Below are 288358 nucleotides of genomic sequence, written 5' to 3'. Positions count from 1 at the left end.
TATGAGTGAGAGTCCCTAAGAACATCTCATGGAGAGACATGTCACTCTGTGTGAGGGAATTTATCCTTGTAATGACAAAGAATATATCATGTACATCATAATCATTTTGCAACATTAATGACGCGACCTCCCCACTCTTGACACCGGGCTCGAAGATGTAACCCACACTGGGTGAACTCCATTATCAATGTGTTGTGTGTTTTTGATTTGATGGCTATCATTATGTTTCATCTTCTTTAAGGCATGCATATCTGGTTGTTTTATACTCTTTCACATGCAATTATGCTAACAACGCAAAAGTGATATTGGTTAATTCTGGTAGTTGAAAAGATCCAGATCATTAATGGATTCCAAGTTTCTTGGAACACCTTTGGGAAAGTGGGTAGGAATGTCCCATTGCTGATAATTATGCTATATTTATTCTCTTGATGATGGTGGTGGGAATGAATGAAAAATGGAAAAGGATGAACATTGATGGCATAAGAACACAATGGATGAGGACATGTTGAGTTAAATAAGCCGCTGAATGTTGCAATAACAAAAATATGAATGAAAAGTGCTGGTAATGGCAGCATGTAAAAAGGAAAATGAAAGAAATTGGATGAGAATTCCTTTGGATGAGTTTGAAAATTGTTGTTTTCAGTACAATGCATGCTCTACATGAATACTAGAAGGTTTTCTAACTTTAACATCATCTGTCATGTGAATGTGCTATATTTTATGAATATGTGAATGATGAAATGAATGTATATGTTATGCCATTGCATTTTCCAATTTATTGTTGGGAATCATTCTTGTAAAAGAATGATTGGTTAAAGCTCAGAAAATATGATGAATGTATGAATGGCATGTTTGGGATAACATAATGAGGTTATCTGATGAGATCCCCTATCATGTAAGGGATCCATTGAGCAAGTGTGAAGCCTTGATGATAATTATTGTTATGATAATATGATTATGACATTTATGTGCCCATGTTAATATTATGTTTATGACTAGGAAATGTTAATTGTTATATCATCTAGTATACTAACTACTTATTGGATACCTTGATCAATTAATGAGGCACATACACCACTTAGCACTTGCTTTTTCCGATAGACCAATCAGTGCATATGGTTTCATTATTACCACCAACAAAGTGCTAGCTAGCCACTTATATACTTGTCGAACAAGGACATCTACCTTGTTGGAGGTGTGATGATATTGGGATAGGTAAATTGCCTAGAATTGGGGGTTGCCTAAGCCTATGAATTGTGATGAAGGGGGAGTTGTGATGATGTGTAAAGTGTGTATTGTTATAATATATGAATAATATTGTGTATATGATATATATAAATATATGATAATGATTATATTTATGATATTTATGATGTTGGAGTTGTGATGATAACATAGTTGTGATGGGAGTTGTGGTGATAATATTATTCTTGTTGAGAAAAGGCTGCCTAGATTCTAGTACCCACACTTTTTAAGAGGTGAGTTGGGGGGGGGGGGGGAGGGGTTATTTGGATCTATACAAAAAGACTGCATGGGACATTATAACTGCCACTGAGTTCTTTCTTTAGCTATGAACCACTCAGTGAGATGGATTTGAAGACAAATTTGGTTGAAGATGGTATGCAACATACACAACACTCAATACTTACTTTAACTAATAAACTACTGAGTGCAAGAGCAAAGAGAAATCCACAAAGATAAGTGTCAATTATCAATTTAAAGAAAATTATGTTAAGGTTGTGATTTAATATTATTTAAAATTATCATGATTAATATCATAATAATAATGCGTTCTTGATGTAGGTGACCGACTAAACTATCCAACTTCAATATATGTGGTTAACTACAAGAAAACAAGTATCAACATAGTAATATCAGGATGCGTAGGAATAAATTAATTGAGTGGAAGAACTTAAGAAATAATCCATTTAAATGGTGTTGGAAACCTATTATATGTGTTTGATTTCCATAATGAGATGGCATGGCTAATATGGCTATGTTATTGAAGCAAGGCCGAGAAATGTCTTAGCCATGAAGACCCTTCCCGTGCGAGGAAGCCTTTCCAAGGGATGGATCGCTTGAGGGAATGGGAAGAAGAGAAGAGGATGTTTGAAATTATAAGGTGTGTGATTGCTAGGAGGAGAAAAATTAAAAAAGTCAATTTTAAAAGGTCATGATCATGCTCAGTGGAATCAACCATTTATTCAGGACCATAAGAAGTGTTCCTGAGATAAATAGATGCAAATTCAGAGCTTTATTTTTTTAAATGTCCCTTGTTTTTTAGAACACTGAGGATGGTGTTCCTTTAATGTAGTGGGTTTGTAACATCCCTGTCCCACCCCTGCTTTTTATGATGATGATTGTGATTGTAATGGAAACATAGAGGGACCATGGCTGGCTAGACTTCTGATTTAAAATATAATAATTATTAAAAATTAATTAATAATTGAAGATTGGAAAACCTTACAGATCCTTGGTTTGAGGGGGGAACTTACTTACTGACCTATATTTACCTATGACTAATTTAATTCCTAAATATTTTCTATGGGCTTGTCTTGTGTGAATAACCACGACCCACACTAGCCAACAGAACACTGAGGTCATTTGAATACTCAGGGATCAGAGACCAAACATGTAATTAGTTAATATGACTGGACTTGGACTGAAGTGGGAAAATATATTCATCAACCCTTACAAAAGTAAAGGAGTGGGTGAACTAACATGACAACATGCCTCACCACCGAATAGTTGAAATGAAATTATGAGGCATACGATGGGGGTTGTCATTTTGCGGTTGATTCCACAATGTGGAGAGAGGTAAGGGCTAGAAAAAGGAAAAATAATAAAGTGAGATATGCGGAGAGGAGATGAAATAAAAGAGGAAGAAAACTCAATGAGTAGAGGAGTGCAAGGAGCACATGAACAAGAGGAGTTGCATCAAGAGGAAAGAACACTGGAATTTTGGAGTTGGGAAGTGTTCGGCTTGGGCTGAGTTGTATTTTCCCTATTCTCTAGTGTACTACCATTGATATAATAGAAAGTTCCCTATGATTTGGGGAACCATGCATGTGACTATACCTTATAACTAGTAGGATCACTTCCTAAACCCATGGAATCTATGAAAATGTTAGTGAGAAAATGGGCCATTAGGTGTTGACTATTGAGCTAGTGGAGCATTGGAACAATGGACTCCATCTCCCGAAATCACGATAAACCCATTGGTGTGAAATTGTTCCCTTATTCAAGTATTTACCTTAAGAACCTGGATATAGCTTGGGGTGGTAAAATGCAAGAAAGGTTGCAATGTAGTTGCCCTATGGTTGGGTGTGTTAGGTTCCTATACCCATAGGTTTCATTTTTCATGATTGATAGTGGAAGTGCCAAATATGTTCATCTTTGATGCTGCAAAGGTTCCATATTTTCTATGCAGATAGATATATTTAAAAAAATGTGAATATGGTATGCCCTAAAAGAATTATCAAAGGGAAAAAAGAGTAAATTGGTCATAAAGAAAAATAAAAATGAACCCCAAAGAATGACTAGGAAAGTGGCTAGCCAAAATGCCACTACTAGCTTGATGGATGGCCCAACAGTTCAATCTGGACCATGCCATGTTTTAAATTGCTTGTTCTAGACTAGAGAATGAATACCTGTCCAAATAGTTCAAGCTTGGCAGAAGAGTAGATAGGCAGAGAAATGAAGGAGCCCAATTGCTTAATCTGGGCCCTTGGAAGAGATAAGGGTAGATTTAGATAGGAGGGCGGTCAAAAGAAAAGAGGATAATCAGGGTTTGCAAGTTTAAGTGCACCCATTCAAAAGGAAGAAAAAATGTTAGGTGTATTAGGTTGGGTAGGTAGTTTGAGGTTGCAGAAGCAAGGTTTTGATCACCTCATGTATTATCAATCAGAGCTCATCTCATCAATCACAGAAATGTCAAAGCAGTTGTCTAATGGCAGAACTATGGAAGCATGTCTAACTCCCTTTCACCTCCCCCTCAAAGTTTCTTACTAACACCCCCTTGAGGACTTTGGGATCTTCCCAACAAGTCCTGCTTTCAGTTCATTTTTGTAAAATATCAAGTCAAGTTTTGACTTCCTTCAATGAAAAGAAGCCACATTTCTTGTGTAAAATCACTCCTCCACATTCCATTCTATTCTTATGTCTAAGTTTCAGTCCATAAACTTAGCCTCTGCCCTACTCCTTCACCTCACAAACTCATATTAACTTCTAATTCTATTGTATAGCTCCCTAACTACTTCCCATCCCTATTACTACAAAAAATATATAAAATTCCAAAAAATATTACATATCCTACCCTATAGCATTATAGCTATGTAAATATAGTTTGGGAAATAATAGCCCATCTGGGACTATTATGAACCCTTCTGCGTCCTAAACCCGGAGTTACTTTAGCCTCTGGTTAAAGTAATAACCATAGTCCCCCCTCCCTTGTCTATAAACCTAACTCCTCTCCAATTTTCCCTCATTATCAAGGTTTGGTGTTTAAATGTTTTAATTAAACATTAAATTATTGTTTCCCCCCCGCATAAACCCAACCCATAAAACCCACATTTCCAAAGTTTTTGACCCCCTTGGCGCATAATTATTTTAATATAGTGGGCGGGTCCCGTCCCTAACCCCCTATCACCTCGCCTACCCCGTCCGCCGTCCGATTCCTCACACCACAGATCAACGGTGGGCGGTCATTATCGTATGCCGATATGCCGGAGGATAACGTCCGGGGGATGGGCGGTTTCCCTGCCGTACCCCCGCCACGTGTCGTCCTCCCGGCATGATCGGAGGCCCCTCCCCCAATACTGCCTATGCTGAAAAGTGGTGCAGGAGGAAACCGGATACCGCTCCCCCGCCTCTGATGTCAGCGCCACGTCCTCGTGACGTCACCTCCGCGTCCCCGCCGCTGCTCCATGTCATTGCCACTTCATCCACCTGCGTCCCCACCTTGCCACCGTGTCCTATGCCACGTCACCATCCTCATCAAATGCCACATCACCTCGCCGTACCTGGGACCTGTCGATGATGTCATGCTGACATCATCGCGGAAAAGCGCCAAAAGCGCAAATATGCCAAATTTTTAAAAAATATGCGTTTTCGACTGTTTTGTTAGTCATTTTCATTGGTCATAGTGGAGAGCTGTTGGTGCCGTTTTCGCCCGTTTTCCTCCAAATTTCAAAATTCGACCAATTGAGCTGCGGCCACCTTCAAATTTGTCTCCACCGTTCACCATTGGACCAGTCCAATTGCCCTCGGTGCTATTTTAACTAGGTATTTGCCACATTTCACCCATTAGCCTTGTTAGTCACCATTTTCTCCATTTTAGCTGCTTGAATACTTGCAAGTACCCAAACTAAAGACACCTCTTGCACCTAAATTCTGCCTAAATTCACTGATACACCACCTGCTTAAAATAAAACCTTGCAAACCCCCGTCCATTCACAATTTCACTGTGGAAAACCGTTTTCAAGCTCGGGCTCCTGACAAAATTCCACAGCGGCCCTGCATTTTCCTTTTTTGCCACATTCCACTCAAAAACCACAGTAGATTGAGCTGGGATAATCCTCATTTCTTTTCCAAGTTGCCCTTACAGTCTATTAATCCAGAGAGTTTATAAAAAAGAAAAGGGCCCTTCCAAACTCTGCAAATTGTCCTCGTTGTCATAATCATAAATAGTGGAGCTTATTGCCTCAGCTGAACTCATTTTGAAACCCCTTTACAAATCCACATAAACAGTTATCTTCAATCTGTTACTACTGTAAAATTCACTCCACATACAACATCAGAGAAAGTTTTATAATGGCTACTCCAACAGCTCTAAATATCACTCCTATGAATCCACTAAACAGAGAGCTTGAAGCCATGCCCCTAGCTGATAAAGATTACCTCATTCAAGATCTGGTTGGGGATAGGAATCACTAGCAAACCTTCTGCCAGTTGAGAAACAGTTTTTTGAGCAATTGTGACATGTATGTCATATGGGAGTCGAATCTGCCTCTTTACTTCCTCCCCTCTGTTAATATCTTTCCTGAGATTATCCGTTTGTGTGCTGAGAACTATGAGCCAACTCAGAGAGCTGTCAAGTCTCCATCTCGGAGCATACTTTTTCATATTACTCCTGACTCCGTCAACCAGATGTTAAACTTCAAACAGACTCAGCTATTGTTTCCTTTCTCTATGAGCTACTTGCTGGATGAAGGCTCCAAACTCTACAGCTCTGAGATTGCAAGGATTGCCAAGACATTCATGAGGGCAGACCGCCAACCTACTGAGCAACCTCCATTCCTATGTGTCAACTTCAATGAGGTGGGTAAGCTGCTTGTAGATATGATCTCTTATGCGCTGGGTTTTAAAACAAGTGAGCACATTGATGAAACAGTGCTGGTTCTGCTGTCTGCATACAGCCCAGGACAACCCCCTGCTGTCAAGTACAACTATGCCAAGTTCATAGCCAATAAAATGCATGACCAATTAGTGAAGCTAGATAGTGAGGGAATCTTTAAATACTCATCATATATCTATCATTTGTTCATGTATTACCAATCTGCAAGCTTCAAATTCCCCATCAAGAAGTTGGATTCTAAGGGTGAAAGAAGGTCTGTTATCTTTTGGTCATCAGTTTTTCATGAGGTTCAAAATTCTCCTTTTTCCTACTGTGAGTTCATTGACCAATTTGTATACCCAGTCTCTTGTCTCCTAATGAGAACCCCTCCTCCTAGATTATCATATGACATGCAGAAGATCTTGTAGCTGTCCAAGAGTTACAAAATAGGTGATTGGTATCTCTACCAAAATCACATTGTCATCAGAATCTATGGCTGTGAGCTCTGTCCTTACAGGCTCCCAAGATATGTACCAATGAGACTTTTTGCCTTAGAATATTACAGGCAACTCATCAATTCAGACCTCACTCATTTCCATAGTGCCAAGAAGAAAGCTCGCCTGAAATTTAGAGACCATCTAGGCCCCTTCATTATGAACAAGAAAGAGGGTTGGCAAGAAGCTGACCAAATATTGGGGCAGAAACTCAAGCTGAAGAGAAGTTTCTGGTGGGTTCCTTATGACCCGGATGGCTTTATCAGTGCCAGAAGAGTCAAATATAGGCTGACAGCATATGAGCACTGTAGATTCCCACAAATTGAACAATATGCCAACCAAGATGAGTGGCTGGCAGGGACACTAGCTGAGGAGTTTACTCAAGAAGAAATTATGGAGAAAAATGTCAAAGATCTAGAAAAAACTCTTGACTTGGATTCTTTTGACCAGGTAACGTTCAAATTGCCACAGCAAGTCAGAGAAGGTCCATCCATAGCTATAACTTCACAAGCTGCCCAACAACGGTCTACCCCAGCAACAGGTACAACAAAAGGAAAAGAGCCAATGGATGCAGAGCAAGAAATGGTTGCAGAACAACCTACCACCTCAAAGGAGCAAACTCAAGAACAAGCTCCTCCACAGCAAACAGAGGTCCTACAAGTTCCAATATTGCAAACTCCTGCTAATGAAGAAAGAGGTAAGAAGCAAGACCGAGAGGACTCCACACCTGCTAGTGGGTCTGCACAGCAACCTGAAGCCAAGAGGCAAAGATTTGATTCTCCAGTTGAGGAGGAAATTAGTGAGGACATCCTAGAAAGTCCAAGAAGAGAAAGGGAAGCAAGCCAACACACACCTACTAGCTCTTTCCAGCAAGAGCAAGAGAGGCAGCATGGCATGGAGGTATCCTCCTCAACACAACAGAGCAAGCGGCCACCTAGTATCAAAACTGCTTTCATGGAAATCAAGGCTCAAAATGAGCTGTTAAGAGTACAGTTGTATGATCAGTTTCTTAAGGCAACACCTGCCAAACAACAAAGGTTGATGGCAGCATATGAGCTCAAGGAGGAAAAGATGATTCTAAGTCATTTTAAGCCCAAGATACCACAGCCACAGTCTGCTGTAGATTATGTGAAGACTAAACTAGAGGTCCTTGCCAAGGACATTCACCCAATGGATCAAATAGAGCTGCATAAAAAAACGGGTGAGATGGTCTATGCTACTTTAGCATATAAAGCCATGCTGGCCCATGAATTGAAGGAGTCTTTGAAGAATACAAATACTCAGCTAGATTTGGAAAGACTGTCCTCCTCAGCCAAAGACAACAGAATTAAAACATTGGAGGACATTATTGTGGATCTAGGACATGATCCCAAGGACCCTAAGGGCGTCAGGGCCCTTATGAAGAAAAAAGAAGATGATATTGCTGCCCTTAGAAAACAATTGGGGTTGACTCCTACTATGCACCCACAAACTGCAGAGCTGACGCAAGAAAAAGAGGTTGAGGATACAATGGATCTACTGATGAGAATGAACGAAAGAATAATTCAGATGGAGAAAGAATTGGAAAGAGCAGTGCAAGGAAAGCAGGGAGAGTCGACCTCCCAGCCGCCTCAAATAGTTCCAACTGATGTCCCTGTTTCTCTTACACAAGCAGCAGTGACCCCTCCTATCATCCTAGCATCTACAACAGCTTCATCCACCACAGATTCTACAGCAGCAGCAACGACAACAGCCCCTGAATCTAGCATGAGCATGGATGAAATGATGAAAGCTGTCAAGGAGCTAGAACTTCAGGCAACAGAGATAAAAGAGGCCAAGGAAAAGCTGGCCAAACTAGAAGTGAGCTACGATAAGTCCAAGGTGACAGTAGCTGAAAAAACAAGGGAGATTAAGGCCCTCAATGACAAAATAAAGGCCTTGGAGAAGGAGCTGAATATGGAGAAGACCCTAGCTGAAATTAAAAAGATTTTGTGGGCCAAAATTGGCCAATCAATCACTAGACAATGGAAGTCAATCCAAACCATGCATGAGCAGATAGAATTAATAGGCCTAGCTCAATTTGAGAATCAAAGGGCTAGGGCAGCATTAGGGAATATGCCTGAGCAGGCCAGCAAAATGATTCATTTCCTGAACACTCACACCAAGGAAGAGTTGGCAGTGTTAGATATCAGCAACAGGATAGATACTGTCCTGACAGCAAAAAAGGTGTTGACTTTAAGAAATTTTGTCCAAAGTCTAGAAAGAAAATGTCAGGAAATGCAGGCAGAGGTAGATGAATTTAAGCTAAAGCTTAAAGCATTGCAGAGCAGAGGATTGCCCAACCTATTGACCAGTGCTAGAAGACTGCTGACCCGGGAACAATATGCCACCAGGATGAATAATTTTATTACAAATCAGATTACAACATCTTCAAGTTCCTCAGAGGAAACAAGACCTCCATCAGGACAGAGCCTTTATGACAAGCTGGAGAACTTATTTTACATGGAGCATGAAATCAATCATCTTTTTGAGGTCCCGCCCATTTTTTACAGATATACTGAGGCAGATGAGACATTGATAAAGATACATCAACATCAGCTGCCTAGAGAAGATTGGTGGCAAGCAATGCTGGAAATTTTGCCCAAGTAATATCGATCTTTTCCCTCTTCGTTCAGCTTCAGATTTTGGTCAGCTACAGGTCATCTACAGATCAGCAGAATGGAGTATGTTGGCACCAGACAGAGAAGTTGGACAACAAGTGGAGCAGGTCAAACCAATGACTCATAAAAGTGTTGGGACAGCAGGCCCGAAAAATGCAAATTTGAAAGCGCAGCTCTAGTCGACTTAGTTGGTCCCAAAAGTCAAAATTCTCTGACAGAATGGACAACTAATACACTAATATTTACTTCAGCATTTAATTCTGCACTTACTTCCTTGGAAGAGTTGGTGTTGTAATTTATTTCATGAAGACTCATCATCTAGATATTTTGTATCTTATTTTTGTATACATACCCCCCCATAGAATGTATTTGGGGTTGGTGAATGATTCTCGCTCTAAGAGCTGCGCTGTAAATTTCAGATTTTTCTAATACAAAGAGCTGGTGGAGTTTATGATTTTTACACTGTCTGGATGTGAAATTAATGAACTGCGTTTTGCTACAGAATTACTGTGTTGTCTAATGGAACAATAAGTTTTTCTCAACCATATTTTGTCTTTTCTATGTTTGTCAAATTCACATATATGTTTCATGATCTTAGCAATAGAGAAAAAGAATAGCTCAAGACTTGTTTGAATGCACCCTCTACTCAATCTCTGTTTCTAACTGTGTTTTCTTCGGAATTGGTCATAAATATGAATTCTTAATTGCTCATGTTTTCACTAATTCTTCTCATTATGGATGCTGTTTAGGAATTCTTAAATGCTCCTAGATAATATTCTCACATTTTCCCTCTATTAGCATAGTGAAAGATCCTTGACTGCCTTTCACTCCTTGATTCCATGCCATCGATTCCTATATTTGAAGATTTGTTTCATGGATACTTGTCTGGCTCTGTAGTATTACCTCTTCCCCAACAAGCACTTTCAGCTGTACACAAGCATTGACTCCATTGCCCAATGGTCTAAGCTATTCTGAAAACTGCATATCAGTTCTATTTGAAATCATCATCCAACCAAATTCAAAACAAAATCCTGTGCATCATAACTAGCCTAAAATTACACCAAAACAAAGTTAAATCATAAAGAGAGAGCCCTCTCTGGTTGCAGGTAGGCTAGGACCTGTAGCTAAAAGATTGGTTAGTGGTTACCTCGGCCGTATTCCCTTAGGAGCCAAGGAACAACCTGAGTGATAACGTCATTGGCGACTCCACTAAGGACAAACGAATTTTTCAATTGCTGTCTATTCCTTAAAACTACAGATGAAGCCTGAATGTCAGCCAGAAAGCCTTTGAAATTGTTCTTGCTTTGCATTTACAGGATTAAATAAAAGCTGCTTCAGTCAATCTTCATTCTAGTTTTAAGCTTTAAACAACTGTCCCAAAAATTTGATTAGTTCCTTCCTAAAACTAGAAATATTCCTAGAAAAATACCAAAAACAAATTTGGAAGCTGGCTCCAAAGAAGAAAACTCGTTATACCAGGTCAAATCCTGACCCAGATCCTCCAGCTGTTTTTGACAATCCTAATTTAATCCCTAAGATCCTTAGAAAACAAGAAGAACAAGAAGATCTAGCTGATTCTAGCCCGGAAGCAGTTCAGCAAAGTTATATCCCAACCCCTGCTAAACCTTCAGTCCGTCCTCACATTGCTCCTTCCTCTCCTTCTTCCTCATCCACCTCTCAAAATACTTTCTCTGCACCTCCATCCACTACACATATTTATGCTACTATCCTTGCTGTCCCAACTGTTCCATTCCTTCCTGTTGTTCCATTTATCCTTGTCAATATGGTAAATAGATATGCCCCTTTACAGCTACCTGGAAATCCTGGGGCTATGCCTCAGGATTATAAAAGTAAGATCACTTATTTTGATGGTACAGGTACATATACTGCCCTACAACATACAAAGAAAATGCAAGACTACTTTGAGAACTATGAGATAGATGATGATGATGTGAGAATGAAAATTTTTGTGCAAAGTTTAACAGGTGAAGTAAGAACTTGGTTCAGAGCACTTGCTGCAAATTCAATAGCCAATCTGAATGCTCTTTACCAAACATTTCTCAACAGATGGGAAAGGAAAAAAGATCGACTGCACATATTATTTGAGTATGACACTATAAAAAGAGGCCCACAAGAAACTATCCTAGATTATTGTGCAAGATTCAACAATGTTTACAATGCCATTCCTAAAAGCCTTAGACCTCCACTTGATTTAGCTTTGATCAAATTCCCTGATGGATTTGACTCTGAAATGGCATATCAACTGAGGGAAAGAGCCCCTCCGACCTTAGTAGACATGCAGAATATAGCTGTTAGTGTAGAGGAAAACCTAATTGCTAAAAGAAATAGGGCAAGAGCTGAAAGAAGAACTACTTTTAAAGAATAACCTTCAGCATTTGAACAAAAATTGGATGTAATCATCAAAGGCATGGACAGACTTGGGGATAGGGTGGAAACCATCGAAAGAAAGTCATCATGGGAAGGTCAACCAAGTACTGCTAGAAACCCAAACTTTAGAAAGAATCAAAATCCAAATGTTGGAAGGGTTGGTCCCGACCAGAACATCAGACCTCCTTTTCAAGAAAATTATGCCGAGGCCTCAACATCTAGTGAACCAACCGAGGACCCTCACATCAACTTGATGGGTTTGGACAGTGAACATCAAGTCTTTTTAACACAAGAGGATCAAGAGGCCCATAATTGCAATCAATTTCAAACCAAATCAGGAGAGTCATTTGATTTTAGAGAAGGCTATGATGCAGCAGTCTATGAAGTCCATAAACAGTACAAGTTGAGGAGCAGAACTATAGATGTGCCTGAAACTATCAAACCAAAGGATGCTAAACAGCCAAAGAAAGTAAAAGATAAAGCTGCTCTCACAGAATTCTCTGATAAAACAGACCCAAACCCAAGAGAAGTTACTGTGGAAGACATATCAGATGTACAACCCTCTAAAAATCAGCCATTCTCATCTGTCCCCTCAAAAGCAAATTCAAACAGTGTTCCTGAAAATATTTCTAAAAAAGAGGTACTTCAAAACAACAGTCAAAATCAAGAGAGGGTCATTGAAGATCCAGCTGAAAAAGAAAAGCTTGCTGTCCCTAACACAAAGCTGCAGACAGAAAAACCCTTTAACTTGGAAACATAAATTGGTAAGCTGAAAATAGCCATTCCCCTCTCTGAGTTGGCCAAACATGAAGTGTATAGACAACAAATCAATAGGTCACTCCAAATACCAGACAATAGGGATGCTGTAAATGTTTTAGATGATCAACCTGAATTACTTTTTGGTCCTGAAGTTAATGGAAAAACAACAAATGGAGGAGTTCCACCTTTTTATGTCAGTTTAAACATTCATGACAAGGTGTTACATAATGCAATGTTTGATTCAGGAGCTTCCCATAACCTAATGCCTAAATCTGTGATGGAAAAACTAGACCTAGATATCACAAGACCATACAAAGATTTGTTTTCATTTGATTCGAGCCAAGTCAGGTGTCTAGGCCTGATTAAAGATTTGTGTGTTTCCCTGGTCCAATACCCAACCAAAACAATTCTGATGGATGTGGTGGTAGCTGATATTCCACCCAAGTATGGCATGCTTTTGTCAAGATCTTGGGGGGCCAAACTCCAAGGATCTTTGCAATTAGACATGTCTTATGCCACTATTTCGGTCTTTGGACAGCCAAAGAGATTGTACCGTGAAACACTAATGAAATATGTGGTGAGTAGTCAAGAAAAGCCCCAAAACTTCCCCATCTATTCAATACATTCCGACATGGACTCATTTATTTTATATAATGCTGATATGTGTCCCAAAACCGATGTCAAACTCTTAGAAGTAGCACAAACACAAGGCATAGTTGAACAATCTAGTGGCCAAGAGCAAAAAATCCTTGATATGGTTAATGCAACAAATGGAAAGGACATAACAAATGACTTACAAGAACCCAATCTGCCCATGGTGCAACTTTCTAAAAATCTCAATACTAACCTTGACCATGAAATCTTATGGTACTTAGAGTTTGATGGCTCAGTAAACAAATTAGGAGCAGGGGCAGGGGTCTGGGTGCACAACATGCAAAATGACCATGCTGAAGGTCATGCATACAGATTAAACTTCAGATGCACAAACAATATGGCCGAGTATGAAGCCCTTTTGCTAGGACTCAAGCTCATCAAAAACCTGGGTGCAACCAAAGTCTCAATTTTAGGGGATTCAGATCTGATCATACAGCAGATGAAGGGAAATTTTGTCACAAATGATCTTAGGTTGAGGGCTTATAGAGGTGCAGCCATTGAAATACTTAACACTTTCTTAGAATTTCAGCTCACCAAAATCTCAAGAAAGCATAATTTACATGCACATAGCTTGGCAAATTTTGCCAGCACATGCAAACTACCTTTTGAACCTAACCACCATTTCACAGCTGAAATCAAACATAGACCTGCAGTCCCGGATAATGTCAAAAATTGGCAAGTCTTTGAAAGTGACACACAGATAAACAACTTCCTGACTTTAAAGGAGGAATTCTCTAGCATGAGAATTGATACTAGCACTATGGATGATCGACAATAGATAGGCAGAATTGAGCATAATATATCAGCTGAAACAACAATTCTGATTTTGCATCCAACTACTTTTAATGACAAGAATGTACAACAGCTGAAGCAAGCAGATTTTGATGAAATAGCTGAGGCAGAAGCTGAAGTAATTGAACTAAAAGACAATTTTCTGCCTATAGGTTTAACCCCTTTGGAGGATCTATTCGATTCAAATGACATCTCAAGGAAGCCAAAAATGAAACCACTGAATGCTGAAATTGAGGACTGCAACATTGAACCACACAAAATCCCAGAATGGCAAAACTATCCAAATCATTTCCTGCTGATCAAAAACTGAAATACATTGACTTGTTTAAGGAGTTCCAAGATGTATTTGCTTGGGGTTATGAAGACCTCAAATCTTATGATACCTTAGTAATCCAACATACTATACCCTTGAAAGAGAATCAAAAGCCTTTTAAACAAAAGCTTAGAAGAGTGAATCCTGTCCTCCTTCCCCTGATTGAAAAAGAAGTTAAACGAATGTATGAGGCAGGAATAATTGCTCTAATTAGGTTCTTAGAGTGGATTTCAAATCTAGTGCCTACCAGAAAGAAAACGGGAGAGATAAGACTGTGTGTTGACTTAAGGAATTTGAACAAAGTCTCTCTCAAAGACCATTACCCCTTACCAAAGATGGACCACATCCTACAAAGGGTAGTGGGAGCTTCTAGGATCTCATTGTTAGATGGATTGTTAGGATTCAATCAGATTTTAGTGCACCTGGATGACCAAGACAAAACTGCCTTTACAACACCTTGGGGAACCTTTAAATATGTTAAAATGCCTTTTGGACTTAAAAATGCAGGGGCCACTTTTCAAAGAGCTATGGATATAGCCTTTGCCAAAGAGATCCATGATTTCCTAGTAGTCTACCTTGATGATCTTGCTGCCTTTTCAAAATCAGACCAAGAAAACTTAGAACACTTGAGGCAAGTGTTCCTAATTTGCAGAAAATATGGCATATCTTTAAACCCAAAGAAATCACTGTTTGGCCTAGAAGAGGGCAAGCTCCTAGGTCACATCATTTCAAAAGATGGTATTAGGATCGACCGGGACAGAATTCAAGCTATCCTTCAAGTGCCTCATCCAAGAAACATCAAATAACTACAAGCTTTTCTAGGGAAGATTAACATTTTGAGAAGATTCATTCCTAATTTGGCTGAGATCATAAGACTGTTAAACAATATGTTGAAGAAAGATTCTAAAGTCAAGTGGACCATGGAAGCCAAACAAGCCTTTGAGGACATTAAAACAGCCCTGACAAAAATACCAGTCCTCACAAATCACAACTTTGATAGAGATTTCATCATTTTTTCCTTTGCATCTGAGCATACAATTGCTGCTGTCCTACTACAAAAAGATGACCAAGGATGTGAGAAACCCATTGCCTTTTTCAGCAGAGCTCTTAGAGATGCTCCCTTAAAATATCAGATCATGGAAAAGAAAGCTTATGCCCTAGTAAAGGCCATCAAGTATTTTAGAATTTACATTCTATATTCTCATGTGATTGCCTATGTCCCAAATGTTGTGGTTAAAGACATTTTAACTCAAGAAGGAATTGAAGACAAAAGGGGCAAATGGATTGCCAATCACATTGAAATCAAGCCTACAAAACTGATAAAAGGGCAGGGATTAGCCAAACTGATGACTGAAACCAACTTCCAAGCCCTTGATATCAATGAACTGGACAACGAACAAGAGATGGTGACTCCACAGATCAATCAAGCCTTTTTACAATCCCCTTGGTATGCTGATATATGTTTTGTATTGTTAAACTTGAAAGCTCCTTCAGGGTTGTCCAGAACCAAGAAGAGATTCTTGAAAATGAAAGCATCAAAGTTTTGTATTATAGGCAATGCCTTGTTTTGGAAAAATCATGAAGGAATTTTACTTAATTGCCTAACATTGGATGAAACTGACAATGCCCTTAAGGAATTTCATGCAGGTGACTATGGAGGACACTTATAATAGAAATCAATAGCTAATAAAATCCTAAGGGCTGGATTTTATTGGCCCTCCTTGTTCACTGATGTGAAAAAGTTTGTAATGTGTTGCCACAAGTGCCAAATCTTTGAAGGCAAAAGAAAGTTGTTACCTTTACCCCTCAAACCTATCTCAACTGAAAGACCATTTCAGCAATGGGGCTTAGACTTCATTGGTGAAATCCACCCTTCATCCTCTGGCCAACATAGGTGGATTTTGACTGCCACATACTACTTTACCAAATGGATAGAAGCCATCCCTTGTAGGCAAGCCAATGACTCCATTATTATGCAATTTTTAGAAACCAACATCTTGTCTAGATTTGGCTGTCCAGATAAAATTATTACAGACAATGCTGCTGCTTTCAAATCCAAAAAAATGATCAACTTTTGCCACAAATACCACATGACCTTGGGCCATTCCACAACCTATTACCCTCAAGGCAATGGCCTAGCTGAGTCCTCCAACAAAAGCCTCATCAACATCATCAAAAAGATCTTGGAGGAGAACAAAAAGAATTGGCATAAGAAGCTGGTAAATGCACTGTGGGCAGATAGATTGACCACTAAAAGATCCATTAGTACAAGTCCATATGAATTGGTTTATGGAATGGAGGCAAGGTTCCCTTCATCTTTGGGAATCCCTGTGATCAAGTTACTACAAGAAATACAAGCTGAGCCTAATGATATTCAAAGAAGGATCAATCAGACTATACACTTGCAGCAAACAAGAGAAGAAGTATATCAGAGAACCTAGGTCCTACAAGATAAACTCAAGAAGATATTTGACAAAAGAACCAAGGCTGAAGATTTCTTCATAGGAAACAAAGTGTTGAGATGGGATTCTAGGAGAGAGGACAAAGGGAAACATGGGAAATTTGATTTTCTGTGGAAAGGACCTTATGTCATTCATGCTGTACAAGGTAATAACACATATTTTCTGAAGAGTTTGGATGGCACAAATACTGAAGAAGGCCCAGTCAATGGGCGAATTCTCAAGCACTATTTTGATTCCCTGTAATCAGCATAACACCATGGTGTATTGTACATAAATATTTGTATTTCCAACAGTTTTTATTTTCACAACAATTAGATAAGGAACCAAATGTAGTAAATTTTGAAGAAAATCAGGGAACTGCATCATTTTTTATATATATTTCGAGTCTATCATAACAAATCAAGAAGAACACTTGGGAAGTATGAAGATGATGACAAACACTCAGAGGAACCAGCAAGAAGCAGGGTTGTAATTTCACAACATATTAGCTCAAAGGATACTTCATACAAGTTACAAAGATTCAGATCAATGGTCTCCAAGACAAGGAAGTTTCAAACTATAGCAATAATTGAAAAACAAGGCAATCTGACCTGCTGTTCTTGGCCTTTCACAAGGAAAGGCCATCCCCAAGTGGAGCCACTATTAGGTTCCTATACCCATAGGTTTCATTTTTCATGATTGAAAGTGGAAGTGCCAAATATGTTCATTTTTGATGCTGCAAAGGTTCCATATTTCTATGCAGATAGACAGATTTAAAAAAATGTGAAGAGGGTATGCCCTAAAATAATTATCAAAGGGAAAAAAGTGTAAATTGGTCATAAAGAAAAATAAAAATGAACCCCAAAGAATGACCAGGAAAGTGGCTAGCCAAAATGCCACTACTAGCTTGATGGATGGCCCAACAGTTCAATCTGGACCATGCCATGTTTTAAATTGCTTGTTCTAGACTAGAGAATGAATACTTGTCCAAACAGTTCAAGCTTGGCAGAAGAGTAGATAGGCAGAGAAATGAAGGAGCCCAACTGCTTAATCTGGGCCCTTGGAAGAGATAAGGGTAGATTTAGATAGGAGGGCAGTCAAAAGAAAAGAGGATAATCAGGGTTTGCAAGTCTAAGTGCACCCATTCAAAAGGAAGAAAAAATGTTAGGTGTATTAGGCTGGGTAGGTAGTTTGAGGTTGCAGAAGCAAGGTTTTGATCACCTCATGTATTATCAATCAGAGCTCATCTCATCAATCACAAAAATGTCAAAGCAGTTGTCTAATGGCAGAACTATGGAAGCATGTCTAACTCCCTTTCACCTCCCCCTCAAAGTTTCTTACTAACACCCCCTTGAGGACTTTGGGATCTTCCCAACAAGTCCTGCTTTCAGTTCATTTTTGTAAAATATCAAGTCAAGTTTTGACTTCCTTCAATGAAAAGAGGCCACATTTCTTGTGTAAAATCACTCCACATTCCATTCTATTCTCATGTCTAAGTTTCAGTTCATAAACTTAGCCTCTGCCCTACTCCTTCACCTCACAAACTCATATTAACTTCTAATTCTATTGTATAGCTCCCTAACTACTTCCCATCCCTATTACTACAAAAACTATATAAAATTCCAAAAAATATTACATATCCTACCCTATAGCATTATAGCTATGTAAATATAGTTTGGGAAATAATAGCCCATCTGGGACTATTATGAACCCTTCTGTGTCCTAAACCTGGAGTTACTTTAGCCTCTAGTTAAAGTAATAACCATAGTCCCCCCTCCCTTGTCTATAAACCTAACTCCTCTCCCATTTTCCCTCATTATCAAGGTTTGGTGTTTAAATGTTTTAATTAAACATTAAATTATCGTTTCCCCCCCGCATAAACCCAACCCATAAAACCCACATTTCCAAAGTTTTTGACCCCCTTGGTGCGTAATTATTTTAATATAGTGGGCGGGTCCCGTCCCTAACCCCCTATCACCTCGCCTACCTCGTCCGCTGTCTGATTCCTCACACCACAAATCAACGGTGGGCGGTCATTATCATATGCCGATTGATGAGCCCCAATTTTTGGTAACAATTTGGGCTCATTTGGCCTACTTACCTTGCTCAACCCTTCATCTTTTATCACTCATGCATTCATTTCTTAGTATATTCGTGTTATTTGTAGGAAGAAGGGCAGGCATTATATCTATGTGGCTAATACATGATGATTTCAGGTTTTTTGGCATTAAAGGGAGCAAAGACCATGCAGAAGGAGACAAGGAGACAACAAAGGTGGCATTGCAGGTTTATAGGGAGGTTGTCTACAGCCTTAAATGACCTCCCTCGTGATCTCCACCCTAACTCCGAGCTCCAACAACTTTCCCCATCGAGCTCAAAGGCAGCCAACGGATTCTACAGGAACAACAGTTTACAGCAGTTTACTTTTAGTTGGACAACCGAGCTCCACTAATTGAGGAAGCAGTTTGATCCTCATCATGTATAAATATTAAGGCCGTGGCCTTTGATAAGGGCTTTTTGAACTTTTGAACTACTGTTGCAATTTCTAAGCACGAGCTACAGCTCGGTTTTTGCTTTTTGTAAGCCAGTTTTGGCATGATGTTAGACTCATGATTATTCAATAAAGGCAGGCAGCTTTGGATTCAATTATGAGTTTTTAAGGGAGCTATAGCTCTCAGGTTAGGGCCCAACCTGAGAGCAATAGACCTCCTTTTCCTTGTATTGTTACTTGTCTTTCCTTTCAGTACTTTATTCCTCTGTTTTGACATGCATTTAGAAATTACAGTCTGCTGATTTGATTTCTTTCATGTGATTGAGTAGGATTAGTTTACGGTTCAAGTGCTTTTAGTTGCTTAGATTAGAGTAGGAGGATCAGCATTCATTAGAGCTCCAAGAAAAGGTTGACAGTGCACTCACTGCCATCTCTGTTTAGAGATTGGGGGTGAAGACCGTACCAACCACCAAAAAAAACGCAGTCTTATACTTTCATTCAAGCTGCAACACAGTCATTTCAATTGTAGATCCATCCATGCATTCTGATCTTGAGCAGTACTTCTTCATTCCAACTTCATGCACGATTTTTCTCTGAAGTTTACATTGTTGTTCGTTGATTTAATAACACAGTTAGGATAGGTTGATGAATTCTCGGTTTTGTGCAGATTTGTTTCCTTTACACTGCGTTGCATCTCTCTGTTATCTTCTTCTTCTTCTCAACCACGCCTAAAGTCACCTACCCAACCTCTGTTCAGCTCGTTGGCCTTCCAACATTTCTACTGTTCACGTAGCTCCATCTCTTTGGACTTTCCATTGCTTCCACCCTTCCATTCACCAACCAACTGCAAGCACTCTTTCTCCATCTCATATCTCTGTCCCTGAGCCATCACAAGTTCCTTTCCATCCTACCTATCCACCCATACAACTCCTCCACTCCTCCATCACCAAAAACTCCAACCACAGAACATCCTGTAGAAGTTAGCAGACTTCCTGTAGAAATCCCGAGCTTCCTGTAGGATCCCCTGCAGACATCCTGTAGAAACCTGTAACCTCGGTTGCCAAGCACCTGAATGTTGTGGACTTCTGTGGAATGATGTTAGGGATCCCCTGGAACCTCTCCTAGCCCTCCTAACCTTTCCCAAGCTTTCTTTCCCTCCGAACTACCCCTGCACAGTCCAACCCTAATAAGAAACAAAATCATAATAACTCCAACCACTTAAGCAAAAATACAAAAACAATGTTCTTTTCAGTAGAAGTAGCTTAAATTCATGCATCTCATATCACTAGAAGTAATGGCATCATTTCTAGAAGTTTGCACTCCCACCATTGCATCATAGAGATTAGACTAGTCAGATTAGGGTTTACTAGGGTTTCCCTATTTTGTTGGCTTTCAGTTCATTATTGAAAAGTAGGTTAATTTCCTTTGAGATAGCCTTTGTCCATCATTTAGAAAGCTTCTTCTGAGAACATATAGAAGTTGGCTTGAGCCCTAGCGGACTTGTGCCAGCTGACCAAGTGACAGCTGCGACAAGAGCTAGTACTTGTGCATATAGCACCGTCGCTTCGAAGTTTGTTACGAACTACCGGGTTGATAAAATTAGAGATAGGAAGCTCCAGGAGTTGTAGCATTATTGCTACAATACTGGAGCCCACCATCTTTTTGGCGCCGTTGCCGGGGAAGCGTCAGAGTATTAGTAATTGTTGCTTTTCTTCTATTTTCTTACTCTTGCCTTCTGCTAAGTAGTTTATTTCATTTCCATTCTGCAAAAGTAGCATAGACATTTCCTGCTTTCATAGATTAGCATTTCCTGCTTTCATAGATTAGCATTTCCTGCTTTCATAGATTAGCATTTCCTGCTTTCATAGATTAGCATTTCCTGCTTTCATAGATTAGTATTTCCTGCTTTCATAGATTAGCATTTCAATTCTGCAATTTCATTCCTGCAAGCGTAGATTAGCCTTTCAATTCTGCAAGCGTAGACTAGCATTTCCATTCCTGCAATTTCATTTGAGCAAAGTAGATTAGTTCTTTCCTGCTTTCAATTTAATTCTGCATCTTTATTTCAGTAAGATAGTTAGTTGTAGATCAATCTGTTTCAGTTTTGCAGGTACCAAAGAAAAAAAACAAAAGCAATCAAAAAAGTCTTTCCATTTCATGCCTCGTAGGAATCGAGATAGAACAGGCAAATTCTTACCCAACACCCCCACCACATCACTGAGTCACCCTTCTCTCTTCTTCGGTGACAGTGATCCAGAAGAACCTATAGGTGAACCTCCTGAGATATACGAAGATCCTATAGCAGAAGAAGAATTAGAGACCATCCCATCTGAAGCTATGGCTGACAATAGAGGGGAAGACGAGAGAATAGAAGGTGCCTTCCCCATCCGAGAGACCAATGGAGAGATGAAAATGAAGAACATTAGCCCCTCTGCTTTACCTCACTTCCATGGACTGACTACTGAAGATCCTGATACCTTCCTGTTTGAGTTTGCTGTCCTTTGTAGAACCTATGACTATACTGAAGATGAGCAGAAGCTGAAACTCTTCCCTTCAACTCTTAAGGATGCAGCATTACGCTGGTTCATGGGCTTACCTGGGAATAGTATCACTACTTGGGCTCAGATGCAGCAAGCTTTCAATACCAAGTACCGGGATTACTGTAGGTCCAAGGAAACCAAGGGAGAAATCTTTCGGATGACCATGGGAAGTGATGAGTCCTTAGAGGATTATGAGGAGAGGTTCCAACTTAGCTATAAGCGGGCCAGGTGCACACTTGACCTTGAATCCCTCAAGTTGGTCCTGCTCCGAGGAGTCCCTGAAGACCTCTTAGATACCCTTCACATGTTAGCTGGGGGGGATATTTACCAACTGCCTTATGAGGATATCAAGACTGTGTTTAGAAACCACTCCAGGGCAGCTCGGAAACGAGGTAGAGGAAACCTCCTCTCAACTGGTGTCCCTTTCTCCAAACATGAGTTTGCAAATCAATTGGAAGATCTTAAGAGTGAGGTGAGACAGACCATTGCCATGCAGCTGGACACATTCAGGATCCAGCAAAAGAAGGAAGAAGCTGAGAGAGCCTTGGCTATCTTCTGCCCTAGATGTACCAGGAGACACCCTAAGAACGAATGTCCAATGCATTCGGTTGAAGTGTGTTTCGTTTGTGAGGAGGACCATCCCACAAACCAATGTCCAACCTTACCTGGATTTAAAGCCATGTACCAAGGGACAGAAGCTCCCACTGAACCTCTCTATTACCTCAACCAAAGGAGGCCACAAGGACATAGACCTTACCAGCAGGGGATGCAAGGGGCACCTCAAGCTTATTACAACCCCAACCAATCGACTCCTATGCCTTCCTGGGGTCCCCCTGCTCATCCTTCTTGGTCTATGCCTCCTCCATGGTCTTACCCTCCTCAGTACCCTACTCAACCCACTACTCATTCCTATCACTCACATGCCCAGCCACAGCCTCAGTGGAATGCACCTCAGTCGGGGTGGAGGCCCCAGTACAATACTCCTCCTACCATTTTTCCTCCACCACCAGTTCAACCTCAACCCTTACCTCCTGCTCCTCTAAGGCAACCTTAAATACCTGCTCAACCGAACCCGAACCCCAACAATAGACAGGCCCAACAGGTATACACTGGGGAAACATCATGCCCTACTTATGCTGTGGAGATCCAGGAGATCAATCTTCGATCTGGAAAGACTCTTCCGGATCGCCAACCTCCTCCCCCAGAGGATGAGGAAGATAAACAGGAAAGTGAACCAAAGGCTATTCCACCCTTTCCTGAGAGACTAACAACCACCACACAACCCAACCCAGAGGAGGATGAGCTCTTGGGTGAGCTCAAGCAGTTGTGTGTGAAAATACCACTTCTCCAAGCCATCAAGGATGTGCCAATATACAACAAACTGGTTAAGGAAAAGTGTTTTAAACACCCAGGCAGGCGAAAGAGAGATGCTTCAACCATCAATGTCTTAGGACAACTGTCTGACCTTATGTTAGGACAAGTCATCTGCCCAAAGTATCTAGATCCTGGGAGTCCTGTAGTAGATGTCCACATCAATGGCATCATCATACCTCACACCTTGATTGATCTGGGGGCTTCCATTAATGTGATGACCAGGGATACCATGCTCAAACTCAATCTTCAGGGTTCCTTGAGGAAGACCTCGACAGTTCTGCAACTAGCAGATCGCTCCACTGTGACTCCCGAAGGGATTGTGGAGGATGTCTTGGTCTCTGTCGACTCTTGGGAATACCCTGCAGATTTCTTGGTTCTGCAACCCAAGGCAAAGCTTACTGGATATCCTCTTATTTTGGGAAGGCCTTGGTTAGCAACTGCAGATGCTTACATAAGTTGTCGTGCAGGAAATATGACCATAAAAAATGGTCCTATGTCCAAGCAGCTAGTCCTATACCCTCCTGCCCAACCTTCCTTAGAGCATGACTTACCACTTTGGTTGGAGGAAGGAGAAGAGGATGAAGTGTACTCAGCACCTTTGTGCACCCTAGATACCACTAGAAGAGACCCCCCAACCGAGGACGACTTGATTGAGACCTTGATCCAGAATCCACCTTCCAGTGCACTATCCTTAGAAAAATTGGTGGAGGATGCCCAAGCCAGCACCTTAGTGGATCTTTGTACGACCAACCCGGTCACTCCCAGAGTCAAGAATGTGGAGTTCGGCCCTGAGAGAACATTAAAGATCAGCTCCTCCCTATCTCCTTCCCAGGAAAAGGAGCTGTGTAGCCTGTTGGCCAGTCACCTAGATGCTTTTGCTTGGAGCTATAAGGAGATGAAAGGAGTCCATCCCTCGGTCTGTACCCATCACATATACATCAAAGAGGGTTGTAAACCGGTTAGGCAACCTCAGAGGAGAATGAATCCAGCCCTTAAGGACATTGTCAAGGAAGAATTGCAAAAACTGTTGGATGCCGGATTCATTTACCCCATCTCAGATAGTGAATGGGTGTCCCCTCTGGTGTTGGTTCCCAAGAAGAATGGGAAGTGGAGAATCTGTGTGGACTATCGAGAACTGAACAAAGCTACCAAGAAAGACCGTTTCCCTCTACCTTTCATAGATCAAGTGTTGGATGGACTGGCAGGAAAGAAGTTTTTCTCTTTCCTGGATGGGTTTAGCGGGTACAACCAGATTCAAATCAGCCCGGAAGACCAAGATAAGACCACCTTCACTTGTCCTTGGGGTACCTTTGCCTACCGAGTTCTCCCCTTTGGGCTATGCAATGCTCCTGCTACCTTCCAGAGAGCTGTCTTGAGCATCTTCTCGGAGCTGGTCCATGATGCAGTAGAAATCTATATGGATGACTTCACCCCTTATGGGGCCAATTTCCAGGAAGCATTGTCCAATCTAGGAAAAGTCCTAACCAAATGCATTGAGATGAACCTGTCCCTTAGTCCTGAAAAATGTGAATTCCTGATGACTGAAGGGACCGTGCTAGGCCATACCATTTCTTGCCAAGGGTTACAGGTGGATCCTAACAAAATTGCTCTCATCAAGAAGGTTCCACCTCCTCAAAAGGTAAGGGATGTTCGGAGTTTCTTAGGATTAGCAGGGTATTACCGAAGATTCATTAAGGACTTCAGCAAGCTAGCCTCGCCATTGTTTGGCCTGTTGGCAAAAGATGTGGAGTTTAAGTGGACTGATGATTGTCAGAGGGCTTTGAATGAATTAAAGGACAAGTTGGTGTCAGCCCCAATCTTGAGAGGTCCAAACTGGGCCCTACCTTTCCACATCCACACTGATGCCTCGAACAAAGCCATAGGTGCAGCTTTAGGACAAGTCGAACAAAAACTTCCATATGCCATTTACTTTGTTAGTAAAAACTTGTCCAAAGCTGAGCTGAATTACACTGTAACTGAGAAAGAGTTTTTGGCTGTGGTCCATGCACTGAACAAGTTCCGACACTATATCACTGGCTATCAAACATTTGTACATACAGACCATGCTGCAATTAGATATTTAATGAATAAACTAGATGTGAATGCTCGTATTATTAGACGGTTACTTTTGTTGCAGCAGTTTGATTTGACCATTGTTGACAAACCAGGTAAAGAAAATGTTGTTGCTGAATTTTTATCTAGATTGGATTTGTCTGCAGATGAGGATGGAACAGTGGATGACCAGATGCCCGATGAACATCTGTTTGCTATCTCAACACTCTCTCCATGGTTTGCTGATATAGCAAACTACCTTGTTTCAGCACAGTTCCCTCCGCACCTATCTTCAAGAGAGAAGAGAAGAATCATCAGAAAAAGTGCCTCATTTACTTGGATCGGGGGCAATCTGTTCAAGCTTGGCCCTGATCAGATCTTAAGGCGTTGTGTAAGGGAGGAGGAAGTCTTTGATATCCTCCTCACCTGTCATGATGGGCCTTGTGGAGGACATTTTGCAGCAAAGAGGACTGCCTTCAAAATCCTGCAGGCAGGCTACTATTGGCCCACACTTCATCAAGATGTCAGAAGATATATCAGCCAATGTGACCAATGCCAAAGAATGGGGAAACCGACTCAAAGGGATGAGATGCCTCTCCAACCTCAAGTGACTCTTGAGCCATTTGAGAAGTGGGGTATGGACTTTGTGGGTCCAATCAACCCTCCTTCGAGGCAAAGGTCCTACATCATTGTGTGTACTGACTACCTGACAAAGTGGGCAGAGACTAAAGCAATCAAAGCAGCAACAGAAGAAAAGGTGGCCGAGTTCTTAAGAGAAAACATCTTCTACAAGTTTGGCTACCCAAGAGAGCTGGTCACCGATCAAGGGAGCCAGTTCACATCCAACCTGGTTGAAGACTTACTAGCTCACCACAAGATCAAGCATAGGACTTTCACCCCCTATCACCCTCAAGCAAATGGGCAGGTGGAAGTCACCAATAGAGCATTAGAAGGGATCTTGACTAAGGTGGTGAGCAACAGCAGAAAGGACTGGGCAGATCGCCTGGTTGAGGCCACATGGGCTTACAACACAACCTGGAAGACCACCACCGGCTTCACACCTTATGAGCTGGTCTATGGGAAGAAAGCTTTGCTGTCCATTGAGTTCGAGTACAACACTTTGAGGATGGCAGCTCAGCTAGATCTAGATCTCAGCCATGCACAACAAGAAAGGTTATTGCAGCTGAATGGACTGGACGAGCACCGGATGCAGGCCCTCCTTCACTCGAAAGTGGTTCAGCTTCAGAGAAAGGTGTGGCATGACCAACATCTCCATGACAAGCAATTTCAGCCAGGAGATTGGGCCTTGTTGTATGACTCCAGATACAAAGATTTCAAGGGGAAGCTGAGAACCAGATGGCTAGGACCATATGCAGTGGAAAAATTTCATGACAATGGATCTGTTCTTATTCGGACCATTGATGAGGAAGCCATCCCCATGCTTGTCAATGGGCATCGATTGAAGATCTACAGGAAGCCTCTCTTAAGACAAGAGTTCGTCAAAACTATGGAGAAATCAGTGTTGGTCATAGAGAAGGGTTCTGCCTCTCCTTTGGGCATACCCTGAAAGATCTAGAAAAAAAAAATTAAAAAAATAAATAATAATAATAAAGATCCTTGGGTGAAAACCTTTCTGAGGCGCCCAAGGCAGGTGGTAGGGGTGAAAACCTCATTAAGGCGCCCCTATTGTCTTTCAAAAAAAAAAAAAAAAAAAGAAGAAGAGAGATTTGAAAAAAGATCCTTGAGTGAAAACCTCTCTGAGGCGCTTAAGGCAGATGGAAAGGGTGAAAACCTCATTGAGGCACCCCTGTTATCTTTCAAAAAAGAAAAAAAAGAAAAAAAAAGAAAAAAAGAGAAAAAAACCAATAAAAGAAATCAGCAAATTCATAATGTAAAGTTGCATGCAGGTTGCAGGTGTGCTATGGAGGAGAGGAAGCCTCTCAACTCAAAGCTAAGGATCCTTATCATGCTGTCAGGAGACCTCACCAGCACCTCCTCCAAGAATACTCATTTTCTCCAAGGTATGTGCAATTTTATCACGGCTTGAGTCTTCTACAGGAAGACGCAGATTTTCTACAGGAAGATGCAGATTTTCTACAGGAAGGTGCAGACTCTCTACAGGAAACGCAACCTTTCTACAGGAAGCTCTGTATTTCTACATGAAACTTCCTGTAGAAGTTCAGGACGGCCCAGAATCCATTTTATGAGGAGATCTAACGACTAAGGATCTGTTTGGACGCATGCAAGCTATTGTTATCTCCCTTTCACATTGTGGTCACCTCGTCCTGCCATCCTTGTCGACATGCAACGAAGTTACCTGCACCAGCAAAGCAGATCGATGAGTTATCAAGAAAAAGCAATTTTTAAATAAAAAAAAAAAAACGCTGAGATCTCATACCATATCCATCCCAGTCATCCAGAAGCCCTGGGAGCATGATCGGGAGGCCAGATCCTTCGTCGTGCAGCATGCACCCAAGGAGGAAGAACTGTTACAAGACATCCCGCGGGAGTCCTGTAACAGTTAAGCCTGCTAGAGTGTATACTATTCACAGCTGGCCATATGCAATGGAAACGCGGACGCATGCAGCCAAGCATCAACTCCATCGTCGGCAGCCTGTAAACGTGAACCTCCGGGCCTGTGCAAATTCACCAGCAGCAGATAGATCCATTCATCATCGTCCAAAACCCGAAAAATCGTGTTGCAGCCGCGCAGTTGACTGGCCATGTCGACCGGTTAATGGTCCAGTCGGATGTTTGGGTGGCGGCCGTGACAAAAGGAATGGGTAGCACACACGTGAGAGCAATCCCCGTCGGGAAAAACGGATTTAGCAGAAGAAACGGCGGCGGATCTGCTGGAGGGATGATGCGGTAGTAAGTGAACTCGCAGACAAATGATGGAACGACGTCATCCAATGGTCCGGCGGGGACAGCTCACCCCCGCGCCACGGATTCCGCCGATTCAAATCTAATCGGCTAGATTGCTCGCATGCATTTATCATTCACCGTTTGAATCTCGAGTGAACATTCGGATCCCTCTGCAGTTCGAAACTCCGAGCCTTTGGCTATCAGAACGGCTGTGAAGCAACACCGAGAGCGCAGACCAACTGCAGTCTTCCCCAGGAATCACGCGCTGCTCTTACATGAAAGCTATTTCTACAGGAAGGCGGGTTCCTCACATAAAAAGGTGGCAGATAAAAAGGTAACCCTGAACTCTCCATGCAATTGGTTTTTAAAGGTGGAAGAATCGTCGTCTACAGTCTGGTCGTAGAAAGTTGTTGCAAGTGTTGTCTGTTGTGCATAGACTGTCGTTCTACAGGATGTCAGTGTAATTAAACTGTGTTAAGGTCCTCAGGGATAAGTTTTGTGGATTATTTGCACGACGGAAGCGTAATTCTACGCTCTGTCCCAATAAGCTAAAACTCTTCCGCATTCGCCACCTCTAGCAACAGTTTTTATCATGCCTGGTGGGTTTATTAGACGGGAACCCACTGATTCATCAAAGTTAAGAGAAAACCAGGAGGTGGTGGAGCTCTTCACACGGGTGCAATGGATATCCTTTTGTGACAAGTTGCAGGGTTATGACGACGAAGTGGCAGAAGAATTTTTACAAGCTTTGAGGCCGAAATCCAAAACATTGGCCACCGTGAACTTCAGGGGCCTAAGCCTCAAGCTCACCCCGCAATATATCAGTTGAATTACTGAACTTCCAATGGGTTTGCCATGGGATAAGGAAGAAAGGAAGTTGAGCCAGCAGGCAAAGAAAGAATTCTTTCCACCTGAGGAGGAATTCTCGGAGGACAAAAATGGGGTGCGTAGAACCAGTTTGCTGCCACCATGGAATGAAGTTAGCCTACAGATCATGAAGTATATAACCTGTGAAGGCCGTTTTAGCATTGTGTACGGGTATCACTTTCGGTTGCTCACTGAATTGAGGCACCAGATTGATCTTCCTGTAGAAAATAAACTGAGCATTCCTTATTTCCTGCTACAATCTCTAATTGAGTGTGCCACAAAGTTAAAAGAAGGCATACCAAATCAGGTAACCCACCATGGATTGATCAAACTTCTCGTGGAGGATGCGCTTCATTCATATAAGGTTCCCCTCTCATGGGAAGCATTCAGAAATTTGACAAGAGATGGAGACATAAGGATGTTGACCGAGGAAAGTGGTTCCTCCAGCAGTGAGGAGAAAGAAACAGTGGCCGCGGGAAAGAAAGAAACAAGCCAGAAGACCCCGACCACAGTGCAGAAGAAAAAGCAAGAGAAGAAACAAAAGAAAAAGGATGCTGAGGAAAAAGGTGACACACCCATCTTGTCAGCAAGAGAGAAAAGGTTGCAGAGCAGAACGGACAAAGCTGAGAAGGTCCACATCAACACAAGTACCTCATCAGCACCTGCAACCAAACCAAAAAGCAAAACCCATGCAGCAAAGCAAGCCAAGGTGGTGACACCTGTGTCTACAGGAAAGCAGAAACAGGCTTTTACAGGAAGCCCGAAGATTATTGAAAAAGGGTCTTCTACAGGAAGCCCGAAAATTACCAAAACAAGGTCTTCTACAGGAAGCCCGAAATTGACTAAAACAGGGTCTTCTACAGGAAGCCCTGAAAAAGTGAAACCCAAGGAGAAGAAGGCGGACATTCTAGCAAGGGAGGCAGCAGCTGTGCTGGCCGCCCTCAGCACACCACCTAAGCCAAAAGAGAAGAGAAAGAGGGAGACCCCTCTATACTTTGAAGCTTGAAGAAGTGCGAGAATAAAGACGGGCAAGCCACAGCCCCCATCCAGCAGCCAAATCACTGCAGGGGATGCCCCTACTTCACCCAGTGAGAGGTCCCCCTCGAAGATATCGGTCACCTACGAGAGGGGGAGCCCAAAAACAACTACTTGGAAAAGAAGGGTAGACCAATCGGCTTCAAAGGCCCGGCTCAAGGTCAAGGAAACAGAGAAGAGGGAAGGAGCGGCACCCTCACCGCCACCAAGGGCAGAACAGGCAGAGCCACCAAGAGTAGGAAAGAAAGAGTGTATTCCGGAGCCTAGTTCTCGGCCAAGGACAAGGAGCTGGGGGAAAATTGCTCAAGGATGAGCAAATATTTTAGCTGGGGGGTGATGATGAGCCCCAATTTTTGGTAACAATTTGGGCTCATTTGGCCTACTTACCTTGCTCAACCCTTCATCTTTTATCACTTATGCATTCATTTCTTAGTATATTCGTGTTATTTGTAGGAAGAACGGCAGGCATTATATCTATGTGGCTAATACATGATGATTTCAGGTTTTTTGGCATTAAAGGGAGCAAAGACCACACAGAAGGAGACAAGGAGACATCAAAGGTGGCATTGCAGGTTTATAGGGAGGTTGTCTACAGCCTTAAATGACCTCCCTCGTGATCTCCACCCTAACTCCGAGCTCCAACAGCTTTCCCCACCGAGCTCAAAGGCAGCCAACGGATTCTACAGGAACAACAGTTTACAGCAGTTTACTTTTAGTTGGACAGCCGAGCTCCACTAATTGAGGAAGCCAGCTTGATCCTCATCATGTATAAATATTAAGGCCGTGGCCTTTGATAAGGGCTTTTTGAACTTTTGAACTACTGTTGCAATTTCTAAGCACGAGCTACAGCTCGGTTTTTGCTTTTTGTAAGCCAGTTTTGGCATGATGTTAGACTCATGATTATTCAATAAAGGCAGGCAGCTTTGGATTCAATTATGAGTTTTTAAGGGAGCTATAGCTCTCAGGTTAGGGCCCAACCTAAGAGCAATAGACCTCCTTTTCCTTGTATTGTTACTTGTCTTTCCTTTCAGTACTTTATTCCTCTGTTTTGACATGCATTTAGAAATTACAGTCTGCTGATTTGATTTCTTTCATGTGATTGAGTAGGATTAGTTTACGGTTCAAGTGCTTTTAGTTGCTTAGATTAGAGTAGGAGGATCAGCATTCATTAGAGCTTCAAGAAAAGGTTGACAGTGCACTCACTGCCATCTCTGTTTAGAGATTGGGGGTGAAGACCGTACCAACCACCAAAAAAAACGCAGTCTTATACTTTCATTCAAGCTGCAACACAGTCATTTCAATTGTAGATCCATCCATGCATTCTGATCTTGAGCAGTACTTCTTCATTCCAACTTCATGCACGATTTTTCTCTGAAGTTTACATTGCTGTTCGTTGATTTAATAACACAGTTAGGATAGGTTGATGAATTCTCGGTTTTGTGCAGATTTGTTTCCTTTACACTACGTTGCATCGCTCTGTTATCTTCTTCTTCTTCTCAACCGCGCCTAAAGTCACCTACCCAACCTCTGTTCATCTCGTTGGCCTTCCAACACTTCTACTGTTCACGTAGCTCCATCTCTTTGGACTTTCCATTGCTTCCACCCTTCCATTCACCAACCAACTGCAAGCAATCTTTCTCCATCTCATATCTCTGTCCTGAGCCATCACAAGTTCCTTTCCATCCTACCTATCCACCCATACAACTCCTCCACTCCTCCATCACCCAAAACTCCAACCACAGAACATCCTGTAGAAGTTAGCAGACTTCCTGTAGAAATCCCGAGCTTCCTGTAGGATCCCCTGCAGACATCCTGTAGAAACCTGTAACCTCGGTTGCCAAGCACCTGAATGTTGTGGACTTCTGTGGAATGATGTTAGGGATCCCCTGGAACCTCTCCTAGCCCTCCTGACCTTTCCCAAGCTTTCTTTCCCTTCGAACTACCCCTGCACAGTCAAACCCTAATAAGAAACAAAATCATAATAACTCCAACCACTTAAGCAAAAATACAAAAACAATGTTCTTTTCAGTAGAAGTAGCTTAAATTCATGCATCTCATATCACTAGAAGTAATGGCATCATTTCTAGAAGTTTGCACTCCCACCATTGCATCATAGAGATTAGACTAGTCAGATTAGGGTTTACTAAGGTTTCCCTGTTTTGTTGGCTTTCAGTTCATTATTGCAAAGTAGGTTAATTTCCTTTGAGATAGCCTTCGTCCATCATTTAGAAAGCTTCTTCTGAGAACATATAGAAGTTGGCTTGAGCCCTAGCGGACTTGTGCCAGCTGACCAAGTGACAGCTGCGACAAGAGCTAGTACTTGTGCATACAGCACCGTCGCTTCCAAGTTTGTTACGAACTACTGGGTTGATAAAATTAGAGATAAGAAGCTCCAGGAGTTGTAGCATTATTGCTACAATACTGGAGCCCACCACCGATATGCCGGAGGATAACGTCCGGGGCATAGGCGATTTCCCTGCCGTACCCCCGCCACGTGTCGTCCTCCCGGCCTGATCGGAGGCCCCTCCACCAATACCGCCTATGCTGAAAAGCGGTGTGGGAGGAAACCGGATACCGCTCCCCTGCCTCTAATGTCAGTGCCACGTCCTCGTGACATCACCTCCGCATCCCCGCCGCTACTCCACGTCATTGCCACTTCATCCACCTACGTCCCCAGCCTACCACTGTGTCCTATGCCACGTCGTCATCCTCGTCAGATGCCACGTCACCCCGCCGTACCCGAGACCCACATGCTGACATCATCGCGAAAAGCGCTAAAAGCGCAAATATGCCAAATTTTTATAAAAATATGCATTTTCGACTGCTTTGTTAGTCATTTTCATTGGTCATAATGGAGAGCTACTGGAGCCGTTTTTGCCCGTTTGCTTCCAAAGTTAAAAATTCGACCAATTGAGTTGTTGCCATCTTCGAATTCGTCTCCACCGTTCGCCATTGGACTAGTCCAGTTGCCCTCGACGCTATTTTAACCAGGTATTTGCCACATTTCACCCATTAGCCCTGTTTTTCACCATTTTCTCCATTTTAGTTGCTTGAATACCTGCAAGTACCCAAGCTAAAGACACCTCTTGCACCTAAATTCTGCCTAAATTCACTGATACACCACCTGCTTAAAAGAAAACCTTGCAAACCCCGTCCATTCACAATTTCACCGTGGAAAATCGTTTTCAAGCTCGGGCTCTAGAAAAAATTCCACAGCGGCCCGACATTTTCCTTTTTTGCCACATTCCACTCAAAAACCACAGTAGATTGAGCTGGGATAAACCTCATTTCTTTTCCAAGTTGCCCTTACAGTCTGTTAATCCAGAGAGTTTATCAAAAAGAAAAGGGCCCTTCCAAACTCTGCAAATTGTCCTCGTTGTCATAATCATAAATATTGGAGCTTATTGCCTCAGCTGAACTCATTTTGAAACCCCTTTACAAATCCACAGAAACAATTATCTTCAATCTGTTACTACTGTAAACTTCACTCCACATACAACATCAGAGAAAGTTTTATAATGGCTACTCCAACAGCTCTAAATATCACTCCTATGAATCCACCAAACAGAGAGCTTGAAGCCATGCCCCTAGCTGATAAAGATTACCTCATTCAAGATTTGGTTGGGGACAGGAATCACTTGCAAACCTTCTGCCAGTTGAGAAATAGTTTTTTGAGCAACTATGACATGTATGGCATATGGGAGTCTAATATGCCTCTTTACTTCCTCCCCTATGTTAATATCTTTCCTGAGATTATCCGTCTGTGTGCTGAGAACTATGAGCCAACTCAGAGAGCTGTCAAGTCTCCATCTCGGAGCATAATTTTTCATATTACTCCTAACTCCATCAACCAGATGTTAAACTTCAAACAGACTCAGCTATTGTTTCCTTTCTCTATGAACTACTTGCTGGATGAAGGCTCCAAACTCTCCAGCTCTGAGATTGCAAGGATTTCCAAGACATTCATGAGGGCAGACCGCCAACCTACTGAGCCACCTCCATTCCTATATGTCAACTTCAATGAGGTGGGCGAGTTGCTTGTAGATATGATCTCTTATGTGCTGGGTTTCAAAACAAGTGAGCACATTGATGAAACAATGTTGGTTCTGCTGTCTGCATACAGCCCAGGACAACCCCCTGCTATCAAGTACAACTATGCCAAGTTCATAGCCAATAAAATGCATGACCAATTAGTGAAGCTGGATAGGGAGGAAATATTTAAATATTCATCATATATCTATCATTTGTTCATGTATTACCAATCTGAAAGCTTCCAATTCCCCATCAAGAAGTTGGATTCTAAGGGTGAAAGAAGGTATGTTATCTTTTGGTCATCAGTTTTTCATGAGGTTCAAAACTCTCCTTTTTCCTACTGTGAGTTCATTGACCAATTTGTATACCCAGTCTCTTGTCTCTTAATGAGAACCCCTCCTCCTAGATTATCATATGACACGCAGAAGATCTTGCAGCTGTCCAAGAGTTACAAAATAGGTGATTGGTATCTCTACCAAAATCACACTGTCATCAGAATCTATGGCTGTGAGCTCTGTCCTTACAGGCTCCCAAGATATGTAACAATGAGACTTTTTGCCTTAGAATATTACAGGCAACTCATCAATTAACCTCCCTCACTTCCATAGTGCCAAGAAGAAAGCTCGCCTGGAATTTAGAGACCATCTAGGCCCCTTCATTATAAACAAGAAAGAGGGTTGGCAAGAAGCTGACCAAATATTGGGGCAGAAACTCAAGCTGAAGAGAAGTTTCTGGTGGGTTCCTTATGACCCGGATGGCTTTATCAGCGCTAGAAGAGTTAAATATAGGCTGACAGCATCTGAGCACTGTAGATTCCCACAAATTGAACAATATGCCAACCAAGATGAGTGGCTGGCAGGGACACTAGCTGAGGAGTTTACTCAAGAAGAAATTATGGAGCAAAATGTCAAAGATCTAGAAAAAACTCTTGACTTGGATTCTTTTGACCAGGTAACATTCAAATTGCCACAACAAGTCGGAGAAGGTCCATCCACAGCTGCAGCTTCACAAGCTGCCCAACAACGGTCTACCCCAGCAACAGGTACAACAAAAGGAAAAGAGCCAATGGATGCAGAGCAAGAAATGGTTGCAGAACAACCTACCACCTCAAAGGAGCAAACTCAAGAACAAGATCCTCCACAACAAACAGAGGCCCTACAAGTGCCAATATTGCAAACTCCTGCTAATGAAGAAAGAGGTAAGAAGCGAGACTGAGAGGACTCCACACCTGCTAGTGGGTCTGCACAGCAACCTGAAGCCAAGAGGCAAAGAGTTGATTCTCCAGTTGAGGAGGAAATTAGTGAGGACATCCTAGAAAGTCCAAGAAGAGAAAGGGAAGCAAGCCAACACACACCTACTAGCTCTTTCCAGCAAGAGCAAGAGAGGCAGCATGGCATGGAGGTATCCTCCTCAACACAACAGAGCAAGCGGCCACCTAGTATCAAAACTGCTTTCATGGAAATCAAGGCTCAAAATGAGCTATTAAGAGTACAGTTATATGATCAGTTTCTTAAGGCAACACCTGCCAAACAACAGAGGTTGATGGCAACATATGACCTCAAGGAGGAAAAGATGATTCTAAGTCATTTTAAGCCCAAGATACCGCAGCCACAGTCAGCTGCAGATTATGTGAAGACTAATCTAGAGGTCCTTGCCAAGGACATTCACCCGATGGATCAAATAGAGCTGCATAAACAAACGGGTGAGATGGTCTATGCTACTTTAGCAGATAAGGCCATGCTGGCCCATGAATTGAAGGAGTCTTTAAAGAACACAAATACTCAGCTAGATTTGGAAAGACTGTCCTCCTCAGCCAAAGACAACAGAATTAAAACATTGGAGGACATTATTGTGGATCTAGGACATGATCCCAAGGACCCTAAGGGCGTTAGGACCCTTATGAAGAAAAAAGAAGATGATATTGCTGCCCTTAGAAAACAATTGGGGTTGACTCCTACTATGCACCCGCAAACTGCAGAGCTGGCGCAAGAAAAAGAGGTTGAGGATACAATGGATCTACTGATGAGAATGAACGAAAGAATAATTCAGATGGAGAAAGAATTGGAAAGAGCAGTGCAAGGCAAGCAGGGAGAGTCGACCTCCCAGCCGCCTCAAACAGTTCCAACTGATGTCCCTATTTCTCTTACACAAGCAACAGTGACCCCTCCTATCATCCCAACATCTACAACAACTTCATCCACCACAGATGCTACAGCAGCAGCAACGACAACAGCCCCTGAATCTAGCATGAGCATGGATGAAATGATGAAAGCTGTCAAGGAGCTAGAACTTCCGGCAACAGAGATAAAAGATGCCAAGGAAAAGCTGGCCAAACTAGAAGTGAGCTACGATAAGTCCAAGGTGACAGTAGCTGAAAAAGGAAGGGACATTAAGGCCCTCAATGACAAAATAAAGGCCTTGGAGAAGGAGCTGAATATGGAGAAGACTTTAGCTGAAATTAAAAAGATTTTGTGGGCCAAAATTGGCCAATCAATCACTAGACAATGGAAGTCAATCCAAGCCATGCATGAGCAGATAGAATTAATAGGCCTAGCTCAATTTCAGAATCAAAGGGTTAGGGCAGCATTAGGGAATATGCCTGAGCAGGCCAGCAAAATGATTCATTTCCTGAACACTCACACCAAGGAAGAGTTCGCAACATTAGATATCAGCAACAGGACAGATACTGTCCTGACAGCAAAAAGGGTGCTGAATTTAAGAAATTTTGTCCAAAGTCTAGAAAGAAAATGTTAGGAAATGCAGGCAAAGGTAGATAAATTTAAGCTAAACCTTGAAGCATTGCAGAGCAGAGGATTGCCCAGCCTATTGACCAGAGGGTGCATTCAAACAAGTGTTGAGCTATTCTTTTTCTCTATTGCTAAGATCATAAAACATATATGTGAATTTGACAAACATAGAAAAGACAAAACATGGTTGAGAAAAACTTATTGTTCCATTAGACAACACAGGATTTCTGTAACAGAACGTAGTTCATTAATTTCACATCCAGACAGTGCAGAAATCATAAACTCCACCAGCTCTTTGTATTAGAAAAATCTGAAATTTACATCTCAGCTCTTAGAGCGAGAATCATTCACCAACCCCAAATACATTCTATAGGGGGGTATGTATACAAAAATAAGATACAAAATATCTAGATGATGAGTCTTCATGAAATAAATTACAACACCAACTCTTCCAAGCAAGTAAGTGCAGAATTAAATGCTGAAGTAAATATTAGTGTATTAGCTGTCCATTTTGTCAGAGAATTTTGACTTTTGGGACCAACTGAGTCGGCTGGGGCTGCGCTTTCAAATTTGCATTTTTCGGGCCTGCTGTCCCAGCACTTTGATGAGTCATTGGTTTGACCTGCTCCACCTGTTGTCCAATTGCTTTGTCTAGTGCCAACGTACTCCATTTTGCCGATCTGTAGATGACCTGTAGCTGACCAAAATCTAAAGCTGAACGAAGAGGGAAAAGACCGAGATTACTTGGGCAAAATTTCCAGCATTGCTTGCCACCAATCTTCTCTAGGCAGTTGATGTCTCTGTATCTTTATCAATGTCTCATCTGCCTCAGTATATCTGTAAAAATTGGGCGGGACCTCAAAAATATGATTGATTTCATGCTCCATGTAAAATAAGTTCTCCAGCTTGTCATAAAGGCTCTGTCCTGATGGAGGTCCTGTTTCCTCTGAGGAACTTGAAGATGCTGTAATCTGATTTGTAATAAAATTATTCATCCTGGTGGCATATTGTTCCCGGGTCAGCAGTCTTCCAGCACTGGTCAATAGGCTGGGCAATCCTCTGCTCTGCAATGCTTCAAGTTTTAGCTTAAATTCATCTACCTTTGCCTACATTTCCGTACATTTTCTTTCTAGACTTTGGACAAAATTTCTTAAAGTCAACACCCTTTTTGCTGTCAGGACAATATCTGTCCTGTTGCTGATATCTAATGCTGCCAACTCTTCCTTGGTGTGAGTGTTCAGGAAATGAATCATTTTGTTGGCCTGCTCAGGCATATTCCCTAATGCTGCCCTAGCCCTTTGATACTCAAATTGAGCTAGGCCTATTAATTCTATCTGCTCATGCATGGTTTGGATTGACTTCCATTGTCTAGTGATTGATTGGCCAATTTTGGCCCACAAAATCTTTTTAATTTAAGCTAAAGTCTTCTCCATATTCAAATCCTTCTCCAAGGCCTTTATTTTGTCATTGAGGGCCTTAATCTCCCTTGTTTTTTCAGCTACTGTCACCTTGGACTTATCGTAGCTCACTTCTAGTTTGGCCAACTTTTCCTTGGCATCTTTTATCTCTGTTGCCGGAAGTTCTAGCTCCTTGAAAACTTTCATCATTTCATCCCTAATTCCATGCCATCGATTCCTAGATTTGAAGATTTGTTTCATGGATACTTGTCTGCCTCTGTAGTATTACCTCTTCCCCAACAAGCACTTTCAGCTGTACACAAGCATTGACTCCATTGCCCAATGGTCTAAGCTATTGTGAAAATTGCATATTAGTTCTATTTGAAATCATCATCCAACCCAAAACAAAATCATGTGCATCATAACTAGCCTAAAATTACACCAAAACAAAGTTAAATCATAAAGAGAGAGCCCTCTCTGGTTGCAGGTAGGCTAGGACCTGTAGCTAAAAGATTGGTTGGTGGTTACCTCGGCCATATTCCCTTAGGAGCCAGGGAACAACCTGTGTGATAACAAGGTGGAGAGTGGAAGTCACTCCTTTAATTTCTAACCACAAAAGCTAATCAAATAAGCGTTTGTTCTTGTATATATACAAATGTATTGTTCCATGAATGGATAATTCCCTTTTAATGATTATGAAAGAATGTCCAAATGATTATTAGCTAACTTGTATGCCTATGGTAAATATGAGTTACTTAAGTTATGAGGTTAGAACATCCTTAGTTAATTGCATGAATGTGCATGGTTGATTGATATGATCTACTCATCATCAAATTAGGTTATTTGTAATGTCTAATAGGTTGTAAAGTTCATGGATTATTTGTATTTTAAAGGTCTCGGAAGGTTACTGCTATGACCATGGCTGCATGTGCTTCCAATAATAGTGCATCTATATGTATGGTTGTGCATGGTTGCATGTGGTGTATCGATGTTGTTGATAAATAATGTGTGTGTGTTATTTCCTACTCATTCTCATGATATGAGGGATTTGGAAATCCTTGTGCTGTTAGTATATTATTAAGTAAATGATTGAATCAGTTGGTTTCTATAAGATTTCATATATGCGACCATAGTGTGTGAGCTTTGTTGTAGCAAAATATTTCAGGGCTAAAGTGTCAAATTTTTCCTCAAGCAAAATCTTGCTCTCTAGGTGAAATGGTGGGTACTGAAAGTTTCTATACTGAAAAAAAAAATTGCTAAGAATATCCTCCATTTTTACAAATGTTTCATGAGTTCCATAAAAAATGAATGATTGGTTCAAAGTCTAGAGATGTTAAGTGCAACTATTCTATACTTCTCTGCTATTGCTATGGTTCAACTCTCAAAGGGTATATTCAACTTGGACTCAGTTGAATACAATATAGAAAAATGAGGACATAATTTCAAATTGGGGTTGAATGGATTTCTCTATCCAATGCTTTTTGTGATACCAAACCTAACTAGTTTATCTACTATATCATATCTCGAATCTATTTGCTTCTGTGTTTACTCTATTGCTTCTTGTGAAGTCTTGACATTGATCAAAACAAATTGGGGTTGAAGGGATTTCTCCATCACAACGTGGAATATGTTGTATCCAATGCTTCTTATGACACTAAACCTAACTATTTTCTCTATATCGTATCTCCAATCTCTTTGTTTATGCCTCTAGTTTATTTCTTTGAAAGCTATTATGAAAGTATTGCTCTTAATCAAGCAACCACACTAGGACACATACATAATATTGAAATTCTCAAGGCTGTTGGAATTCCTCTCTACATATTATTGTATATTCTTTAGTGGAAATATTTATTTTTGAACCCTCTACGTGCTATCCAACATTCCAAACTCATTATTCCTCTGGATGACAAATCCATTTGTGGGGAATTTTCCCTTAAACTTAGATACGTAGTTTGATCAAGTCTTTAAAGGTGATGAAGAATTCTTGGATGTCAATATCATTATAGAAAACAAAACTACAAAGTCATGTGACCTTAGTTTCATGACTATTGCCATTGTTTAAGAGGTAGATAAACATGTTGCACTAAACTGAGTTGGGGCAATGAAAATTAAAAAAAAAATTCTTAGTGCTAGTTCAATTGGAGGGAAATGAAAATGCACATTTAATTTAATTGGAATAGAAGTAAATGTGAAGTATTTAGGAAGTTATCAACCTATTGTAATACTTCTAGGAATTGGGATAACAATTCCACTGACTATAAAAAAATTGGTATCTTCTTTAGAAGTAAGACGTGTTTGTTATTTTGTTACCAAAGTTTCTTGACCTGATGGGTCAAGCAATGCATCTTGTCAATAGAAATTAATGGAAAATAACTATTTAAAAGATATCAAAAGGAAAATGTTCAAATTCAGAAAAATTAGTTTATCGATAAGGCCTCTAATTGACATTCAGGTTTCTCATTTAGTCTTTGGACCATGTTGGTTGCAACATTATTATTCATTGAGACTAGAGATACATTTGCAACACATTAATTTGGAGAAGTGAAAAAGTTTAAGGAGATCCCCGAATTGTTTAGAAAGTTATAAAATTTCCAACATATCGATTTTGTAGAGGACCTAGATAGAAAAATTCAAGTGCATTTTCTAGACAATTGGAGGTGAATTTTGAGAATCCCCCACATAGGTTTTTAGAAGATTGACCCAATTAAATTTCACATAGGTAGATCCATAAAATTGTTAGCAATTTGAAATATTTCACTAGTCCTTTTGAAAGGTATACACTTAATATTTGCAAACGAATACCACAAGATCATTCCAAATTGATTATTAAAAATCCCAACTTCTTCTCCACCTCAATGAAGGATCCTTATAATACACTGGACTCAAAATTTAATTCGCTTTGGTACTCATATTCAAATTAGTCAAAAGAATTCCAAATTTTTCACTTTTGGGATAAAAGTTTATGGTATTATCATTGCTAAAAAAGGCATGGTGAAGGCACTGATAGTATGATATTAATACATGCTCCTTCCTTGCTGCCTATATTACCAACCAAAGTATTGGAACAAGGGAAACTTGTATTTACTGAACTTAGGAACGAGGAAACAACTTTTCTCAAGGAAATTGACCTTGAATATGGCTAAATAACAATATTAAAAACTCTCATTGATTATGAATATGAAAATTTGGCAGAGAACTATGTTGATTATTTCCCATAGTCCAGGAAACTGACTAACACATTTAATAAAATGACTCAAGCTTGTATTTTCTAATGCATATGACCACAGGAGAAGCAAGAGATTCAAAACCGATGACTTCCCCTCTCTATATTTGAAACCCCCAGAGGAAGCCCCACACAACAATTTTGGGTTTAGATAGTGGTTTGTGGTTTGTTTCCAACAAGGCCCACCTACCTCCACTACATTTTATAACTTTATGTTATAAGTGTGTTAGGTCAAATAATGCTCTGAACATGTATTGAATTTTTTTTATACAGTGGAGAGGCATTTTAATATTATATCACATATATAATATTAAAATCATTTAAAAATCATGATAAGAATGAAGAGATCTAAAAGAAATTATTGTCATTTCGTATAAAGTTATTAAAAGCGAAAGAGAATAGCTTGATAACTGTTAAAAGATATAGTTTTGTAAATGTAACTGAATTAGTTTTGTAACCGATTTAGCCTAGCTAGTTTAGAGACAAATATAAAAGTAAAAAATGAGAATCAAGATGGGGTAGAGTCCCTGAGTTGAAATTGCGATGTAATAGAGAAATCTCTCAGTAATCAATCAATGAAACCAATTTAATTCTAAAGTTGAGATAAATTGCAATATGTTTAATTTTCCCTTTGGGTACTTATTATTTCACACTGTGTTTTTCTTTTGCTAAAGAAGGTGTATGTAGCAACAATATTGTTCTATTCAAGTTTATAGACTTTTTTATGTAACCATATGTTTCAGATGAAACCTATAAGTTGAGTAAGAGAACCTTAATGGGTGTTTTGTCTTTTTCAGAAATGCATTCATATCTTTTGCTTCTTTCATCAAGTTCTCTCTCAGGTTTTAAAACTTGAATTCCATCTTGCTCAAGTTTTACCCTTGCCTTTTCTAAATTGCTTCTTTTCTGTCTTATGCATTTTAAATCTTGCAACCCATAATGACTTGACAACATTGGTCGTAAAAGATGAGTTTTATGAACTAGAATATTCTTTTCATTTTATGTAAAATCAACTCCAGCCAATCCTTTAAATAGGTTTTATTAAATCTCTGATAAATGTCTTGGGCACTGATCCCCTGCAATTGGGGTTGTATCTAGGGTACAACATAAACTGGCACCGTTACCAGGGACGAAGCTGAATATTTTCCATGGACCTTGAAATTTTTTGAGTTGATTCTTGAGGGTGAAAAGAATCAGGCTTAGGCTATAAATATTCACCTGATATTTCATCTTTGGGAATTTTGTTTTCCTGGGTTTATAAAATGGCAGTCCTTGCATTTTTCCCTAACAAATTTTCTCCATACAATGAAGAATTTATTAAGTTACTAAATAATCCTCAAAGGTCCTACTTTGTACATTTTGTCGATGCTCCTATTTATGATTTCTATGTTTTAGATGAAGAGTTGAGCATTTTAGAACAACAACAATTCAAGTAATGGACAACCACACAAAAAGAAGAAGTTGATAATAGAGTTAATGAATGTAATCCTGCCTTCGAAAATTAAGAACCCCCTAGAGAAGATTATGGAAGAAATTGTCATGTTGAAAACGTGGAGGGTTACCAAGAAAATGATAAAAGGGTTTTTCAAGAATAGGTCTTGAAACAACTCTGCAAAATTCTCATAATATCAAAGTACAACTCAACCATTCCTTTTCAAAAGGAAATTTTAAACATAAAAATCAAGAGTTTCTTAAAAACAATGATGAATCTTTTGTAGAAAAGTTCCTCCAAGATTGTTTGGAAGTTGTTAATGAAATGTTGATGAAAACCATGCATAAGGAGTACTTGTTGAGCTCTCCTGGAAATGAAAAGGGTGTTATAAAAAAATGATAATATTGCAGACATACCACTAGAGAAAACCCTATGTGATCAAGAAAGTAAAAAAGTTGTTAATAAAAAATACATCAGTAAGTGTGAGGGTGGATACCTTTTAAGGGAGAATTTTCTTAACTTTTCTCAAGTCAAAGAGACAGCTAAAAAATGAATTTTGGAAGAAAATGATGTTATTTATTTAAGTACAAATATCGATGTTCTTCAAAGTCCTGGTTATATGTTTTTTCCACCAAATGAATGCACAAAGCAACACTCAAAGTTCTTGAAAACAAGCGTTGGAAACAATGTTAATACTATGAGGGGGGTGAATCAGTATTAAGGCCAATTTTAACTTTTTATGCCAATTTATTTTTCATTCAATCATCCATATAACAACAACCATTAACAAACCACAACAACAACTATATCAACAATACAATCATGTACATTAGACACAAAGGTTTTACGTGGAAACCCTTTCAGGAAAAACCACCAAAGTTTGTTGTTGTTATTGATGTAGAATAAAAGAATCTACTCCATTACATTATTCTGTTTGTGAGTCACCACTCAAAGGAAGCACCAACTCCCTCCTTTTGTAGACACATGTCCAACTTACCAGAAGCACCATGTGAAGCACCAACTTCATGGATTTGTTGCAAGCACCAACTTGTAGCTCCTTGGATTTATGCAAGCACCAACTTGTAGGAGGCACCAACCCCCAAGCCTTCTCAAGCACCCACTAGAGATGGAAGCACTAACTTCTTGTATGTAGGCTCCAACCACCCACTCAGATAGGAACTCAATGTTATCTGTAGATGGATACCGCTGTGCTTGATATAAACTCTATTCTCTGCTCACTCTGATCACTCTGCAACAACTCACTAATCTGCTCAACAATATGCACTTCATCTCTCAGCCCCTTCTATTCCACAGGCTCTCTTGGCCTCTTACACCACAACACAAGCTCTCTTGGCCTTCTCCCTTTGCACATGCAGCTTCAGACTTTCTCACATTAGCATTGACTCTCTGAGGGTATTTACTATGCATAGGCACTCTTTTCAGCTCTCTACAGAACAAGCTCACTTGGCCTCACACAAAAACGTGCACACTCACACAAAGCTCTCTACACATCTCTCTCACAAAAATGTTTATTTCCTCCATATTTCTCAACTATGCTCCTCTATTTTATTCCTTTGTTACACACTAGTCGATGTTGCCTCTGCTACCCATCACTCTGCCATTCATGCTGCCTAAGTGTGTACTCCTGACATGGCTATCCATTCTACTATTGTGTCTAACTTGGCCACTGCTACATCATTAACCACTAAGAATGGGCATATGAGTGATCTCCATATTGAGAATTAATTCTCATTCCACCTATACACTTCAACCATGCATTGTCCTCTTTGTGAAAAAATATCTTGTCCCCAAGTCTCTCCATGCTTATTTATGGATTCACAGAGCTTGACAGTACTTTAGGATGGATTCTCTACACATCATGGTCCTTGCTGCCTTAACTTGATGATATTTGTCTCTGTCTCCTACCTTTGACAGTCGTTATTGACTCCATCGACCAACTCGTCTGTGCGATCATGGTCCTTGTTTCTGACTCATCCATCTTCCATATACCTCTGTGTTGTCATTTCAAAGCTTTTACATGATAGTGCAATTTCAGAGCCACAACTTATCGTAACTTTTTATTAAAAATATATTATGATATTATGAGATTTTGATGCCTTTAGCTCCTCTTATGCTAACGCTTAGCCTCTTTTCCACCATATGACCACTACCTGTGAACACTAGTATAGTAATTAAGTGCTACAATATTAGAGCCTTCGTCTATCGTAACTTTTATTAAAATGATGTTACGAAATTGCAAAACTTCGATCTGCCTTTGGCCCCTTTTTCTTATCCCCTTCTCGTTTTTCCTCCATGGGTCCGGGTGCCATGACCGAGGGCATAGCACTTAGGTGCTAAGGTCTTTAGGATTTCGTTGGTGGTCTATTTCCTTTCATATTCTCTCTCTCCCTTGTCTCTTTTGTCTTTCACAACCAAGTGCCAACACATCGGAAGCCCCCTGTATCATAACTTTTTCAAATTGCAATTAGAACAAAGTTACGATGTCATCAACCTATGATAGACTCCATAACACTTAGGTTCTATCTCTACTTTGCACCCTTGGTCCTTTGGGTCTCCCATGACCATGCGGCAGTCTCATCGGAGTTCCACACCTCGCATTGGAACTTTCCCATAAAATGATTAGACAGGAGTTATGAAAACTCCAACCTCCGAAATTCTAACCTCTGAAATGACATTAACTCCATGTGGTGCTTCCTTAGTGGTCACACATTTCACACAAATTTTCCTTATTAGGCCACCCAAAATGCCGAAATTGGCTACCACATGTCCTCCATACTTCCACATCATGCTGATGTCATCTAGCTCGTCAGCTTCTTAGGGCCAATCTTCTACTGCCATGTGTCCTATTGGGGGAGAGAGAAAAGGGTTCCTCGGTCCTTGGTTTTTCAACGAATTCCCTTTGTAATTATTGAAAAATCACAACCTCAACACTTCTAAAGAAATTCAATTTATAAGGACTTACAAAAATCTGAGGTTCCAATGATCTCATCCTTCTGAGATTCAATCCTTCTCCGACCCTCCAAAATTATGATCTTCGATATTTTAGGTTTTGATATTCTAAGGTTCTAGCCTATTCTGGTATTCAACCTTCCGATATTATGACCTCCGATATTGTGGCCTCCGCTATTATGAGTTTCTACTTGCTCCCTGATATTTTGCTACTCCGAGGTTCCGATATGACCTTCTCAATCCTTCTGATATCGGGTTCTGATATTCTACCTGCTCCGATATTTCGATTTAAATAAACCTACGAGGTCCTAGACCTACTTCTGATATTCGACCTTCCAAAATTCGGCATTCTGAAGCTCCCAAGACTCCGACCTCCCCTGAGTTTGGCATTGCTTCCAACTTTGGCAATGTACCAAGACTCCTCCAACCACCTTTTAACTCTACTTTCATGGCTTAAGTCAACAAAATTTGACTGGGAATAACTCTTGATCTATGAGTGCATTTTCAAACTTCCACATATGTTGGAAAGCTCTATTCGAGCATTATCTGGTGGAGAAGGTTTGATTAGTCTTTGTGCCCATTTTATACCTAAAAATGGTTGCAAAGTCTTTGTTGGTATTTTCGCTTTGACCCTTGTTCTTGTGCCTAAAACCTATTCTTCAAAGACATTATGGGACTCCCAACCACCATAATCATCATTTTATGGCTTCTCCAGTAAGCCTTCTACTATGGTGATTCTCTACCAGAGATTGAAACAACCATAGGAGTCCCCCTAAGCTTGACACATCAAACACATAAAACTAGCTCAATTACCATCATATCTAGGCTAGGGGATGCTGCCACAAACATCCATGCTAGTCTGGTTGACATCAATGCCAACACTCTTGCCAACAGTCAGACAACACAAACTACTCAACACATCTCCTAGCATGATTTTTGACATCAATGTCAACACACTTGCAAACACTATCCATCCAGACAATGCCAATTGTCCAACAATCTCCCTCTTTGGCATTGATGTCACCACCTCAACCTCATGACTTCACTTTGATGGATAATCCTCATGTTTCTTCAACACTTATCTTGCATGAGCCACCAATGGATTTCTCTGCTTTTCATGCGAAATCACAACTTCTCCATGAATTCTCCAATAATTCTCTCCCCCTTTGACATCAATGGAAAAGGGATACAAGTTGCCTTTTTCTTCCCCATGCAATCATCGACTGTCAATGACAAGGGCCTAGTTGATGCTCTATAAACTAGACATATGTGATATGATCCCCTTGAACATATACTACCTATGATTTAAATTCCTCTAGTTCTGAATCCCTTAGGCTACTGGCTACATACTCTCTCCACTTATGAATCATTTGCATCAATTAAATGGAATTGATACCAATTAAAATTTCTCATGGTATTTATGTTGCTGCAAATACCAATCATTAGTGATGCATTGCGCTTGTTGTTCACTGCTACTATTGTTTCATCCTCTATGCTCACTCTTCCTGAGCTTCTCAATCACTTCTTCTCCCCCTAAGATCATACTGCTCCAAATATGGATTGGTGCTTAAATAATACCAATTGAACCAAACATTTGATACAAATTGGACAATGTGTTAGGCAAACTCTTATATCTCTTTCTCAAAAGAAATGCTCATTTTTACAAAAAGGATTCTCCACCTGAACGCATTCCAAGTGACATAGTCATATGAATTGAAGGTTAATGGACATGCAAATCTTGTACTAATTGTGTTTCATGAACACAAGACTGCTAGGCATAATAAAACTCACAACTTAAATGAAATAAGGGTATTTCACCCAAGGTGCAAACCTTTCATTTCCTGAGCAATATTTCTTCTTTAGGTTGATGATCATTGCCTACCACTGTTTACTAAAGCAGCTCCCCCTGAGCCAATTCTCTATGATCTCCTGCATCCTCTTCCTTGGTTCTGCATGGGGACTAATCTTGTGGACCTGACTTGGCTGTGGGATTCTTGTCATTCCACACTTCTGCTACTTCCCATCTTCTTCTTCCCACAACATAAGATATTGTTGATGCTAGCTGCACTCCTCCTTTCTCTTCAATGCTAATATATTTGAAATAAGAAAATAAATTATTGTAATCAACAAGGGGCTCAGACATACCTTCATTTTTTAGATGCATCTCGCTTGTATGAGATTTTATGCCCACATCTAACTTATCTGGCCTCCTTTAAGGCCATCCTCTTATTTTAATGAAGATAAATAGAGGGTCTACTCCACCTTAGTAGATCATCTTCCTTCTTCATCCAAACCTTATTTGGCTAAGCCCTAAAAAAAGCATTCTTATCTAGCTTCTTCTTTACCCATATTTTGGCCTTTTCTTTGCTGCACATGTCTAGGGGACACTTCTCCTTCAAATCCTCTTCCTTCATGTAGATCCTCTTGTTGCTCCCTTTCCTTACCTGAAGCTTGTGCTCATTATAGCTTGCAATTAAAGAGGGCTTTCTTCCTTCTTTATTTTGCAAGTCCTTTTCATATTGAGTGCTGAAGTCAAACTCATAATCCTTTGCTCTTTTGTTCATTTTTGTCTTCAAATCCCAAGCTACATTATTTGAATGCATATGCTGAGAAGCATGTTTTTTCTTCTCATATTTACAGCTTGCTCTCTTGTGCCCAAGATTTCCACAATTGTAGCATTCGATATGTCTTAGTGAGGTAGAGGAATTACCATATCTACCATCATTCTTTTCACTACCTCTACTACTGCAAACACACATTTTCCAGGCTTCTTTGGGCATTCTTGGGTTTTTTCCACCCAACACAACTTGTTTCCTTGCATGTCATCTACAATCCATGTATTTATGTCAAATTTATTGCAAGAAAAACATTATCCATAAAAGGGATTTTGAGGATTGAAGATACCTTTTCTTTGAGGGCTTTGTCCTTGACGAGGAAAGGACCTATGCTGGTTCTTCATGTGCCTTCTATGAAAGTTTGCATGGCTTCCTTGTACTTTTTATTTCAACCTCTTAGCTCTCTTCAGATGCTTAGCATTTTGCTGCTGCCTTTTATTCTCTTGTTTTTGATGCTTTCCTTGCTGCTGTTGTTGTCCAACAGCCTATTTTCCCTTGTTGTTGTTGGAACCTTCAACTACCCTTACTTGGATATTTGAACCTTCAGCCTTTGCCTTCATGAAGCTTGTTACTTCTTGGAAACTTAAACCAACCTTGATGAGAGGGTATCTTTGCTTAGAAAGCATCTCATCCAAGTCCTTTGTGATCCCCTCAAGCATATGATATTGAGATAAATCTATATTTGACTTTTCTAAGTCATGTCTCAATGAGACTACTTCAACTTGTAGTCTCTCACAATAAGCTTCCTTCTCACTCAACTGATTGGTCAACATGCCACTCACCTGCTAGCCTCTTTTTGTTGAACATTTAGATAAACTATTGTTTTACTCAAATTTTCATTCTCAAGCTCATAAATTTTCAATTGCTTTTCTTACTTGAGATTTTCCTTTGATAGGTCCTTGATCTCTTTTAGAGCAGAGATCAAATTTTTTCTAAAGTAGATCCTTTCATTCAAATCCTTCTCTTCACTATCATAGGTGCTAGCTAATTCACCACAAAGATTTAAAACCATCTCTGTGTCCATTGAGTATTCCATAGGTCTAAGAGGTATCCCTTCTTCATCACTTCTAATGATACCACTATTCTCTTCATGGGATATACTATCTTCTTCTTTAGAGGACTCCTCATTTTATATTTCTACTAAAGTGGGTATATCTTCATTGCTACTACTAGATGCACAGATATCTCCATATTCAAGTGATTCACATGAACATATAGATAACGAATGACCTATTTATTTACATTCATCAGAAAGCAATAACATACCTTCAGAGCAACCTGACCTCTCTTTTGATTTTTCATCATCATCTTGAGAGTGATGGGAAGAAACTTGAGCATTAAGAGGAACTTCTTTAATCTTTTCAAAATCTCTTTTATCAGATGATTTCTTTGAATTATTCCTTCCCTTCTTTTCATCATTAGAAACCACATGTTTTCGTTCACTAGTTGAGCAACAAGGTTCTTCAACCTAAGTCTTGAGTCACCTAGTTATCTCCTCCACACAGACATTGTAGTCTGTCCAACATTTCCCTTGTTGTCTCACAATTCCTTACTTTATCAACATATAGATTAGACAACCCTTTCATGATAACCTCCTTGGCTTTCTCATTCTTCTCACTTTTTTCTCGATTCAATACATAGCCCCATACATCAACATCTAAGGCCATTAAATAGGCTTCCATTCTAACCTTCCAAAGTGCATACTTTGATACATTTGAAAATGGAACTCCTTCTGAAGTAAGCCAAGTTTGATTAGCCATTACTTCCCTTTGACCAACCTTCTAGCAGTTAAGCTATTCCTAAAGGAACTAGACTCTGATACCAATTGTTGGAAACAATGTTAAGACCAAGAGGGGGGGTGAATCAATATTAAGGATAATTTTAACTTTTTTTATGCGAATTTATTTTTCCTTCAAACTTGGTGATCATCCATATAACATCAACCATTAACAAAACACAAAAATAACCTTATCACCAAAATAAGCATGAACATTGGACACAAAGGTTTTACGTGGAAACCATTTTGGGAAAAAATCACCAAATATTTTTGTTGTTATTGATGTAAACTAAGAGCACCAACTCTATTACATCAATCTGTTTGTGATTCACCACTCCCAAGAAGCAACAACTCCCTTTGATTTTTTACTTGCACCCACTAGTAGGAAGCATCGACTCCCTCCTTTTGTAGACACATATCCAACTTACCAGAAGCACCAACTTCATGGATTTGTTGCAAGCACCAACTTACAAATCCTTGGATTTATGCAAGCACCATCTTTCAAGAGGCACCAACCCCCCTATCAGTATTAACATTGTTTCCAACAACAAACACATCTCCTTTCAGTTTTGTAGCTTTGTAACTGAAGAAGAAGTTGCTGAAATGATCATATTCTAGACTCGCAGCAAGAACAACCACTCTATGATCAAGAAGATGAAAAAATTAGGGATAAGATATTATAAGGAAAATTTCCTTTGACTCCTCAAGAGCTATTGAAGTGATTGAAAGAAAAGTTTCTTGTCATAGTATTGAATAAAGGAATTTTATCCACGAGTTAAATGCAAATGCAAGACTCTTTTTGAAATATGATTATACACTTCTTTCTTCTTCAAAAGCACACATGAAACAACACTTTGAGTTTCTTGAAGGCCATCATAGATTTCATGACTCTAGTAGCTATGTGAATAGAGAATATATTCAAATGAAAATAAATTCTTATAAGTAATTCCTTGTTGATTTCACAAACACTCCAGTATATGACTCATATGATTCATATGGAGAGCTGGGTACAGGTCTTCAATCTCATCTATTGATAGACAAATGTCAAGAAGAAAATGAACTAGTAGGCATTTTGAGATAGCCACATCTCCAATATTTCTCCATAGTCAGGAATACTATCATACAAGAAGAGGGCGATAAAGAAGTTTTTTGTAATGAAAAAGGGAATGTTTCTTATGAATGAGATGTAACCATTCGTCCTGAATTTTCACATATACATATGATCCAGGAGGATCCTAAAAGGAAAAAAATTGAAATTCCTCGAAACTAAGTGAAACGTATCTCAAATCGAATATCTCATCATTCTGAATCCAACGATGTGAATGACACCTCAATCCGACACCATATGTGAAAGTTATGGCCTGTCGAATTTTTTGAGAAATAACTAAAATGTTTTGCAGGAAGGACCCATAGGGATGACACATGGTGTTGACATCAACAGTATGGATGCTGATGTCATCTATACAAATATTGACATCAACAAAGTGATGTGGCAATACGACTGACAAGGAGCCAATCAGGAGGCAACACATGGTAGGTGACATCAACATGACATTAACAACCTAGTCAGTGGTATGAGCCAATTAGATTGAACCACATGACACCCAGTTAGCAGCCTTACGATTTTATTAACGAGGATTTTTTTTTTTACCTTTATGGGAGACGACAACAACCAAATTGTCACTTGATTAATTTTTCTAACGACCCAAAAAATATTGGTAGCAAATTCAAATGATCGAGTTTGTTTTTAAATAAAAAAATAATAATAAATTGACCGACTGACGGGCGGTCAAGACTTCTTGACTGGCTGACGGTTTTAACATATATTATATAAAATAATAACTACTGGCAGGATTCAAACCCACCTGACGGGACCTCTAGCACCGGAAGAAAACAAAAAATGTCGACCAACAAACAACTATTAAATTCCAAAATGCCACAGGGAATCAACCCTGAGTCTCTCGGGTGCTATTTGGAGAGGGCATGTTACTTAATATTATTGAAACGAAATTTGAACACTATTGAGGGGGAGAGGTGTTAAATTATGGTATGTTCTATGCTTATAACAATTTACTTCTTTTTCTTATTATATTCCACCGATTAGCAATCACATGTACATAAAGTAAAGTGTAGATAGAACATTAAACGATTGACAGAAAACAAGCCAAGACAAGAGACACAAGATGCGGCGGCTAGCCAGGGACAAACCCAAAAATGTGTGGGGAAACCCTTTGATCAAATCTTCTTTTATCTTCAGTAATTCAGCAGAGAGAAATAGTACAATAAATCTGATTCATATCAGCAGTAGGAAATCTTAGATCAGTAGCATCAGCATTAGCGGCTTCATTATCAAACTAGGGTAGACCATATCTCACAAACCAACCGTCGGATTGACTTCATTCCACCACCAAAAGTTTTGGCTTCGAGAGGAGGTTTAGATGAACCTACAACACAGTTCAGATGAGGAGATCTTCTAGGCCACGCAAGTCAATCTTTACTTCTGCAGTTGTAGCTTCAGTTTCAGCAGTTTCCGTATTCAAACTAGGGCAGTCAATATCTTGCAAACCGTTCGTCGGATTGACTTCATTCCACCACCAAAAGTTGTGGCTTTCAAAGGAGGTTCAGATGAACCTATAGCACAGTTCTGAAGAGGAGATCTTCTAGGCCACGCAATCAATCTTTACTTCTATAGTTGCAGCAGTTTCTGGCTTCAAACTAGGGCAGTCGATATCTTGCAAACCGTTCGTCGGATTAACTTCATTCCACCACCAAAAGTTGCGGCTTTCAAAGGAGGTTCAGATGAACCTACAATGAAGTTCCAAAGAGGAGATCTTCTAGGCCACGCAAGTCAATCTTTACTTCTACAGTTGCAGCTTCAAATTCAACAGCTTCCGGCTTCACATGTGTGTGAGACAGAGACCCATTTTAGCGCAGTAGAGAAGAGACTCATATCTGCGCAGTAGAGAGAGAGAGATGTGATGAGATGAGTGAGTCCAAATGAGGAAAAGTCCTCTTATATTTATACACAACGTTGGTGGGTGAATAGATGCGACTGTTGGGCTTCTGAGCCTACATGAGTTGTAGGTCGGCTTGATAATAATTCCATAATCAAAATAAATTCATATCTCCATGAATACTTATCGGAATTGGATGATCTTTATATCAATCCTACAGCTCTCGACGAGAGGAATCTAATAAAAATATTATTAGCCATGAATAAGATGACCCACATGAATTTTTGCCCTGGTTGCCAATTTTAACACTCCCTCTCAACCATGGAGAACATCATCTGCAATCTGTTTATCAGTCGTTACTATTCATCCATCAAATGCACTGCCTTGTACAGCCTGACCCTTGCCTTGCTCTGCTCTATTTTGCCTGTTCTGCTTTGTCTTGTTCTGCCCTGCACTGATCTGTACTGTTTTGTTCTGTTTTGCTCTGCTCTTGCATTGTTCTGTTCTACTCTGCTTTTGTCCGAATTATGAAGAAGAAGAAATGATCGAGGATGTATCATACTGACTCAAAGTCAGTCTCAGAGTATGTACCACTGGTCCCAGACCAGTCTCAACCAACCCAAAGTCAGCGTCATAGTGAGTACAACTCCAATGGTCCCAGACCAATATCATCCTCCACTGACTCAAAGTCAGTCTCAGAGTATGTACCACTGATCCCAGACCAGTCTCAACTGACCCGAAGTCAGCGTCATAGTATGGTACAACTCCTACCACTGGTCCCAGACCAGTATCATTGATCCCAGATCAATGGACGTCATCCTAGCGTAGGGAGTACGGTAGTTACAACGATGCGTCCCAACTTCATTTCCCTGCTCATTGATCAGATGAGAGGTACTTCCCATGAGTCCCAGACTGCATGGGTAGGATGCCTCGACAGGAGAACTAATCAATCCTGTCCTCACAGGAGAACACATCAATCCTGCTACAATTGCCATGGAGAACACATCAATCCAGGCCTCACAGGAGAACACATCAATCCTGCTACAATTGCCATGGAGAACACATCAATCCATGCTGCCATGGAGAACACATCAATCCAGGCCTCACAGGAGAACTAATCATCCTGCTACACAGGAGAGCGAATCATCCTGTTCCACAAGAGAGCGAATCATCTTGTCCCATAAAGGAGCGAATCATCTTGTTCCAGTGTGCACCACCAGGGGAGGGTGAGTCACCCTATGGTCATATGTTGCTCCAGTAGGAACCGCAAGCCCTCAGAGCTCCTAGAGCTCAATGTATGCAACATGCAGGACCCTTGTACAAGGGTTTCTTGCCGACTCCAAGTCGTTTGGGAAAATCACAGATTAGATCTTTCCTCAGGGCTTTGACAAGGTGTATCAACCTGTACATCATCTTAATGTGATGGAGCTTACTTGCTCATCGACTTACCATATCCCAGATTATGTCTATCTGCTGGAGCAATTGACGAATACGGGATTCCTCAATAATCGAATCCCACCTCTGGTTGTTACAGAGAATCACAGTGGTATCCAATGTAAATCCAAATAGCTCACTGAAGAGCTCTCGCAACCAGACTACCTCGCACGAGGTTATGCTAGCAACAATATATCCTGCTTCGACGGTGCTCAAAGCCACCGACTTATGCTTCCTGCTCATCCAGGATATCGAAGCAGATCCCAAGGTGAAACAATACCGGGAAGTGCTCTTACGGTCCACCCCACTGCCTGCCCAATCAACATCAGTATATCCAAGTAGTCTCACATCTCCGGCAGTGTATCTTAATCCATGAGAGATTGTGTCCTAAAGACATCTAAGAAGATTCCTGTCATCAATCCAGTGAGGCTCAACCAAATATGAGCTCACAATGCTAACTACAAAACATATGTTCGGACAAAGGTTCACCAAGAACATCAATGCGAATGAGTTTTTGAAACTCAGAGGCATTTCCCAAGTCTGGTCCGACATCACTACCATATAACTTCTAAAAGTTAAGATCCTCGAGGTAGTCACATGCTTGCAGTCCATCATACCGAATCTTTCCAATATGTTTACCAAATATTTTCCTTGAGATAGGAAAATTTCCCTTGGCTTCTGCCACACTTCAAGTCCTTGGTCCTTCATTTCAAATTCAGAAGCCATCTCCCTCTTACATTTGTGAATGAGAGGGTTTGCACCTGTTAGAAGGAGGTCATCCACATACAACACCAGTATGAGATGCTTGTCATCTTCAACCTTAAAGTAAAGGTTGGGATCGGCTTCACTCCTAGTGAATCCCAGCTTCATCAAGTAGCTATCGATCCTCTCATACCATGCTCGGGGTGCTTGCTTCAGCCCATAGAGAGCTTTCTTCAACCTGCATACATGAGATTTTTGATCATAAATCTCAAATCCTTCAGGTTGCTCCACGTAGACCTCTTCTTTGATCGAGCCATGAAAGAATGCAGTCTTGACATCCATCTGATGTAGGTTCCATCCTTGTGAAGCGGCAAGGGCTATGATCGAGCGGATGGTCGTATATCTGGAAACAGGTGCAAATATCTCATCATAGTCTATACCTTCCTTTTGGGAGAAACCTCGAGCAACAAAATGAGCCTTATACTTTTCCGTGCTTCCATCTGTTGCATGCTTTATCTTGTAAATCCATTTGGAAGTAACAACTGTCTTGCCCTGGGGTCTGGGAACTACTTCCCAGACATCATTCTCCATAATAGACTCATATTCTATGGTCATAGCATCCTTCCATACTTGATGCTTGATGGCATCTGAGAATGACGAAGGTTCATTTTGTATGATCGTGCTCATGATGGTCAGGTATACCTGATACCTATTAGATTTCTTACTTTCACAAAAGGTTCCTTAGGGTGCAGCATATCCTTCAGCATCATCAAGTAACCCCTTAAGCCATGAAGGCCTCTTCCTAGAAGAGGAAGGCTCATGTGGATGAGGATTAATCGGATCCATGGGTTCTTCTACATCAGGCATTGATTCATCATCATTTTCTTTCGGTTCCCTGGTGTCGGCTTCTTGAGAGCTACTCAAAGTCAGCAGATTGTCCACCTTGCTTAGAGCCATATCTTTTTCAAAGGTGACATCATGACTAATCATGACTTCCCTTTGACCGGTGGTGAACATTTCTTCAGGAGTTTAGGAACCCAATGCTTGATGAGGGCATCGATTTTGTACATATACGGCGGTGATTGTAGTTTTAGCCCATAGAAACTTTGGAAGTCTTTGATCATGTAGCATGGCCCGGACAGCTTCCATCATCGTGTGGTTCTTCCTTCCCACCACACCATTCTGCTCAGTATGTGGTGTAGTAGTCTCCCTCTTAATGCCAACCTCAGGTATGCCTAAGTAAACCAATTGTAATATATCGGAGGTCTTGCTTTGGCTTGAGGGGAATGGTCCCTTTTGAGCTTTCCTTTGGCACATCCCAGACATACACCTTCTTTCTCTACTTGGAATTCGGGCATCCCTGTTACCATCTGTCTTACATTGGCTAGAGCTTTGTAATGAAGGTGGGCAAACCTCCGATGCCAAAGTTCGGACTAAAGAGTTTTGTCACAAGACATGACACCTAGCGGACTTCCATCGACCTGATATAATGAATCAACACTAAACCCAAGAGTAAAGGCATCTTTAACATTATTTTTCCATATACATACCTTGCCATTGCTGAAGGTTACCTTGTAGCCTCTGTCTTCCATTGCCAAGATGGACACTAGGTTCCTTTTGAGGTCAGGTGCATTTAATACATCCTAGAATTTCTAGCCTTCTTGAATGCTTGTCCTCTTCCTTGATTCCCAGCTCTCCTCTTACCTTTGTTGTTGAATTTTTCATTCCTTTGATTGTCATCAAAGGGATTTCGAGTTGCACCACTGCACACTGTACCATGCTTCTCTAATCATGATTATCATCATGCTGCCCATGTCCATGATTTTATCCATCATAATGCTGCTCAAACTAGTGTGCATCATCATCATGCTATCCTATATGTCCATGATCTCATGTTGCCCTTTATGTCCATGATCTCATTCATCATGATGCTCATGATCTCATACATAGTGACTTGCTTTATCGCAAATGTAACATCGTCATTTTCTTCTAGCCTTAGGTCCAGCCTTTCCTTTTGATTTAGTCCCGGAATTATTTATTTTCTTTGCATGAGAAGAAAAGGCAGCAGGAGGACCTTTAGGCATGGGCATTTCTTGCACTTCTTCCCTTGTTTCTTCTTGAATGCATCTAGCCATTAATTCCTCGAAACTAGGAATTACATTATTGTTCAGAAGAGTAGTCCTGAACACATACCATTCATATGGTAATCTTCTGAGAGATGTGAGTGCCATTTCTCTGTCAGTAATGGTTTCCCCAATAGATAGGAGATCGTTCTTGATCTCGGTGATTCTTAAGAAGTATGCTTGCATACTTTCATCTTTACCCTTCTTGATTTCCCTCAACTTATTTCTAAGAAACAAAACTTGATTTGCATCATTAACTTTAAATAAAATCACCAGTCTGTCGTAGATTTCCTTGGAGGTGTCTAGATCAGAGATGTAGGCCACCAAGCGCTTGTCGATAGAGTCCTGGATGATCTTCTTTGTTTTGACTTCTCCATTTTTCCATTTGATCCAGGCAGCAGCAGATGCATTTGATGAAGGCTCAACGATATTGCCTCTTACATGGTCCAACACTCCTTGATCTTCAAGGGTTAGATCGATAGACATCTTCCATCCGTGATAGTCAACTTTCTCACGGAGTTTGTCTTCGGCAGGAAAGAGTGTTGAGGACCCCATAGTTCTTTTAGGATAGCCTTGCCAATCTTCTCTTCAATGTTTGCTCTTGCTCTTGCTCGGGCTTTGTCTTCACCTCAGCTCCGATACCATGTTAAATTATGGTATGTTCTATGCTTATAAAAGTTTACTTCTTTTTCTTATTATATTCCACCGATTAGCAATCACATCTACATAAAGTAAAGTGCAGATAGAACATTAAACGATCGACAGAAAACAAGCCAAGACAAGAGACACAAGATGTGACGGCTAGCCAGGGACAAACCCCACAATGTGTGGGGAAACCCTTTGATCAAATCTTCTTTTATCTTCAATAATTCAGCAGAGAGAAATAGTACAATAAATCTGATTCATATCAGCAGTAGCAAATCCTAGATCAGTAGCATCAGCATTAGCGGCTTCATTATCAAACTAGGGCAGACCATATCTCACAAACCGACCGTCGGATTGACTTCATTCCACCACCAAAAGTTTCGGCTTCCAGAGGAGGTTCAGATGAACCTACAGTGCAGTTCAGATGAGGAGATCTTCTAGGCCACGCAAGTCAATCTTTACTTCTGCAGTTGCAGATTCAGTTTCAGCAGTTTCCGTCTTCAAACTAGGTCAGTCGATATCTTGCAAACCATTCGTCGGATTGACTTCATTCCACCACCAAAAGTTGCGGCTTTCAAAGGAGGTTCAGATGAAACTATAGCACAGTTCTGAAGAGGAGATCTTCTAGGCCACACAAGTCAATATTTACTTCTGCAGTTGTAGCAGTTTCCGGCTTCAAACTAGGGCAGTCGATATCTTGCAAACCGTTCGTCGGATTAACTTCATTCCACCACCAAAAGTTGAGACTTTTAAAGGAGGTTCATATGAACCTACAGTGCAGTTCCAAAGAGGAGATCTTCTAGGCCACGCAAGTCAATATTTACTTCTGCATTTGCAGCTTCAAATTCAATAGCTTCCGGCTTCACATGTGAGAGAGAGAGAGACCCATTTCAGCGCAGTAGAGAAGAGACTCATATCTGCGCAGTAGAGAGAGAGAGAGATGTGATGAGATGAGTGAGTCCAAATGAGGAAAATTCCTCTTATATTTATACACAACGTTGGTGGGTGAATAGATGCGACTATTGGGCTTCTGAGCCTACATGAGTTGTAGGTCGGCTTGGTAATAATTTCATAATCAAAATAAATTCATATCTCCATGAATACTTATCAGAATTGGATGATCTTTATATCAATCCTACACCTCTCGATGAGAGGAATCTAATAAAAATATTATTAGCCATGAATAAGATGACCCACATGAAGTTTTTCCCTGGTTTCCAATTTTAACAAGAGGGGACACACGACTGACCACATGAGGCTAATCCAGAACTGGGAGTGTCAGAACCGCGCATTGGCATGAATTTTGAGAGGAATCTGTAGGGGAATATTTTGCAAGAATAGTCTTAAAATATTCCTATAAGGAATTTGCAAGGAATATAAATATTCCCTAAGCTCCAGAGGTCACCAGTATAGAACAGGGCCAAATTTATACTCATATGAACTAGAATTTCACCAGGAGTTCAACCATGTAGTCCATTTCTTCATTTGAGTAGCAGGTTTTTTGACCATATCTAGAAGATAATCTTGTGAGGAATTTGAAAGATTCCCTAGGAGCCCAAATTTTACTGTGACAGAAAGGGGTGATTTTATACTCGTATTTCTCAAATTTTCGCTAGGATTCTAATGGTGTAGACAATTTTCATATCCAAGAAGCCCATTTCCATTTCATCCCCAAATTTGGAGGTATAAGGTGTTTTTTTCCCTGTATTCATTTTGGTTCTTCTGCTGATGAATGAAGAGGACTCCCCACTTTGAACAGGGCCTAGAGACAGCCCACAATGGGTGAATTCCATTATCAATTTTTGGTGTCTCTTTATATTTGTGATTTCATTTTATTTCCCTCTTCTATTATGTGTTTTTATTCATGGTTGCATGCTCTTTTAAATGAAATTATGTATGCATCCTTGAAGTAAAAAGATCTGGATCAAGTTTGGTATTAGAGTGGGTCTTTTGTTGATGTGAATTGAAAGTGTATGATAACTAGGGCAAAGCTCCAAAGAGGTGAAGGAAAACTTGAGTCCTTTGATACAAAAGCAAGGCGTGCAACACGAAGAAGGAAAATGGTAGATGAAGATGCTCAGTTGTAAGAAGAATGAAAATTTTATGAGGCCTTTTATGACATGGTTGACAAAGTTGAAAAAATGTTTGCGGAACATGAGAAGGCAATGGCGAAGTAGGAGAAGAAAGAACCAGATGATCATGCCTCAGTAAATCAAGGAGGAGAGAAGAATCTCTTGAAGCCACATATCCATATTCTATTGAATTCTCCACTTCTTCCTCATATTCTCATCATAGTTAAAGTAGAAAATCTCATAAAAATCCTTTTTTCAAGTTGGATGTCAAGTTTGATTTGCTTATGCTTAATGGAGAATCTAATGTAGAAAATCTAGATAACTGTATTAGAAAGGTTAAAGTATATTATAAACCAAATCAAAGAGGACGAGGCCAAGATTCATTTAGCATCCCTTCGACTGAGTGGCACTTCTCTCATATGGTGGGAAATCAAGATGTAGAAATGTAGTACTAGTAATCCTAAACTTCTCTCATCTTGGTCCGAGTTCGTTTCTTATTTAAGAGGAAAATTTTACCCATTGAGCTACAAACAAAAGGCCATGATGGAATGGAAAAATTTGAAAGAAAGTATAGGTCAAAATGTTTATAATTTTACAAAGGAGTTTAGGAAACAAGCATTAGCATTGAATGTTCCATTAAACTCTCCCGAGACGTTGATGAATTACATTGTATATTTGCATAGTTATTTGCGTCATTCATTGTTATTATTTGAACCTAAAACTCTTGATGAAGATACTGTGAAGGTTGTGAATCTTGAAAGTAGGGGGAAGCATGAGCAAGATGACCGCCCAAAGAGGATAAAAGTAACTAAGAGAAAAGAAGAAAACTCCTCTTGTATTCATTGTCAGAAAGAATAGCATGATGAGGAGCATTGTTGGAAATTGCATCCGGAATTGAGGCAAAAAAGGAATGGCAGAAAAGAGAAGTAGAAGATAGTCGCTATTGTGCTTCATGACCAATAATTTGAATCATAGGATGAGGAGTATTGAAGGAAATGTAACTAGGTTTAGTCTTCATAAATGTATTTTTGATATTTGTATTTATTCAAGAAAAGAAATATTATTTTTATGATATATGTCAATGAGTTTCTTACTCATTGAAATAGGTCCAACACATGTTAAAGTGTTATAGGTAAGTCAAAAGGTCAAAAGAATTATGTTAAATACCTTAAGGGTATGTTACATTGTGTATAAGAGTCAAATAAGTCACCTCCAAGCAAAGTCAAGTATCCCCCTATAAAAGACACCATCAAAAGAAGAAATGGCACCATTAAAAGCACCCATCGAAGCAAAGGAAGTCAAGTCAACCTCAAGGCATCAAGTCTTCTTAAAAGATGGCCTAAAGGAGAGACAATCCTCTATATATAGAGGCTATCCACTCCTCCAAAGAGAACACAATCATCTTTGAAATCAACGAGCAAGTGAAGTCAAATAAAAGGTGGAAAAGTTGAGTTTAAAGGAGCCTCTAGTGCAGCAAAGAAGGATGAAATATAATCGAAGTATAAAGGACTGTTTTAGGGTGAATTGCAGTCACACATGCGAGGAATAGGAGGGTTGTCTATGGTCACTACATCAACAACATTAAATTTTCTCATCTCTCATCATTTGGGCTACAAACTAGGCCTATTGGCCTCCTATCCATGCGAAGAAGGAAGGACCTCAAACGAAGGAAAAAGGAGCCATATAACATCAACAAGAACTCTCACACGTGTAAGAATTAGGGCTGCGGTGTTGTCACACTAAGCCTACCACTATACATCAAGAAGGGAAACGATGATCAAGAGAAGAAAGGAGTATTCTTAGATGAACGATATCACTAAAGATAACTATCTCTTCTAGAAGGTATACTAAGAGTGGAAGGAAGAACGAAGTGCCAAAAGAAGGACGAAGTGCCGGGGAACGAAGTGCCGGAAAGATGTGGAAAAAGTGTCGGGGAAACATAGTTTAAAGAAAAGGAAAGACTTGAATTGTGCTTGAAGGATCTTCTAGTCAAGGGTCTAGGGTTTGGCATTGATCAAGAAAGAAACTCAATAAGAGAAAACTTACCGAAGGGTTTTCCTCTCAAGAGAAGAGAGGTTTTGGCCCTGGTAGAGAGCCAACATATTGTGTTCTTGTTTTATGTTTTGATATAATTTTTATGAAGCACATAAACATGCATTAGTAATTAAAGAATAATATTAAGCTAACAAAGACAAATTGGAAAAATACTTCACAAATTGTTATCTAGTCCTGAAGAATCACCTACACCTAATTGCACTAGATTCTTCAACATGATATTAGAGCTAAGGTGACACATCAAGGAAAGGGAATCTCAAGAAAACTCATAAGGTGACTCATCAAGGAAGGACATCTACAAAAGTTGAAGCATCAAGCCAAGAAGTCTCTATCACATCAAGGACAAGAAGTTTTATCATCTATCATTCATCAAGGGAGACTACAAAGTTAGAAGAAGAGCCTTATATAAAGGCACCTACAAAGAAGATTAGATCAAAGAGGGACCTACATCAAGCCAAAAATCATCAAGCTAGTCTCATCATTAAGCAAACCTTGTTGGAGAAGACATCTTGAGGAACATCAAGATTCAAGGAAAGCAAGCCATCGAGAATTCAAAGAGAAAAGAAGTCAACTACATGTAAACATCTATCAAGTAAGTATATGTCCCCTTCTAAATATACATCAATGTATTTTTGCAAGGAAAACAAAAAATTGGTAGGTACCAATAACTTTCTTGCATGGAAGAAGAGGACTGATTTACTTCTCAAAGAGAATGAACTTCTAGAACATGTCAAAGGGAATATCACTATCCCTGCTAAGGAACAAACCCAAGCCTTAGCCAAGTACAATAAGGATGAGACAAGAGCTCAAAGGATTCTAATAGAATCTATCAAGGACTCTTCATTCCTTATGTCTCCGAATTTGAAACATCAAAAGAAATTTATGATATGCTAGTAGAGCTATTCTCGATATCCATAGTCGAAGAAGTGATATCTCTATGAAATGAATTGTACAAGATGAAGATATCCAAGAAATGAATAACTCCCTACTTCATGAAGATCTCTGAGATGAGGGATCAAATTCAAGATCTTGGGGAAGTCATGTCTAACAGAGAAATGACAAATGTAGTACTCAATGCTCTACCTGAGGATTGGGGTAACTTCACGTCAATCATATATGCCAAGAAGGAAGAAACCACACTTAGTGAAATGTGGTATCTATGCAAGACAGAGGAAACCATACTTAAATAAAAGGAAGATGTGGGATCAAAGGAGAAATCATTTGCTACCATGGCCAAGAGAAAGAGAAAATTTGACAAATTTGGTCCACAAAGAACAAACAACAAAGATATGTCCAAAATCCAATGCTCTGGATGCTAAGAATATGGACACTAGAAAAGGAATTTTCTTAATATTAAGAAGGAAAAAAACAAAAAAATAAATATGGAATAATATCACATGACTCAAGAGGTGAAAGAAGAATAAAAGAAGCAAAAGAAGGAAGATCCACCAGATCTCTACAATGACTAAGTCAAACTCTTTACTTAAAGTCTTCTTTCAAAGTTTTGATTAGGATAGGAGCATGTAGGAATTGCATGGCCAGAAACATCTTCTAGAATATAGAAGCATGAAGTACATAGAGTTCTAGATACTCATGTAGAAAGAGCATTTATAAATGAGAAGAAAAATGCATGGTTAGAAATATCTTCTAAGAATATAAGAGCATGGTAGATATAGCTCAAGATATTCATGTAGAAGGAGCATACCTAGTATATGACCTCATCCACAATGAAATAGAATTGATCATGATTAAGAATCTTAGGAGACCTCCATCATCAAAAGAAAAGAAACATTTGCAAGGCAAGGGTCTTTAAGATCCTATTATAGAATCTTCAAAAGAAGGTTCATGAACCAAAGCAGATGTCTCATTGGGAATCCCATTCATGGGATTCAAGAAAAGGATTATATGCATGCAAGCTAAAGATGAAGCAAGAAGGGCCACACCAAGGACAATCAAATGAATCTAAGATGATCAAAGTAGAATCAAGATGAGGTATGTATGCATCAAAGTTTAGTCATGTTATCATATGTATATTATTGAGTCATGGGAATAGTTCTATAACATGATCAAGTATGAAAGAACCTCTTTCACCAAGGACATGCTCAAAGGCATGTACTACAATGCAATGAAGGTCAACAAAAGGATATGCTCACATAAGGAGTATAATATTGTTGACTAAGAAGCAATAAGAAATGTTGACTAGTATAGGAAGCAAGCAATGAAGAAGTGATCTCACAAGGAGCATAAGGTGGTTGAAAAATCTATCCAAGAAGAAGAAAATTAAGAAAGAGATCAAGGCAAGAAAAATATGACAATTTGGAAGGAAGGACCCTTGACACCTATGAAGGCCTTTGAGATACAAAATATGCAGATAATTGATTCTACTATATGAAGATGTCATGATGAAGAATCCATCCAACAAAAGCACCATTTCATGTTGAAGTGATATCAGGATGAAGTCATGATGGGCTACTAGGTTGAAGCAAGTAAACAAGCAAGTACAACGAAGCATCCGTGAGAAGAGTATTATGAAGCATGGATAGATGACAAAGGAGTAGCCAGATGAAAAGAAAACCTGATGTATGACAAGAAAACTTGATGTATGACAAGAAATCCACTTTCCACGAAGGAGGCGATGACATAACAAAATAGGAAGGAAAGTCATCGATGGATGGTGCCCTACCTAGAAGAAGTTCAAACAAAGACTTCATGACATCAAAGAAAGGAAGGAGATCAAGCAATTGAAGGACCCACAAAGAAGAAGTTGTTGATGAATGAAAGAGTCCCTAGTTAAGAGGGAGCTCTAATAGGTCCTTGATCAAAAGGGAGTTTTGGATCACCCCTGATTACAAAGGAGTGACAATTGTGTTTTCCATTTCATATGTCATGCACTAGATCAGGACTAACATCCGTAAGTCTAGGTGAAGGCAATAAATAGAAATGTAGACACAAGATAGACACAAAATTCTTGTCTACACTTGGGAAGAAAGAATGGGAGGATTGGGTAATAATTTGGCATCCGATACTCTTTGAGGATGTGTAGGGCATCCAAGAAAGGAGTAGGCAAGAGGACTGATATTCTTTGAGGGCTGGGAACACAAGACAAGAATAGTCCTAGAAGGTCATACTCAGTGAACACCTGGGTGGGCATGTACCTTGAGAAATAATGACTAAGGTGTCTATAAGTCATTGGTCTTTCCAAAATTATGTTATGATCTATTGAGAGATAGAGATATTAGTCAAGGATAGAGCTATTGGTTATTATGATGCTATAACAAATGGATTGCAAATCCAGTTTCTCTTATGTGAATTCTTCAAGATTGAAACATAGTCAAATACCTTGTAATGTTGTATAAATACTTCCCTAGTTAAGAGGGAGTGTTGAAGGAAATGTAACTAGGTTCAGTCTTCATAAATGTACTTTTGATATTTGTATTTATTCAGGAAAATAAATATTATTTTTATGACAATGAGTTTCTTTCCCATTGACGTAGGTCCAACACATGTTAAATTGCTATAGGTAAGTCAAAAGGTCAAAAGAATTATGTTAAAGACATCAAGGGTATGTTACATTGTGTATAAGAGTCAAAGAAGTCACCTCCAAGAAAATTTAGGTCTCCTCCTAGCAAAGACATCATCAAAAGAAGCAATGGCACCATTAAAAGCACCCATCAAAACAAAGGAAGTCAAGTCGACCTCAAGGCAGCAAGTCAGCCTACAATTTGGCCTAAAGGAGGGACAATCCTCTATATATAGAGGCTATAAAATCCTCAAAAGAGAATGCAATGATCTATGAAATCAGTGAGCAAGTGAAGTGAAATAAAAGGTGGAAAAGTCAAGTTTAAAGGAGCCTCTAGTGCATTGAAGAAGGAGGAAATATAATTGAAGTATAAAGGATTGTTTTAGGGTGTGCTGACGGTGTTGAAACCACCAACATGTCAAGAGGATCTCCCTGGTAAGAAGTTCCAATTAGACCTCAGACCATTTGGTGTAGGAGTCCTAGCAATGGATCATAAGGTAATACCTTGACTGCGATGTCGCACAGAGGCAAGTAGGATAACTTTGTCAGTAGCAAGGGTGTGATTACCACAGTGAGTCAAGGAAGATGTATGAGGTGTTCTAACACAAAAGGGGGAGAAAAGGGTGAAGGTGAGTTCCAGATTGAAAGGGATAAATCCCAACTCGGCTAGGAACACACAACACAAAAGGACATACACAAATTTCGGCGGAGTAGTCCACTCGGATGTGGTAGTCATAACATACAAGGTAAGATAACACGTACAACACCCATGGATCAATATGAATGGATGCAATGGTTGTTACAAAAGGGTTCATGTGAAAGGTCTGTCTGATGTCCTGCAGAGTAGTTGACATAGATGGTGACAACATTAGCAGCATATACAATACATTTGCAACAAGATTCATATAATTGCATGTGAATCAATTCATACACAAATACGTAAGTTAAAAAACATATATCATTAAGGCAACCATAGTAGTCCAACTACACTAACAAAATATGCATGAAAATGTATTGGCTCTTATTATATAAAGTGTAAGTTCCAATCATACAATACATCCATGTAAACCTGCTAGCCCCATCAGTGAAACGTTACAACCACATTCGCCTGCTCCTCCAAAGAGATGTACTAGCTTCGTGCAGTGGAGAAGCCAAGGCGCATTACAAATCCAATATTTCTTCAAGATAGTCTTAATAGAAGCTTGGCTAACCAAAAGCCTCTACAATGAGTTATGAGGGACTATTTATAGCAAAGGGTGGGGTGACCCTTGACATTCCCCTTTGTGACCATTCAACTACCCTCATGACCCTTCACCTACTCTATGAATGTTATATCCACTATTGAGACTTGACTTACACTTGACATGAGTCAACATTACAATGCGCATGTACTCATGTGAGAAAACATGGCTTGAGAAAGCCTTGTAAGACATCACTGACACTCATTCTACTGTCATGAGACTAACTCTTTGACATGCTTGTGATGGTGAAGGTGGTGAGCTGATGCCAAGCTTGGTCATCCATGATGGTGTGCATGCACCTCATGGTGACATCTTACTGAAGAGAAATCTTACCTCCGTTGCAACTGGTGCATTGGTCCAGCTCCTTCATCTAACTTGTCTGCTAACATGCGCATGGTATTCTTGGGTGTGGCTAAACCGACAACACACTGTTGCATAGTTTCCATATTGATCTTCAAGTGTGTGCTGGTGGTCATGCGCATCAACTTTCCGAAGTACATGTTCATCTCTAGTTGGACTTGCTTCTTGTCTTCGCCTTGGTGAGTGTGCTGAATGGGTTGGATTGCATGTGTGTCCTCAATGACATGCATGATGTTTAATCCATGTCAACTGCTGAGATGGATCTTTAACTTGTATGGGCACAGTTTCATCGGTGAGTGCATGTTGCTCTCACTGTTGTTCTTGTTCCTCCTACAAATCATTTGTATCTCTGTGCAGCTTCATGTTCTTCCTGAGTTGCTGCTTCAGCACATGAAACTCCTTATTTGTTCCATTCTCTATCTTCACATGATCTTCATGTCACCCTGTCACCTCATAGCTGAAGTCTCCAAAGTTGCTTTCATCATCAATGGATCTGTTTGAGCTTGCAACCTTGTCCCACCTCCGTGTTGTCAACAACCCCCCTCTTGCATTTGGTATGTTGTCTTCAACTAATGTTCATGATGCTGCTTGTTGTGATGTTGCTGTTGTCATATCTTGATGTCCTTGTCTACGAACAACTTGATGTCTTCGTTGGTAGGCAAGTCCATAGACACTTGATCGACTGCATCCCCAAGTGTGCTCTGAATTATGTCTTCATCTCTGCTCCCCTGTAAACCATTGATTGTACTACTGAGAGGCAGATGAACACATGTGATACCTGGAGACATGGAAACACTCATGGCAAGAAATCTATCAGTTGAAAACCAAAATGAACATGAGAATTGACTCGCAACATACTTGAGTGAATGATCATGAAGGTTGTTCAATTTTGGCCGGTAGGTTGGGAGACTGACTACCAAGACTGCACAAGGCACAATCTGGGCAGCTAGGAGATTGACTCACTACTGGAACTGCGCAATGCATAGTCCAGTCTGGCTGCTGACTGTTTGGATTGCGCAATGCACAATTCCAGCTGGGAAGGACTGCTGGCCCAGGGACATATTTGCACAACTTCTTGGGCCAAGCATCCTTTGTCCTCCATAAATGCGCAAAACAGTTCTGGAGGCCAGTGCTGGGTAGGAATGCGCATTTTTGCAGAGGAAGGTGAGCCTTCCTTCCCCATATTGCGTAATGCAGCCTTGGTGGGGGCAGAGTCTGGGCCAAGGTTGCCTCGACTCACCGACGGGAAACTGAAAGAAAATAAGACAGTGAATGCATGGAGACACTAAGTGATAGCAGAAGTGATCGGCAGGGGGACTACTAGGCCTCTTCGCACTCAGCTGAAGAGCCCTTCTCCTACCCTACGACCCAAGACACACTTATTCACTTAGACTCTATCTTCTTCCTTCCTTCTTCCTTCCTTCTTGCTTTGTTCTCTTTTACACTTAGAGCCTCACTCTATTTATACAATCCCATGGTTCGTGGACCATGGGTAGGCCGACATTACATTAAAAAACTAGGGCGGAAAACCCTATGACTCTATCATACATTGCGCACTCCATGCCCACAATTCACGGAGTCTTTACAACACTATTGGGTCAAAACTTGGGCTTTGAGCCCCAAAACATTTCTTGGGGGGATTCCATGCCCAACAGGCCCCCAACACAAACATCATGACTCACCCTCGAGTCACTCTGTCGGTGCAATGATCTTGGTGTGGAGTCCCTACAACTGTTCTCGAACTGTGTTGAGGTCAACAACGCATTGAGCTACTGCTTGCTGAATCTGCTGCATCCGCTGTTTTGAGACCTCTCATTCTGGGGTGCTTCTTTGCATTAATGTGTACATCCCCTATATATGCACGAGCTTTCCTTCAATTTTCACTGTGATAGTGAAGGCCTCGTCGATCCACTTTTGGACATGTGCTTTGAGAACTACCTCCTTGTGGTGCACCGCATCCACCTATTCCTTCAGTGCCTTAGCTTGCTGCATCCTCACAAGCCTCTAGGTGAGGACTACCATTTGCACAGTTCCTCCAACACTGTCATATTGCTACTGGAGTTCTCATGCTTCTTTTTCTAAGTGTTGGATGTTGGGGTCCTCCTGCAGAGTCATGAGAACCTCAAGTGCTTCCTCCAACATGCTGGTGCAGTCTCGTACTACACCTCCAATTTCCTCCAATCCCACTGTAATAGCACTAACGCACTGCTCTCTAACTTCCGGGGGAGTGGATGGCTGCGCCTTTAATTGTAGCTCGGCGATCTGAAGATTCAACTCCAGCTGAACCTTGGTCATTTATTCCCTAGCCTCACGGACTCCTATAGCTAACCTGTGGATCCACACTTCTATTGGTAGGTCTGCTGGGATGGCCAGCTCCGGGATGCGTCAGCAAGCGTCATCTACCATTTGCACAAACTGTTGATTTTGCGACACCAATTCGTCATGCTGCAAGCTGAGTTGTTCCACATTTATCTTTTGCTCGTTGAGGACTTGGATTGCGCGGTTCTCCCTCATGCGCAGTTCTGCTATTATCCCATATTGTAGCAAATACAATGTCTCGCGCGGAAGGGTAGCTCGATTAAGGCCAAGGCCTTTCATCATGCTCACCTAAAATCTATTGGCCTCATTCACTACTACTAGGGCCCCTTCGGGCAACACTCTTGTGTTTGCCATTCGTGCGCAATGTCTGCTCTGCTACCAAAGATCCTACTACGAGGTGGATTGAAAGGGTCCCCTCTTGAGGGGGACACACCTGTAACTCCTATAGCTGCGCTCTGAGGGCCCCCAACATAGTCTGGTGCTCCTGCATAAAATCCTGAAGGGCCTCATTTGTGACATTGCGAACCGTCTCACTGATGTCATGTAGATCACCTTTGATTAAGGTGATCAGGTCAATGGCAAATTTCGAGGCCTTGACCTTCTTCCTCAATCCTGTGCACTCTGCTATGTGTGGGTGCTTCAAATGTGTGGACGCGGTCCCTGGGTCCGCGCTTCCTTCTGCTGTTTCTGCTTTCTCTAACTCCTACCCCTATGAGGACGTTGCTTGGTCCTCGTACACCTTCGTGGTTACTTCTTCTGCCGCCTGTGATACTACTGCTGCTTCTCTGGCCTTTTCTTCTCGACAACTTTCTATGTTGCTTCCCGTGCTGCCCTTTCCTCAGCTGTTGTTGTTTCCTTCTGCCTTTTCTCAACCAATTTTGTGATGTGCAGCTTGGCATCGTCCTTCTTCTTCTGCGTTGCCACCTTCTCAAGTTCTGCAAGATCTAGGGCGTGCCATTCTGGAGGCCATGTCTCCAAGACAGTAAAAACAACGTCGTCAGTGGCTAAAAAGGGTAACTTCGTCCACTGCTTCGCCAGATCCTTATGTGCCCTAATAAAGATGTTGTGCATATCAGCCTTAAATTCAACAAAACTCTACAGACTATTGTACACCATGGGTGATAGGCACGGCTTCCCGTTGATCCACATCTGGATGTTCATATCCATGACCACCTAGAAGATTTTTGTGTCGTGTATCCTTTTCGCATCCTTCGTGGCCCAGAGCGAAGCATACTTTGCGGCCTCCAGTGATTATCTGTCAATGCTAGGGAATTGAATGTCCTCCGGAAGTTCCCCCGCTACGAGCACTATGGATAGCAACAACCATGCATAGTGTAAGGTTTTACCCTATTCCTAGGCTTCGCGACAATTTTTCAGAAATTCCTCGTAGAGGAATTTGTACCAATTGAATTGGACCCCCTCCGCGCACTGCTTGGCCTGTGTGACCACCGGCGCCGGTACCTCGTCAACGCAGCACTTCCGCATAACTTTGCCTGCGAGGATCTGGGTGGCTACATAGACTGCTTTGTCCTTGATGCTGGAGATGGCATAGCCCCTCTTCTTCTTTTCCATCTTATACTTTGTTTTCATGGCCTCCACAAGGGCCAATCATTGCCATTTCCTTCAACTATGGTCGCGGGGTCCTTACCTTTGCAGGGGAGCTGGGAAACACGATGAATTAGGTTTGACGTGATGTGGATAGGCTCCTCCAGCCATAAATACCCATCGTGTACTAGGCAGAGTAGCTGCATGATTATGAAAATGGTGATGGGCATGCGATGGAAATGCGACACCCGTAGTAATTTTAGTAGCCCAACCTTTTCCACACCGTGCAACCACTTCCGCGGCTCTAACGTTCTCACCACCCCGTAGTGTTCTGCTTCATGAGGTTCCTGGTCTCCAGGTGAGGGAACTTCTCGCGGTCAGTGAGGTCCAAATATTCAAACTTCATAGTTGGCACACGACCTAGGTGCGTACCTTCGAACACAATGCTGTTAGGGAGGAGCGGGGTTTGGAGTGAACTCTTTGCTTCGTCCAAGTCCTTTGGCACCTTGGTCTTACCTTTTTGCGAAGGGACATATGCGGGAAGTTTTGTCGAAGAGTGTGTAGGTTGAATATCCTCATCCATGCCTTCGTCTTCTTCCTCCACGATGATAAGGGCTTGCAAATCTTCTTCTTCCTCATTTGTTTCAATCGTGATAGCTTTCCCTTTCTCTGCCATCGATAGTTTGCTGCGCAGTGGGTTCCTCAGGGACACGCGTACGGGGGCCATTGCCTATTTATCCTTCTTGGTCCTTGGTGTACGCGGTAATTTGGGGATTTCTGCCATAACCCTAGCACCTTCTGGAATGTCTTCCATAGTTGGGGCCTACGCGGCCTCACTGGTGGTCACCTCTTCTATTCCCAAACCGTCCTTAGTAGCTGTCATTGTGTCTGGATTGTAATCTAGCACTCTCGAATTCAGGGGCTCAATCAACGCTCAGCTCACAATGCTAAGGGATCTGCTCAATCGCTGAATTCTCAAATGACCAAGTGTTTTTTGCTGGCCAACCCTTTATGTTTTATAATGCCTTTTGAACTCGAATTCAACCATTCCCCTCAATTCTAGTCCATTAATGCTTTCTTAGTGGCATATTTTCCCAAATCTTGCCCATAAATCATGTCTTAAATTCCCACCGCTCACTCCATTTGGCCTTAAATCGCGCATCCCATCATGAACAGTGATTTCGACGGTCACTTTCTCGCCAGTCCGCGCGGCAGCGCAACCCCTTGTGCACGGTCGCTGACCTTGAGACGCTCTATTTCTGTGCACATCCCCAATATCACGCAGCTCTCAGGAAGAATAGTTAATGGTCCCGCGCTCCCTTTCAGCTGCATGGAGCGCTAAGACTGTCCTCCCCGCGGCTAGTCAGGTGGTCGCACCACCCGTGTGGGGCTCCATTTTGTCCTCCACCACAGTTCATGGAGAATCCCCACCTTCCGTTGTTGTGGTCATCATCGCGCACTACACTCCTTGCAATGCACTACCCTGGTCACTACGCTTGGGGATATGCGGTCCCAGCCTCGGTAGTAGACTAACCAATTCACGACGATAGTTCTCAAACTTGTTAGTATGATCATACACACCTTGCCTGTCCATCCTCGGTTCTTTGACGAGAAACACTTCCTTTATCTTGTCCTCCATCTTCTTGACCTCCACATCCATCAATGTGCTTTTTTACCTTAATCGTACCCTCTATTTTTCAAGTTCGCAGAGTCTAAAGTTTCCCCGTCGGATTTCTTCCTCAAGTCCAATGTGGTCTGTTTCTTGCAGTTGTGTGATTCCCTCTTTCTAGGCTTCGTGAACCATTTTATCTATGAGTGCTACTATGTGTGGATTAGGCTTTGCACACTCCATAGGGAGTACATCCTTTGCTTCATACTTCAGCGTTAGAAGTGCTTGTGCAGTCAGGGTTTTGCACATGGCCCTATAAACCCATAGAACTGCTGGTATGCGCAGGTCCCAATCAGTGCGTCTCACATGGTGGATCATGTTCATTACTTCACACACTTTGTCAAAGGCTTTCATGCAGATAATCTTTGGTGCACTTGGTATTATCATACCTTGTCATTCACGCCCTTGTCTTTCCCGCTCCTACTTGTTGGCTGTGTTTTCTATCGTGAGGACGGGGTGCGTTCATGCAGGTTGTGTACCATAACCTGTACCCATTTGGAGAGGTGGGCGTGTAAGCTATTTTTTCCATCATATCCAGCTTTTATCCACATCTGAGGCTTTCCAAATCGTATGAGCATCATCGTTTTGCATTCCTGCCAGTCCCTAAATTCTGCTGGTGTGTACCCCACCAACTTGAGGGCGTAGTGCGCAGTGCCCATTTCAAAGCGTCGAAACACTACCGTTTTGGTACTTCTCTTTCGAATTTGTTCAGGAAATCATCTACCGTGGTCAGTCTATCATACATAGGCAGATCTCTTACCTCTGTTGCTACACAACATAGTGACTTTATCATCATGTTGTAATTGAGTGTGATTACCTCGTGTAACCGATTCTGCCGTCATTCTATTTCCTCATCTGAATCTGATGTGCAGGAACTTTCATGCTCCCACGAAATCCTGCCATCCGCTGTAGGATTCATCCAATCCTACTCCTGAGTAGTTATCTTGTAGATATAGTCTAGATCGTCATCGTTGTCATAATCGTGCACTGACTCTATGTAGCGCGATCCTTCCTCAGGGTCTAAGGGTACCACTACGCGCAGTGACTTTTTCTCAAAAATCATTTTGCGCTTCTTTAGATTTATCACTCCATTCATATCAGTGGCCTAATCTATTATGAGTAGCACGGGATAAGGATTGCTATCATCAACAATCTCTATCACTTCGAAATCTACAAGCGCGCTCGCACCTTCAATATCTACCGTTATTCCCTGCAATCTTCCCATCGGTAGGATCTTTTGCTGGTTCGCCATTCTCAATTGAATAGGAGACCATTGCAACGTGGGCTTGCCCATGCGCTCCCATGTCTGCTTTGGTAGAATGTTCGCGTCTGATCCTAGATCCAAAATCACTTGATCCATTTCATATTCCTTGATTTGCGCATTCAATCTCATCTCCCTTCTCGTTCGCGTTGCGTGCTTTCTGAGCTTCTAGACTACGTGCGGTTCTCTGCATCCCGTACATATAGTTATGAGTTCTTGCAGCCTTTTCATCACTTTGCTGTCGTACAACAACTTCATGCATGTCTCCAGAAAGGTAGTGAGCATTGATGGGTCCATCTCTGGTGCTAGTTTGTCTTTACTACCTGAAGTGGAGGCCTCCGTGAAGCTCCTCTTAGCTTCCATGAGTGTCTCCTTCGCGTGCTCCAAATTGAACTCTGGATCCTTTTTTGGAGCCTTGCGAACCCAGGCACTTTCTTTGGGCTGCTTGCCCTTGTAATCTCCTATTGTGATACCGCTTTGGAGCATGATGTTTACATTCAGTGTCCTCCTCATGCGGCTCAGGCCTCATCATTTGCAGGTTCTGAGTTGGGGGAGGTTGGATTGTTCCTCTATCGTGCAACCTCGCTATCATTGTGGGGCAATCCTTCATCTCATGATCAAACTAGGTACAATATAAACATGATGCTCTCGTCAGATTTGTACAATCGTACGCATAATACCCTAGTCCTCCGCAATTGTAACAGATCAGCTATCCGTGACCCCTTCCTAGTCCCATTCGACCTCGATGTCGTTCGCGCCCCTGAAACCCAGTGTGTGCCATCCCTGCATTTTAATTGGGGGCTCGCGTTTTGGTCTAAACCTGTAGGTAGGAGTCTGATCCGTCATTAGTTCATAAATTCTACAGGTACGCTCATCATGGCCTACTAACCTGCAGAAATTACAGAATAACTGTTGGGACCTCTACGTATACTTTTGTAATAGATGACAGTTATCTGTAGCATGCTTCCCTCCTTTCTGACAAATCACACACCATTATGCAGGAGCCGTACTTGGCCCTGCTTGTGCCTCTGGTCTCAATGGCATTGGCCCTCCTCCCGCTAGGTAGTTCACGAAGACTGGACAATGGTCCTTGTCATGTCCCTGGCCTTTGCACTTTATGCACCATACCTCCTCGCACGCTTCTGGGCGAGCTGTCTTGTTTCAGGCTTTGCATCTCAAGACACAAATCCTTCAACTGTTCGTGGATTTGTTGGACTCCCAAATCAAGATCTTGTATCGGGGTCTCCTGCAGTCCCATTGCGATCTCCAAAGCCTCGGCCTGAGTTGACAACTTCTGTTGTGACAACGCATTTCATAGATGCGGTGTTAGCGACGCTACAAACCATGCATGGTGTTTCCCATCCATCAAGGTCATGTTGGCTTCATGAATCATACACTTCAGTCTCTGATTCAGCTCCTAGGGGGTCTCACCTAGAAGCGTCGCAATTTCCTTAAACCCAATAATTGACTATGTCTCTGATTTTGGTATGCTAAATTCCCTATTTAGCGCAACTTGGATATCCGTGATCCCTGCGTTTGGATTGTCATTTGAATGCTTGATGTACCACGTTAGTGCACGATCCTGCAAGGTGCTAATCAGTGTTTCCTTCTTGATATTATCATCTGTGACTCCTTGTGCTTCCCATACAACGTTTACTATGAACCAAAATTGATCCGAATCTTCGTTCCCTACTCCTTTGAATACAAAAAACTTTATTGTGCTCGCCATATTGAACTGTGATGGTGGTGGAGGTGTTGTGGGTGAAGATAGTGAAACTAGTGGTGGTGTAGGTGGGGGTGGTATGCGCGGAATTCGTTGCCTTATCAGACTTATCTCACTTCTCGGTGAAACTTTTGCGAGCTCTTCCTCACCTTCTTGCGGAGGTGAAATCAAGGGACTAGTCCCTAATTCTTTGCTACTTTCGTTTCTATAGATCCTCCCACTTCGCGTAACCCCAAACATTAATTTATTCGCATAACCCGCTTTTCACACAGTAGCATTTTAATCCAAGTGTTCAAAGATTTAATGTACCTACCTCATTATCCTTTAAGGAAGCATCGTTCCACCTCGTTGTAGCTAACTGACGTGTCTACTGCGAATTTAGTGATAAACTCTCCTATAATTCGATCGAGCCAATGGTCCACAGTGTGCATGATCTTATCGCCTGATGCTTCTAGTATGCGCACCAACTCTAGGGTCCACACAATAGCTTTGTCGAGCCTGCACCTTCCTTGACTATTTGCTAGCTTCCTGATCCACTCGTACAACTCAGAGGGGAAGGATGCAAAGAAAATTTCGTGGATTTCTGTATATAAGTAGTGCTCTAACCACTGTTCCTTTGATACTCATGGATTCCTATTTTCCTGTGCCACGAAATCATGAATCTTCTTATCGAACCACCCTTCAATTTATTTCTTTGTCAGATTCTAGTGACACGACATCAGACATCTCTTATGTAGATCCCGGTCCCAGCAATGGAACCATTTGTTGGCTTATTAGGGCCTGACCCAAGTTTAGAGTTATTTAGCTAAACAGATCCTGGTACTACTGGCCCTTTCGGCAACATTCCACGAAGCGCGAGCTGAGGTCTCACCCGAAGTAGTATGGGAGGGTTATAGAACCAGGTTTCTGCACCCTGGAGATGTCTAATGAGTTCAAGTGGCTTGTGGTTCGACCCTGTGTGCATGTTGCCACGCGCACTTTCCCTTACCTCGCAACCTGAGATGCTGTCTTCGCGCAACCCTATTCAGGGGTCGAACATTGTTATTACCCAAGTCCTTACTAGTATTCCATTGTTAGTTGATTAACTTAGCCTACTTGTAAGTGTTTAAGTTATATTTAGAAAATTAAATCAGACATATAGGTGCGCGCAATAAATAAACAGTATATTTTCAATTTATAACAAGCATGCATTAACTTAAGAACAGATGCACAGAATTGTGACAAAACTTCTCTTTATTATTTTCTTCCTTGGTTACAAACTCGACTCCGCCCTACGCACTCAGCTGCAGGGGTCCGTGCACTCAGCTGCGGACTACAAGGCCTCTGCGTACTTAGCTGCAGAGTCTTCTCCTACCCTACGACCTAAGACACACTTAGTCACTTAGACTCTATCTTCTTCCTTCCTTCTTGAGGGCCCTGAAATCGGGTCAACAACAAGGGGGATACCCACCCGGTCGGGAACCTGGTTGGCGGCTCCTTACCCGTTTGGTGTAGTGGGTCCGACTGGGGATAACGGGACCAGCTTCCCGATCTAAGGGGTGTGTGTGTGTGTAGGGTTTTATTATGCTGTTTCTTTGAGGACTTTTGAGAACTAATTTAAATCTAACTCATGACTTGACTATAAACTGCTGAAATCTAATGAAAACAACATATGCAATCTACGCTAACCCGGGGTATGTCTTCTCCATCACGCGATCTAAAAAGATTTCATATAATAACTGGTAATGAAGATTATTCAGCTACTATAAGAATATAAACCATTTAAGATAAACCGTTCTGCATAAGTAGTTAAACAGGACAGTTGTGGACTGCATATCGCATGATAAATCATTCATATGTCAAGCATGAACAAATGACTCCATTGTACAGAAGTGCCAAATGGTAACCACACATTTATACATTAACATATAAAACATCAGCTGTATATCACTCTAAGCAAATAAGTAGAAATTCATCAAGAGATAAAAGTACCATTTATGACTGATTTTTACTCACAAACTTCAAGCAATAATGATTTACTTCTACTTACTTCTAACACCTACTAAGAGTACAGAAATGCAACATCAGTAGCATACATTAAAATGCAAATATCAATAAATCCGATCCTTCCATTCATCAAAACCCCCTCTGAGGTGCAGAAGTGCATGTTCTGAGGACAAGTTTTTTGACAAATTTCTGGACCCTTCTCCAATGCAATGAGAAGGGTTAAAATACTATGTCCTAATCCTAATAATAGTATTATTACAAAACTAAGGATTTGGTTTTCAAACGACCATCCTTTTTCTAATATAACTAAAACAAAAAGAAACAACATTCTGAATAAAACTACTTGTGGACTTGGTCTTTGAAGTTGCATGTTTCTAACATAGGCTTGAGAAGAGTCGGCTGGCTAATTTCCGTTCTGAGCTGGGCTGCGAAAACGACATCTATAAGAGCTGGCGCTACCTTCTCGGCTGCGTTCATGATACACTTTACTGTCATCCATTGGCTATGTGGTTTAACCAGGTACATCCAGTAACTTTCCCAATTCAGTCCAGCCAGTGCTTGGATAGCTTTCCCTTTTGCCTGTGCCTTTTGCCTCCATTCTGTCTCTAGTTGCAAATTGTTTGGTAGGTAGCCCGGGGTGGTTTCTGAAATCAAATTGGCCCTGTGTAAATTTTCATTTACACAGTCGATAAGAATACTTGCCTGTGTCGCTGCTGCCTCTGCTGCTTGCTCCGCCTGCGTGATCTGCTCGTCCCATTTATTAAAAAGCATTTCTTTATGATTTTCATTAATTCTAGGTGATCCTGCTCTTTTTCCCTTATCATCGTCTTGCCAAGTGGAGATTCCTGCATCTCGGTTGCAGGCTGTATCTGTGTATAGGGGCGGCATCTCCTTGGTCTTCTCTCTTGCTTCGGAGCTCTGAGCCTTGTTCTTCTTTCCCATTTTTACTTTGTGTTTCTTTCTGAGTCGTCTTTGCACTTTGTTCCTGCAGATTACAAGTGAAATGGAATGTCCGATCAAAAAGGTGATGGGAGAGTTTTAAATGCAAGAGATAAATCAATTACGCCACCTTACGTGAAGCAAATATCCAACAAGGCACGCGTCTTTAATCCTCTTAATGACTGACAACCAATTTACTTACTAATATTAAAAGCACATGATTTCAGGTCAGGTAATGGTAAGTGGCTTTTCCTTTGAAAGGCGCGCCCGGAGGATTCGTACTAAGGTGATTTTATGATTTGCTGACGTACCCTCGCATGTCGCACGATCGCAATATCGCAGATCGCAAAACCTAGTGCTTGCCAAATCTCGTCTGGCTTGTTTATGCGATATGCGATCTAGCGATCGCAATATCGCAGGTCGGCGAAGTTCTTGGCTTTTCGTTATGGACATCAGTATGGTGCGATGCGATGTAGTTATTGATCATGAGGGTGGCGCGTATTTTTATTTTTAGAAGAGTAACAGAGATGTTTCCCATCTTTTTGTATATGTGACTTAAAAGACCTATCGTCTTCCATAGAAAAGTATCTAAGATGCCTTTTCTAAATTATGATTTGTAACTTCAAAAAAGAAAGTCTAGCTTTTCTTAAAAATTTTATCTAAGGGTCCCCATTCATTTGGTATCATGATCTGATACTAAATAAAAAAAAAGGGGGGGTTGTTGCTGGCCACAACAATTGGCGATTCACTTGGCAGAACCAGTTATCTCTGTTATTTCTATTGACGTTTTTTTTTTTTTTTTTTTAAACTTCTGAAAAATTTTAAAAATTTTGAACTTTATTATAAAAAGATAAGACAAATGAGACTTCAAACTGCCTATGATGTTTCGTTTCAAACTCTTTCCGTTTCAATTATTTGTATACCCAGTTCGTTTTTTGCATCTAAATCAGCTGTTACTTGGTCTTTGTAAAACATAAAATAAAGTCTTCTCTGTTTATCAGTCCTTTAGTATGCTCCTTAGTCGCAGGTAGAGCCTCTGCTGCCAGCAGGCGTCCATAGCCTCGACAGGGTTACCTTTTAACCAGCAATGATCCTTTATCCTGCTTGAGGTTACTCGCAACATTCCAGAAAAAAAAAAAAAAATCCTTTTTACACACTTTTCCTTTTTTAATTCTCTAAAGAACAATGTCTTGGTTTGGTGGCCAATTTATGACACAGTCATTCACTTGATTTAGACTTTTGCTGAACAAGCCGGCTCGTGATGAGACCTCTTGTCTTTTGATTGCAACAATCTTAAGTCGTTGCCCTGTTTTGATAGACAGTATTGGCAAAGTCAACAAGTTATAATATCTGTGATCATGATAAGCCGGCTCGTGATGAGACCTCTTATTCTTTGAGATATAGTGTTTTTCTTGGGTTTTTTCTCTGAATGCTGTAATTTCCTTTTAGCAGGGAGGAAGTCATTGTTTTTCCCTAAGAAAGTTCTGGACGACAATGATAGGGCGATAAAGGCTGTTTTGACAGAGGATACTTATCTTAAGATTGATACCTTTCATTGTGCTGACCTAAAACAAATCCTACACTGAGATAGCTTTCTTCAAAATTTTGGAGTTTGAAACTATCATCATATATGGGTTGAAGTTCTAATGATAATAAAGATCAAATTTTCTTAAAAGATTCATTGTTGATAGTAGCAGAAGTTCCAAATTTTAAACAGAGACAAGGCATCTTCAGTAAATGTCAAATGTCATTAAACCAGAACAAACATTTATTATGGAGGAAATTAAAAAGGAATGATAGGCAATTATTTTCTGAGGCTATAAAGAAAATATGTATAGCTTTGCCTATCAGTTATTAAAAACAAAAAACCTAACTAAACTACTCCTACTCCTACTCTAACCATATACAGGCAATAACTATGTGAAATGATATTTCCAATGGAACCATCTATTCATTTTTATCCCTAGCCGAATTAATCTTCCAAGCATTAAAAAGAATCGAATTTTTCTTGGATCGTACTCGTTGGCTAAGAAATAAAAACACAGAACTTCAATTTGAATTCTGGCTTATTTTCTTTTCTTATGCAAAGTTGTTTCCAACTGGGTACCTATTGGATCATAAAAATCAGAATGAATCTCAGTTGTGAATTGATGATGTCGCAATAGGAAAGACAGCAAGTCAAATTGTGGACAAGATTTTTTGATTTCAATGACTTGTAACCTTTTATCTGTTAGTTTCGAATTTTTTGTGATTTTGTTTGAGAAGAAAATTCTCATATGTGAGTTGCTAAAACATAATCTATCCAAAGTTTGAAGGTTTGAAAAGAAATCCGATTTTGTACATAATGAGTTTGAGTGAGAAAGGAATGATTGGGAATTTATACAAATAGTGTTACAGCACGACTGGGCTTTACTTGTAACATCTTGTTTTTCACAAAAACTGGCCAGGCTTTGTGAACAGGGAACTAGGTCATGATTACAAACAGGGATGGAGCTTTCCTCATGATACGAATCATAGATCGGGGTATTACCTGGGATAGTAAAATCATTTAAGTGATCTTCTACTTCGAGATGAGGGTGGACTGACATGATTTCTGTTTTAAGATGTGCTCTGTCCTTTGACCCTAATTTAGTTATCTGAGAAAACTCAACAACATTATCATCGTCAAAGTAATTATCACAAAAAACTCTACAGATTTCCCTAGGTTCCTCCTTTTCATTGTATGTTTTCTGACAAGGGAGTTCAGGAAATCCCTTTTTATCTTTGATCGAAAGCTGTGTTAATGCAATCTCTTTAACTTGAAAACCTAATGATGAGTCATTTAAATAACCCTCTGTAGTTTTTGAGATACCTTGAATATTAAGAGGGGAAAGGTTGTCATCACTAAAAACATCAGGATAAAGAGAAAAATGTAAATCTGGAACAATACATTTAAAAACATCATAAAAGAAACTTTGTTCATTAGATCTATCACAAATGTCGGGCTTTAGATCATACCTTTTTGCGCTGATACTTTTTGAAAGAGAAACATTTGATTGATCTAACCTTGGCATCTGCATTTGTTGGCTTGCAATGATATTGTCAGAGTCATCTTCTGTTTCCAAGTTAATTTCGCTTTTAGCATCCTCATCTCTCTTTACTGGTAGTAGAGCGTGCATGACTCCCAGGCTTTGTAGGTTTTCTTCATTATGGATGCTTTGTGTATTTAACTTGGAATGATCATTCATATTAGAAGAAAAGCTAACAAAGGTAGAATTAATTTCTGATTGGTCAGACACAGGAGGTAGGAAATACTCACAGTAATCTGAAGATTCTTCGTCTGTGAGCTCATTCTCGAGATTATATTGTAGACATTTAAGATGAAACCGCATATTGAAATCCCTTACGGGTTCATCTTGTTCTCTAAGATAATCAATTTCATAATATACCTGATCGTAATCATAACAATCAAATTCCAAGATGAACATCTTAACGAATTGGTCCCAGCTGTGAATTGATGCAACTGGGAGGGTTCTGCACCATTTTGTAGCTTCTGCTGTGAAGGTAAGAGTAAAAATCCTGCACAAAACGCCTTCATCAATTTTCTGAGTATCAGAAGTTGAAACTTTTTGTATGAACTGAAGGGCGTGATTGAATGCAGAAGAGTTTTTCTTACCATTGAACTTTACCTGATACAATAGCCTTACCACGTTTGGTGGAATGTTGGAAGAGGTATGAACATAGATGCAACTCCAAATAGGAACTTCATGAGTAGTCATCCTATTTCAAGATTTATAATTCAAAAACAAAACATTCCAACAGGTATTATGCTCAGCCCTCCTTCTAGTGCCAAATATGTTGAGGGCCCTGAAATCGGGTCAACAACAAGGGGGATACCCACCCAGTCGGGAACCTGGTTGGCGGCTCCTTACCTGTTTGGTGTAGCGGGTCCGACTGGGGATAACAAGACCAGCTTCCCGATCTAAGGGGTGTGTGTGTGTGTAGGGTTTGATTATGCTTTTTCTTTGAGGACTTTTGAGAACTAATTTAAATCTAACTCATGACTTGACTATAAACTGTTGAAATCTAATGAAAACAACATATGCAATCTACGCTAACCCGGGGTATGTCTTCTCCATCACGCGATCTAAAAAGATTTCATATAATAACTGGTAATGAAGATTATTCAGCTACTATAAGAATATAAACCATTTAAGATAAACCATTCTGCATAAGTAGTTAAATAGGACAGTTGTGGACTGCATATCGCATGATAAATCATTCATATGTCAAGCATGAACAAATGACTCCATTGTACAGAAGTGCCAAATGGTAACCACACATTTATACATTAACATATAAAACATCAGCTGTATATCACTCTAAGTGAATAAGTAGAAATTCATCAAGAGATAAAAGTACCATTTATGACTGATTTTTACTCACAAACTTCAAGCAATAATGATTTACTTCTACTTACTTCTAACACCTACTAAGAGTACAGAAATGCAACATCAGTAGCAGACATTAAAATGCAAATATCAATAAATCCGATCCTTCCATTCATCAAAACCCCCTCTGAGGTGCAGAAGTGCATGTTCTGAGGACAAGTTTTTTGACAAATTTCTGGACCCTTCTCCAATGCAATGAGAAGGGTTAAAATACTATGTCCTAATCCTAATAATAGTATTATTACAAAACTAAGGATTCGGTTTTCAAATGACCGTCCTTTTTCTAATATAACTAAAACAAAAAGAAACAACATTCTAAATAAAACTACTTGTGGACTTGGTCTTTGAAGTTGCATGTTTCTAACATAGGCTTGAGAAGAGTCGGCTGGCTAATTTCCGTTCTGAGCTGGCGCTACCTTCTCGGCTGCGTTCATGATACACTTTACTGTCATCCATTGGCTATGTGGTTTAACCAGGTACATCCAGTAACTTTCCCAATTCAGTCCAGCCAGTGCTTGGATAGCTTTCCCTTTTGCCTATGCCTTTTGCCTCCACTCTGTCTCCAGTTGCAACTTGTTTGGTAGGTAGCCCGGGGTGGTTTCTGAAATCAAATTGGCCCTGTGTAAATTTTCATTTACACAGTCGATAAGAATACTTGCCTGTGTCGCTGCTGCCTCTGCTGCTTGCTCCGCCTGCGTGATCTGCTCGTCCCATTTATTAAAAAGCATTTCTTTATGATTTTCATTAATTCTAGGTGCTCCTGCTCTTTTCCCCTTATCATCGTCTTGCCAAGTGGAGATTCCTGCATCTCGGTTGCAGGCTATATCTGTGTATAGGGGCGGCATCTCCTTGGTCTTCTCTCTTGCTTCGGAGCTCTGAGCCTTGTTCTTCTTTCCCATTTTTACTTTGTGTTTCTTTCTGAGTCGTCTTTGCACTTTGTTCCTGCAGATTACAAGTGAAATGGAATGTCCGATCAGAAAGGTGATGGGAGAGTTTTAAATGCAAGAGATAAATCAATTACGCCACCTTACGTGAAGCAAATATCCAACAAGGCACGCGTCTTTAATCCTCTTAATGACTGACAACCAATTTACTTACTAATATTAAAAGCGCATGATTTCAGGTCAGGTAATGGTAAGTGGCTTTTCCTTTGAAAGGCGCGCCCAGAGGATTCGTACTAAGGTGATTTTATGATTTGCTGACGTACCCTCGCATGTCGCACGATCGCAATATCGCAGATCGCAAAACCTAGTGCTTGTCAAATCTCGTCTGGCTTGTTTATGCGATATGCGATCTAGCGATCGCAATATCGCAGGTCGGCGAAGTTCTTGGCTTTTCGTTATGGACATCAGTATGGTGCGATGCGATGTAGTTATTGATCATGAGGGTGGCGCGTATTTTGATTTTTAGAAGAGTAACAGAGATGTTTCCCATCTTTTTGTATATGTGACTTAAAAGACCTATCGTCTTCCATAGAAAAATATCTAAGATGCCTTTTCTAAATTATGATTTGTAACTTCAAAAAAGAAAGTCTAGCTTTTCTTAAAATTTTTATCTAAGGGTCCCCATTCATTTGGTATCATGATCTGATACTAAATAAAAAAAAGGGGGGGGTTGTTGCTGGCCACAACAGAGCCTCGCTCTATTTATAAAATGGCCGACATTAAATTACAAAACTAGGGAGGGCAACCCTGTGACTCTATCATACATTGCGCGCTCCGCTCCCGCAATTCCCGGAGTCTTTACAACACTCTTTGGTCAAAACTTTGGCTTTGAGCCCCAAAACATGCCTTGGGGGGATTCCATGCCCAACATGCATGCTGCCTTAGGAGAAGCAACCTATGCATGAAATTTTGTTTTGCTCGAGCCTGGAGGGAACCAGTCAACTCAGTTGCACATGCCAGAGGCTGTTCGATTGCTTTAAGGAAATGCACATTTTTGGCTGGGAGCTAGGCTGACTGCCCAGGATATTTGCACAATTTTTGGTAGAGCAGCTGAATATTGCCCAAATTTATGCAAATTCTGGACTGAGCAGCCCTGTTGGGGAAAATTGCGCAATTCCTGTTGGGAGTATTGACTAGCAAGATTGCGCAATCTTGTAGCTTAGAAGGCTGCCAGATAGGATGGCTCAAATTATAGAGAGAAGGTTGGTTTCCCTCTAGAGATGTGCAATTTTCTTGGGGAAGCTGCTTAGCCTGCAACTAGATCAAGTCCGGGTGAACAACCTGTGAGGGGAATGCATCAAGCTATGATTGATAGGCTGCCTTTGTGCAAGAAAGACTCTGAAGCTTGTGAACTTGATGAAGCAAGACAAATTGCTGTGAAAATTTTGAAGGGAGGCTCCAAAACGTAGCTAAGGAAAAATTTTGGAGGGTGGTTGTATCCGCTACAACACTTGGTGACACACTGGTAGAAATCCAGCTCTCTAAATGGACCTTGTTTGTGAAAATCAAGTCTACCACCTCCGGAAGTATTGTTCAGTTCTCAGCTCATCTTGGTTTCGCACTAGCTTGATTGTAAGATGTAGCATATACAAAGCCCTTGGTCGATTGACACACATTCCAAGCCAAGGCAACACAGTTGTTTCGATTGGGGTTGAAGGGTATATAGGTGCACAAGCAGTATACTGGTCGAAGTCTTAGTTTCATCCCTAGTGTTTCTCCGCTGCCAGTAAGCCTAGACAGTACCCCGACGGAGTCACATAGGAATGCAAGCATGGCTATGCTGCCAGCAAGCTTGGTCAGTACCTCGACAGAGTTACTTGCATCTCCTCCTTGCGCAGGAAATATTTCTCTTCTTTTGCCTTATTCATTTTTCACTTTGAGTTTTTGAGTTTTTCATTTTTTTCATTTTTCATTTTTTTCAATTGAGCATAGCACTTATTCATTTCAGAGGCAGAAGAGGGATCCCGAATTATTGAGAGCAGAAGAGGTTGTTCCAGCAGATAAGTAGTTTATTGTATCTCTGATGTGCTTGTTAAGGTTTTCCCCCTCACCTTACTCTACTTGACTGAGTTGACAAGGGTTAACCCAAAAAAAACAGACTAGAGAAGGTGACACTAGTTAGCGTGCAAGCGTTGTGTTATCACCAAGGTTCACTTCGAATAGTACATATTTTCCTGCGACGTATCATGGAGTAAAAGTAACAAGCTCATCATACAGAGGTAAGACTGCAGATAACCAAGTAGTGATAGTTGTGCAAGCCCTCTTGTACTTTACCCAGCTCGTTTTGAGAGTCACACATGGTTTCATGCAAAACTAACTTACAATGAAACAAGCGAACTAACAAACAAAAAGCAAAGCAAGAGCAGAAGCAAAAAGTGAAATCAAAGCAAGTAAGCAAAAAAGCAAGAAAAAAAACCAGCAAGCAAAGCATGTAAGCAAACAACTGAAATAAAACACTACTCCTACTCGTACACTAACGGTGCATGGGCCCGATCACGTGAAGTGATACTTCTAATGCAGCGACTGGTGCATTGGTAGACCCATATTGGTGAAGGATTGTTTTGCGAGCAACCCGGTTTTGTGAACCATCAAGCAAGAAAGATATAACATTGAAGACAGCCACATTTCGTCTTTCAAAGTTCCCACAGAACTTAAGTGAGTGCATGTGCATGACGGGTAGTCCATGGACTTATCATGGTGCTGGGTGACACTACATGCAACATTGAAACACAAGCACACTCTTGAATGTGACATGCAAGCAAACAAAAGAAACAAAGATAACTTGCGTTGCGCATGAGTGATTGGAATGTAAGACTCCTCCAATGCATGAGCAATGGGATCGTGCAGTTCAAGTGGAGGAAGTGTGATCTGTAAGTGAGATGGATCTTCAATGCATATAGATGAGTGATGAGGAGCCTTGGGTGATTGAACAATTTCATGATCAGAAGTGAGACTAACCCCAAGAGAGTGAGGGCTTGACATAACCATTAGCTCCAGCTAAAGTGCCTCGACAGTCTTGGGTGTTTCAACTTCATCATCAGATAGATCATCATAAATGGGTGGCTTCGAAAGATCAACTGTGATAGAGTCATGATCGTGATAAAAAATGGAAGTAAATGGATCACAACTGCCATGATTAGAAAGATCATTGAATTCTTCAGCATCCTCATGATTAGATAAATCAAACAGAGGGGTAGACGAAAAGTGAAAAAAATCATCCTCCGTATCTCCAGAAAAGATAGATGAAGGATCAAGTGGATATTCAATGAGTAACTTATCTCCTCCATTGTCGAGTGATGGACTAACATCCAATGAGTCCCGCAAGTGATCAACAATGGGTGCATCCGTGGATGAAGACAAACATGCAAAATCATGGATGGCGGGTTTACCAAATAGGTTAGGAAAGAATGGAGGGGGCTTAGATGGAAGGGAGTCATCCTTTGCCGAGTGTTGATGCTCAAGCTCCCACTCATACTCTTCATGAATGATAGCACATGTTGGTTGTGAAACACCAACTCCGTTAATGGGTTTCTCCTCATTCACAACAAGTGAAGAGTCCAGAATGGTTGAACACAAGACAACATCATTCAGAGGAACACCTGAGTGCGAAGATGGAGGTCGTAGGCAAGAATTCATATAAGAACTCAAAGGACTCACAACCAAATCTGCACGAAATTTGAGCGAAGTGATGTTGGGAGAGTGTGAAGGATGAAAAGGTGTGTGAGTATGCTCTTCAACATCACTTGGCGGTGGTGGAGTTGTTGAATGAGGAAGGCGGGCAGTGAGTTGAGACGGTGTTTGCATCCACATGAGATTGCGCAGCTCCATCAATGAAGAATGTTGAGCAAGGCTCGATTTCAAGCTTTCTCTTGAGACAGGTTGTTGGCTTGTTGGGGCCTGACCTAGGTTCAGAAGTGTTTTAGCCAAACAAATCCCGCACTACTGACCCATTCGGCAATAGTCCACAGAGCGCGGACTGAGGTCTCACTTGAGGTAGTATAGGATGGTGCTGGAACTAGGTTTCCGCACCCTTGGGATGTCTTGATGGGCCTTGGAAGGCTCGCGATCCCACTCTACATGTTGCGCTACTTCCGTGTAGCTGTCTGTCCAGTGCAACTACCTTCGTGCGGCCTAAAAGAAGAGAGCGAATGTTCTTTACCCTTTTCTGTGCTTATTAGTATTATAGATCTTGAATTAAATTAAGTGGGCCCAATACCTTCATTTACCATTCAACATAAAGAAACATGCATGCAATCATAAACTATAAACAGATGCATAAACAGAAATATAGAAATAGATATGCGATGTTCCAAAACCAACTTATCTTTATTAATGCTTTTCCCAGTTACAATCCACTTCCTACCCTACACACATAGCTACAGGGGTCCACGCACATAGCTGCAGACTCTACTAGGCCTTCACACACATAGCTACGGAGCCTCTATCTACTCTACTACCCCAGACTTAGACTTACAAACTCATAGTGAATATCGCATTCACAAACCCATATCACTTCATATCAACACTAAAAATTGACTTCTACACTTAGAGCCTCGCTCTATTTATATATTCCCATGGTCCGTGGACCATGGGTAGGCTGACATAGTCTATATTAAATAAAAATATTTTAGTGCGGACTACCCTAGACTCTCGCGCTCCGCGCCCACATTTTGTGGTGTCTTACATTACATTGACCCAAAACTCGGCTTTAAGCCCCAAAAACCCACTATTGGGGGATTCACTACCCAACAGGCCCCCAACACAATCATCGTGACTCGTCCCAACTCACTCGACTGGTGCAGTGATCTTTGCTCGAAGTTCATCCAGCGACATCTGCACCGTGCTCACATCTGCCACACACTCTTCCACTGTCCATTGTATCAATTGTGTGTGAATTTATGATGCATTGTTGTCAGCGGCACCTTCTTTCCTTAGCGCATATGTGTCCTGCATCTAGGCCAGCTTCCCCTCGATCGCGGTGGTGACCATGAACACTTCCTCAAGCCACGTCTAGATGCGTGTTTTAAGCCCTGCTTCTTTATGTCGTGTAGTGTCCACCTGTTCTTTCAGAGCCTGGGCTTCCCTCATCTTGGCCCAAGTGCTGAGTGAAGGTGACCATTTGCGCGGTCCCCCGGACATTGTCATAAGCCTACTGCAACTCCCGCGCTTTTGCCTCTAACTACTACAGCGTTGGGTCTTCTTGTAGTGAAGTGAGTGTAAGAAGGGACTTATCCAACAATCCTGTGCAGTCCTGTATAGTGTGCTCTATCACTTCCAACCCCAATTGAATTGCATGGTGGCACTGCTCTCTGACTTCCAGGGGTCTAGAAGGTTGTGCCTTCAGCCTCAACTCAACGATCTGCAAGTTCAGCTCCAACTAAACCTTTGCAGCCTCCTTCTAGGTCTTACGGACTCCATCTGCCAGTTGGTGAATCTTCTTCACGATGGGGAGTGCCGCCGGCATGGCCAACTCCGGGATGCTGCTACAGGCTTCCTCCACGGCCTATTCTAACCCCTAGTTTTGTGCGACCAGGTTGTTGCGCTATAGGCTAAGCTATTCTAAATTTTCCTTCTGCTCACTCAATATTTGGAGAGCACGACCCTCCTTGGTGTGAAGCTCAGTAGTTACCCCATCCTGCAGCTGGTATAGGGTTTCTCTGGGAAGGGTGGCCAAATTCAACCCCCACCCCCTCGTGTCGCCTTCGTCCTCTGCTAGGACAATGCCTTCTGGTAACACCAAAGTGTTCATTGTGCGGGCACGCAACATCTACTGAGCTGTAGATGCACCTTCCACAAGGGTCGGTGTCATCACTCCTAGGGGTCGCACCTATAATGCCTGTAACTGTGCTTTGAGCGCCCCCAACAGAGTTGTTTGCTCCATAATCAATGCCTCCAGAGCATCCTTAGTGACATCGCAAACTGGTTTGCTACTGTCAAGAAGATCTCCCTCCAAGGTCTTCGTTGTCTTTATCTTTTTGAGTGCGGTTGGTTGCTCCTGGACGCGCAGCCTCTTGATTTTGGTCGATGTTGTTGTAAGGTCCATGCGTTCCTGTGTCTCCATCTCCCCCTGTATGTCCTGCTCCGTGGACATTTCCTGACCTTCCTCAGTCTCTTCGGTGGTTGCAGTTGTGGTTTATGCTGTTCGCGTTGACGCTGCTACCTCAACCGCCTTCCACTGCGTGGTCGCTCCCTGTTCCTGGCACTTTCTCTCTGCCAACTTTGCGAGGCACAGCTTGGCTTCCTTCTTCCTTTGTTGTGTGGAAATATTTTCTAGTTCTGCCAAGTCCGGAGCATGCCACTCCAGAGACCAAGCCGCCATTACCTCAAAGATTGCATCGTCCGTTGCAATGAATAGAAACTTTACCCATGTCCGGGCTGGATCCTTTCGCACCCGGATATACAAATTATGCATATCTGCCTTGAATTTGGTTGCGCTTTGTAAATTGTTGTATACTGTTGGGGACAAACGCGGCCTGCGATTGATCCATTTTCGGATGTGCGCCTCCATGAACACCCAAAACACCTTGATCTCGCAAACCCTCATCACGTCTTTCGTCGCCCAGAGCGAGGTGTTCCTCGCAGCTTCGGGAGGTTCTTCTCAATGGTGGGGAATTGGCTGTCCTCTCGTAGCTCCACTACAACCAACAGGATGGATAAGAGCAGCCACGTATAGTGGAAGGTCTTACCCTGCTCCTGGGCCTCCCTATAATTTGTCAAAAATTCGTCGCAGAGAAACTGTGCCCAGTTGAACTGGACCCCCTCTGCACACTGCTCTGCCAACACAATTACAGATGTTGGCACCTCGTCTGCATGACATTTCCTCATGAGCTTGTCAGCTAGTAGTTGGGTGGTGACGTGCACCCCACGGTCCTTGATGCTTGCTATTACATACCCTCGCTTCCTCTTCTCCAGCTTATATTTGGCCTTCATAGCTTCTGCGAGGCCCAAGTCACTGCTCTTCCTTGCTATGGCTGTGGGATTGTTTCCTTTGATGGGCAGCCAAGAAATCCAGTGAATTAAGTTGGCTGTGATGGGAATTGGCTCCTCCAACCAGAGATACCCATCATGTACTAGACACAGTAGCTACCGGATGACAAAAATTGTGATGGGCGCGTGGTGGTAGTGGGGTATCCATCGCAGATGGAGTAACCCAGCCTTCTCCACACCGCGTAACCATTTCTGCTGCAGTAATTTTTCCACGGCTAAGTGTGGGAACTTCTCATTGTCTGTGAGGTCCCAATCTTCGAACTTTATATTCGGTACCCGTCCCAGTGGCGGGCCATTAAACCTTAATTCATCTGGAAGAAGCGAGGTCTGGAGTGCACTCTTCGTGGCCTCCAGGTCCTTCGATATCTTGGCTGTCCCTTTCCATGGGGCCATGTAGGGGGGTAACTTTATCGCTGAAGGTACTTGGGAAAAAATTTTCGCCTCATTGTCCTGTGCTTCGATTTGAGCGATCAGGGCTTGCAAATATTCCTCCTCCTCCTCGGTTTCGACGGTGACAGCTTTGCCCTTTTCTACCATTGACAATTTACTGAATTGTGGGTTCCATGGTGATACCCGGACTGGCCCCATTATCTGCTTGTCTTTCTGTGGTCGCGATGTGCATGGGGACTTTGGAAGCTCTGGTGCAGTTTCCGCCTCTCCAGGCTCCTCCTGGGTCACACGGGGCTCTGGAGTTACTTCCGTGAATCGTACTGTGGTTCTTACAGCCGTCATTATTGCTATACTGGATTCGTTCCGTTGTGTACTTATGGGTGGCAAGGTATCTTGGTTCTCAATTCTCTGTATCGGCTCAAATCTCAAACAACCAAGTGTTTCCTTGAGGCTTCCCCAAGGGATTTTATAGTAACGTTTGAATTTGAATTCGCCCATTCCCTCCACTTCTGAGTCATTAATACCTTCTTGGAAGCAGACCATCCCGAATCTAGCTCTTAATTCCTGTCTTAATGGCCAGCTGCCCGCTCCTCTACCTTAAATTAGACCTCTTGTCATGAACAATGACATCAACGGTCACCTCCCAGCCTACCCGCATAGAAGCAGAGCCCCTTCTGCGTGACCATGATCCCTGTGACATGTTGGCCCCGCTTGGAACCTCCTTTCCACACAACTCTCTTGCAGACTCATTTATAGTCCCACACCTTCTTTGAACTGCTAGGAGCACTGAGACTGTGCTTCCTACAAATAGTCAGGTGGTCGCACCCCAGGTGCGAGGCTTCCATTTTCTTGCTAGCCCAGGCTGTGGGCACCCTTCAAATACCCTTGCATCCGGTAGTGCGTCACATTCTTCTTTGTATGGTATGCTCCCCTGTTTAGTAAGGTGTGGTTGCAGCCATGATAGCAGGGTCACAATTCCTTCTAATGTAGTAGTAGGACTGGCTAGACTTGGTCCCATCATGCTTAGTTTTTCACGGCCTGCTTGCGCGACTTCGGTTTCCAATTCGCTAATTTCTTCGTCCAATGTCACACTTCTCTTCCTCAGCTGTGCCCACTCTTCATCAAGTTCGTGAAGTTTCATGCTCCCTCGCCGAATGGCTTCTTGCAACTGCCTAATTCCTTTACCTAGGTCCTTGCGTTCTGTCCCAACTGTGGGAGCTGTGGTCTGGGGATTCTTCTTTGTCCTCCTAGTTTCCCCTCTTCTTGTCACTGTTGGGGTCATTTCCGCACTCTGGCTTTTGCTTATGGTCCTATAGGCCCATCGAACAGCTGGTACGCATAGGTCCCATTCCATTCGTCCCGCCTAGTAAACTCTATTCATGATTTCGCATGGCTTTCTGAATGCTCCGAGGTGGGGTATTTGTGGTGTGCATCACTTTTCCTACTACCGTGTTAGGTTTTGATTTTTGATGCTTAGCCTGGGATGTTCTTGCATAGAACACGTCTGCACCCATCGACACAGGTGGGCGCACAAACTGCTTCGCCCTGGCTACCCGGCTTGCATTGGACGCTGGGGACTTCCAAATCGTAAGTGAATCCATCTTCTGCATTTGCGACAGATCCCAATATTCTTCTGGTGTGTATTCCACCATCGTGCAGGTGTCGCGCGCAATGCCCATTCCATCACACTATACCGTTGCTGCTCTGGCACTGCCCTTTCAAATTTGTCTAATAATTCATCCACGCCTGTCTCCCCATCATATGTTGGCAGTTCCCTTGCTTCAGTCGTCATGCACCGTAGTGATCTAATCATCGTGTTGTAGCAAAGCGTTGTTACTTCATGCAACCGGTTCTGCCAGTGTTCTATTTCTTCATCTGAATCTGAAGTATAGGAATTGTCGTGTTCCCATGAGATTCTACCATCTTCAGTTGGGTTCACCTGATCCTCGTCTTGTGCCGTTATCTGACAAATACAATCCATCTCATCGTCGCTGTCAACATCATGCACAGGTTTATTGTAGCGCGCTCCTTCGGATGGATCTAGTGGAACTGCTACACGTAGGGACTTTTTCTCAAAAATCATCTTCCGCTTCTTCAGGTTGATGACTCCATTCATATCCGTGGCCTAGTCTATTCCTAGCAATGTGGGGTAAGGGTTACTGTCATCCACAATCTCTATTACCTCAAAGTCCATCAGTGTACTCGCGCCTTCGATATCAACTGTCACCCCTTGCAAACTCCCCATGGGCAAGATCTTTTGTTGGTTCGCCATCCATAATTGAATAGGGGACCACTATAATGCGGGCCTGCCCATGCATTTCCATGTCTGCTTTGGTAACACAATCGCATCTGAACCTAGGTCTAGAAATACCTGATCCATTTAATATTTTCCAATCTCGCCATCAATCTCATCTCCCTCCCGGTGCACAATGTATGCTTTCCTGGTTTACAGACTACGTGCAGTTCCCTGACCCTGCACACCTAGTGATCAACTCTTGTAGTCCTTTAACTAACTTATTGTTGCGTAGTAGCTTCATGCATGTCTCTAAAAAAGTAGTAAGCATAGAAGGATCCATCCCCGACTCTGGTTGATCCTTACTACCTGAAGTAGAGGCCTCCGTGAAGCTCTTCTTAGCTTCCATAAACATCTCCCTTGCGCATTCCAAGTCAAACTCAGGTTCCTTTATAGGAGCATTATGAACCCATGTATCTTCTTCGGGCTACTTCCCCTTATCTTCCCATATAGTCACGCCACTTCTGAGCATCATGTCACGTTGGGGTCTTCTTTGCGTGGTTCAGACCTCATCATTTGGATATTCTGAGTTGGAGTAGGCTGTAGTACCCCTTTCTCGCACATCTGTGCGATCAACGTAGGACAATCTACTGCTTCATGATCAAACTGATAACAATAAGAACAACATGTTCTATTTGGATTCGTACAGTCGCGCTCATAGTTCCCAGGTCCTCCACAATTATAGTAGATTAATTGTCCGCGCCCTCTTCCGGGTCCCATTCCTCCTCATCCTCGCCCGCGTCCTTGGAATCCACCGTGCACTATTGTTGTGGTTGGATCCTGACCTTATGTCTCAGTTTACATCCTGTAGGCAGGTGCTCGATCCATCAACAATTCATAAATTTGACAGTTTTGCACATTGTTTCCCACCGATCTACAAAAATTGCAAAACAGTTGTTGGGGATTCTAACTGTCTGTCGTGTGCTTTCGTCCCACCCGACAGATCGCGCACCAGAGCGTGGGTGCCGCCCTTGGCCCTGCCTGTGCCTCTAGTCTCAATGGCATTGGCCCCCCTCCTGCCAAGTAGTTCATAAACATTGGACAGTGATCCTTGTCATGGCCCTGGCCTTTAAATTTTATGCACCACACTTCTTTGCGCGCCTCTGGTTGCAACGCCCTATCCTGCTTCAAACTCTGCATCTACGAGCATAGGTTCTGTAGTTGCGTGTGGATCTATTGGACTCCCAACTTGGATCCTGTATCGGTGTTTCATGCAACCTCATTGCCATTTCCAATGCTTCTACCTGGGTCAAAAGCTTCTATTGTGACAACGTCGTCCTCAGGTGTGGTGTCAAGGATGCCACAAACTACGCACGGTGTTGCGCATCCGTTATTTTCATATTAGCCTCGCGGATCGTACTCTTTAGTCTCTGATCCAGATCCCAAGGGTTTTCACTTGGAAGCATCACGATCTCTTTAAAACCAATGATTGACTGTGTCTCTGGCTTTGGTCAGCTAAACTCTCTGTTCAGTGCATTCTGGATTTCCTCTATTCCTACATTTGGGTGATCATCCGAGTGCTTGATATATCATGTCAGCGCGAGATCCTGCATCGTGCTCACCAACGTGACCTTCTTAATGTTATCATCTGTGACTCCTTGGACTTCCCACAATGCTCTTACCACGAACCATCACTGGTCTAGATCCTCATTCCCTACTCCTTTGAATATAGGTAGCTTGATCATGCTCGCCACGCTGAACTGGGGTTTTGGTGGAGGGGGGTGGTTGAAGATGGAGGTGAAGTAGGTGAAGTGGGTGATGGCGTTAGTGGAGGTGATAACTGCAGAATTCGCTGCCTTATCAAATTGACCGCACTCCTCACAGAAACTCGAGCACTCTCTTCCTCGCTCGCTTGCGGGGTTGAAATTAAAGGACTATTTCCTAACCCTTCGATCCCTTTGTAGATCTTTCCGCTTCACATCATTCCAATCATTAATGTATTCGCATAACTCGCTTCTCACTTAACAACATCTTAATCCAGGTATTAAGGTATTTGATGTACCTACCTCATGGTCCCTTGAGAAAACATCGTTCTGCTTCACTATAGCTCACGGTTGTGTCTATCGCAAGCTCAGTGATAAACCCTCCTATTATCCAGTCGAGCCAATGGTCCATGGCTCACGTGATCTTATCTTCTGATGCCTCTAGTCTGCGCACTAGCTCGGGAGTCCACACTATAGGTTGGTCGAGTGTATACCTTCCCTGGCTGTCGGCTAACCTCGCAATCCAATCGTACAGCTCTAAAGAGAAGGTCGCGAAGAAGATCTCATGGATTTCTTTATATATGTAGCGATCCAGCCACCTCTTCTAAGATATTTGCGGGGTTTTGTTTTCATGTATCACAAACTCGTGAAGCTTCTGATCCAACCAATTTTCAATTTCCTTCTTCGTAGGGTTCTAGTGTTTTGACATCAAACATCCCTTAGGTAGATCTCGATCCCGACAATGGAACCATTTGTTGGCTTGTTAGGGCCTGACCCAGGTTCAAAAGTGTTTTTTCCAAACAAATCCCGCACTATCAGCCTTTTGGCAATAGTACGCAGAGCGCGGACTGAGGTCTCACCTAAGGTAGTATGGGAGGGTGCTGGAACCAGGTTTCCACACCCTTGGGATGTCTTGATGGGTCTTGGAAGGCTCGCGATCCCACTCTACACGCTGCGCTAATTCGCGCGGCTATCTGTCCAGTGCAACTACTTTCGCGTGGCCTAAAAGAAGAGAGCGAATGTTCTTTACCATTTACTGTGCTTATTAGTGTTATAGATCTTGAATTAAATTAAGTGGGCCTAATACTTTCATTTACCATTGAACATAAACAGACATGCGCGCAATCATAAACTGTAAACAGATGCATAAACAGAAATATAGAAACAGATATGCGATGTTCCAAAACCAACTTATCTTTATTATTGCTTTTCCCAGTTACAATCCACTTCCTACCCTGTGCACACAGCTGCAAGGGTCCGTGTACATAGCTGCGGACTCTACTAGGCCTCCACGCACATAGCTGTGGAGCCTCTATCTACTCTACTACCCCAAACTTGGACTTATAGAATCATAGTGAATATCACATTCACAAACCCATATCACTTCAAATCAACACTAAAAACTGAATTCTACACTTAGAACCTCTCTCTATTTATACATTCCCATGGTCCGCGGACCATGGGTAGGCCGACACAGTCTAGATTAAATTACAATATTTTAGGGTGGACTACCCTAGACTCTCGCACTTCGTGCCCACATTTTGTGGGTTCTTACATTACATTGACCCAAAACTCGGCTTTAAGCCCCAAAAACCCGCTATTGGGAGATCCGCTGCCCAACATGGGTAGATTTCTTAAGGCAATACTCGAACCGGTCCCAAAGATAATAAAATTTCATCTGGCTCCTCAGAGCTTGAAACTACAAGTCACGGAAGTGCTGCAAAAAATCAATAATTGATTCATGCGGAACCCTCCATTGCTATAACAGTTTCTGGTCAAGATGATCTGGATCAAAATGATAGAACATGTCTTCAATGAGATCACAGAAGTGCACAAATGGAGATTCACGAAGTGTGTATGCAAGCAGTAATCTGGCCTGTTCATAAGAAAACTCATCTTCCTCATGAAGCATTGAAAGAAAGTTATGTAAGTGCTCGGGCAAGGCCACTTCGCCTTCACCATCATATGTGTGAGTGGACAAGAGATTGAAAATATTCCCCATGATGGAGGCATCTTCACTATTCGGAAAAAACCGCGGGGGAAGAAGAGTGCAAGACTCCATGAAAGATGTGCAAAGGCTCAAAACTGGATGAGAGGACACAACTTGTTATCAGGCCCTCCATCTAGTGCCAAAAATGTTGACGGTGCTTGACCCGCCAACATGTCAACGAGATCTCCTCAGTAAGAAGTCCCAATTAGACCTCAGAATGTTTGGTGTAGGAGTCCCAACAGTGTGTCATAAGGTAATGCCTTGACCGTGATCACATAGAGGAAAGTAGGATAACTCTGCCAGTAGCAAGGGTGTGATTGCTTCAACGAGTCAAGGAATATGTATGAGAGATTCTAACACAAAAGGGGGTGAAAAGGGTGAAGGTGAGTTCCAGGTTGAAAGGGATTAGTCCCAACTTGGCTAGGAACACACAACACAAAATGAAATACACAACTTCTGGTGGAGTAGTCCACTTGGATGCGGTAGTCACAACATACAAGGTAAGATAACACCTACAACACTCACGGATCAGTCTGAACGAGTGCAACAGTTGTTACATCAAGGTTCATGTGAAAGGTCTTTCTGGTGTTCGATAGAGCAGTCGACACGGATGGTGAAAACATTAACAGCATATACACACATTTTCAACAAGATTCATATAATTGCATGCGAATAAGTTCCTACACAAATACGTAAGTTAAACAACATATATCATTAAGGCGACCGGAGTAGTCCAACTACAATAACAAACTATGCATGAAAATGTGCTAGCTCTTATTATATAAAGTGTAAGTTACAATCATACAATACATCCATGTAAACTTGCTAGCCCCATTAGTGAAATGTTATAGCCACATCCGCCTACTCCTCCAAAGAGATGTACTAGCTCCGTGTAGTGGATAAGCCAAGGTGCATTACAATACTGTCCAAGGTTTCTTCAATATAGTCTTCATAGAAGCTTTGCTAACCAAAAACCTCTACAATGACTTATGAGGGACTATTTATAGCAAAGGGTGGGGTGACCCTTGACATTCCCCTTTGTGACCATTCAACTACCCTCATGACTCTTCACCTACTCTATGAATGTTACATCCACTATTGAGACTTGACTTACACTTGACATGACTCAACATTGCAATGCACATGTACTCATGTGAGACAACATGGCTTGAGCAAGCCTTGCAAGACATCATTGACACTCGGTCCGCTGTGATGAGACCAACTCTTTGACATGCTTGTGATGGCAAAGGTGGTGAGCTGATGCCAATCTTGGTCATCCGTGATGGTGTGCATGCACCTCATGGTGACATATTGCTGAAGCAAACTCTTGCCTTCATTACAACCGGTGCATTGGTTCAGACCCTTCATCCAACTCGTCTACTAACATGCACATGGTCTTCTTGGTTGTGGATGAACCAAAAACACACTGATGCATAGTGTCCATGCTAATCTTCAAGTGTGTGCCAGTGGTCATGCACATGGACTTGCTGAAGTACATGTTCAGCTCTAGTTAGACTTGCTTCTTATCTTCGCCTTGGTGAGTGTGTTGAATGGGTTGGATTGCATGCATGCACTCAATGAAATGCATGATGTTGAATCCCTTGCATGTGATCAACAACACTTCTCACCATGTCTGCTTTGTGTCAACTGCTGGGATGGATCTTTAACTTGTACATGCATAGTTTCATCTATGAGAGCATGTTGCGCACACTACTATTCCTGTTCCTACTGCAACTCATTCGTCTATCTATGCAGCTTCATGTTCTTCCTAAGTTGCTAATTCAACACATGAAACTCCTTCTTTGTTCCATTCTCTATATTCGAACAATCTTCACGTCGCGCTGTCACCTCATAGCTGGAGTCTCCAAAGTTGCTTTCATAATCAATGGATCTGCTTGAGCTTGCAACCTTGTTCCGCCTCTGTGTTTTCAACAACCCCCCATTGCATTTGTTGCATTTGGTGTTCTATCTTTAGCTGCTATTCATGATGTTGCTCGCTGTGATGTTGCTATTTTCATATCTTGATGTCCTTGTCTATGAACAACTTGATGTCTTCGTGGGTAGGCAAGTCCAGAGACACTTGATTAACTGCATCCCCAAGTGTGCTCTGAACGGTGTCTTCATCTCAGCTCCCTTGGAAACCATTATACCTCTATTGCTGAGAAGCTGATGAACACCTGCGATACCTGGAGACATGGAAACACTATGGAAAGAAATCTGTCAGTTGAAAACCAAAATGAACATGAGAACTAAATCGCAACATACCTGGGTGAATGATCATGAAGGTTTCACAATTTCAGCTGGGAGGTTGGGAGACCGACTGCCAAGACTACACAAGGCACAGTCTAGGCTACTGGGAGACTGACTGACTACTGGAACTGCAAAATGCATAGTACAGTCTGGCTGCTGAATGCTGGGATTGCACAATGCACAATTCCAGCTGGGAAGGACTGCTGGCCAAGGGACAGATTTACACAATTTCTTGGGCCAAGCAGCCACTACCCTCTAGAAATGCACAAAATAGTTCTGGAGGCCAGTGCTAGGAAGGAATGAGCATTTTTGGAGAAGAAGGTGAGTCTTCCTTCCCCGGATTGTGCAATGCAGCCTTGGTGGAGGCAGAGTCCGGGCCAAGGTTGGCTCAACTCGCCGACGGGCAACTGAAATAAAATAAGACAGTGAATGCATGGTGACACTAAGTGATAGCAGAAGTGATTGACAATGCATGAAAAACATGAATGAAAGATTCAAGAAACATATCAACATGCATGTGGGTGAGGCAGTTCACTAGTTGGGTGAACATCCGTGCAAAACAATTTCATTCATGTGACAACAGTGAGATAACAACGAAAACTGAGACAGAGCTAGGAAAATATAGAATACATGTAAACGACATCAAACATTCAAAGAAATCAATCAAACAATACTCACACAAGCGAAAACACAAAAAGCGACAGAAATGCAGAACAAGGCATGGGAAGCGAGCTTACCCCAAAACAACTGAGTTGAATGTGCTGACTGCTCCTAGATGTGATGTGGGATTTTAGAGATGCAAGGTTGATGTGAGAAATGAGCTCTGCAGTGTCCGACTGATGAGTTTTGATAACATAGAGGTTGCGATACACATGCCACAAATCGAGGGAAAGCGACACTTGGTGGGAGGTTTTCTAATTGCTCCTTGCATGTAACCTCCAACTGCTAAACATAGATCCCTGAGACAAGGGATGCCTTTGCATGCTGCCTTAGGAGAAGCAGCTTATGCATGCAAGTCTGTTTTTCTCGGTCCCGGAGGGAACTGGTCAACTCAGCTGCACATGCAAGAGGCTGTTCGACTGCTTGAAGGAAATGCACATTTCTGGCTAGGAGTTGGGCTGACTGCCCAAGATATTTGCGCAATTTCTAGGTAGAGCAGCTGACTGTTGCCCAAATTTGCGCAAATTCTAGGCTGAGCAGCCCTGCTGGGGAAAATTGTGCAATTACTGCTGGGAGTGTTAACTGGTAGGATTGCACAATCTTGAAGCCTAGCAGGCTGCTAGACAGGATTGCACAATTTCTAGAGGGAAGGCTAGTTTCCCTCTATAAATGTGCAATTTTCTTGGGGAAGCTACTCAACCTGCAACTAGACTGAGTCCGGGTGAACAACCTGTTAGGGGAATGCATCAAGCTGTGATCGACAGGCTGCCTTTGTGCAAGCAAGACATTGAAGCTTGTGAACTTGATGAAACAAGACAAGCTGCTATGAAAAGTTGTAAGGGGGCTCCAAAACGAATCTGAGGAAAAATTTGGGAGGGTGGTTGTAGCCGCTACAATAAGGTGAATTGCAGTCACACGTGCGAGGAATAGGAGGGCTGTTTGTGGTCACTACAACAACACCATCATTAAAGTTTCTCATCTCTCATCATTTGGGCTACAAACTAGGCCTACTATGCTTCCTATCCAAGCGAAGAAGGAAGGACCTCAAGTGAAGTAAAAAGGAGCCATATAACATCAACAATAAATCTCACACGTGTGAGAATTAGGGCCGCAGTGCTGTCACACTAAGCCTACCACTATACATCAAGAAGGGACTCAGTTGATTAAGAGAAGGAATGAGTATTCTTAGATGAAGGATATCACTAAAGATAAGTATCTCTTCTAGAAGGTCTACTAACAATGGAAGGAAGAACGAAGTGCTAGAAGAAGGAAGAATGAAGTGCTGGAAGAAGGATGAAGTGTTAGGGAACAAAGTGCCGGAAGGAGGTGGAAAAATTGTCGGGGAAACATAGTTCAAAGAAAAGGAATGAATTGACTTGTGCTTGGAGAATATTCTAGTCAAGGGTCTAGGGTTTGGCATTGATAAAGAAAGAATCTTTAATAAGAGAAAACTTACTGAAGGGTTTTCCTCTCAAGAGAAGAGAGGTTTTAGCCCTGGCTGAGAGCCAACATCTTGTGTTCTTGTTTTATGTTTTGATAGAAGTTTGATGAAGCACACATGCAAGCATTAATAAGCAAAGAATAAGATTAAGCTAACAAAGACAAATTGGAAAAATACTTCACAAATTGTTATCTAGTCCCAAAGAATCACTCTACACCTAATTGCCCTAGATTCTTTAACAAGGAGAAGATCACAACTGCAATATTTGCAGGTGTTGGAATAGTTGACGTAGGATTTGACTCAGGTGATGAGATGAATATTGTAGCTCTTCGAATTGTGGGTGATGGACCTATTGACTTGGGTTCTGGTTCATGTGATGAGACAAATATTTTAGCCGATGTTGTGCCAAAGATGAAAAGGGTACCAAATAATGCATGGCTCTAAGAACCCAAAGAGATCAACCAAAGCAATCAAGTGAAGAATTATAAAATAAGGAGACTCATACAAGAAGTAGAGGGGGATAAAAAAAGGTTACAAAATCAGTTACAAGCTGAGGAGGCCTTGGAAAAATTGTAGCGGAACAAGCTTGAGATAAAAAATGATTCCTCAATTTCATGTTCTCTTTATGATGATGATTTCACTACTTTTGAAAAACATACTAAAGGAGTTGGATCAAAATTGATGAAGAACATGGGGTATCAAGGTAAGGGCCTTCAGGGCATTGTGAATCCTATCAAAGAAGAGAAGTTTCCTTGTTATGCAGGGCTTGGTTGTGTTAGAAAGGAGGTTGGAGAATGCTCCAAGACAACCAATGACCAATCAATGACATATGATGGGAGCACATCCCAACATACTAGTGGCAGTGAGGATTCCATAGGAAGTTCTCCTCATCAAAGACGTATCAGGAACAAGTATACAAAGAAGATCCAAAAGGTTTGGAGGAGGAAGAATCATTGTAGTCACTACAACAAGGATGGACGTCAGAGAACCTCATGTCAGGTGCTACATGACTAGAAAGTTCTTGTGGAGGAACCAATCAATGAAGCTTTTTGATGCCAAAATGATGATCCATTCACTTTGTTGAGTGAGAGATGGTTTTATTATATATAGTAGCTTGTCATGGCCAAATTTTTTAAATCACATGTTACAACATGATTATAAAAGGATGAGGTGTTTTCCATCGCTTATAAATGCAACATGATGATGTTTTTGGCCTTTTTAGTTGATAACTTGGGATTGGTTTCTGTTATGATTATGATGTAAGCTTGACCAACGAGTGTGGTATAAAATATTGGAAAGTATCAGGTTGTTTGGGTCATGATTGGTATTGTATGTAGTTTGCAAAGAATGTATTGCAAGTTTGCATAAAATGCAGGTGTTGATTCGTCACTTATGGCTCTAAAGTACAAAGGTGAACGAGAAGGAAGTGTGGCTTGACAGGGCACTTGTTGTGTAGATGAGGGAGTACAAAAGATTTCATATTTTTTCATGCTTTTGGAGGAACAAACGATCCTTAGTGGGGAGGAATGATCTAGGAGGATCTTAAAAGGAAAATTTTCAGAGTCCTCGAAACTCAGTGAAAATTATCTCAAATCGAATAAATAATCGTTTTGAATCCAATGACATGAACGACACCTCAATCCGACATTGTTTGTTAAAGTTATGGCTTGCTGATGTTTTTGAGAAACAACTAAAAAGTTTTGTAGGTAGAACCACAAGGGTGACACGTGGCGCTGATGTCAACAATATGGATGTTGACGTCATCCATACGGATCTTAACGTTAGTAAGTTGATGTGGTAATATGGTCGATAGGGAGACAATAAAGAGGTGACACATGGTAGGTGATGTCAACATGACGTTAGCAATCTATTCAGCATCCCAGTCAAATGTACGAGCCAATTAGATTACGCCATGTGGCACCCAGTCAGTAGCCTGCCGGTTTTCTTATTGAGCCGACATTTTTCACCTTTACGATAGTTGGAGGTGACCAAATTGTCACCTAATTAATTTGTCTAATGACCCAAAAAAAAATCGATAGGAAATTCAAACGACCGAGTTTGTTTTTAAATTAATAATAATAATAAATTCACTGGTTGCCGGTTATTTTTAACATATATTATATAAAATAATAACCTCCGACGAGACCACAGAAGCCGGTGGAAAACGAAAAACACCGACCAACAAACAAATTTTAAATGTCGAAATGCCACAGGGACTTGACCCCGAGTCTCCTGGGTGCTATTTGGAGCAGACACTGTTACGCCAACTGACAAACCTTGAATGATCCACTCACTTAACATTATTTAAATGAAATTTGAACATCGCCGAGGGGGAGAGGGGACACACGATCGAGCACAGGAGGCCAAGCTAGAACCAGGAGTTCCGGAACTATGTGCTGGCACAAATTTTGAGAGGAATTTTCAAGGGAATATTCTATATGAATATTCCTATAAGGAATCTAAATATTCCCTAGAGCTCCAAAGGTCACTATCACAGATTAAGCCCATGTTTATACTTATCTTAACTAGAATTTCATCAAGATTTTAGTTGTGCAGTTCATTTATTCATCTGAGCAGTAGGTTTTTTGCCCATCTCCATAAGAGAATCTCGTGAGGAATCTAAAAGATTCCCAAGGATCCAAAATTTGACTGTGGAAGAATGGGGTTGAGTTTATACTCAAATTTCTTGATTTTTTTCCAGGATTCTAATGGCATAGACACTTTTATAATCTGAGTAGCCTATTTTCAACTCATCCCCAAATTTGGAGGTATAAGGTGTATTTTTCCATGTATTTATTTTGATTTTGTTGTTGATGAATGAAGAGACCTCCCCACTTTGACCAGGGCCCGAAGATGTATCCCACAATGAGTGAACTTCGTTATTAATTTTTGGTGTCTCTTTCTCTTTATGATTTCCTTTTATTTCCCTCTTCTATTATGTTTTTGCATTCATGCTTACATGCTCTTTTAAATGCAATTTTGTATCCATCCTTGAAGTAAAAAGATCTAGATCAACATATTATTTCAAACAAAGGCATGGGAAAACTTTTTGAATGTTTATAGGCCATTATTGAGAAGCATTTCCAGTCAATCCAAAGGTGAAGAATGTAAATATCACCATGAAATATCCTTGATAATGACATTGTCGATTGTCTTATTGGAGAACTTGTTTTTAGCTGTAAGTTTTTATACCATAAGATATGTGTTCTAGTCTCGATTTATGTCTAAGAGACTAAGGAACATGAGACATCCAAAACCTAGAAAAGGTTTCTAGATAAAACACCTAGATACCACTCAATTAAATTAGTTGATCAATAATTAAAAAATTCCTAGTTCTAACTTATGGAAATCAATTAATTAAAGTGAATTGATTGAGTATGATCGAGAATGCTCTAGAGACTCACATGGATCAATTCTAAGATGATATTAGTCATTGATGAAGGTTTAATCATGGCCATTGAAACTCCAACATGATATTATAAGAGCAGATTGATGGGATGAGGAGAGACACAAGTCAGGGAGAGAAAATTGTCCAGGCAATGCGAATTTCCCAATGAACAATGATTAAATGAGGGAAGAATTCGAGCTAGTGGAGGAGTATCAATAGAGGTAATACCAGGAGGAGAATTTCAGAGGGTATTCCAGTGTCTCTCGAGTTCCAATTTCGCAGGAGAGAGGAGGTTGAATATTTTTGCAGATAAGGGCCATACAACCATTGCGAGTAACCAGGAAGGGATCGTATTAGTTTCCTGAGGTCGAAAATATATTCTAGAATGCAATGATCTTTTTTTCTAGTGACCGTGGGAGGCAAGATGGTTCACTAGAATCAGTCTAGTAGGTTGTATGCATTTCCCAGGGAAGCAATGTGAATTCCAGGTAGGTTGAGTTGCTAGTGAGAAGGTTGAAGAAATCCAGAGGGAGGCCAGATTATTTGTAGGAGATAATTTTCTCTAGTTTGTTTGGAAAGTGTATTTCAAGAGGATAGTTAGTCAGACATCTATTCGTACTAATTATTCATTTTCTACATAATAAAATAAACCCTCTTTTGTTTCACCGATTTTCCCTTCAAGGTTTTTACTAGGGATGTTAGTCCAAAATATGTAGATTTTATTGTGTGTGTGCATCAATTTCTCAGTAATTTTATGGTGAATATTTCAAATGTGATTTATTTTCTAATTACCATAAACAAATAAATTGCTAACGGTTATAATAATAACTTCTATTAATTGAAATCAAGGAATTTTCACATGGTATCAAAGCAAGTTTGATCAGATCTGAAGCTCAAAGGTAGGAAGGAGTGACATCGTGCAGTTTTAGTGAAAGATGTGAAGCACTTTCTCTAGATCTATGTAGACCAGCCAGACAATGCACATAACAGAGAGGCAAAATTCAATTTCTTGATCTAGATTGGTGAGAAGGCGTGAATTGCTTTAGATGTATAGTAGCAAGCAATGGATTTTCTAGAAAGAGTGTTTTGGTGGGTAGATAAGTGATTTTGTAGAAAAAATTCATGATTTTTGGGCGAAGAGATTTGTAGAAAGTCTCATGGTTGTAGATCTTCTTAGGGAAGGAAGAGAAATCACACAAATTATGGCTACATAGAGATTCAACATAAGGAGGATATTGATTTATCTTCCAGATTGGAAGATGAATTTGCTTATATTTCTTTCCTCTATAGTTCAACTTCACATGGAACTTGTTATATAGATAATGGAGTGTTAGCTCAAAAGATAGGAGTCAGAGAGTATTTCTCCAATTACCATGGGGAGGATATGGAATTCCAGATAATAATGGGAAACAAAACTAAATGCAATCTAGTTGGGAGAGGTGCCATTGATATTTTAGGGAGTTAGGAACAAGCACCAATGTTACAAACATATTGCATGTGTCAGGGCTAGGTATGAACCTAATTTTCATATCTCAGTTACAGGATAAGGGATATGATGTAGACTTTGTATGGAAGAATGTGTTCTTCAAAAACCAAAACTAGAAGAAGGTGAGGCAGATTGGGGTGCGAAGCAATAGATTGTACAGGTTACAGTTCGACTCTCCAATGACACTTGTTAGCAACAACAATGATAGAAATAATAGTGGGAGAGACTTGAATGAGATATGGCATAGGAAAATGGGACATCTACACCATGGAGCACTTAATATGCTTAGGGAGATAGTGACAGGTGTTCCAAAATTAGGTAGAATACATGATGACATGTGCAGGGGGTGCATACTTGGGAAATATGTTATGGAAACATTCCCAAGAAGTGATAATAGATCATATGGTGTGTTACAACTTATATACTTAGATATTTTTAGCCCTATGTACACTATATCTCTCATAGGGTATGAATATTTTGTCACCTTCATCGATGATTATTCCAGGAAAACTTGAGTCTACTTCTTGAAGACCAAGGGTGAGGTCTTTAGTCGCTTTCGAGGGTTTAAATCTCTAGTGGAAAATGCATCAAGAAAAAATATCAAGATGCACCATTCAGATAATGAAGGAGAGTACACTGACAATGACTTCACAAGTTTCTGTGTGAAGGAAAGCATCAGGAGGGAATGGATAACTCCATATAATCCACTATAGAATGGAGTAGTGTATTGGAAGAACAAGTCTATAGTTGGGGCAATGAAAGTGATGTTGTATTACTAGGATTTTCCCAAGTTCCTACGGGTAGAGGCATGAAAAATAACAATGTATATCTGAAACAAGGTTCCCCATATGGCGTTGGGAAAGATAACACCAAAAGAAGTCTTCTCACATAAGAAGCTAGAAGTGAGTCACTTCAGTGTCTTTGGTAGTATAGCCTACTTCCATATACTAGATGAAAAACATACTAAACTAGATTAGACTGAAAATAAGGGGTTCTTCATTGGGTATAGTGAAACCTCAATGAATACAAGATTTATATTCCAAGAAACAAGAATATTGTCGTGAGAAGGGACATAAATATCATGGAGGACAGAGCCTTCAAGAAATATTGAGAGTTTCCAATAGGTGATGAGAGTGAGCTAACAAAAGCTCCTTTACTCTAGTAGCAGGGGCCTCCATAAGGGGCACCCAAAGGGACAACAACTAGGGAATCCACAAGGATTTACTACAATTACTAGTACCATCACATCCTCATGTACAAGAGATTATGTGAGTTTGCATGAAATAGAGAAGTAGAGGTGGGATGAGGAGTTGGTTGATCCTCCCACCACTAGTGGTCAAACCAACTTAGAATTTTATCAGACACCGAGGGATGCGTAGGAGTTCATAGGTGCTCTTACGATGAATAGGAGAGAACACAAACAACCAGGCATGTACCAAGAATTGGTGGCACATGTTGTTGAAATTTCCAACTATTGTGAGGTTGCACAAAATCAAGTGTGGGTGGATTCCATGGTATAAGAGTATAGATCTATCATGATAAATGATGTTTGGGGGGTAGTACTTGGACCTGTGGAGAGGTTAGATTCAAGCTCTTGGTGGATCTATACAATTAAGTATGATGTATATGAAATTATGGAAAAGTATAACACTAATTTCATGGTAAAGGGATATGCTCAGAAGGAAGGCATAGACTATGAGGATACCTTCAACCCAGTTCCTAGATACACCTCCATCTGGTCAATGATATTCCTAACAACACAAATGGGATGGAAGATTCAACAGATGGATGTCAAGAAAACATTCTTGAACGGGGTGATAGAAGAGGAGGTATAAATCGAACAACTAGAGGGTTCCGAGACACGTGAGATGGGCACACAAGTCTAAATATTGAAGAGAGATCTATATGGCCTTAAACATGCTCCCAAGGCATGGTATGGTTGGATTGACAACTACTTGCAATAGATGGGATTCGTCAAGAGTGATGCAGATCCTAACCTTTAATATCTAATGGAGCCACTCATCCTAGTTTTACATGTGGATGATCTCTTTTCAAGTGGATCATCAGGGATCATAGAGGATTGCAAGAGGAACCTAGTAGAAAATTTTGACATGAAGGATTTGGGGCTGATGCATTATTTCCTAGGTCTAGAAGTATGGTAGAGGGATGGGGATATCTTCCTTGGTCAAGGGAGATATACTACAAATATTTTGAAGAGATTCAGGATGTAGGAATGTAGGCATATGTCCATGCCTGTGATTACTAACTGGAGGAATATTGATGCATCAAAGGATGATGACATTGAACCAACCTTGTATAGACAGCTCATTGGTTCCCTTATGTATTTAGTCAACACCAACCTAGATATCTGCTTCACAATCAACACTCTCAGTCAGTTTATGATGGGACCTAAGAGAGTGCATTGGAGAACAACATGGCACATATTGATGTATTTACATTACACAATTGAGTATGGTATGAGGTACATTCGAGGTGATGGTGTTAGGTTATGTGGTTTCAAAAATGTAGATTGGGAAGTCAGTTCACTAGATCGGAATAACACAGCAGGATGTCGCTTCAACGTTGGGTTAAGTATTGTATCTCGGTGCAATGAGAAGCCAAAATTTGTGGCACAAATATCTTCTGAAGTAGAGTACATGGCAGCTAGAATGGCCACATGTGAAGCTATATGGCTTTATAATCCACTAATGAGTTTGTTCAACCAAAATATGGAGGTGACCAATATTTATTGTGACAATCAAAGTTTCATCAGGCTCTCTAAGAATCCATTGTTTCATGATAGGTTAAAACATATAGACATATGGTATGAATTCATTAAATATTGTGTGAAAAATAGATAAGTCTAACTACAATATGTTTCCACAGAACAAGAGATGACAGATATACTCACAAAGGCTCTAGGAAGAGCCAAGTTTTTCTATTTCAAAGAACATATGGGTATAGTGGAGAACACCCTCAAATGAAGTAGATCTACAGAAGCATGATTAGACATGATCAGTGCACAGTTGCAATGATAGTAGCAATGCAAATACAATGCAATGTCAACAGATCTAGTTGTAGTTAGTTCAATATGAGATATTTGTGGGGCTAGTTGCAGTGGCATGGGCAATGTGAATTGCCTAGTTGCAGTATACAGATGTAGTTCCAATCAGAATATTCCCAACATGAAGATATCTAGTTCAGTTTCCGGTGCAGGAGGAGAATACGAGTTGCCAGGAGGGAGAAGAGAGGTTCCCCATAGGGAAATAAAAACCTAGAGGAAGTACCCCTATGGAAGCTAACGCTTCAGGATCTGGGGAGACCAGACTCAGTATTGTAGTAGTTACAACATTAGTGCAGAGATAATAGAATATTAGTAGCAACAATAGTATGAGTAGATCAAATTTTGTGCAGTAGCATGGTGGAGAATATTCTCTTCAAAATGGTTTCTAGTTACAGGGAGATTGGTCATCACAAAGTAGAGAAGACCAACTACACATCAACAACACAAGACTGTCCAGGTGCATGGGAGTAGTATTGGTGAAGCGAACACCTTCCTTGCTAAGAGGGAGTGGTAGGTTTTGTAACATCAAGTAGGTGTTATAGTTTCGATTTGTGTCTAAGAGACTAAGGGACACGAGATCTCCAAAACCCATAAACTGTTTGGAGAGAAAACACTTAGAGACCACTCAATTAAATTAATTGATTGATATTTAAAAAATGTCTAATTTAGGGAAATTAATTAATTAAATGGAATTAATTGAGAATGATTGAGAATTCTCTAGAGACTCACATGGATCGAGTCTAAGATGATCTTAGCCATTGATGAATATTTAATCAAGGTCGTTGAAGCTCCAATGAGGGATTATAAGAGAATATCGATGGGATGAGGAGAGACACAAGTGAGGGAGAGAGAATTATCTAGGCAGTGTGAATTTCCTAGTGCACAATGATTCAGTGAGGGAAGAATTTGAGCCAATGGAGGAGTATCAGTAGAGGGAGTAGCAAGAGGAGAATTTCAAAGGGTATTCTAGTGTCTCTCTAGTGCCAATTTAGCAGGAGAGTGGAGGCCAAATATTTCTGTAGAGAAGGGTCATACAACTAGTGCAGGTACCCAGTCCAGCTAAGCGAGTAGATAGGAAGGGATTCTACCAGTTGTTGAAAGCCGCAAATATCTTTTGGAAGGAAATGAAATTTTTTCCAGTGACTGTGGGAGGTAGGATGACTCACCAGGAGCCAACTAGTAGGACGTACAAATTTCCCAGGGTAGCAGTGAAAATTCCAGGTAGGTGGAGTTTCTAGTGAGAAGGTTTGAGCAGGCCAGAGGGAGGATGAATTATTTGTAGAAAGAGATAATTTTCTCCAGATTGTTTGGTGAGTGTATTCCAAGAGGATAGTTAGTTAGGCATCAAGCTATAATAAATTTTTATTTGCTGCATAATAAAATAAACTCTCATCTGTTGCACTAGTTTTCCCTCTAGGGTTTTTCTGGGGATATTAGTCAAAAATTTTTACGTTGATTTTATTGTGTGTGTGCATCACTTTCTTCGTATTTTTATGGTGAAGATTGAAATTGTGATTTATTCGTTACTTGTTACAAATAATTAAATTGCTAGCAATTAGAAAAATAATTTCTAGTAATTGCAATCAAGGAATTTTCACATTATCTCCCTAGAAGAATGTTTAGTAGAATATTTATTTCAAAGAATATTAAAATTAAAAAAAATGTTTGGAGTTGATGAAGATGTTTCTTTTTAACAAAGTTATGTTGTTGTAAAATCATTTTTAACTGCTTATCAGAAGTTGGTATTTTTTCATACTCTCCAAAACCCTATAAGAAATTATATGCAAACTTTCAATGGAAACTAGCACATATCATTCTATAGATATGTTCATAATTTTTATTATGAGCTTCCCTTATGCATACTTACTTTATTCTTCATGTTGGGTTGTATTTTCAATATTTAAGGGTGGAGTTGTGTAAGGTCCAACACCTAAATGTTGTCATGGTATCACTTGAAATTTTCTTCCAATTGACTTAGATCAATTAAGTTATTTAAGTAGGATGCTATACATAAATAAGCTCAACACACGAGCACTTAATTTACAATTTCCAAAAGTTTTATTTTTAGTATTTTAGTTTTGAATAAGAAACCAAGATTCAAGAAAAGAAGATTCAAGGATATTTTGGATTTCAAATTTTTTAGAGTTGATTGCAATTAATTTTGGAAGTGAGTCCATAGCCCAACAAGGATCCCAGTCTACTATTATCAGTGTCATGAAAAAGAGACACTATCCCCTGTTGGAGCCATTGTTGTAGAAAAATATTGCAGGGCTAAAGTGTTGAAGGTTTCCTCAAGCAAACTTAAGATCTCCAGGTGAAAGAGTTGAAATGAAAACCTATACATTGGAAAAAATAGTTGCTGAGAATATGCTCCATATTTACAAATGTTTCATGACTTTCTGAGCAAAAGAATGATTGATTCAAAGTCTAGATATGTTAAGTGCAACTATTCTCTTCTTCTATGATCTTTCTATGGTTCAACTCTCAAAGGGTAGATTCAACTTGGACTAAGTTGAATGAAATATTGAAAAAATGAGCGCACAATTTAAAATTGGGTTTGAAGGGAATTCTCCATTACAAAATGGAATATGTTGTATCCAATGCTACTTGTGACACCAAATTTAACTGGTTTCTCTATATCATATCTCCAATCTCTTTGCTTCTACCTCTACTCTATTGGTTCCTATAAAATCTTGAGATCGATGGTGATTTGAAACCTACCATGAAAGAATTTCTCTTAATCAAGTGACCACAGTGGGACACAAACGTAACATTGCCAATCTCAAGGTTGTTGGAATTCCTCTCTAAAGATCGTTGTATATTCTTCAGTGAAAATATTTGGTTTTGAACCCTCTACATGCTATCCAACATTCCAAACTCATTTTCCCTCTAGATGACAAAGCCATTTGTGGGGAATTTTCCCTTCAACTTAGACATTATGCTGGGGTTCTTACACTATCACAATTTAATGAGGAGGGAGCCCCATGTTCAATTGTTTTGTCAAACCAATTTGAACGTGATCTACGACCATATTAAAAGCGGGGAATTCCCCTCTTTATATTTGAAACTACTATAGGAAGCCCCACATAGAGCTTTTGGGTTTAGACAACAGTTTGTGGTTTGTTGCCATCAGGGACCACCTACCTCCACTACGTTTTCAAACTTTATGTTATAATTTTGATGAGTGAAATAAAGCTTCGAACATGTATTGTAAAATATTTATAAAGTGGAGAGAAATTTTAATATTATATCATATATATAATATTAAAATCATTTAAATACCAATGATAATAATGAAGGGATATTAAAAAACATTTTTCTTCTATATAAAGTTATTAAAAGAGAGAGAGGACAATTTGATAACTATTAAAAGAGACAATTTTATAACTGTATATGAATTAGTTTTGTAATTGATTTAGGTAATTAGCTTAGGGGAAAAGATAAAAGTTAGAAATGGGTTCAAAGTCTAGGGGTTGAAATTGTAATGTAATGGATAAATCTCTTAGAAATCAATCAATGAAACCAATTTGATTCCAAAGTTGAGATAAGTTGTAATATGTTTAATTTTCCCTTTGTATACTTATTATTTCAAATTGTGTTTTTCTTCCACTGAAGAAGGTGTATGTAGCACCAATATTGTTCTATTCAAGTTTTCAGATTTGTCTATGTGACCATATGTTAAGATGACACCTATAAGTTGAGTAAGAGAACCTTAATGGGTGCTCTGTCCATTTCAAAAATGCAATTGTATCTTTTGATTCTTTGGCATCAAGTTCTCTCTCAGGTTTTAAAACTTGAATTCCATCTCGCTCAATTTTTAAGCTCGCCTTTTCTAAATTACTTCTTTTCCATCTTATGCATTTTAAAGCTTGCAACCATCAATGGCCTGGCCACACAGGTTGTAAAAGATGAGTTTTCCGAACTAGAATATTCATTGCATTTTATGTAAACCAAACTCCAACGAATCCTTTAAAAAGTTTTTATTAAATCTTGAATAAATGTCCTAGGCACTGACCTCCTACAACTAGGGGTTATTTGTAGGGTACAACATAAATTGACACCATTGTAGGGGATGAAGTTGAATATTTTCCCTAGGTCTTGAAAGTTTCTGATTTGATTCTCCAGGGTGACAAGAATGGGGCTTAGGTTGTAAATCTTCACCTGATATTTTCATCTTTGGGAATTTTATTCTTTTGGGTTTAAAAAATGGCAGCCCCTACATTTTTCTCCAACAAATTTTCTCCAGACAAAGAATAAGTTATTAAGTTAAAAATCAATCCTCAGAGGTCCTACTTTGTATGTTTTGTTGATACTCCTATTTATGATTTCTATTATTCATATGAAGATTTTGGTATTTCAAAACAACAAAACTTCAAGTCATGGAAAAAAACACAAAAAGAAGAAGTTGACAATAGAGTTAATGAAAGTAAACCTAGGTTTCAAAATTAAGAACCCCTCATGAAGATTTTGAAAGAAATTTCCATGTTAAAAATGAGGAGGGTTACCAAGAAAATGATAAAATGGGTCTTCAAGAATATATATATATATATATATATATATATATATATATATATATATATATATATATATATATATATATATATATATATATATATATATATATATATATATATATATATATAGATATATATATATATATATATATATATATATGTATATATATGTATATATCTATATATATATGTATATATATATATATATATATATATATATATATATATATATATATATATATATATATATATATATATATATATATATATATATATATATATATATATATATATATAAAGGTCTTGAAACAACTCCACGAAATTCTCTTAATATCAATGTCCAACTCAACCATTCCTTTTCAAAAGAAATTTTCTGAACATAAAAATCAAGAGTTTATTAAAAGGAATGGTGAATCTTTTATAGAAACGTGCTTACAAGATTGTTTGGAAGTTTTCAATGAAATGTTTATGATAACCATGCATAAGGAAGACTTGTTGATGTCTCCTAAAAATGAAAAGGGTGTTGGTGAAAATGATAATATTGAAACCCTACCACTAGAACAAACCCTCTTCTCTCAAGAAAGTGAAAAAGTTGTTAATAAAAAAGGAGTCAGTGAGTTTGAGGGTGGATACATTTTAAGAGAGAATTTTCTTGACTTTTCTCAAGTCAAAGAGATAGCTAAAAATGACTTTTGGAATAAAATGACGTTCTCCTTTTAAGTACAAACATAGGATTTCTTCAAAGTTCTAATTATATGCTTCTTCCACTAAATGGTTGCATAGAAAAGCACTTCAAAGTTGTTGAAAACAAGCACATGTCCTTTCACTTTTGTAGCTTTGTAAGTGAAGAAGAGGTTGCTAGAAATGATGATATTCCATACTTACAACAAGAACAACCATTCTATGATCAAGAAGATGAAGAAATTAGGGATGAAGATATTATAAAGAAAATTTCCTTTGACTCCTCAAGGGCTAGTGAAGTGGATTAAAGAAAATTTTATCATCATAGTATTGAATAAAAGAATCTTATCCATGAGTTAAATGCAAATTCGAAACTCTTTTCGAAATCTGATTATACACTGTGCAGTAACACTTTGAGTTTCTTGAAGACCATCATAAATTTCATGACTGTAGTAGTTTTGTGAATAGAGAAGATATTTAGCTCCAAATAAATTATTATATGCCTTTCCGTGTTGATTTCACAAAGGCTCCGGTCTATGACTCATATGATTCAGATGGAGAGCTTGGTACAAGTCTTCAAGCTTATATGTTGACAGAAAAATGTGAATAATAAAATCAACAAGTAGGCATTTTGGGACAATGCCATCTTCGACCATTATCCATAGTGAGGAAGACTTCCATAAAAGAAGAGGCTAATAAAGATGTGTGTTGAATTGAAGAAGGTAATGCTACTTATGAATTAGAAGTAAGAACTCCTCTTGAATTTGATCATATACATATTATTTCAAACAAAGGCATGGGGCAACTTGTTGTATGTTTAGAGACCATCACTGAGAATCATTTCTAGTCAATGTCCAAAGGTGAAGAATGTAAATATCGCTAGGACATATCCTTTATTGTTAATGAAATTGTTGATTGTCTCATTGGATAACTTATTTTCAACTCCATAGAATGATGTTCACCAAAAGATTTATTTCGACAAAGAATATCAAAATCAAAACAAGTGTTTGGAGTTGATGAAGATGTTACCTTGTCACAAAGTTTTGCTATTGTAAAATAATTTTAAATTGTAGATCAGAGTGTAGAGATGTTAAGTGAAACTATTATATTCTTCTATGATATTTCTATGCTTCGACTCTCAAAAGGTAGATTGAACTTAGACTCAATTGAATACAATATAGAAAAATGATGACACAATTTCAGATTGGGGTTGAAGGGAATTCTCCATTACAACATGGAAGATGTTGTAGCCAATATTGCTTGTGACACAAAACTTAACTATTTTCTCTATATCATATCTCGAATCTCTTTGCTTCTACCTATACTCTATTTATTCCTGTAAACTCTCGAGATTGATGATGCTTTGAAAACTATCATGAAAGTATTTCTCTTAATTAAGTGACCATAGTGGGACACATACATAACATTGACATTCTCAAGGCTATTGGAATTCCTCTCTAAAGATCATTGTATATTATTCAGCTAAAATATTTGGTTTTGAAACCTCTGCGTGTTATCCAACATTCCAAACTCATTGTTCCTTTGGATGACAAAGCCATTTGTGGGGAATTTCCCCTTCAACCTAGATAAGTAGTTTGATCAATTCTTTGAGGGTGATGAAGAATTCTTGGATGTCAATATAATTTTAGAAAACAAAACTGCAAAGTCATGTGACCTTACTTTCATTATCATTGGCATTGTTCAAGAAGTAGATAAATATGTTGCACTAAACTAAGTTGGGGCATTGAAAATTGAAAAAAAAATCTTAGTGCTATTTCAATTGGAGGGCAATGCAAATATATGTTTAATTTAATTGGAACTGAACTAAATGTAAATAATTTAGGAAGCTATTAGCCTATTGTAACTTCCAGTAATTGGGATAACAATTCCACTAACTATTAGTAATTGGTATCTTCCTTGGAATAAATACATGTTCTTCTTTGATACATTTGCATCACATTAATTTGGAAAGGTGAAAAATTTGAAGGATATCCCATAATTGTTTGGGAAGTTATATAATTTACAACATATAAATTTCATAGGGGACCCATAGAGAAAAGTTCAAGTGCATTTTTTGGATAATTGGAGCCGAATTTTAAGAATCCTCCACATGGTTTTTTTGCATATCGACTCCAATTGACTTTCACATGGGCATATTCATGAAATTTTTAATGGTTTGGAGGATTTCATGAGTCCTTCTGAAGGGTATACACTCAATATTTGCAAACCATTTCCACAGGATGATTCCAAATTGATTATTCAAAATCCCAACTTCTACTCCACCTCAACAAATGAGCCTTATAATATAATAAACTCACAATTTAATTCACATTGATACTCATAATCACATTGGTCAAAAGAAATCCAATTTTTTCACTGTTGTGATAAAAGTCGATGGTATTGTCATTTCTAAAACAAGCAAGGTGAAGGTAATATTATTATGATATTAATACATGTTACTCTCTTGTTGCCTAGTTTACTAGCTAAAGCATTGGATTCAGAGAAACTCATATTTACTGAACATAGGAATGAAGAAAATTTTTTGCACAAGGAAATTAACCTTGAAGATGATAAACAAATAGTATTAAAAACCATCATTGACTATGAATATACAAATTTGGCGAAAAATGATCCAAAAAATCTGCTGATTATTTCTCGTAGTCCAAGAAACTTACTAAGACATTTTATAAAAGAACTCAAGCTTGTATTTTCTAATGCATATAACCACAATGAAAGAAAGAGATTCGATAATGGAGATAATGTCCATATCAGAGAGTTGTGTCCAATCATAATATGGAGATCGAAATACTGAGTAAATGGAGGACTCTTGGTGAGTGATCTACGAACAAAATTATTTTGCGTTCAGATTGACAGTATGTGGGGGTTCTTACCATGTTGCAATTTAATGAGAGATAGAGCCCCATGTTTAGTTGTTTTATTCAAATCGCTTTGAATGGGATATACGAAAATAATCATAAGCAAGGACTTCCCCTGTCTATATTTGAAATAACTAGAGGAAGCCCCACATAACAATTTTGCTTTTAGACAATGGTTTGTTGTCACCAAGGCCCAACTACCTCCACTACATTTTCCTAAATTTATGTTATGATTTTGATGGGTCAAATAAGGCTCCGAACATGTACTGTAAATGTTTTATAAAGTGGGTAGGAATTTTAATATTATATCATATATAATATTAAAATCATTTAAATATCATGATAGTAATGAAGGGTTCTAAAAAAATTATTGTTATTTTGTATAAAGTTATTAAAAGAGTAAGAGAACAATTTGATAACTATTAAAAGATACAATATTGTAATTGTAACTGAATCAATTTTGTAACTTATCTAGACAATTAGCATGAGGGAAAAGATAAAAGTCAGAAATGAGAATCGAGGTGGGGTTAACAGTTCTGGAGTTGAAATTGTGATGTAATGGAAAAATCTCTCAGAAATAAATCAATGAAAACCAGTTTGATTCCAAAGTTGAGATAAGTTGAAATATGTTTAATTTTTCCTTTGTGTATTATTGTTTCACACTATGTGTTTCTTCCGCCGAAGAAGGTGTATGCAATAGTAGGATTGTTCTATTCAAGTTTACATATTTGTCTATGTAACCATATGTTTCATATGACACCTATAAGTTGAGTAAGAGCACCTTAATGGGTGCTCCATCTTTTTCATAAATGCATTCGTATCTTTTTGTTCTTTCATCAAGTTCTCTCTCAAGTTTTAAAACTTGAATTCCATCTAGCTCAAGTTTTAAGCCTACCTTTTCTAAATTGCTTCTTTCCATCTTATGTATTTTAAAGCTTTCAACCCTCAATGACCTAGCCACACCGGTTGTAAAATATGAGTTTCTTGTACTAGAATATTCATTGCATTTTATGTAAACCCAACTCTAGCCAATCCTTTATTTTATTTTTAATAAATATCGAAAAAATGTTGGGCATGAACCCCCTACATCTGGGGCTTGCCTCTAGGGTACAACAAGTTCCATGGTGTACATGTTAAAAGAGGCATGGAGACTCTATGGTAGGAGGAAGGTTGTTTTAATGTGAATGCTATTGATGTTTCTTATATATATGCTTATTCTCATGCAATAGGATCTTGAGGCCCCCTTCTCAATTGTAATGCTTACAATATTCCATGACTTGTTATAGACAGAGAGTTTGAATGTGTAGCTATGGAGGATGAAATCCATGGCATGGACATTTTTACTTAACAAGGATTTCTATTGAGCTAGTGATGGTGTGATACCATGATGGGAATTAGTTTAATGACCCCTTGAGACTGGCTGGGAGTAAGTATCATGAACTGAAGGTATGAAGGGGTGAAATCCATGTAACAGGTCCAATGGGCTCTACTACAAAGTTGTAATTATGGAATGGGAGGGAGAAAAATCCACAAAGTGTAGTGGGGCATTTGGTAGGTATATTCTTATTTTCAAATGCCTAAGTCTTCATCACACTGCAGGACTTATAGAGTGGTATATCGTTGTGAATGGTGTAGGATAGAAGGGAACCTCGTTAGGAGATGGAGATATTCATGTTGCATCGATGTCCTCGAGGGTGCTCCCCTTTCTATGTATTCTGGAGAGAGGTTGGGTGGGGCACAAAGATGGAGGAACGATGATGTATATTGAAGAAAATGAAAATGGTTAAGTGTTGTAGTCACTTAATTTGGAGTTTACTGACACTTAACTGAAGTATTTTCCATTTTTGTGGCTCTAGGAGAAAAGAAATTGTAAAATTCTTGTGTCCCTCGGTGGACGACAACCTTGAGATAGAGGGTTTATCATAAAGTGGTGTGAATTCTACGATTATGGCCTGAGAGGGGGTAGCCCTATGTCATTACACTAAGAGAAAGGACAGGGAACGATTACATGGAGGCCCATATACTAGGCTCCATCGTGACTTGAAATTCCATTATAATGGTGAAGTTGTACATTGCACGAAGGTTCGGGCCTAGGTGGGTCTTGAGATGGAGTCTACATGGCATGATGACATGGATGGATGTAAACATGGCACATGGAAAATGTGGCATGTGGCATTCAAAATTGGAATATTTTGAATGGCCTTGTGGCCTATAACTAAGTGAAACATGATACTCGCATAGAAGGCCACATAGTGGCATGACATCAACATGACCTCAACAGGGTTGACATGGCGGAGGTTACTTCATCACAGTGGTGGGGTCACAAGTTTTGTGCATTACATTGTATAGCCACAATCAATTAGAGCTAGGGATTAGGAAAAGAGCATGAAAATTAATGTGAATATTCCCATTCGTACCCCGAGAGTTGAATGGGTGTGCCACCCAATGTCAGTCCCAGGAGATGGGATCCATGAGATGGAAATGATGTCATCATTTCACATGAATATTCATGTTCGCACCATAGAACTTTTGGAAATTCCTCCTTTTGCAATCTAAATTTGCAGGGAGGGGCGTGATGATGTGGCATAACCTGTGACTATGTGGTAGGCTACGTTGTGGTCGAGGCAAACATAGCAATGATTTATTGTCCAAACCTTAAAATGGCCATAAATTTTGATTTAGGTGTCAAATTGAGATAAAGTTTATATCGTTGAAAATATTTCGATGAGTCAGCTGTGTTGGTGGCATTGGTTTTGGAATTCGAGTAACCCCATTTCCATAATGAGACCTTGGACGTTGGGTTAAACTTGATGTAACACCTTCCAATACCCAAGAATGACCCAAAGGGTTGGAGTTTGTGTTACATATTTGACCATAATTATAACAAAATTATGGTAATATCATTTCAATCCTAAGAATCCTTTGATTTTTTTCAAGGTATTTGGAATTGGCCATTCCATCATAGCTTTAATTTTGTTAGGATCCACCTTAACACCATCGTGCGATGCAATATGACCTAGATATTCCACTTCTTGAACCCCAAAGACACACTTGGAAGGATTTACATAAAGGTGTTTCTCTTTCAATAGTGTTAAGACCCTGTAAACATGTTTCACATGTTCTTCCCAAAATTTGTTGTAAATTAGTATGTCATCAAAAAATACTAGCACAAATTTTCCAAAGAAGGGTTTGAAAACAAAATTCATCAAGCTTTAAAATGTTGAAGGTGCATTTATAAGTATAAAAGGCATAAATAAAAACTCATAATGTCGTTCATGTGTTCTAAAGGATGTTTTGGGAAATTTTTCTTTCCTCATTTTGATTTGATGATATCCATAATGAAGATCGAACTTAGTAAAAAAATTACACCATGCAATTCATCTAACAATGATCAGTAACAAGAATAGGAAATGATCTTTGATTGTCATTTTGCTGAGTTATCTATAGTCTAGACACATATGCCACGAACCATCCTTTTTGATAACCATCATCACTAGAGAAGAAAAACAATTTGGCTAGGATGGATGATGCCAGCCTCTAACATTTCTTGAACCATATGCTCAATCTCACTCTTTTCTACATGTGGATTTTTATAGGGCCTAATGTTAGGTGGTACACTTCCAGGTTGAAAATGAATAACATCATCATGATCTCGAATAGGAGAAATACCCTTAGGTATTTCTCCAAATACCATAGCATGATTGTTGATAACTTTTTGAAGATCCAGTGGAGAAGAGGATATAGATGTTTGAACATTCAATGAACACAATTGCGCAACTACACCTTCGTATCCATTTTATATGTTTGAAAATCTATTAAACAAAATTGTGGAGATACACATTGGTCTTTATACTTACCAAGGTTTTCATGCTATTATAGCTTATCACTTTCCTGGGTTTCTTGCAGATGCCTATAAGCTCAATTTTCTTTCCTTCTGAGAAAAATATTATGAAAACATATTGAAAATTAAGGGTCACTATTCCACCAATACAACATCAACACCACCCATTTCGATTTCAATCACGAGAATAACCAATAAATACTCCCACATATTTAGCTTAATATTATTGTACTTTTGTGAATAATTTATGGTACCTTCGTATACAATCATCACTCGAAATTATGGTGCTAGACATACAAAGCAATCGAGAGCTTTTGCCAATTTGTAATAGAAGAAGTTATGGTACTACCTAAATCAACCAATGTTGTTACAATTCTCCTTTTGATATATCCTTCTATTAAGAGGGTTTGTGGAGTACTGATTCCATTCAATGCATGACAAGTGATTGTTAGAGTAGTTTCTTTTAGCTCTAGAGATTGTGAATTTTTCACTTCTTGATCTTATTGATCTTCACACTCTATGGAGAACAATTAATTGTCACTGCATTTATGCCCTTTACTATAATTGTTATTACAATTGAAACATAGGTCCTTTTCTCTTTTTTTGTCCATTTGCTGAGGAGTCAACCATGTTGGATTAGGAAAGGGAGCATGAGTTTCTCTATAGTTATTAGTGACCAATTTTCTAGTGGCCATATTTTTAATTTTAACTTTCCTTTCTAGAATAATATCATACTCTAGATATTTAGGTTTAAAGAGAAACACCTCATGTTGGATGCTTTCTTTTAAACTATCCATAAATAGGTCTAACAAGCTGTCCTCTAAAATATTCTTTACTCTGATACTCAACTTTTGGAATTGTTGAATGTGCTTTGTAACTGGACCCTTTTTCTAAGATTTACCTATTGACTAAAGAGTGTATTTCTCTTAATATACCCATAATGTGCTGTCAATTCCTCTATAAAATGGACCAATGTATAACATATTCCTTTTTTCTTTCACAAATCCATTGATATCATACATTGTGGTCTTATTCTAAAAACATGGATTCAATACTTACTTTTTTTGGACACCTAATCCGCTAAGGGCTATGGTGTGGAAGTTGAACAATTAAATGGAGTCCAAGAGGCCTTGGACGATGAACAAAAGAGTCATAACAATGTATTATAAATGTACATCCGTGTGAATACTAATGAATCTCATGATTATCCTACTCTTGTTGTTTACATTTTGTGTGTTTAACATGATATCAGAGCTACTTGGCTCAAAATTCATTTGCCTTCCTACAATTGTGATAACTAAGTTTGGATGAAGGCCACTATAACCACTATACCACCTTCTTAGTTCTCCTATGTCTCAAAACTGAGCTGCTGAAGCCTAACATTCCATTGCCATTTCTATGAGATGTCAAAACTCTATTTTTTTTAACTCCTCACAAATATAGTTATGAAAAACCTAAAATTTTGTGGCTATGAGACCATGACTCAACGAAGGTTTAACAAGGGGAGCATTGAAGTCGTTCCTTTTTTCCAAGATGTGGTGCAGGAGTTTGGTAAATTTACAAATTTTTTCTGGATATCCTATCATCTCTGACATAACGTCTCTGTCGCATTTGTAGTTGCAACTTGTTGAGAGATCCATATTATTTTTTGTGCACAAGTTGTATGCTCGATCTCCTTTATGCTCATAGTATCAGTTACTTTGGCTCTAAGAAAACCAGGTTCACTATAGGCTTGTGCTGGGAAGATTTCTGACAGAATTATCATAGAATGATCATGCATATGACACCATAATAATTCAAATGATTGTCCGCAGACTAAGGTTGTGGTTTTACAAATATTTCACTTCTAATACTTGTGTTACTGTTTTACTTGTGTTATTGATTGGGGAGTATCAGAATTACATGTTTGTGCCTAAGCCTATGTTATACCTGTTTGCATAAACTAGCACAATACTATTCATTAAAGTGATTTGCATTATAACTTTAGAGAACCCTACAAGATTCCACAAGATACAAGGTATTTCACCTGAATTCCCGGATGAGAAATACATTTAGTCTACAGGCTCCCTTAATAACGCCGAGGTTGGCTAAGTTCCTCTTCCTTGTATTGGGATTTTGTTTATGCTCTGGTTTCTTACATCCTCAGAAGGACTCCAAGGCTTCCCTTTGTTGAAGATGCATCCAACACACAAATATAAAATATAAGATATGATCTTGATTTTGTTGTTGTGGTCCCTATTCCATTCCCATTCCAATTAACATTCTTTTATTATGCTCAACCATTTTCACTGTTGTAATTTGATTCAATCGTGTACGAAATCTATATTGGAGGTGAGATATGTCGAGTACTGACTATTTGTCATGAGAGTTCTTAGTTTAACATTGGTTTTGCAATATCTAGTGGTTGTTGATTGTTTCCCCTAGAATCCTTAATTGAAGGGGCATTTCTTGATGCTTTCTCCCATTCCCCAAGATTGTTATTTGACCATATTTATGCCCATTATGGTTCTCTGTATGGTTACTCTAATACACTATATTCGTTAGACAAAATCTTGATGGTTGACATTATATATGGAGGAATAATTAAGGCAACATTCTCCCATTGGATAAGAATAAGTTGGACAAGAAATGTTTGGAATCACATGGGTAATTTGAGGTTGCATTTTCCTTCTATTAAGAATCAAGTGAAGTAGTGAATGTTTTTCCATCATTAATGAAAATAATTCATGCACAAGGAGACAAACCGACACAATATAAAAATATATGCTTCTTAAATCAAACTAGTGACTTGTACGATTGTATTCTGCTTGCACATCGAGTGCAACCTGCATATTTTTGTTGTCTCCAAACATAAAATCTATCATTATTCATTGTAGCTGGAAGATTTTTTTAACTCAACAAAATCAATATCATAATGATGTTTTGAGACTTCAATTCTGTATTTATTTTCAAAATTATTTTGTGATTCAGTGATTGTTGAAGGGTGGAATTGCAATAATTTTTTTTGAAATTTTTAAATGGATCAAATTGAAAAATTGTTAGAGTTATTAAGAGATCTAATACTATCTATTGTTGAAAGCATAGTTAAAATAACCAACAGTACTCTGTCTGATATTAGAACTTGTTTGCAAAATGCACAAGAGAAGATTGAATTTTTGCAGCTTGAATCTCAGCTATAGCAAGAGGAGCTATAACAATGTAGTCGCCATTTTGAACTTGTTTTTGTTCAAAAAAATCCCCTTTTTGAGTCAGAAGTTGACTGCCATCATCATGCAAAAACTAATCAAGACAGTAAAGTTGAGGTTGGTTCAAGAGAAGATTTGCATGCAGATGCAAAAATTTAGCATGCACTTCCCAAGCTCATCGTCAGACCTTAGGAAGAGCTTGTCAACAATAAGCGCAAAACTGTCTTGGATATGATAAGTAGGCATCCTTTCATACTCCAGACTACTCAAAGCCCATCAAATTTTAGAGTTTTGGATTTATTCATGATTTCTCTTCACCTATTTCTACTCCTCCTCCATATTCACAACAGATTGTCAAATGCCAACATTGTGATAGAGTTGGCCATGTAAAGGATCACTTTTTTGATCTTCACTTGTGAAAGCATTGTGGTCGACACACTCATTCTTCAAACAAATGCTTAAAAAAAAAACCTCCTGCAAGAATAAATATTCACCTTGGATGGATCACTTCTTGGAAATGAGCTTCAACAACCAAGAAGATATTTTGGTCATATGTCAAAATTTCTTCTACAATATTAAAACATCTCACAGTTGATTTTCTTTCATCTTCTCACCTTGTATCTGACAGGGGGGGAATTGATGGTCATATACAAGCTTCAAAGATAAATCAAGTGAGCCTGAGCCACAACCTGAACTTACTGCCTGAGCCTACAGCTAGAGATAACCATATCCAGATTCAAAGTTGTAGCCATAGATGCAGAAGCCCCTAAGCATGCCTTTGGTTGGTGTCCTTCCTCATACCGCAACAGGTTGCAGATCTCCCTTTTTCCAGGTTGAAGGTCTCCCTCTTAAAATAATTAGGGTCACTTCCTCTAGAAGAAGATTTCAACTTCTTGCTAGATTTGGAAGAGTTTGGGAACAACACTAAGCGTTCTAGGTTGAGACCCCAACATTCTCCCTTTTCAAAAAAAATCTGGAACACTTCCTCTAGCATAAGAATTCAACTTCTTGCCAGATTTGGAAGGGTTTAGGGAACTACACTAAGCGTTCCAGTGTTTGTGATCATCATTAAACCACCGCCAGTTGAGACCTTGAGTTCTCCCACCTTATGCCATATTTCAGAGAGCACATTGAACCTAGTATTGTCATGCATTGTTGTATTTTTGTATTAGAGGTTTCTTCTTGGACTTGTATATACCCCTTCAAATTAAAGGGGGGGGGATGTTGGACACCTAATCTGCTAAAGGTTACGGTGTGAATAAAGGGAGTACAAGAGACCTTGGAAGATGAATCCAAGAGTCATAAACATGTATTATAAATGTACATCATTGTGAATAATAATGGATCTCATGCTTATCCTACTCTTGTTGTTTACATTTTGTGTGTTTAACAACTTTTGTAAGGATGCCACTTTGCGTATATCAAATAATTGCTCCATATAAAACATCTATGTTATAGGACCATTACCATCAAATTTCCTCATATCAATCTTTAGCATGTAGTAGTTCCTTGGTGCTGACTTGAAGGCTTGATGATGTGGATCTTGGATTGAAAATTCATGATTATGGTTATGTAATTCAAAAACATGTCCTAGCCCCAAGGGATAACTAAATTGGTCAATTTCCCATTACTAAGTACCTTTCCAATTGGGAGGTCACAGGGTCAAAGACTCAAATATCCTTGACGCCCTTGGGTTTAGGCCTGACTAGATAAGCTGACAGGTAGATCCCTTCGGGTGGATTTTCCCGAATTATTACTCGTTGATGTAGTGGCCACTCATGAACCACAGTTGAAAAAAAAAATCAAAATTCAAAAATTTTCCTCTCAAATTGTGATAGCATACTCCCCATATGAGGTTTATTCTCAACAACATGCTTCTCCTTATGTTCAAAATTTACTTCAATCACTACATCCCTTTTAGGAATCCTATCCAAGAGAAGATTTTCCATAAGAATAATGTATTTTTTTATTTCTTCCTTCATTTCATTCATCTCCTTTTCTATTCCTTCCTTATTTCATTCATTTTATTTTCTATTCCTTCCCTATTTTCATTCTTTTCCTTTTCTATTCCTTCCTTATTTTCATTTATCTCCTTTTCCACTTCTCTTTTAAGCTTTTCTTGAGAATCTAAGAAATTCGCCATTTTCAATGTGCTACCATCCATTTCATTAACTGTATTGTCTAATTGAGATAACATAAACTCTAAGTATTCACTTTCTTCATGAATCAAGGATGAGTCTTCAATTTATTTAATTGGTGTAGTAGTTTTCTTTGGAGGCATGTTGGAAAATAATAATAGTCCTCCTCTTTATTACAACAAAAGGGGGCTCTTCTAATAAAAAATTAGGTCACTCATAAGTTACATACATTAATTTGGAGAATATTAGAGTGGTTAAAGATTTATTGATATATCTCTTAGATTTGAGGCCTTATGGATCTAAAAATTGATTCTGCAATACTCTGATATGTAGTTTTTACAATCCACATGTGTGAGTTGAATCTAATGTGCCAACTAAAAGTTATAGTAACTTTCTCAAACTTGCTTAGTTTTTTGGCCTCTTCCCATGAGCAAAGTTTTATAGTGTGCCACATGTCCAATTCAATATAAGTCTGGAACTTGTAACTGAGATACTTCTATATGTCTCCTGTTTGAGACTGAATTCTAAAGTATATAGAAACCCTAACTTCCTTGAACTATATATCGAAAAATATAGTGAACCAGGATCTGTAAATTGGAACAAATGTTCATCATGATTTCTACTCAACATGATCCAAGTTTCACAATATGAAACCTCACAAAAAAATATTATAATGAAAATGCCAAACTGACCTGTTTGATATAGAATTTAGGAGCATTCAAAAACCCCGACTTCCTTGGACCATATCTCCAAATATATAGTGAACCAAGATCTAAAAATTGAACCATATATTGTTGAGGATGTCTTCTTAATCTTCTGCATGTTTTAGCATTTGAAACCTCCCAAAAAATTTTTATAGAAAAATTTCCACGATGACTTATTTGAAGCAATAAAGCCCTAGGTTCAAGAGCTCTGATACCAAATGTTATGATCCTTGCGCCCTAAAAATGATAAGAAACAATTAATTACTATCCACTTTGAGCGGGGAACCTCCTTTTACAATAAATAAAAGGAACAATGTAATATTTGATGATCATAAGACTAGGTCTTTTTGGTATATATATAGGAGAAAAATGATTTAATTATAATAAAATGAAGCCATGATGGGTTCTAACCTACATAACAATAGAACAATAGAGCTCTAATTACTCAATATCTAGGGCTTGATAAGGGTTTTTTTGGTTAACATATATGGGGCTTCACAAAGTGGGGTCTAATCTCGTAAGAAATCCTCTTAAAATGTTATATGTGTTGAAAATTCTTAATCAATGTGTCAAACATGGCTTAATTTTGTCATTATTTGATATTAAAATGGATATAAACAACTTATCCTTTTTGGATTCTTTAAAAATAATATTAACACCTTTGTTCACCAATTAATGCATTTTTTTCTCCCAAACTTTGTTAGAATGTCTAAGTTTGTTACAATAGTAACATCATCTTCCATATCTTTCTTCGAACCCATCTCTTCTTTTTCCTTTTTCATGAGATCCATATCCTTATTTGATAAAATAGCTTGGACTTCTTCCCTTACCTCTTGAAATGGATGAATTTTCCTAATAATTGTATGAATTATATGATTTTTTTTATGCCAATTTCGATTAGAATAAATTTGGATCTGATATATATAATGTGTTCATGGACCCCCGAGATCAGTGACCACTACATCTAATAAATATTTGTACTAGACAAATCCACCCAAAAGGATCACTTCTTGTCAGCTCAACCACAAAGCCTGATCTCCGAGAGCGTTCAGAGAATTGAACCCATGGCCTCTCAATAGTAAAGTTATTTTAATGACGGGGACTCGACCAATTGAGCTAACGGTCGGGGCTAACAACTTTGGTTATGATATAACTCTCCGATTCTTTCAAATTCTTTAAACCTTGTAGAAAAAACATTTTCCATGTCTTCATTTACAATGCTTTCTTCAACAACTAGCAAGTAACCACACAATTTATAAATATTATTGTATTTAAATTGCTTGAGACTAAGTCCCTGAGGGGAAAATCAATTGGTGATGGTCGTGTAAATGAAGTATTATGTGTGAGAAGGTTCGTTGTTCAATCCCCCTAATTCACTTGTGCATGTGTAAGGGGCAATGTATTGGCTTATATGTTATAGTGGTAGTCGTTGGAATCCACCTTGTGTCACACATGTATGAGATTGATCCAGTTATCGATTCCCCCAATTACAAAAAAAATAGCATAAATAAATAAAAACAAGTAAAAAAAATGTTGGAGACTAGAATATCGATGACAACCATTTCAATGTTAGACAAAAAACTTATTAAAATTTTCTCAATGAATCTTCTTTTTGGAGTTATCTTCACCCAACCACCTCATTTAATGAACAATATTTTGTATTTTTGTAATATAGTTATTCATTAAGTCATATAATTATTCATTAATTCATTACTAGGTAGCTTGACATTTTCATATTTATTTCTTAATGTTTTGCAATTTATGTGTTGTTGCTCCTTTATATATTCTTTAATATAACAAAAAATATATCACATAATTGTTGAAGTGATTCAAGAACATTTATTCTTGGAAATATTGATTCATTTTTTTGTAAGTTTGACATTGGTGAAGCTACACCATAATTATGTCCAAAAACCTCATGAAAATGGTCTATCTAAAACTTCATAAACCATGAAATATTAATTCATTAATTTCAATTCCTATAGCATTGAATGCTTCATTATCATCGTCATTTCGTTTTTTCAATAAACTCCTTTACGAATTGCATTCCTTTCCATTAGTGCCCATTGTTCTAAGGTCGTGCCCTAAAGGTCAAGGGTCAGCACATTCATAATCAAGCTCAAGAGTGTGTAGTGTAGTTTGGAAGGTGACTAAACCTAATCCTCATCCTCGTCTTCATCTCACTGCGGTTTAACCTTCCCCTTACTGCCCCAATAATAACATCTCACTGCGGTTTAACCTTCCCCTTACTGCCCAATAATAACAATACCATTGAGTGAAAAATTTATATATATCTTTAGTGATAAATAAATAAGGGTTGTGTTATTTTTTTACAATAAAGATAATTTATGTCAATAAACTCAGGTAACACAACATTGTTTATAATCACTGAAAAATTAGCAAAGAGATAGAGGATGCGAAATCAACCCAATTTGTTCCATGCTTAAAAAAAAAGGTATTTTAAAATTGAAAATTAAGAAATCTAAAAAATAAGAAATATCATTCAAATTATTATTATTATTATGATTATTGTGCTTTAAAAGCGTTTAAAAACTTTAAAATAGATAATAAATTAATATATATTAACAAAATAAAAATAATAATAATATTAAAAAGTTCTAGCCATGAATAAAATAAAAATAGTAATAATAAGAAAATTCTAACCATAAATAAAATATAGAGATATGTAATTTCTTCATTAAAAGTTGACTGAAAATAATATTGTTGATATTACATGATGTATAATTCATTTTATATTGTAATATTTAAAACGAAAATATATTAATAACAACAAATATTTTATGTCCAGTAAAATATTTCAATGTCCATATTAAACAAGTGTTGCAAGACAATACTCAAGTAGAAATTATGTTTTTAGAAAAATTGTAAATTGATATATGAATTGGAAAAATTAATTGTGTAGTAATTTGTTTTGGTGGTAGTACCCATTAGTAAGTCCGGACATTATCTTTACTCCTACTTATTAAAGTGTTTCAGAACACATACATAATAGTGGATAGTAACTCCTAGTAAGTATATTTATTTACATTTTGTTCCTACTATTTTTTATGCCATTAATTGTTTACTTATTAAAATGTTTAAAAACACATAAATAATGGTGGGCAATAACTCCTAGTAAGTATATTTATTTACATTTTGTTCCTATCTATTCTTTATGCATATACTTGCTTGAATTATGGTGGACGGTAAATGATAACAAATATGTTATCTACGGAGAATGAGTTGTTTTTAAGGATTTTAATTTTAGGTGGTTTTCTTATTCAACTTAACAATGAAAAGTCATTGCACAAATATCTAAAAATCATGGCATAAATATTGCAACTATATCCAATAATTATGACAGAAAAATATAATTTTAGGTGGTTTTCCTATGCAACTTAACAATGAAAAGTCATTGTACAAATATCTAAAAATCATGGCATAAATATTGCAACTATAACCAATAATTATGACAGAAAAATATGAGACAATTATCCACATGACATTGTATTGTGCAAATGCTACAATAAATCTTCATGTTATGGTTAAAACATTTTATTAGTGTGTTGTTCAAAATTAGGATAGATCCATTTTAATTCCTAATCTACTAAGCAACCAAAGGGATCAATTCTTTTGAGGGATTAATTGTTCTATGGTGACTATTTTTTTTAACCATGGTGAAAGTTAAGATTGTTCTATGCTAATTATTTTATCTAACCATTATAAACAAGTAACTTGTTGGAGAAATTTGAACAAGATCCAAGATCAAACCTAATGATTGTCACTAGAATTTATGACTTAGCAAGCAAAAACTGCATGAAAATGGGGGAATCTATTCCTAAAACCTTATCACAACAGACCAAAAATACTCCATAAAATTTAAAACTGGATAAAAAAATAACATGTACCCACCACTTAACATCCTAAAATAAACTTTTAAAAACTCATGCATAGGAAATTCTAACCCATAACCATAACCTTTTCCATGAAAAAAAATAAATCATATAATACAAATTTCTCAATGTTTTACACCTCACCGAAACAAGTAACACATGATGTAATATAGAATGCCCAAAATAAAATAATAATTTGCTTTAACCTGATATCCTTAACAAATATCTCGATATTTTGACTCCAGCATATTGATAAACAAATAACACGGCTCTAAATATGAGGTCAAGAAACCAAGACCCGTGAACACCGCAGAGTCAACAACAGAGCCTGGATCGATAATACAATCGGAAACAGCTGGAAAAGATTCCATGCACTCATTTCACGTTCACCAACATCATTTCACCATTTTATTTGACAGATTCCTGCGGCCCATATTCACAATTATCCTCTGAAGACACCAAACCCATCGTTGTGTGAATTTTATAGATATCTGGATTCTGCCAGCCACGTGCTCACCAATTCTTTGACAGCCACGGAATTCTTAACAGCTAATAAACTCACCACGAAACTTACCAACCCACGCAGGAAGCAAGCAAGGAGAGGGTGTATTTTAATGCTGAAGTGATTTCTTCCAAACCATGGAATGTTACACCGTACTTATCATGGTGCCAACGGTTGAGATCTCAATTAACATTTATTTCAGAAAATCTCTAAGTGCCATTCACCTACACCTCAGCTGCTTATTTATCGTTTCTGTTTGGCTTTCCTTGTCCATTTCATTTTCAAAAGGCCCAAGCACATTCATACACACATATTTAAAAAAATAATTCATCTGCAATTTTCAGTGGAGTTGTCTATAATGTGATTTTTTTGGAGATTCAGGTGACGGAATCCAGCTGAAGAAATTGAGGTTAAATCTTGATTTGTTGCAGTTAAAATGGTTTTTTAACTGCATATTTGGATTCAGCACCCTGGAAAACCCCTGGGACGCTTTGATTGTGGAGAAACTAGCTATCAAACTTGCGATTCCAATAAATTGCTGCCAGATTTTGACCGGAAAAACCCACCGGAAAGGCTTCCAAAAAGTCATTATAGACAACTGCATTTTCAGCAGATGCTTATCCTACCAGAAAATGAACATAAATGATAGTGATGTCATCATTTAGAAATAAGAATAAAAAAACAATGTAACATATATCAATATAGATCCATTTTAATTACAGATTTAACATGAACCTAGAAGATCACATGTTAAACTAATTTATCAACATAATTTAGTTAACATAGATCTTGAAATAGTTTATTTAAATTTTCTGTTGAAATATTTTTGAAAGGATCTTACTCACATTCTTTTACATAATTCAGTCAATATAGATTTTGAAATAGTTTACTTAAATCTCTTGTTGAAATATTTTTGAAAAAATCATACTCACACATTTTTTTATACTTTTAATTACTTTACAACATATTTTTCTTTATTCTAGTCTATATTATTTTTCTCTTTAGAACATAATTTATTTTTATTTTAAATAGACTGATGGATAGACTTACACATCTCCTCATACTGGGCTGTAAAATGAGCCCTTGGCCTAGACTTATACTCTCTTTCAGTGCTCTCTAGCTTACTTCACCCATGCAATGGCTAAACTCATTGCTTTCTTCTTTCATATCTCATCTACTTCATACTTTCGATATTTCACTACTTTAATCACATAAAAGTGGTATTCATGGAGGAATTATTATTATTATTATTATTATTTAATTAATACAAATTTACATTATAATTATTTCACACAATTTAATTTATTTAAAAAATAAAAAATAAATGTACTATGGGGTGATATCATATTAGGACTTAAATCTATGAATCTATAGTTGGGACAAGTGACAACAAAAAAGAGTGGGCAATGCATGCGATAAGAATTTGCTTTATGGCAATTTGTACTACACTTTGCTTTGTTGTTCAAGCAATTTCCTTTTGATTTGTATGATAATTCAATAACTTTTATTCCTCCTTGTTTGTCATTTGTGTTAGGGGTAGGTCCCACTTTGGTGTTTTAGGGCTTGGAAATGCCTAGAACCTATTCAAGGCATTAAATGACACATTTTTCATTTAAATATTTATGAGCATATCTTTCATCCATTCAATATTGTTATGTACACTGAAAAATTTCAAATGGTGTGACTATCACCTCAATTGAATTTGTATGTTGATTTTTTGTCTCCCACAAGCTTTCCTATCTTGTTAACCACCATGGTATTGAATGGATGTCATATTAGCCCACATCACTCACACATGTGGGGATAACCACATGGAATTCCAAGAATATTCTATAGGTTCCAAATCCCTAACATTAATTAGGGGTCGAAGTATACAGAAAACCCTATCCCTAACCCTCAATGACTATTAAGCTATGCTATGTATTATGCTACTAGGGAAGGAAATGGTTCCATTCTTTTGGTATTTTATTATCTCATAGTTGAGAAGAGCATCTAGGGGTTGGATATTCAAGCATAACAAAGGAGGTAGAAGATTTTGTAGTATCCATTTAGGATATAGTATCCATGCCAACTCCATAGTGAGCACCCCTTCCTTTATACTTGCATTTCATAACTACGAAAAGAAGAGTTGAGCACAAGCCTCATCTTATAGTTGGGTTTTATACCATATTTAGTTTCCTAGGTTACATCTTGTGTTCATTTGTGTGGATGGTGTGTTTATATTCTTATTTATTTCATTTTGTTTTAGTTATTTCCATAATTTTGAGTGCTACCTTAGTATTATTAATTTTGAGATCCATGATAACCTGCATAACAAAATGTTTTAAAATATCATAAGATATGTTGTGGAAAACTATTGTAGTGGAATATCCATGGCATTTCATAGATCATATTGGTATCAAATCATTTTTTTCGTCAGAGCTTTGTAATAAATTGTAGGATTCAAAAATTGGCTTAAGAAGGAAGTTTAAGAACCCTAACCATGGATGATGAGTCCAATCAAAGCAAGCCTCAATATGAGATAGGGAAGATATTTTTGAAGCTAGAAGAACAAGGCAATCACATCTCTCACAATGTGACACTCCTCATAGAAAATCTAGAGGATAAGTTTGGACCTTTTGGGGAGGTTATTTTCTCTAAATAAGAGGTTGAATTAGACGAAAAATGAAGAGATAATGAATACCTAGAAAAGGAGTTGAAAAAATAGTTGGGCAAAGATAAACCAATCTCTAGCGTATCACTTCATCAATATCTATATTTGAAATGGAAGCAAAAGTGGATATCAAACCCTACCAAGGTGAGATTGATGTTGTTAAGTTTAATTATTGGGTGAAAGAATATAATTTTATTTCAATGTCCACAAAATAGGAGAAGAGAAAAATATTTATGTTTCATAACTAAAGATTTAGAGGGCCATGCCCTAGCCTAGTGGGAAATACACACAAATAATCTTAGGCTAGAAGGTAACCCCTTGGTAACAAAGTGCGAGGTGCTTAAATCCCTTATCAATTCCTACTTACAACCCATTGGATATGTATAGGACTAGTGGATCCATTTGTATCACTTTGGGTAGAGTTAAGAGTAGATTAGTGTCCAAGAGTACACCACTGACTTCATAAATTTTTTAATTATGTTGGGTATATATTCTTAAGAACCCAAACATACTCTTCAAGTATCTAGGGGGTCTACATAGTCATTTATGTAAACAAGTGATTCTCTTTAAACCCAAGACAATTAATGAGGCCTATCTTCAAGTACAATACCTCAAGAATATAGTTAATACAAAAGGCAAATCAAGTGGTTCCAAACAAAAACACCACCAATATGCTTCCAAGGAGTGGAAGAAGTGGAAAGGAAAGAAAAAAAGGTAAGTAGCTACCACATGTCATTGAAAGGATCTAAACACCACTGCAACGATTATAATATCAATGATCATACCAAATATAAGTGTTGGAAGATACATCCAAAGATGAATCCAAAAAACTGTAAAAAGGATTCCAAGAAGAAGAACTTGCTAGCCATGGATTTAAATAATTGTGTAGAGATAAACTTGAAAGTAGTTGAAAATATTGTCTACACTACACTATAGAAGGAAGTGCAGCCAAGTATCCCTCACCACAAGGAAGAGAAGGCTATGAATAAATTATTACATATTAAGATCTAGGTCGAGAAGACAAACGTGGATGATCCATTTGATTCTACTTCATGGGAAAATGTCATAACAAAATATCTAGTAAATAATATTGATTAGAAGTTCATGATCATCCTAACCCATATCCACCAATATTGGTAAATAAGGATATAGAGCTCAATCTCACTAAATAGTGTAAGATCAAACTTTTTGTAAGTGAAAACTATGTTAATGAAGTGGACGTAAATGTGATACCACTTGATGTGTGTCGTGTAATGTTTGGAAGCCCCTACATGTATATGAGGGATTCAATATTCATGAGGACAGAAAGCCAATATCATTAATAAAATCTGGGAAGTATTTCATCAATAATGCACACAAAGGTAAGTCCTATATCTATCTAGTAAGTGCTAACCAAGCTAAGCAATATATCAATTCTAGCAGAAAGTTTGTATTACTTTCCTTAAGAGAAAATTAGCCAAGTGATGAATAGGTAAAGTGAAGGCATATTTGGATTGATGTACTAAAGAGTAGAAAATTTAGTTGAAGAAGGTGTATTAACTATATGGAGAAGTGTTTTAATATCTAAAGGGTTATCATATAAGATTGAAGAGGAGAATAAGATACAATCATTCCCTTACTACCCATTGGAAAATATTAGGTTATATAGAAAATTCATCTTGGAATCAAATGAAGTGAATAATTAATTGCAACAACAACTAGAGAAAGGAATAATTAATCCAAGCACCTCACCTTGTGAGTCACCTACCATCATAGTACCCAAGAAGGAGTGGGATTAGAGAATGTGTATCAACTATAAAGATTTGAAAAAGATAACCGTTAAGAATCGATACCCTCTGACTAAGATCGATGATTTGTTAGATCAGTTACAACATGTTGAGTACTTCACCAAGATTGACCTTGAACGAGATACCACTAACTATGAGTTACAAAATAATACACCTAGAATACCACCTTAAAGACAAGGCATAATCTATATGCATAAATGGTAATTCCTTTTTATTTATGTTATTCACTAGTTACATTTACGCATGTGATGAATGACACATTCCATCCCTTTCTAGATGCATTTGTAATTGTGAGAGTGTACTTAGATGATATACTAAAATGATATCTACTTGGGAAGAGCATACAAGTGTTAGATACCCCAAAAAGGCATTAGTTTTTTGTTAACCTTAAGAAATATTTTTTTTTCTCAGCAATCATTGTTGAATTTGAGGTTTTTAATTGGTGGAGGGGAACTCAAGGTAGATCCCATGAATATGGAGGCCATACTCAAGTGGCTATTTCCTACTAATGTCATTGAGGTTGGGAGATTTTTTGGGTAGCCTAGTACCTATGAAATTTTACAACATCATTTTCAACTATATCTATTTCACTTCATTCCATACTAGTCAATTATTAGAATTTTTAGTGGGGGAAAAATGAATAGAAATCTTTGAATGAGATAAAATTGAATATCAATCAAGCATTCCATTTCTCTTTGGGGTTATGGCACTAATAGTTAGGAAATCTCAATGCTGGAAGCTCCATAAATTCTCAACATATGGACGCATTCACCAACAATACCAATGCATTCAAGCACTCAGGAATTTCTCAATTGGAACATACAAAATATTAACCCATAGCCATAATAATGGCTCCTTTTCTATAAAAATACTATTCTTTCCAAAATGTAAGAACATCACAACGAAAGTGAAGGATATGAATGAATTGAACCCCCCAAAAAGGTATGGTCAAATATGCATGCTCTCAAAATTCCACATGGCCTCACCAAAGAGGCTCACATAACCACATTTTTCCCTTACTTCCCTAAAATGGGCATAATAAAAAATATATACCAAAAGTTTTAGCCTCTATAGCTACCCCCTATTGTGGAATCGTAACCCCCTATACTCTTTTCATTTTCTATCTACAATTAGTGATGAATTTTTTATTAATATTCAAAACTACTACATAGATAGCTTTCTTTGCTTTCCTCATGTACAACATACATCATTAATCTGAGTTGAAAAAGATGGTATTGCATAGTTCCTTCTAGACTACTCTTTATGTGAATATAGACTTAAAGATGAAGAGATATAAGTTTTTTTGGCCACAAACAAATGGGAAAATAGAAAAAATTGATAGGACATTAGTTCATCTTTCAAGGGAAATCGAAATAATCCAAAGACTTGGGTTGAAAAGTTGATTTAAATTTAAGACTTATAATAGAGCAATCCACATTTTTATCAATAAGTTCCCTTTTGAAGCTTTTTTTTTGGGTATTTTCCACCTTCACCCTTGGATGTTGTATATGGAAATGGCAAAAATGTGAAAAATGGGAAACACATTTTGGTATGTGGAGAGAATTTGCACTATGTTCGGAAAACTCTTAGCCGAGAAAAAAAGTCAAAATATTTTCTCGGCAGAGAGTTTGAAAGTTTCTTGGCTGAGAGTTTGAAATATTTCGGCTAAGAGTTTAGCAGAGTTAATCTCGGGTTAGAAAAATCTCGATCGAAATTTTAGATTTTAATTACAACTCTTGGTTGAGAGTCTTAGATTCTAATTTATTCGCTTAGATGAAAGTTTGGTTGAAAACAATTTCTTGGGCACAAACTCTCAACCGATAGTTTAGATTCTATTTAAAATCTCTCGGACGGGAGTTTGGGTTCCATTTAAAACTCTTGACCAAGAGTTTAGATTCTATTTAAAACTCTTGGCCAAAAATTTGAAAGGTATAAATTGGAAAAAGTGTAGTGTTGGCAACCACTTTTGCCCTCACCCGCAAAAACCTTATAAGTGCCTATTCTACATGGGTGCCTTCACTGACGCTAACACTGCTCTACTCTTTCAAAGAAGACTAGAGGATAATGGAATATGATTTGAGGAGAATGAACTTTTTGGATCATTGGTGGGGAAGAAGGTGTGTTTATCTCTTTCCCGCATAATCTCTAGGGGGGCAACCTTCCCTTGACCACTGGAACTACCATTACCACTAGCCATGAGAGGGAACTACTTACACTACTGCACTAGAAAGGGAAAGCCACGTTGCTTTGTTTGCAAAAAGGAGAGGTATCTTTTCCATTCTACAATTTCTTGTGCACGTAAAATCTTATGTGAACCCTTTTAAGAAAAGTTCAATCATTGATTTGTACTTTTTCTAAACTAGGATAATATACAATCATTAATAATTGTCACATTATTTTGGAAATTGAATTATGCGTGTATTAGGCACTTATAGTAAATCATTAAGGCTACTTGAACATAGACACTTATGTTCCTCTCTATGTTAAAATCCATGGATGACACATGTATTGATGGAGACCTCAAATGACTCCTAGTTGGGATATTTCCATTTTTATCTTGACAACCTGTATCATATTCATTTCTAACTTGCAGTTGATTTTATTTAGCTCCATAATTGGTTTTGTTGTTGTTTCTAGAGCTCTTAGGTTAACATACTAGCTTTTTATCCTCACGTAAAGAAAGTATTTTACCCAATGTGCTTAAATTCCCTCTAGACTGCTACTCCCCTTCATTTTCATGGGTTAACCTCAGTCTCCCTGACATATGCTTCTTAGATTCTTTGTTGACTATAGATTCAGATGAAGGTGATTAGAATTGTTCTTCTTCTCGAAGTCACCATTTGTGAGGGTGGTGTGATTTCATTGTTTGATTTGACTCCATAAGGAACCATTGGACTAACATTGTTGTGGAGTATGTTATATGTGAGGGTAGTTTCTTTTATTTGTTTCTTTCAGGCATATTTCATATTAGAAAGGTTGTGATTATACAAATTTTTGTACACACCCGTGTCTATTTGTGTGACCTATTCTAAATCTGCATTCATTCTGACGTTAAAATTTTCTCGATAAAAAAGTATACCTTCGATAGTTCTGCACTGTACTTTTTGGTTCCTTGCATAACATTTGAAAATGTTGTTTACTAGCTCTTGCAATATTCAAAAAGTGCTTTTCCCGTGTACCATCAACCAAGCCTATTTTCCAAATTGTGTTGACACTTTTCCTATATTTTGTATTTAATTACAATTTATTTTATTTTATTTTTTTCAAACTCTACAAACCATGTTTCTCTGCTTTTAAGCCACCATTCTACCTCATCCTTTTCTATAAACTCTTTACGACTGTGACTCAACAAATGAGACCAGGTGGTCTTTCCTATGTTGGATATTTATGCTTTGGGGTTTCTATAATTAAAGTACAACAATCCACCTAGCCAAAATTTAGGCCCCTCTAGTGAAATTTTTATTGGAGGAAACCCCCTCTTTGACTCTTTGATAGAGGAACATCCTCAAATGTCAATTATTTAACCTTATTCCTAAAATTTTATAATATTTCCCCACTACAATAAAATTAGGATAGCCCTTTAACTGGTGCAATTTTAACTATTACATATCATAATGAATCTACTACAATTTTAGATGTTTCATATCATAATGATTGTACTTGTATGTGATCTTTCTTTGGGCCAATGTCACACTCTACTACAACACAAGTCTCCTTGCTGCAAACAATTTACTAAATATGAATGTTATCAATCATATGAGATATAAATGGTAATAAAATATCATACCACCCTTTGATTGTTGCTTTGGGAAATGAGAGAGGAATCCGATTGCACAAAAATCAAGTGTGAAATTGAATGCAGATCTTGGATTTGACATTGCCAACCAACACAATGAAAGGCCACATTTGATCATAATTCCTGCCTACATGGAAGTCTAAACCTTTGGGCCGAGTTCAACTTGATGCAATTTAATTTGGCTTCACATTGACAATAATTCAAATACATGTGAAATAATACATTATTTTTATTTACAACAACTATAGGTAATTTCATAAATGAGATAATAAAAAATAATAGGGAATACAAATCGAAATAAGAATACAATGTTAATTTTGAATGCCATCATATTTGCTACATAAGATATTGGATTTTTTATTTATTGAATGCCCTTCATCAAAGGGCATAAAATACCTAAAATGAGGCATCAGTAATTTGTACCCACAGTTTCCTCTTAGTAGAAATTTCCCATTCTAGAGGATCAATATTTTTTCACAATGGTTATAAATATTTCATTGATGAAATAATTGGTAAATTAATTCATATCTATTTTATTTTTACTTTTCTTACAGTAACATATTCAAAGTTAGCATACATGTATATTTAAACTTATTTAGCAGTGACTACATTGCATGGAGCACTTGTTCATACTAGAAGCAATAACACAAACCTCTCTTTACCTAAAATAAGCATATTATATTTTAATTTCCCAGAGTTGACCTAAAGGCTTACTTGGTTGGGTCAAGTTGGTGGCACACTCGACTCAGTTTAATTCAAGGATAATAATATACTTATTAGTAGATGGTTTTTTTCCAAATGTGTTTTTCTTAGGTAAATCATGTGTACATATTTTCTTTGTATGTTTCTTTTTAATTATTTTTCTTTTCCCATCATTTTAGTTATTAACCAGAAGAGATCCATCTTAACCATTATCTTGCAAGTGCCTGAGAGGGATCAAATATTTTGAGGTGCAAACCTCTTTTAGAGTGGAAAACTTTAAAAAGGTTTGCACCTCGAAATATTTTATCCCTCTCGATGCAATTCCAACAAATATTTCTTAGATTTTGGAAAAAAAATTACTGACAAATATATCTAAAAGTGGCCAAAATGTAAAATAATGAAACTACTTGAAATATTATAACTATAAGAATTTATTTTCTTCAATTGTATTATGTAATATATACATAGTTTTTTTTTAAAACTATATACATTTGATAATGAAATATTTTATTGATGGATTTCATTGTCCACATTAAAATGTTTTTATTTTTATAAATATATTTTTAAATACACATCAATATTACTTAACCCTGCATATTGAAAGATCTTAGTTGTAACCCACATTATTTTTATTTATTTATTAATTTTTTAAGGTGTAGTCTAACTAATATTCGCTACTACCATACAATGTGTCTAGGCTATTCATCATGGACATATTACCATATCATCATTTGAATATCCTAGAAATAACCATCAAAAGCTCCAAAAAGGTGAGGCCACAAGACATCAACGAAATCTTCAAAATGGTGAAGGCATTGGTCATCAAACTCCATTAGTGATTTGTGAGATGCACCATAACAACAAACTCAAACAAATCCACATTGACCTCTACCCATATAGGTATTTTTCTAATACCAAGGATTTGATAACATACTGTAACATTCCCAACTCCAAGCTAGGTCATGTCATGATAACATTTTTATTTGATACCAATTGTTTTCTAGTAATGTTATTCTTTCATATTAAATAACAAAAACATTTAAATAGAATTAACATTAATTCTTTCCAAATGTAAATCTTCAAGATTAATATTAATAACTAGTCGTATTATATATATGAATAATGGCATCGAAAAACCCCTCCAATGACCCCTTGTCAGGAGGATCCATTCTAGGTTCCAACAAACATATTATACGACATTCTGAGGGGTCTCTTGGGGCGTACTACATGTACACATTTGATTTTTAGTAAACATGTTCAACGCCACACTCTAAATTCAATATTTAACATGTGAATAATATTCTTTGACACACATTTAATGTGAAAGAATATCGTTGTTGATAGGTGCATTGGTCTCATTTGAGGTTGGCAGAAATGGTTTGATTACTCCACCTTTGAGAACCAACAAACTGTTTGATAGAGTTGGTTAAGGTAAAATCTATATAGAAATCTTTAAGTGAGATTTTTAATGCAAAAAAAATTATCACACGCGTCTCATACTTTTTATTGAACATTTGATGTAAATTGTACAGGCTGTGCATATAGATATTTTGATAGGGCTTGATGAATGAGTAGACACGATTCTTAGGGGTCTACTCCACATGGTAGAGGTACATGTTTTATTTCTAGTTAACATGTTTCAAGTATAGACAATATATAAATTTAACATTTAACATGTGAATACTTATTTTGCAAACATTTAATCTGAAAAAATATCATCATCCATAGCTAAATGCTCTGAGTGTGACATTGGCCATGTTGATTCTAAGTGAGTCATCCAAGAGAATTCATGTGAAAGCTAAACATAAATATTGTTCAAGATATGTTTAATGTTAAAATTTATCCCATCTCTCATACTTATTCACGATTGGAAATTTGATGTTTTGTACATGGCATAATAGATCTGAGTTTGTTTCCTCAGAAGGGGACCATCGTCCTCCAAATGACGACTTAGAGAATGAGAGATTTCTTGGACTAGGTAATTTTACAGTGTAGACATTTTTTGAATATGAATTGTCCAAGTGAAATTAATTTATATTTAAATAGTATGTGAACATTTATCATGTTATAGATTTTGATCATGCTCCTGTGGGAGATCATGGTGGTAAGAGAGGTTGTACGACTCAAAAATATGCCCACAACGAAAACTATGAACCTCTTTACCCCCATCCTAGAGATGTTCGTTAGGAGGTGCCTTGGGAGACAACATCTCCACTCCTACTCTTGATGAATTCAAGGTGTATTATGCAAGATTGCAGAATGAGCTAGAAAATAACAATCTCTCTAGCTCTACTAGAGAACGTCTCCAAAAAATTTTGAAAATTTTTGAGAATCTCATGGTGGCTTATCATGGGGTTGGACCAATGATCGAGGTTTCTTATGAAATGATACATAGGAGAAGAAAATAATTTATGGAAATACACTCTAAAGAAGTGAGAGAAATGGTCACTAAGGAAATGGCCTTCTCATTGTTTGACTTTGTTATGAAACCAGCTCACAAAAAGATAGGAAAGATAGATCAACACCTTAGAGATAAGCCTCTTAGAGGGGGCAACCTCCTTTACATTACACAAATGAACAATTCTTAGATGATTCAAATAAAAAAACCTCCTTTATATATAGAGGAGTCTACGGGGTCACAATATAACCAAACCGACCTAACAATAATAATATAAAGGCACAAAAATAACAATAGAGGGATTCTATGGGGCACAATAATAACAATATGGGGACAATAGGGGCACAATAACAACAATAAGGGATACAATGACAATAGTAATTGGGAGATCACTAATATTATAGGGACCTAACATGCCCCTCTCCTTCAAAAAAGTGTTGTCCTCAATGCTTGAGTAGTTTTGGATTCTTCTATATAAAATTCTCATCCTCCCATGTGGAATCTTCAATAGGTAAGTTCTTCCACTTGATGAGATACTCTGAAATTGATCTATTTTTTAGCTGTCGAGTTCTTGTTTCTTTGATTTCTTCAGGTTCCAATATGATTTTTCCTTCATCATCAAGTTCTAGCAATATTACCAATAACCTTCTTTAAGCATGAAACATGGAAAACTGGGTGCACTCGAGATGCTGTAGGAACCTCCAATTTGTATGCCATAGTACCTATATTTTGCAACACCTTGTACGGACCATAATACTTTGGTGATAATTTTTTATCCTTCTTAGCTTGCTTGAGGGAAATTTGTTTATATGGCTGTAGCCGTAGGAATACCCAATCACCTACATCAAAACTTCTTTCGCTGTGATGTTGATCTGCCTGTTGTTTCATTCTATTCTGTGCCAAGGTGAGGTTATCCTTTAAGAGTTGGAGAACTTGTTGTTGATGCTCGATGTGATCTTCCACTGCTTGAACCTTAGAATTTTATCTTAAATATGATGTGATGGATGGTGGATGATATCCATAAAGTGCCATAAATGGGTCATTTTTGTTGCAGTATGGAAGGAACTGTTATACCACCATTCAGCCAGAGGCAACCATTTGACCCATTGTGTCTGTTTATTAGATACAAAGCAACGAAGATATCCTTCCAAACATTTGTTTACTATCTCAGTTTTCCCATCAGATTGAGGATGATAAGATGAGCTATGAGCTAACTCAGTACCAAGACAAGAAAATAATTTTGTCCAAAAATTTCTAGTGAAAATGGGATCTCTATCACTTAAAATAATCTTTGGGTTTCCATGTAGCTTTTGAATTGTTTCCATAAATGCAGTAGAAACTGTACTTGCTTTAAATGGATGAGATAATGCACAGAAGTGTGCATACGTGGTAAGTCTGTCCACTACCACCATGATATCACTCTTTCCTTCAGACTTGGGTAAACCTGTGATAAAATCCATTGAAACCTCCTCCCAACATTGGCTTGGAATGGATAAAGGTTGTAATAGTCTTGGAGTCTTAATTGTTACAACTTTATTTTTTTGGCAAACCAAACATTCCCCCACAAACTTTTGAATATCCAATTTAATGCCATCCCAAAAAAAATCCTTCTTAACCCTGTGGTAGGTTTTTAGAAATCCTGAGTGCCCTCCTAAGGGAGAGGTGTGAAATTCCCTAAGAATCTTTTGTTTTAGTTGGGAATCCTTACATAGGTATACCCGATCCTTGTATCATAACGAATCCTTTTTCCAGATAAATGTATCAAATGTACTGGGATCTTGTTGTATCTTTTGAATGAGTGCCAACACTTCCTCATCACTCTTCCATTAATCCCTTGCTTCATTTATCCAATCTGGTTGGATAATAGAAATAGCGCAAAGAAATGCTTCCACATCCTCATCCTTTCTTGAGAGTGCATCTGCCACAACATTTTTCTTCCCTTTTTTGTAGATGATTTCAAAGTCATAACCCAACATCTTTGTGACCCATTTTTGCTACTCTTCTGAAGATAATCTTTGTTCTAAAACGTATTTAAGACTATCATGATCTATTTTTACCTTGAAGTGTCTTCCCATTAGGTATGGTTTCCATTTCTTAAGTGCATGTAGTATTGCCAATATTTCCTTCTCATAAATAGCTTTGTGTAAATAGTTTCCTTTGATTGGATGACTTTTGAAAGCAATGGGTCTTTCTTCTTGCATTAAAACAACATTGATTCCATTTCCTGAGCCATCACATTCCACAATAAAGGTTTTTGTGAAGTTCGATGTAGCTAAGACTGGTGCTTGGCACATTGCCTCTTTAAGATGTTCAAAGGCCTTCGTTGTTAGAGGTGCTGCTATTCTCCCATAATTCTTAACAAACTTGCGATAATACCTTGTTAACCCAAGAAATCCTCGTAGATGCTTTATGGATGTGGGAATTTTCCATTCCTTAATGGTTTTAATTTTGCTAGGGTCTACCTTAACACCTTCATGATATACAATATGACCCAGATATTCCACCTCTTGTACTCCAAAGAAATATTTGGAGATTTTTGCATATAATTGTTTCTCCTCCAATATTTTGAGCACCATGTCAACATGTTGGACATGATCCTTCCAAGACTTGCTGTAGATTAGTATATCATAAAAAAATACTAACACAAATTTTCTAAGGGTGGGTTTGAAAATGGAATTCATCAAACCTTGAAATGTAGAAGGTGCATTAGTAAGGCCAAAAGGCATGACCAAAAATTCATAATGACCCTCATGAGTTCTAAATGCTATTTTTGGAATGTCTTCAGTCTTCATTCTGATTTGATGATATCCTGAATGAAGATCCAACTTGGTAAAGTAAATTGATCCATGAAATTCATCCAATAATTCATCAATGATAGGAATGGGAAATTTATCTTTAATAGTGAGCTTGTTGAGCTCCCTATAATCTGGACACATGCACCATGATCCATCCTTCTTGTGAACTAATACTACTAGAGCAGAGAAAGAACTTTGACTAGGTTGAATTATACCAACCTCTAGCATTTCTGCAACCATACGTTCAATTTCACTCTTTTGGGCATAGGGATATTTGTATGGCCTGATGTTTGGAGGAGCACTTCCTGGAATCAAATGAATAGCATGATCATGATCACGAATAGGTGGGAGACCTTTGAGAGTCTCAAATACCTTGGAATGATTGTCCAAGACTTTTTGGAGATCTGGAGAAATAGATGATTTCGATGTGGGAACCTCTAGAAAATATAATTGTGCAATTACACCTCGTTGTTCCTTCTTTAGAAGCTTTGTCATACCGTTAGAGCTGATTACCTTTCCCGGTTTCCCTGCAATACACCTTAATTCAACTTCCTTTCCTTCCGTAGAAAATTTCATGAAAAGTTATTGAAAATTAAAAGCTATTGTACCCAAGGATTGTAGCCACTGGACTCCTAGTACAACATCAACACCACCCATTGGAATGGAAAGCATTGGGCTATTTAATACATATTCTCCCATGGATAACTTGATATTATGGCACTTTCTAGAGAAATTTATGGTTCCTCCACTTGCAACCATCACTTGACACTCTGGTGCTAGATATAGGAAGCAATTCAATTCCTTTGCTATCTTACAATGAATAAAATTATGGGTACTTCCCGAATCAATCAACACTATTACCTTTTTCTTCTTGATATGTCCTTCTATCTTGATAGTTTGGAGAGCGGTAATTCTAGCCAATGAATTACAAGATATGGTTGGATTCATTTCTTCTTTATCTAGGGTTTTTTTCTGGAGTATATCCTCTTCTTTTGACATTTCTTGTTCCTTTTCTTCCTCCTGTTCACAATCTATGTAAAATAATTTCTTCTCAGCACACTTATGACCTTTAGTGTATTTGCTATCACAACTGTAACAAAGCCCTTTTGCTCTTTTTTCTTCCAATTGTTGTGGTGTCAACCTTGTAAGTTGTGGAAGGCTAGGGGTAGCAACACTTCCATCTTTATAGTTGTGAGTGGTAGGCTTCCTGGTTGCCATAATTTTGCTTCCATTTTTCTTGCTAACTTGAATGCCTCCTCCAATGAATCAGGTTCCCAAAGGTGAAACTCATGTTGGATATTATCATATAAAGTCCCTAGAACATATCAATCCTATGCTCCTCTGGAATATCTTTTACCCTTATGTTCAATATTTGGAAGTTCTCAATGTGCTCCATCATTGAACCCTTTTGTTTGAGATTTATCAATTGGCTAAAAAAGGTGTTGCTTTTTGTATCCTCATAAGGTGCTATCATTTATTCCATAAAAATTGCCCAAGTGACACTTTGTTTATGAGAGCAAAGCCATTGATACCATACAAATTGATTTGGTTCCAAATATAAGGTTGCAATACGTACCTTTTGTGTGTTTTTCACATTATGGAGATCGAAAAATTTCTCCATCTGTAGTATCCATGTTCCAGGATCCTTGCCATCAAACTTCCTCATATCGATTTTTGGAACATGGTGGGTCTTAAATCCAAGATTAGAGTCTATGAAATCATGATTAACATTTATTTTGTTCTCATCATGAGTTTCCTTTACTACCCTTTCACCATTAGTGACCATTTCTTGTAGCAAATTATTCAAATTTATCTTCAATTCTTCCATCTTATCATCCATGCCATTCATCTTAGCATCCATGCCATTCATCTTAGCTTCCATCTTAGCGTCCATGCCATCCATCTTAGCTTCCACGCCGTCCATCTTAGTTTCCATGCTGTCCATCTTAGCTTCCAAGTCATTCATCTTAGCTTCTACGCCTTTCTTTAAACCATCCATCTTAGCTTCTACATCTTTCTTTAAACCATCCATCTTATTTTTTGTTACCTTTTGTGCGAGTGAAATTTGTTGCACTTGGTTTCGTAATATTGATATATCATGTTGCATTTCTTCCTCTTCTTCATGAGTCATGCTAGAGCTTTTAGGTTGCTTACTAGGTGTTTCCATTTTCTTTCTTCGGGGCATCAATTACCGATAATAATGCTTCACTATGCCCTTTGAATTCCTTCAAACTAATTTTTCAAACCAAGCTTATGCAAAAATTTAAAAAATACACACCTTTTTTCACTTGTAGGAGCTCGATATTGAATCTGATGTACCTCTATAATTTTGGATCTCCCAGTTCTGAAATCGTGACCTGCAGTAGCCCTCTGCGTCCTCTTTCCAATGCCACTAGTCTGATCAAAATTGGATTCTCCAAGGAAGAGTTATGCCAAATCTCCCACGATGACCTGATTATAGACTAGTTCAGTAGAGCGAACTTGTACGACGTGCCACATGTCACTGTTTCGAACTTAGCACCTAAAACTGATACACAGAAAACTATAGGCCGTCCTCTTTTTGAAATTTCTTACAATATTTCAATCTGATGCTCAAAACAAAAGTTATGATGATTTTCCCCAAGTCACCTGTTTGGAATGTAATTCTGGAGTATGCAAAACTCCACCTTCGTCAGATCATATCTCCGCAAATATAGCGAGAAAGGCTCTGAAATTTGGACCCGAAGTTTAGAACTATTTCAGCCCAAATAGGTTTTTTTTTTAGCTTCTGAAACATCGCAGAAAAATAGTTATAGCAAAAATGGCACGATGACCTATTTGGAGCAGTGAAACCCTAGAATCCAAAGCTCTGATACCAAATGTTATGAAACCAGCTGACAAAAAGATAGAAAAGATAGATCAACACCTTATAAATAAGCCTCTTCGAGGGGCCAACCTCCTTTACATTATGCAAATGAACAATTCTTAGATGATTCAAATGACAAAACCTCCCTTCTATATATAGGAGTCTACGGGGTCACAATATAACGAAGCCAACCTAACAATAATATTATAAAGGCACAAAAATAACAATAGAGGGATTCTATGGGGCACAATAATAACAATAAGGGATACAACGACAATAGTAATGGAGGGATCACTAATATTATAGGGACCTAATAGACTTGCAACCTAAAGATAAAAATCGTATGAAGGTTGCAAGATTTAATGACCCTAATATTGCACCATTTCTTTATCGTAAGTCCCTATAAAAATATGGAAATTTCCCCAATAATGATGAAGTGCTGCAATATTTTGTGAGGATGTTGTATGTTGAGTTTCAAAAGCACATGGATCCCAATTATGTAGATACGAGATTGTTACACTAAAAAATGTCACCTTGACTACTTACAGTTAGTATGGCTCAAATCAACAGTCATGCTACCCTCTTAGGCAAGTCTCATGCCTCTGTTATCCATCTCAAACTCAAAGAAGAGAGAAAGTCTTGTAAAAACTATGTTTATCTCTGGGGTCGCAGGTTCTCTCTAGCCTTACCTGCGGGGACGCTGACCATGTTCACAAAATCTGCGTCCATGGACGCTCTGTATGTTAAGGGACAGGTGCGTCCCTCTGTAAAAGGCAAAATGCGCGAGTTTTATCTTGAAAACGTTACTTGTGGTTACTTCTAGAACATTCTAGAGGTCGGTTTGATGAAATGGATGCGCCTCCAGTTGGTTCATGTATCTCTATTAAGGGGGAACTTATCCCATCAATAAGGGAGCTATCCCACCCATAGAGGGGGATGATCCCATTGATAGTGGACCTGAATAACCTCTTTACAGCACTATAAATAAAGGCATTGAGCCAGAAGGAGAGGAGGTTGGAACTATACATTTTCTTTGGGTAAATGCTGCAGGATTTAGGTCTTCCATTAGAGCCTTTGTGAGGAGAGATTGTCTTCACTTGATTCTACTTGGATCGTGACTATTGATCAGCTGACATACTTTTCATCCGACCCAACCTCTTTAGAAACTATCCAGCATGTTGGCAAAACGACAATCCCTTATAGGGACATTGGTGTAGGTTTAGTTAAGGATTCCGGTTTACTGGGAACTTTTCCTCTCCCTCCACTCAATGCAGACCCTTCGTTCGCAACAATTCATATGATCACGTCAGAAAACATTATTTATGATGATCCTTGGTATGTTCCCTCTGACTCTGAGCTAGACTCACTCGGTGATGTTATGCCGTTGAGTCCGTATGAGATTGCTTATGAAGCTCTTATGTCTTTTACCGACTTTCATTCAACCGACCAAATGAATGTGGTCAGTGAAGAGTCACTTTTCACCTCACCCTTAGAACGGATAACGTTTCCCGAAGAAGTGTCATCTGACGAACAACTTCGCGAAATCCTAAGTGTAGATGATCTACCATGGGAAGATCTCCATCACAGATCTTCGTTTTTACCTAAGGATGATGCATTTGAAAATGATTTTTCATCTATCTTTACCGCTGAATATGTCAAAGACGCTCAGGATCCAACGAAACATTCTGATTCAGAGCTGAATTTAGGGAATATTTCTCGTACTATTCCCATTGATATTTCAGTGAAGCCCGGAATCGAGGAGAACATTCATATAGGTGCCGCATGTACTGAAGAAGAAATCCAAACTTACAAGGCCCTATTCCAAGAATTCCGCGACGTGTTTGCCTGGTCTTACGAAGAAATGCCGGGAATTGATCCTGCCATTGTTGTTCATGAAATCAAAACCTACCCGGATGCTAAACCCATTCGGCAACGGTTGCGTCAGATTCACCCTCGAAAAGCGGCTGCAATTAAAGCAGAAGTCGAAAAGCTGTTGAAAGCAGGTTTCATTTATCCGATCCCGTTAACGGATTGGGTATCGAATATTGTTCCCGTCAATAAAAAACAAGGAACAATAAGAATCTGTATCGACTATAGGGATATCAATCGAGCTTGTCCAAAAGACAACTATCCTACGCCTTATATCGATCAAATCATTGATGATTGTGCCGGAAGTGAGATGTTTTCCTTCATGGATGGTTTCTCAGGCTATAATCAAATCAATATTCTACCTACCGATCAACCAAAAACGGCATTCATTTGTCCATGGGGGACATTTGCTTATTGCAAATTACCTTTTGGACTTAAGAATGCCGGGGCCACTTTTCAACGGGCGATGTCTTATGCATTTCATGACATCAAGCACATTGTGCAACCCTATCTCGATGATTTGCCTGCTCATTCTTTACAACGAGCTGATCACCTTGTCCACCTACGAGCAATCTTTATGAGGTGTAGGCATTATCGAATTCGGTTGAATCCCCACAAGTGTGTTTTCTGTATAGAAACAGGTCGATTGCTGGGATTTGTTGTTTCAAAAGCCGGCATTCGCGTCGATCCCTCGAAAGTCGAGGCTATCATCAAATTGCCTCCTCCTTCGAGTTTGCGCCAACTCCAAAGTTTGCAAGGGAAAGCGAACTTTTTACGCCGATTCATCCCAAACTACGCCGAGGTCACTAAAGGTTTTACATGGTTGTTGAAACAGAACACACAATTCTTTTGGGACGAGATTGCCCAACAATCTTTTGATGCACTGAAACACGCGTTGACCCATGCACCGTTATTGCATCCTCCCAACTACAACCAGGACTACTTCTTATACCTCGCAGCTTCGCATTCCACCATTGGAATGGTGTTAGTTCAAGAAGATGAATTCAAAGCAGAGCATGTGATATATTATCTTAGTAGAACCTTAAATCCCACTGAGTTAAAATATTCGCATGTGGAGAAATTGGCCCTGGCAGCCGTTCAAGCTGTCCAGCGTTTTCGTCACTACATTCTTCTCCGCAAGACTACAGTTATTTCGGATTGCAACCCTATGATTTATATTTTGACAAAACAACTGCTAGGGGGCAAGTACTCTAAATGGATTGTTATCCTGCAAGAGTTCGACTTGGAGTTCGAGAAGTCCAAGTCTAAGAAATCTTTAGTTTTTGCGGAATTGATGTGTGATTTCCCGAGTGCTGACACAGAGACTGTGGCAGAGGAGTCCATTGTGGACGAATCTTTGTTTCTTATTAGCACTTTAGATCCGTGGTATGGGGATATAATCATCTATCTCCAAACCCAAACCTTTCGGCCTGAAGCTTCCAAGGAAGACCGTCGAAAAATTCGGTTTCGATCCCAGCAATACAGAATTATTGGAGATACACTTTATCGCCGGGGGCAGACTTAGTTTTTCGACGTTGTTTAACTCACGAAGAGGCTGAGAGAGTTTTGAATGATTGTCACTCTGGAGCATGTGGCGGTCATATGTCTGGGTATGCCACAGCTCAGAAGGTGTTGCGCGCTGGCTATTTCTGGCCGTCTATGTTTAAAGATTGTATCCTTGCTGTCAGAACATGCCACAACTGTCAAGTGTTTGATCGAAAGATGCGCGCTCCACCTGCTCCTCTCCACCCTATAATTGCCGCTGGTCCATTCGCCAAATGGGGCATTGACTTTATTACTTGTAACCCTCACTCGGTCGGGGGGCATGCGTATATCATCCTCGCGGTTGATTATTTTACAAAATGGGCCGAGGCGATGCCTACATTCGACGCAAGCGGCAAGACAGCTGCAGTTTTCGTATTCAATCATATCATAACTAGGTTTGGTGTCCCACAAGCAATCATTACTGACCATGGGAGCCATTTTCGAAACGTCATGATGACTGAGCTTACAAGCCAGCTTGGTTTGCGCCACGATAGCTCTACTCCTTATTATCCGCAAGCCAACGGTTTGGTTGAGTCAATCAACAAAGTTCTAGTCATCATGATTCGACGGATCATTGGTATCCATCGAACGAATTGGCATAACATATTATTTTCGGCGCTATGGGCATATCGAACTTCAGTGAAAAATTCAACAGGTTTCACCCCTTTCCAGCTAGTTTATGGCTTAGAAGCTGTGTTACCTATTGAATGCGAAATCCCATCACTTCAAATGGCTGTCGAATTACTTCCAGCTACTTCCGAAGAGGAGAAACGGTTATTATACTTGGCTAAATTAGATGAGACTCGACGTGACGCTACTTTAGCTATCGAGACTCACGCGAAACGAATGAAAGCTCAGTACGATAAAAATGTAACCCCTCGAAGTTTTTCGGAAGGAGACCTAGTACTATTATATGATCAAGCTAACGATAAGCTAGGTGCCGGAAAATTCGTTCCCATGTGGCATGGGCCCTACATTGTAAAGCGAAAGTTAGCAAAAGGGGCTTATGAGTTAGTTGATTTTGATGGGGACTCTTTGGGTAAACCCAGAAATGGACTTTACCTAAAGAGGTATTATGCTTAAAATGATGGGTTTGGAGAATTTTTTAGATAGGTTAGATTTTCTTTCTAGCTAGCAAGTGTGTTAGTTTAGTCAGTGTGCTTAGCTTAGCAAGTGTGGTTTTTCGTCATTATTCTGGCTTATCTTGGTTTTACTCTTGATATTGTAGATGTCGACGCCTCTCCAAACATACATTGGATTTGTTGATGGTGCTTGTCGTAATACACGGAATATCTCTTCCGCAGCTTGGGTTATCTATTCGCCCTCTGACGAGTTAGTTTCTATGCATGGGGTAAGCCTCGGTCAAACAACGAATAACATTGCAGAATACAGTGCAGTGGTTGAATTATTATCCGAATCTATTTCATTTGGAATTCGACGTTTGATAGTGAGGTTAGATTCTGAACTTGTTGTATTACAGCTTAATAGAGTTTATGCCATTAGAAATCCTGTGTTATTAAGGTTGTTTTTGAGAGTGCGTCTCTTGGAACGTGAATTTGATTACATTGAATATCAACATATTCCAAGGTCTTTGAATACATTAGCAGATGCAATTGCTTCTCGAATGTTGGACAGACATTTACGATAATCATGCAAGTAAATTTAAAAACATTTCATCACATATGTTAAACAAGATAAGCCGGTAATAGTGATATATATAGATAGAAGTGTGTCAAAAAATATATACATCGTCTTCGATCATAGGTTTAAAACACCTTATGATCGGCAAAATGATAGTACAAAAAGTCAAAAATGTCACATGTGACTACAAAAGTGACTAGTCAATCACTGGTGGTGCTCTCTGTACGACACCACTGCGCGGGCTACCTTACGCAAAAATCTCCTAAACGGTCCAGGGACCGCGACTACGAAGCGCTGAAGCCTGATAGGAATGTCGTCCATAGTAGTCTCAGGTATATCTGCCGTGAGACGCTCTAGATCATGCTCCAACTCAGCTAGTACTTCTGCTGTCGCGTCCTGTGGGGCCGGTACCTGTGCAGCTGGATGTAGTCTATCATAAGGCCGGAGGTTGGCTGGACGCTGTGGACCAACATCTGCATTTTGAAAGATTTACTATTAGTTTTGAGACGATATATATAAAAAATACAAAAAATACATAACTAGAAAACTTGTGAAAATAAAAAGTACCTCTGTCGTCCCATTGTTCTCCCTGTGGAAGAACCATGTCCGGATCACCTCTGAAATCCATTCCGGCATACGGAAAGTCCTGTATCACAAAAAGCTGGCCCTCTAACCAGTCAAAATAACTATCTGAGAATCGAACTACTGTCGCGCCCTCGTCAGGATGCCGGGCCATCACCGCAACCCATCGTATCAGCTTTGGCTGCTGAGGACCCAAGATATCAACAGTGAGTTGCTGAGGGATCAGCATTGGAATTCTCTCCAAGGCAAAGCTCACGACTATAGGCCCATATCCAAAAGTCTTTAGTCGTCCGTTCTTTGCCTTGGTTAGTTGGCTCTTCATATGAGCCGACACAGCTTCACACCAGTTGAAAATGGTGCCTTGGTAACAGTCAATTGCCATCCGCATTTGGGATCCGGAAGCAATGTGTAAAGCGGCCGCGCCGCAAATTCTGGTAACCGTGAACGCTATGACTTTGAGTTCCGGTAGAGTGATGTGTTTTATCTCTATGCCTTTTGAATGGTGAGCCCCAGGTGTGCACCAATTCTCGCGGAGACTATCAAGGGATTGGCCACCCGGCCTAGTCCCCGCAAGACTGAGTTGCTCACCTCTGTTTGGCAAGCCAGTGAGAAAGTATACATCCGAGGGCTCTATCTCGAGCTGGTGCCCTCCTATGTAAAAGCATTGTTCTTGTACGTTCCATCGCTCAACCAGCCATTCCAAGAATCTTACCTGGCCCCTCATGCCTGGTATGGTCCAATATTTGTATAATCCGCATGCTCTTAAGGCATCCAGGGAAGGTTGATGATTTATCGCAGCTTCATCTTCCTCTACATGCTCTCTTTCTCTCCAGTCTAACATGATTAATGCCCTGCATATCAAAAATAGCAATTAGAAATTAATTTGGGAATTTTTGGTGGTTTTTTGAGAGAGTTGGGGTTTTGAAATGCGCGTTTCTCGGAGGACGCACCCCGGCTTTGTAGCACAGGGCGCCCGGACGTAGCTGGCCTGAAGGCGGGCTGCGTCTTCCGACCGTTTTCCCATATGAGAAAAAGTCGGGGGACGCAGGTCACCCGAAGGGCACCTGCGTCCGCCGAGAGGCGCATTCCAAAACCAAAACCCCCCCAAAAAATGAAACTAAAACCTAAAAATTGATTCTAAACGGATAGAAATGCAAAATAGGATGTGTAAAATACCTGGATGAGACGGCGTTCGATTCCAACGGTCAGATTTTCCGCAGCGACCACGGGAAGTTTCTTGTCAAAAGCTCCTTTTTCAACCTCAACAGTGAAACGGTAAAAATGACATGGTAAAAGGTCTTTTTATAGGTTTTTTGGATGAATTAGTTCATTTTTTACCATGAAAAGATGTTTTTGAATGTATTTTTGCCTATTTTAAACAGGTATGAGTAATGTGTCGCTTTTGTGCAGGACAAAGGGATTTCAAGGGAAATTGTAATTTTTCACAAACAAAATATCAGAGTCATCTTTTAAGCCCTTTTCTGACTCCTAAAACATGAAAAGATCGCCGAGTGTTTCTTTTTCACTCGTTAAAACGGAATTAAAAGACGGTCCCCTTTTAGCTCTTTTCTGACCGCAAAATCAGGAAACGATTGCCGGGTTTTTGTCGTTTCGAACTCGATAAGGAAATAAAACGACGTGTCCTTGATCACTTTTTACTTTTCAGGTTAACGACACTATTATGAAAGTACTCCTTGGTCGCAAGATCAAGCGGTTCCCCCAGGTATTATTTTATACTTTTTCGGGCTTGAGGGACACAAATATATGAAAAAGTTCAACGTAGAGTCTCCTTTAGTTTTTTCAGACTCTCTAAAATTGAAAAACGCCGAGTTTCTCCTATACTGGGCTCGTTAAACTTTTACAGTAGAGGACCTGTTCAATTACAAACAGGAACGAACCACTCCTTCCTAGGGTTCGAATTTAAACTAGGTTGGACTCGTCCGAAGGATGAGCTTATAATCAAGCATATGTTATCCTCCTCAAGCTTGTTAAAAATAAAGAGGTACTTGCCAGAAATGGTGGGGGAAAAAAGAGAAGAATGAACCTATTTGTCACCTTTTGTCTCAGAAGAAACTTTATTACCGCTCTTGAACACGACACTTTTCATTCACCTGGGTTGGGAAATCTTTTACCTCACAGTTGACCAAATCACTTTGAAAATCTTTAACCGGGTTCCAGGGGTTAACTTTGAGTTATACGTCACCAAGCCATCTGTTGTGTCGTTATGTGTTCAAGAGGTCTGCAAGCAAAAACTTTCATCTGCAAAATACTTGTCATCCATTTGACCATCCCTGAGTCAGTCCTTACAGCAACATTTCTTCAACTTGAACAATGATTTCGTGTTGCAGGCTTGCCTGCAACGGGTCGCTTTCTATCGACATCGACACATTATCTAGAAATATGACTTAGGAATCGACAGTACCTTGAAGTCTGCATGCATCAATGGCAGGTTTCTCGCCTTTGACGTCAGTTTACATCATTGACTTTCGATCAGAGGATTCCGTGAAGTGTTCGACATCAAAACATCTATTCACATTTCACGGGTTGTGCTTGGTACTTTGAGAACCATTGACATTACTGGTGGTTTCTCTCACGCTTGTTAACAGTTTACATCATTGACTGGTAATCAAGTGGTTTCTACCATGTTCGACATCGAATCATTTAATCACATGACTAGAATCGTACCAATTCGGGAAGTAGAAGTGAAGACCCTGGATCTAGTTTCTACCATCCAGGCTGCGAGGAGTTTTGTATTCATTATCTATGTAGACTAATCATAAACAGATGGCTGCGTCCATACTGTGTCTACAAAAGTCTATAAAAATGATGTACTGCAAGATCATTCCTGTATCAGAATAGTTAGTCCATTAGTTAAAGTTTTGAATCTGAGTATGGGAATGCCTACCTCAGTGATGATATAATCTTATCCATGTATTTTGTGTTGAAAATTGCAGGTTCCAACCAGGCCATCCACAAGGCAATCCTTGAAATGATAAAGCGCTTCACCCTTCCTAGAATTACAAAACCCTATTCTATTCCAGGCTTCGCACTTTAGGGGGCAATCTGTTACACTAAAAAATGTCACCTTGACTACTTACAGTTAGTATGGCTCAAATCAACAGTCATGCTACCCTCTTAGGCAAGTCTCATGCCTCTGTTATCCATCTCAAACTCAAAGAAGAGAGAAAGTCTTGTAAAAACTATGTTTATCTCTGGGGTCGCAGGTTCTCTCTAGCCTTACCTGCGGGGACGCTGACCATGTTCACAAAATCTGCGTCCATGGACGCTCTGTATGTTAAGGGACAGGTGCGTCCCTCTGTAAAAGGCAAAATGCGCGAGTTTTATCTTGAAAAAGTTACTTGTGGTTACTTCTAGAACATTCTAGAGGTCGGTTTGATGAAATGGATGCGCCTCCAGTTGGTTCATGTATCTCTATTAAGGGGGAACTTATCCCATCAATAAGGGAGCTATCCCACCCATAGAGGGGGATGATCCCATTGATAGTGGACCTGAATAACCTCTTTACAGCACTATAAATAAAGGCATTGAGCCAGAAGGAGAGGAGGTTGGAACTATACATTTTCTTTGGGTAAATGCTGCAGGATTTAGGTCTTCCATTAGAGCCTTTGTGAGGAGAGATTGTCTTCACTTGATTCTACTTGGGAGAGGGTGAGCTTTGTCAAAGTAGAGGAAAACCCTTGATGGACCCTGGGAGGAACTTGCACAACACCAAGGCCAGGTTGTAAGAGTTTCTTTGTTTCGTTATTAATACAAACTGGTTTATTTTTCTCAATAGCTTGTGTTAATGAGTTATTTCATGTGTTCCTTGGTCTGCATGTTGAATATATGTTTTATTATATGAAATGCAAGTGCTTGGTAATTGTTTGATTGTTTGTGGTTGCAGGAATTGACTTGAAGGAGGAGCTCATCCGGATCGTCAAGAACGGACTTCAACAACAGCGTTTTGGAATAAGGTAAGCCTAAACACTTGTAGTTTTCATGTTGTAAAAGGTGTATTTAGAGAAAGATCACTCCATTTTGTCTTGTTTGTCATTAGAATGTCTTAGACTTCTAGGAAGGTCAGTCGTGTCCGCACCCTTGACAGATTCCGTGTGACAGAGATCCATATTCTATGGGGCTTAGAAAGGTTGTACATATGAATGACTCGATGTTATGCTAGATGTTGGATTTAGGGATCCCAAACCTTGTTTAGTCACTCATCCACTTAGAGTTATTGCATTTCGAGATGATTTAGATGTTGCATCCAACATAGGAGCTTTGGGAATGGAGAAGGTTATGGAGGTTGTTCAGGATGTTTTGTGAGTGGTGTTGGTTGGCTAAGGAAAGAGGAAGCATTCAGAGGGTGAGAAGAAAATTACACCATTTGTTAGTGTTTTGGATGAGGTGCTGAGAGAGATGGATTGATTGAAACTTGAGAGATATGCAACATCTTGCAGTGATCATGTGGAGCAATCCTTGGATCGCAATAGTTAGAGCCTTCCCGAGGCATGTTCTAGGAAGCTATAATTAATGAACTATAAAATCACATTTATAAGATTAGCTATAATGCATGTTAGATAAAAATTTATTATGTTGAACTATATATACATTTTGTCTCCAAAAACCATGTATATATTTATTCGAACTTATGCAGTTTTCATAAATTTTAAATGACAAAATAAATGACTTAGTGGAACAATTGACGCTTCATGAACTTGTTGATGTACAAACACCCCAGGTATTACCATGTATATAGATTTTTTCCTTAAAATTGTGTATGAATTAAATTCACATAAATTTTATGGAGTCTCTCATACATTTTACATTCACCTTTTAGGTTAGCGGCATAAATGAAATAATTAATTAGGAAATGGAGCCACAAGGAGATGGTACATAATCTCCACAAGATTGAATTTTCATACCTTAGTATCCCATTGATCCAGGTGGATATTGGTGTCCACCTGCCAATTCCAATTGGACCCCCGCCATTGTTTCTTTCAGTTTTTCAGTTTCCTTAACTGTAGCACAATTTACTATTTTTAGCTATTTTTCGGGTCCTAAACTTCCAGAGCCATTTTGAGGCTCTAAAAAACATTTGTTTGGCAATCTACTACCAACTATTTATTAATAAAATCATATTTTATATCATATTGCTCTGAGATATCTTTCTAACCGGGTATCACCTGCGTCAAATGAAGATAATATGACCAAGTTGCAACCCCGGGAAGTTGGTTGTCCAACTAACCCCAACGGGGCCCATAAACTCTTGACGTTACATCTCCTCAGGTTAGGGTTTTGGTTGATAGGGGTTTTATCTTATTATTCAATAATAAAAAGGTCCTTGAGCCTCATTGTAACACAGTTTAGAGGCATGTAGCTGCCACATCTCTTCTTATAGATAAGCTACCATCGCCTGAGCTAGTCTTATTTCCATTATGTTTGTAAGCATATTTCAGTATTTAATATTAATGAAATGAAGTGTTATTTCTACTGCATCTTTGTATTTATGGTTATATCTGTAATTTGTTGCGTTCTTGTTTAAATTTGGATCAGTGGTATCAAAGCAGTCTTCTCTTTCTCTGTTTTTCTTTGCATGTCCCCAATGAGGTCGAGATATAAGGAGTTAGGGCTCAAACTAGTCGAACCTTTGCAAGATTAGCCTTGAAAATCCCAATAGCCTCCCATGGCAGATGAAAAGAAAGATGAGGGGGAAGGAGATCCTATCAAAATATTGGTCGAAGAAGCCCTCGAGTGACAAAGGAACGCGATGATGGACAACTTTTCCCAGATCCTTCGGTGTCTACCCAAGGGTGACACATCTACTTCTGACAGCTACTCTGGAAGTGCCACACCATTTAAGGTACAAGTTAACTTTGACATTCCCATATTTGAGGGTTCGATAGATGCAGACGTTGTAGATAAATGGTTAAATATGCTAGAAGGATATTTTTCCATTCATGATTTTTCCACCTAGGAAAAGATCACTTTTTCACTTCTCAAGGCAGCCCCCCATGTCAAGGACTAGTGGGAAACCTACTGTGAGCAGAAGGGTGAAATTATGAACTCACTGTTTTCATCCACACCCACTTAGAACTTGTGTTGGGATGCCATCAAGGAGCAGTACTACCCTGCTGAGAGCTATGAGGATAAATACATAAAGTGGACAATGTTGTGACAAGGAAGGGACCAAGATGTGCCAGAGTTTACCAATGTTTTTCATACCCTTCGCAAGAAGTTGGGTATCAAGTATTCTAAGAAGCATTTGGTTCTCAAGTACCACAACTGCCTACATAGGTACATCCAGGACAAGATGGAATTCCTGGACATCTCCTCACTCGACACGGCATATCGATATGCCATCAGGATTGAGCAAAATTTTAAACAAAAGAAGCGAGACTTTGGATCTGTTAATCTGAAGCAAGGGAAAGGTGCCGCCAAACTGTAGAACAAAAGACAAAGCCAAGGAAGGGTGGCCCAGGACAACCAACCAAAGCCGCAAGCAAAGAAAAACACTGCGAAGCCAAAGAAGGACACAGGAAAGTGGTGTGAGTTCCATAAGAGCCCCACTCACAACACAAGTGAGTGTCGAGCCAAGAAGTCACTGGTGGCTGAGCTAAAGGTTTTAGAATCAGATGCATGTTTTGACTCTGAGTCAGAACTCGACAAGGGGAATGACAAAGGGAAGCAGATTATCGATGTGGAGGCCAACGCCATCATTTCAACCACGAAGATCCACAAGGAGGAACCCAAAGATCTAGAGGACGAGGAGTGCCTCTTCCATTCCTAGATGTCGGTAAAGGGTTCCCCGCTACAATTCATTGTCGAAAGCGGGAGCCAAAATAACCTCATTTCGGCAGAGGTCGTGAAGTGGTTGGGCTTATCGACCAAAACACATCCACAACCGTACACCATTCGGTGGCTTCACCAAGGACGAGATCTTTGTGTGAGCCAACAGTGTCGCCTTCCATACAACATCAAGCCCTTCACGGATGAGGTATTATGTGACTTTTCTCCCCTTGATGTTTGTGATGTATTATTAGGCTAATCATACTTATGGAAGCGACATGCTGTGTATGAGTCAAGACCTCGTGTTGTTATTGTTACTTTGGGAAATAAGTTGTACAGGATACTGGAGGTAGCACCACCTATTGCCATCTCTTTGATTACTGCAAAATAATGCAGTAAGCTCATTTCCAAAACTGGGAAATTTGTTTTCCTGATGATACGCCCTTAGGGAAAGAAGAAGACAGTGGCCACGACCTCCAAACAGGACCCCTCCGCACGACAACAACAGATGGACAAGGTCATGGAGGAGTACGAGGACATCTTCACCTCCCCTGCAGGGATGCCTATGTACTGTTAGGTCAAGCACTCCATGGATCTGACCCAAGGTGCATCACTGCCCAATGGACCAATCTATTGGTGCTCCATTTTGTAGAATGACAAAATCAAGAGGCAGATTCCGGAGCTGCTGCAAAAAGGTCACATCCGTCTGAGTTCATCACCCTGTGGGAGCCCGATCATGTTGGCACAAAAGAAGGATGGGACTTGGAGACTCTGTATTGACTATCGGGCACTGAACAACATCACTCTTTGGAATAGGTACCCGATCCCATAGATTGATGACCTTCTCGACCAATTGAAGGGGGAAAAATATTTCAGCAAGATTGACTTGAAATTGGGATATCCCCAGGTACCAATCGAACCCTCCGATGTGTGGAATACTGCCTTCAAAGCCAAGGAGAGCCTTTTTGAATGATCGATTATGCCTTTTGGGTTGATGAATGCTCTTGCAACCTTCATGAGGCTAATGGATGACATCTTGCAGCCATTTACCAACTCATTTGTAGTGGTATACTTGGATGACATCCTGATCTTCAGCCAGAGTTGGGAAGTGACCTCCACCAAATCTAACAAGTTCTCCAAACACTACGACAACAAAAGCTATGTGCCAATTTGGAGAACTTAACTTTTAGCATAACCCAGGTTCAGTATCTGGGATACATTATTGAAGAACGTGGGGTGCATGTGGATCCAGCCAAGATCTAATTCATTCAGGATTGGCCAACTCCAACCACTTTGACAGAGCTCCACAGCTTTTTGGGTCTTGCCAATTTCTACCACAGGTTTGTTTTGGGATAATCTCATATCACTTGGCCCTTGAGTCAAGTCACCAAGGGACGAGCGAAATAAAAATTATTTTGGTCTGAATGTCAACAGAAAGCATTCACAGAGTTGAAACATCGCCTCTTCTCTGCACCAGTGCTCACATTACCAGACTTGCAACAACCATTTGAGATCGAGATAGATGCCTCTGACTATGCTATTGGGTTAGTCCTTACTCAACAGGGACATATCATAGTGATACACTTTCAGACATAGTACGGAAGTATCCCAATGACGACAAAGAGATGTATTCCATTGTGTAGGCTTGCCGATAATGGAAGCATTACATTTTGGGGAAGGAAACGGTCATCCACATAGACCACCGTCCCCTGCAGTTCATACAGATGCAAGGGAAGTTGTAGAATGATCTCCATCAGAAGTGGTCCACATGCATGCAACAGTTCCATTTGAATATCAAGTATAAGAAGGGAAGCACTAATACTATTGCAGATTGCCTCAGCCAACCATCAATCATGGCGTTAACCGCTGTGCTCAAATCTTATGGGAACGGGACTTCTGATTGGCCACTTCTCTACAAAAGCAATCCAAAATTCAGCCACACATACCAGATGCTCTTGGAGGGTCAGAAAGTTCCATCTTTTCAACTCCAATATGCCCTATTATGCCACTTGCGAGGCCTTTGTGTTCCTTCAAGTGAGCGTTCCAAAATGATTTGGGAAGCACACTACAATCGGGCTGTTGGGCATTTCAGAGTCGATAAAATGGTGGCAGTACTACAAAAGTATTTCTATTGGCCAAATCTTCGACATGATGTCAGGAAGTACATCAGATCCTGCATTGCCTGTGCCATTGCCAAACCGACCATCAAGAAGCATGGCCTCTATAGTCCGCTTCCTACCCCTAGTCAACCTTGGGAATCCATCTCCATGGATTACATTTTAGGCCTTCCTTCTACTAAGCATGGCATCAACTGTGTTTTTGTGGTCGTCGACAGATTCTCGAAGATGGCCATTATGGCTTCCTACAAGAAGAATATCACAGCGGAAGCCATTGCTAAAATCTTCTTTGAACAAGTGTGGGTACACTTTGGGATCCCACAGTCTATCATCTCAAATCGGGACATCAGGTTCCTTAGTAAATTTTGGTCCAGTCTCTAGTCGATGCTGGACACCAAGCTCACTAATTCCACAACTTTCCATCCCCAAACTGATGGCCAGACATAGGTTGTCAATAGGATGATTGTACACATTCTGTGCATGTACAACTCAAAGCATCCACACAAATGGGATGAGAGCCTCCCCTTTGTCCAACACAACTATAACCGAGCTCTCCACAGCTCGACTAGCCACAACCATTTTCAGGTGGGCTTGGGATTCCAGCCACTATGTCCCATTGATGTGGCCACGCCACTTGCAGCTACTCAGGAAGATTCGGCTCATGTCCAGTCCAAAACCGATAAGGCAAACAACTTCATTGAGCACATCCAACATATCCTCTAGTAGGTCCACGAAATTTTGGAGAAATCAAATTCCAAGTACAAGCAACGACATGATCAACATCGGGTGCCACACAAGTTTTATGTGGACGACAAAGTCTAGTTGCATTTGCAAAAGGAACACCTTACCGGAGCCTATCAGAAAATTAGACCACTCCAATGTGGTCCTTACACCATTACCAAGGTTGTGGGAAACAATGCATTTCACCCAGGGTTCAATGTGGATCGCCTTCGACCATACCTCCCACCATTGCTAGACACATCATACATTGCAGAACAGCTCACACCTACAGAGTTAAATCCAGATTGCATGGAACAAGCCACAACTGATTGGATCATGGACACGCAGAACAAGCACACTAGCTAGCAGAAGATCCAACTGTATCGAGTTGTCAAAAAAGGCCAACTTCTTTACCAGGGCAAGTGGCTCACCAGAGACCAAGTTCAGCAGAAGTTTCCTCATCTCATGGAGGAACTCAATGCAATGGGGACCATTTCTTCCTAATGGGGGAGGAATGATCCAGGTGGATATTGGTGGCCACCCGCCAATTCCACTTGGACCCCAACCATTGTTTCTTTCAGTTTTTCAGTTTCCTTAATTACAACACAGTTTATTATTTTTAGCAATTTTTTGGGTCCTAAACTTCTGGAGTTGCTTTGAGGCCCTAAACGACGTTTTTTTGGAAATCTATTGCCAATGATTTTTTGATAAAATCATATTTTTTGTCGTAGTCCTCAGAGAGATCTTTCTAACAGGGTATCATGCACATCAAACAGATATAATATGACCAAGTCGCGACCCCAGGAAGTTGGTTGTCCAACTAACCCCAACGGGACCCATAAACCATTGTCGTTACATCTCCTCGAGTTAGGATTTTTGTTGTTTATGGTTTTCTCTTATTGTCCAATAATAAAAATGCCCTTGAGCCTCATTGTAACATAGTTCAGAGGCATATAGCCACCACATCTCTTCTTAGAGATAAGCTACCATTGCTGGAGCTAGTCTTATTTCCATTCTGTTTGTAAGCATATTTCAGTATTTGATATTAATGAAATGAAGTATTATTTCTACTACATCTTTGTACTTATGGTTATATCTGTAATTTGTTGCATTCCTGTTTAAATCCGGATCACCGATTATCCATCTAGTTGTTTGGATATAATTTGATTAATATTGATTGTAAGCTCTAATTAATGGTCTGTTTCTTTAGAAATCCCATATACGACATGTTTTTTATTTATTAATTTATTATGATTAATTAAATTATGTTCTTGTAGTTTAATCAGAGTTATCTCAAGGAATGTGCGCTAGGAGTTCATGCCATATCTCTTTTTCATTTTTATTTGAAGGATAAAAAGTATAGTTTCCCATGTTGCATTAGGTGATCCATTGATCTATCTAGATCTCATAGATGCATGGTTGTAAGCCATTTGTTCTATGAAATTCATTTTGTATTGTGTTACTGGCATTTAAAAGTCATTCTTATGTTTAATACCTTTTCGGGAGTTAAATACCCCAGTAACATTTAGAAATTTTTGGATTATGATTGCTTTTGGTATTTGAATGTAAAATTTTGCTACATCCTCCTCCATTTGATGAGGAATAATTTGACATTGTGATATCCCATATCTCCATTGGAAGAAAAACTGACACTCTCTAAGAGATAAATTAGCAATTATTACCAAATGCATGAATTGGCATTGACGTTAGATGGAAGGGATGCATGTTGTATATTAACATCATTGCCATCTCTTTTCCACTGGATTTTATTATGGAATTTGTTAGCACCTAAATCTGCCTTAGGATGAAGGAAGGAAAAAATTAGGGTAACCAAAAACCACACTCAGTCTGGTAGCTAGCCCTACCAGAGCAAGAGAGGGCTCTCTCCGAGTCACGTTCAGTGAATATATGATCGAAAACGGTCTGAGGTAACTTACAATACACTGTTTACCTTAGGCTAGTAATTTGATAGGGATTTTGGAAAAGATTTTATGAAGTGACCGAGCTTCTGGGATGTATATGGGACTGGCGCTCAGTAAAGAACAGAGAATTGAAAATGAAGGCACAGATTATTCCGTGAGGCAAGGTAGGTGGAAAGAGCAGCAATTTTGGTTTAAGGTAACGCGGAATGGAAAGATTTCTGAAGAAAGTGAAAAGGGAATAGTCACATGAATCCTTTTCAACAGAAGAATGACATTGCACATGAAATTTTCCCACAGGCAGAGCAATATAAATTGAATTCTACATAATCTCACTTAGAAAATTTCACTGAAATGAAATGTGAATGAAATTATGAAACATAACAAGATACATATGGAACATAAGAACACATTTGCTACACTCACAACCACAAGAATCTTATGAAACAGAGCCGCTTGCTTTCATTAATTCTCTGTCAAAAATACACAGTGAAGAAACAAAGTTTCTTTCCCACCGTCTCCCAGAAGTTACAAGCCAGCCAACCCTTTGCAAATAACTTGCATAAAAAATATAGAATGAGTGGAGAAGAGATAGAACACCTAGGGGTTGGGAAGTTACTCAAATCATTACGAAATGGAGATGGAGAGCCAACCATCAGCTACAAGTGCAGCGCTCTCAAGCATGACATTTGGCTGGGGTGACCCTTTGCATTCCTTTGCCACTTGGATAGATGCCCATTTGGAGATAAAACTCTTTAAATGCCACCTTTTGTGCCAAAAAACCAAAGTGTATATGATCGGGCCCACTTGGAGAAGTCGCGACGCGAAATTTCGCGAAACGGGAGCAAATTGGCAGTTTTTCCCCCTGTGCGTCGCACCAAATTCTCTGTGCGTCGCGCTACTTTGGAGCCTATTTTGTGGAACTTGCAGGTGTCCAAAATGTTCCCAAGTGGGCTTGTTGGAAAGCCTCTCCTATCTACTTTTTAACCCCACTGGAATTTCCCAATTTGGTGCTCATTTGCCCCTCCAAATCTTCATTCTCCCAAAATAGCTTTCTGTGTGTCAAAAAAGTGGCAGAGAGGCCATTTTTGGGTTTTTTTGACTTTTAGGAGACCCAAAACTTGTCAAAATTTCTTGCTCAGACACCAGTAGACATAATTTTCGATGCTGAATCCAAATATGCAAGTCTTTCCTCAATTAGAGTAATAGATTTTTAGCGTCGCGCCAGTGGCGCGGCACACAGGGAGGAATTTCCTATTTTGTGCCCAAAAAATTTGCTTGTGACCAAAATTTGCCCAATTTTTTTGAAATTTGGGCTGGAGGATCTCTATGGGGTGCCATGCTGAGCCAAGGAAGTGTCAGCCAAGATTCTAAGCCTATCTTTCTCTTTTTCCCGTTTTACCCTTCTTGTTGCTTTCCTCAGTTTTGCTTTTAAACTCCTTATCCGGGCCTGTGCACTCATGTTCCGCACCCTGTAACGGAAAGTCATGTGTCTCAATATAGCAAGGTTCTAATCAGCTTTGTCCAATAGCCTCTCCAAATGCATGTTGACCCTCTCAAGGTTGGACTCCCGGTCTTCATTGATTGCTTGCTCCAAAGATGTGAGCGGAACCCTTCTTCTTTGAGCAGCTTGGCGATGCTCGCAGATGTTCTGCAGCTCCATGATCATCTGTTGGTCCTCAAGATATTTGTTTCTCCACTACAGGTAGTTCATGTTCCACTTGGCCCTTTCTAAATCAATGGACAAGTCTTCAATCTTTGATTGCTGCTCCCTGATGATCTCTATAAGCTCCTCATTGGTTGGTTCTGCATCTGTCTCATCATCCTTGAGGAGAAAAAACTCGGTCTCTCGCTCACTGGATGGCCCTTCCTCCTGCACTGGCTCCTTGCCCTTACCCTTCTCCTGTGATGCTGATGGTGGAAGCGAGGCCCATTCCACCCCGGGTGGAGATAACACTCGCTTTGCTGTTGCAAACAACGATCTATTGCCCTTCTGGTATGTGATGTATACTGGCAGTCTCATGGCTCTCAAACTGACGTGAAGGACTCCCCTCCTCATACTCAAACTGATGTGAAGGACCCCCCACCTCATGCTCTGCCCCTGATATCACCGGTGGAGCGCTTAAGAAATCACAGGAGATGAAGTCCTCCCAAGAAATACCCTGCAATCCCAACTGATGGTCCACCAAAATCCGGATGAGAGAAAAATGATAGACACTGTTTAGCTACTGTCGAGGAGTCCTGCGCTGCATGAAGTTTTTCATCTTCTCAATGTTGTTGCAAATAAAAAATGGGAGGCTCATCATCCGCACCCAGGTGAAGTGCATGAGCAATCTGATATGATATGCATAAAGGCATGAAAACCTCCCCTCGCAACTGAAATACTTCATGATCAATCTCATGAGTGGGGCATGCTCATCCCTCAAAAATCTAAATGGAAAAACTCTGGTGAGCTGGCTCAAACAGCCGTTCTTGATGTAAGTCTCATAAATATGCCTCTCCACCTTCCTTTTCTTATGCCACTATTCCCCAACGTTCGGTATTCTTGTTGCCGTTGATATGGTCTTGGGTGTCAAGGTGAAAGTGACCCCAGCCAGGACAGATTGACCTCCCTGTAGATGAAGTGAAAAAAGGTAGGCCAACTCATGATGTACTCTGACATTTGCCACCCTTTAGCAAAATTCATAACATGCCAAGTGCTGGAAACAAGACATGGCAAGTGGGCATGCCTATAGCTCTGTGAGGGTGTTTGGCTCGTCTCTGAGATGTCTGCCACTCCGGTGATGTCTCCTATGGGCCCTCTCTCTTGATGATGTGTCACTGTGTGTATCCCCCTCATAATCTAATGAAATTCCTGATGCCAGTATTGCTGTGTGTACCTTGAGTTTTCTTTTGCTGCCCTCTGAATCCAATGAAACTAGTGGTTGCCCTGAGAATCTGTCACTAAGGGGAAAATAAAACAGGGAGTGTTAGGAGGGGAATGATGAAAGGGGAATATGGATTTAAGAGGAGAAAGTTATCAGGGATTTGGGAGTATTTTGGGTATAGTTTTGATGGGACAGGGTTTGGATTTTGTTGAGGTAGGGTTTGGGTGTTTAGCCATAGGAACCAAGGGAACCAAATGAATATGGTCACAGTGGGGTTAGGGTGGTTATTAAGGGAAAAAGATACAGGGGGATTAGTTTGATAGGGGTAGGGTAGGAGCATGCTTTAGCAATCATGTTACTGTAGCAAAACATAGCTTTTTGCCCTTCTTTGTGTCATTTTTGGGTTTACTTAATAAAAATTTTGCCTTTGATTTCATGGTCACCAAAGTCATATTTTTCTTTGAGTTAAGGATCAATGGTGAAGGTATCTAGGGCCACCTTTGCAATTTTGAGAGCCGTTTATAAAAATTTAGGCGATTGGGTGTTTTTTTTTCTAGGCTCACAGGTCTGTGCGCCGCACACTTTGCCCAGTGCGTCGCGCGCTGGGTATGCGTCGCGCCAATGCAATATTAACACTGTGGCCGGGCTCCCAGTGCGCCGCGTGCCTTGAGTGCGCCGCGCCACCTTGTGTGTGTGCTGCGCACTGTCAAATGACACTAATTTGCTTGGAACACCGGGGGTAGGGTCTTTAGTGAAGATTTCTAGGGGGTTTCCTTAGGAGACAAGGTGGAATGGAGGTGAAAATGATGAGGAGTGAGGGGACAAGGGGAGGGGAGCAAAACCTTGGTGGCGTCTTCACAAATTTGCAACCCCGTTTATCATTTTTGCTTTGATGATTATTTTCATGGATGGCCAATGTGCTTTGGATATCATTCAACATCTTAGAAACACCAAACCATTGACCAAATTGACAGAGAAGAGGTTTCATTCGAGCCTACCTCTTGCTTGCTAGCCTTCAACCAGGATATGAAACAAATTTGCAAGTGTTTTGAGCTACATGGTTGTGTGCATCGCGCGCCGAGCCCAGTGTGCCGTGCACCCTGAGTGCATCGTGCCCTTGTTGGTTTTGCACTGTGGGCTGGCTGCCAATGTGTCGCGCCCTCTGTGTGCACCACACGCCTTGGTGTATGCGCCGCGCCACCTAGAAATCTGCCCTCACTTACTCGAATTCCTCCAACTTAGCTCTCTTTCTTCAACAATGCCTCTCTCAAGCTTTTCCATATCACAATGACTTGGTTTTGTGCCACAACAAGTTTATATAGGCTTGGGAGAGATGGGTTTAATTTTTTCTTCTTTGAAAACCCACTTTCTAATGTTTGTGTTTTGCACTTTTTTCATTGACTTTAAACCACCCTGATTTTCATTTTTCTTTGAAACTTTGGCTCTCATGATGGGTTTTCAGCATTTCTTTGCGAGGACTATGTGACTGGGCATCTGGCCAAAGAAACCACAACTACATCTGAAAAATCAACTTGTGCATTTTTGGAAAATTTTGTCATAAATGACCTTGTTTGACTTTTCTTCATAACAGAGTTTTGAAGAAGAGTCGATGTCTCTTCAGGTGATGATGGAGCTTTCTGAACCATAGCTGTGTAAGGCCTCCCTATGGCCAGCATGGCTTGTTCTGGACATGTTTTCAAAGGCCAAATTGATGTATTCATAGACCCAAACAATAAAAATGACTTTGTCCTATAATATGACCAGACCTTGACTATCATGAATTTCAGTGAGTATGGAGCAAGACCTGAACCAGCAGGAGCCAGGGATGAGGGAAAATGACTAGCATGACTTTCTCCATCAGATCATGGCATGTTCCTAGCGAAATGCAGCTGAGTGAATGGAGCGGGACACCTAAAATTGAAATGCACAAAGAGTTTTTATCTCTGACGGAGGGCTGACCAGACCGACTCTAACATTGGCTCCAATGGAGGATGGTAGCTCCTTGGAGGTGCCAAGAACAGCAGATCTCTGGAGGAGCTAGACAGTGCCTTTTGTCCATTGGGCTATGGAGTCATCATTTTGATAAACAGCACAGGACTCTGACTTATTTATAAAACTGGAATAACCAAGAAATTGACTCAAACTTGACAATTGGAATAACTCAAAAACTTACTTTACAGACTGAAACCAAACTGAAAAAAAAATGGTATTTACAATGATAGTGGAAGCAGCGTTAATAGATCAACAGTGATACCGCTTGAACAGCTGACCATTGATTAGCCCTCCAGGACAACCTTCCCCATTCATTTCCTTCAATAGAAAGGCATCCTAACCCCTATATGCTGCGATCCTGAAAGGACCTTTCCACAGATTTTTGAACTTTCCATGCTTGCCTTTCTCTTCATTCCTTGTATCCCACTTCAGCACCACATCATCCAACTGATTTTTATCTGCTTTTGCTTTTCTGTCATAGATTTTCTTTATCTTCTCCTGCAACTTGGATGTGTTCTTGAAAACTTCCTCTCTTGTTTGCTGCAAGTGGATCATTTGATTCAACCTTCTTTGCATGGGATCTTCCTCACTCCCAGCCTCCTGAAGAAGTCTGACCACAGGGGCAGCAAGAGAAGCGGGAAATACTATGTCCACTCCATAAACCAACTCAAACGGTGACATACCTATAGACTTTTTCTCATTGATCCGATCTGCCCAAAGCGCATGGACCAACCTCTTGTTCCAGCTCTTCTTATTTATTTCCAGCAGCTTCTTGATGATGTTGACCAAAGATTTATTCAAATATTCCGCCAATCCATTTCCTTGCGGATGATAGGCAGTTGAATGACCCAAAATTATGTGATATTTGTGACAAAATTCTACCATCCTTTTCGATTTGAAAGTTGTTGCATTATCAGTGATTATTTTGTTTGGACAACCAAAGCGAGACAAGATGTTATTTTCAAGAAATGAGATGATTACTGTGTCCATCGCTTGTCTGGTAGGGGCTGCCTCAATCCATTTTGTGAAATAGTTCGTCGCTGTAAGGATCCATCTATGCTGTTTGGAAGAGGCAGGATGAATTTCCCCAATGAAATCCAACCCCCACTACTGGAAGGGAGTGCTCACTTCAATAGGCTTAAGTGGCAAAGGCTGTAATTTCTGTTTTCCTTCGAAAATATGACATTTATGACAGCGCTTGACCATCTTATGCACATCAGCAAACAAAGTAGGCCAGTAGTACCCTGCTCTCAAAATTTTGTTTGCTGTTGACTTCCAAAAAATATGACCTCCATACTCTCCTCCGTGAAAATCCTCCATGACTCTCTTTGCCTCCTCTTCCACCAATCAATTTAGAAAAATGCCATCGGGATCTTTCTAATACAGTGTGGAATTCAAAATAAAAAACTTGGCAGCCTTCAATTTGAGTGTTCTCGCTTTGTTTCTAGTCATGCCGGGCAGTGGTGATAGATTTTTCAACACATATATTATATCAGAATACCATGGGGACAAAGAAAACATTTCGGATACCTGAATTGACGTTACTTCCTCATCCTCATCGGACATGGCAGCGATCAGATTTATGTCCAATGCATGAAAATTTGATTTAGCCATTAGCTTCACCAACCCCTGTCCTTTGACCAGCTTTGTAGGCTTTATCTCCACATCGTATTCTAGCAAGGCTGCAATCCATTTTCCTCCTCTCCCTTCCGGATCGGTCTGCACTAAAACATCTTTTACAACAGTATTAGGAACATAGGCCAGAATGTGAGAATGTAGGATATATACCCGGAAATCCTTCAATGCCTTCACCACTGCCAGGGCCTGCTTCTCAATGATGTTGTACTTCAAACCTGCATCCCTTATAGCCCTGCTGAAGAATGCAATGGGTCTTTCATGATCATCCCTCTTCTGCAATAATACCGCTGCCATAGTGTGCTCAGAAGCAAATGAAAACAATATGAAATCTTGAGTGTAGTCTAGGCTAACTAGAACTGGAGCTAAAGAAAGGGCCAATTTGACCAAGTTGAAAGATTTTACAGCCTCCTTTGTCCATTTCACCTGGATGTCTTTTTTAAGCATGTTGGTCATTTCTTTCAAGTGTTCTGCAAGATTAGGCACAAAACGACGCAGAAAATTCATCTTACCATTGAATTATGGTATCTCATTTTTGTTCCTGGGCAGATCGATTTGCTGAATTGTTTGCACACGCGCTGGGTCTATACGAATGCCATCTTTTGAAATGATGTGCCCAAGTAATTTTCCTTCCTCCATGGCGAACAAGCTCTTCTTTGGATTCAACAATAAACCATATTTCCTGCATTTTTGAAAGACAATTTTTAGGTGATGCATGTGCTCTTCATCAGATTTTGAAAACACCGTCAAATCATCCAAGTACACCACCAAAAACACATCCTTCTCATTTGCAAATGCCAAGTCCATTGCACGCTAAAATGTGGCACCTGCATTCTTTAAACCGAATGGAATTTTGGCATAGTGAAAGGTTCCCCATGGAGTGGTGAATGCTATCCTATCTCTATCATCTTCATGGACGGAAATTTGGTTATATCTGGAATAGCCATCAAGCAGCGACATATGAGATGCCCCCACTACTCGCTGAAGTATATGGTCCATCTTGGGCAGTAGATAGTTGTCCTTCAATGAGACCTTGTTTAGATTTCTGAAATCGATGCATAGGCGGATCTCACCGGTCTTCTTGCGTACAGGTACTAAGTTAGATATCCAATCTGAAAATCTAATAGGCACAATGATACCTAACTTGTACAACCTATTTACCTCCTTTTCGATAGATGGCAACAACTTTGGATTGATCCTTCTCAGCTTTTGTCTAAATGGTTTTTGATTGGGCTTGATAGGTATTGTGTGCTGAATGATATTCGTATCATAGGTCTTTAAATCAGAATAATCCCAAGCAAATACATCTGCAAATGAAGCCATCAAACTGATATATTTGTCCTTGATTTTTGGCGGTAATGCTTTGGACAATTTCACTAACTTTGGATTGGCAGCTGTACCGATGTTGACTTCTTCTACACCTTTCTCCGTTGGCTGCAAAGTTGGCTTGCAGGCTACATCATCCTGATCAAAAAGTTCCTCTAGGGGTATCAAGCCTTTAGGAATGATGTTATTCTTTAGCTGTAATACATCGATTTGATTAATCTGCACTTCTTCTGTACCATTCCCTTTGCCCTCATCATTTTCCACATCGATTGAGGTTTCTTTGAACTTTCCTTTGTTGAGCAGAAAATCCTTAATCTCCTCATTGTCTTTGAACACTTGCCAATAACGCTGGTTGTCTGGAATTGTTGGACGGTGCTTGACATGGATTTAAAATTTATTGCTGGAGTTCATGGGGATCTTCAAGTTGGTTGTTGCCTTGGCAAGAGCATCAGCAATACTATTTTGTATTCGTGGCACACATGTCAAGGTGTATTTGGAAAATCGCTTTAAGATTTCCAAAACTGCATTACGATAGGCCCGCATCCTAGGATGTTTTGCTTGATACTCACCTCTGACCTGTTTTATCACCAACTCGGAGTCGCCATATACAGAAATCCTCTTTGCATTCAACTTTCTAAGAATCTTCAGGCCAGCAATCAGAGCTTCATATTCAGCTTCATTATTTGAACATTCAAGAGCAAACTCTCACGCTTCTAGGCACTTTGTTTGGGGCGGAGAAAGGACTGCGTACCCAAATACCAATACCAGCGTCATTATTCCCTACTGCTCCATAAAAATCCATGGTCCACAAGCCTTCTTCCTCCTCTTGTAAGTGCTGGAAATCTGTTTGCTGTGCCTTGTCTACTTGTTGTCCATCATTTTCAGCTGATTGCCCAATCTTTTGCTGCTTTTCTTGTCCTTCTTTCTTCAAGATTTCTCTAATATTTTCCGTTATCTCCAGAATGCCGTCTACTTCTACATCTGACTATCTATTTCATTTAACCTATCTGAAAACAAAACAAAAGACTCTAAATCTGTATGTACATATTTAATAGGATGATTTATCGGTTTCTGCTTGCTTGTGATCATATATTTCATCTTTTGTTCCCGATATAATTTCCTCATTTGTCTAAACACCAGGATTTTTGCATAGGAGAAATTGAGCTGTAGTGTCCCTTTCAATTTCGCTACCTAAGACCTTGAAAGAAGCATGCCAAACATTGGAGGAATATCTGCTACCACTACATCCATCAGAACATTTTTCATAGGAAGTTGATCCAAACTCACAACCAAGTCTTTGATGAGTCCTATACATCTTACTCTACTGGAATCGAATGAATATAGATCATGATACTACCGGGTGATGTCCAGACCAAGCTTATCCATGATAGCCTTGGGCATGAGATTGTGAGAAGCTTCGGAATTGAACATGGCATTGTGTAACACAAAATCATGCAATCGTAAACTGATATAGAAGGGTGGCACCTCGCTCTTAGGAGACTCACCATTCGTTGCTGGCCAAAAAATAATTTCAGGTTGATCATCTTCTACATTTACCATGTCAGACATTGGGTCCAAATTCAACCTTTTAGAAATCTGTCCTCTATAACTGCTGTTCTTCATGATTTCAGTCAAGGGGATGGATACCTTTAGCTTAGAAATCTCATTCTCTAGGCTGAAAGCGGGAGTTTTTTTCTACCTCTTTGACTGGGATCTCTTTCCTTTCCTTTTCTTTTGATGTGGCTGGTTGCTATGATTGTTCTGCTGATTTTGATTTGCTGCTCTCAGGACCAACCGCCTCCTTTCCCTTTCTTTGTGTAGCTGATGGATCATTCTTTGTCGTTTCACCCTCCTTCTTTTTCTGAATTGGTTTGACCGGCACATCTCTGTTTCTAAGGGAATATCGTTGCTGTTGTGTGGAAAAAGCATTCATATACCCCCTTTGATATTCTTCTGACTCTTCCTCCAACACGGTGTCATTGGCTAGAATAAAATCAGTGTCTTGGTGTGTAGCTAAATTTACTGCACATTCTTCTTCTTCGGTGATGTAAGTAGGCAGCTCATCTGGAGTAAAGAGATGGTTTTCCTCGCCTATTACATTCCCGTCCTCATCTGACTCCAGTCCATGCACAAAATTCTGCTGCAAAGGTGTTTGTACCGGCTGTTGTGCTGTCTGCTCTTGAGTTCGCTGATCTCTTTGTCTAATTCTATATTGTGGCTGTTGTTGGCCACGAAAGTTAGGATTCCTAACTTGTGGCTCTGGCTTGTCAAGTTTTACTCTCTCAAGCATCTGTTCTACCTTTTTGAGCAGCTGATCCATTGAAGAAGATTCTTCTTTCACCGTGGTTTTCTTCTCTGCTTTCGCTCTTGCTCTTTTGGACAACAGATTTGCCTCAACGCTGACCGCAATTTTCTGCATGTCTTCCATTGTAGCTGGTTCTCTCTCTCTTAATTGGTACGCCATGTCAGCATCAAAACCATCCGGAAACTTCATCATTTCTAGTCCCACAGGTGGCTTTAGATGGTCTGGAATTTTGTTGTAGACTGCATTAAATCTAACACAATAATCTTGGACCGACTCACCGACATTCCGCTTGATTTGTTCATACTCGACTAGAATTTGAAGGGGATTCTTTTTCACTTCCCACCGGTTCAAAAACTGTCTTTGTAGTTCCACCAAGGTAGTGATACTTGCAGCCGTCAAACCTCTGAACCATTTCCTCACATCACCTGCAAATGTTTGTACAAAAAGCCTCATTGCCACGTTCTCCGCGTCAATCTCGTGAAGTTCATAGAAGTCTGCCATTTTATCCACATGTTGCTGAGTTGTAATACTGTTAGGAGTGCCATCAAAAAACGGAATTTTACTTTGATAATCATTTGGCATGTCATCTAGGACTTGGGGCAGAACAAGGGGTGTGAAACGGGCAGCCATCATTCTCAGTGGATTTGGCCTTGGAGGTGTTGGAGGAGTGTGCACAGTTTGCAAGGGGCTTGCACTTGGAGTTTGGGGCTGTGTGGCAATGTAATTATCAATTAATCTATTAGCTCTCTCTGTTTCAAGGTCTACAAGAAATTGTGGATTGGGGACAGTGTAATCAACAACCCTTTCGGATTTAGACTCAAACAAAGATATCTCAAATAGTTCGTCAAACTCAAGCTCTTCAAGATACTCAAAAAATGTCGGGACATGAATGGGATTTGAACAAGGGAGTTATGGTGCTTTCTTGATGAAGGAGTCTTGGGATCAAATTGGGATTCTCGTAAATATGAGGAGGGTCTGGGTCTGGATTCGCTCTGGTATATCGTCTTGAAGCCAGTGTTCTATTGGGAGAAATTACGGGACACAACCAACTTACTCAGCGTTTCCAATCCTAAGCTCATCATCCGGAAGCCTAGAATTCTTATGAAACAAGGGGGTTTGATTTTCAACTTCTCCCCAGTATGGTCGCCACTATGTTAGCACCTAAATCTGCCTTAGGCTGAAGGAAGGCAAAAATTAGGGTAACCACAAACCACGCTCAGTTTGGTAGCTAGCCCTACCAGAGCAGGAGAGGGCTCTCTCCGAGTCATGCTCAGTGAATATATGATCGAAAACGGTCTGAGGTAACTTACAATACACTATTTACCTTAGGCTAGTAAGTGGATAGGGAGTTTGGAAAAGATTTTATGAAGTGACCGAGCTTCTGGGATGTATATGGGATTGGCGCTCAGTAAAGAACAAAGAGTTGAAAATGAAGGCACAGATTATTCTGTGAGGCAAGGTAGGCGGAAAGAGCAGCAATTTTGATTTAAGGTAACTCGGAATGGAAAGATTTCTGAAGAAAGTGAAAAGGGCATAGTCGCATGAATCCTTTTCAACAGAAGAATGACACTGCACATGAAATTTTCCCACAGACAGAGCAATATAAATTGAATTCTACCTAATCTCACTTAGAAAATTTCACTGAAATGAAACATGAATGAAATTATGAAACATAAAAAGATACATATGGAACATAAGAACACATTTGCTACACTCACAACCACAAGAATCTCATGAAACAGAGCCGCTGCCTTTCATTAATTCTCTGTAAAAAATACACAGTCAAGAAACAAAGTTTCTTTCCCACCGTCTCCCAGAAGTTACAAGCCAGCCAACCCTTTGCAAATAACTTGCATACAATATATAGAATGAGTGGAGAAGAGATAGAACACCCAGGGGTTGGGAAGTTACTCAAATCATTACAAAATGGAGATGGAGAGCCAACCATCAGCTACAGGTGCAGCGCTCTCAAGCAAGACATTTGGCTGGGGTGACCCTTTGCATTCCTTTGCCACTTGGATAGATCCCCATCTAGAGAGAAAACTCTTTAAATGTTGTCTTTGGTGCCAAAAAGACCGAAGTGTAGATGACCAGGCCCACTTGGAGAAGTCGCGACCCGAAATTTCGCGAAATCGGAGCAAATTGGCAGTTTTTTCCCCTCTGCGCCGCGCCAAATTATCTGTGCGTCGTGTTACTTTGGAGCCTATTTTGGGGCACTTGCAGGTGTCCAAAATGTGCCCAAGTGGGCTTGTTGGAAAGCCTGTCCTGTCTACTTTCTAACCCCACTTGAATTTCCCAATTTGGAGTTCATTTGCCCCTCCAAATCTTCATTCTCCCAAGACTGCTTTCTGTGTGTCAAAAAAGTGGAAGAGAGGCCATTTTTGGGTGCTTTTTGACCTTTAGAAGACCCAAAACTTGTCAAAATTTCTTGCCTGGACACTAGTAGACGTAATTTTCGATGCTGAATCCAAATATGTAAGCCATTCCTTGATTAGAGTCCTATATTTTTAGCGTCTCACCAATGGCGCGGCGCACAGGGAGGAATTTCCTGTTTTGTACCCAAAAAATTTTCCTGTGACCAAAATTTGCCCAAATTTTTTGAAATTTGGGCTAGAGGATCTCTATGGGGTGCCATGCTGAGCCAAGGAAGTGTCAACCAAGATTCTAAGCCTATCTTGCTCTTTTGCCCGTTTTACCCTTCTTGTTGCTTTCCTCAGTTTTGCTTTTAAACTCCTTATCCGGGCCTGTGCACTCATGTTCCGCACCCTGTAATGGAAAGTCATGTGTCTCAATATAGCAAGGTTCTGATCAGCTTTGTCCAATAGCCTCTCCAAATGCATGTTGACCCTCTCAAGGTTGGACTCCCAGTCTTCATTGATTGCTTGCTCCAAAGATGTGAGCGGAACCCTTCTTCTTTGAGCAGCTTGGCGATGCTCGCAGATGTTCTGCAGCTCCATGATCATCTGTTGGTCCTCAAGATATTTGTTTCTCTACTACAGGTAGTTCATGTTCCACTTGGCCCTTTCTAAATCAATGGACAAGTCTTTAATCTCTCATTTCTGCTCCCTGATGATCTCTATAAGCTCCTCATTGGTTGGTTCTGCATCTGTCTCATCATCCTGGAGGAGAAAAAACTCGGTCTCTCCCTCATCGGATGGCCCTTCCTCCTACACTGGCTCCTTGCCCTTACCCTGCTCCTGTGATGCTGATGGCGGAAGTGAGGCCCCTTCCACCCCGGGTGGAGATAACACTCGCTTTGTTGCTGCAAACAATGGTCTACTGCCCTTCTGGTATGTGATGTATACTGGCATGGTGGCAGTATCATGGCGCTCAAACTGATGTGAAGGACACCCCTCCTCATACTCAAACTGATGTGAAGGACCCCCCACCTCATGCTCAGCCTCTGATATCACCGTTGGAGCGTTGAAGAAATCACGGGAGATGAAGTCCTCTCACCTTGCAATCCCAACTGATGATCCACCAAAATTGGATGAGAGAAAAATGATAGACACTGTTTAGCTGCTGTCGAGGAGTCTTCCGCTGCATGAAGTTTTTCATCTTCTCAATGTTGTTGCAAATAAAAAATGGGAGGCTCATCATCCACACCCGGGTGAAGTGCATGAGCAACCTGATGTGATATGAATAAAGGCGTGAAAACCTCCCCTCGCAACTGAAATACTTCATGATCAATCTCATGAGTGGGGCATGCTCATCCCTCAAAAATCTGAATGGAAAAACTCTGGTGAGCTGGCTCAAACAGCTGTTCTTGATGTAAGACTCATAAAGATGCCTCTCCACCTTCCTTTTCTTATGCCATTATTCCCCAACGTTCGGTATTCCTGTTGCCGCTGATATGGTCTCGGGTGTCAAGGTGAAAGTGACCCTAGCCAGGACAGATTGACCTCCCTGTAGATGAAGTGCAAAAAGGCGGGCCAACTCATGATGTACTCTGACATTTGCCACCCTTTGGAAAAATTCATAACATGCCAAGTGCTGGAAACAAGACATGGCAAGTGGGCATGCCTGTAGCTCTGTGAGGGTGTTTGGCTTGTCTCTAAGATGTCTGCCACTCCGATGATGTCTCCTATGGGCCCTCTCTCCTGAAGATGTGTCACTATGTGTATCCCCCTCATAATCTGATGAAATTCCTGATGCCATTATTGCTGTGTGTACCTTGAGTTTTCTTTTGCTGCCCTCTGAATCCAATGAAACTGGTGGTTGCCCTAAGAATCTGTCACCAAGGGGAAAATAAAACAGGGAGTGTTAGGAGGGGAATGATGAAAGGGGAATAGGGATTTAAGAGGAGAAAGTTATCAGGGATTTAGGAGTATTTTGGGTATAGTTTTGATGGGACAGGGTTTGGATTTTGTTGAGGTAGGGTTTGGGTGTTTAGCCATAGGAACCAAGGGAACCAAATGAATATGGTCACAGTGGGGTTAGGGTGGTTATTAAGGGAAAATGCTACAGGGGGATTAGTTTGATAGGGGTAGGGTAGGAGCATGCTTTAGCAATCATGTTACTGTAGCAAAACCCTAGCTTTTTGCCCTTCTTTGTGTCATTTTTGGGTTTACTTAATAAAAATTTTGCCTTTGATTTCATGGTCACCAAAATCATATTTTTCTTTGAGTTAAGGATCAATGGTGAAGGTATCTAGGGCCACCTTTGCAATTTTGAGAGCCATTTATAAAAATTTAGGCGATTCGGTGTTTTTTTTCTAGGCTCACAGGTCTGTGCGCCGCGCGCTTTGCCCAGTGCGCCGCGCCACCTTGTTTGTGTGCCACGCACTGTCAAATGACACTAATTTGCTTGGAACACGGGGGGTAGGGTCTTTAGTGATGATTTCTAGGGGGTTTCCTTAGGAGACAAGGTGGAATGGAGGTGAAAATGATGAGGAGTGAGGGGACAAGGGGAGGGGAGCAAAACCTTGGTGGCGTCTTCACAAATTTGCAACCTCATTTATCATTTTTGCTTTGATGATTATTTTCATGGATGGCCAATGTGCTTTGGATATCATTCAACATCTTAGAAACACCAAACCATTTACCAAATTGACAGAGAAGAGGTTTCATTCGAGCCTACCTCTTGCTTGCTAGCCTTCAACTGAGATATAAAACAAATTTGCAAGTGTTTTGAGCTCCCTGGCTGTGTGCGTAGCGAGCCGAGCCCAGTGCGCCGCACGCCCTGAGTGCACCGCGCCCTTGTTGGTTTTTCACTGTGGGCTGGCTGCCAGTGCGTCGCGCCCTCTGTGTGCACCGCGCGCCCTGGTGTATGCGTCGCGCCACCTAGAAATCTACCCTCACTTACTCGAATTCCTCAAACTTTGCTCTCTTTCTTCAAAAATGCCTCTCTCAAGCTTTTCCATATCACAATGACTTGGTTTTGTGCCACAACAAGTATATATAGGCTTGGGAGAGATGGGTTTAATTTTTCTTCTTTGAAAACCCACTTTCTAATGTTTGCGTTTTGCACTTTTTTCATTGACTTTAAAACACCATGATTTTCATTTTTCTTTGAAACTTTGGCTCTCATGATGCGTTTTCGGCATTTCTTTGTGGGGACTGTGTGACTGGGCATCTGGCCAAAGAAACCACAACTGCATCTGAAAAATCAACTTGTGCATTTTTGGAAAATTTTGTCATAAATGACCTTGTTTGACTTTTCTTCAAAACGGAGTTTTGAAGAAGAGTCGATGTCTCTTCAGGTGATGATGGAGCTTTCTGAACCATAGCTGTGTAAGGCCTCCCTCTGGCTAGCATGGCTTGTTCTGGACATGTTTTCAAAGGCCAAATTGATGTATTCATAGACCCAAACAATAAAAATGACTTTGTCTTGTAATATGACCAGACCTTGACTATCATGAATTTCAGTGAGTATGGACCAAGACCTGAACCAGCAGGAGCCAGGGATGAGGGAAATGACTAGCATGACTTTCTCCATCAGATCATGGCATGTCCCTAGCGAAATGCAGTTGAGTGAATGGAGCGAGACACCTAAAATTTAAATGCACAAAGAGTTTTGATCTCTGACGGAGGGTTGACCAGACCAACTCTAACAGAATTCAATAACTTCTTTAGAACAAATTCCCATCAATATTTTAGCATGGATCTTACTTTTCATTAACAAGTAAAAATCCTTGAGAAAAAGCATCGTTTCCTTGTCTGACATCCTTGTGGATTCTAGATCACAAAAACTATGGATGGTTGTGATCTAGTGTCTATCAAAATGTTTTTGGATGTCACCTACAATTTCTTTCAACCTTGCACAAATGATAGGCCTTTTATTGACACCTCTAAAATTCATTTCCTTCACAATGCTCCTCTTATTTTGAGATTCACCTAACATTCTTTCCATTTGCATAGTGTGCATGGAAATGGTACTAGAGGTCCCTTATGCCTAAATTAATAGATCTCACATTTATTATGATCAATTTCTATAAATTAAGGCATGTTAGCATGCACCTAGAATTGGGCCCACATGGGAAATCCATCATATGTGGGATAAGTTCACCAAGTCAAAGAAAGGGGAACCCCTCCTCCTACCTTACAAGAGACTAAATATAAAAGCAATGAAAGTACACAACATGTTAGCTCTTTTTTGTATTAGCATTATTCATATCAACATCATGTAACTAGGGTTTCTAGTAGGAGCAATCCATCCTAAGGCTTAGTCCAGAAGCCCTTACCCTAATTCTTAGGATTTATTAGCTAAGGTTTAATATCTAAACCCTAAATTCATAAAAACCCTAGAAGTTCCATAACACCTTCAATAGTTCTAGGGTTTTGTCCACAAACCCTATATTTTCATGTTCTTACTCATTTAGGGTTTAAAATATTTAAAATTTCAAACCCTAGATATTCAACCTAGGTATTCAATCTTGATTAGCCAAAACGCTAAGGACTTACCAAGACATGAATGGATACTACCTTTCATGAACTAGTAAACATCCTTAAGAAAAAACATCTACTCCCTGTATCACATCCTTGTGGATTCTGGATCACAAAAAATATGGATGGTTGTGATTTAGCGCCTATCAAATGTTTTTGGATGTCACCTACAATTTCTTTCAACTTGGCACAAATTATAGGCCTTTTCTCGACAACCTCTATATTGCATTGCCTTGACAATGCACCTCTTATTTTGAGATTCACCTAGCATTCTTTCCATTTGCATAGTGTGCATGGAAATCGTGCTTGAGGTCCCCTTTGCTGAAATGAATAGATTTCTCATTTCTTATGATCAATTTCTACAACTTAAATCCTGGTATCATGCACCTATCGTTGGGCCCACATGGGAAATATGAAATCTAAATTCATACAAACCCTATAAGTACCATAAAATCTTCAATAGTCCTAGGGTTTTTTCCACCAACCCTAGATTTTCATGTTCTAACTCATTTAGGGTTTACAATCCATAAAATTACAAACCCTAGATATTCAAGCATGTTTTCAATCTAGATTAGCCAAAACCTTAGGGACTTTCCAAGACATGCATGGATAATACCTTTCATGAACATCCTTGAGAAAAAGCATATGCTCCTTGTCTCACATCCTTGTGGATTCTAGATAAAAAACACTATGGATGGTTTTTATCTAGCAACCATCAAAATGTTTTTGGATGTCACCTACAATTACTTTCAACTTTGCACAAATTCTAGGCCATTTCTAGACACCTCTAAAATGCATTTCCTTGACAATTCTCCTCTTATTTTGATATTCACCTAAAATTCTTTCCATTTGCACAGTGTGCATGGAAATGGTGCTCGAGGTCCCCACTGTCGAGATGAATAGATATCTCATTTATTATGATCAATTTCTACAACTTAAGCCCTGTTAGCATGCACCTCGCATTGGGCACACATGGGCAATCCATCGTATGTGGGATAAGTTCACCAAGTCAAATAAAGGGGAACCCCTCCTCCTACCTTACAAGAGACTAGATATAAAATCAATGAAATTACACACCATGTTAGCTCTTTCTTTTATTAACACTATCAATATTAACATCATGTAACCAACATTTCTAATAGGAGAAATCCATCCTAGGGCTTAGTCCATAAGCCCTTACACTAATTCTTAGGATTTATTAGATAGGGTTTCATATCTGAACCCTAGAAATTCCATATCATCTTCAATAGTCCTAGAGTTTTGTCCATAAACCCTAGCTTTTCATGTTTTGACTCATTTAGGGTTTACATCCTAATATTACAAACCTTAGATATTCAATCTAGGTATTCAATCTTGATTAACCAAAAACCTAGGGACTTGCCAAGACATGCATGGACCTTACCTTTCAAGAACCAATAAACATCCTTAATAAAAAGCATCTACTACCTGTCTCACATCCTTGTGGATTCTAAATCACAAACACTATGGATGGTTGTGATCTAGCGCCTATCAAAATGTTTTTGGATGTCACCTACAATTTCTTTCAACCTTGCACAAATGATAGTCCTTTTCTTGACACCTCTAAAATGATTTCCATAACAATGGTCCTCTTTTTTTTAGATTCACTTAACATTCTTTTCATTTGCATAATTTGCATGGAAATGGTGCTCGAGATCCCCTCTTCTGAGATGAATGGATCTATCATTTCTTATGATCAATTTCTGCACCTTAAGGCATGTTAGCATGTGCTTATAATTGGGCCCACATGGGAAATCCATCTGCTGACAGTGCTAGACCCGCTAACATTCAGGGGATCTCCCCCGTATGAAGTCCCAACTAGACCTCACACCATTTTGTGTAGGAGTCCCATCTGGTACAATGGCCCGGTCACCATTATCTTAGATATTTTCCTTAGCTCTTGCTATTCAGCACATGAGAGTGTTATGCTTGTAACTTCAAGAAAGCGAGGTGAGTATGCCTAGTGAGTGCATAATGTAACTTTATGTTTGGGTTGTCTCACTGCAAGGGAGAGGGTAAAAGTGAGCCTATAGATGAGAGGTAGTAGTACCACCCAGGGAGCGACACACACAAAAACAACAAGGGTCTGTCCAACATCCAATGGAATAATCCACAACGGATGTGGTAGGCATTAAAACCAAAGTGAAAGGGAAAAAACGTACACCGTCCAATGGATTATTCCACATGGGGGTGACGATCTTTATAACCGAGGAAAACAAGAATGGTCTGTCTAATGTCCTGCAGAGTAGTCCACATGGACAAGACATCAGTGAAAAACAATAAAACACATCTCACTAAATAACTGAAGTAGTTCTACTATATTATTACAGGTTAAGAAAACACGTGTAACAAACGTTTAAAGAATAACCTTACAAATGGGTACAAAACATGTGATAAAACATGTTGGCCTGAGACATGCTTATGAATTAAGAAAAAGTTCCAAGGAACATCTATACACCATACAACACTAGCCCTAGTAATGGAACATTAGAGCCACTCGTCACTCCTCAAAGAACAGATTACAGACTCTCAAGGCTATGTGGGAGGAGCCAAGGTGAAAAGTATGTTGCTCATAAAATGAGGAGGTATATATAGCCAAGGGTGATGCTTGACCCTTGTGACTCTTGGAATTCCCTCATGATCGTTCAACTTCCTATGACTTTTCAACTGACGTGACTCTTCAAATTCATATGTGCATCCTTTGGAATTTCACTTTAAATTACATTTGATTACAACAAGTATGACCCATAGTAGTGATGTGGCTAAGACAACTCATGACACAACTCGACATGACACTACTGACATGTACTGGATCACTGTGGTGTCCATGTAAAGTTGTTATGCTACTGAGTGATGGATGTGCTCTTGGTGTGTTGTGTCTTCACCTTCACATGCAAACATGTTGCGGGGTCTTCGATGGTCTTGGTCTTTTATTGATGGTTCAATGCATATATCCCATTCACTTACTGCTCGATGTGCTTTGTATGTCCATTCAGCTGTGACCAAGTCTCCTAGCATGCGCTCCTTCTTCATCCCATTCGTCCTTGCACCATGTTCCATCAATGTAACTGTTCTTGCAATTCACTCATGACGGGACGACATCAAATCCAAAAATCAACTAGTCTAGCATGATGCATTTTTTTCGGTTTCGGGTCCAAGTGACCGAGAGGGAGGACAAGACACTGAAACTTTGCATAGCACATCTCAGGGCAGGATGAGGGGCTTCGAAGTACTGTCAAGAAAGACTGTGCAGAGGTCACTAGGAGGAAAAATTGTCTAATCAGGGACAACAGTGACAACTACAATGTGGACCCAGTCGGGAAGAATTATGCAATTCATGGGAGGAAGACAAGGCAAGGTGTCATGGGGAACAGTTGGACAATTCTGCAAAATTTTTAGGATGAGGTCTAAGTGGGTCACTTGAGGTCTAGATGGGAATTTGTGAAATTTCTCGGAGGGAGACAGAGCGGGGAAATAGAGAGCATTGGCGTGAAATTTTGCGTAATTTTCTAGAGCAAGGCATGATTGGGCTGCGAGGAGATGTTGGTCATAACTATGCATTTATTAGGGATAGTGCGGGATAGGTAACACCGCGTAATTTCTGGAAACAGTGCATAGTGGGGCAACATAAGGTGTACCAACCAGAACTGCGCAATTTTTAGGAGAAAAGCAAAGAAAGCCAACAGGAGGCCTAACTCAGCATGACTGCATAGTTTCTGCACGTAGTGCAGGGTAGGCAACTAGGTATGTCTGCGCAATTTTGGAGAGCAGTGCAGCCACGGGTCACAGTGCAGTGCAAATTTCTAGTAGACCAGAGGGAGGCTTCATAACTAATCTTGCGGGAAGCATAGATTGGATCGGGCTTGGAGAAAAATTATGTGCAATTTTTGGAGACAGATAACATGCTCACTTCTAGGATTGTGCAATGCAGCTACCCTGGAGAAAAACCTCAAGAACTGCGTAATTATCGAAGGAGGGTAGGGTCACTGAGAGATGAGACTGCGTATGTTACACAATATTTTGTCATTGTCCCTATACTCCTTGTTCCTCGATCCTAGAGGACATCTACAGTGAGCCTTACATGCTTTCCCATCATTAAGAGACTGCCCTTATGTCCCTCTTCATGGGCAAAACATTTCCCTTTTGCATCATTTCCCAAGAATCTTCCTTTTATCCCAGTTTACAAGACCGACTCTAGTGCTCAATTTCTTCCTCACACCGATTTGTAGGGTTTAAAACTAGGCCTAGCACCGTAAGGCGCAAGTGAGCCCTTAATCACTCGCACTGATCCTCTTTTTGCAAGTTTTTTAAATATGGAGTCAAAGCTTCCAAGTCTAGAAGCTTCATAATGGAAGTCTGGTAAATGGTTAGGCTGGATAGAGCCGAGGAATTCAATTTGGGCTCCTTTCCCCTATTAATATTGAACAAACCTAAGAGATAATTCCTCTCCCATAATAATAGGAACCATCTCCCCTCCATCAAAGCTATATAAACTCCTCCTTTTCCAAGTTGAACTAGTTATTTTTGGAGCTTGAATAACCAAGAAGATATCTATAGCTTTTTTCCTTCTAGTTTATGTGTGTAAAGGGAGAATAATGTATTTGGTTTGGTTTGGAACTAAAGGGAAGAATCCTTAAACTCCCATTGTTGAGGCTAACCATGAGATGTTAGAAGTGGTGTTGGAACCCAGATACGTCGGAGGAGACCTGCAACGTCAAGGCTTTGGTTGTATCTCTTTCTGAGCTTTATATCAATACAACTAATGATTTATTTCCAACATTGAGTATCATATTAAATTTAATCGCTTAAGATTCCTTGAATTTTAAAGTAAATTGAATGCAATTTTATGCTATTACGTTTTTTTTTATCTCTTATGTATTTGTTTCAAATATTTGAAGGAGAAGAACTCAAAGGAAGTTGGAGCAAAGGAGCAAGGTCGTCATCAAGCGGAGTAGCATTCTAAGAGGTAGGCCCTCTTATTCGATTTTAGTTTAAGGAATTTTTCATTAGGTTTTTGTGGCTAGACCCACTCTAGGGCTAGAGGGATCACCTCTATCCATAGAGGATATTTACCTACTCCACAAATTTGTGACTCCACTAGTGTCGATCTTGTAAACTGGGATAAAAGGAAGATTCTTAGGAAATGATGAAAAATGGAAATGTTCTGCCCATGAAGAGGGACATAAGGGCAGTCTCTTCATGATGGGAAAGCATGTAAGGTTCACTGTAGAGGTCCTCCAGGATCGAGGAACATGGAGTACAGGGACAGTGACAAAATGTTGTGTAACAAATGCCCCCTAAAGCATGAAGGCCGAACTAGAGTGAGGGGTGAAATCCTTTACAAGTAGATGCGTGGAACCAGAGACAATCGTTGGAAAACCTGCAAGCAAGCATAGATACATATACATCACTGAAAACTATGATAAATGATACGTGAATCGTGGTATGGACGTAGCCATCCAGAATAATATTATGTAAATGGATCCAAGGTATGGGCACAACCATCCAATAAGAAGGATCATATCAAACACAAGGTATGGTCGCAACCATCCAATAATGAGAAGTGTCACATATAACAACTCATGATATGGTCGCAGCCATCCATATGAAAGAGACATGTATGTAAGCATGATCATGTCACATCACCTTGTAACCTGGACTTGTGTAATATGAGCCCAGGGTCTTGCGCTCCAACACGACCCAATCAAAGTACAATTTCTAGCACATGAATAGATGTGTTGATGTCGAACGTGCTAGAAAGTCACTTGATTACCAGTCAATGATGCGAACCATTAACAAGCGTGAGAGAAGCCACCAATAATGACAACGGCTCTCAAAGTACTAGCAACACAATTCATGGAATGTGAATAAAGGAATTGAAGTCGAACACCCTTGAAATCACTCAATCGAAAGACAATGATGTGAACTTGTTGTCGAGTGTGAATAAATTGCCATTAGGGCATGCAAGCTCTAAGGTACTGGAAGGGATTCTCTCAGCCAACTTCCTGGATAATGAGATGAAGTTGACAGGAAGTGACCTTGTCAAAGGAGGGCTATTATGTATCCCACATAATTGACGCGAGACAAAGGGATGTAATGATTTTGGATGATACGGAGAATCAGGAATGAGTGTAACTGTAAAAGGATAACTCTTGAACATATCAGCGACACAACTCCAGAGTTTGGAAGCTTTGGGGTCCATAGGATCGGAGGTCATGAGGACGTGGTAGAGATAAAATGGAAAGGAAAAAAATGGTGACCCAAACCCAGGAAGGTCAATGATAAAGTGGGGATATCCCAACCCGACACGAAGCAGAAGAGTGTCATGTTCAAGAGTGACTAGCTTACGACACAACTGGTAAATTTCCCATTTTCTCCCACCATTTCTGGCAGGTACCCCAATTATCTTTTTATCGCAAGCTTGTAGGGGATAGCATGTGCTTGTACTATAAGTCCATCCTTCAGATGAATCCGCCCTAGCAAGATTAGTGAGCCCTAGGAAGGATAAGCTCATGCCCATCATGGTGATGAATCCGATGTCGTTTAATCTTTTAACGAGTCCAACAAAGGTGAAACTCGACATCTTTTTCATGTTTAGAGAGTTTGAAAAAGAAGTAGAAAAGAAAAATCCAAAAGGTCCCTTTTCATAAAGTTGTCTCTCGAGCCCAAAAGGGTAGAAAATAATACTTGAAAGAACCTCTTGACCATGTCAGCTAAGGAGTACCTTTTTCACAAATAGTTTAACCCAGCCCGAAAAAGGGGTAAATGTATACTGGGTAAATGATGTTTTGAAACAATTTACGAGGTCAAAATGACAAGAAATCGGCAATCTTCTCATGTTTTGAGAGTCAGAGAAGGGCTTAAAGCAAACTTGCCATTTTTATTTTCTTTAACGAGTCAAAAAGGGAAAAATACTCAGCAATCTTTTCATTTTTTATGAGTCAGAAAAGAGATTAAAGGTGACTCATCCTAGAAGAACGAGTGGTATAAAGGGTAGTAACTGGTTCCGATTATGGTGGAACTGCTCAAAAATGTGTAATGGTTAAGAGGCTAGCTAACAAGACCACTCATCACTGCGGTTCCTCAGGAAAGGAAAAGCAACCAAGTGAAAGCATATGATTGGCCAAAGAGATGGTGTAAATGGAATGAAACAACCTAGGCTCATCTAGCAAAAATTAGCTGATAAAAACGACAATCACAAGATGTAAATCGGGCATGGGTTCATTTTTACACAAGCTTGAACCATGGGGAACTCTGCTTGAATTTGGTTTCATGTTTACACAAGCTTGAAACAAAAAACTATGCTTGAGTTTGGTTTCATTTTTACACAAGCTTGAAACAAAGACAAACTATGCTTGAGTTAGGTATGCATGCCCTAGCATAATGACTCAATTTGAGGTACATGCCCCACAAGCTTCATTTCATTCAACTAGGTGGATGGAATGAAGGTTCACTTTTGAGATCTAGGAAAGACTCGACTGGGATTTTATGAGATCTTAATCAAAGACTCGATTGGAAAAAGGGAGTTGTTTCGTTTTTTAACGAGGTTGACACAGTAAAAGAACTATCCTCAAGAATCCTTGTTTCATTTTTTAAGGAGCTTGACACAAGACCAGGAACCATGCTCTGCCCCTTGTTTCATTTTTTAACGAGATCGACACAAGACAAGGAACTATGCTCTGTCTCCTTGATTCATTTTTTAAGGAGCTTGACACAAGACAAGGAACTATGCTCACATTCCTTGTTTCATTTTTTAATGAGCTTGACACAAGACAAGGAACTATGCTCACTAATTTGTTCATGGACCATACGAGAACATGGCTCCCAAGAGGTCTTCACTAGATGGGAGAACCATGCTTTGGGAGGGATACATGTCAACTGGTACCAAAGACAAATCAGGTTCCAATGCCCCCAGTACATAATATACTAGACCATCTTTGTGTTCATCAACAAATGTTGAGACGAAACGGGTAGCCACATAATTGACCTGTGGCAGAGAGGGTACTGCTTTAAAACAAGAACCAATATGGGACGATGGTTGCATAGGAGGCACCTGGTGACCAATGAACAACAATTGATCAACGGTCACTATTCTCCCTTCGTGTGGAAAACAAACCACGCGGAAAAGTGAAGAAACAAGAGCTCCCATGACATAAACATAGTCGCGTTCAAGGAGAATATTGAAATCTAAGGGACCTTGGACTACCATCATGTCTATATAGACGGTATTTCCTCCCAGCTCTAGAAGGATCCCTAAGGGTTGACTAGTTCCTCCATTGAAATCCAACAGATTCTGGGTGACAGGAACAAGCTGTGGGGAACCCAAAGCTTGCCAAGTAGTAGAAGAAGTGATGCTAACAGACGCACCTTCATCTAATATACTCCCATGTACTACCATATTATAGGATTGAAGTTTCATTGCTTGATTTTTTGAGTTTTTTGGATGGTTTCTATGACCCTAGGGCATCTAGGTCAATTACTGTTCATTTGTTTTTTTACTCATTATGTCAAGTTTATGATTTGCTGCTTCATTTAATCCATCTTTCAGTCGTAAAATCTTCATTGCTTCATTTTCAATTGAATGAGTGAAAGATTCTTGTTTGTTCTCTTATTTCAAACGTCTCTTTTCTCTTTTCGAGCATAGATTGCATTTCTTGGTTTGTTGATTGAAGCATTTGTGTGATTCAGGGAAGAAGTTGCTTTTAGTTTCATTTATCATGCTTTGGATTTGATCGATGCTTGTTTGTTCGGAATTGTGAAAATTTTCATTAAAGTGATTTATGTGAAAGATTCATTTTTCATTTTATGAAAAGAAGAACATCATTCTAGTTTACTTAAGTGAAAATATTGCATTAGTAGCACCATTAAGGAGCTAGAATTGTGTCTTCATAAGCATTGAAAATGAAATGAAACATATTTTGTTGTTAAGGGAATATTAAGTGAATTTAGGACATGTATTAGTGAAATATTTCATTCTTTTATTGTTGGATTGATTGTGTGCTCTCTATCCCTCAATTAGTGTTAAGTTTCATCGAAGAAAGATTCCTTTTCTCATACAGCTACATATAGGAGTTTTTAGATGACAACGGTAGCACCTTGGAATTGAAACCTAATTCAAGATCAATTGTTAAAATTTATTGAATTAACCTAAGGAAGCATTGAAACTTAATGCTCAAATTTAGTGGTCTAGGCTAGAAACGTGTTCTAGCATCTTTAAACCTAGCAGTTGTCGTTCGCTTTGGCATTACACAACGTTAGTACAAATTTGTGCTCCCCTTACCATTGCGTATATGAAGGGAGACCCCACTAGGTTTGCAATCCTTTATCTGTAGGAAGCCTATTCTGCCACCTTGTAAATGTGATACACCGAACACAACATTCGGGGAGATTTCCTACTCGTACTTTTCAATTCGCCAGGAAGTATTCTGTAGTTCATAGTTACCTGGTTATCCTTTTGCCTAGATTATCATGAGTAGTAATTTTGATCTTTTTTGACTCTTTAAATTTGAAAAGATCATTGAGCACTTGTCCTTTCAAGCTCGTTAACTTTGAGAGTAACTAGAGTCACCTTTTGCTCTTTTCTCGACTCTTAAAATATGAAAAGGCCAAGTTTTGTTTCAATGTCTTAAAATTAACTGCCCACGAAATATTCCTGGTTAAAGTTATCTTCCTTAGTGATTCTTTAGGGTTGATTCCGTTGGCAACATTTCTAGAGTCTACTGGTCAAGGATTCTCCTCGGATGGGAATCTTGGTCCCTTTCATTCTTTTGGAAATGCTAGTACTCCTTATATGGCAAAGTTGTCCCTCCTTGGATTAACCATTGGTTTACCTATCTGGTTATTCTCGACCTCGGTGGTCTCGAGTGCCTTGACTCCTCTCTAGCCATCTCCTTCATTTGAACAAAATCACATTGATTCTAAGGTTGACCTATCACCTTCTTTCCTTATTTCTTCACCTTCCTCTTCTACTTTGCCTGGTGAAAGTTTGAAATCTAGTAACCAGGAGGCTAAGAAGAAGAAGAAGAAGAAGTCAGATAAGAGAGAGGCCAACCATGAAGTTGTTACTCCAAATGCACCTCCCATAGACAAACTTTCCGATCCTTCACAGAAGGTCAAATTCCCTTGTAGGCTATGTAAGGGTGGCCATCTCCTTCAAGACTGTGCTGGTATTCCCAGAGTCTTAGAGGTATGGTCTCAAAATCTGGATTGACTGTCCCCATAAACCTCTCGAGATCATGTCGATGCTACACCCTTGGCTAGTGATGGTAAGAAGAAGGGAAAAATTAAATTCCCCTGTAGGTTATGTGAAGGGAAGAATCTTCTTCACCTTTGTCCTCTTATGGATAAAGCTTCCAAACTTTTGGAAAACCTTACAACTCCTCAAGTCCAACTCAATGTTGGTTATCAGAGACTTTCTTCTGACCCTCTCCTAGTTGGTAAAGAGATTGATTTGGATTCATCTCTTTCTCGCCCTACTCTTCCCGAGCATGACTCTCTTCTATTTGTTCCCGACCAACCATTGGTTGAAAAGAGCGTTGACTTGGCTTTGCCTTCAGTTGTTCACTCTATTCCCGAAGAGAGTGATGATCATACTACTCATGTTCTTCTCATCTCCTCACATTCTCATGAATCAAAGAGTGACCCTCCCATCCCAGTTGTTAAGGGGAGTCCTTATCCTTCTCCTGTAAAGCATGGGGGAAATCCTATGATACCCCCACTAAGTAGTTATGTTGTTTCTTTTGATTGGATTCAACTAACTGCATTCTGCCTCCCATATTATGTGCCTTTCCAGATCATAGTACAAGCCTATAATATGGTAGTACATGGCACTGTATTGGATGAAGGTCATCTGTTAGAAACATGTCTTCTACTACTTGGCAAGCTTTGGGCTCCCCACAGCTTGTGCCTGTCACCCAGAATTTGTTGGCTTTCAGCAGAGGAACCAGTCAGCCCTTAGGGATCCTTTCAAAGTTCCCTATTAATTTGGGAGGAAAGACCGCCTATATAGACATGATGGTAGTCCAAGGTTCCTTAGATTTAAATATTCTCCTTGGACGCAACTATGTTTATTTCATGGGACTCTTGTTTCTTCGCTTTTCCACAAGGTTTATTTTCCACACGAAGGGAGAATAGTGACCATTGATCAATTGTAGTTCATTAGTCACTAGGTGCCTCCTATGCAACCATCATCCCGTATTGGTTCTTGTTTGCAAGCAATACCCTCTCTACCATAGGTCAATTATGTGGCTACCAGTTTCGTCTCCACATTTGCTGATGATCACATAGATGGTCTAGTACATTATGTACTGGGGGCATTGGAACCCAATTTGTCTTTTGTACAAGTTGACATCTATCCCTCCCATAGCATGGTTCTCCCATCTAGTGATGACCTCTTGGGAGCCATGTTCTAGTATGGTCCATGAACAGATTAATGAGCATAGTTCCTTGTCTTGTGTCAAGCTCATTAAAAAATGAAACAAGGAATGTGAGCATAGTTCCTTGTCTTGTGTCAAGCTCCTTAAAAAATTAATCAACGAGACAGAGCATAGTTCCTTGTCTTGTGTCAAGCTCATTAAAAAATGAAACAAGGGGTGGAGCATGGTTCCTAGTATTGTGTCAATCTCCTTAAAAAATGAAACAAGGATTATTGAGGATAGTTCTTTTACTATGTCAACCTCGTTAAAAAATGGAACAACTCCCTTTTTCAAATCGAGTCTTTGATTAAGATCTCGTAAAATCCCAGTTGAGTCTTTCTTGGATCTCGAAAGTGAACCTTCATTCCATCAACCTAGTTGAATGAAATGAAGCTTGGGGGGCATGTACCTCGAATTGAGTCATTATGTAGGGGGCATGCAAACCTAACTCATGCATAGTTTGTCTTTGTTTCAAGCTTGTGTAAAAATGAAACCAAACTCAAGCATAGTTTTTCATTTCAAGCTTGTGTAAACATGAAACCAAATTCAAGCAGAGTTCCCCATGGTTCAAGCTTGTGTAAAAATGAACCCATGCCTGATTTACATCTTGTGATTATCGTTTTTATCAGCTAATTTCTACTAGATGAGCCTTGGTTGTTTCATTCCATCGCCACCATCTCTTTGGCCGATTGTATGCTTTCACTTAGTTGTTTTTACTTTCCTAAGGAACCACAGTGATGAGTGGTCTTGTTAGCCAGCCTCTTGACCATTACATGTTTTTGAGTAGTTCCACCATAACCGAAACCAGTTGCTACCCTTTATACCACTCATTCTTCCAGGACGAGTCACCTTTAAGCTCTTTTCTGATTCATAAAAAATGAAAATATTACCGAGTATTTTTCCCTTTTTGACTCGTTAAAGAAAATAAAAACGGGGAGTCTACTTTAAGTCCTTTGCCGACTCTCAAAACACAAAATGATTTCCGAGTTCTTGTCATTTTGACCTCGTAAATGGTTTCGAAACTTCATTTAACCAGTACATATTTACCCCTTTTTCGAGTTGGGATAAGCTATTTACGAAAAAGGTACTCCTTGGCTGACATGGTCAAGAGGTTCTTTTGAGTATTGTTTTCTACCTTTTTGGGCTCGAGAGACAAATTTACGAAAATGGACCTTTTGGAGTTTTATTTTCCACTTCTTTTTCAAACCCTCTAAACATGAAAAAGATGCCAAGTTTCACCTTTGTCAGACTTGTTAAAAGATTAAGCGACATTAGATTCATCACCATGACGGGCATGAGATTCTCCTTCCTAGGGCTTATTAATCTTTCTAGGTCAGATTCATCCAAAGTATGGACTTATAGTACAAGCACATGCTATCCCCTTCAAGTGTGCAATAAAAAATAATTTGGGTACCTGCCAAAATGGTGGTGGAAATGGGAAATTTTACCAGTTGTGTCGACAACTAGTCACTCTTGAACATGAAACTCTTCTGCTTTGTGTCGGGTTGGGATATCCCCACTTTATCATTGACCTTCCTGGGTTTGGGTCACCATTTTTTCCTTTCCATTTGATCTCTACCATGTCCTCATGACCTTAGATCCTATGGATCCCAAAGCTGCCAAACTCTAGAGTCGTGTCGCCGATATGTTCAAGATTTAATCCTTATGCAATTTACATTCATTCTTGGTTCTCTATATCATTCATAATCATTACATCCCTTGTCTCATGTCAATGATGTGGGATACATCATGGCCCTCCTTCAACATGGTCACTTCCTGTCGACTTCAGCTCATTATCTGGGAAGTTGGCCAAGAGACTCCCTTTTAGTACCTTAGAGCGTGTATGCCCTAATGGCAAGTTCTTCACACTCAGCGACAAGTTCACATCATTGGCTTTCGATCGGGTGGTTTCACGGGTGTTTGACTTCAGTTCCTTATTCACACTCTATGAATTATGATGCCGGTACCTTGAGAGCCATTGTCATTATTGGTGGTTTCTCTTGCGCCTGTTAATAGTTCACATCATTGACCGGTAATCAAGCGATTTTCTAACATGTTCGACATCAACACATCTATTCACGTGCTAAAAATTGTACTTTGATTGGGTCGTGTTGGAGCGCAAGAACCTAGGCTGAGATTACACAAGTCCAGGTTGCAGGGTGATGTGACATGATCATGCTTCCATACATGTATGGATGGTTGCAACCATACCATGAGTTGTTATATGTGATCCTTCTCATTATTGGATGGTTGCGACCATACCTTGGGTTTGGTATGATCCTTCTTATTGGATAGTTGCGCCCATATCTTGGATCCATTTACATGATATTTTTATGGATGGATGCATCCGTACCACGATTCATGTATCATTTATCAGTTTTCAGTGATGTATATGTATCTATGCTTGCTTGCAAGTTTTCCGACGACTGTCTTAGGTTCCACGCATCTACTTGTAGAGAATTTCACCCCTTACTCTAGTTCGGACTTCACGCTTTAGGGGGCATGTGTTACACAACATTTTGTCACTGTCCCTATACTCCCCATTCCTCGATGTTGGAGGACCTCTAAAGTGAAACTTACATGATTTCCCATCATGAAGAGATTGCCCTTATGTCCATCTTCATGGGCAAAACATTTCCCTTTTTCATCATTTCCCAAGAATCTTCCTTTTATCCCAGTTTACAAGACCAGTGTTAGTGCTCAATTCCTTCCTCGTGTCGATTTGCAGGGTTTAAAACTAGGCCTAGCGTCATACAACGTAAGTGATCCCTTCATCACTTGCGCCGATCCTCTTTTGGAAAGTTTTTTAAATATGGAGTCAAAGTTTCCAAGTCTAGAATCTTCATAACGGAAGTCTGGTAAATGGTTGGGTTGGATAGAGCCGAGGAATTCAGCTTGGGCTCCTTCCCCCTATTAATATGGAACAAACCCAAGAGGTAAGGCCTCTCCCATAATAAGAGGAACCATCCCCCCTCCATCAAATCTATATAAACTCCTCCTTTTCCAAGCTGAACTAGTCTTTTTTGGAGCTTGAATAACCAAGAAGATATCTATAGCTTTTTGCCTTCTAGTTTATCTGTGTAAAGGGAGAACAATGTGTTTGGTTTGTTTTGGAACTAAAGGGAAGAATCCTTAAACTCCCATTGTTGAGGCTAACCATGAGATGTTAGAAGTGGTGTTGGAACTGGGATACGTTGGAGGAGACCTGCAACATCAAGGATTTGGTTGTATCTCTTTCTAAGCTTTATACCAATACAACTAATGATTTATTTCCTACATTGAGTGTCATATTACATTTAATGGCTTAAGATTCCTTGAATTTTTAAGTAAATTGAATGCAAATGTATGCTATTACGTTTTTTTGTTATCTCTTGTGTATTTGTTTCAGGGATTTGAAGGAGAACTCAAAGGAAGCTGGAGCAAAGGAGTGAGGTCATCATCAAGCGGAGTAGCATTCTAAGAGGTAGGCCATCTTATTTGATTGTAGTTTAAGGAATTTTTCATTATGTTGTTCTGTTTGTGGCTAGACCCACTCTAGGGCTAGAGGGATCACCTCTGTCCACAGACGAGATTTACCTACTCCACAGCGTAGTGTAGCTCAGTTGGGGTCTTGTTGAAGGGGTTTGTCCGGTCGATATATTTTTAGAAAAAGTGGTTAAGTGCGAGAGAAAGTGAACTTGTCTAGATGTGACATTGTGATTAAACACATAGCATGACTCGATGACATGACACCACAAACCAGCAAGACAAACATGTGCTCAGTGAGATTGTCTTAAGGTTAAAAGTGATAAGTGAGAAACATGAGATAGACCTTCGAACGACCGTGATGACACTTGCGCAACAGTGCTTACAAATTTGTGTTTGAGTACGACCTATGTTCATAGAGAGAATAAAACTCATATAGATGAAGACCAACCTTCAAAATTTCCAGAACAAGATTGCAAGCATGAAAAAACAATCAACATGCCAAAAGATGACCGTTAGTCAGACAAGAAAAAGGGTGTAAAGAATCTACAAGAGCTCATGGAATGTGCTTGAATGTTTGCATCCATCAGTTGGAAAAAACATGGAAGGCTATGAAATTTGGATGTAGGCCAAAATTTTGGAGGGTCTTGCGGCCGCTACAACACTTGGTGACACATTGGTTGAATATAAACTTCTTTGTTTTGGTTCATTTTCAACATAGGGACTTTGTCTTTCAGGGAGTATTTATTCGTTGTGTAAATCACTTCGGCTTCCCCACTTATTCCATGGCCATATATGGTTCACCTTGTACCAAATCAGTCTAACACAAGAAAAGATTCAGCCATATCACATTGTTTCAAAATTGGGAAGGGTAGTTTGGCTCATGAGCTTAAGATTTTAAGAGTATAATTTTTCATCTCTGGTGTTGCTCCATTGCGAGTAGGCCTAGACAGTACCCCAATGGAGTCATGCAGGAACACAAGAATTGCTTCACTGCCAGCAAGCCTGGTCAATACCCAGTGGAGTCACACAGGAACAAAATCATTGCTACACTACCAGCGATCCTAGTTAGTACCCCGGTGGAGTTTCCTGCTTTACCTCTCTAAACAGGAAGCCTTTCTCTTCTTTCGCCTTTGTATTTTTTTTGAAAGAGGATTGTGCATTGGCACTTATTTATTTTTGGGGCGGAATATGGAGCCTGACTTATTGAGAGAAGAAGAGGTTGTTCCTTTAGAGAAGCATGTAATACCTCTAATTTAGGTTTGCTCGTTTAAATTTTCCCCTTCTCTGTTTCTACTAGTTGGATAAGCTTGGACACATAGAGTAGAAGACTGAGTAAAGGCATGGGGTTTCCTAGTTTGGACACAGGATCATGGTTTGAACAAAGCTTCCCTTACTGAGGGATCATATTTTCCGTTGAGATTTCATCGACCAAAAATTACAACCAAGCACAGAGAAGACAAACACATGATTGGCCAAGTGCTGCAGTGTCACAAGACTCCTGAACTTCATCCACATACTTATTCCAAAGAAAAAACATATTGCAGGACAAAAATTATTTACAAAACTAAATGACAAGACATCAAAACAAAGAAAATAAAAATGAAGCAAAAAAAACAAAGAAAAACAAAAGAACAAGTAATAAACATACTATGTACATAGTGCGGGGTGCAGCCCTAGATCATTGAAAATAAAATTTTAGATCTTGGCCATTGACAGGAAGGTTGTCCATCCTCTCGTCAAGTGATTGAATATGGTATGTGTGTTGGCAAGCTTTTTGTGAACCGTGAAAGGACCTATCCACAGGGACTGGAACTTTGTGTGTTTTCCTTTGTCCTCTTGGGGTTTGTCCCAATTCAAGACTAGGTCAACCACGCTGAAGTTGGTGTTCCCTGCAGAATTTCTACCAAACCATTCTTCCTGTGACTTGTGCAGTGTGTCCATCCTACGCTGAACTAACATACACAACTTGCCTTGGGATTCTTGGGACAACTGTAGAAGAGGCAAGTAGATATTTAGTGGGAGGATGGATTCTTTTCTGTCTACCAGGAGGTATGGAGATGTGTTCAGAGAGGTTTTTGGGTGTGACGTGGTCAGCTCATAGAGCATTCACCAGATTGGAATTCCAGTTTCGTTGTTTAGAGTGAATGGTATTTTTTATGATGTAGATAAGATTTTTATTTGTAGATTCGACAAGACCATTTCCCCGTGGATAGTAGTTAGTTGAATGTTTTAACACAATACCATATTGCAATGCAAATTCTTAAAGTTTTAATGAAGTTATGTATGTTGCATTATCAAAAACAAGTGATCTAGGAATGTCAAACATTGAGATGATGTTCTACTATAGGAAGATGATGACTTCCTAGTCATTCACTTGTTTGAGCAGAATTGCCTCTTCCCACTGCGTGAAGTAATATGTAGTAGTCAAGATGTAACGGTGCTACTTTGATGAATGTGGGAAAATATCCCTAATGAGGTACAAGCCCCACTGTTGGAATTGTTCGTCCACTGCAACAGGTTGCAGCGGGGCTGCTTACCTTTGATTTCAGCCTGCGAATCATTGACAGATCGGGCACTTGTGAGCATAAACATGTGCATCTTTGAACAATGTGGGCCAGTAGAAACCGACTCTCATGACTTTGTGTGCTGTTGTGTTACCTACGAAGTGACTCCCAGCTGGTCCGTCATGCAGATCACGTAATACTCTCTCTGAATCCTGTGCTTCCAGGCACTTGAGCAAAATTCCATTCTGGTGCTTTCGGTAAAGCACTCCATGCACCAACTAGTAAGATAAGGATTTTGGTCGGAGTGCCCTCTTTTGCTGCATAGAGAAGTGGGAGGGCATGGTGCCATGCTCAAGGTAATGATGCACTTATTCGTACCAAGATTTACTGTGCAAAGTGGGGGATTCTTGCTCTACATTTTACATGTCAATTTCTTGCTCCCAACCAACGAGCTCTACTTCTTCCTCTTGCACGTGCACTTCTTCCACTACCAGTCTGTAGAGGTTGTGACCCTTTATGGTGTGAGCTGGCTTAATGTCAAGATCATATTCGTGTATACCCATGATCCAGTTCATAGGCCGTTCACCCAGATCTTGTTGAACAAGTAGCGATCTAACTTTTGGGTGCGACACAAAGAATATGCAATGATTCTTTACTATGTAGGGTCTGAAATATTTCATTACAATTGTTTGTCTACAATGGGATAGTTGAGCTCAGGTCCCTGCAAGCTCACGCTCATGAAGGAGATGGGGCATTCGTTGTTTTGCTCATCCTTCTGAGTGAGCACTGCATCGAGTGAAGTATCATAAGTGAATGTGTAAAGAAATAAATCTTTATTTAAATATGGGTTGTACAAAGCAGGTGCTTCTTCTATCACCTACTTAATACGGGTGAATGCGTCCTTTTCCTTCTTCCCCCAGCTGTACATTGAATCCTTGTTGATCATATCTTGTATGGGTTTGATAATCTATGCATACTTTGAGATCAGGAAGTTGATCTTCCCCAAGAAGGATTGCATGGATTTCTTGTTCAGGGGATGATGGATCTATGTGATGGTCTAGACTCGGTCCAGATCTACCTTGATCCCAGTCTTAGAAATGATGTGCCCAAGGATTTTCCCCTCAGACAATGCAAATATGCTCTTCTTGGGATTCAAGGATATCCCGTACTTGTGACATTACTCAAAGAGCTACCTGAGATGGTGTAGGTGGTCTAACCATATTCTGGAAAAAATGGTTACGTCATCAAGGTATACCAACATGCTCTGTCTGATGAGCCCACAGAAGGCGATGTCCATTGCACGCTGAAAAGTTGTGCCTGTGTTTACCAACCCAAATGGAATTCTTCGATAAGAAAACATACCCAACTTGGTATGGATTTTTTTTTATTCTATCAGGTTTTGCTACCAGAACTTGATTGTATCCCAAAAAATGTCTAGCGGAGAAAAAATTTCTGCTCCAGATACTATTGCAAGATGTGTTCCATATACTGCACATGGTAATTGTCTTTATCCAAGGCACGATTTAGATTTCAGAAATCAATGCACCGACAAATCTCCTCAACATTCTTTCTGATAAGAACTAAATTTGAAACCCATGTAGAATGACAAACTTTGTAAATGATCTGAGCATCCAACAACTTAGTCAACTCTTTCTGAATGATGAGCTCCAACGACAGTTGTACTTTCTTGATATTCCGCTGAAACTGTTTGGCCCCTTCCTTGATTTGGATGATGTGTTGGATTATTCGTGTGTCATATGTTTTCATGTCATCGTATGTCCATGTGAATACATCACAATATTGTCTGAACACACGGACAAAGGATTGGTGTGCAACACGTATGAGATTCACGAACTTCATATATTTGTTTGTTCCTAGATTAATATATTTGTGCATCAGTGTGGAACTGTGGGTTTTAGTGTTCATGGGTCCCTGGAAGTAGTTCTGGAAGTCATATAGCTTCTCGAGTGAAGCCACACCCTTGGGGATGAGGTTTCCTTTACTTGTATCAGTTGTGTCTTGCAAAGACTTCACGTGATCATCTTCATCTATCGCCGTGTCCTTGAAGACGTCAGTGTTGGCCATGAAATGGAGTATCTGTTCATCATCATCATCAAAAACACATAAATTATTGATGTTTTCAGGGATAAATGGCTTATATAAAAATTCAAAGGAAAATCTATCCCTAAGCAGTATCATCCTAGCAGTTACATTTGCAAGAGCATCTGCAGCTGCATTACGCATTCTTGGTACATAAATGATATTGAAAGCTTGGAATTTAGAGATGAGTCACCATACCTTTGGTTGGTAACTCTTAAGATGAGGTGAAACATAGTGTATGGTGTTACGATCCTGAAGTACCATGATCCCTGAATCACCTACCACTTTTAGCATAGCAAAGTTGAGGTTGATGGCTTTTTGCAAGCCCAAAATGAGTGATTCATATTTGGAAATGTTGTTCATGCACTCAAACTCCAAGTGGATTGAGACTAAGTGTTTCACTTTCCTTGGGTCTATCAAAACACACCCAACTCCAGAGCCATCCTATGTCATGGATCCGTTAATATACAAGGTCCACATGTCATCTCTACAAGGACCAGTTGCCGCGCTAGTACCACTAACACTACTGCTACTACTATTACAATGTACTGTACAAGCTTCATTTCCATCAGTTGGGAAAGGAAGGAGACCCAAATGTGTGTCTGGTGGGGTAGGGATTGGTTACGCAAGATAACACCCCAGCTGCGTTTCCAGAAATAAATTCTCATTCATAAGTTTTGCGAAAGCCAATGGTTCATTTTGACCATTCAAGGGAGTAACATTATGTTTCATATATCTCTTTGAGAACACCCAGATTTGGTTGTTTCTGCTCTTTTTCGGAAGACATAAGTGTGACCAGTCCATGGAAAAATATCCTTGCAACTTGTTAGACCAGTCTCTATTGAGCAATAAGCCATATGCTTCCGAAATGTCCACATTCACAATGTTGATGCACTGATGAACTCGTCTGTCAGACGATAACTGGATGATCACATCCCAAAGTTCACCAATGGATGGTACACATGTTTGGTCAAGTTGGATGATGTACGTAGTTGTACTACTCCATTTCACATTGATCTATTTAGTGATGGAGAGTGGCATGACATTGACTGACACGTAAAAATCAACCAAACAGTTGTGGACATTGAAGTTTAATATTTCAAATGATAACAAAAACAGTGGGCAGAGTGAGTTTGCTTCCTCCATGTGAAGCACGTTGAGCATGGATGCGAGTGATTCAGGAGACTTTATTGGTCCCTTGCTGGAAGAGGCAACACTGTCTATGGAGGTTTTCCCCAGTGCGCGCAAAATAATATCCCACTGACCCGTGAGCTTGGTTAACTCATAAAGAGAGATGTTTGCATGAGTCTTTTTCATATCTTCCACAATGTTGTAATCTAGAGCAGGAAGACTCACCGAGTTGTCTGGGGCTAGACTTGTGTTTTTTTTGTCCGGTGGGTTTCTTTTATCTTTTCTTCTCACGAACACACTTTTAGCTCTAGATGTCTTCCTAGACCTGCCTTGTGTTTTCTATGTTGAGATGACCGGTGGGTCCACTATTTTGAGTAGATGTTGTCTTACATTTTCTCTCGGTATCTCAAAAATAGTGGGGACCCCTTGACTCCACAAACTATATCAATTTTTCTGCTTCTAGGCCGAACGGTCGCTTGGAGGCTTCTTCCCAATAGTTGTCTTATGGGCAGCATTAGCACATTGATACATGTTGATTACATGCCTAGCACTAGGAGATTCATCAAATGTAGTAGCTTCCTCTTCATATTCATTCTCAGGCTAAACCTCCTCACTGGCTTTAAAATGATCAGTTAGCCTTGTAGCCATTGTCCTCATCACTCAGTTCCATTCTAGACAAGTATTTTTTGAATGTTAATCTTCATGGACCATGCAGAAGTGATCCATCGCAATTTGGTCGAGGTGGAGCACAACATTAGAGCTCTACACAGATTTAGCTAGGTGGCTATTGTTGCTTCCTAATGTCACATTATTCTTCTCTGCGAATCTAGGAGGCCTGTTGCTCATAGCTATGTCAGTCATCTATTGCTTGAGTTCAGACACTTTGGCTGTCAAGGACTTGACGAGAAAAGTAAGGTTCTTAATTTCACTTGCTTCCTTTTCCTTTACCTTACTCACAACAGTTTAAGACCTCTTGTCCAGTATTTGGAGTCCTTAGCTGGTTCATCATCTACAATGACTCCAAGAGTGTATAGGTATTTCTCCACATCAATTTCCTCTTGGAAATTTTCCAAAATTGTTGGTTTGGAAGATCGCTTGATGAACTACGCAATGTTGGTCGGCAGCGTGAACATGTAATAGTCAACTGTGATGGAGTCGTGAGGTTTGGTGTCTGCAGTGAACTTGTTCAAGATATAGTTAAACCTATGGTTAAAATATTTCACTTTTTCTTTCTGCTCCATCTTGAGACTACCCAACTCTTTTAACAACATGGCAAGGGTTTTGTCCTCAACAAACTTCTCAAGGAAAATTCTCTTGAACATCCCCCAGTTTTAAATGGAGTTAACAGGAAGGCTATGGTAACATGCAGCTACTCTTCCATCCATAGTACATGGAAACAGTATATATGCAACATCTTCATAATGTAGCTTGAGTGTCTGTAGATGTAGGCAGAACATGTCTAGATGGTTTTCCGCCTTCACTGCTCTGTCAGGGTCATACTTTGTTAACAACTTATCTACATGTATTTGCATCTTATGCAAGACACTCGGGAGTTCCAATGGGCTCTATGTCATCCATTCTAGATTTTGATCAGCTATATTGTCCTCTTCTTTTCCTCCTTCTCTTCTTCTGAATCTGACGGTTCAACCTACGAATATGTTGGTTCGTCTCTACCTCCGCCCCCTCCGCTGTCTCTGCCAGAACCTAATTCCAAGAGTATGATGTTATCTTATTCTCTATCTAGGAAAAATGGAGGTTCCTCTTTGTTTTCAAAAACTTTTTCTAGCTCTTCAAGAGCGATGAGGATTACTTATTCAACAAATGAGACTACGACTCCTATGGGTTTAGTCTTTTGCTTCCTTTGTGAAGAGGGAAGAGTGTGTACTCTTGGAATCATTCCAATTACCTTAGCAAAATGATGGGTGATGGGACAGGAAATATGAATGTGATGATATGAAATTTCTTGTTTGGGTCTGGGAGGTGAGGAGTAACCAACTTTAAAGTTGTGCATGGGAGAGAGGGAGTTCATGTTACTACCTTGACCAAATGATAGATAAATGGGGTTGAGAGGAGATTCAACCATAAACTACTAGCGACCCTCTTTTTAGCACCAGAAATGTTGACGGTGCTGGACTCGCCAACATTCAGGAGATCTCCCCAGTATGAAGTCCCAACTAGACCTCACACCGTTTGGTGTAGGAGTCCCATCTGATACGATGGCCCGGTCGCCATTATCTTAGAGATTTTCCTTAGCTCTTTCTATTCAACAAATGAGAGTGTTATGCTTGTAACTTCAAGAAAGCGAGGTGAGTATGCCTGATGAGTGCATAATGTAACTTTGTGTCTGGGTTCTCTTACTACAAGGGAGAGGGTAAAAGTGAGCCTCTAGATGAGAGGTAGTAGTACCACCCAAGGAGAGATACACGCGAAAACAATAAGGGTTTGTCCAACATCCAACAGAGTAGTCCACATCCGATGTGGTAGTTGTTAAAACCAAAGTGCAAGGGAAAACATGTACACTATCCAAAGGAGTAGTCCACTCAGGGGTGATAGTCGTTATAACCAAGGAAAACAAGAATGGTTTGTATAATGTCCTGCAGAGTAGTCCACATGGATGAGACAAAAATGATAAACAATACAACGCATCTTCAACAATGTAAGTACTAAAATAACTGAAGTAGTTAAACTATCTTAGTATAGGTTAAGCAAACATGCATTACAAAGTTTTAAAGAATAGTCTTACAAATGGATACAAAAAATGTGTGAAAGTGTGCTGGCCTGAGACAGACTTCTGAATTAAGAAAAAGTTCCAAGACACATCTTTACATCCTACATCACTAGCCCCAATAGTGGGACATTGGATCCACTCCTTGCTCTCAAAGAACAAACTATAGACTCTCAAGGCTATGTAGGAGGGGCCAAGGTGAAATGTCTATTGCTCATACAATGAGGGGGTATATATAGCCAAGAGTGATGCTTGAACCTTGTGAATCTTGAACTTCCCTCATGACCATTCAACTTCCTATGAATGTTTAACCGACGTGACCCTTCAACTTCGTATGCGCATTTGTTGGAATTTCACTTTACATTACATTTGATTACAACAAGTATGGTCCATAGTAGTGATGTGGCCAAGACAACTCATGACACAACTCAACATGACACTGCTGACATGTACTGGCTGACTGTGGTGTCCAGTCAAGTTGCTATGCTATTGAGTGATGGATGTTCTCTCGGTGTGTTGTATCTTCACCTGCACATGGAAAAGTGTTGCAGGGCCTTCGATGGTCTTGCTCTTTCCTTGAAGGTTTAGTGCATGTATCCATTTCACTTGCTTCTTGATGTGCTTTGTATGTCCATTCATCTGTGAGCAAGTATCCTAGCATGTGCTCCTCCTTCATCCTGTTCATCATCGCACCATGTTCCATCAATTCACTCATGACTGGATGCCATCAAATCCAAAAATCTCCTAGTCTAGCATGAATCATTGTTTTCGGTTTCGGGTCTAGGTGAGTGGGAGGGTGGAAAAGACATTGAAACTACCCAAATCACAACTTAGGCCGGGATGAGGGGCTCTAGAGTATTTTCAAGGAAAAATGTGTAGAGGTCGCTGGGAAGAAAAATTACGTAATTATGGAAAACAATGATAGCTGTAAGGTGGAACCCAACCAGGCAGAACTGCACAATTCATGGGAGGAAGACAAGGCAGGGTGTCGGGGGGAACTACTGGACAATTCTGCACAATTTTCAAGATGAGGACTGAGCGAGCCACTCGAGGTCTAGCTGGGAATCTACACAATTTCTCGAAGGGAGACAGAGCAGGGAAGCAGACGACACTCATGGGAAATTTTGTGCAATTTTCTAGAGAAAGGCATGATTAGGCTGTGGGAAGATGCTGGTCATAACTGCACATTTCTGAGAGATAGTATGGGATATGCAACACTGCACAGTTTCCAAAAATAGTACAGATTAGAGAAACATAAGGTATACCAGTTAGAACTGTACAATTTTCAGGAGCAAAGAAAAGCAAGCTAGAAGGAGGCTTGTCTGCACAGTTTCTGCAGGTAGTGTAGGGTAGGTAGATGGGCATGTCTGTGCAATTTTGGAGAGAAGTGGAGCCCCAGTTCATAGTGTAGTGCATATTTCTAGTAGACCAGAGGGAGGCTTGATAAATGATCTTACAAGAAGCGCAAATTGGATTGGGCTTGGAGACAACTTCTGTGCAATTATAAGAGATAGACAACTTGCTCACTTCCAGGATTGAACAGTGCAGCTGCCTTGGAGGACAACATCAAGCACTATGCAGTTCTGGGAAATAGAGCAGGGTCACTAAGAGTTGAGACTACATAGTGCAACTTAGTTGAGGTCTGGTTGAAGGGGTTTTTCTGGTCGATAGATTTTCAGGAAAAATGGCTAAGTGCGAGAATAAGTGAACTTGTGTAGACATGACATTGTCATCATACACTTAGCACGACTTGACGATAGGACACCACAAACCAAGAAGACAAACATGTGCTCAATGAGACTGTCTTAAGGTTAAGAGAGACAAGTGCGACACTTTAGATAGACCATCGAACAACCGGGATGAAACTTGCGCGACAATGCTTACAACTTTGTGTGTGAACACGACCGATGTTCAGAGAGCGAAGACAAGTCATACACACAAAGACCAACCTTCAAAATTTCTAGAACAAGATCGCAAGCATGACAAAACAATCAACATGTCAAAAGGAGACTGTTGGTCAGATAAGCAAAAGGGTGTAAAGAATCTACAAGAGCTCATGGAATGAGCTCGAGTGTTTGCAACCATCACTTGGAAAAACCAAGGAAGCCTTCGAAATTTGGATGTAGGCCAAAATTTTGGAGGGTGTTGCAGCCGCCACAACACCATCATATGTGGGATAAGTTCACCAAGTCAAGGAAAGGGGAAAACCTCCTCCTACCTTACAAGAGTTTGAATATAAAATAAATTAAAGTACCCAACATGCTAGCTCTTTCTTATATCAAAATTATTCATATCAACATCCTATAACTATGGTTTATGGCAGGAGAAATTCATCCTAGGGCTTAGTCCATAATCCGTTACCGTAATCCTTAGGTTTTATCAGCTTTGGTTTCATATCAGAACCATAAATTCATACAAACCCTAGAAGTTCCATAACATCTTCAATAGTCCTAGGCTTTTATCCACAAACCCTAAATTTTCATGTTCTGACTCATTTAGGTTTTACAATCCCTAAAATTACAAACCCTAGATATTCAACCTAGGTATTCAATATTGATTAGCCAAAACCCTAGGGACTTTCCAAGACATGCAATCTTTTAAACCCTAGATATTCACAAGAACAATATTAATTATAAAGTAAAAATCAACATTTCAACTTTATCATGCAAAGTAATTTAATCAAGAATTGAAATGTCAAAACAATCAATCAATGGAAGATGTACCAATGAGAGTATAAGTCAAGAACATTCTTGCACAATCATTATCAACACTTTCACGATCAAGGATATGTTGTTGAATAAGTTTCCAAGTATGTGATCAGAGCATGGGTCATTTTTACACCAAGGGTTGACCATAGTAGCTTTGCAACTTGAGGCCATGGCTGAGTATGTGTCCAACCTGAGTATGGGTAACTTTGGCATGGAGGAGTGACCATAGTCGCTTTAAAACTTGAGACTGATGCTTACAACAAAATATTCATAATAACATTTCTACTTTGAGGCTTATAATTATAACATGAGTTTATAGGCCATCTCAACCTCTCAAGGTCTTTAGATAGCCCATTTCCATGCTTTGAGTTATCCCATTCCATCACCAGTGAAAAATAACCCATAGTGTCCAATCTAAAATGCTCACACTTCATTTCTTGAAAATTCTCTACCTCATTCATGAAACCTTATTATTGTGGCCAGCCATATATGTCATGAAAGTGACATTGAAACCTTCAATAACATGGGAGTGCATATATTTGCAGTCATCTCTTGAATACTTGCAATTTCCTGCAATCCAATAATGACATGCTTTATCCCTTTTTTGAATTTGTCCTCTCCTACATTTGTTATTATTCCTTATGTCCATGTTTTATTCATATCTCTTTGGAGCTACAACCCTTTTGGAGTTTTTCCTACTTTTCTTATTTCCTCTTGTTGGTTTGTCTAGGATGATATCCATGTCGACATACATTGCTAAAAATTTCTCTAAGATGATATCCATGTTGATCTCCATCGGTGTGGGTTTATTTGAGATGGCTTCCATGGCGAAAAATGTTTGGTGAGTCTGTGTTTCTACTTTTCTTACTTGAATGCCAAAATATTATTTAACAATTCTTTTGCTTTGCTTTCTTGAATGCCAAAAAAGCATTCAACTCTACTTCTAATTTTCTTTCTTGAACACCAAAATTTCATTCAACTTTGTTTATGCTTTTCTTTGCTTTCTTTCCAAAATCTCATTCATATTTTCTTCTGACTTTGTATCTACTTTGCTTTGCTTTCTTGAACACCAAAATCTCATTCAACTCTGCTTATGATTTGCTTGCTTGCTTGAATGCCAAAATCTCATTCAACTTTGTTTTTTATTTTCTTGCTTGAATGAAAAAATATCATTCCACTCTGTTTTTGATTTGCCTAGTTCACCACCATACCCACAATAGTTTTCAATATTCTAAAATAATGAAGGATCCAAAGGGTTATTTGGAAAATATCATCTTGAAAAATCCTTATCCCCAGTGAAACTGAAAGCAACAAGATCATTCTTGACATAGATTAAATCAAATTTCTTCTCCTCACGACAATGAATACCATCTAAATCTACAGATTCAAAGTCCACATTCTCAATCAAAGTAGAATATTTCAATCTTGATGGAGGCTATATTATAGCCTCAGATGGAGAGTTGCAAGTTATTTCACTAACAATTCAGTTTCTCTACTATAATGGTCATCGAAATTTACCCCATTCCCTTGTAGAATATTTCATCCTTATGCATTGGTTTTTTAGATCCATCAAACTTCGGTAAGAAAAGACATAAGAACAATTCTTGAATATTTGAGCTAATTTCCTTGAAACCTTTTGGGTTGGGTGTTTCTTCTTGGAAAGGAGAGTCAAGAACTGAAACTGGACTAGGTTGTTCTGCTTTCTCATTATTAACTTCTGAAGCTCCAGATTCATGATGATGCAAATGGTTTGGTGGAATGCAATATTCCAAAGAGCTTGTTTGTGGTTTCTCTGATGGAATCCCCTCAGTTACATAAAAAAATTTATCACCAAATTGAGTGAATCACTTTGCACAAAAGTAGGGGAGTCCAATGGCTCCAATGCAATCTCCTTCATTTCTTTAGAATCTACAGGTAAGGTCTCACTTATGATTCCCTTTGAAAGCTAAAGTGGTTCAATTTCCATATGGTGAGCATCTGTTGATTGCTCACAAGTTTTCTGGTGCTCCAAAATGTCCAACACTACTGGGAGTGCATCACATCCCTCATCCAGGTTTCGATAGAAGTATATGGCTGCATCAATGAATCAGAGTTCTGGCTGGGTGATCTTCCTCCCCACAATAATATGTTTCCCTCCAAACTTGAATCATTTCCCTTGAAAATAGATTCATCATTTTTAATCTTGTTGAACTTAGTAGGAAGGTTGATGCTTCATGTGCTAGAAACAATCCCATGTTCCTGGCATGTGTTGAATTTAGAATTTTTTTCTAACCTCTCTCTGTCAAAATCCATGGATGATGTAGATTTGTACTTGTAGATTCAAACTGCTTGTGTAATATGCTAGAAAAAAAGACTTGAATCTACTCTACTCATCAACGGAAACAAAAATTGATCGATGAAAACAATAAGTAGAAAAGGAAGAATTTCAATCACACATAACACAATATTTTTCTGGGGAAAGAAACTGCTCAAAACATCGACTATCTATATTGCATTAACCATATGATTTGAGAAGAAAATACAATTCTTGTTATCCCGAACAATCTCTACACTAGTGCAATCTATCTCACTGTTTCACAAACTAGCCCAAGCCAACATTTAGCCACATATGCTTCCTTCCAAGCCCCTACTTCCTTGTGCAATCCCTTGGGAATTATCCCATATTTAATTGGGAAATTCCTCACTCATAACTACGCAATCCATCTATAGGCCTTCCTCTAATTACATGCACCATCATTTTAATTTAGATGATTTTACAACTGATAGTACATTGTCACTGAACTCTAATCTTAACTAGGTCTTCCTTTGAAGTGACATGCATGGTTATATTTGAGTGAATTATTAGTTATTTGATTGATCACTGCATGTGAATTAAATCCAATTTAGTTCACTTGATCACTCACTAGTTCCTCCAACAGTTAGAATTAGTATAACTAAATTTAACTTAGTTAAACTAAATTAAATAATTACAACTCAATAAGAACTCAACCCAGGCCCCTAAAATTTAGGGATCACTCTACATGAATCTAGATAGACTTCCAACTCAAACTTACTGATCCAACTAAGTCAACTTAACTTACTTAACTTCTACAAGCTGCTATGAGAATATAATTACAATTTAATTCCTAATTTAAGGGACAAATTAAATTAGGATTTTCTTGTTTCTATTTTTAACACCCCTTTTCAATGAGAAAGGGATTATCTGCTACCCTAATCCTGCCTCTGTGAAACTCAAATTTGCATATTGACAATGCCTTTGTCAAAATATCTACATCCTGCTCCTCAATATGAATGTACACCAGCAACATGATTCTCCTCTACACACAATCTCATAGATGGTGATATTGGATGTCAATATGCTTGGACCGATCATGAAAACATGATTCTTAGAGAGTTTGATACAACTCTAATTGTCATAATAAATAATCGTTGGATCCATCTACTGACCAAACAAACTAACGAGAATCTTCCTCATCCAGATAATCTCACAAGTTGCTTGACTAGCATCCATGTACTCTGCTTTTGCTGAACTTAGTGTAATTGATCTCTTCTTCTTATTGTACTAAGAAATTGTTGTTGACCCAATACTGAATATTCCACTTGATGTGCTCTTCCTGTCGGATGGACTCCCTACCTAATCTACATCTGTGAAGCCTTGAAGCTTCACTCCTTCTGTACGTTTGTACCAAATACCAAACTGAGTGGTGCCTCTGAGGTATCTCAACACATGTTTGGATGCCTTCCAAAACAGTTTGGTTGGCTTACCCATGGCTTGGCTAAGCTAGTTAACTACATAACACATGTTTGGTCGTGTGTTCACTAAATACATGAGTGAACCCACAATATTTCTATAAAGAGTAGCCTCCAATACTTCTTCTGAAGTAGCATAATCCTTATCCTAAATTAGCATACTCATTCTCTTGAAGTAGAATACTCCTTATCCTAAAGTAGCATACTCATTCTCCTGAAGTAGCATACTCCTTCTACAGATGTAGCATACTCCTTCTTCTAGTTACCAACTAGAGCAGTCTCCATGGGTTTACTTCTCTCCATGTGGAACTTCTTCAGTTTCTCATTGGCATACTTTATTTGAGTGATACACAGTTCCTCATCTCCTTGCCATGCATCCACACCAAGAAAGTGTTGCACGAGCCCCAAGTCCTTCATTTCAAACTCTCTTGAAATATCCTCTTTGTAAGACTTAATCAGCTTCTCATCACCTGCTAGAATCAAATTGTCGACATATAATACTATAATCAACAATTTACCTTCAACCACAATATGGTAAAGGTTCACATCTACTACACTTTTGGTCAAGCCCAACCTAGTGAAATAGTTGTCAATCTTAGTGTACCAAGCATAGTGTGCTTGTTTTAATCCATACAATGCTCGCTTGAGTCTACACACATGAGACTCTTTGTTGAAGGTCTCAAATCCTCCCAAATGCTCAATGTACACTTCTTCCTCAATCATATTGTTGAGGAATGTTGTCTTTACATCTATTTGATGTATCTTCCATCCCATCTATGTTGATAGTGCTAGAATATATATGATTGATAAGTAACTTTCTACAGGATAAAAATTCTCATCGTAATCAACTTCCTCCACCTGAGAGAACCCTCTGGCCACAAATTTGGTATTTTTTTTCTCCACACTACCATCTGCTGCTTGGTTTACCTTGTAAAGCCATCTGAAAATCACCACTAACTTGTCCATTAGTCTTGGGACCACTTCCCAAACATTGTTCCTAATAATGGAATCATACTCCTCAACCATGGCATCAACCCATACTGGTTGTTGCATTTCTTCCTCGAATGAGGATGGCTCAATCTCTACACTCTCGCTCATCAGATCCATGTAGCTAGTATACCAATATGGTGACCTCCTCTACCTGCGTTGGGATGTGGGTGGCCCCACATTCTCTCTAGAATCATGCAAAAATCTATCAGCCTCTCTGTTCCGCTTCCTTCCATCTCTGGAAGTCTCTGCATGAGTGGGTTCTTCCACTCTCTTCTCCTCTGCATATGGCTTCTCTACATCATCTCGAGGTTCCTCCTATGGAGCTCAAATCTCCTCAAATACATGTAGTTGAATCTCCCTCTCAAGGGAACATATCATGGCCTTCTCTTCATCAAAATTCAAATCTCTGCAAACCAATGTCATCATGTTGGTTGGAAGGTACACACGATAGTTGTGAGGTGTATAAGTGTACCCCAAAAATATGCCAACTCAACTATTGGCTCTAACTTTTTCCGTGCATATTTGATAACATGGAAGAACACTGATGAACCAAAGATACTAAAGCATGCTAGATCTAGTTTATTTCTTGAAAAATCCTCTTCTAGTGTACTCACCCTGAGAATTTGATGAGGGCTTTTGTTATGCAAATAAACATTTGTGTTACATGCTTCAATTGACAAGTGTAATGGTAGGCCTTGGTCATGTGACATTTCCCGTGCCGCTCCCATAATACTTATGTTCTTACTTTCAGCCGCAACATTGTGTTGTGGGTTATGAGGTGATATCAACTCCTATCGAATACCTTCTGATGAATAAAAGTTCTTGAATTCATTCGACACATACTCTCCACAGTTATCGCTTCTGAGAGCTTTAAATTTCCTAACAGTATCTTTCTCGACAAGTGCTTTAAATTCACAAAACTTAGTGAACATTTGATCTTTCTTCTGTATGAATAAAATCCAACACTTATGACAAAAATCATCAACAAATATTACTTAATACCTATGCTTAGTCGTGGATTCTGTCGAGAACAAAACACACACATCTAAGTGAACTTGATAAAGGATCGCTTGTGCTCAACTTTCTTTTTCATGAAATGAAGCTTTGGTGTACTTCCCCAAAGTACACCATTTTCATTTTTCTCTATGGTCTAGTGTACCCTTGGGAAGTCCTGTATAAATTTTTTGCATGATCTTGAAAGCTCCATGGTACAAGTGACACAATCTTCTATGCCACTACTCAATGATGTCTCAGCTTTGCACCTTCTCTACTTTAATGCTCAAAGCATTGCATTCTTCTACATCCAACTTGTAGAAGTTCTTCACTTGAACCCCAATCCGCTTCACCTGTCCTGAGGCTATGAGACAAAGGAAATCCTTTCCCTTACTAAATATCACATCATAGCCTTGATCCTCCATCATGGAAACGGAAACCAAGTTCTTCTTTAAACCTGTAACATACATCACATATTTCAATGTGAGGGGAGAACTAGACTGCCTTTGAAAGGTTACAATACCGATGTCGGTCGTGCTATACCTCCCATCATCTCCCATGTCGATGTGAATTTGGAGGTCCTTATCCTCCAAGTCACTGAAGAACTCCTTGTTTTCAGTCATGTGGAATGAGGCCCCACTATCCAGGTATCACACAATACCCATCACTGATAGCACCATGCAAGTGATGAGGTGAAATCTAGTTCAAACTACGAAGCAAGAGCTTCACTTGCCGCTCCTCCTAAGGGCTTCATTAGAGGAATTTTGAGGTTTATAATGGGCCTCCTAAGAAAAATGTACCACCAAATAAACTTTATAAGAACCAATAGCATTCAAGATGATGGTGTCAACCATGGGGGATGATTCACCATTTTTGGAGTAAAAAAGTAAAAATAATAAAAATAATAAAATAATAAAACTACTTTTTCAACTCGTATTTTCAACTTATCCACCTAATGTTTTACTCAAATTTCAAGTGGAAGTACTCGTTGGATGAAAAATTTAATTCCTCATCCAAAGTCTACACATGTTGCATACTTTCAATGGACCCTGCTACAAAAAAAATCAGAAATACATGAAAAAATGTGATTTCTCATTTTTCGTGTAGCAGGGTCGATAAAAAGTATGAAACATGAGTAATCCTTGTATGAGGAATCAAATTATGCATCCTACGAGTGTTCCTGCTCGAAATTTGAGTAAACCCATAAGGAGATAAGTTGAAAATACGAGTTGAAAAAGTAGGTTTTTCTTTTTTCCCTTTAAAATTTGATGATGTAACCTAATATTATTTTATTATTTCCACTATTATTTTATAATTTCCTTAGGAGGCCCATTTTAGACCTCAAAATTCCCCTAATGTATTACCTACCTTCTTGTGCAGACACTTTGCGGCATAGTGTCCCAACTCATGATAGTGAAAGCATTTGACTTTCGACGTGTCCTTCTTCTTCCCTCCCTGACAAGAATCTGATTTGGAATGGGATGAATTCCCCTTCCCTTTCTTTTCCTTACCAACTAAGGTGCAATTTTCCTCATCATCGTGCTTAGATGAGGAGCTATCTCTAGTGTTTTGTTGAATTTCTTCTTACCAAGTCAGACCACAACCGCTCCCACTCTAGTAGCTTCTCCCTCCCATTAACTGAGTCCTGCTAGTTGTGCCAACTCTTGGGAAGTCTTAGAAGAGCTAGGCTTACCATATCATCTTGTGCAACAGTAACCTCGACACTTCCAAGCTCATCCTGACATTGGGTGAAATTGGTCAAGTAATTTGGAATTGAGTCGCCCTTCTCCATCTTGATCTTTCTGAGTTTTTCTTTTAGTTCCAACTTCCTCTGGTCACTGTTGTTTTGAAACAGGTCTGTCAAGGCCTTCCACATAGCATATGGAGTTTCCTTGTCATGGAGATTCAAGACAATATGATCTTGAACTCCTTCTAGGATAATTCTTCTTGCCTTTACCACACTTTCTCCTTTCTGCTAGATCTTGTGTGTCAACTATTTGAGGCTTAGGAATATCATTAGCTATGAACTCTTTAAGATCGTTGTCTTCCAACATTGCCTCCATCCTATCCTTCCAAGCTATGTAATTCGAGCTGACCTCCAAGGCATACTCAATTCTCAAGCCGTAGAAAGATATACTGTCAACTCTGAAGTATGAACTACAAATTTCAATTCTCCTGCAACCAAAAACTTGTATTATCCTCTTATAAAGTGAATTCAACTATGATACCATGTATATTTTTACTTGTATATAAAAATTACTTATGTAATATGTGAGAACAAAATACTTGAATCTACTCTACTCATAAGCAGAAAAAAAAAATTGATCGATGAAAACACTAAGCAGAAAAGGAAGAATTTCAATCGCACATAACACAATATTTTTATGGGGAAAGAAACTGCTCAAAACCTCTACTATCTATATTGCATTAACTAGAAGATCCGAGAAGAAAATACAATGCTTGTTTAACCTGAAAAATCTCTGCACCAATACAATCTATCTCACTGCTTCACAAACCAGCTCAAGCCAACACTTAGCCACGTATGCTGCCTACCAAGCCCCTACTTCCTTGCGTAATCCCTTGGGAATTAGCCCATATTTAATTAAGAAATCCCTCACTCATAACTACTCAATCCATCCATAGGTCTTCCTCTTATTACATGCACCATCGGTTTAATTTAGATGATTTTACAACTGATAGTACACTGTCCCTTAACTCTAATCTCAACTAGGTATTCTTTTGAACTGACATGCATGAGTTATTTTTTAGTGAATTATCATTTATCTAATTGATCACTTCATGTCAATTAAATCCAATTTAATTCACTTGACCACTCACTAGTTCCTCCAACAGTTAAAACTAGTTTAACTGAATTTAACTCGGTTAAACTGAATTAAATAATTACAACTCAATAAAAACTTAACCTAGGCCCCTAAACTTTAGGTATCACTCTACATGACTCTAGAAAGACTTCCAACTCGAATTTATTGAGCCAACTAAGTCAACTTAACATAGTTAACTGTGAAAAGCTACTATGAGAATAGAATTACAATTTAATTCCAAATTAATTCAAGGACAAATTAAATTAGGATTTTCTAATTGCTATTTTTAATAGATGACACATGTATTGATGGAGACCTCAAAAGACTCATATCTGGGATATTTCCATTTTCATCTTCACAACCTATATAAGATTCATGTCTAACTTGGAGTTTCTTTTCTTCTGATCCATAATTAGTTTTTTTGTTGTTCCTCGAGCTCTTAGATTGTTATACTCACTTTTTGGTCCTCACACAAAGGAAACATTTTCCGCAATGTGCTTAAATTCCCTCTAGACTTCTACCCCCCTTCATTTGCACGAGTAAACCTTAGTCCTTTAGACATATGCTTCTTAGCTTCTTTGTTGACTGTAGATTCAGATGAATTTGGAGACTTACCTAGAGGATATGATGAAGTCCCACCATACCTCTTTGTGTAGTCTAATGAATGTTTGGTAATAGGAGTGGAAACATCAGCATCTCTGCAAATGCCTAGCTCTCCAGAACTATCTCTAGACCCATTAAATGAATTTTTCTTGCCATTAATGCTAGTGAAGGTAGTAGAAACTTCCCCCAATCTGGAATGGTCTTTTGTTAAATCTCTAGTCACACTTTATCTCACTTGCCTTGTAACCTCTCAAGAAATTGGGCCCATCATGAATTCAACTCTGAACACTCTCTTGAGTATACTTAGATTCATCCTTCCTGGTCTCTTTGAGTCCCATCTTAAGTCTTTCCCTTACTTCCTCTAGAAAATTGCGAGTGTTAGCTCTTTCACCTTCACCTAGACTTTTAAAAGCAGCTTGAGATTGAGAAGAGTAGCTTGGTGGTGAAGTGGGTCTAGCATTTTGAGTACTTCCAGGGCGAGGCTTTAATACATCTATCCTTTTTGGTAAAGAACAATAATTATTCTCCCACAATCATTATAAACACTTTCAATCTTTAGATAGAGAGGAGGAATGACCTGTTACAGAGTTTTGTGAACCCAATGTTTCGGACTTCCAAGTGAGTCCATCATCAGGGGATGCGACAATAGATATTCTTCAACATTAATGATGAATCCAAGAGCTATGTTAGGGTATATATATAGGTTATTAAGGAATGATGTGAGGAATTAAGTCGGCCATTTATTTATTTATTATTGTTATTTATTTATTTATTTACTTATTTATTTATTATTATTATTATTATATTATTATATTTTTATTTATTTATTTATTTATTTATTTTTAATTTAATTTTTTTAATTTTATTTTATTTTTATTTTTAATTTTAATTTTATTTTTATTTTTATTTTTATTTTTATTTTTATTTTTTATTTTTTTATTTTATTTTTTATTTATTTTTTATTTTTTTTCTCTTCAAATACCCTATATTATTATTTCTATTCATATTACTATTATTATTATTAATCAATTAATTAATTATTTTTAATTTTTAATTTTATTATTGTGTTTAATTGCTATTATTAAGTTAGGTAGGTGGATTAATTCCTTTAATAAATAAGTTAAAGGGATAAATAGATTAATTAATTAATTTTATATTTTATAGGTTTAATTATTATGTTTACTAATTTCTTTATATCAAATTAATTATTTTGAATAATGATTTACTTAATTTATTAATGTGTTTTAAATTATTTATTATTGTTATTATTTATTTATTTATTTATTTTATTTATTTTATTATTATTATTATTATATATATATATATATATATATATATATATATATATAATTTTATTTTTTTTATTAAAATAGTTGATTAAATAATATTTATATTTTTTATTATGCTTACTGATTTATTAATTTGATTAAATAAATAATTAGTTGATGAGATATAAAATGATTACTTAATTTTATTATTTCTTGATTTAATTATTATATTAATTACTTAATTTAATTATTTAATTTTTTTATGTAAAAATTATCAATTACTTAACTACTACTATATTTGACTTGATTTATAGAAAATTAACTTATTTTAATATTTACTAATAGTTATTTATTTACTATAATCAATTGATTTCGCCAACTACAATCAACCAATGTCTACAATTTTCTCTATTGATAAGGGATTTTCCACCTTATTCTTTTTATGTAACATTATAGATCATATTATTAGTAGCTAGATGAGGATCTGTATAAATGTTGTTCCAGTTTTCTGTTGTAGCTAGTCCTTAATAGGTTAGATGATACCAAGAATTCATATGAAGATCTTTTGCTATCTTCTTAACAGAGAATTCATTATTGATTTAAGCCTATTTACCCTACTTTAAAACCCTTTTGACTAGTATTCGAAAAGCAAATGACATTTTTCTCAAATGCTTGTAAGTTAGCTTCTCCATCATTTACAATAATAATGGTGATCTTATACGATCTCTATTATATATTTTAATTTTGTGTAAAATATATATTTACAAAGGAAACAAATGCTTTTATAAAAGCATTAATTGTAAATATGAGTTCAATTCTATCTCGTCTTTCTACGTTATTAAAGAATATCTAATCTTAAAAAATAAGTTAACGTTAACCTTATTAAAACAAAACAAAACATTCACAAGTAAAATTTATTTTGAAACTCCTCCGAAAGCAGAATTACTGTCAATGTGGATGGAGTAATTAAATTTTATTAATTTATTTGTCTAATTAAAAAGGGTTGACAAAGACAACTATAACCAATATGGTGTTCACGAAGGGACGATTTTTCATGAAGCATAAATATATGATGAGGATTTGTATCTGCTATTCCATTTTTCTGTTGTAGCTAGTCCTTAATATGTCAGATGATGAGGATCTGTATATGTTATTCAATTTTCCTGGTGTAGCTATTTCTTTATTTTTTTGTTTTCTTGTTCATTAAGAGGGGTTCAAAAAGGCAATTATAAACCATATTTTATACTTTATAAAGTAATGATTCAAATAATAGTCAACAATTTGATTTCATGAAAGTAGCGGTTCAAGATAGTGTCACTGTACAAAGACTAGTTTCTGAAATTTATTTGTAAATGCAAATTTGATCTAACTAGATTCAATATATTTCACTACTCTTTCATATCTTGAGATCAAATTTTCTTGTACTCATTTTCTTATATCTATACTTGAATATGTTATTTTTTGTATATGAATATTTATTTTAACACATTTGTATCCAATCTCTAGGGTGCGATTCTAGTGCTTGGTTCAAACATGGTGATTGTTGCCTTTGGTGGTTACAATGGAATTTTTTTCCCAACCAAAAATTAATTTGTATTCATAATTAGATTAATAGCCCCACTCCTTACATTACATTTTATTTCTTATTATTGTTGTACCATCTAGCTTGTAAGAGTACTAATATGATCTTTTGTATTTGTATGTAGGCATCGTATGCTTTTATGATTTTTTATATTTGTATGCAGGCAACAACAGGGTGTCTTCCACCTAAAATTGATGATACCTTGCACTTAAAACTGATGATGTATTTCACCTAAAACTAATATGTTTTTATTTTTTATTTTTATTTTCTATATTTGTATGTAGGAAACATACAAGTAGCATATGATTTTATGATTAATCCATTATGTATCTTGGTTAGGATGTATTAATTTGGGTATAAGTACTATTAGGATTAATCCATTAAGATGTGTGTTGGGCATGAGGTGCCACTATTTTCTAGTTTTAGTCCCAAGGTACTATTATATATATGTTGAGTATCATGTGCTTCCATTTTTGAAAGAATGGATTGTTGGACAATTTTGTGTACATATAACTGTCTTTGGACATGCACTAACTTTGTTTATGGTTTATTTTTTGAATAATATTGTATTGTATTCAATATTTAGTTTTTTTGATGTTGATGAATCGATTGATGCATTGGACATGTTTGGATAAATTTTTTCTTTTATTATGGAATGGATCTTTCAAAAAATAGAATTTTGTATCTATGCTAATTTAACATAATAACCATCTTGCAATTTGAAATATTTCTTTCTATGTGTCTACATTTTCCTTGAACTTATTGAATAAAATTGAAAATGACAAGCCAACTATAAAATAATAAGTATTCTTGTTTTGTATTTGGGCATAGGTTCATTAATCAATCAACATTTATATTCATTGATCCTATGGAACATCACTCTCCTCCAACAAACAAGCTCAACTCTAAAGAGAGTGTTATAAGCCATTTTGTCACATCTAATCAACGGGCCTTCAAACTAGATCAATCAACATCCTTTTGCCCCTTCTCATCACCCTTGCACAAATCCCTTAACATGGCTCTCCCTATTCCCTAAATTTTTGTCGTTAAATGATTAATTTTAGTGATTTTAAGGACCAACATGATCTAGGTGGATATTGGTGGCCACCCACCTATTCCACTTGGACACTCACCATTGTTCTGTCAATTTTTTTTCAGTTTCCTTAATTGTAGCATAGTTTACTATTTTTGGGAGTTTTTCATTCTGGATCTTTGTGGTGGCGACAGTGGCGTTGGGCTCCGCATCAATATTCTGCTTCCATTTGTCATTTCACTTGTCAAGTTCTGACTCAGAGTCGAAACTTGCATTTGATTCTAAAGCCTTTAGCTCGGCCACTAGTGACTCCTTGGCTCGACACTCACTTGTGTTGTGAGTGGAGCTCTTATGGAACTCACACCACTTTTTCGTGTCCTTGTTTGGCTTCGTTTGTGTTGTCCTCTGATTTTGGCCTTGGTGGGTGGTCCTGGGCTATCCCGCCTTGGATTTGTCCTTTATTCTGCAGTTTGGGGGCACCTTTCCCTTGCCTCGAATTCGCATATCCAAAGTCTCGCTTCTTCTATTTAAAATTTTGCTCGATTTTAACGATGTATTGGTAAGCCATGCTGAGCGAGGAGATGTCAAGGAACTCCATCTCATCTTGGATGTATCTATGTAGGCAGCCATGGTACTTGAGTACCAATTGCTTCTCAGAATCCTTGATACCCAACTTCGTGCGAAGGGTATGAAAAACATTAGTAAACTCCGACATATCTTGGTTCCTTCCCTATCGTAGCATGGTCCACTTTATGTATTTGTCCTCATAGCTTTCAACAGAGAAGTACTGCTCCTTAATGTCATCTCAGAATGAATTCCAGGTGGGAGAGGCTGAAAACAGTGAGGTTGTACTTTCATCCTTCTGCTCACAATAAGTTTCCCACCAGTCCTTGATGTGGGGGGCAACTTTGAAAAGAGAAAAAGTAATATTTTCCCGGCTGGAAAAATCATGAACAGAAAAATATCCTTCTAGTAGATTCAACCATTTATCTACCGCGTCTGCATATATTTGGCCCTCAAATATGGGAATGTCAAAGTTTACTTGTACCTTAAAAGGTGTGGATCCTCCAAAGTGGCTGTTGGATGTGGATGCACCTCCAGTGGGCAACCGTTGAAGGATCTGGGCACACCCACAACCATACACCTTCGGGTGGCTTCACCAAGGACAAGATCTGTGTGTGAGCCAACAATGTTGCCTTCCATACAACATCAAGCCCTTCATGGATGAGATATTATGTGACGTGGCTCCCCTTAATGTTTGTGATGTATTATTAGGTTAGTCATACTTGTGGAAGTGACATAATGTGTATGAGTCAAGGCCTCGTGCTATTATTGTTACATTGGGAAATAAGTTGTACAGGATACTGGAGGTAGCATCGCCTACTGCCATCTCTCTGGTTACTACAAAACAATGCAGTAAGCTCATTTCCAAAACCAGGAAATTTGTTTTCGTGATGACACATCCTCAAGGAAAGAAGAAGATGGTGGTCATGACCTCCAGACAGGGCCCCTCTGCACGACAACAAAAGATGGACAAGCTCGTGGAGGAGTATGAGGAAATCTTCACCTCCCCCACAGGGGTGCCTCTGCACTGTCAGGTCAAGCACTCCATCGATTTGACCCCAGGTGCGCCATTACCCAATGGAATAATCTATTGGCACTCCATTATGGAGCACGATGAAATCAAGAGGAAAATTCAGGAGATGTTGCAGAAAGGTAACATTCGGCCCAGTTCATTGCCCTGTGGGGTCCCAATCATGTTGGTACATAAGAGGGATGGGACTTGGAGACTCTGTATTGACTATCGGGCACTGAACAAGATCATTATCCAGAATAGGTATCCGATCCCACAGATTGATGACCTTCTGGACCAACTCAAGGGGGGGAATATTTCAGCAAGATCGACTTGAAGTCTGAATATCACCAGGTAGCAATTGAACCCTCCAATGTGTGGAAGACTGCCTTCAAAGCCAAGGAGGGCCTTTTCGAATGGTTGGTTATTCCTTTCGGGTTGGTGAATGCTCCTACAACCTTCATGAGGATTATGGATGACATCTTGTGGCCATTCACCAACTCATTTGTAATGGTATTCTTGTATGGCATCCTGATCTTTAGCCAGAGTTGGGAAGAGCACATTCACCACATCCAATAGGTTCTCCAAACACTGCGACAACACAAGCTAGTGCCAATTTGGAGAAATTCTCTTTTGGAATGAACCAGGTTTAGTATCTGGGAGACATTATTGATGAACGAGGGGTGCATGTGGATCCAGCCAAGATCCAATTTATTCGGGATTGGTCAGCCCCAACCACTCTCACATAGCTCCACAACTTTCTGGGTCTTGCCAATTTCTACCGTAGGTTTGTGTTAGGGTTCACTCATATCACTTGGACCTTGATTCAACTCACCAAAAGAGGAGCGAAAGAAAAAGTATTTTGGTATGAATCTCAACAAAAGGCATTCATATAGTTGAAACATCGCCCTTGCTCTACACCAGTGCTCACATTATCAGACTTGCAACAACCATTTGAGATCAAGACAGATGCCTCTACCTATGATATTGGGGTAGTCCTTACTCAATAGGGGCATCTAGTGGCATATCACAGTGAGACACTTTCAGACACAGTCCATAAGTATCCCAGTTATGACAAATATATGTATTCCATTGTGCAGGCCTGCTGACAATGGAAGCATTACATTTTGGGGAAGGAAACGGTCATCCACACAAACCACCAACCCCTGCAGTTCATACAGACACAAGGGAGGTTTCAGAATGTTTGCCATCAGAAGTGGTCCACATACCTGCAACAGTTTCATTTGAATATCAAGTACAAGAAAGGTAGTACAAGAAAGGTAGTACAAATAATGTTACAGACTGCCTTAGCCAACCATCGATCATGGAGTTAACCACCATGCTCAACTCTTGTGGGTTTGATTGGACACTTCTCTACAAAATCGACCAAGAATTCGGACAGACATACCATACGCTCTTGGAGGGTCAGCAAGTTCCAATTTTTCACCTCAAGGATGCTTTGTTATGCTACCTGGGACACCTTTGTTTTCCTACAGGCGAGCATGCAAAGATGATATGGGAAGTGCACTACAGTCGAGCACTGGGAATTTCAGGGTCGAGAAAATGATGGCAGTACTACAAAAGAATTTCTATTGACCAAATCTTCAACAGGATATCGGGAAGTACATCAGATCCTGCACTACCTACGCCATTGCCAAATCGAGCATCAAGAAGCAAGGTATCTATACTCTGCTACTTACCCCTAGTCGACCTTGGGAATCCATCTCCATAGATTACATGTTAGACCTTCCTTCTACTAAGCATCAAAACAAGTGTGTTTTTGTGTTCATCGACAGATTCTCGAAGATGGCCATTATGATGGCCTACAAGAGTATCACAGCAGAAGCCACTGCTAAACTCTTCTTTGAACGAGTGTAGGTACACTTTTGGATCCCCCAGTATATAATCTCAGATTGGGACAACATGTTCCTTAGTACATTTTGGTCCAGTCTCTGGTCGATGCTGGACACCAAGCTCACTAAGTCCACAACTTTCCATCCTCAAATTGATTGCCAGATAGAGGTCATCAACAGGATGATCGTACACATTCTACGCATGTACAACTCAAAGCATCCACACACATGGGATGAGAGCCTCCCATATGTCCAACACAGTTACAAACAGGCTCTCCACAGCTCGATTGTCCATAGCCTTTTTTAGGTGGGCTTGGGATTCCAACCACTATGTCCCAATGATGTGGCCATACCATTTGTAGCGACTTCGACAGATTCGGCTCATGTGCAGTCCAAAGCCAACAAGAAAAATAGATTCATTGAGCACATTCAACACATCTTCCAATAAGTCCATGACATATTAGACAAAGGCAATGCTAAGTACAAGTTGTGGCATGATCAATATCGAGTGCCACACAAGTACCAGGTGGGCAACAAATTTTGGTTACATTTGTAGAAAGGAGCGCCTTTCTGGGCCCCACCACAAGATTCGCCCACTTCGGTATGGGCCATACACCATCACCAACACTATGGGAAATAATGCTTTTGATCTCAGCATTCCCCCATTTCTTAGCTTGCACCCAGTGTTCAATGTGGACTGCCTTCAACCATACTTTCCACCATTACTGGACACATCCAACATTGAAGAACAACTCACACCAACAGAGTTAAATCTAGACTATGTTATCACTCAAATTTTCCCAGAAGTTGTGAGAAGGGGAAAGGGGTCCGAGGTAACCACAAACCAATCTTTTAGATACAGAATCTAGCCAATCTATATCTAGAGAGGGCTCTCTCTTTAAGGTTTATCTTTGTTTTGGAAAGGTTTTAGGCTAGTTGTGAAGTTTGAGAGTTTTGTTTGAGTTTGGGTGGTGAGATTCAATAGCAAAGGGGTAAAACTGAGTAGCTTAGTCCATTGGGCTGATGGAGTCAAATCAGATGGCTTAACTGGACTTGGTTTCTTCACAAAGGATGGTTTAACAGAGCAAGGTAGTCAAACAGGGAACAATTAGAAACTTAAAAATGGAATGGGTTTAAAGGGTTAAAGGGAAACTAAGAATCCTTTAACATACTTTAAGAAAGTAGAACATGACTAACCATCAATAAAGAGCAATTAAGAATTCTTTACTAAATGATTAAGATGAATAAACCAGGAAACATGAGCAATTAAGAATTCACTGTTTATACTAGTTCAGAAGAAAACATTGAGAATAATAACGATTGAAAACATAGTGCAATTAAGCATATTCTGAGTTATCGTTTTTCGTTTTCGTTTATCATTCGGATGTGAAACATAGATGATATTTTAAACAAGGAAAAATTTAAAACACAAGGTATAGATGACTTATTGATCCGATGTTTGATTCAAGAATTCTGAGAAAAGTCCTTAGCTCCAATTCTTCATCCAGCAAGCCACAAAGTTGGTCCAATCAGCACTTTATTCCAAAATAGTCAATATTACAGCAATGTCTAAGAATCCACCCTCAATACTCCAATTGAGGGGGTATTTATACAAAAAATCTTTACAAAAATATCTCATAACAGAGTGAGATATATTCTAGTGATGACTAATTATTTTTACAGAAAAATAGAGACACTTAGTCTCGAAGATAGGAGAAAGGTGAACTGATGTTGTGTTGTTCCTTTTCTCGTTGAATGTGTTGGAGGTAGGCCCTTTTATTTGTCTTTCTACTATCCTCTTTAGTAACTCTGTGTTGGCTGCCCTGTTTTGACCAATACTTTTCGCCTGTTCTGATACACTTCAACTTGTTTGACCCCTCTTGATCTTTGTTCATCTTGCTATGGTAAAAGACAAAATTTACATTTTACTAAAAGTAAATTTACAAAATTTCCAACATATCTTCCCACCATTTTGGCTCTGGCAATCTGTGTTTTTGAAGTTTCCTCAGAGTCTCATCAGTTTATATATATCTGAAAAAGTTAGGTTGGAGTTGAAACAAGTGCTTTACCTCATGTTCAATATAGAATAAGTTCTCCAAGCTGTCATAGAGAACTCGGCCTGTGGGAAGTGCTTTTATTCCTGATGCACTTGTTAATGAACTAGCTTGATCTCCAGCATACTTATTCAATTTATCTACATAATCAATGTGCTTCATTAACCTATCATTGATGACCAAAGGACTTGGTAGCCCTTTATTCTGTAAGACAGTGAACTTCTCCATAAAAGAATTGATTTCCACCTGCATATCTTGACATCTTCTCTCTAGATTCTGCATCAAAGTTCTTTTAGTTAGCACCTTTTTGATTTCCAAAATAGTGTCTGTCCTGTCTGGGATGCCAAGTGCTTCCAGTTGTTCCTTATTTTTGGTATTCAAAAAATGTATAAGCCAGTTGGTTTGTTTAGGCATCTGTCCTAATTGTGCTCTTGTCTATTGAATTGCTCCATGTGCTGCTTTTACCAAGTCCATTTTCTCATAGATCACTTGGATGGATGGCCAAACATCATTCATAGATTGAGTGATGTTGGTCCACAGGATTTTCTTGATCTCTGCCAGGGGCTTGTCAAAAGTGAGCTCTTGTTCTAATGTTTTAACTTTACTTTCTAAGGTTTTAATCTCCCTTGTCTTTTCCACAACACTTATTTTGGAATTATCATAATTTCTTTCTGCCTTAGCCAATTGCTCTTTTACTTGTTTTAATTCTGTAACTTGTAATTTTAGTTCTTCCATGGCCTTTATCAATTCTTAAGTGCTCATATTAGTACTGCTGCCTGATGTTGTTCCTGTTGTTGATGTACCTGTAATCACCTCTGCTGGGGCTGTTGGGATGTTTGGAGCCAATGCTGTTCCAAGTGTAGAAGGGACTGTTGTTGAGACTATGGGAATTACTTCAGGAGGCTGAGAGGTTGACTCTCCCTGCCTGTTCTTCAGTGCCTTTTCTAATGCCTGTTCTTGTATCATTTAATCTTTCATTAAGTTTCAAAAGGAGATCCATCATCTCTTCATCAGATTTTTGCTTCACAACCTCAGCAATGTGTGGGTGCCTTGAAGGAGGTAGCTTTAGCTGTTTCCTCAGGGCAGCAATGTCTTCTTCCTTCTTCTTGGTTAATGCCTCAACGCCTTTCATATCTTTGGGATCATGTCCCAATCCAATGATGATTTCTTCTAATGATTTTTTTCTATTATCCTTGGCTAGGGAGGAGGCTTTTTCCAAGTGAATTTGAGCAGATGTATTATCCAAGGAATTTTGTAGCTTGTGGGCCATCATTGCTTTGTCAGCCAGTGTGGAACAGACCATTTCCCCAATCTTCTTGTGAAGTTCAATCTGGTCCATAGGATGAATATCTTTGGCTAAGACCTTCAAATTTGTTCTGATGTAATCTGCTGCTGACTGGGGTTGTTGCACCTTTGGCTTAAAATAACTCATTATCATTTTGCCTTCTTTAATATCATAAGCTGACATCAATCTCTGTTGGTTTGAGGGGGCCATCTTTAGATATTAATTATAAATTTGAAGCCTTACTGGATCATTCTTGGCTTTTATCTTTGTAAATGTCTTCTTAATGTCTGAGGCCTATTTTCTTTGTGGCCTGGTGGATGATACTTCTACACTGTGTTGTCTTTCTAGCTCCTGCCTTTGTGAGCTAGGGGAGGTTCCTCCCAATGGGGGAGTTTGCTGGCTAGTTTCTCTTTCAGCTCTTAGACTTTTTGTGGTTTCTTCAATGATTTCCTCTTCTGAAAGAGGATTCAATCTTTGTCTCTTTGCTCTAGGTTGTTCTGTAGGTCCAGTGATAGGTGTGGTGGTTTCTCTATCCCTCTTTTTGTTTCTTTCCTCATTTAGAGGAGTTTGTAAGGTTGGACTTTCTACTACATGGATTTGAGCTAGAGGAATTGGCACTTGACCCTGTTCTTTGGACTTTTCAGGCTGATCTGTCATTGTGGGCTGTTTTGTAGTCTCTACTTCCTTCCCTTTAGGTGTGCCTGTGGCTGGTATGTTGACTTGGTATGTAGGCTGTTGAGAAGTTCTGGCAGAAGATGTACCAATTTCTGATTGTTGAGGTAGCTTGAATGATACCTGTCCAAAAGAGTTAAGGTCAAGGGTTTTCTCAAGATCTTTCATAGCATTTTCCATCTTTTCCTGCTCACTAATGTCTTCTATTAGGGTCCCTTCTACCCATTCATCCTGATTTGCAAACTGTTCAATTTCTAGGATCCTATGATGTATATAATCTAATAGCCTGTTTTTTGTCCTTCTGTTACATATGAAACTATTTGGGTCATATGGCACCCACAAAAAACTTTTCTTCAATCTAAGGTGGTCTTCTAAAATGTTTTCAGCTTCTCACCATGCATCCCTAGAATTGATGACAAAAGGGCCTAACTGGTTCTTGATTCTTAGCTGAGCCTTTTTATTTATGCTACAAAAATGGACTAAGTCTGCATTTATGATATGTCTGAAATATTCTAGTGCAAATAATCTCATGGGCACATATTTAGGTAACTTGAAAGGGCAAAGTTCACACCCATACATTCTGATTTCTGTGTGATTTAGGTACAGGTACCAGTCACCTAACCTGTACTATTTAGAGAGTTGCAGAATCTTCTTCATGTCACCAGTGATCCTAGGAGGGGAAACTCCTATCAATAAATTGGTTGCTAGATGTACAAACCAGTCAATGAACTCATTATAGGTATAAGGGGACTCACAGGTATTATGAAAGATGGAACTCCAAAAAATCACAGACCTTTGATTTCCTTTTGAGTCCAATTTTCTGATGGGGAAAGGAAAGCTATCTGGCTGATGATACAAAAATAGATGGTATATAAAAGATGTATATTTAAAGACTCCTTCCCTATCCAAATTTATGAATTGATCATGGATTTTGTTGGCAATGAAAGTGGCATAGTTATATCTGACAGCAGGGGGTTGTCCTGGAGTAAAAATTGATAGTAAAACTAAGGTGATCTCATCAACATATTCACTGGAGTTAAATCCCATGATCAGGGATATCATGTCAATGATGAGTCTGCCAGTGTCATTGAAAAAAGTCCGTAGATAAGGAGGTGGGCCTTTAGGCTAGTACTTTGGTAGCATGAAGGTCTGAGCAATACGACTTATTTCTGATGTGGGGAATTGAGATGCTTTTTCAAGTAGATATCCCATGGAAAGAGGAGCAAGGGGCTAAGTGGAGTGGAACTGTATCATTTCATTAATGGACTTAGCAGTTATGGGAAAAAGGACAGTTTGGGATGGGGACATAACTGCTCTATGGATAGGGTCATAGTTGGCACAACACTAATGAATGATGTCTGGGAAAGCATGGACTGAGGGGAGGAAAGACATGGGAAGGTTAGATTCCCATAGACCAAAAACGTCAGACTTGTTTAGATAGCTATCCCTGATTTGGTAGAAGGCCTAAAGATGGTTCCTATCACCAGATAAATCCTTTATTTGAAAATATTTGTTGGCCAGAGGTAGATAATCTAAGTCTTTATGAGGTGTGTTCATGGGCGTGACATTCAGGGCTATGGGAGTTTCCATATTTGGTTCTTGTGTATTCAAACTGGAATTCGGGCTTTCTGTGGAAAAATGGATTAAGCAGCAGGTTTAGGGTCTTTTTATGGCAGCTATAGACTATTTTTACCATGAATTTGGCTTTCTCTGGTAGAATTCTCAGTAGAAAACTGAAATTGCAGGGTTGCAGGGCAAAATGAATAAATACCTGTGTTAAAGAGGAAATCGTACAATGGCAAGTTGTTTGACAGGCTGCAAAGCTTGTGCTGTAGTCTTTCTGGTCAGGTGGCGGTTGAGAAGCCGAAACAGTGGACTCGGTCGTTAATTTGCATGGGAGATCGAGATGCAGTGCATCACCATGAAAATGACATTTTATCATTATATTTAACAAAATTCAGGTTGGTGGGACTTTTTGGCTTTATTGGGTAGATGACATAAGCGTGATGTGATACTTTCTCGTTATGAGGAGGGTGGTAAGCGGTTTGTATCGCACCGCATTTGAGGCTGGGCAGTTTTGGGCCTGGGGTGAGCGAACATATTGGCAGCGCAACACGTGGAGGAGGTATGGCAGAAAATGCCTAGTGATCGCGAGTTAAAGCGTGGTCACCAGGGTGGTCGCGATATCACTATAAGTCGTTGGATGAAAAGGCAGAAATCGACCAACTGACGGGTGTTGGAGATGGTGGGGAGTTAATTTGTGGCGGTCCCGATGTATTTAACAATGTTTAATCATATCGGGGCCAATTCTATTGGTTGGGGTTGGTTATTAATTAACTTGAAGGGTTAATAATCCCAAATGGCGCAGTGGGGTGTTAGAGTCCTTAATGAATTATGGGTTAATTCATTAATCCCCTTTTAAACATTGGTTATGGTTGTATTCAACTGGAGCGGGATATATTAAAAATTTGGGGTTTTATGTATAATTAAATAATACGGGAAGGGTTTTATAGTGCGGGAGTTATATAATACTAGTTAGGAATTAATATGAAATAAAATGATTAGCGCCAAGTTAAAATGTTAAGAATTTACATTTAAAACTTAGGCTAAAGGGACTTTCAAGTGATATTGTGTATTTCCTAAGTAAAATAGGTTTTTTTTACTTAGGAAAACTTTATGAAATGAAATGAATAATGGATGGATGATTTTTGAGTACTTAGGCTTTTAAATCATTGGGTCGAGGGTCTGGTCCCTCTAGAAGTCAGAGAAATGCTCTAAGCCCCTTTGATTTTCAAAGTCCTTAATACTTTAGGGGGAATCAGTGAAATCTTTAGGGAAAAATGTGAGTGGAAATTAGTTATTTGACCTTGTCTTGCTTGAATTGCATCAAGTGTAATATCTGCCTTGCACTGGTGAGAAAAGTAAAGATTAGCACATTTAGAAGCATTTTCCATCACAAGTATCATTCTGCAACATCATCTACCTACCTTACCTACTTTAGCCTGACATTTTTTCTTCTTTATTAGGGTGCACTTAGACTGGCAAACCCTTATCACACTTTTCTTTTACATATAGAAATCTATATAAATCTACACTTATTACATCCAAGGGCTCAGATTAAACTATTGAGCTTTTTTTATTCATTCTACCTATCTACTTACCTGCCAAGATTACATTGTTTGGTCAGATTTTATTCTCTATCTCTATAGCTTGAAATTGAAAAATGAATGAGCCAAGTTTAAATAGTTTGACTCTTCATCAATTATGGCATAAGATTCACAAGTTGCACACAATTGCTTATTATAGAAAATAAAATAGTAGTAGCATTTTGGACTTGCAAACTTTCCTAGTCTATTTTTGTTTGGGGTTCATTTTTTTCATTTTTTTGACCATTTTATTCTTTTTACACTTTAATTTTTCTTTTAGGGTATACCCTCTTTACATTTTTTAAAATTTTTTGATTTTTTGAAAATATGGAAAACCTTTGCAACAAGAAAAGGTATGAACATATTACAGAGCTCATCAAGTCAATCATGAAATATGACACTTATTGGTATAGGAGCATAAAAAACTACATGGAAACAGATGCAACTGATTAGATCATGGAAACGTAGATCAAGAAAACTCACTAACAGAAGATCCAACTGTATCAAGTTGTCAAAGCCGGCCAACTCCTGCACCAAGGAAAATGGCTCACTAGGGACCAAGTTCAACAGAAGTTTCCTCATCTCATGGAGGAACTCAACGCAATGGAGACCATTGCTTCCTAATGGGGGAGGAATGATCCAGGTGGATATTGGTGGCCACCTGCCTATTCCACTTGGACCCTCACCATTTTTCTGTCAGTTTTTTTTTTGTTTCCTTAATTGTAGCACAATTTACTATTTTTGGTAGTTTTTTGGGTCGTGAACTTCCAAAGCCATTTTGAGGCCATAAACAATGTTTTTTGGAAATATTCCTTTAAGTTATTTCATAGAAATCATGTTTTCAGTTGTCGCCCTTAGAGAGATCTTTCCAATGAGGTATCATGCGCGTCAAACGGAGATAATATGACCAAGTTACAACCTCGGGAAGTTGGTTGCCCAACTAACCCCAACGAGGCCCATAAACTCTTGGTGTTATATCTCCTTAGGTTAGGGTTTTGGTTGTTTAGGGTCTTCTCTTACTGTTAAAAAATCCATTGAGCCTCATTGTAACTTAGTTCAGAGGCATGTAGCCACCACATCTCTTCTTAGAGATAAGCTACCATCACCTGAGCTAGTCTCATTTCCATTATGTTTGTAAGCATATTTCATTATTTGATATTAATGAAAGGAAGTGTTATTTCTGTTGCATCTCTATATTTATGGTTATATCTGTAATTTGGTGCGTTCCTGTTTAAATTCGGATCATAGTGCACCCTGCATAACTTAGCAACCGTGTTGCAGTGCAATTTCTCCTTCTCTCAGGGTATTATGTAGTGCACCCCGCACAACTGTGGGGGTGCGTTGATTCCAAAATTTCGTGAAAAATAAAAATATTTCTGAAGCTTCCTCTTCGAAAATCTTCCAGAGGTTGTTTCAACCATTTACCTTGGATAAACATTCAAATCCTATCTAATTCCACCTTAGAGAAATCATCATCTTATCCCTTGATCTCATCCTCCCACCACTTTTGGATCTCAAGTCTAGATTGGTAAATGGATAAGAATTCATGAACTACCTCTCCTTCCTATATATTTACTCATTCAAGTAGATCCACAAAAATGTTTATTCTGCATTAGTTTTGGTCAAATTCTTGGCTTTTTTATTTCAAAACATGGAATTCGCATTGATCCTCTAAAAGTACAAAAAATCATCAACTTGCATGCACCTTCTTCACTCGTTCAACTTCCATGAATTCAAGGGAAATCTAACTTCCTGCGAAGGTTCGTCCCTAATGACGCTGAGTTGAACAAAGAATTCACACACCTTCTTAAGAAAGGGGTTCCCTTCCATTGGGGACAACGCTACTCAGAAAGCGTTTGATGACCTAAAAGATGTACTATTTTGGGCATCTCTCTTATATCCCCCTCATTACTAGTGCAACTATTTCCTATATCTTGTTGCTTCCATTTCTACTATAGCAATGATATTGGTCTAGGAAGGCGATGTAGGGACAAAACACTCCATATATTATCTGAGCCAAAATCTCAATGATACCAAAATTAGGTATACCCACGTAGAAAAGTTGGCTTTGGCAGTCGTTCAAGATGTTCAAAGGTTCCTCCATGAAATCTTGCCTTGGGAAACTACAGTTGTTTCAGATTGTAACCCTACGACATACATTTTTTCACGTCAATTGATGGGGAAGAAATACTCTACATGGATCGTCATCTTACAAGATTTCGACCTGGAATTCATCAAATCCATGTCAAAGAAATCCTTGGTTTTCGCTAAGCTTATGTGCGACCTTCCTTCCCTTGATTTTGAATCAACATGTGACTATTATATCCCTAACAATTCGTTGTTTTTTATTTTGTCAGCTGACCCATGGTATGGAGACATTCTGATATATCTCCAGACCCAGACTTTTTGGTTTGATACCTCTTGCATTTAGCAATGACATATTCGATACCTAGCCAAGAATTACAACATTATCGACGACACCCTTTATCGACATAGTATTGATACAATTTTATAGAGGTTCCTCACACATGAGGAGTCCGATAGAGTCCTTAATGAATGTCACTCAAGGGCATGTGGTAGTCATTTTTTTGGTTATGATACCACACAAAAGCACTACATGTTGGTTACTTTTGGCATACCCTTTTTCGAGACTACATTCTCATTGTCTAAAAGTGTCATGCATGCCAAATTTATGATCATAAGACCCGTGCTCCACTTTCTCCATTGCATCCTGTTATCATTGTCAAACCTTTTATGGAATGGGGTATCAAATTCATGACATGTAACCCTCACTCGAGTGGGGGGCATGGTTATATCATTATCATAGTAGATTATTTTACTAAATGGGTTGAGCCGATGCCTACATTTAACAACACCAGCGAAATAACTACATATTTATTTTTCACTCATGTTATCGCACGGTTTGGTGTTTTGCAAACCATAGTTAAGGATCACAAAAATAATTTCGAGAATCATATTATGACTGAACTAACTCCTAAATTAGGACTTTCCCATGAAAATTCCACCCCCTACTATCCTCAGTTTAATGGACATGTTGAGGCTATCAAAAAAGTTCTCAAAACTATTCTTCAACGTATGGTAGGGGTCCATATATCAAACTAGAATTTGCTTCTTTATGCTGCCTTGCGGGCATACCGAACCTTAGTAAGGAATGCTACCAGATTTACACCCTTTCAGTTGGTTTACAGTTTGGAAGCAATCCTTCCAATCAAATGTGATATTTCATCACTAAAGCTAGCTATAGAACTTATTCCTTCGACTTCTGTAGAAGAGGAACATCTTTTAGATATGAATCGATTAGATGAGACATTACATGATGCTGCTATAGCCAATGAAGCTCATAAAAGACATATCAAGGCGCATTATGAAAAAAGTGTCAAGCCTCGTGTCTTCTCAGAAGGAGACCTTGTTCTTTTATATGACTAGGAATCTAATAAGTTAGGATGGGAAATCTCCAACCTATGTGGTCAGGTCCATATATTGTCAAGCGTGTTCTTGCAAAAGGGGCTTATGAGTTAGTTGATTTTGATGGAATTCTATTGGCACAACCTAGAAATGGGTTGTACCTAAATAAATATTATGCTTGATCTCATGCGTAGTAACACTGTGTACATATTGTGTATAGGTGTGTTGAGTGTGTTTGTGGTGTGTCTCTTTAGAGTTTCCTAAGGTTTCTATTGATTCCTTTTACATTTGGTTTGCAGATGTCGGCATCCCTTGAACCGTATTTTGGTTATGCTGATGGTTCTAGTCATAGTACTCAAAACCTATCCTCTCCAACATGGGTTATCTTTACTCCAAATGGCGAGTTAGTGTGTCTACAAGGGATTTGTATTGGTCACTCTACCAACAACATCATTGAATATAGCGCAGTGGTTGAGCTACTGCCTGATGTTATTTCACATGGTATCCACAGTTTAGTCATCAACGTTGACTCATAGATCATGGTACTACAATTCACTAATGTTTATTCATTCAAAAGTCCTACCATCTTGCTTATGTTTTTAAGGGTTCACCTTCTAGAAATACATTTTGATTTCATACAATATGAACACATTTCTAAAAATCTAAATACATTGACAAATGCACTTGCTAATCATGTTTTAGATATACATTTACAATGAATGTAAATAATTTTCAATACACATCACATCTATTAAAAGCATATTAGTAACACAAAACCACTATATATATATATATATATATATATATATATATATATATATATATATATATATATATATATATATATATATATATATATATATATATATATATATATATATATATATAGTTTGGTTTTACAAAATTTGTGCCCGAGACACATATGGCCACACGACCCATATAAAAAAATACATGCAAATATCTAAGTAGACTAATCAAAGTGCTCATGATAACATGACACTGCACAAGCTATCTTGCACAGTAGCCAACCAATATGGCTAGGAACTTCGATAGTATGTTACTGAAGTTGCATCGAAATCTGTTCAATCACGGTCTCATCTATCCCATGTGTCAACCCCTCCATGTGCCACTCCACCTCTGTTAGGATCTTGGCTACAACAAGATACCGTAGTGCATCCCATTTTATTGTAGCAACCTGTACTGGTTCTACTGCTTCCTGTGGCTATTCTCTTGCATGATGGAGATATGAAGCACCTATTGGTCAAACATGCCCAATATATGCATGAAAAAATCAATAGTTTAAGTCTCCGAAATACAAAAATAAAAAATAAAAAAATTGTAGAACTCTCAAAAATTCAAATGGTTGAAATATCTTACCTATAACACCCCATCGCTCACCCTCAGGAAGCATGAGCTCAAGGTGGTCACGGAAATCCATCTTTGCATACAGATAATCATTGATCATAATGAACTGTCTACGCAGCCATCCAAAGAAGGTGGGTGAGAAACTGATCACCGATGGACCTGCATTTCAAGACATATGATCTATCCACCTCCTCATCCATGGAATCCTCAAATAAATGGACTCAAGTTTAATCTGATGAAGTTGTAGTAATGGAACCCGCTCTTGAGAAAAAGAGACCAAGATGGAATCATATCCAAAGTTTTTCAACTTTCCCTCTCTTGATTTAGACAGATGTTCTTTCATATTGACCAACACTCCCTCACTCCAGTTGAAGGCTATTGGCTGCAAACACTCCACACCATACTGCATGTATGATCTACTAGCTACATGAAGCTTTGAGCTACCCGTTATCTGGCAATAAGGAATTAGATTTTTCTTAAGGGAAAATGGGTTACATCTTTTATGCTAATATTTCCATCTCTAGTTCGCTTGGATCAAGGTCTGTAGTAAGTAGTAATATAATATTTCATCGTTTCTCCACCCCTTCTCCCACCTAGGAGAGAGATGGGGGCACCTCTCCTTAATAAAACTATCAGAAAATATAGATCCTCTACTATTATCTCGAGAATATGTTCCCCAAATATGAATGCTTGTGCTTGCACATCCCATGCATGAACAAGATATGCTAGTAATACCATCTGTTGCCTCATTCCAAGAAGCTAGAAGAGTTTTAACAATCCATAGTTATTTAGTGCTTGGATGGTAGCAGGATCATTAGCTGCATTTAAATCTTGTTCCTCATGTTCTCTTTCTCTGTAGATAAAGGCCATTTTGTGCTAATGAAGACTTGAAACATCAGGAAGAGACTCATTAGAATCCTTTTCATGCAAGAAAACTAAAATTTTTTGAAGGGAAACAGGCAAACATATTTTGGATTTGCGCCAAATGCACCCCCATGAGGAGAGAAAATGTGTTTCACCCCTCCCTTGTAGCATGTTCTCACTTAGGTGCAACACACCTTTTGACCATATGGGTCTTCTTGTGTCCTAGGGCGAGTTTTATAAACGTTGGGGCCCTAAAAAATGCTTAAAATTTGCATGAAAACACAAAATGGGACCATGAATTGAAAGAGAAAGGTCTTAGTTGTTCCATGGAAGTGACAGTGCTTGAAACGATCCATTAGATTGAGCGTAATTAACTGCAAAAGATATAGGGAAAAAATTATTCGGAACTCTCACTGCTGAATGTAAATGTGAAATGGTAAATATGAATTCATTTTGACATTTATGGTTGTTTCTTCCATTATTTTATTCACATTTAATGTTTTGACCTAGTAACAACCCACTTTACCATGAAATAGGTATTTTTAATCCTTTTTGTGATGTTCTAAGCAGGTCGACAACTGTTTGACGGATTTTGTCATGTTTTGAACACAATATTTTAACTGAGGAGCACACTTTTATCACTTTTTTGAGCTCTATAAACTCACGAAAAAGGAAACCCCTAAATTCCTCTTTCAACTCTTTTCAGACTACCAAAATATGAAAAAACTATTGATCACTTTTCTTTTTGAACTCATTAAAGTAAATGAAAAGACGCCTACTCAGTATAAGTTTAACCCTTTCCCGGATTGAGATAGACTACTTAAGAAAAAGGAATAACTTAGTTAAACATGGCTAAGAGGTTCTCTTGGGTATTATTTTCTGCCTTTTTGGACCTAAGGGACTATCTACGAAAAGGAACACCTGGAGTTTTCTTTTTCGCCTATTTTTCAAACTCTCTAAACATGAAAAAGATGTTGAGTTTTCACCTTTGCTAGAATCGTAAAAACATCAAATAGCGATGGACTCGTCGTTCATGATGGGACAAAACCACTCCTTCTCTGGGTTCATCAAATATTCTCAGAGGGATTCATATGAAGGACGAACTTTCAAATCAAGCATATGTTATCCTCCTCAAGCTTGTTAAAAAATAAAGAGGTACTGACCAGTATGGTTGGGGAAATTGGGGAAACCAGGTACTCCATTTTTTTAATGGAAGCAAGTCACTCTTGAACATGACACTCTTCCACTTCATCTATGGGGTTGTTGGATTGGGAATTCTACTTTCCTTTTGGTTTATCATACCATTTTCAAACCCTCCATTTTTTGGTTTTGGGTTAATGCTACCAACTCCATTCAGTGTCGTTGATGTGTTCAAGAGAAGTCATTCAGTCAATATCTGCTACAATACTCTTAAGCCTTCATTCAATGTCTGCCTCTCCTGATCCAGTTCCGTATCAGCATCATTCTGATCATTTTGTCTCAAATAATGATGCTCATTTCGTGTCGTTGATGGCAAATACATCAAGGCCCTCCTGCATTAGGTCACTTCCTATTGACATCAAGTCATTATCCAGGAAGTTGACTTAGAAACACCCCTTGGTACCTTGGTTCTTGCATACATCAATGGAAAGTTTCCTCACTCTTGGTGACAAATTTACATAATTTTGCTTCAAACGAAAGATTTTGAGTGGTGTTTGACACCAACTCATTTATTCACACCATACAGATTGTACTAGAGTACCTTGAGATCCATTAACATCATCGGTGGTTTCTCTCACGTCTATTAATGACTTACATCATTGGTCGGTAATCAGATGGTGTCTACCATGTTCGACCCTAGCTCATTGATTCACATGGTTAGACTCATATATTGGTTAGTCATGCGAACAAGATAAAAGACCTCGAATCTAGTTTCATCCATTCATGATGTGATTTTAGGAGTAATACAAGATCACAATGTATGATGGCTATGATCATACATACAATCATCTAGTCATGGGTCCACCATCAGTCATCCGTGGACATGTATTTTGATCATTGTACATGTAATGTTAGCTTATGTGATGAGTATGGGTATGCCTTCCTCAACAAATATGTCATGATGTAAATGTATTGTAACAGATGATGATCTCACCGGTTTTTCTTGATCCCGATTTGTCACAAGGTAAATCACTTCAATCATCAGCTATTATTTTTTACTTTGCGCTTTAGGGGGGAATCTGTTATAGGTCATTTTGTCACATCTAGTCAATGGGCCTTCAAACTGGATCAATCAACATCCTTTTACCCCTTGACATCACCCTTGCACAAATCCCTAAGCATGGCTCTCCCTAATCCCTGAATTTTTTCCCTTAAATGCTTAATTTCAGTGATTTTAAGGACCAGTGCACCTTGCATCATTGAAAAATTGCGATGTAGTTTAGTCTCTCCTTCTCTAAAGGTGGTATGCAGTGCACCCTGCATAACTATAGGGGTGAGTTGATTCCAAAAATTTGAAAAAAATAAAAATATTTCCAAAGCTTCCTCTTTCAGAAGCTTCCAGAGGTTGTTTCAACCATGTACCTGGATAAACATTCAAATCCTATCTGATTCCACCTTGAAGAAATTACCATATTATCCCTTGAGGTCATCCTCCCATCACTTTTGGATCTCAAACCTAGATTGGTAAATGGATAAGAATTCATGAACTACCTCTCCTTCCTATATATTTACCTCATTCCAAAAGCACTAGGTTGGTTGTTTTTGGCTTTTGGAGAGTGATTCTACCCTTACGTTGTTGATGTGGGAGATGTCATTCCATTAATTAGGGTGATTAGAGGTTCACTTTATGACAAGGAAAGGACAAGTCAACTTGGAGGAGCTCTTCTACAAGATCAACACCTATTTTTGGTTGTAACTCACTCTATTTCTATCAATGCAAAGAGTTCTTTGTTTTCCTATATATGATATTATGGTTTCATATATTTCAATACAATGTTTATCTGTTCAATAAAGTGATTAGATGATGCTACATATATTTTGTGGATCGTTGACTTGTGTTATCTAATTGTGGAGGTTCTAATTATAGTGATCAAAGCTAGGATTGGAGCATTCAAGCTAAAGGAGTGAATCATATGATAGATTCCAGGTAGGCTTCATCCTATTATCTATTTAATTTAAGGAAAACATTAGTCCTTTTGTCTTTCTGTTGTTCTAGGTAAGTCCACCAGGCCTAGGGAAGATACTTATGTCTGCAGTCATAGATTCTACATAATAGAGAGTTTGGGAGGCTGGTCTATATTTTAATGAAATTGTACATTGGATATTTTTGTATTGAACATGATAATTAATGAGTCAAATAAAAAAATATTGGCGAAATTGACTTATTCTTTGTTTGTTCATGCTATAACATGCCTAAAGCCATTTGGATTTAAAAAAAATGTAGTATTAATGATGTTTGAATTAATTAGAATTAAGTTTTAATGGTAAAGAAGAGTCAGATTATAAATATGATTAGCCAATTTTATAACTAAGCCATATAGTTCTAAAAGTTCATTAAAAAACATAACAATATATAACATAATAATATAACAATAACAATATAAGAAATATTTTTATAACATAAAATTAATAATATATAGCATAACAATATAAGAAACATATAACACTATAACATAACAATATATAGCAATGATAATAACATAACAATAACAATATATAACATAATAATAAAAATACAACAATATAACAAGAAATATAATCTAACTAACCTTAATTAACCGCATATATATAATGAAATTAATACATATAAAGAAATATAACCTTAATTAACCGCATATATATAATGAAATTAATACATATAAAGAAATAATTTTAAAAATGTACAAGTATTTGTTTCTTTAAATTCAAGACAACATAATACATAGACTATAAATTTAAGGTCCAATATTGTAACTATCTAATAAAAAATAACTATATTTAATATAATTTCATGTGTTCTATTCACATGAAATGTGTTAGTGATGAATTTTCAAGAATGATATTATGATCTTTTATCGATGATTTCCAATGTCGTAGCTTTTTTCTACTCTTCACTTATTTCAATTGCAACCAAGTTTCTATGGCCAAATGAATATATTAGACACATATATCATTTGGTTGGTAGTCTTGAAAAATAATGTGATTTTTACATTTATTTACTTGTTCAAAGAAATTCACCAATAACACCACTGAACCAACTAGATATGTATAATTTGAAGGATTTTTATACTCTCATAACAATGTGTTTTTTGACTTAGTGCATCAAAATAAATAAAAATGCACTTTCTTTTGATTATCTTCGGGTGAAATGGTAGAAAATACATCACCTTCTCTAACCATACCAGAAAGATGATCAAAATCCTTGTCAATCATGACCACTTCATTGTCCATCTCCTCATTAGTAAACTTTTTAAGTGGGGGGAATGATGTCAGTTCTTTGTGTATCCATGGTTTGACATATTTGTTATTCTGGCTTACACAGTTAATGATGGAGTTCATATCATCAATACATGCAGGACATAAGCAAGAGTACTTTCGTTTAAGAATTGAGAATATGTTTATCATTTTCTCGCTTCTAATGGAGTCCAAACCTCTTGTTCTGTGGATTTGTTGATAATTATATGGAATCAATCTATTAACATCACCCAACACAATATTCCAAAAGTACTTTTTTGAAAAAAAACTCATGGAAGTCAAATTTAGTCATTTTTAAATATATCATTTTGATAGAAAAACATGTAACACATGTATACACACACACACACACACACACACACATACCTATGCACATGAGCCATCCTTGGATTTGATACATGGCTTAATTTTGTTTGCACCAGTTAACAACGCCATTTGAATCTACAAGTTGGGAAGCCTCTCGATTTAATTGATGCCTCCTAATTTCATCTTTTATGCATGCCCCAACACCATCGTGCTCTCCTTTTCCATGCCCCGTCTCAAATAAATTCTATGTATGATGAATGTAAATTTTTTTATGAAGGTAAGACAACGAGAGGAATGATCGTGATGATTTAAATTGACCAACACAAACATCTGACCATACCCAATGTTCTTTAAAAGTGATCTTTCATTCTGATAAGTCCTTATAAAGAATTTTAAAACAATGTTGAACAAAGCATGTATCATGTGTACGATCATCAATGATGTATAAATGATACTCTTTAATCACTTCATGGTTATTTTCATTATTATCAGAACCATCGATAGGAAGCTCTGCATGCCTATACAAAATTTGCATGAGTATAAAAATTGGGTATGAATGATAATATTCACTTTGTATTTCCCTTTGTGGAGTGAACATGTAATTTTTAGCAAACTCGACAACCGATAATATGGTTCCGTTTGGGAACACATCACATGATTGTTTGAACTATAATTCCTGCCATTTTTCTGAATATGAGAGTGCTTAATATATTTATATATTTTCTCCCTAAAATTCTCCATAAAATATGTCACATAAACGTTGTCTTCAATTAAATTAATCTTTCTTGATGTTAATGTTGAATTTGCAACAATAGTGTATAGAACATATTCATATCTTCTCCACTTCACAGTGACATTTGACAATTACAAATGATTAAGATCAATGAAATACTTAGCATCAAATAGTGCCAAATGAGAACATTCTTTGCATTTTCTTCCACCAACACAATATTTCTTATAAAATAATTGATCATTTTCTTGACCACATAATATCTTATATAAAATTCACAAAACCTTGAAGGAGGGGGATAATTGGACCAATATTTTATGCCAAATTTTAAAAACGCCTCATAATATAATTGGAATTCTACATGGTGTCAACAACAACATGTGTCATGGACAGTCACAAGGCTGACATACCATGGTTTAAGCTTCACAAATGTGCTGAGGGAAATCTTCACATCAACGTTACTCTCCATAAAATTCTAAAATAAATCCACTTGACTAACCTTTGTTAATTATTTGGCATGTTTTTCATAATGCCCTCTAAATATACGATATCACACAAACTCCTCATTTGGTAATGCATGAGAATCCTAATTCCAAAATTCTTTCACCCTATCTCTCACATTATCTAGAGGTCTATCTTAATAGGATTGCCTTTAGATACTAGCCCAACATGCAAGCTCATCATTCTCATCTACTTGAATCCTAAATTTTTTATGCCTTCATAGACTTTTTCTTGATGTTTTGTATATTATCGCTACCATTGGCATCAACTGATGTGATGCAATTCCTTTTCCGACAATACCTGTTAACAATGCTCTACGAGGAAATGTCATATTTTTTGATACCAACTGATTTATCCACACCACTTTGGAATCTCCAATACCCCGTAATTGAATTGCATCTCTTAGAGGTTTGTGTTTGAAACTTTTATGTAACATTTGAGCTTGTGTTATGTTAGATTTACCTTCGAAAAACATTTTGATCGCCTTATTTACTTATTTCGAACTATACATTCATGCTTTAATGGCCCAGTTTCTTCCATTTTAGCTGGATACATATTATCTAGAAAATTATCATCAGAGGTAATGCTCTTGTATCTTCCAATTAATTTTTGTATTTTTCTAGCTGCAGTAGGATCTTCTTGCAGGTTGGATATTGTCCCTGCATAAAAAAAGATAAATTTGTATTTTGTACTTGACACATGTACATTGAACATTATTAAAATAGATTATAATGATGCTTTGAAATATAATTTAATTTAAATATACGATTTATTCATGATTTAAAACATTAATTGACTCACCAATACTATCGATATTCTAGTTGACAAGTTCCTCGACATCTCTCATTTCCTGGTCTCTTTCAAACTCTCTATTTTGTACTTTCACATCTCCTTCATGTTCTCTATTTTGTACCCCACATCTTCTTCAAGTTCTCTTTTCGGTACTTCCACATCTTCTTCAGACTCTCTATTTCATATCTTCACATTTCTTTCAACCTCTCTATTTCCCTTAGCACTCTCCTTTTTCTTTTAGTTTCTCTTTTTTTCCCTTTAAATCTTGGTTCTAATGAGATCGTACTTTCATTTACAATTCTTTTGGTTTCCTATTTTCTAAAATTTAGAAATCTAAAATCTAATTCTAAAACAACACAAGTGAGTTCAAACTTTTAATACTATAAATGATTCAAGAGAAATTCAAATATCTCAAAGCATAATTTTTTATGGTGATTCATAATTTAATATAAAATAAATTTCTATATATTTTCTTCTTTAGAAAAAAATCATTCAAAATATTTTTTCCATAACAAAAAATATTATATTTAAATTCCATAGCAAAAAATAAATGTTCAATTTTCATAGAAAAAGAAATAAAATAAGGCTCCACCCGACCTAAAAAAATCATTTTCATTCATATATGTATATGTAATCTTTTTTTCTCTCATGAAAAAAAAATATTTGTACTTCAAAAAAAACAAAACATTAAAAATATGGAAAAAGTAATATTTGTTTTCCATAGCTAAAAATAACAATATTCTATCTTCATAGAAAAATAATAAAATAAAGCCTCTTCTTAAAAAAAAAAAAAAAAAAACTTTTTTTCCAACGTATAAAAAAAACAATGTTTATAGTACCTTCAACAAAATTGTTTTACAAAGATGAACTCCATGTTTCGCACTTCGCACTTACACATTTTTGTCCTTAAAGGAAATTTTCAGCTCATAATTTATACAACTCTGGGTTGAAAGAATTGTACACGAAAATGGGTGTCGATTAATAAAATAATCAGGAGGATAGATTTTGTGTCCAAATTCTCGGCTGAGAGTTTGTAAATCTTTTGGTTAACTCTCGAATGAAAGTATATAAAAATCTTCACTGTTACACTGAGAGTATGGGCATGGAAAGTTTCTGTGTGTAAACCCTAGACCGAGAGTTTTAAATTTTCTCAGACAAGAGTTTTTGTAGCATTACCCCAGTTTGGTTAATGCAAACTAGAGTTGCAAAAAACTTTTGGTCGAGAGTTTTAAGATTTTCTAGTGAGAGTGTTTTGCAACTCTTGGCTGGCTGAAAGTTTTTGGTCAACGAAAATTAGGAAAAATTCAACGATTTTAAGGAAATAGCTACTTCATAGGAGTCGAATCCCTGCCAAATTTAAGAGTTAGCTTAATCCTTTGGTACAATTGGATTCAACTCTAAATCTAGTTTCAAATGATATAAGTTTTATTGAATTTCATGAATAAATGATATTTATTAATAATTTTAGTAATTTTAGACTAAATTTTGAGAGTTTTGAAAATTACTTAAAATGAAAAATTAGTAACTTCAAAATCGAAACACCAAATCATTTGAAAATTCACTAGGTAATGTCCTCTTCAAAACAATATTTTCAACTTACTTATTGATGATCACATTAAGATGAAAATTGATGGATCATCAAAAGTGTTGAAAAATCATCCTTTTTTTCTCTTACCGTGTTTCATTAAACGATTAACCATAGTGATTGAATATGAGTATTCCCCAAAAATAGTACATGCTCGAGTGAAATTTGTGTAAATTGTGATGACATACTTTTTTTTCCTGAAAGGAATCACCATCTCTACAAACCATGGTGAATACTTAAGTCACTCATTATACTTGCCTGAAATTTTCAAATATATCCATTTAGTATCCACCAAATTTCTCCAACTATATGTCCATAAAAAAAAGGAGTAAGGAGGCAAGAAAACTCTCTACAAATCTTGCTTTTACTGCAAATCAAAATTCTCAAAACAAGTTAAAAGTGTTTCTCAATTTCATAGTTTCACCGGAAAACTAGTTATGGAGGACATCACATGAGATGCATTGGAAGTACACAAATTTGCTGAAAAAAATAGGAAGATCCATTTGCAGGTATAAGATACAGTGAAGAAATCACAAGAAAAGTGTAATTCCATACATGGTCAACACATGATTGAGAAAACATTGAAGGTGGCATATTGAACTTGATTGCATTTGAACAAAGAAAGTCTATAGAATTCCATCAATAAGAACATCAAGGCACTACAGTATGGCCCTATTGAAGTATTTGAAAAGGTGGTCGATTACTTTTATATGTGCATTTACTTAACAGTTAATGTGGAAAATCTAAAAGTCTATGAGCCTTTCATGGTGGTTCAAGAAACTCATGAGTAGATACAACCTACTATAGAGGAATTACTACCATAAACTTAGTAAATCTGACAAAAGATATAGTTTTGTAGAAGAATTCCAAAATTACTAAATAAAGGTAGCATGAACTCTAGTAGATTGGGTTGAAAGAGAAGCTTCTAAGAAATCTCAAATATTACTATCACCCAAAAAAAAGTCTTAGCCTCTTTTAGTAAAATATTTTATATACGCAAAGCCTCTCTAAATGGGAGATATTATCTAAAATGATTTATTTCATATTTCGTGCTCTTGGTATTTTATAAATAGAAGAAATTGAAACATATTCCAATTCAGTGATTTTTTTTTGGAGTATATAAAATTATAAAACTAGTTTAGCACATAATACAACACTTTTTAAAATCAAAGATTTGTGAGCATAAACCCCAATCGCTCAATGTAATTGGGGTTTTTATGTAAAAAACATACCTGGCAAATTCAACTACCCTATTTACGACGTAAATATAGTATCCATTAAATACCACAGCATTATTTTAATATTTTAATCAGTAGAAATACTAATTTTTATTATTATTTATACTGTGGTTCTTCACCAATATGAACCAAAGCTCTAGAAATCAATGATGCAAGAATAAGCAGGAATGAGGTTAAATACTATTGAAATCCTTAATATTAAACATTTTTTTAGATTTGTAACATAATTTATGTAAAAAGTTCAAACAAGATTATTTGTGAATGACTGAAAATGTATTTTTTATAATTCATATTATGTTGTTTAATCCTAAACTTATTTTTATATAAATATGGAATATAATTCATTCTTGAGGTATATTTGATGTTTTGACCATTTATTTTTAGAGTTGAATAATTACTGATAATGTTAGAATTCCCATATGAAGTGAAAATTCAATCTAATTTTCTTCTTGTGAAAAACTAGCTAGGAAAATATAATGATTTTTAAGGTGCATCTTGTTTTCCAAAATGCTACTGGAAAAATATTATGAGATGGTTCAGATGCTGATAATAGTAACTGGAGATATGTATGCTTTGCATGAATAGTCGGTGAGCCACCGAGACCTTTCCAAATGAGGTAATCCCGGTCTGATGAGCGAAAAATGCCCCACACTCGCATTGTAGTAATGATGGAATTCCATTGTGTTTCCAGTACGCCGTTAAGTTGTATTTTTGTAGCAGATTTCCATATAGGAACTGCTCCATCCCATTTTTGAATGACACTGGCCCAAAAGAAGAAACCCCTGTTGTGTAAAGCTCTCAAAAGCTGGGTGGAAATATTGATCTTTTCTTCTGCACCTACAAAATCATCTATGCCAATAATAATATTAGATCCAGACTGAAATTTCCAGATCAAGTTTTTTCTGAAGAAAGGCTCCATTCTTTGAAATCCTCTCCATATAGATGAGCCATTGGAGGATCCAGTATTGCGCTGTCTATACCAATAAGTCATATCCTGATTGTCCATATACTTAGCTCTAATGGCCTTGCTCCAAATAGATTCTCCCATAATCGCTTTCCACATGGTTTTACAGAGAAGAGCTCTTCTAAATGTGTGCAGATCCAATATACCCCAACCTCCCATATTTTTAGGCCGAGACAGCTTCGAAAGCTTAGTCAAGTGGAATTTTTTCTTATCCTTCTGTCCTCCCCATATGAAATTAGCAATCGTTCTATTAAGACAGTTGATAATAGCTGAAGGGATATAGAAGAGGTGTGCCCAATAAACCATGATTTGTACCAGCACAGCTTGAGTCAGAATGGCGCGACCCCCTAAGGATAAGCATTTGTATTCCCAAGCAGCTATTTTCTTATAGAAACGATCTGGAATCCATGACCAATCAACCACTCGATATCCCATAGGTTTCAAATTAAATCCCAAGTATTTCAAACCGTTCCGAATGGGAAGAGCTTTTATGTTAAAAAGACCTGTTAGAAATATGATAAGATCTCCATTTATATTTTCAACACGAGAAAATGGTGTGGGCCAGGCATATGCCCCCTATGTAGAACAAATTCTGAGAACCTAGCTGCTCATTTTGGGTTCGCCAACGTCAGTACTCCTTCTATCATTGAGGCTTTCATAGGATGGAGTAATATGTATATCAAGTGGAGGCCCATTCCACTGTTAACAATCTGGGCCATATGGAAATGGCGCAACAGGATTATTTTCAATTCCATAAGGGATCCACAATCAACAGTATTCGAATCTATCCTTTGCTTGTATAACGCGATAGGATGACCTCGCCAATCCAAAGTCAGGCATGGAAGGCAAACACAGTGCAAGGAGGCCTCTGGTTATCCTTGTGCCTATTTTGACGGAGCTGCTCAACATGGCACATGTGCCTGCGGAGTTTTCATTATCATTGAGGAAGGTCAAGTTTTTGACATCCATTGGAATGGAGGAGCTGGAACTAACAATAAAGCAGAAGTCATGGCCCTGGCTGGACTCCTATCTATATGTGACTTCCTTGGCTTACAAAAGCTCCATATATTTGGAGATTTGAAAGTCATCATCTATCACGTACAATCTAAACATATCATTAGAAATATCCACCTCTCTGGATGGCTGAACAGGATTGAGGCTTTGTGGAGCACCAACAAGGACTACACAATTTCCCACATTGCCAGGGATAAAAACCGGAGGCTATCATCTCCACAGGGTATATGGAGGATGCAATTAACAGTGGACAACATCTCTCATCAGATCCAAGACTTTTCCATGCCGGGTACATAATTTTCTATATTGTGAAGTCTATCTAGTATGACTTTCTATTTTCCTCAACATTTGACTCCTATGTTGTTTTTTGTTCCATAAATATTTTTGGCATATGGGACCGACATTTGAACTAACATTCTGTGCATAGGTGCTACTAGCAATATTTATCCATATGTCCTATCTGTTTCAGATCTGATATGACTCCTTAAATCCTTTCTCTCCATGTGGTTTTGATCCTCTATATACAGCCATATCTGATGGTCCCCATATGAATTGCTGTACATATATGTTGGATGCATATAATACAATCATATAGCTTTTTTTCATGCTGAAAATTCAATCTAATTTTCGTTCATTGCGAGGCAGTAGTTAAATATTTACAGCTACAGCCAATAATATGACACACAGATTTGGAAGAGGAAAATGTGTTGTCTGCTCCATTATTGCTCATGTATAGAAAAAAAAAAAGTATAGAAATCCAAAAAGTGAGGTGCAATGCATGTTCCAAAATTTTGTTGGCGAGCGAAAAATAATATGTGCAAATGGTTTTGACATAAGATGCCCACGGTATTTTTTGTCCGCAGCGCACGAGGAATTTCAATGTTATCATTAACAAATGCCTTGCTGCAACATCAAATCTAAATAAAAAAACATTCTACTTATACAATTCTCTTTTTTATTTTATTATCTTATGAATGGGCAAAAGACAGATAATATGAGACAAAGTCAAAAGTCTGGAATGCCGTACCAACTATGATTGAATCGTTTTCAAATCTAAAGGTCTCCATTATTCCTCGCAAAGATTTGTTTGCAAAGCAAGCCCGTTTATCTATACAATAGATTTATTGTTAAAACTAATAATAAATAAAGAAATTTAAGTACAATTCTAACAATAAGAATGGATTTGTTGCTTAAAATTCCAACATCCATCCACTTTTGTTTTTTTTTTTTTAATTAAAAAATTAAAGAGACACAGAACACAGCTAAGGTCCAGCCCTCCATACTGTTAAAAATAATAACGTGTAGTGTGATATACCGAGGTGAATGCCTTCGACCATTATTTGTCATTTTATTTATTGGATATCTATTAACTAAACGTTCAACCACTTTGTATGTTATTTTTTTTGAGTTCTCGTATCTATGATTTGTTTGTATCCACTTTTTGAACTCTCCATCATGCCTTATCAACTAAACGTTCAATCACTTGTTAAAATTGAGTCAACATATGTCTTAGAGTATATTTAATGTGATCGTAATTTCACTTGCAACGATTGGAGTTTATTTAATGTGATCATAATTTCACTGGCAATGATTACAATATTCAAGCTTAAAACATTGGCAACTATTACAATACCCATTTTTATTTTTTATTTTTTTTTCCAAGAAATTTGTTTATGGAAGTGGTAAATAGAAACTTTTTCAGGATATTACAACCTAGTCATGTCATGGGACTGGAATTTCAGTGGGGAGGTTATCATTAAACTCTCCCAGTCATCCTGGCTATACATTATTGACTACAATACTCAAATTTAATACATGCGTATGGTCATATCAATTTAACCAGTATAAATTTATCTTAAATACGTATTTAACATGAGTTCAGAGGGATCTAATTTCTTTACCTACAAATTTTTTTATGGGTATGTTTTGTATAGTTATTTATTATCTTCTTTTATTTTTATTTTTTTATTTTTGATCCAAATAAATAAAATTTCAATTTTGATGAAGAATAACATTACACATGATATTAAGCTGTCAAATAAGTTTCTGGATTCAATAATCTCATTAAATCAACCTCTTACCCTTATTAGACATATCAGTTTTGTTTTGGAAAAACCATTTGAAAAACAGTGTTGGTAAAGTTTTATAAAACGTCAATAAATTTTCATTTAAAATTAAATTATAAGATTAATGGCTGGTTTGAAAGTTATGATGAAAAGGGTTAAAAGAAAAGATAATTTGTATAACGTTGTTATAACGGATTTAGAAGGCAGAAAGTATTCAAAATTATTATTCAATTTTATATTATTTAATTATTTTTAAAAATTATATACTTAAATACCATTTAAATCAAAAAGTTAATTTTTTTTGTTTGTTGATTTCATTAAAAAATTTATATAAATTTTAGAAATAGTTATTGAAAAAGGTAGAATATATTAAAATTGCTTTTATATTTAAAGTTGTAATAATAAAATAAGTAGCATACAACATCAATGATAAAGTAAATAAATTACCATACTTAAGTATACTTTAGTATACAATATCCAAGATTCACCATAAGTATTATTTAAAAGATATCACATCATAAGATCTAAGAAAGTTGCTTAAGTAGGCCTCCATTGCATACAAGAGAGAGAGTTGTAACAATCCATGTTTGACAATTATTCAATAAGGGAATAAACTCCCATATTTATATGAGGGTATCTAAGTTGATTTCCCTTTATTTAGAATAAAAATCCTTAAAAACTATTAAATGCATGACATAAGGTGGATATGTCACAAATTGGCCCTCCAAATAGGCAAATTAATGAAATAACATGAAAAGAAGCCTAAAGTAACTCACACATGTGATTTTATTTTCCTCCAAGGATGACATCATCATCTACAATGTGTGTATCTTCATGAAATGGTGCAACAAATAACTCAAAGAATGTATCTTATCCTATAATTCAAGGTTCTCCATCCAAATGAGGTGCTACATCATCAACACCACTCTCTAAATCCCAGGTCATCCACTAAAATGTTCACATCATCATCATCAAATGAGGCACTAGGAGGATGTAATTAATCTAAGGCACGACATTGTCAAAGTATAAAGTGTATCTACTCCTCAAAAGGGGTTCCAAGTGTCAACATTAGAAATCACCATTAAGATAAGTGCAACTTCCATCAAGAAGGTATGATGCCAACCTAAGGGCATCCTATCATCTCAATGGGACACCATCTCTCAAGTCAATATCCTATCATTAGATATTAGTGTCCAAGGTCCTAGGCCTAGAAGAGGGTCACATAATTAGTACTAAGTCTTCATCAAGGACAAGAATCCTCAAAATGTGTAACACCCCTAGTTCCGCCATTGAACTATTAATGCAATAATAATGTAAAATATGTGCAGGCTGGTGAGCCAAGTTATATTATGTGGCTTTTGTGCCCATGCAAATATGTTAGATACATTTTGGTGTCATCGTGCCCAAATATGTATATGACATTTTGGCTAAAGTGGCTAGAGGGGCCAATATTGTAAATATGATGTAACTATTGTACATAATTTTTATAATAATAATTGAAGTTGGTTGCAAATCCCACTCCATGGAAAGAGTATGGAGGGAAACAAAACTCCACGAGGAAAGGAAATGGATTGTTGTGTTCGGTGTTGGGAGAAATGGCACCTCAGGGCCCACATGGCTTCAGGGAGGTGCCAGATGGTGGAAAGAAGCCATGCATGCCACATGGAAGAGAAGGGTCATGCATTCATAAAAGGTATTTAGAGGGAAATTATTCACCATTCATCTTCTTCAATATTCCTTATTCATTTCCATGGTGAGAGGCAAACAATGGATTTTGGTTATGTACCAGTTTGTGAACCTAATATGGGCTTTAAAACTGATTGGGGATTTTTATTCAATGATCCCTATGATTGGAATCAAGAACTGACTGGAGTTTTGATGACCAATTGGTGAGATTTGGAAGATGGGCACCATAGAGGGACTAAAAGGTCCCAAAGAAGGGTGTGCCACATGGGTTCTAAGACTGATCAAAAGTCGAATCAATTATGCCCTGAAAGATCTGGAAGTAGCACAAGCTCTTGGAGACCTATGTTGAGAAGTTCCTAGCTAGTCGTAAGGTGCCTTAGAAGGTGGGAATTTTAGAGGGACTAACAGGACCAGAGAAAGGTGTGCCATTTAGGCACAGGTTAAGGGAAGCAAAGCACAGTGGTTGGGGTCATGGTTGTAGGGTTGGTGCCTTGGACATGGATAAACTACTATTATTGGTTTACAATTGCTTATGGAGTTGCAGCCCCAATTCAAGGGTGCATGGTTGAGATTAATGAACCATGAGGTTAATGGCGGGGTGGAACATGGAGGGCATGCATCTAGTTGATATTTTTATTCAAGATAAGTATTCACGTTAATTCTGTGTTGATTTATAAAATTATATTTGGAAACCTAGATTTATGGATCTTGTGTTAAATGATTGTAACTAATCAAATGTTCCACCGTGTATTATAATTATGTGCCATATTTATTGTTACATGTTGATTATCGTTGGGTGTTAATACTTTTTGTGTTTAATGTTATTTTTTTTGTAATCCTTAGTTGGGGTTTTGTGTTCATATACTTAATTGTGGTCAATTAATTGGTATTTCCACTATGAAATGTTATAATTATGATTCATATATGTTAAAATTAGCATTACAAGAATTTTCCAATTGCATTTAGGCATATAAACAATTATGATAAGGTTAGGGTTTTCACTTCCGCAAATAAATCACGTAATTTTAAGTGAAATGGTTATGGTAGCATTGCCCACTAAGAGGTTGGGGGCCTTACAAAGTGGTATCAGAGCCCAATTTTCAACACTAGGATTAATTGGGCCTGATATAGGGCAAAATGAGAAAATATTAGAATGCCTACCAACTATTTGATGAAAGTACAATGATAGGATTCATTAAAATTTACCTTGAAAAAAGAGTTATAGGAGCGTTGATGGTGTTGGACCTGCCAACATGTCAGGGGATGTCCCCGATAAGAAGTCCCCACTAGACCTCAAACTGCTTGGAGTAGGACTCCCAACAGTGGGTAGTAAATCTATGCCTTGACTGCGATAACACGCAAAGGTAAGCATGATATCCTTGTTGGAAGCAAGTGCGTGACCTTGTAATGAGTTAGGAGAGATGTGTGGGGAGGTTCTAGCACACGGAAGGGGAAAATAATTGTGTCCCTTAGAAGCTTGCAATAGTATACAACTTGAAAGGAACACACAATATGAAAGACATCACAAGATGGAAAGCAGAGTAGGCGATAATCCGAAGTGATGAGTTAAACCAACAACATGCTTCAATAAGATTCATAGAATCACATATGGAATAGTCCATACATCAATGCGTAAGTAAAACTACATACATTTCTAAAGTAACCAAAATAGCCCGAACTACAATTACAACATATGCATGAAACATGTTGGCTCTGTTATATTATATAAAGTTAAAGTTTCATCCATACATAAAACCATGACAACCACTAGCCCCATAGTGGAATGTTACAATCAACACAACTTGCTCCTCCAAAGAGATGTGCTCGCTCTGCATTGTCGAGAAGCCAATGCTCATCACAATACTCTCCAAGCCCTCTCTAAGTAATTCTTAACAAAATCTTGGCTCCCCAAAAGTCTCTTCTATGAGTTATGTGGTTCTATTTATAACAAAGGGTGGGGTGACCCTTGACATTCCCCTTCGTGACTCTTGGACTACCCTCATGACTCTTTACATTACATGTGACTGTTTGTATTCCACTAATGACACTTGGAATTTCACTTTACATAATGTTTAAAAAATGATACATTATCAACATATACCCATGTGGGACAAAATTGGATTGAATCATCTAGATAAGACAAAACTAAGACTCAGACGATCTTGGAGAGAGCCGCTCCTCAACCTTCTCTCCGTGATCCTCAATGAAAAATTGATACCATGCTTGATAATGTGCAATGGTGTCTGTGTACTCTTTGATGAAGTCCTTCTGGAAATGAACTCTTGCCTTCATTTCTTCTGGGTATATTAATTTGGAACCTCAGTCTAACTCATCTTGTAACATGCGTAGCTTATTTTTTAGCATGGCCAGACCGACAATGTATATACTCATGTTATCTGTGCTGGTGGTTGTGAGAATCAAATGATCAAAGTACACATCGAGCTCCAGTCTGACATGGTTCTTCTCTTTGGCCTCGGTGATCGTACCAATTGACTGGGTGCCATACTTCCTCACCATGACATCCAAACTCCTATACATCTGTGCATACGAAGCCTCGATACTAGTGATGAGCGACAAGAGTTCCTCATAGTTCTGGATCTAACTCTAGATGTGTGCTTTGTCCAACTCCACCTATGCCTTCATCATCTTATGCAAGTGAAGCGGAGCTCCCTTGTACCTCATTATCCATGTTTGTACATGATCAACTACAGTGTGTATGTCTGCGAGTGTTCACGTTATCTTGGTGCAGCACTGCTAATGACCATGTAGGTGGAAAACTGCCTTGTGGATGGTGACGAACATGTCATACAGTCTATGCATGACTGTCCCAAGAGCCGATACTTCAGCAAGTATGGCCATCTTCATCTTTGCTCTGGCAGATCCTGTTGACTATTCCTCTCTCTCCTTGGCTTCTTACAACTCCTTAACCATGCGATCGTTTTCCGCTATCAGGAATCTAACACTCGAGTTGGTGTCTTTGGCATAAGCCTTTGTAGCATTGACCAAGGAAACTGGATGTCTCTATACATTTGACACAATCATCCATTCTTCAAAGTGCATAGGTGATGCATGCTCATTCGAGGTGTGCGCTCTATGTTCTTGTATAACTTTTTGTTGCGACTCATCAAAGGTTATGTTGTATATATTTATCCCCGAATGGTCCCCAAGGTGAACGATATCCCCTTGTTCACTCAGGACTTGCTCTGCTGTTGGAGTTGGTGAAGCCTGTGGAGTGACCTCAGCTGTTATTAGCATGAGGTAGGTATCTTGATCCTATTCCGGATGCTCCACCTCCATGTCCATCTTTCCTATTATATGTTCATCCTATAGAGAAAGTTCCTTTTCCTACAACTCCTCACCCTGTTCCTCATCTACTGCTGGTTCAAATTCCTCAACCTGTATTGGTGTAGATTGCACTGTCTGCATGCCTCACACTTCCTCCTGTTCCTGTTCATGCTCACCTTGTGCTTCCCTCTCTCTTTTACGCAACTCTTGTTCTTCCTTGAGCTTCTGCTGGACTTCCTGCAACATCTTCTCAATATCTTCCAACCTTTTCTTTTCTCTCTTTCTTTGCACAATCCTCATGTCACATTGTCGCCTCTTCGCGTCTATCTCCAAAGCTACCTTTTGCACAAGTGGGTCTTCCTTAAACTTGTATCTTTTCTCGGTCTCAGTGCCTTCAACAATTTTCCTCTTGCTTTTGTCTTGCACAAGTTTGTTGCTTACTGCTACTGTTGTTGCTGCTCCCTACGGTGTTGCTACCTTTATTACTGCCAATGACTCCAGTGCAATGCTGAATGGTTCATTGAGCCTAGAGGAGTCGTCACAATATCTCCACAGGTCTTCCTTTGGCCAATGACACGTCCGATGGATCCAAGGATAGTATACTCTCGCACAGTGGTCCCTACATAAAAAATGTGGGTCATATGGGTTGAAACTCCTAGTGCCAAGCCTAAACTTGTTGAAGTCTTCCACTTCGACATCTATTATTTCAAACTCCTAACTGCGTACAACCCAATTTGCATAAGAAGCATGGGCCATGATGCCTTCTTATTCCAGTGAAATCTAGTTGACAACCCTATTGAGATGTGGTATGCAACCTCCTTCATGACCAATTTTTCCATGGCGAACCTTGGCAACACATGCAAAAAAAATTTCGTGATGTACATTCTGATGAAGGTTCCCTCAGGTGAGACGTACCAATCTACAATGTTTAGCAACACCTCCATTACTGCATGGGAAATGAAGGGTGGATCTTGTTCAAAGATCACCATGTACAAAGGGGAAATGAAATGGTCACATATTCTAGCCATGACTCCTCGGTAGCTCCAATCTGAGAGCAACTTGTAATATATGTTCATAAGACTTTCTAAATGTGTCCATGCCGAACCCATGACAAGAAGCTATTGAGGGGCACACATTGCACCAAGAAAGTATATAGACATGAAGAACTTTTCTTGTTGATCCTTGGTAGACTCTAAGAATTGGACATATGCACTTTCAACTAGAGGGACAACATGTCGGACCAATTGAATGGTTTTTCTTCATTAGCCAGTTGATCCAACATAGCAACCCAACTTTGTGGGAAGGTTTCTGTACTCGCTTTTCTATAAAAGCGGCATGCGAAGATGACCAAGAACTTATATGAATTCGTGAGTGTCATCGTCCTGTATATCTAGTTGGGCGTCGTTCTGAACTTTGTGAGCTCCTTCACCCAACGCTTCAAGATATCTATTATGTTCATGCTGCCATTGGGAGTGTAAAATTGAGCGTCCATCCTGCTCACTCGGAATGAAAAATGATATATCTCCTGATAGTCCTCTATCTTGAAGGAAGAAAGCCTTGTTCCACTGACACTGCTCGTTACCATTGTCTCGGGATCAATATGTGAGACAATCCAATGGATCACATCTGTGTAAGGGAACACGAGAAACCTACATGCAACCTTGTATAGTCCTGACTTATGGATGTTCACATAGACCCGTCTAGCTTCCAAATTCTCCTCAAAGCTTCCCGAAAAGATGGTGTTGAATTCTTGCCATGTTACCTTGATATCCTTATCGATGAACATGTGTATGTCTGTGTACACGGGCAAGATCATTAACCCATGTTCAACCATGTCCCCCGTACTGCTCTCAGTTGTTTCTCTTGATCCTGCTTTCTTCGAAGCCATTGTACCTATACTACTGAGAGAATGATGAACACCTGTGGTACCTAGAGATAGGGAAACACTCATGGAAATAAAAAAATCAGTTAAAAACCAAAAGCAACTTGAGGAATGACATGCAACACACCTCGTTGACTGCTTGGGAAAATTGCACAGTTTTTTCTTAGAGAATTTGGGAGATTGACAGCTAAAACTATGCAGAGCATAGTCCATGCTGCCAGTGAGCTCGATGTCTCCTGAAACTACGCAGATCATAGTCCATCTTGGCCTGTTGAGGACTGGAACTACGCAATACGTAGTTTCAGTTAGGATGACTATTGCCCAGGAAAGTGCATTGCACGATCCCCGGGCCAAATGGGCACTATCTCCAAATAATGCGTAGAGAAAAGCTTAGGAATCCAGTGGGAGGCAAGTTCTACACAATTCATGGGAGCAAGGCATGACCTTCCTTTCCAAAAATTTGCAGTGCAAGCCGGGCAAGGCAAGGTCTGGGCCAAGGCAGCTCAGACCTGTCGATGAACAAGTAAAAATCACTAAGGATTGAATGCATGTGCAAAGCTGGTGTAGATATGAGTGAAATAAACATGCATGTGATTCAAGTGAGTGTAGAAATCAATTAATCGACAAAATGCAAGTCATCGAAACAACGACTGTGGGTGCATAAATAGTGTTATGTGTGAAACATTAAGGAAAGCTAATGCAAAACTTGAAAAAACACTTCTGGAAGATAAAATACATTGAAACACTAGTGGTCGTTCACTAAAATGAAGGAAACAACACTCATACAAACTAAAAACTAAAAAGCGAAAGAAAAAGCGGCAAAAGGCATGAAAAGCTAACTTACCCGAAAAAGTTGTGCCGACTGTGTAGAAGGGTCCTAGATGCCTCGGGAATGCTAGAGCTCCAAGATCGAATCTGAAGAATGAAATCTGAGGTGTTGATTAAATAGATTTGGCAAACTTAGGGTTTATGACACGCATGTCACAAATCTAGGAAAATGTAACACTTGGAAGGAAGTTTTTAAAAACGGTTTTGCATGTAACTCCTCCTAATAAAAGTAGATCCCTAAAATATAGGGATTCTTTTCACTTTTTTCTTTTTTGGGAAAATTTTCCCAACATGCAAGGAAGGATTGCGCAGTTCTTGAGGGAACTGGACAACCTTTCGGCACATGCAACAGAAAGTCAATGAGGGAGACCCTCTACGTTGTTTTTGTACTAAGGGGCTTTGGCTGACTGGCCAACTCTGCATAATTTTTCAAAGTAGTGAGGTTGGGCTACTCTACATATTTCCGGAGAGCAGAGAAACTGGCTAGTTCTATGCAAGTCCAGACAACAGTGAAGTTGTCCTAGCTACTCTGAGAATTTCTTGAAGGAACTAGGTCAGTTTCTGCACAATTCTTGGAGGCAATACAACTGGCTGAAACAGTGAAAATTTCCAGAGACATTTTGGCTGGCTTTCTCTGCGCAATTTCCAGAGTGAGTTTTCCTGGCATGCTCTCTACAATTTTTGAATGCATAGGAGTTCTTGGGCTGCTCTACGCATTTCTAGAGAGGAATACAACCTTCTCTCCATATTTGCGTAGTTTTGCCTAACAATGATCTGACTGGATGTAAACCAGGTGTTGGGTGTGCTTGTGGTTGACCAATGGGACAAGTGAGTTGTACACAAGTAGTGAAATGACAGATGAACTCAAATAAGTACAAGTACCTGATAAGTGTAGGATAGCTGCGATTATTTCGAGGACAGAGGCTCCAAAATGAAGCGAAGGAAAAATTTTGGAGGGTTGTTGTAGCTGCTACAACATTGGTGACACAATGGTAGAACTCCAACTTTGTATTGACCTTGTTCGTGAAAATTGAGCCTAACTCCTCCGGAAGTATTGTTCAATTGTTTGATCATCAATTCTTCAACACTAAGCTTGAGTTAAAGATATAGTCCCTTACCATTCTCCTGATCAGTCAACACATATTCCAAGCCATGTCAAGTCAACTGTTTCAATTAGAGATGAGGGGTATATTGGTACACAATAAATAAAGATGTCAGAGTCTTATTTTCATCTTTGGTGTTGCTCCGCTGCCATCAGACCTAGACAATACCCCAATGGAATTACGCAGGGGCACAAGCATTGCTTTGCTACCAGCGAGCCTGGTCAGTACCCCAATAGAGTTACTTGCATCACCTCCCTACACAAAAAGCCTTTCCCTTCTTTCGCCTTATTCATTTTTCATTTTTTTTTAAGAACTGTGGATAAGAACTTATTTATTTCAGAGGCGGAAGAGGGATCCTGACTTATTGAGAGTAGAAGAGGTTGTGCCTTCAAAGAAGTATTTTATATATACCTCTGACACTACTTGTTAAGGTTTTCCTCTTCACCTTACTCTACTTGACTAAGTTGATAAGGTTTAACGCAAAAGAACCAATTAGAGTAGGTGGTATTAGTTAAAGTACAAGCATTGTGCTTTTACCAAGACTCACTTGAACACAATGTATTTTCCATGAGGGTATCATCGACTGAAGACAACAAGTTCTTTCATAAAGAGAGAGGACAACAAATAACCTGGTGTTGATATCAGTGCAAGTCCTCTTGTACTTTACCTTGCTTGTCTCGAAAGCCACACGCAGTTTCATGCGAAACTAAACCTATGGGTGAAAAACAAGCAAACAAACAGAAAGAAAAGGGCAGAAGTAAACAAAAGCAAAGCAAGAAAACGAAGTGAGAAAAAAAGAAACACAAACAAAATAAACAAAGCAAGCATGCAAACAAAGCAAAACAAGAAAGAAAATACTACTCCTACTCCTAAGCTAAACAATGCATGGGTCAACTCACATGAACTGATATTTCTAATGCAGCCATCGACACATTGGTTGACCCATGTTGGTGAAGGTGTGGTCTACGAGAATGATAAATGTGTAAACAAACAAACATGAAAGATATAATAGTGAAGACGAACATGCTCCGTGTTTAAACATATCCATAGAAAAGAAGAGAATAAAAGCACAAGACAAGCATTTTGCGGATGTATCATGGCCATGCTTCACACATCATGCAGATGACAAACATGTACACTCTTTTGATCGTGACAAATGAGTAAACATGAAAAAGAAAGACAACTTATGCTTAACAAGAGTGCTTGTTGTGTATGATTCCTCCAATGCATGAATGATAGGATCATGTGATTCAAGTGGAGGATGTGAATTCTATGAAGTAGATTGATCTTCAATGTAAACAGGTGAGTGATGAGGAGCCTTAGGCTTTTCATCAAATTTCTGATCTAGAGTGGAATCGACCTCAAGACAACTAGGACCTGAAATAGCCATTAGCTCAGGCTAAAGTGCCTCGACAACTTTTGGGGTTTCCACTTCATCAAAAGGTAGATAATCGAAGATATGCAGTTTAGAAAGATAAACAGTGAATGGATCATCATCGTGATCGAATGAAGGAGGAAAGAAATCACGACAACCACGATCAGAAAATTCGATGTGTTCGTCAACATCCTCATGATCTGATGAATCATACAGAGGGGTTGATGAGAGGAAAGAATGTTCACCCTCTAAATTTTCGAAAAATTCAGATGAAATATTGAGTGGATTTGCAAACATAGATGTGTCCTCTCCACTATATAATTACAGACTCATATCGGGTGTATTCTGTGAATGATTGGAAGTAGATGTATTTGGAATGTATTCTCACATAGAAAATCAACAATCGCAAATCACTAAAGATGTCATGGAAAAGCATATGAGGTGCGGATAGAAGGAGGTCATCCTTCACCGTGGGTTCTTCTTCAAATTCCAACACATACTCATCATAAATGATAGCATAGGTTGGTTGCTCAACACAACCTTTGTCAACAAATTGATCCTCATGAACAGAAAGTGTGGAGTCTGGAATGGGAGAACACAATACAATACAATCTAAAGGACCAACAGAACATAAGGACAAAGGTTGAGGAAATAAATCCACGTGACAACCAACAGTCTTGTCATCCAAATCTGCATAGAGATCAAGAGCTAGTAGGGTGGGAGGCTGTGATAGTTCAATAGATGGATGTGCACCTTCTCCCACCTCATAGCATTTTGATGAGATGAGGATGGAAGGTCACTTGTGACAATGACCTTGTCCTACTTGGATTTGACAACTCTAATACCGAGGTATGCTAGGAGGGGTTTGAATGATTCTATTATATGTAGATTCTTAGATATGTGGAAAATATAATGAAATCTTCCATTGAGAAATTCCCAATCAATTTCATCCCTTGGGAATTGGTATGCAAGATTATTAAAATGATACCAGAATTGCACCACAGATTCATCAGGAGCTTTCCGTAGTCGTAGAACTTTTTTATTAAGTTCTCTATGGTCAAATTTATGGAAAGTGTGACATAACTCTAAAATAAGGTGACCAAATGAGTGAATAGATCTTTCAAGCAGTGTGTTAATCCATTCCAATGGATGCCCATGAAGCGTGAATATGAACAACATGCAGATCACATAGTCCTCACAGGACTCAATGTGTTCACATAGATTTGAAAAAGAATGACTATGCTTATCCCAAGCTATTAGGCCTTCACTTGCATATGTGTTCTGTGAAAAGAGATTCCAAAACTCCTTCAGGATTTCAAAGTCATCTCCATAAGAAAAAAATCTCGGAGCATGAAGAGTAACATAAGACATGATAGATGTGTGAAGATTCAAAACAAATTTCGAGAGCTAATCCTATCATCTGGCCTGCTTCTAGTTCCAGAAATGTTGATGGCGTTGGACCCGACAACATGTCAGAGGATCTCCTCAGTAAGATGTCCCAACTAGACCTCACACCATTTTGAGTATGAGTCCCAACAGTGGGTAGTAAAGCTATGCCTTGACTATGATAGCCCATAGAGGTAAGCAAGATATCCTTGTTGGAAGCAAGTGTGTGACCTTGCAACGTGTCAAGAGAGATGCATGGGGAGTTTCTAGCACATGGAAGGGGAAAAGAAGTGCGCCCCTTAGAAGCATGTAATAGTACACATCCTGAAAGGAACACACGAGATGAAAGACATCACAAGATGAAAAGCAGAGTAGTCAATAATCTAAAGTGATGAGTTAAACCAACAACATGATTAAATAAGATTCATACAATCACATACAGAATAGTCCATACATAAATGTGTAAGTAAAATTACATACATTACTAAAGTAACCAGAATGGTTGAACTACAATTACAACATATGCATGAAACGTGTTGGCTTTGTTATATTATATAAAGTGAAAGTTCCATCCATACATACAACCATGACAACCACTAGCCCCAATAGTGGAATGTTACAGTCAACACCATGTTGGGTTGTGTTATGTTCTTTCCACGTAGTTAACAGGGGGTTTGAGGGACTCGTAACTCCACTTTATGGGGTGCGGGGCAACGCCTCAGAAAATTTTGGTTTTGGACCCTATGATAGGTTGGGCGGACCCACCTATGGTTTTGTGCATGATTTTCGCACATGTTTTTTGGACGCGATGGTTTTCGGTCCATGGTATTGGACGTGATGGTTTTCGATCCATGGTATTGGATGCTTCAGCATGTATAAATATGTGTTATAAAATTTAAAGGAAAATAATGAAAAATCAAGTTGGTAGTCTCGGTTTTGGGATCCAGAGGGAAAATCTCTGTGTATATGTGTTTTTATGTGTTATGATCTCGCATTGTTTATTTTTCTGTGTTTTAGAATTCGTATGCAGGTAATTTCTGTACGGGGTTAAAACCTACATTTGGTATCAGAGCCATTTTGGCTTTAAGGGGACACCTTTGTTGCTGAGGGGTTTTGCTCGGGCCTGTGGTAGACCCTGTTTAGTGGGAGATCTGCAAGATCGATTCTAGTGGTGAAAGAAGATGGTGAGCAATGGAAAGATAGAGATTGAGAAATTTAATGGTCAGAGTTTTGAGTTGTGGAAACTCAAGATGGAGGATCTATTGGTGGATAAAGATCAGTGGATCACGGTAGATTTGGGTACTAAACCAACAGGAGTGTTCGATGAAGAATGGAAGAAGTTGGATTGAAAGGCAAAGAGCACAAGACGATTGTGTGTCTCAAATTCAGTATTGCTTAATGTATTAGGGGAAGCTACAGTGAAGGTTTTGTGGGACAAGTTAGGGACTTTGTACCAATCTAAGTCTCTGGTGAATAAATTGTTCCTGCAGAAAAAGCTGTATAACCTGAGGATGAAAGATGGAGACTCAGTGACAAATCATCTGAATGCATTTAAAACTGTGGTAAGTTAGTTAGCATCTCTTGATATTAAAATTTTAGATGAAGATAAGTGCATCAGTTTGTTGTGTTCTCTACCAGATTCGTGGGATAGTCTGGTTATTGCAATAGGTAGCAATGCAACTGCCTTGCATTTTGATGAAATAGTCTCATCCTTGCTGATGGAGGAGATGAGACAGAAAAATATGGAGAGCGAAAATGGTGATGCCTTGTCTGTATGAGGGCAGACCCAGAACAAAAACAAAAATAAGTCATCGAGTGGGAGATCTAAATATAAAGGGAGATCTAAATCTCCATGAAAACCTGTAAAGGTGGTGTGCTGGAAATGTGGAAAGGAAGGGCACTACAAAAGGGATTGTAAATATAAAGCTCGTGACAAAGGAAAGGGATCTGATGAGGCTCCTTCTTCAGAGGCGAAAACCACCTCAGATGAAGGTGGGGATGTGTACTTGGCTTCTTCAAGTACACATATAGATCACGAGGCATGGTTGATTGACTCAGGTGCATCCTTTCACTTCACTCCCAATAGAGAGTGGTTTTGTGAGTATGAGAAATATGATGGTGGTGATGTCTTCTTGGGGGATGACAGGAAGACTAGAATCGTTGGTCGCGGAAAAGTAAAGTTGAAATTGCAAGGTGGAAGGGTTAGAAGGCTTCCAAGTGTTCTACATATTCCTGCATTAGCCAGAAATCTGATTTCTGTTACCAAGTTGGATGATGCAGGTGTAAAAATAGTGTTCGAGAAGGATACCTGCAAGATGGTTCGAGAAGCATTGGTATTGATGCGGGAGTTCAGATTGGAACTCTGTACAAGCTGCAAGGTAGCACTGTTATTGATGGGTGTAATAGTTCTTTGGTTCCTGAAAGTGGAGTAGAAAATCTAGTGGTCTCTGGAGAGAAGACCATGCTGTGGCATCAAAGGCTTAGACATATTGGAGAGAAGGGCCTTTGAATACTTCATGGTAAAGGTATGGTAGAAGGTATGAATAATAGCTCTCTGGATTTTGATTTTTGTGAGAATTGTGTATATGGGAAGCAGAATCGGGTAAGTTTCCCCTCTGGTAGTAAGAGGGCGAAATAGATATTAGAGCTTGTGCACAATGATGTGTTTGGATCTATGAAGGTTTCATCACTAGGTAAGTTTGTGTATTATGTATCATTTATAGATGACTTCTCAAGGAATACATGGATATATTTCCTTAAGAATAAATATGAAGTCTTTGAAAAGTTTAAATAATTTAAGGCTCTCATGGAAAATTAGATAGAGAAGAAGATAAAGGTGCTAAGGACAAATAATGGTGGAGAGTTTTGCAGCAATGAATTTGAAGAATTTTGTAAGAAGTGTGGTATATCACGGCAAAAAACTACTCCATATACACCTCAACAAATTGGAGTTGCAGAAAGAATGAACAAGACGTTGATGGAAAGGGCAAGAAGCATGCTTAGTGGTGCTGGGTTAGGACAAGAATTCTGGGCAAAGGTAGTGGATACTCCATGTTACCTGGTCAATAGGTCACCTTCATCAGCCTTGGAGGATAAGACTCCACAAGAGGTATGGATTGGTAAGAAACCCTCTCGTTCACATCTGAGAGTATTTGGATGTGATGCATATGTACATGTTCCAAAGGAGAAATGAACCAAGTTGGATAGTAAATCTGAAAAGTGCATCTTTATTAGGTATAAGGATGGTTTAAAGGGTTATAAGCTTTGGAACCTAGTCACACGGAAGGTTGTGTACAGCCAAGAGGTGGTGTTCAGAGAGGTGAAATATGTTATTAAACATGAAGTCCAATGAAAGGAACCTGAAAAGATAGAGTTTGAGCTAAAGGAGGAAGAATCAGACTCTACACCAGAGGAGGAATTAGAAGATGAAGAGCCACAAACTCCGGCTGTGAGAAGATCAGTTCGAGAAAGAAGGCAACCTGAAAGGTATAGTCCATCTGCTTTCTATTCAAATTTTGCTTTATCTATTATTGATGATGATCATAGAACCGTGAAGGAAGTAGTAGATTCAGAGGATGGAAAACTCTGGAAAGAGGCCATGGTTGATGAAATGGCATCTTTGCACAAAATGAGGCTTGGGATCTGGTGGAGTTGCCGGCTGGAAGGAAACCCATTGGCAGCAAATGGGTGCTCAAAAAGAAGACAAATGCAGAAGGAAAACTGGAGAAATACAAAGCTCGGTTGGTAGCAAAAGGTTATTCCCAGGTGTCGAGAATTGATTTTGGTGATATTTTTTCTCGTGTTGCCAAGGTAATTTCTATTAGATTACTTTTATCTGTTGCTGCTGATTTTGATTTTGAGGTAGTGTTATAGACATATTTGGGCACTACAACCCCAATCACATATTTCCATAAAACAAGGGCTTCTAAACCCCTAAAAGTGTTGTTTCATACCCTATAGGAACAAGGTCAGTTGATTACATCATCTCCTAGAAGTTCTCCATGAAAATCTACTCAAAACTAGTCAAAACAAGACCATATAGACTGCTCCATGCATAGGGTGCGATGCATATCACCTATTACACACGGGGGGTGCGATGAATACTGGAAAGCCCTTCTGTAGGGTGCAATGAGCGAGAGCAGATAAATGGAAGAAGCAGTATGCTAGGTGGAAACCCAGAGAATCTTTTAGAAACTGCTCATATGACACTTGCCTCTCTGAATTCGCCTAGGGATGAGTAAGAGATCTGAAATATCCAAGTGGAACCAAGAGCTATCAATGAAATGACACTAATCAAAATCCCAGAAGCTGACTTACTCTCCTGTAAACATCTATATATGGATCCCTCATCCAAGAGATCCAGAGGCTATAATTTTGTAATTTGCAAGGAAGTTTTGTTGGTTTCTCTTTGAAGACATTGTTGGGTGATCTTGCTTTGTATGAGGTGAAGAGGGCTTTCATGCTGGGAGGATGATGCTGGATCAGACAGCCTGGTTGTAATCCTCTCTTCTACTACTCTATCAATAAAGCTATTTGAGTTTTCCTCCATATGCTTGTATATCTCTAAATCTTGTTTATGTATGCATTTATATGGTTAATGTACATCTTATCCTACATTATTTATGGTTATAGATCTCTATGCTTTGATGGTATTTTGCTGCCTTGGCTCTACAGGTGTTCTTTGAAGCGGGACATGTGAGGAAGGAGTTGCGAAAGATTTATCAAAGGAGAGAGGAAACAAGCAAGGAGACTAGCGAAATACTGAGGTTGGTGCTCTATGATTCTCTATCATCTATCTCTCATAAAGGAAAACAGAAGTAACTTTAATCTATTTGTTTCTAAGATAGCTACCCGTATTAGTGGGACTAGCAGCTCTGAATAGACACTAGTTTTCCCGATAACAAAATGACGACTCCACTGGGGAATCGAATAGTTTGTTTGTTTCGTTACTGTTGTTTGCTTTATAAACCATAGAAAAAGCCTGAAGTTAAGCTAGCTAGCCTTCGAACTGCTTTTGCTATGCAACTACAAAGTAGATCAACGGTGCTTCAGTCAATCTCCAAGTTGGTTTATGGACTGAACATCTAGCTTGAAAACATCCTAAGTGCCCTGGTGGTAGCTCAAATAACCTCATTAGATCAGCCCCTATACTTTACTGACAATCATTAGCTCATCCTAAATCCCTGAACTTATCTGCAAATTGTGAGCAAAAACCAAGCTCAGTCTCGTCCCTGGACCATTGCACTATCTCTTCTTGGTAGTCTGGATGCATCACACCTCTCGTGTGTTGTAGGTGAGATGCATCCCTGTTTCCTTGTGTTACAGGTGCGATGTTTAGATGAGACTGTTTCTGCCTCCAGATTTTGGTTTTTTCTTCATTGTCTTCAGCTTTATTCAGTAGTTTTGTTGTCTATAATCAATATATCTTTGTTGAAACCATCTTCCTTTGCATTATTCAACCTCCATCGATAAAGAATTGTGAATGTTTTTTTATGTATTTTTAGTCATCTACAGTTCTCTTGTTCAAATAGTAGCTTAATCGAACTTTCGTCTTTTGATTTGAAAGTGTCGCAAGTGTCGTTTTCAATCAAGAAAAAGAGTATTACAAAGCATTCCTCTTTTAGACAGTTGATTACACTTTTGACATTGTATTTGATTTGAATCATTAGTATTTCAAGTGTCGAAAGCAATTTTGAATTCGAAATCGCAAAGTGTCTTCTTGGCTTTACTTTCGTTTTTTGAAAAGAAAATTATTAGTACTGTCGCTTTGAAAGAAGATAGTTCAGATCTATACTTTGTTTTCTTTTTGTCATTTTCACATTAAGGAAACTGAAAAACAATACATGTATGTGCATTTGCATTAAGACTGCATGCTGAAATTGATTTAGGAAAAGTGCATCTAGTGTGTGCTCTCTGCTCTATGTTGAAAGAATTTCATTTATCTTTCCTTAGTAGATAGGATTTTCATTGCAAAAAGAAAGTAAACTACTATTTATCATCTTAGATTGCATATTTAGAAATTGTATATCTACATCACGCAGTGAACCTTAAAGGCAAACTTCTTAAGAAATATCAATTGTAAAATAAACTTCAATGAACATAAAAACGCTTTGGAACCTAACGCACAACATTTAGAAGTCTAGGCTAGAGACGTATTCCGGCGTCGTAAAGCCTGGTAACTATCGCTTTCATCATAGGTTGGGTGATTCCTCCTCTTTGAGACGACAAGTGCTAGTACAGACTTGTGCTCCCATGTACCGTCGAGTATATATTGGGAGACCACAATAGGCTACATCCTTTATCCTTAGGAAGCCGTGTATGCCGCCCTATCAATCGCAATGCACTGAACACAGCATTCAGGAAGATTGACTACCGTACCGTAAAAATTATTCTGCAGTTTTGCGATTGGTTTAGTAATCCCTCTATCTAGATTTCTAGAGTAGTCACTTTCGTTCCTTTTTAGACTCCTTAAAAGAAAAGTTCCATATGAGCACTTGTCACTTCAGGCTCATTAAAAATCGAAGGTGACTAGAGTCATCTTTAGCTTTTTCTCGACTCTTAAAAATTGAAAAAGCAAGTTGTGTCAAAGCGTCATAAAATTTATTTTAATCGGAATAACGTCATTGTTCCCTAGTTGGTCTTTAGGTTGAGAAATGGAGTCTACCAATCAAGGATTTCCACTTGGGGGAAATCCTAGTCCCTTCTCATCTTAGGGGGATGTTGGTGCTCCACACATGGCCACATTGTCCCTTCCAAGACTCACAATTGGCCTGCCTGTATGGCTTTTCTCAACCTCTATCATTCAAAACACTGCAATTCCTCAACAATCAAATAAACAACCGGATGAAGTTGCTCCCCCACCTTCTACTCCATTTGTCTCTCCCTCTCCTTCTTCCTCTTCGCTTGGTGAAGCTAGTAATGCTAAAAACCAAGTAACTGAGAAGAAGAAGAAAGGGAAGGAAAAAACGAAGAAGAACCCAATAGCAAAAGGGGGAAACCGTACATCATCTGGCGAAAATCCACACACTGCACCTTCCAAACCTAAATCTCCATGTGTCATTTACAAGGGAGACCACTATCATCGAGATTTTCCCTACATCCCACGGATCTTGAGGGACTGGTCTCCCCACTTGCACAATCCGGTGTCTTCAACCGTTGATGATCATGTTGAAAGCACACCATCAACTAGTGAAAATGAAATCAATGGACAAAAAGGAAGATCCAAATTTCCTTGTAGACTGTGTGAAGGTGATCATGCTCTCCACCATTGTCCCTTCTTAGACGAAGCTAAAAGAGTCTTGGATAACTATCCTGCATCATCGCAGCGACTTCCTCCTGGATACAAGAAACTCTTGCCGAGTCCATCACTAGTTGAAAATCTGACTGACACACCGTTGTTGTCGGTCTAAGTACCTATCATTGAAGATAGACCCTCTAAGTCCACACTGGACCAAAGTCAACAAGTCGAGACAGCAGTCAACCCAATCTTGTCTTCAGAGGACCCACCTTACGATGATACTATCACCAAAGAGAATGAGAATGACACCGTTCAAATTCTTTTCGTAAACACAAACTCCGATGAACATGGGGGAAATCTACCCATTCCTTTACCGCAGGAGGGAACTTTGTCAGAGATGTATCCGACCGTTTATTCGATCCCACCTCCAAGCAATCTAGTCATTTCCTTCGATTGGAATCTTCTAGGCAGACCCCGCCTACCATCTAATGTACCATTCTGAATCATAGTACAAGCTTACAGAACGATCATGGTTGGTACTATTACAGATGAAGGGGCTTCTGTGAGTATCCTTTCCTCAACTGCTTGTAAAGCACTTGGTTCGCCATTGCTTCTACTTGAGATTCGAAATTTGATGGGCTTCAACAAAGGAACTAGTCGAACATTAGGGATCCTTCCAAATTTTCCTATAACTTTGAGAAGGAAAAACAATCATCTAAACATGATGGTAGTCCAAGGACCTCTAGGTTACAATCTACTCCTTGGGCATGACTACATTTATAGCATGGGAGCTATCGTTTCTTCACTCTTTCGAGTGATGTGTTTTCCACATGAAGGCAGAGTGGTCTGGCTCATAGACCAACTTTCGTTCCCTAGTTCAAACACAGCTATTAGTCGAATGCCATCCCTAACTGGTCTTTTCGCACAAGGAATGTCTCATCAATCTCTAGTCTGTCCACCTGATGATCACGAGTGATTCGGTGATTGTGACTGAAACCCAGGAGGCATGCGCCCTGGTCTGCTTCGGCAGAAAAACCACAGATATAAGATAGGTTTCTGCATAGGATAATGGATCAGTTTGGAAAAGGATTCCTCTGTCAAAGGTTAGGTGATTGAAGCTAGAATCACCTTCGTCCATTTTGATGGACAGATCCAAGGAAGTGTTTTGTCTGCACATGTGGATGAAACAATCTTGCTAATGCAAGAACTTCCGTATGGTAACCTGGAAACTCTATTTTGTTATACCTGGGGGCATGCAAACCTTTTTGCATGCAAGTGAAAAGTGACCATTTATTTTCTTAGTTTGTAGGCTCTCAACGCTTTAGAATCATAGGTTGGTCGTTCCTATCTTGCATAACGAAAGGCTCAGGAGCAAAGTTTCGAATGGGGCAAGCTCCCTAAAAAATGAACCTATCGATGAGACATCCTTATTATACGACTGGCACGAGCAGTTTTACGCAAAGTTAAAGCTTGTTAAAAAGATAAACCTCGCCATGAGCAGTTTTACGTGAAGTTCAAGCTCGTTAAAAATAAACCTAGCAATGAGCAAATGTTTCCATAGAGTTCAAGCTCATTAAAAAATGAACCCCACCTCTGGTAAATAACCATTTCGATTACATGACTATAAGCTTTTGAACCTTGGTCGTGTTCTTACCATCACCTCCACTCTTTTTTAGCCGATCATACAACTCCATTTGATTGTTTACCCTTTTGAGGAATAACTACGATGAGTGATTCTATTAGCCACCCTCTTTACACTGCCGTGATCAGAATGTTCCAAAACTTACCTAGAACCAGTTGCTATCCAAACCATCACTCGTTCCTCAAAAAACAAGTCTCCTTTAAGCTATTTTCATCTGACTCGTAAAATATGAAAATATTGCTAAGCAATTGGCCTCTCTAGCTCGTTAAAGTGACTGGAAGTGTTATCCCTCCTCTAGATTTTAATCTTTTTGGACCTACAGGATTATTACACAAAAAGATCGAGTGCTTGTCTTGTTCGGCTTGTTAAAACTATTGAAAAGTCATCCCTTTCATATTATTTTAGACTTTTTCGGACTTAAGGGATTACATTATGAAAAAGGACCACTAGAGTTGCCTTTACGTCCCTTTTTAGACTCTCTAAAATTGAAAAGGACCGAGTTATCTTTGTCGTTAAACTCATTAAAACAATAGCGACAAACATGTCCATGCAGACAAGAGCGAGTTTCACTGTCGCTAGGCTCGTTAAAACATAGCGACAGGTTTGTCAGAAGGGAAAATTATAGAACAAGCATATGTTATCCTCCTCAAGCTTGACAAAAATAAAGAGGTACTAGTCAGCAATGACTAGGGAAAAGGGGAAGAAAACTTGAATAGCTTCATTGGTAGCAGGTCGCTCTTGAACATGACACTTTCACTCCGTCACCATGATCGAGTCAGGTTGGGTTATTCCGTTCACTGATCATATCACCATTGGTCCACCGTACCATCCACCCTAGGGTTAGCGCTACCAATCCATTTCAGCGTCACTGGTATGTTCAAGAGAAGTTGCTCAGAGAATTCACCAACCTAGCTAACGTCTCATCCACTGCAATACCTTCACTCTCCATTTTTTCATGACCGCCACCCTGAACCTTGTATCATCAAATCGTTTTCACCTCCACAAAATCATTTGCTTCGTTCCGTGTCATAGATGTGGGATTTATTAAGGCCCTCCTATGACAGGTCACTTCTTTTCGACATCAGCTCATTATCTAAGAAGTTGACTTAGGAACAACCCTTTCAGTACTTTGAAGCTTGCATGCCTCAATGGCAAGTTTCTCACTTCCGGCGACAGGTTTACATCAATGGCCTTTGACCAAAAGATTTTACGTGGTGTTCGACATCAACTCATGTATTCACACCACGTGAATTGCACTCAGTACCTTGAGGATCATCATCATTATCAGTGATTCCTCTCGCACCTGTTAATAGCTTACATCATTGGCTGGTAATCAGACGATGTCTTTCCATGTTCAACATCAGAACATCTTCTCACATGGATCGATTTGTACTTCGGGCGAAGATTGAAGAAGTTTGAAGGCCCCATATCTAGTTTCATCCATCCGGGCTGCGATATATTCAAGAAAATAAAGACATCAAATGTACATCATTGCTACACAGATAATCATCAAAACTAAAATATGATGGCTCTACCAGAATCATCAGTCTGCCACACAGATGATTGTTTGTCTTATGTACATGAATATGAATTTATAAAGCTGAGGATGGGAATGCCCGCCTCAGCTAGATCATGAAAATATTGTGAAAATAATGTATTGTATTGTATATTATTACAAGTCACCTTCCAGTTCAAAAAACCTCGGATCCTCATTATAAAGCATTTCACCCAACATCAAAAGGATTTACGACCTCATGCTTTAGGGGGCAACTGTTATAGACATATTTGGGCACTACAACCCCAATCACATATGTCCATAAACCAAGGGCTTCTAAACCCCTAAAAGTGTTGTTTCATACCCTAAAGGAACAAGGTCAACTGATTACATCATCTCCCAGAAGTTCTCCATGAAAAACTACTCAAAACTGGTCAAAACAGGACCATACAGACTGCTCCATGCATAGGGTGCGATGCATCTCACCTATTACACACAGGGGGTGCAATGCATACTGGAAAGCTCTTCTATAGGGTGCGATGAGCGAGAGCAGACAAATGGCAGAAGCAGTGTGCTAGGTGGAAACCCAAAGAATCTTCTAGAAACTGCTCATAAGACACTTGCCTCTCTGAATTCGCCCAGGGATGAGTAAGAGATATGAAATCTCCAAGTGGAACCAAGAACTATCAGTGAAATGACACTATTCAAAATCCTAGAAGCTGACTCACTCTCCTACAAACATCTATATATGGATCCCTCATCCAAGAGATCCAAAGGCTGGAATTTTGTAATTTGCAAGGAAGTGTTGTTGGTTTCTCTTTGAAGACATTTTTGGGTGATCTTGCTTTGTATGAGGTGAAGAGGGCTTTCATGCTGGGAGGATGATGCTGGATCAGACAGCCTGGTTGTAATCCTCTCTTCTACTACTTCTATCAATAAATCTATTTGAGTTTTCCTCCATATGCTTGTATATCTCTGAATCTTGTTTATGTATGCATTTATATGGTTAATGTACATCTAATCCTACATTATTTATGGTTATAGATCTCTATGCTTTGATGGTATTTTGCTGCCTTGGCTCTACAGGTGTTCTTTGAAGCGAGACAAGTGAGGAAGGAGTGGCGAAAGATTTATCAAAGGAGAGAGGAAACAAGCAAGGAGACTAATGAAACACTGATGTTGGTGCTCTATGCTTCTCTCTCATCTATCTCTCATAAAGGAAAACACAAGTAACTTTAATCTGTTTGTTTCTAAGATAGCTACCCATCTTAATGGGACTAGCAGCTCTGAATAGACACTAGTTTTCCCGATAACAGGTAGAACAGATGGATGTGAAGACAACATTTCTTCACGGGGATCTGGAAGAGGAAATCTACATGAAGCAACCTAAAGGATTTGCAACGAAGGGTAAGAAAGAACTGGTATGCAAGTTAAAGAAGTCTCTATATGGGTTAAAACAGTCACCATGGATGTGGTATCAGAAATTTGATACGTTTATATGGGGACTTGACTTCACTAGAAGCAAAGCAAATCACTGTGTGTATTTTAAATTAATTGGTGACGGTGTTATTTATCTGGTATTATATGTGGATGATATGTTGCTGATTGGAAATGACAAAGAAATTATCCAGGATTTGAAGACCCAATTGTCCTCCAAATTCGACATAAAAGATCTTAGTGCTGCAAACTATATTTTGGGCATGGAAATTAAAAGAGATCGGGCAAATAGGAAGCTCTGGTTAAACCAGAGGAAGTATGTCGAGACAATACTGCAGAGGTTTAATATGCAGGGTAGTAAACTGGTGAAGGTTCCTATTCCTGTAGGTGTGAGGTTATCTGTTGAACAGTGTCCCAAGACACAAGAAGAGGAAGAGGACATGTCCTGTGTTCCATATGCAAGTGTAGTTGGTAGCCTGATGTATGCAATGGTCTATACTAGACAATACATTGCACATGCAGTGGGAGTATTGAGCAGTTTTATGTCAAAACCAGGAAGGAGCATTGGACAATAGTGAAGCGGGTTTTCGGGTATTTGCATGGCACTAGTGATTATGGTTTGTGCTATCAAGGAAGACCAAGATTGGACAGAGTGTTGGATATTCATGGCTTTGTTGATGCAGACTGGGTTGGAGATCTGGATCAGAGAAGATCTACAAGGGGGTATGTGTTTAACCTATTTGGAGGTGCAGTCATTTGGATGAGTAAGAAACAATCTGTAGTGGCACTGTCAACTACAGAGGCAGAATACATGGCAGCCACTCATGCAAGCAAGGAAGCAGTTTAGTTGTAGAGATTGTGTTCAAGTATGGGGTTAGTACATGAAGCTATAAGGATAGACTGTGATAGCCAAAGTGCAATTTTCTTGGCAAAGAACCCCGCATAACATTCAAAGACAAAGCACATTGATGTTCAGTATCACTTTCTGAGGGATATGATAGAAGACAAAAAGGAGTTGCTGGTAAAGGTGGACACTTTGAAGAATACTGCAGATGCATTGACAAAATCTGTGAGCTCTGAGAAGTTCTCTTGGTGTAGAGAGACAATGGGAATTTTAGGGTTGGAAAAATGACTAAGCTCTCTTGTGGCCCCCTGTGGAAAGAAAACAACAAGTGGGAGAATGCTGGGTTGTGTTATATTCTTTCCACGTAGTTAACAGGGGGTTTGAGGGGCACTCGTAACTCCACTTTATGGGGTCTGCTGCCCCGAAAAAATTTGGTTTTGGACCCTACAATAGGTTGGGCGGACCCACCTATGGTTTTGTGCATGATTTTCGCACATGTTTTTTGGACGCAATGGTTTTCAGTCCATGGTATTGGATGCGATGGTTTTCAATCCATGGTATTGGATGCTTCATCATATATAAATATGTATTATAACATTGAAAGGAAAATAATGAAAAATCAAGCTGGTAGTCCCGGTTTTGGGATCCAGTGGGAAAATCTCTGTGTATATGTGTTTTATGTGTTATGCTCTAGCATTTTTTATTTTTCTATGTTTTAGAATTCGTATGCAGGTAATTTCTGTACAGGGTTAAAACCTACACACCACTTGCTCCTCCAAAGAGATGTGTTCGCTCTGCACTGTGGATAAGCCAATGCTCGTCACAATAATCTCCAAGCCCTCTCTAAGCAATGCTTAGCAAAAGCTTGGCTCCCCAAAAGCCTCTTCTATGAGCTATGAGGTTCTATTTATAAAAAATGGTGGGGTGACCCTTGAAATTCCCCTTTGTGACTCTTCGACTACCCTCATGACTCTTTACATTACATATGATTGTTTGTATTCGACTAATGACACTTGGAATTTCACTTTAAATCATGTTTACAAAATGATACATTTTCCACATATACCCATGTGGGACAAAATTGGCTTGAATCATCTAGAAAAGACAACTCTAAGACTCGGAAAACTGTTGAAAGACCAACTCATCAACCTTCTCTATGTGATCCTTGGTGACAAACTGATACCATTCTTGATAATGTGCAATGGTGTCCATGTACTCTTTGAAGTTCTTCTAGAAATGAAGTCTAAGCCTCCATTTCTTCTGGGTATACTAATTTGGAACATCGGTCTAAATCATCCTATAACATGTGAAACTTAGTTTTGAGCATGGAGGGACTGATGATGTATATCCACATGTAATTTGTGTTTCCTAGAAAATTTTCACTGGTGGCCATGAGCATCAACTGATCGAAGTAAGCATCAAGCTCCAGTTTGACTTGGTTCTTCTCTTTGGCCTCGGTGATTGTACCAATCGACAGGGTGCCATACTTCCTCACCACGACATCCAAACTCTTGTACAACCATGCATACGAAGGCTCGATACTATTGATGAGTGATGGGAGTTCCTCATAGTTCCGTATCTGACTCCAGATGCGTGCTTTATCCAACTAGACCTGTGGATTCATCATCTTGTGCAAGTGAAGTGGGGCTCCCTTGTACCTCATTATCCATGTCTGTACATGATCAATTGTAGTGTGTATGTCTGCGAGTGTTCGTGCTATCTTGGTGTAGCACAACTGATGACCATGTAGGTGGACAACTTCCTTGTGCATGGTGACGAACCTATCACACAGTCTCCATGTGACTATCTCAAGAGCCGATACTTCAACAAGTATGTCCATCTTCATCTCTACTCTGTCAAATACTATTGATTGTTCCTCTCTTTGCATGGTTGCTTGCAACTCCTTAGCCATGCACTCGTTTTCTGCTATCAGTAATCTAACACTTGCGCTGGTGGCTTCAACATACGACTTTGTAGCATTGACCAAGGAAGCTGGATGTCTCTGTACATCTGACACATTCACCTGTTCTTCTAAGTGCGTATGTGATGCATGCTCATCCGGGGTGCATGCTCTACATGCTTGTACAACTATGTGCTACAACTCATCAAAGGTTATGTTGTACATCTTTGTTCCTGGACGGTCCCCAAGAAGAATGGTATCCCCTTGTTCACTTGGGACTTGCTCTGCTGTTGGAGATGGTGAATGTTAGCCTCTCTCATAAAACAATAATAAATCCAAAAATAAATAAATTAATTAAATATTCCAAGTTAGGAATTTGTGCCTAACTCTTGGGTTGTTCCTCTAAGATAGGAGTTAGTTTAGGTAACTCCTATATTGGTGTGTGTCTGGTGAGAAATTATCTCAACCAAAGGAGAAATTATCTCAACCAAAAGTGTCTAAGATAGCACGCACTATCTTGAGAACACTATCTCTCATTTATTTATTTGTAACACTATATTCAATTATTTTAAATGAATGAAAATGAGAGTGAGAATACTTGAGGAAGCATGAGGCTTCAGCCTTTTTCCGCCAATATTTTGTGTCTGATTTTTATGTGTGTTTTTCTGTAATCTGTTTGAGTTAATTTCATTTTCAATATGTGGTATCAGAGCATAGACGATTACTACCTGTGCGTGAGATTTGGTTTCAATTCACGGTGGGAGCATTGGTGTCGACTGGTGTGAGCTCATGAAGAAATTGGTTGCTGCTGCGACTTGCCAAATAACCCTGTGTCAAGATCTCAGTTTCGCAGTTTCTGCAAGAGGAGCCATGGTGATATTTGTGAGCTCTACGACATGAAATCGTAGATTGGTGGTGTTTATCGTTGTTCCCTTGACGGCTGCAAGCTTCAGCACAGAATAATTAACTGAAAATTCACGTGACAACAGGGTAAAAGACGCATTGGAAGCGCGGTGCCATCGTGAAGTGCAGTGAAAGAAATATGCCTAAACGTTGTGAAATATCTTGTTGACATTGGCACGCTTTTGTTGTCCATTTTGCTTCCGAGATACTATGTTTTGTAAAGGTATGGATAGATTAGATTTTTCTTGAATTAATTAGGTTCACAAAAAGTTAAATGCGTCCTGATAGTGGCATGCCACGACCAGCAATTATTTCTTCTAAACTGTGGGATGTCCCCTTGGGAAAAGGATTCCAGAGAATGTTTTTGTGTTTAATTTCATAATGAGGAAATGTTTTCCAGTGTTGATGCATTCCATCACTCAAGAAATCGCCACCAAAGCAGACGTGGAGTAACGCAGCTCTTGGTATGAGTCAAAAGAAAGTCTAGAAAATTCGTCTTTGAATTAGTAACTTCAAGAGTGGAAAGTGATATTATGATCTCATGTGATCTTAAAGTCTCTTGCGGTCTTCGTTCTTGAACGAATTTTGGCTAAAACTGCTTAAAGAAGTCTAGTTTCAACGCATTAAACAAAAAACTACTCAAACATCGGTGAATTCAGTGGTGGAATCTTCCAATCAAGCAGGTTGCAACAAGAAGTTGTTCTTGCTATGGGACTTGAATGGCACGCTCGCTTGATTTGTTGCTTATTGCACTTGCTGAGAACACTTGCTAGAGTTGTAGAACTTTCTTGCTTAAACTTTGGAATTCACGCTCGCTTGATGACGATTGTGTTTGTGTGAATGCTCACTTGCCTTACTTGATGACTTTACGCTCACTTGAAGGAATAACTACGCTTGCTTGATGTTGATCTCAACTTGCTTGATTGATGTTAGAGTGGAACTTGCTTGGTTGCTTTGATGGTTGTTGTAATGAACTTCACTTTGGCTCACTTGAAGGTTTGAAATTTGTACTGTTTTGACACAAATTGCTTGAATGAATACTCACGCCTATGGAGTGACCTCAGCTGCTATTGGCATGAGGTCGGTATCTTGATCCTGTTCTAGTTTCTCCACCTCCATGTCCATCTGTCCTATTATCTGTTCATCCTGCAGAGCAAGTTCCTTTTCCTGCGATTGCTCACCCTATTCCTCATCTGTTGTTGGTTCAAAATCCTAAACCTGTATTGGTGTAGCTTGCGTTGTCTGAGCATCTTGAACTTGCTCTTATTCCTGTTCATGCTCATGCTACGCTTCCTTCTCTCTTCTGTGAAGCTCTTGTTCTTCCCTGAAATTCTGTTGGATTTTAGCAACATCTTCTCAGTATCTTCTAGCCTTTGCTTTTCTCTCTTTCTTTGTGTAATCCTCCTACCGTGCTATTGTCTCTTTGCATATATCTCCAAAGATAACTTTTGCACAAGTGGGTCTTCCTTAAACTTGTATCCTTGCTCCATCTCTGTGCATTCGACAATTTTCCTCTTACCTTTGTCATGCACAAGTTTGTTGCTTATTGATGTTGTTGTTGCTGCTACCTTAAGTGCTGCTAGCCACTCCACTACAATTTTGACTGGTTCATTGAGCCTAGAGGATTTGTAACAATATCTCCATGGGTCTTTCTCTTGCCAATGACATGCCTCGTGGATCTAAGGATAGTATACTCTTTCATAGTGGTCCCTACATAAACCCATTAGGGGAATTTTGAGGTCTAAAATGGGCCTCTAAGAAAAATGTACAACCAAAATCAGCTTTATAAGAACCAATAGGATTCAAGATGATGATATCAACTATGGGGGATGATTCACCATTTTTGGAGTAAAAAAGTAAAAAGATTAAAAAATAATAAAACTACTTTTTCAACTCGTATTTTCAACTTATCTCCCTAAGGTTTTACTCAAATTTTGAGTGGGAGTACTTGTTGGATGCAAAACATAATTCATCATCTAAGGAGTACCCATGTTACATACTTTTAATGGACCCTGCTGGACGAAAAATGAGAAATACATGAAAAAACGTGATTGCAATCACATTTTTCATGTATTTCTAATTTTTCATGTAGTAGGGTCCATCTAAAGTATGCAACATGGGTATTCATTGGATGAGGAATCAAATTCTACATCCAACGAGTGTTTCCACACGAAATTTGAGTAAACCCACCAGGAGATAAACTGAAAATACGAGTTGAAAAATAGTTTTTTATTTTTTCCCTTTAAAATTTGATGATGTAATCTAATATTATTTTATTAAATCCACTATTATTTTATAATTTCCCTAGGAAGCTCATTTTAGACCTCAAAATTCCCCTAATGCATGTGGGTCATATGGGTTGAAACCCCTGGTGCCGAACTTAAACTTCTTGAAGTCTTCCACTTCGGCATCTACTTCTTTCAAACTCCCAACCACATACAACCCAATTCGTATAGGAAGCGTGGGCCATGGTGTCTTCTTCTTCTTGTACAATCCAGCTGACAACTCTGTCGAGATGTGGTATGCAACCTCCTGCATGACCAACTTATCTGTGGAAAACCTCGACAACACATGCAGAGCTTTCTCCGCATTGTACATTCTAATGAAGGTTCCCTCGAGTGAGGCGTACTAATCTGCAATGTTTAGCAATGCCTCCATTGCTGCCTAGGACATGCAGGGTGGATCTTGTTCAAAGATCATCATGTATAGAGGGGCAATTAAATGGTCACATATTTTAGCCATGACTCCTCGGTAGTTGCAATCTGAGAGCAACTTGCAATATATGTCCACAAAACTTTCTAAAGGTGTCCATGCCCAACCCATGCCAGGAAACTATTGACGGACATAGATTGCATCAAGAAAGTATGCAAACATGAAAAAATTTGTTTTATGATCCTTGGGCAGAATCCGAGCATTAGACATATGCACTTTCAACTAAAGGGCCAATGTGTTGGACCACTTGAATGGTTTCCTTCAGTTTCTAGTTTATCCAACATAACAACCCAAATCTGCGGGAAGGTTTCTGTACTCCCTTGGCCATAGAAACAACATGCGAAGATGACCAAGAACTGATATGCCTTCCTAAGTGTCTTCATCCTGTATATCTGGTTGGATGTCATTCTAAACTTTGTCAGATCTTTTACCCAATGCTTCAAGATATCTCTTGTGTTTGTGTTGTCATTGGGAGTGTAAAATGATGCATCCATCCTACTCACTGTGAATGGAAAATGATATATCGCCTGATAGTCCTCCATCCTGAAGGAAGCAAGCCTTGTTCCACTGACACTACTCATTATCATTGTCTCAAGATCAGTATGTGAGACAATCCAACGGATCACATATGCACAAGGGAACATGGGAAACCTGCATGCAACCTTGTATAGTCTTGAATTATAGGTATGAAAAGATGGTGTTGATATCTTTCCATGTTATCTTGATATCCTTCTCGTTGAATAAGTGTGTATTTGTGTACATGGGAAAGCTCATTGACCCCTGTTCAACCACGTACCTGGTACTGCTCTCAACTGTGTCTTTTGATCTTGTTTTCTTGGAAGCCATTGTACCTATACTACTAAGAGACTGATGAAAACCTGTGGTACCTGGAAACAGAGAAACATTCATGGCAAGAAAAAAGTAGTTAAAAACAAAAAGTAACTTGAGGATTGACATGCAACACACCTGGTTGACTGCTTGGGAAAATTGCGTAATTTTGTCTTGGAGAGGCTGAGAGACTAACACCGGAAAATGCGTAGAGAACAGTCCAGGCTTCCAGTGAGCTGATTGTTTGCTGAAACTGTGCAGAGCACATTCCAACTTGGCTTACTGATGAATGGATCTGCGCAATGTGGAGTTTTAGTTAGCATGACTGCTGCCCGAGAAAGTACACTGTGCAATCCTGGGGCCAACTGGGGCACTGTCTCCTAAAAAGGCATAGATCACAACCTGGGAATCGAGTGGGAGGCAAGTTCTACGCAATTCCTGGGAGAAACACAGAGACTTCCTTCCCAGAAATGCGAAGTGCAAGCTGGGAAAGGCAAGGTCTGGGATAGATTTGAGTGAAATAAATGTGTATGCGATTCAAACGAGTATAGAAATCAATCAATCGAAAAAATCAAGAAGCTCAAGAAGCAAGTTGCCAAAACGATGATTATGCGTACAGAAACAGTGATGCGTGTGACACTAAGGAAAGGTAACGAAAAACTTAAAACAACACTTCTACAAGCTAAAATACATTGAAACACCAGTGGTCATTCACTAAAAGGAAGGAAACAACACTCATACAAGCCGAAAACTAAAACGTGATAGAAAAAGGGGCAAAAGGTATGAAAATAAAAACTTACCCGGAAAAGTTGCACTGAATGTGCTGAAGGTTCCTAAATTCCTTGGGAACACTAGAGCTTCAAGATCGAATGTGAAGAATGAGCTCTAAGGTGTCAATTAAATAGATTTGGCGAACTTAGGGTTTATGATGCACATGCCACAAATCTAGGAAAATGCGACACTTGGTGGGAAGTTTCTAAAAATGGTTTTGCATGTAACCCCTGTTGCTACCCTAAAATCTAAGGATGTTTTTTTGCTTTCTTGATTTTTTTATTTTTTGGAAAAATCTGCCCAGCATGTAAGGAAGGGTTGTGTAGTTCTAGAGGGACCTAGACAACCTATTGGCACATGCGACGAATAGCCAGTGAGGCAGAGCCTCTGCACTGTTTCAGGACTGAAGGGCCTTGGCTGACTGACCATCTTTCCGCAATTTTCCAGAGCTGTGAGGCTAGGATGCTCTGTGCATTTCTGGAGAGCAAAGCTACTCGCTAGTGCTGCGGAATTCCAAAAAATAGTGTAGCTGGCCTAACCTCTTTGCACATTTCTGGAAGGCAATGAAGTTGGGTCAGTTTATGCGCAATTCCTCACAGCAACACAACTCGCTGAAACTTCACAAATTTCCAGAGTAGTGTCGGTCAACCTTCTCTGCGCAATTTCTAGAGAGATGCCGCTTGGCCTTCTTTGCGCAATTTCTGAGTGTAGGGCAGTTGTCGCGCTGCTTTACATATTTTTGGAGAGGAAGACAGACTAGTCTCCAGATTTGTGTAGTTTTTCCCGACAGCCGGCTGACTAGATGTAAACCAAGTGCTGGGTGTGCTTGTGGTTGACCAATAAGACAAGTGAGTTATACACAAGCAATGAAACGACAAATGAAATAAAATAAGTACAAATACCTAATCAGTGTAGGATAACTGCGATGATTTTGAGGAGGGAGGCTCCAAAACGAAGCGAAGGAAAAATTTTGGAGGGTGGTTGTAACCACTACAACATTAGTGACACACTGGTAGAACTCCAGTGCTCTGTATGGACCTTGTTCATGAAAAGTGAGTCTAACTCCTCTGGAAGTATTTTTCGATTCTTCGATCATCATTGCTTAAACACTAATCTTGAGTTAAAGTTATAGTCCCTTACCATTCTCCTGACCGATCAACACACATTCTAAGCCAAGTCAGCTGTTTCGATTGGCGATGACGGGTATATTGGTACACAAGCAATAAAGATGTCAGAGTCTTATTTTCATCTCTAGTGTTGCTCCGCTGCCAACACGCTTAGACAGTACCCCCGCGAGTCATGTAGGGTCACAAGAATCGTTCTGTTTCCAGCGAGTCTGGTTAGTACTCTAGCGGAGTTACTTGCATCACCTCTTTTCGTAGGAAGCCTTTCTCTTCTTTCGCCTTATTCATTTTTTCATTTTTCATTATTTTTTTTCAAAGAACTTTGCATAGGCACTTATTTATTTCAGAGGCGGAAAAAGGATCCCGACTTATTGAGAGTAGAAGAGGTTGTCCCTTCAGAGAAGTATTTTATATATATCTCTGACACTACTTGTTAAGGTTTCCCCCCTCACCTTACTCTACTTGACTGAGTTGACAAGGGTTAACCCAAAAGAACTTATTGGAGTAGGTGGTACTAGTTAAAGTACAAGAGTTGTGTTTTCACCAAGACTCACTTGAAAAAAACATATTTTCCATCAAGGTATCATTGATTGAAAACAACAAGTTCTTTCATTAAGGGAGATGACAACAGATAACCAAGTTTTGATAGCAGTACAAGTCCTCTTGTACTTTACCTTGCTTATCTCAAGAGTCACACATAGTTTGATGCAAAACTAAACATATAGATGAAAAACAAGAAAACAAACAGAAAGCAAAGGGCAAAAATAGATGAAAGCAAAGCAAGAAAATGAAGTGAGAAAACAAGCAACACAAACAAAATAAAGAAAGCAAGCATGCAAACAAAGCAAAACAATAAAGCAAACACTACCCCTACTCCTAAGCTAAACAGTGCATGGGCCAACTTACGCGAAGTGATATTTCCAATACAACCATCAACGCATTAGTTGACCCATGTTGGTGAAGGCGTGGTCTACGAGAACGATAAACGTGTAAAGCAAACATGAAATATATAACAGTGAAGGCCAACACGCTCTGAGTTTAAACATATCCATAGAAAAAAAAAGAAGAATAAAAGCACAAGACAAGCATTCTGCAGATGTATCATGACTATGCTTGACACTGCGTGCAGCTGACAAACATGTACACACTTTTGATCGTGACAAATGAGTAAACATGAAAAATAAGACAACTTACGATTAGCAAGAGTGCTTGTTGTGTATGATTCCTCTAATGCATGAGTGATAGGATCATGTGATTCAAGTGGAGGATGTGAATTCTGTCAAGTAGATTATTTTTAATTGTAAACCAGAAAAACCCACCGGATTTTAGAGAAATTAAACCGGAAAAACCCACCGGAAAAATTTCCAAGAAATCTCACTAAAAAACACTCTAATAATTATTAATAATATCATAATTCCCGTGAAAATTCAATTTAATTTTCGTTCATTAGAAGTCACTAGTGAAGCATTCACTGCTGCAGACAATAACATGACACAGAGATTTGGAAGACGAAAATGTCTTGTCCGCTCCATTATTGCTTATGCATAGACACCAAAAAGAACAAAACAGTATAGACATCCAAAAAGTGAAGCTCAATGCATGTTCCAAAATTTTGTTGGCCAGCGAAAAATAATTCTTGGACAGCAGAAGACAGATAATATGAGACAAAGTCAAAAGTCTGGAATGCCATATCAACTCTGATTCAATAGTTTTCAAATCAATAGTCTGGAATGCCGCATTATTCCTGATGCAAAATTTGTTTGCAAAGCAAGCCCGTTTATCTATACCATAGATTTATTGTTAAAACTAGTCATAAATAAATAAATTTAAGTACAATTCTAAACAACATTTATCCACTTTTATCCACTTTTGTTTTTTATTATTATTATTTGTTGCCCAAAATTCCAACATTCATCCATATTTTTATTTTTTTTAATTAAAGACAGAGAGAATACAGCTAAGATCCAGCCCTCTATACTGTTAAAAATAATAACTTGTAGTGTGATATACCGAGGTGAATGCCCTCCACCATTATTTGCCATAATAACTTGTAGTGTGATATACCGAGGTGAATGCCCTCCACCATTATTTGCCATTTTATTTATTGGATATCTCCTGAATAAACGTTCAACCACTTGTTAAAATCGAGTTAACATATATCTTCGAGTTTATTTAATGTGATCGTAATTTAATACTCAAGCTTACTAAATGCACATGGCCATATCAGTTTAATGATCTCGCTAACTCTCAACCACTTGCCCTTAGACATATCAGTTTTGTTTTGAAAAATGCCTTCTGAAAAACAGTGTTGGTAAAGTTTTATAACACGTTAATACATTTTAAATTAATTATAAAATTAATGGTTGGTTTGAAAGTTATGATAAAAAGGTTAAAAGAAAGATAAGTTGTATGAAGTTGTTATAAAGGATTTAAAAAGCAAGTTTTCGAAATTATTATTCAATTTTATATCACTTCTTCACTATTTTTAAAATTATAAGGTTAAATTTTATAAATTCACTTAATTATTTTTATAAATTATATAGTTAAAGGTGGTTTAAATTATAATGTTAATTTTTTATATTGATTTGTTTATTTAATTAAATCTTTTTATATAATTTTTGAAATAATTATTGAAAAGAGTAGAATATTTTAAAATTGCTTTTAAATTTAAAGTTGTAATGATCAATAAGCATCATACAACATCAAATATAAAGCAACTAGATTAGCATACTTCGCTATACAACATCCAAGATCCATCATAAGCATCATTAAAAAGATATCACATCACATCATAAGATTTATCTAAGAAAGTTTTTTAAGTAGGCCTCTATTGCACACTAGAGAGAAAGATCACTACTGAAGAGACGCAACAATCCACATTTGACAATTTTTCAAAAGGAAATCAATTCCCCTATTTATATGAAAGTATCAAGTCGATTTCCCTTAATTTAGAATAAAAATCCCTAAAACCTATTAAATCCGTGATACAAGGTGGATATGTCATAAATTGACCCTTAGAAAAGGAAAATTAACGAAATAACATAAAAATAAGCCTCAAGTAACTCACACATTTTTCCTCCAAGGATGACATCATCATCTAAAATGTGTGTATCTTCATGAAAGGGTGCAACAAATAGCTCAAAGAATGTATCGTATCCGAAAATTCAAGCTTCTCCATCCAACTAAGGTGCTACATCATCAACATCGCTCTTTAAATCCCATTTCATCCACTAAAATGCTCACATCATCATCATCAAATGAGGCACTAGGATGATGTAATTAATCTAAGGCATGACATTGTCAAAGTATAAAGTGTATCAACTCCTCCAAAGGGGTCGCAAGTGTCAACATTAGAAATTACCCTTAAGATAAGTGCAACTCCCATCAAGAAGGTATGATGCGAACCTAGGGGCATCCTATCCTCTCAAGGGGGCACCGCCTCTCAATTCAACATCCTAGCATTAAAGATTAGTGTCCAAGGTCCTAGGGCTAGAGGAAGGTCACATCATTAGTGTTAAGTCCTCATCAAGGACAACAATCCTCAAGGTGTAACACCCTCAGTTCTGCCACTAAACTATTAATGCAATAATCCTGTAAAATATGTGTAGGATGATGAGCCAACTTATATTTTGTGGGTTGT

The sequence above is a fragment of the Pinus tabuliformis genome, chromosome 5_2 (assembly GCF_031772625.1).
Source record: "Pinus tabuliformis cultivar Carrire ecotype Pingquan chromosome 5_2, CPIR1, whole genome shotgun sequence".
Taxonomy (NCBI): domain Eukaryota; kingdom Viridiplantae; phylum Streptophyta; class Pinopsida; order Pinales; family Pinaceae; genus Pinus; species Pinus tabuliformis.
The sequence above is the reverse complement of the archived record's forward strand: the minus strand, read 5'-3'. Positions refer to the sequence as shown.